Raw genomic sequence first — 288,358 nt, 5'->3', positions numbered from 1 at the left:
AGGCACCTATTGAAATTGTTATTAGGGGCCAAGCACCGAAGGTGCGGAGGCACCTATTGAAACCGTTAGCGTTCTTATTATTATTATTATTCTTCTTCCGCTCACAAGTCTATGGCAGCCCATAGAACCGCTTGCGGGAACATGATGAAATCTGGCACACATATAAAGGACAGGCACAACTGTCAATATAGCAAATGTTGAGTCTCTAACTCAATCCCTCTAGCGCCACCAACAGTCCAAAGTTGCACTCATGTTTATGCTAATAACTCCTGAACTAAAAGGGCTAGAAACAAAATCCAAATTTTCTCTGACTCCTTGGCTCAAGCCGATTCGATTGCACCCTATGACGTCGTTTTGCGTCATAAAAATTACCCGCCATTTTTAATTTTCCAAAAAAACTACTTTTTCGAACTCGTCCTAGACGGTTCATCTGATTTGCACGAACATTGAACCAGATCATCTTCAGACCATGGTGACAAAAAGTTATGGAATTCAAGTTGATTCTTCAAATCGTTTACGATAAATGTGCGAACAAATTTTACGTAGAGGTTGCAAAAACAACTAAAGGCCATATCTCTGCAACGCTTTATCGTATTCAAACCAAACTTGGCACATGTCATCACAAGCATGACCTGAGGCAACATGCAGTGTTTCGGCGCAGTGCACCCTACTGGTCCGGAGATTCAAAAAAGGGCTATTTTGGCTTATAACTTCTAAACCATTTATCCAAAAATCATAAAATGTATCTCCTTAGATACGGGGAGTCATGTCGAGTCAACTGATATCCAAGTTTACTAGGTCTGCCTTTTTGTGCTTTCGGCCATTTTGAATTATGTGCTAAAATGCTGTATTTTATGAACGCATGAACGGATTGTTACGAAACTTGGTATGGGTCATCAACACCATGCCCTGAAGTAGCCTGAGAAGTTTCGAAACAGCGCCACCTAGTGGAGAATTTTTTTCCCCAAAAGCTTATATCTTTGGGTGTGGTTGACATATTTGGATGGGAGTAACTTTTTTTGTCTCCTGAATCCTTGCCGAGTCCAAAGATACCAGACTTGCCAGGTTTCGGCGTATGGTTTGCGCAGCATTGTAATTTAGTGCTTAAAAAACATTAGGTGATATCTTCAAAACCGCTAGTCCGATCGAGAAGAAACCAGCCTCAGAAGTTCGGAAACATAGGTCGATAGCTAAACGCTAATGCCCAAATGTCAAAATATTCATAGTAAGGGGTAGTAAAATCCAATCAAAGTCAGGTGTCAGTCATTTTTTTCGTGTTTTTTCATGTAAATGTTTATAACTCCAAAACAAAATGAGATGTTTTCACCAAACTTGACATGTATATGTATGGGCTCATACTGTGGAAAAATTAAAAAAATGGTGGGATTGTGCCTCTTGGTGGTGCTATAATAGAACAAAACATGAAATACCCATTGACTTCAATGCAGTATTTGGGTATAAAATGCTAATGTTACACTTAACGAATGCATTAGCGTATCATTACAAAACTCAGTATGTGTCTTCTGCTCCATGCCCTGAAGGTACTCAAAAAGTTTTCGGGCAGCGCCACCTTGTGGTCAAAAGTTGTAATAAGGTGTACAAAATGCTAATAACTTTTGATTAAATTAGCCTATTGTAATGAGACTGGTGACATTCATTGGCTCCTGCCGAGAACATGGATACCAATTTTGTCCATATTTGGCAAACCTCTCTGCCCTCTATCTTGTTATTGGTTAAAAACATACTTTTTCAAACTCGTCCTAGACCGTTTGTCCAATTTTCACCAAAATTGAATCGTATCGTCTTCAGACCATGTGAACAAATAATTATGGATTTCGTGTGGATAAACAAAAGAGTTGTCATATACCACTGCAACAGAGTTGAGCTATGATGCAAAAATGACTCTTGAGGTTGTATCTCTGCAATGCTTTGACATATTGACACCAAACTTTGCATGTGTCATTCCCACCTCAGTTTGACTACGCCACATCAGTTTCATAACAGTGCCACCTATTGGTCGAAAATGATAAACCATTAAATCATTATTATTGACTTTATTTAGAATTGTACTGCTTTTTTGCCTAAAATCAACTTAAGTCTTTAATGGCTCATTGTTGCAGTTGGTCTTACACTCCCAGCTAGCTATGCTGGCATGTCTTAGGGTCTTCTTTTCGCTTGGCCCCGACAATTGCTGCTTGCAGCTATATTTAGGGGCCAAGCACCGAAGGTGCGGAGGCACCTATTGAAATCGTTAGTGTTCCTATTATTAGGGGCCAAGCACCGAAGGTGCGGAGGCACCTATTGAAATCGTTAGTGTTCCTATTATTAGGGGCCAAGCACCGAAGGTGCGGAGGCACCTATTGAAATTGTTAGTGTTCCTATTATTATTCTGCTTCTTCTTCTTTTTCCGCCATAGGAGTCTCTGGCAGCCCATAGAACCGTATGGTAAAAAGTTGTGAAATTTGGCACACTCATAGAGGCCAGTCTGAGCTGTCACTATAGCAAATTTGGTGCCTCTAACTCAATCCCTCTAGCGCCACCACCTGTCCAAAGTTTCACTCATATTTATGCTTATAACTTTTGACCCCTAAGGGCTAGAAACAAAATTCTTTTTTCATCGGATTCCTTGGCTCAAGCCGATTCGATTTCACCCTATGATGTCATTTTCCGGTATGCAAATTTTCCCGCCATTTTGAATTTTCTGAAAAACCTACTTTTTCGAACTCCTCCTAGGCCGTTGCTCCGATTTTCACGAAAATTGAAACAGATCATCTTCAGAGCATGTTGACAAAAAGTTATGGAATTCAAGTTGATTCGTCCAATCGTTTTCAATAAACGCACAAACAAATTTTACGTGGAGGTTGCAAAAACACACTAAAGGCTATATCTCCGCAACGCTTTATCGTATTCAAACCAACCTTGGTACATGTCATCACAAGCATGACTTGAAGCAACATGCAGCGTTTCGGCGCAGCGCCACCTACCTGTCCGGAGATATGAAAAATGCCTATTTTGGCTTATAACTTCTGAACCGTTTATCCAAAAATCATAAAATTGGTCTCATTAGATTCAGGGCGTCATGCCGAGTCGACTGATATCCAATTTTACCATGTCGGCCATTTTGGATGTCGGCCATTTTGAATTATGTGCAAAAATGCTGTATTTTATGAACGCATGAACAGATTGTTATGAAACTTAGTATGGGTCATCACCACGATGCCCTGAAGTAGCCTGAGAAGTTTCGAAACAGCGCCACCTAGTGGAGAATTTTTTTTTTCAAACGCTTATAACTTTGGGTGTGGTTGACATATTTTGATGGGAGTGTGTTTTTTGGTCTCCTGAATCCTTGCCGACTCCAACGATACCAGACTTGCCAGGTTTCGGCATATGGTTTGCGCAGAGTTGTAATTTAGTGCTTAAAAAACATTTGCTGATATCTTCGAAACCGCTAGTCCGATCGAGACGAAACCAGCCTCAGAAGTTCGGAAACATAGGTCGATAGCTATACGCTAATGCCAAAATCTCAAAATATTGATAGTAAGGGGTAGTAAAATCCAATCAAAGTCAGGTGTCAGTCCTTTTTTACGTGTTTTTTCATATAAATGTCTATAACTCCAAAACAAAATGAGATATTTTCACCAAACTTGACACACATATGTATGGGCTCACTATGAGGACACATAAAAAAATTGGTGGGATTGTGCCTCTTGGTGGCGCTATAATAAAACAAAACATGAAATTCCCATTGACTTCAATGCAGTATTACGGTTTAAAATGCTAATGCTATAATTTAAGAATGCATTAGCGTATCGTTACAAAACTCGGTATGTGTCTTCCGCTCCATGTCCCGAAGATACTCAAAAAGTTTCGGGGCAGCGCCACCTTGTGGTCAAAAGTTGTAATAAAATGTACAGAAATGCGAATAACTTTTGATTAAATTAACCCATTGTAATGAAACTGGTCATAATACAGTCAATGGCTCATGCCGAGAACATGGATACCAATTGTGCCATATTTTGCAAACCTATCTGTCCTCCGTCTTGTTATTTGTTAAAAACCTACTTTTTCAAACTCATCCTAGACCGTTTGTCCGATTTTCACCAAAATTGATCCGTATCGTCTTCAGACCATGCTGACAAATAGTTATGGATTTCGGATTGATAGACAAAACAGTTTTCATATACCACTGCAACAGAGTTGAGCCATGATGCAAAAATGACTCTTGAGGCTGTATCTCTGCAATGCTTTGACATATTGACACCAAACTTTGCATGTGTCATTGTCATCTCAATCTGACTAAACCACATCAGTTTCGTAACAGTGACACCTATTGGTCGAAAGTGATAAACCATTAAACCATTATTATTGACTGTATTTAAAATTTGACTGCTATTTTGCCTAAAATCAACTTAATAGGTCCTTAATGGCTCATTGTTGCAGTTGGCTTGAGACTTCCAGCCATGCTGGCATGTCTTGTCTTCTTCTTTGCGCTTGGCCCCGATAATGGCTGCTTGCAGCTATATTGTTCCTATTATTATTATTCTGCTTCTTCTTCTTCTTCTTCTTCTTTTTCTTTTTCTTCCGCCATAGGAGTCTCTGGCAGCCCATAGAACCGTATGGTAAAAAGTTGTGAAATTTGGCACACTCATAGAGGCCAGTCTGAGCTGTCACTATAGCAAATTTGGTGCCTCTAACTCAATCCCTCTAGCGCCACCACCTGTCCAAAGTTTCACTCATATTTATGCTTATAACTTTTGACCCCTAAGGGCTAGAAACAAAATTCTTTTTTCATCGGATTCCTTGGCTCAAGCCGATTCGATTTCACCCTATGATGTCATTTTCCGGTATGCAAATTTTCCCGCCATTTTGAATTTTCTGAAAAACCTACTTTTTCGAACTCCTCCTAGGCCGTTGCTCCGATTTTCACGAAAATTGAAACAGATCATCTTCAGAGCATGTTGACAAAAAGTTATGGAATTCAAGTTGATTCGTCCAATCGTTTTCAATAAACGCACAAACAAATTTTACGTGGAGGTTGCAAAAACACACTAAAGGCTATATCTCCGCAACGCTTTATCGTATTCAAACCAACCTTGGTACATGTCATCACAAGCATGACTTGAAGCAACATGCAGCGTTTCGGCGCAGCGCCACCTACCTGTCCGGAGATACGAAAAATGCCTATTTTGGCTTATAACTTCTGAACCGTTTATCCAAAAATCATAAAATTGGTCTCATTAGATTCAGGGCGTCATGCCGAGTCGACTGATATCCAATTTTACCATGTCGGCCATTTTGGATGTCGGCCATTTTGAATTATGTGCAAAAATGCTGTATTTTATGAACGCATGAACAGATTGTTATGAAACTTGGTATGGGTCATCACCACGATGCCCTGAAGTAGCCTGAGAAGTTTCGAAACAGCGCCACCTAGTGGAGAATTTTTTTTTTCAAACGCTTATAACTTTGGGTGTGGTTGACATATTTTGATGGGAGTGTGTTTTTTGGTCTCCTGAATCCTTGCCGACTCCAACGATACCAGACTTGCCAGGTTTCGGCATATGGTTTGCGCAGAGTTGTAATTTAGTGCTTAAAAAACATTTGCTGATATCTTCGAAACCGCTAGTCCGATCGAGACGAAACCAGCCTCAGAAGTTCGGAAACATAGGTCGATAGCTATACGCTAATGCCCAAATCTCAAAATATTGATAGTAAGGGGTAGTAAAATCCAATCAAAGTCAGGTGTCAGTCATTTTTTACGTGTTTTTTCATATAAATGTCTATAACTCCAAAACAAAATGAAATATTTTCACCAAACTTGACACACATATGTATGGGCTCACTACGAGGACACATAAAAAAATTGGTGGGATTGTGCCTCTTGGTGGCGCTATAATAAAACAAAACATGAAATTCCCATTGACTTCAATGCAGTATTACGGTTTAAAATGCTAATGCTATAATTTAAGAATGCACTAGTGTATCGTTACAAAACTCGGTATGTGTCTTCCGCTCTATGTCCCGAAGATATTCAAAAAGTTTCGGGGCAGCGCCACCTTGTGGTCAAAAGTTGTAATAAAATGTACAAAAATGCTAATAACTTTTGATTAAATTAGCCTATTGTAATGAGACTGGTCATAATACATTCATTGGCTCATGCCGAGAAGATAGATACCAATTTTGCCATATTTTGCAAACCTATCTGTGCTCCATCTTGTTATTTGTTAAAAATCTACTTTTTCAAACTCATCCTAGACCGTTTGTCCGATTTTCACCAAAATTGATCCGTATCGTCTTCAGACCATGCTGACAAATACTTATGGATTTCGGATTGATAGACAAAACAGTTTTCATATACCACTGCAACAGAGTTGAGCCATGATGCAAAAATTACTCTTGAGGCTGTATCTCTGCAATGCTTTGACATATTGACACCAAACTTTGCATGTGTCATTGTCATCTCAATCTGACTAAACCACATCAGTTTCGTAACAGTGACACCTATTGGTCGAAAGTGATAAACCATTAAACCATTATTATTGACTGTATTTAAAATTTGACTGCTATTTTGCCTAAAATCAACTTAATAGGTCCTTAATGGCTCATTGTTGCAGTTGGCTTGAGACTTCCAGCCATGCTGGCATGTCTTGTCTTCTTCTTTGCGCTTGGCCCCGATAATGGCTGCTTGCAGCTATATTTCTGCTTCTTCTTCTTCCGCCATAGGAGTCTCTGGCAGCCCATAGAACCGTATGGTAAAAAGTTGTGAAATTTGGCACACTCATAGAGGCCAGTCTGAGCTGTCACTATAGCAAATTTGGTGCCTCTAACTCAATCCCTCTAGCGCCACCACCTGTCCAAAGTTTCACTCATATTTATGCTTATAACTTTTGACCCCTAAGGGCTAGAAACAAAATTCTTTTTTCATCGGATTCCTTGGCTCAAGCCGATTCGATTTCACCCTATGATGTCATTTTCCGGTATGCAAATTTTCCCGCCATTTTGAATTTTCTGAAAAACCTACTTTTTCGAACTCCTCCTAGGCCGTTGCTCCGATTTTCACGAAAATTGAAACAGATCATCTTCAGAGCATGTTGACAAAAAGTTATGGAATTCAAGTTGATTCGTCCAATCGTTTTCAATAAACGCACAAACAAATTTTACGTGGAGGTTGCAAAAACACACTAAAGGCTATATCTCCGCAACGCTTTATCGTATTCAAACCAACCTTGGTACATGTCATCACAAGCATGACTTGAAGCAACATGCAGCGTTTCGGCGCAGCGCCACCTACCTGTCCGGAGATACGAAAAATGCCTATTTTGGCTTATAACTTCTGAACCGTTTATCCAAAAATCATAAAATTGGTCTCATTAGATTCAGGGCGTCATGCCGAGTCGACTGATATCCAATTTTACCATGTCGGCCATTTTGGATGTCGGCCATTTTGAATTATGTGCAAAAATGCTGTATTTTATGAACGCATGAACAGATTGTTATGAAACTTGGTATGGGTCATCACCACGATGCCCTGAAGTAGCCTGAGAAGTTTCGAAACAGCGCCACCTAGTGGAGAATTTTTTTTTTCAAACGCTTATAACTTTGGGTGTGGTTGACATATTTTGATGGGAGTGTGTTTTTTGGTCTCCTGAATCCTTGCCGACTCCAACGATACCAGACTTGCCAGGTTTCGGCATATGGTTTGCGCAGAGTTGTAATTTAGTGCTTAAAAAACATTTGCTGATATCTTCGAAACCGCTAGTCCGATCGAGACGAAACCAGCCTCAGAAGTTCGGAAACATAGGTCGGTAGCTATACGCCAATGCCCAAATCTCAAAATATTGATAGTAAGGGGTAGTAAAATCCAATCAAAGTCAGGTGTCAGTCATTTTTTACGTGTTTTTTCATATAAATGTCTATAACTCCAAAACAAAATGAAATATTTTCACCAAACTTGACACACATATGTATGGGCTCACTACGAGGACACATAAAAAAATTGGTGGGATTGTGCCTCTTGGTGGCGCTATAATAAAACAAAACATGAAATTCCCATTGACTTCAATGCAGTATTACGGTTTTAAATGCTAATGCTATAATTTAAGAATGCACTAGTGTATCGTTACAAAACTCGGTATGTGTCTTCCGCTCTATGTCCCGAAGATATTCAAAAAGTTTCGGGGCAGCGCCACCTTGTGGTCAAAAGTTGTAATAAAATGTACAAAAATGCTAATAACTTTTGATTAAATTAGCCTATTGTAATGAGACTGGTCATAATACATTCATTGGCTCATGCCGAGAAGATAGATACCAATTTTGCCATATTTTGCAAACATATCTGTGCTCCATCTTGTTATTTGTTAAAAATCTACTTTTTCAAACTCATCCTAGACCGTTTGTCCGATTTTCACCAAAATTGATCCGTATCGTCTTCAGACCATGCTGACAAATACTTATGGATTTCGGATTGATAGACAAAACAGTTTTCATATACCACTGCAACAGAGTTGAGCCATGATGCAAAAATTACTCTTGAGGCTGTATCTCTGCAATGCTTTGACATATTGACACCAAACTTTGCATGTGTCATTGTCATCTCAATCTGACTAAACCACATCAGTTTCGTAACAGTGACACCTATTGGTCGAAAGTGATAAACCATTAAACCATTATTATTGACTGTATTTAAAATTTGACTGCTATTTTGCCTAAAATCAACTTAATAGGTCCTTAATGGCTCATTGTTGCAGTTGGCTTGAGACTTCCAGCCATGCTGGCATGTCTTGTCTTCTTCTTTGCGCTTGGCCCCGATAATGGCTGCTTGCAGCTATATTTAGGGGCCAAGCACCGAAGGTGCGGAGGCACCTATTGAAATTGTTAGTGTTCCTATTATTATTATTCTGCTTCTTCTTCTTCTTCTTCTTCTTCTTCTTCTTCTTCTTCCGCCATAGAAGTCTCTGGCAGCCCATAGAACCGTATGGTAAAAAGTTGTGAAATTTGGCACACTCATAGAGGCCAGTCTGAGCTGTCACTATAGCAAATTTGGTGCCTCTAACTCAATCCCTCTAGCGCCACCACCTGTCCAAAGTTTCACTCATATTTATGCTTATAACTTTTGACCCCTAAGGGCTAGAAACAAAATTCTTTTTTCATCGGATTCCTTGGCTCAAGCCGATTCGATTTCACCCTATGATGTCATTTTCCGTTATGCAAATTTTCCCGCCATTTTGAATTTTCTGAAAAACCTACTTTTTCGAACTCCTCCTAGGCCGTTGCTCCGATTTTCACGAAAATTGAAACAGATCATCTGCAGAGCATGTTGACAAAAAGTTATGGAATTCAAGTTGATTCGTCAAATCGTTTTCAATAAACGCACAAACAAATTTTACGTAGAGGTTGCAAAAACACACTAAAGGCTATATCTCCGCAACGCTTTATCGTATTCAAACCAAACTTGGTACATGTCATCACAAGCATGACTTGAAGCTACGTGCAGTGTTTCGGCGCAGCGCCACCTACTGGTCCGGAGATACGAAAAATGCCTATTTTGGAATATAACTTCTGAACCGTTTATCCAAAAATCATAAAATTGGTCTCATTAGATTCAGGGCGTCATGCCGAGTCGACTGATATCCAATTTTACCATTTCGGCCATTTTGGATGTCGGCCATTTTGAATTATGTGCTAAGAGGCTGTATTTTATGAACGCATGAACGGATTGTTATGAAACTTGGTATGGGTCATCACCAAAATGCCCTGAAGTAGCCAGAGAAGTTTCGAAACAGCGCCACCTAGTGGAGATTTTTTTTTTTCAAACGCTTATAACTTTGGGTGTGGTTGACATATTTTGATTGGAGTATGTTTTTTGGTCTCCTGAATCCTTGCCGAGTCCAACGATACCAGACTTGCCAGGTTTTGGCATATGGTTTGCGCAGCGTTGTAATTTAGCGCTTAAAAAACATTTGCTGATATCTTCAAAACCGCTAGTCCGATCGAGACGAAACCAGCCTCAGAAGTTCGGAAACATAGGTCGATAGCTATACGCTAATGCCCAAATGTCAAAATATTGATAGTAAGGGGTAGTAAAATCCAATCAAAGTCAGGTGTCAGTCATTTTTTACGTGTTTTTTCATATAAATGTCTATAACTCCAAAACAAAATGAAATATTTTCACCAAACTTGACACACATATGTATGGGCTCACTACGAGGACACATAAAAAAATTGGTGGGATTGTGCCTCTTGGTGGCGCTATAATAAAACAAAACATGAAATTCCCATTGACTTCAATGCAGTATTACGGTTTAAAATGCTAATGGTATAATTTAAGAATGCACTAGTGTATCATTACAAAACTCGGTATGTGTCTTCCGCTCTATGTCCCGAAGATATTCAAAAAGTTTCGGGGCAGCGCCACCTTGTGGTCAAAAGTTGTAATAAAATGTACAAAAATGCTAATAACTTTTGATTAAATTAGCCTATTGTAATGAGACTGGTCATAATACATTCATTGGCTCATGCCGAGAAGATAGATACCAATTTTGCCATATTTTGCAAACATATCTGTGCTCCATCTTGTTATTTGTTAAAAATCTACTTTTTCAAACTCATCCTAGACCGTTTGTCCGATTTTCACCAAAATTGATCCGTATCGTCTTCAAACCATGCTGACAAATAGTTATGGATTTCGGATTGATAGACAAAACAGTTTTCATATACCACTGCAACAGAGTTGAGCCATGATGCAAAAATTACTCTTGAGGCTGTATCTCTGCAATGCTTTGACATATTGACACCAAACTTTGCATGTGTCATTGTCATCTCAATCTGACTAAACCACATCAGTTTCGTAACAGTGACACCTATTGGTCGAAAGTGATAAACCATTAAACCATTATTATTGACTGTATTTAAAATTTGACTGCTATTTTGCCTAAAATCAACTTAATAGGTCCTTAATGGCTCATTGTTGCAGTTGGCTTGAGACTTCCAGCCATGCTGGCATGTCTTGTCTTCTTCTTTGCGCTTGGCCCCGATAATGGCTGCTTGCAGCTATATTTATTATTCTGCTTCTTCTTCTTCTTCTTCTTCTTCTTCTTTTTCTTCCGCCATAGGAGTCTCTGGCAGCCCATAGAACCGTATGGTAAAAAGTTGTGAAATTTGGCACACTCATAGAGGCCAGTCTGAGCTGTCACTATAGCAAATTTGGTGCCTCTAACTCAATCCCTCTAGCGCCACCACCTGTCCAAAGTTTCACTCATATTTATGCTTATAACTTTTGACCCCTAAGGGCTAGAAACAAAATTCTTTTTTCATCGGATTCCTTGGCTCAAGCCGATTCGATTTCACCCTATGATGTCATTTTCCGGTATGCAAATTTTCCCGCCATTTTGAATTTTCTGAAAAACCTACTTTTTCGAACTCCTCCTAGGCCGTTGCTCCGATTTTCACGAAAATTGAAACAGATCATCTTCAGAGCATGTTGACAAAAAGTTATGGAATTCAAGTTGATTCGTCCAATCGTTTTCAATAAACGCACAAACAAATTTTACGTGGAGGTTGCAAAAACACACTAAAGGCTATATCTCCGCAACGCTTTATCGTATTCAAACCAACCTTGGTACATGTCATCACAAGCATGACTTGAAGCAACATGCAGCGTTTCGGCGCAGCGCCACCTACCTGTCCGGAGATACGAAAAATGCCTATTTTGGCTTATAACTTCTGAACCGTTTATCCAAAAATCATAAAATTGGTCTCATTAGATTCAGGGCGTCATGCCGAGTCGACTGATATCCAATTTCACCATGTCGGCCATTTTGGATGTCGGCCATTTTGAATTATGTGCAAAAATGCTGTATTTTATGAACGCATGAACAGATTGTTATGAAACTTGGTATGGGTCATCACCACGATGCCCTGAAGTAGCCTGAGAAGTTTCGAAACAGCGCCACCTAGTGGAGAATTTTTTTTTTCAAACGCTTATAACTTTGGGTGTGGTTGACATATTTTGATGGGAGTGTGTTTTTTGGTCTCCTGAATCCTTGCCGACTCCAACGATACCAGACTTGCCAGGTTTCGGCATATGGTTTGCGCAGAGTTGTAATTTAGTGCTTAAAAAACATTTGCTGATATCTTCGAAACCGCTAGTCCGATCGAGACGAAACCAGCCTCAGAAGTTCGGAAACATAGGTCGATAGCTATTCGCTAATGCCCAAATCTCAAAATATTGATAGTAAGGGGTAGTAAAATCCAATCAAAGTCAGGTGTCAGTCCTTTTTTACGTGTTTTTTCATATAAATGTCTATAACTCCAAAACAAAATGAGATATTTTCACCAAACTTGACACACATATGTATGGGCTCACTACGAGGACACATAAAAAAATTGGTGGGATTGTGCCTCTTGGTGGCGCTATAATAAAACAAAACATGAAATTCCCATTGACTTCAATGCAGTATTACGGTTTAAAATGCTAATGCTATAATTTAAGAATGCACTAGTGTATCATTACAAAACTCGGTATGTGTCTTCCGCTCTATGTCCCGAAGATATTCAAAAAGTTTCGGGGCAGCGCCACCTTGTGGTCAAAAGTTGTAATAAAATGTACAAAAATGCTAATAACTTTTGATTAAATTAGCCTATTGTAATGAGACTGGTCATAATACATTCATTGGCTCATGCCGAGAAGATAGATACCAATTTTGCCATATTTTGCAAACATATCTGTGCTCCATCTTGTTATTTGTTAAAAATCTACTTTTTCAAACTCATCCTAGACCGTTTGTCCGATTTTCACCAAAATTGATCCGTATCGTCTTCAGACCATGCTGACAAATACTTATGGATTTCGGATTGATAGACAAAACAGTTTTCATATACCACTGCAACAGAGTTGAGCCATGATGCAAAAATTACTCTTGAGGCTGTATCTCTGCAATGCTTTGACATATTGACACCAAACTTTGCATGTGTCATTGTCATCTCAATCTGACTAAACCACATCAGTTTCGTAACAGTGACACCTATTGGTCGAAAGTGATAAACCATTAAACCATTATTATTGACTGTATTTAAAATTTGACTGCTATTTTGCCTAAAATCAACTTAATAGGTCCTTAATGGCTCATTGTTGCAGTTGGCTTGAGACTTCCAGCCATGCTGGCATGTCTTGTCTTCTTCTTTGCGCTTGGCCCCGATAATGGCTGCTTGCAGCTATATTTATTATTCTGCTTCTTCTTCTTCTTCTTCTTCTTCTTCTTCTTTTTCTTTTTCTTCCGCCATAGGAGTCTCTGGCAGCCCATAGAACCGTATGGTAAAAAGTTGTGAAATTTGGCACACTCATAGAGGCCAGTCTGAGCTGTCACTATAGCAAATTTGGTGCCTCTAACTCAATCCCTCTAGCGCCACCACCTGTCCAAAGTTTCACTCATATTTATGCTTATAACTTTTGACCCCTAAGGGCTAGAAACAAAATTCTTTTTTCATCGGATTCCTTGGCTCAAGCCGATTCGATTTCACCCTATGATGTCATTTTCCGGTATGCAAATTTTCCCGCCATTTTGAATTTTCTGAAAAACCTACTTTTTCGAACTCCTCCTAGGCCGTTGCTCCGATTTTCACGAAAATTGAAACAGATCATCTTCAGAGCATGTTGACAAAAAGTTATGGAATTCAAGTTGATTCGTCCAATCGTTTCCAATAAACGCACAAACAAATTTTACGTGGAGGTTGCAAAAACACACTAAAGGCTATATCTCCGCAACGCTTTATCGTATTCAAACCAACCTTGGTACATGTCATCACAAGCATGACTTGAAGCAACATGCAGCGTTTCGGCGCAGCGCCACCTACCTGTCCGGAGATACGAAAAATGCCTATTTTGGCTTATAACTTCTGAACCGTTTATCCAAAAATCATAAAATTGGTCTCATTAGATTCAGGGCGTCATGCCGAGTCGACTGATATCCAATTTTACCATGTCGGCCATTTTGGATGTCGGCCATTTTGAATTATGTGCAAAAATGCTGTATTTTATGAACGCATGAACAGATTGTTATGAAACTTGGTATGGGTCATCACCACGATGCCCTGAAGTAGCCTGAGAAGTTTCGAAACAGCGCCACCTAGTGGAGAATTTTTTTTTTCAAACGCTTATAACTTTGGGTGTGGTTGACATATTTTGATGGGAGTGTGTTTTTTGGTCTCCTGAATCCTTGCCGACTCCAACGATACCAGACTTGCCAGGTTTCGGCATATGGTTTGCGCAGAGTTGTAATTTAGTGCTTAAAAAACATTTGCTGATATCTTCGAAACCGCTAGTCCGATCGAGACGAAACCAGCCTCAGAAGTTCGGAAACATAGGTCGATAGCTATACACTAATGCCCAAATCTCAAAATATTGATAGTAAGGGGTAGTAAAATCCAATCAAAGTCAGGTGTCAGTCCTTTTTTACGTGTTTTTTCATATAAATGTCTATAACTCCAAAACAAAATGAGATATTTTCACCAAACTTGACACACATATGTATGGGCTCACTATGAGGACACATAAAAAAATTGGTGGGATTGTGCCTCTTGGTGGCGCTATAATAAAACAAAACATGAAATTCCCATTGACTTCAATGCAGTATTATGGTTTAAAATGCTAATGCTATAATTTAAGAATGCATTAGCGTATCGTTACAAAACTCGGTATGTGTCTTCCGCTCCATGTCCTGAAGATACTCAAAAAGTTTCGGGGTAGCGCCACCTTGTGGTCAAAAGTTGTAATAAAATGTACAGAAATGCGAATAACTTTTGATTAAATTAACCCATTGTAATGAAACTGGTCATAATACAGTCAATGGCTCATGCCGAGAACATGGATACCAATTGTGCCATATTTTGCAAACCTATCTGTCCTCCGTCTTGTTATTTGTTAAAAACCTACTTTTTCAAACTCATCCTAGACCGTTTGTCCGATTTTCACCAAAATTGATCCGTATCGTCTTCAGACCATGCTGACAAATACTTATGGATTTCGGATTGATAGACAAAACAGTTTTCATATACCACTGCAACAGAGTTGAGCCATGATGCAAAAATTACTCTTGAGGCTGTATCTCTGCAATGCTTTGACATATTGACACCAAACTTTGCATGTGTCATTGTCATCTCAATCTGACTAAACCACATCAGTTTCGTAACAGTGACACCTATTGGTCGAAAGTGATAAACCATTAAACCATTATTATTGACTGTATTTAAAATTTGACTGCTATTTTGCCTAAAATCAACTTAATAGGTCCTTAATGGCTCACTGTTGCAGTTGGCTTGAGACTTCCAGCCATGCTGGCATGTCTTGTCTTCTTCTTTGCGCTTGGCCCCGATAATGGCTGCTTGCAGCTATATTTGTGTTTATTTTTTTACAGAAAAATTAGTAACACTTTAGAATAATAGTAATTAGTTAACATTAGGTAATGTATTAACTAACATGAACTAACCATGAGCAGTTTATTAGGGGCCAAGCACCGAAGGTGCGGAGGCACCTATTGAAATTGTTAGTGTTCCTATTATTATTATTCTGCTTCTTCTTCTTCTTCTTCTTCTTCTTCTTCTTCTTCTTCTTCCGCCATAGGAGTCTCTGGCAGCCCATAGAACCGTATGGTAAAAAGTTGTGAAATTTGGCACACTCATAGAGGCCAGTCTGAGCTGTCACTATAGCAAATTTGGTGCCTCTAACTCAATCCCTCTAGCGCCACCACCTGTCCAAAGTTTCACTCATATTTATGCTTATAACTTTTGACCCCTAAGGGCTAGAAACAAAATTCCTTTTTCATCGGATTCCTTGGCTCAAGCCGATTCGATTTCACCCTATGATGTCATTTTCCGGTATGCAAATTTTCCCGCCATTTTGAATTTTCTGAAAAACCTACTTTTTCGAACTCCTCCTAGGCCGTTGCTCCGATTTTCACGAAAATTGAAACAGATCATCTTCAGAGCATGTTGACAAAAAGTTATGGAATTCAAGTTGATTCGTCCAATCGTTTTCAATAAACGCACAAACAAATTTTACGTGGAGGTTGCAAAAACACACTAAAGGCTATATCTCCGCAACGCTTTATCGTATTCAAACCAACCTTGGTACATGTCATCACAAGCATGACTTGAAGCAACATGCAGCGTTTCGGCGCAGCGCCACCTACCTGTCCGGAGATACGAAAAATGCCTATTTTGGCTTATAACTTCTGAACCGTTTATCCAAAAATCATAAAATTGGTCTCATTAGATTCAGGGCGTCATGCCGAGTCGACTGATATCCAATTTTACCATGTCGGCCATTTTGGATGTCGGCCATTTTGAATTATGTGCAAAAATGCTGTATTTTATGAACGCATGAACAGATTGTTATGAAACTTGGTATGGGTCATCACCACGATGCCCTGAAGTAGCCTGAGAAGTTTCGAAACAGCGCCACCTAGTGGAGAATTTTTTTTTTCAAACGCTTATAACTTTGGGTGTGGTTGACATATTTTGATGGGAGGGTGTTTTTTGGTCTCCTGAATCCTTGCCGACTCCAACGATACCAGACTTGCCAGGTTTCGGCATATGGTTTGCGCAGAGTTGTAATTTAGTGCTTAAAAAACATTTGCTGATATCTTCGAAACCGCTAGTCCGATCGAGACGAAACCAGCCTCAGAAGTTCGGAAACATAGGTCGATAGCTATACGCTAATGCCCAAATCTCAAAATATTGATAGTAAGGGGTAGTAAAATCCAATCAAAGTCAGGTGTCAGTCATTTTTTACGTGTTTTTTCATATAAATGTCTATAACTCCAAAACAAAATGAAATATTTTCACCAAACTTGACACACATATGTATGGGCTCACTACGAGGACACATAAAAAAATTGGTGGGATTGTGCCTCTTGGTGGCGCTATAATAAAACAAAACATGAAATTCCCATTGACTTCAATGCAGTATTACGGTTTAAAATGCTAATGCTATAATTTAAGAATGCACTAGTGTATCATTACAAAACTCGGTATGTGTCTTCCGCTCTATGTCCCGAAGATATTCAAAAAGTTTCGGGGCAGCGCCACCTTGTGGTCAAAAGTTGTAATAAAATGTACAAAAATGCTAATAACTTTTGATTAAATTAGCCTATTGTAATGAGACTGGTCATAATACATTCATTGGCTCATGCCGAGAAGATAGATACCAATTTTGCCATATTTTGCAAACATATCTGTGCTCCATCTTGTTATTTGTTAAAAATCTACTTTTTCAAACTCATCCTAGACCGTTTGTCCGATTTTCACCAAAATTGATCCGTATCGTCTTCAGACCATGCTGACAAATACTTATGGATTTCGGATTGATAGATAAAACAGTTTTCATATACCACTGCAACAGAGTTGAGCCATGATGCAAAAATTACTCTTGAGGCTGTATCTCTGCAATGCTTTGACATATTGACACCAAACTTTGCATGTGTCATTGTCATCTCAATCTGACTAAACCACATCAGTTTCGTAACAGTGACACCTATTGGTGGAAAGTGATAAACCATTAAACCATTATTATTGACTGTATTTAAAATTTGACTGCTATTTTGCCTAAAATCAACTTAATAGGTCCTTAATGGCTCATTGTTGCAGTTGGCTTGAGACTTCCAGCCATGCTGGCATGTCTTGTCTTCTTCTTTGCGCTTGGCCCCGATAATGGCTGCTTGCAGCTATATTTAGGGGCCAAGCACCGAAGGTGCGGAGGCACCTATTGAAATTGTTAGTGTTCCTATTATTATTCTGCTTCTTCTTCTTTTTCCGCCATAGGAGTCTCTGGCAGCCCATAGAACCGTATGGTAAAAAGTTGTGAAATTTGGCACACTCATAGAGGCCAGTCTGAGCTGTCACTATAGCAAATTTGGTGCCTCTAACTCAATCCCTCTAGCGCCACCACCTGTCCAAAGTTTCACTCATATTTATGCTTATAACTTTTGACCCCTAAGGGCTAGAAACAAAATTCTTTTTTCATCGGATTCCTTGGCTCAAGCCGATTCGATTTCACCCTATGATGTCATTTTCCGGTATGCAAATTTTCCCGCCATTTTGAATTTTCTGAAAAACCTACTTTTTCGAACTCCTCCTAGGCCGTTGCTCCGATTTTCACGAAAATTGAAACAGATCATCTTCAGAGCATGTTGACAAAAAGTTATGGAATTCAAGTTGATTCGTCCAATCGTTTTCAATAAACGCACAAACAAATTTTATGTGGAGGTTGCAAAAACACACTAAAGGCTATATCTCCGCAACGCTTTATCGTATTCAAACCAACCTTGGTACATGTCATCACAAGCATGACTTGAAGCAACATGCAGCGTTTCGGCGCAGCGCCACCTACCTGTCCGGAGATATGAAAAATGCCTATTTTGGCTTATAACTTCTGAACCGTTTATCCAAAAATCATAAAATTGGTCTCATTAGATTCAGGGCGTCATGCCGAGTCGACTGATATCCAATTTTACCATGTCGGCCATTTTGGATGTCGGCCATTTTGAATTATGTGCAAAAATGCTGTATTTTATGAACGCATGAACAGATTGTTATGAAACTTGGTATGGGTCATCACCACGATGCCCTGAAGTAGCCTGAGAAGTTTCGAAACAGCGCCACCTAGTGGAGAATTTTTTTTTTCAAACGCTTATAACTTTGGGTGTGGTTGACATATTTTGATGGGAGTGTGTTTTTTGGTCTCCTGAATCCTTGCCGACTCCAACGATACCAGACTTGCCAGGTTTCGGCATATGGTTTGCGCAGAGTTGTAATTTAGTGCTTAAAAAACATTTGCTGATATCTTCGAAACCGCTAGTCCGATCGAGACGAAACCAGCCTCAGAAGTTCGGAAACATAGGTCGATAGCTATACGCTAATGCCAAAATCTCAAAATATTGATAGTAAGGGGTAGTAAAATCCAATCAAAGTCAGGTGTCAGTCCTTTTTTACGTGTTTTTTCATATAAATGTCTATAACTCCAAAACAAAATGAGATATTTTCACCAAACTTGACACACATATGTATGGGCTCACTATGAGGACACATAAAAAAATTGGTGGGATTGTGCCTCTTGGTGGCGCTATAATAAAACAAAACATGAAATTCCCATTGACTTCAATGCAGTATTACGGTTTAAAATGCTAATGCTATAATTTAAGAATGCATTAGCGTATCGTTACAAAACTCGGTATGTGTCTTCCGCTCCATGTCCCGAAGATACTCAAAAAGTTTCGGGGCAGCGCCACCTTGTGGTCAAAAGTTGTAATAAAATGTACAGAAATGCGAATAACTTTTGATTAAATTAACCCATTGTAATGAAACTGGTCATAATACAGTCAATGGCTCATGCCGAGAACATGGATACCAATTGTGCCATATTTTGCAAACCTATCTGTCCTCCGTCTTGTTATTTGTTAAAAACCTACTTTTTCAAACTCATCCTAGACCGTTTGTCCGATTTTCACCAAAATTGATCCGTATCGTCTTCAGACCATGCTGACAAATAGTTATGGATTTCGGATTGATAGACAAAACAGTTTTCATATACCACTGCAACAGAGTTGAGCCATGATGCAAAAATGACTCTTGAGGCTGTATCTCTGCAATGCTTTGACATATTGACACCAAACTTTGCATGTGTCATTGTCATCTCAATCTGACTAAACCACATCAGTTTCGTAACAGTGACACCTATTGGTCGAAAGTGATAAACCATTAAACCATTATTATTGACTGTATTTAAAATTTGACTGCTATTTTGCCTAAAATCAACTTAATAGGTCCTTAATGGCTCATTGTTGCAGTTGGCTTGAGACTTCCAGCCATGCTGGCATGTCTTGTCTTCTTCTTTGCGCTTGGCCCCGATAATGGCTGCTTGCAGCTATATTTAGGGGCCAAGCACCGAAGGTGCGGAGGCACCTATTGAAATCGTTAGTGTTCCTATTATTATTATTCTTCTTCTTTTTCCGCCATAGGAGTCTCTGGCAGCCCATAGAACCGTATGGTAAAAAGTTGTGAAATTTGGCACACTCATAGAGGCCAGTCTGAGCTGTCACTATAGCAAATTTGGTGCCTCTAACTCAATCCCTCTAGCGCCACCACCTGTCCAAAGTTTCACTCATATTTATGCTTATAACTTTTGACCCCTAAGGGCTAGAAACAAAATTCTTTTTTCATCGGATTCCTTGGCTCAAGCCGATTCGATTTCACCCTATGATGTCATTTTCCGGTATGCAAATTTTCCCGCCATTTTGAATTTTCTGAAAAACCTACTTTTTCGAACTCCTCCTAGGCCGTTGCTCCGATTTTCACGAAAATTGAAACAGATCATCTTCAGAGCATGTTGACAAAAAGTTATGGAATTCAAGTTGATTCGTCCAATCGTTTCCAATAAACGCACAAACAAATTTTACGTGGAGGTTGCAAAAACACACTAAAGGCTATATCTCCGCAACGCTTTATCGTATTCAAACCAACCTTGGTACATGTCATCACAAGCATGACTTGAAGCAACATGCAGCGTTTCGGCGCAGCGCCACCTACCTGTCCGGAGATACGAAAAATGCCTATTTTGGCTTATAACTTCTGAACCGTTTATCCAAAAATCATAAAATTGGTCTCATTAGATTCAGGGCGTCATGCCGAGTCGACTGATATCCAATTTTACCATGTCGGCCATTTTGGATGTCGGCCATTTTGAATTATGTGCAAAAATGCTGTATTTTATGAACGCATGAACAGATTGTTATGAAACTTGGTATGGGTCATCACCACGATGCCCTGAAGTAGCCTGAGAAGTTTCGAAACAGCGCCACCTAGTGGAGAATTTTTTTTTTCAAACGCTTATAACTTTGGGTGTGGTTGACATATTTTGATGGGAGTGTGTTTTTTGGTCTCCTGAATCCTTGCCGACTCCAACGATACCAGACTTGCCAGGTTTCGGCATATGGTTTGCGCAGAGTTGTAATTTAGTGCTTAAAAAACATTTGCTGATATCTTCGAAACCGCTAGTCCGATCGAGACGAAACCAGCCTCAGAAGTTCGGAAACATAGGTCGATAGCTATACGCTAATGCCCAAATCTCAAAATATTGATAGTAAGGGGTAGTAAAATCCAATCAAAGTCAGGTGTCAGTCCTTTTTTACGTGTTTTTTCATATAAATGTCTATAACTCCAAAACAAAATGAGATATTTTCACCAAACTTGACACACATATGTATGGGCTCACTATGAGGACACATAAAAAAATTGGTGGGATTGTGCCTCTTGGTGGCGCTATAATAAAACAAAACATGAAATTCCCATTGACTTCAATGCAGTATTATGGTTTAAAATGCTAATGCTATAATTTAAGAATGCATTAGCGTATCGTTACAAAACTCGGTATGTGTCTTCCGCTCCATGTCCTGAAGATACTCAAAAAGTTTCGGGGTAGCGCCACCTTGTGGTCAAAAGTTGTAATAAAATGTACAGAAATGCGAATAACTTTTGATTAAATTAACCCATTGTAATGAAACTGGTCATAATACAGTCAATGGCTCATGCCGAGAACATGGATACCAATTGTGCCATATTTTGCAAACCTATCTGTCCTCCGTCTTGTTATTTGTTAAAAACCTACTTTTTCAAACTCATCCTAGACCGTTTGTCCGATTTTCACCAAAATTGATCCGTATCGTCTTCAGACCATGCTGACAAATAGTTATGGATTTCGGATTGATAGACAAAACAGTTTTCATATACCACTGCAACAGAGTTGAGCCATGATGCAAAAATTACTCTTGAGGCTGTATCTCTGCAATGCTTTGACATATTGACACCAAACTTTGCATGTGTCATTGTCATCTCAATCTGACTAAACCACATCAGTTTCGTAACAGTGACACCTATTGGTCGAAAGTGATAAACCATTAAACCATTATTATTGACTGTATTTAAAATTTGACTGCTATTTTGCCTAAAATCAACTTAATAGGTCCTTAATGGCTCATTGTTGCAGTTGGCTTGAGACTTCCAGCCATGCTGGCATGTCTTGTCTTCTTCTTTGCGCTTGGCCCCGATAATGGCTGCTTGCAGCTATATTTAGGGGCCAAGCACCGAAGGTGCGGAGGCACCTATTGAAATCGTTAGTGTTCCTATTATTATTATTCTGCTTCTTCTTCTTCTTCTTCTTTTTCTTCCGCCATAGGAGTCTCTGGCAGCCCATAGAACCGTATGGTAAAAAGTTGTGAAATTTGGCACACTCATAGAGGCCAGTCTGAGCTGTCACTATAGCAAATTTGGTGCCTCTAACTCAATCCCTCTAGCGCCACCACCTGTCCAAAGTTTCACTCATATTTATGCTTATAACTTTTGACCCCTAAGGGCTAGAAACAAAATTCTTTTTTCATCGGATTCCTTGGCTCAAGCCGATTCGATTTCACCCTATGATGTCATTTTCCGGTATGCAAATTTTCCCGCCATTTTGAATTTTCTGAAAAACCTACTTTTTCGAACTCCTCCTAGGCCGTTGCTCCGATTTTCACGAAAATTGAAACAGATCATCTTCAGAGCATGTTGACAAAAAGTTATGGAATTCAAGTTGATTCGTCCAATCGTTTTCAATAAACGCACAAACAAATTTTACGTGGAGGTTGCAAAAACACACTAAAGGCTATATCTCCACAACGCTTTATCGTATTCAAACCAAACTTGGTACATGTCATCACAAGCATGACCTGAAGCAACATGCAGCGTTTCGGCGCAGCGCCACCTACTGGTCCGGAGATACGAAAAATGCATATTTTGGCTTATAACTTCTGAACCGTTTATCCAAAAATCATAAAATTGGTCTCATTAGATTCAGGGCGTCATGCTGAGTCGACTGATATCCAATTTTACCATGTCGGCCATTTTGGATGTCGGCCATTTTGAATTATGTGCAAAAATGCTGTATTTTATGAACGCATGAACGGATTGTTACGAAACTTGGTATGGGTCATCACCACGATGCCCTGAAGTAGCCTGAGAAGTTTCGAAACAGCGCCACCTAGTGGAGAATTTTTTTTTTCAAACGCTTATAACTTTGGGTGTGGTTGACATATTTTGATGGGAGTGTGTTTTTTGGTCTCCTGAATCCTTGCCGACTCCAACGATACCAGACTTGCCAGGTTTCGGCATATGGTTTGCGCAGAGTTGTAATTTAGTGCTTAAAAAACATTTGCTGATATCTTCGAAACCGCTAGTCCGATCGAGACGAAACCAGCCTCAGAAGTTCGGAAACATAGGTCGATAGCTATACGCTAATGCCCAAATCTCAAAATATTGATAGTAAGGGGTAGTAAAATCCAATCAAAGTCAGGTGTCAGTCCTTTTTTACGTGTTTTTTCATATAAATGTCTATAACTCCAAAACAAAATGAGATATTTTCACCAAACTTGACACACATATGTATGGGCTCACTATGAGGACACATAAAAAAATTGGTGGGATTGTGCCTCTTGGTGGCGCTATAATAAAACAAAACATGAAATTCCCATTGACTTCAATGCAGTATTATGGTTTAAAATGCTAATGCTATAATTTAAGAATGCATTAGCGTATCGTTACAAAACTCGGTATGTGTCTTCCGCTCCATGTCCTGAAGATACTCAAAAAGTTTCGGGGTAGCGCCACCTTGTGGTCAAAAGTTGTAATAAAATGTACAGAAATGCGAATAACTTTTGATTAAATTAACCCATTGTAATGAAACTGGTCATAATACAGTCAATGGCTCATGCCGAGAACATGGATACCAATTGTGCCATATTTTGCAAACCTATCTGTCCTCCGTCTTGTTATTTGTTAAAAACCTACTTTTTCAAACTCATCCTAGACCGTTTGTCCGATTTTCACCAAAATTGATCCGTATCGTCTTCAGACCATGCTGACAAATAGTTATGGATTTCGGATTGATAGACAAAACAGTTTTCATATACCACTGCAACAGAGTTGAGCCATGATGCAAAAATTACTCTTGAGGCTGTATCTCTGCAATGCTTTGACATATTGACACCAAACTTTGCATGTGTCATTGTCATCTCAATCTGACTAAACCACATCAGTTTCGTAACAGTGACACCTATTGGTCGAAAGTGATAAACCATTAAACCATTATTATTGACTGTATTTAAAATTTGACTGCTATTTTGCCTAAAATCAACTTAATAGGTCCTTAATGGCTCATTGTTGCAGTTGGCTTGAGACTTCCAGCCATGCTGGCATGTCTTGTCTTCTTCTTTGCGCTTGGCCCCGATAATGGCTGCTTGCAGCTATATTTATTATTCTGCTTCTTCTTCCGCCATAGGAGTCTCTGGCAGCCCATAGAACCGTATGGTAAAAAGTTGTGAAATTTGGCACACTCATAGAGGCCAGTCTGAGCTGTCACTATAGCAAATTTGGTGCCTCTAACTCAATCCCTCTAGCGCCACCACCTGTCCAAAGTTTCACTCATATTTATGCTTATAACTTTTGACCCCTAAGGGCTAGAAACAAAATTCTTTTTTCATCGGATTCCTTGGCTCAAGCCGATTCGATTTCACCCTATGATGTCATTTTCCGGTATGCAAATTTTCCCGCCATTTTGAATTTTCTGAAAAACCTACTTTTTCGAACTCCTCCTAGGCCGTTGCTCCGATTTTCACGAAAATTGAAACAGATCATCTTCAGAGCATGTTGACAAAAAGTTATGGAATTCAAGTTGATTCGTCCAATCGTTTCCAATAAACGCACAAACAAATTTTACGTGGAGGTTGCAAAAACACACTAAAGGCTATATCTCCGCAACGCTTTATCGTATTCAAACCAACCTTGGTACATGTCATCACAAGCATGACTTGAAGCAACATGCAGCGTTTCGGCGCAGCGCCACCTACCTGTCCGGAGATATGAAAAATGCCTATTTTGGCTTATAACTTCTGAACCGTTTATCCAAAAATCATAAAATTGGTCTCATTAGATTCAGGGCGTCATGCCGAGTCGACTGATATCCAATTTTACCATGTCGGCCATTTTGGATGTCGGCCATTTTGAATTATGTGCAAAAATGCTGTATTTTATGAACGCATGAACAGATTGTTATGAAACTTGGTATGGGTCATCACCACGATGCCCTGAAGTAGCCTGAGAAGTTTCGAAACAGCGCCACCTAGTGGAGAATTTTTTTTTTCAAACGCTTATAACTTTGGGTGTGGTTGACATATTTTGATGGGAGTGTGTTTTTTGGTCTCCTGAATCCTTGCCGACTCCAACGATACCAGACTTGCCAGGTTTCGGCATATGGTTTGCGCAGAGTTGTAATTTAGTGCTTAAAAAACATTTGCTGATATCTTCGAAACCGCTAGTCCGATCGAGACGAAACCAGCCTCAGAAGTTCGGAAACATAGGTCGATAGCTATACGCTAATGCCCAAATCTCAAAATATTGATAGTAAGGGGTAGTAAAATCCAATCAAAGTCAGGTGTCAGTCCTTTTTTACGTGTTTTTTCATATAAATGTCTATAACTCCAAAACAAAATGAGATATTTTCACCAAACTTGACACACATATGTATGGGCTCACTATGAGGACACATAAAAAAATTGGTGGGATTGTGCCTCTTGGTGGCGCTATAATAAAACAAAACATGAAATTCCCATTGACTTCAATGCAGTATTACGGTTTAAAATGCTAATGCTATAATTTAAGAATGCATTAGCGTATCGTTACAAAACTCGGTATGTGTCTTCCGCTCCATGTCCCGAAGATACTCAAAAAGTTTCGGGGTAGCGCCACCTTGTGGTCAAAAGTTGTAATAAAATGTACAGAAATGCGAATAACTTTTGATTAAATTAACCCATTGTAATGAAACTGGTCATAATACAGTCAATGGCTCATGCCGAGAACATGGATACCAATTGTGCCATATTTTGCAAACCTATCTGTCCTCCGTCTTGTTATTTGTTAAAAACCTACTTTTTCAAACTCATCCTAGACCGTTTGTCCGATTTTCACCAAAATTGATCCGTATCGTCTTCAGACCATGCTGACAAATAGTTATGGATTTCGGATTGATAGACAAAACAGTTTTCATATACCACTGCAACAGAGTTGAGCCATGATGCAAAAATTACTCTTGAGGCTGTATCTCTGCAATGCTTTGACATATTGACACCAAACTTTGCATGTGTCATTGTCATCTCAATCTGACTAAACCACATCAGTTTCGTAACAGTGACACCTATTGGTCGAAAGTGATAAACCATTAAACCATTATTATTGACTGTATTTAAAATTTGACTGCTATTTTGCCTAAAATCAACTTAATAGGTCCTTAATGGCTCATTGTTGCAGTTGGCTTGAGACTTCCAGCCATGCTGGCATGTCTTGTCTTCTTCTTTGCGCTTGGCCCCGATAATGGCTGCTTGCAGCTATATTTAGGGGCCAAGCACCGAAGGTGCGGAGGCACCTATTGAAATTGTTAGTGTTCCTATTATTAGGGGCCAAGCACCGAAGGTGCGGAGGCACCTATTGAAATTGTTAGTGTTCCTATTATTATTATTCTGCTTCTTCTTCTTCTTCTTCTTCTTCTTCTTCTTCCGCCATAGGAGTCTCTGGCAGCCCATAGAACCGTATGGTAAAAAGTTGTGAAATTTGGCACACTCATAGAGGCCAGTCTGAGCTGTCACTATAGCAAATTTGGTGCCTCTAACTCAATCCCTCTAGCGCCACCACCTGTCCAAAGTTTCACTCATATTTATGCTTATAACTTTTGACCCCTAAGGGCTAGAAACAAAATTCTTTTTTCATCGGATTCCTTGGCTCAAGCCGATTCGATTTCACCCTATGATGTCATTTTCCGGTATGCAAATTTTCCCGCCATTTTGAATTTTCTGAAAAACCTACTTTTTCGAACTCCTCCTAGGCCGTTGCTCCGATTTTCACGAAAATTGAAACAGATCATCTTCAGAGCATGTTGACAAAAAGTTATGGAATTCAAGTTGATTCGTCCAATCGTTTTCAATAAACGCACAAACAAATTTTACGTGGAGGTTGCAAAAACACACTAAAGGCTATATCTCCGCAACGCTTTATCGTATTCAAACCAACCTTGGTACATGTCATCACAAGCATGACTTGAAGCAACATGCAGCGTTTCGGCGCAGCGCCACCTACCTGTCCGGAGATACGAAAAATGCCTATTTTGGCTTATAACTTCTGAACCGTTTATCCAAAAATCATAAAATTGGTCTCATTAGATTCAGGGCGTCATGCCGAGTCGACTGATATCCAATTTTACCATGTCGGCCATTTTGGATGTCGGCCATTTTGAATTATGTGCAAAAATGCTGTATTTTATGAACGCATGAACAGATTGTTATGAAACTTGGTATGGGTCATCACCACGATGCCCTGAAGTAGCCTGAGAAGTTTCGAAACAGCGCCACCTAGTGGAGAATTTTTTTTTTCAAACGCTTATAACTTTGGGTGTGGTTGACATATTTTGATGGGAGTGTGTTTTTTGGTCTCCTGAATCCTTGCCGACTCCAACGATACCAGACTTGCCAGGTTTCGGCATATGGTTTGCGCAGAGTTGTAATTTAGTGCTTAAAAAACATTTGCTGATATCTTCGAAACCGCTAGTCCGATCGAGACGAAACCAGCCTCAGAAGTTCGGAAACATAGGTCGGTAGCTATACGCCAATGCCCAAATCTCAAAATATTGATAGTAAGGGGTAGTAAAATCCAATCAAAGTCAGGTGTCAGTCATTTTTTACGTGTTTTTTCATATAAATGTCTATAACTCCAAAACAAAATGAAATATTTTCACCAAACTTGACACACATATGTATGGGCTCACTACGAGGACACATAAAAAAATTGGTGGGATTGTGCCTCTTGGTGGCGCTATAATAAAACAAAACATGAAATTCCCATTGACTTCAATGCAGTATTACGGTTTTAAATGCTAATGCTATAATTTAAGAATGCACTAGTGTATCATTACAAAACTCGGTATGTGTCTTCCGCTCTATGTCCCGAAGATATTCAAAAAGTTTCGGGGCAGCGCCACCTTGTGGTCAAAAGTTGTAATAAAATGTACAAAAATGCTAATAACTTTTGATTAAATTAGCCTATTGTAATGAGACTGGTCATAATACATTCATTGGCTCATGCCGAGAAGATAGATACCAATTTTGCCATATTTTGCAAACATATCTGTGCTCCATCTTGTTATTTGTTAAAAATCTACTTTTTCAAACTCATCCTAGACCGTTTGTCCGATTTTCACCAAAATTGATCCGTATCGTCTTCAGACCATGCTGACAAATACTTATGGATTTCGGATTGATAGACAAAACAGTTTTCATATACCACTGCAACAGAGTTGAGCCATGATGCAAAAATTACTCTTGAGGCTGTATCTCTGCAATGCTTTGACATATTGACACCAAACTTTGCATGTGTCATTGTCATCTCAATCTGACTAAACCACATCAGTTTCGTAACAGTGACACCTATTGGTCGAAAGTGATAAACCATTAAACCATTATTATTGACTGTATTTAAAATTTGACTGCTATTTTGCCTAAAATCAACTTAATAGGTCCTTAATGGCTCATTGTTGCAGTTGGCTTGAGACTTCCAGCCATGCTGGCATGTCTTGTCTTCTTCTTTGCGCTTGGCCCCGATAATGGCTGCTTGCAGCTATATTTATTATTCTGCTTCTTCTTCTTCTTCTTCTTCTTCTTCTTCTTCTTCTTCCGCCATAGGAGTCTCTGGCAGCCCATAGAACCGTATGGTAAAAAGTTGTGAAATTTGGCACACTCATAGAGGCCAGTCTGAACTGTCACTATAGCAAATTTGGTGCCTCTAACTCAATCCCTCTAGCGCCACCACCTGTCCAAAGTTTCACTCATATTTATGCTTATAACTTTTGACCCCTAAGGGCTAGAAACAAAATTCTTTTTTCATCGGATTCCTTGGCTCAAGCCGATTCGATTTCACCCTATGATGTCATTTTCCGGTATGCAAATTTTCCCGCCATTTTGAATTTTCTGAAAAACCTACTTTTTCGAACTCCTCCTAGGCCGTTGCTCCGATTTTCACGAAAATTGAAACAGATCATCTTCAGAGCATGTTGACAAAAAGTTATGGAATTCAAGTTGATTCGTCCAATCGTTTTCAATAAACGCACAAACAAATTTTACGTGGAGGTTGCAAAAACACACTAAAGGCTATATCTCCGCAACGCTTTATCGTATTCAAACCAACCTTGGTACATGTCATCACAAGCATGACTTGAAGCAACATGCAGCGTTTCGGCGCAGCGCCACCTACCTGTCCGGAGATACGAAAAATGCCTATTTTGGCTTATAACTTCTGAACCGTTTATCCAAAAATCATAAAATTGGTCTCATTAGATTCAGGGCGTCATGCCGAGTCGACTGATATCCAATTTTACCATGTCGGCCATTTTGGATGTCGGCCATTTTGAATTATGTGCAAAAATGCTGTATTTTATGAACGCATGAACAGATTGTTATGAAACTTGGTATGGGTCATCACCACGATGCCCTGAAGTAGCCTGAGAAGTTTCGAAACAGCGCCACCTAGTGGAGAATTTTTTTTTTCAAACGCTTATAACTTTGGGTGTGGTTGACATATTTTGATGGGAGTGTGTTTTTTGGTCTCCTGAATCCTTGCCGACTCCAACGATACCAGACTTGCCAGGTTTCGGCATATGGTTTGCGCAGAGTTGTAATTTAGTGCTTAAAAAACATTTGCTGATATCTTCGAAACCGCTAGTCCGATCGAGACGAAACCAGCCTCAGAAGTTCGGAAACATAGGTCGATAGCTAAACGCTAATGCCCAAATCTCAAAATATTGATAGTAAGGGGTAGTAAAATCCAATCAAAGTCAGGTGTCAGTCCTTTTTTACGTGTTTTTTCATATAAATGTCTATAACTCCAAAACAAAATGAGATATTTTCACCAAACTTGACACACATATGTATGGGCTCACTATGAGGACACATAAAAAAATTGGTGGGATTGTGCCTCTTGGTGGCGCTATAATAAAACAAAACATGAAATTCCCATTGACTTCAATGCAGTATTATGGTTTAAAATGCTAATGCTATAATTTAAGAATGCATTAGCGTATCGTTACAAAACTCGGTATGTGTCTTCCGCTCCATGTCCTGAAGATACTCAAAAAGTTTCGGGGTAGCGCCACCTTGTGGTCAAAAGTTGTAATAAAATGTACAGAAATGCGAATAACTTTTGATTAAATTAACCCATTGTAATGAAACTGGTCATAATACAGTCAATGGCTCATGCCGAGAACATGGATACCAATTGTGCCATATTTTGCAAACCTATCTGTCCTCCGTCTTGTTATTTGTTAAAAACCTACTTTTTCAAACTCATCCTAGACCGTTTGTCCGATTTTCACCAAAATTGATCCGTATCGTCTTCAGACCATGCTGACAAATACTTATGGATTTCGGATTGATAGACAAAACAGTTTTCATATACCACTGCAACAGAGTTGAGCCATGATGCAAAAATTACTCTTGAGGCTGTATCTCTGCAATGCTTTGACATATTGACACCAAACTTTGCATGTGTCATTGTCATCTCAATCTGACTAAACCACATCAGTTTCCTAACAGTGACACCTATTGGTCGAAAGTGATAAACCATTAAACCATTATTATTGACTGTATTTAAAATTTGACTGCTATTTTGCCTAAAATCAACTTAATAGGTCCTTAATGGCTCATTGTTGCAGTTGGCTTGAGACTTCCAGCCATGCTGGCATGTCTTGTCTTCTTCTTTGCGCTTGGCCCCGATAATGGCTGCTTGTTCTTCTTCTTTTTCCGCCATAGGAGTCTCTGGCAGCCCATAGAACCGTATGGTAAAAAGTTGTGAAATTTGGCACACTCATAGAGGCCAGTCTGAGCTGTCACTATAGCAAATTTGGTGCCTCTAACTCAATCCCTCTAGCGCCACCACCTGTCCAAAGTTTCACTCATATTTATGCTTATAACTTTTGACCCCTAAGGGCTAGAAACAAAATTCTTTTTTCATCGGATTCCTTGGCTCAAGCCGATTCGATTTCACCCTATGATGTCATTTTCCGGTATGCAAATTTTCCCGCCATTTTGAATTTTCTGAAAAACCTACTTTTTCGAACTCCTCCTAGGCCGTTGCTCCGATTTTCACGAAAATTGAAACAGATCATCTTCAGAGCATGTTGACAAAAAGTTATGGAATTCAAGTTGATTCGTCCAATCGTTTTCAATAAACGCACAAACAAATTTTACGTGGAGGTTGCAAAAACACACTAAAGGCTATATCTCCGCAACGCTTTATCGTATTCAAACCAACCTTGGTACATGTCATCACAAGCATGACTTGAAGCAACATGCAGCGTTTCGGCGCAGCGCCACCTACCTGTCCGGAGATACGAAAAATGCCTATTTTGGCTTATAACTTCTGAACCGTTTATCCAAAAATCATAAAATTGGTCTCATTAGATTCAGGGCGTCATGCCGAGTCGACTGATATCCAATTTTACCATGTCGGCCATTTTGGATGTCGGCCATTTTGAATTATGTGCAAAAATGCTGTATTTTATGAACGCATGAACAGATTGTTATGAAACTTGGTATGGGTCATCACCACGATGCCCTGAAGTAGCCTGAGAAGTTTCGAAACAGCGCCACCTAGTGGAGAATTTTTTTTTTCAAACGCTTATAACTTTGGGTGTGGTTGACATATTTTGATGGGAGTGTGTTTTTTGGTCTCCTGAATCCTTGCCGACTCCAACGATACCAGACTTGCCAGGTTTCGGCATATGGTTTGCGCAGAGTTGTAATTTAGTGCTTAAAAAACATTTGCTGATATCTTCGAAACCGCTAGTCCGATCGAGACGAAACCAGCCTCAGAAGTTCGGAAACATAGGTCGATAGCTATACGCTAATGCCCAAATCTCAAAATATTGATAGTAAGGGGTAGTAAAATCCAATCAAAGTCAGGTGTCAGTCCTTTTTTACGTGTTTTTTCATATAAATGTCTATAACTCCAAAACAAAATGAGATATTTTCACCAAACTTGACACACATATGTATGGGCTCACTATGAGGACACATAAAAAAATTGGTGGGATTGTGCCTCTTGGTGGCGCTATAATAAAACAAAACATGAAATTCCCATTGACTTCAATGCAGTATTATGGTTTAAAATGCTAATGCTATAATTTAAGAATGCATTAGCGTATCGTTACAAAACTCGGTATGTGTCTTCCGCTCCATGTCCTGAAGATACTCAAAAAGTTTCGGGGTAGCGCCACCTTGTGGTCAAAAGTTGTAATAAAATGTACAGAAATGCGAATAACTTTTGATTAAATTAACCCATTGTAATGAGACTGGTCATAATACAGTCAATGGCTCATGCCGAGAACATGGATACCAATTGTGCCATATTTTGCAAACCTATCTGTCCTCCGTCTTGTTATTTGTTAAAAAACTACTTTTTCAAACTCATCCTAGACCGTTTGTCCGATTTTCACCAAAATTGATCCGTATCGTCTTCAGACCATGCTGACAAATACTTATGGATTTCGGATTGATAGACAAAACAGTTTTCATATACCACTGCAACAGAGTTGAGCCATGATGCAAAAATTACTCTTGAGGCTGTATCTCTGCAATGCTTTGACATATTGACACCAAACTTTGCATGTGTCATTGTCATCTCAATCTGACTAAACCACATCAGTTTCGTAACAGTGACACCTATTGGTCGAAAGTGATAAACCATTAAACCATTATTATTGACTGTATTTAAAATTTGACTGCTATTTTGCCTAAAATCAACTTAATAGGTCCTTAATGGCTCATTGTTGCAGTTGGCTTGAGACTTCCAGCCATGCTGGCATGTCTTGTCTTCTTCTTTGCGCTTGGCCCCGATAATGGCTGCTTGTTATTATTCTGCTTCTTCTTCTTCTTCTTCTTCTTTTTCCGCCATAGGAGTCTCTGGCAGCCCATAGAACCGTATGGTAAAAAGTTGTGAAATTTGGCACACTCATAGAGGCCAGTCTGAGCTGTCACTATAGCAAATTTGGTGCCTCTAACTCAATCCCTCTAGCGCCACCACCTGTCCAAAGTTTCACTCATATTTATGCTTATAACTTTTGACCCCTAAGGGCTAGAAACAAAATTCTTTTTTCATCGGATTCCTTGGCTCAAGCCGATTCGATTTCACCCTATGATGTCATTTTCCGGTATGCAAATTTTCCCGCCATTTTGAATTTTCTGAAAAACCTACTTTTTCGAACTCCTCCTAGGCCGTTGCTCCGATTTTCACGAAAATTGAAACAGATCATCTTCAGAGCATGTTGACAAAAAGTTATGGAATTCAAGTTGATTCGTCCAATCGTTTTCAATAAACGCACAAACAAATTTTACGTGGAGGTTGCAAAAACACACTAAAGGCTATATCTCCGCAACGCTTTATCGTATTCAAACCAACCTTGGTACATGTCATCACAAGCATGACTTGAAGCAACATGCAGCGTTTCGGCGCAGCGCCACCTACCTGTCCGGAGATACGAAAAATGCCTATTTTGGCTTATAACTTCTGAACCGTTTATCCAAAAATCATAAAATTGGTCTCATTAGATTCAGGGCGTCATGCCGAGTCGACTGATATCCAATTTTACCATGTCGGCCATTTTGGATGTCGGCCATTTTGAATTATGTGCAAAAATGCTGTATTTTATGAACGCATGAACAGATTGTTATGAAACTTGGTATGGGTCATCACCACGATGCCCTGAAGTAGCCTGAGAAGTTTCGAAACAGCGCCACCTAGTGGAGAATTTTTTTTTTCAAACGCTTATAACTTTGGGTGTGGTTGACATATTTTGATGGGAGTGTGTTTTTTGGTCTCCTGAATCCTTGCCGACTCCAACGATACCAGACTTGCCAGGTTTCGGCATATGGTTTGCGCAGAGTTGTAATTTAGTGCTTAAAAAACATTTGCTGATATCTTCGAAACCGCTAGTCCGATCGAGACGAAACCAGCCTCAGAAGTTCGGAAACATAGGTCGATAGCTATACGCTAATGCCCAAATCTCAAAATATTGATAGTAAGGGGTAGTAAAATCCAATCAAAGTCAGGTGTCAGTCCTTTTTTACGTGTTTTTTCATATAAATGTCTATAACTCCAAAACAAAATGAGATATTTTCACCAAACTTGACACACATATGTATGGGCTCACTATGAGGACACATAAAAAAATTGGTGGGATTGTGCCTCTTGGTGGCGCTATAATAAAACAAAACATGAAATTCCCATTGACTTCAATGCAGTATTATGGTTTAAAATGCTAATGCTATAATTTAAGAATGCATTAGCGTATCGTTACAAAACTCGGTATGTGTCTTCCGCTCCATGTCCTGAAGATACTCAAAAAGTTTCGGGGTAGCGCCACCTTGTGGTCAAAAGTTGTAATAAAATGTACAGAAATGCGAATAACTTTTGATTAAATTAACCCATTGTAATGAAACTGGTCATAATACAGTCAATGGCTCATGCCGAGAACATGGATACCAATTGTGCCATATTTTGCAAACCTATCTGTCCTCCGTCTTGTTATTTGTTAAAAACCTACTTTTTCAAACTCATCCTAGACCGTTTGTCCGATTTTCACCAAAATTGATCCGTATCGTCTTCAGACCATGCTGACAAATAGTTATGGATTTCGGATTGATAGACAAAACAGTTTTCATATACCACTGCAACAGAGTTGAGCCATGATGCAAAAATGACTCTTGAGGCTGTATCTCTGCAATGCTTTGACATATTGACACCAAACTTTGCATGTGTCATTGTCATCTCAATCTGACTAAACCACATCAGTTTCGTAACAGTGACACCTATTGGTCGAAAGTGATAAACCATTAAACCATTATTATTGACTGTATTTAAAATTTGACTGCTATTTTGCCTAAAATCAACTTAATAGGTCCTTAATGGCTCATTGTTGCAGTTGGCTTGAGACTTCCAGCCATGCTGGCATGTCTTGTCTTCTTCTTTGCGCTTGGCCCCGATAATGGCTGCTTGCAGCTATATTTAGGGGCCAAGCACCGAAGGTGCGGAGGCACCTATTGAAATCGTTAGTGTTCCTATTATTAGGGGCCAAGCACCGAAGGTGCGGAGGCACCTATTGAAATCGTTATTAGGGGCCAAGCACCGAAGGTGCGGAGGCACCTATTGAAACCGTTAGCGTTCTTATTATTAGGGGCCAAGCACCGAAGGTGCGGAGGCACCTATTGAAATCGTTAGTGTTCCTATTATTATTATTCTGCTTCTTCTTCTTCTTCTTCTTCTTCTTCTTCTTCTTTTTCTTCTTCCGCCATAGGAGTCTCTGGCAGCCCATAGAACCGTATGGTAAAAAGTTGTGAAATTTGGCACACTCATAGAGGCCAGTCTGAGCTGTCACTATAGCAAATTTGGTGCCTCTAACTCAATTCCTCTAGCGCCACCACCTGTCCAAAGTTTCACTCATATTTATGCTTATAACTTTTGACCCCTAAGGGCTAGAAACAAAATTCTTTTTTCATCGGATTCCTTGGCTCAAGCCGATTCGATTTCACCCTATGATGTCATTTTCCGGTATGCAAATTTTCCCGCCATTTTGAATTTTCTGAAAAACCTACTTTTTCGAACTCCTCCTAGGCCGTTGCTCCGATTTTCACGAAAATTGAAACAGATCATCTTCAGAGCATGTTGACAAAAAGTTATGGAATTCAAGTTGATTCGTCCAATCGTTTTCAATAAACGCACAAACAAATTTTACGTGGAGGTTGCAAAAACACACTAAAGGCTATATCTCCGCAACGCTTTATCGTATTCAAACCAACCTTGGTACATGTCATCACAAGCATGACTTGAAGCAACATGCAGCGTTTCGGCGCAGCGCCACCTACCTGTCCGGAGATACGAAAAATGCCTATTTTGGCTTATAACTTCTGAACCGTTTATCCAAAAATCATAAAATTGGTCTCATTAGATTCAGGGCGTCATGCCGAGTCGACTGATATCCAATTTTACCATGTCGGCCATTTTGGATGTCGGCCATTTTGAATTATGTGCAAAAATGCTGTATTTTATGAACGCATGAACAGATTGTTATGAAACTTGGTATGGGTCATCACCACGATGCCCTGAAGTAGCCTGAGAAGTTTCGAAACAGCGCCACCTAGTGGAGAATTTTTTTTTTCAAACGCTTATAACTTTGGGTGTGGTTGACATATTTTGATGGGAGTGTGTTTTTTGGTCTCCTGAATCCTTGCCGACTCCAACGATACCAGACTTGCCAGGTTTCGGCATATGGTTTGCGCAGAGTTGTAATTTAGTGCTTAAAAAACATTTGCTGATATCTTCGAAACCGCTAGTCCGATCGAGACGAAACCAGCCTCAGAAGTTCGGAAACATAGGTCGATAGCTATACGCTAATGCCCAAATCTCAAAATATTGATAGTAAGGGGTAGTAAAATCCAATCAAAGTCAGGTGTCAGTCATTTTTTACGTGTTTTTTCATATAAATGTCTATAACTCCAAAACAAAATGAAATATTTTCACCAAACTTGACACACATATGTATGGGCTCACTACGAGGACACATAAAAAAATTGGTGGGATTGTGCCTCTTGGTGGCGCTATAATAAAACAAAACATGAAATTCCCATTGACTTCAATGCAGTATTACGGTTTAAAATGCTAATGCTATAATTTAAGAATGCACTAGTGTATCATTACAAAACTCGGTATGTGTCTTCCGCTCTATGTCCCGAACATATTCAAAAAGTTTCGGGGCAGCGCCACCTTGTGGTCAAAAGTTGTAATAAAATGTACAAAAATGCTAATAACTTTTGATTAAATTAGCCTATTGTAATGAGACTGGTCATAATACATTCATTGGCTCATGCCGAGAAGATAGATACCAATTTTGCCATATTTTGCAAACATATCTGTGCTCCATCTTGTTATTTGTTAAAAATCTACTTTTTCAAACTCATCCTAGACCGTTTGTCCGATTTTCACCAAAATTGATCCGTATCGTCTTCAGACCATGCTGACAAATACTTATGGATTTCGGATTGATAGACAAAACAGTTTTCATATACCACTGCAACAGAGTTGAGCCATGATGCAAAAATTACTCTTGAGGCTGTATCTCTGCAATGCTTTGACATATTGACACCAAACTTTGCATGTGTCATTGTCATCTCAATCTGACTAAACCACATCAGTTTAGTAACAGTGACACCTATTGGTCGAAAGTGATAAACCATTAAACCATTATTATTGACTGTATTTAAAATTTGACTGCTATTTTGCCTAAAATCAACTTAATAGGTCCTTAATGGCTCATTGTTGCAGTTGGCTTGAGACTTCCAGCCATGCTGGCATGTCTTGTCTTCTTCTTTGCGCTTGGCCCCGATAATGGCTGCTTGCAGCTATATTTATTATTATTCTTCTTCCGCTCACAAGTCTATGGCAGCCCATAGAACCGCTCGCGGGAACATGATGAAATCTGGCACACATATGAAGGACAGTCACAACTGTCAATATATCAAATTTTGAGTCTCTAACTCAATCCCTCTAGCGCCACCAACAGTCCAAATTTGCACTCATGTTTATGCTAATAACTCTTGAACTAAAAGGGCTAGAAACAAAGTCCAAATTTTCTCTGACTCCTTGGCTCAAGCCGATTCGATTGCACCCTATGACGTCGTTTTGCGTCATAAAAATTACCCGCCATTTTTAATTTTCCAAAAAAACTACTTTTTCGAACTCGTCCTAGACGGTTTATCTGATTTGCACGAACATTGAACCAGATCATCTTCAGACCATGGTGACAAAAAGTTATGGAATTCAAGTTGATTCTTCAAATCGTTTACGAAAAATGTGCGAACAAATTTTACGTAGAGGTTGCAAAAGCACACTAAAAGCCATATCTCTGCAACGCTTTATCGTATTCAAACCAAACTTGGCACATGTCATCACAAGCATGACCTGAGGCAACATGCAGTGTTTCGGCGCAGTGCACCCTACTGGTCCGGAGATACAAAAAAGGGCTATTTTGGCTTATAACTTCTAAACCATTTATCCAAAAATCATAAAATGTATCTCCTTAGATACAGGGAGTCATGTCGAGTCAACTGATATCCAAGTTTACTAGGTCTGCCTTTTTGGCTGTCGGCCATTTTGATTTATGTGCTAAAATGCTGTATTTTATGAACACATGAACGGATTGTTACGAAACTTGGTATGGGTCATCAGCACGATGCCCTGAGGTAGCCTGAGAAGTTTCGAAACAGCGCCACCTAGTGGAGAATTTTTTTCCCCAAATGCTTATCTCTTTGGGTGTGGTTGACATATTTGGATGGGAGTAACTTTTTTTGTCTCCTGAATCCTTGCCGAGTCCAATAATACCAGACTTGCCAGGTTTCGGCATATGGTTTGCGCAGCATTGTAATTTAGTGCTTAAAAAACATTAGCTGATAGCTTCAAAACCGCTAGTCCGATCGAGACGAAACCAGCCTCAGAAGTTCGGAAACATAGGTCGATAGCTATACGCTAATGCCCAACTGTCAAAATTTTGGTAGTAAGGGGTAGTAAAATCCAATCAAAGTCAGGTGTCAGTCATTTTTTACGTGTTTTTTCATGTAAATGTTTATAACTCCAAAACAAAATGAGATATTTTCACCAAACTTGACACGTATATGTATGGGCTCATACTGAGGACAAATTAAAAAAATGGTGCCATTGTGCCTCTTGGTGGGGCTATAATAGAACAAAACATGAAATACCCATTGACTTCAATGCAGTATTTGGGTATAAAATGCTAATGTTACACTTAACGAATGCATTAGCGTATCATTACAAAACTCGGTATGTGTCTTCTGCTCCATGCCCTGAAGGTACTCAAAAAGTTTTCGGGCAGCGCCACCTTGTGGTCAAAAGTTGTAATAAAGTGTACAAAATGCTAATAACTTGATTAAATTAGCCTATTCTAATGAGACTGGTGACATTCATTGGCTCCTGCCGAGAACATAGATACCAATATTGTCCATATTTGGCAAACCTCTCTGCCCTCTATCTTGTTATTGGTTAAAAACATACTTTTTCAAACTCGTCCTAGACCGTTTGTCCAATTTTCACCAAAATTGAATCGTATCATCTTCAGACCATGTGAACAAATAATTATGGATTTCGTGTTGATAGACAAAACAGTATTCATATACCACTGCAACAGTGTTGAGCTATGATGCAAAAATGACTCTTGAGGCTGTATCTCTGCAATGCTTTGACATATTGACACCAAACTTTGCATGTGTCATTGACATCTCAGTTTGACTACACCACATCAGTTTCGTAACAGTGCCACCTGTTGGTCGAAAATGATAAACCATTAAATCATTATTACTGATTGCATTTAAAATTGTACTGCTTTTTTGCCTAAAATCAACTAAATAGGTCTTTAATGGCTCATTGTTGCAGTTGGTCTTATACTCCTAGCTACCTATGCTGGCATGTCTTAGGGTCTTCATTTCGCTTGGCCCCGACAATTGCTGCTTGCAGCTATATTTCTGCTTCTTCTTCTTCTTCTTCTTCTTCTTCCGCCATAGGAGTCTCTGGCAGCCCATAGAACCGTATGGTAAAAAGTTGTGAAATTTGGCACACTCATAGAGGCCAGTCTGAGCTGTCACTATAGCAAATTTGGTGCCTCTAACTCAATCCCTCTAGCGCCACCACCTGTCCAAAGTTTCACTCATATTTATGCTTATAACTTTTGACCCCTAAGGGCTAGAAACAAAATTCTTTTTTCATCGGATTCCTTGGCTCAAGCCGATTCGATTTCACCCTATGATGTCATTTTCCGGTATGCAAATTTTCCCGCCATTTTGAATTTTCTGAAAAACCTACTTTTTCGAACTCCTCCTAGGCCGTTGCTCCGATTTTCACGAAAATTGAAACAGATCATCTTCAGAGCATGTTGACAAAAAGTTATGGAATTCAAGTTGATTCGTCCAATCGTTTTCAATAAACGCACAAACAAATTTTACGTGGAGGTTGCAAAAACACACTAAAGGCTATATCTCCGCAACGCTTTATCGTATTCAAACCAACCTTGGTACATGTCATCACAAGCATGACTTGAAGCAACATGCAGCGTTTCGGCGCAGCGCCACCTACCTGTCCGGAGATACGAAAAATGCCTATTTTGGCTTATAACTTCTGAACCGTTTATCCAAAAATCATAAAATTGGTCTCATTAGATTCAGGGCGTCATGCCGAGTCGACTGATATCCAATTTTACCATGTCGGCCATTTTGGATGTCGGCCATTTTGAATTATGTGCAAAAATGCTGTATTTTATGAACGCATGAACAGATTGTTATGAAACTTGGTATGGGTCATCACCACGATGCCCTGAAGTAGCCTGAGAAGTTTCGAAACAGCGCCACCTAGTGGAGAATTTTTTTTTTCAAACGCTTATAACTTTGGGTGTGGTTGACATATTTTGATGGGAGTGTGTTTTTTGGTCTCCTGAATCCTTGCCGACTCCAACGATACCAGACTTGCCAGGTTTCGGCATATGGTTTGCGCAGAGTTGTAATTTAGTGCTTAAAAAACATTTGCTGATATCTTCGAAACCGCTAGTCCGATCGAGACGAAACCAGCCTCAGAAGTTCGGAAACATAGGTCGATAGCTATACGCTAATGCCCAAATCTCAAAATATTGATAGTAAGGGGTAGTAAAATCCAATCAAAGTCAGGTGTCAGTCATTTTTTACGTGTTTTTTCATATAAATGTCTATAACTCCAAAACAAAATGAAATATTTTCACCAAACTTGACACACATATGTATGGGCTCACTACGAGGACACATAAAAAAATTGGTGGGATTGTGCCTCTTGGTGGCGCTATAATAAAACAAAACATGAAATTCCCATTGACTTCAATGCAGTATTACGGTTTAAAATGCTAATGCTATAATTTAAGAATGCACTAGTGTATCATTACAAAACTCGGTATGTGTCTTCCGCTCTATGTCCCGAAGATATTCAAAAAGTTTCGGGGCAGCGCCACCTTGTGGTCAAAAGTTGTAATAAAATGTACAAAAATGCGAATAACTTTTGATTAAATTAGCCTATTGTAATGAGACTGGTCATAATACATTCATTGGCTCATGCCGAGAAGATAGATACCAATTTTGCCATATTTTGCAAACATATCTGTGCTCCATCTTGTTATTTGTTAAAAATCTACTTTTTCAAACTCATCCTAGACCGTTTGTCCGATTTTCACCAAAATTGATCCGTATCGTCTTCAGACCATGCTGACAAATACTTATGGATTTCGGATTGATAGACAAAACAGTTTTCATATACCACTGCAACAGAGTTGAGCCATGATGCAAAAATTACTCTTGAGGCTGTATCTCTGCAATGCTTTGACATATTGACACCAAACTTTGCATGTGTCATTGTCATCTCAATCTGACTAAACCACATCAGTTTCGTAACAGTGACACCTATTGGTCGAAAGTGATAAACCATTAAACCATTATTATTGACTGTATTTAAAATTTGACTGCTATTTTGCCTAAAATCAACTTAATAGGTCCTTAATGGCTCATTGTTGCAGTTGGCTTGAGACTTCCAGCCATGCTGGCATGTCTTGTCTTCTTCTTTGCGCTTGGCCCCGATAATGGCTGCTTGCAGCTATATTTAGGGGCCAAGCACCGAAGGTGCGGAGGCACCTATTGAAATCGTTAGTGTTCCTATTATTAGGGGCCAAGCACCGAAGGTGCGGAGGCACCTATTGAAATTGTTAGTGTTCCTATTATTATTCTGCTTCTTCTTCTTTTTCCGCCATAGGAGTCTCTGGCAGCCCATAGAACCGTATGGTAAAAAGTTGTGAAATTTGGCACACTCATAGAGGCCAGTCTGAGCTGTCACTATAGCAAATTTGGTGCCTCTAACTCAATCCCTCTAGCGCCACCACCTGTCCAAAGTTTCACTCATATTTATGCTTATAACTTTTGACCCCTAAGGGCTAGAAACAAAATTCTTTTTTCATCGGATTCCTTGGCTCAAGCCGATTCGATTTCACCCTATGATGTCATTTTCCGGTATGCAAATTTTCCCGCCATTTTGAATTTTCTGAAAAACCTACTTTTTCGAACTCCTCCTAGGCCGTTGCTCCGATTTTCACGAAAATTGAAACAGATCATCTTCAGAGCATGTTGACAAAAAGTTATGGAATTCAAGTTGATTCGTCCAATCGTTTTCAATAAACGCACAAACAAATTTTACGTGGAGGTTGCAAAAACACACTAAAGGCTATATCTCCGCAACGCTTTATCGTATTCAAACCAACCTTGGTACATGTCATCACAAGCATGACTTGAAGCAACATGCAGCGTTTCGGCGCAGCGCCACCTACCTGTCCGGAGATATGAAAAATGCCTATTTTGGCTTATAACTTCTGAACCGTTTATCCAAAAATCATAAAATTGGGCTCATTAGATTCAGGGCGTCATGCCGAGTCGACTGATATCCAATTTTACCATGTCGGCCATTTTGGATGTCGGCCATTTTGAATTATGTGCAAAAATGCTGTATTTTATGAACGCATGAACAGATTGTTATGAAACTTGGTATGGGTCATCACCACGATGCCCTGAAGTAGCCTGAGAAGTTTCGAAACAGCGCCACCTAGTGGAGAATTTTTTTTTTCAAACGCTTATAACTTTGGGTGTGGTTGACATATTTTGATGGGAGTGTGTTTTTTGGTCTCCTGAATCCTTGCCGACTCCAACGATACCAGACTTGCCAGGTTTCGGCATATGGTTTGCGCAGAGTTGTAATTTAGTGCTTAAAAAACATTTGCTGATATCTTCGAAACCGCTAGTCCGATCGAGACGAAACCAGCCTCAGAAGTTCGGAAACATAGGTCGATAGCTATACGCTAATGCCAAAATCTCAAAATATTGATAGTAAGGGGTAGTAAAATCCAATCAAAGTCAGGTGTCAGTCCTTTTTTACGTGTTTTTTCATATAAATGTCTATAACTCCAAAACAAAATGAGATATTTTCACCAAACTTGACACACATATGTATGGGCTCACTATGAGGACACATAAAAAAATTGGTGGGATTGTGCCTCTTGGTGGCGCTATAATAAAACAAAACATGAAATTCCCATTGACTTCAATGCAGTATTACGGTTTAAAATGCTAATGCTATAATTTAAGAATGCATTAGCGTATCGTTACAAAACTCGGTATGTGTCTTCCGCTCCATGTCCCGAAGATACTCAAAAAGTTTCGGGGCAGCGCCACCTTGTGGTCAAAAGTTGTAATAAAATGTACAGAAATGCGAATAACTTTTGATTAAATTAACCCATTGTAATGAAACTGGTCATAATACAGTCAATGGCTCATGCCGAGAACATGGATACCAATTGTGCCATATTTTGCAAACCTATCTGTCCTCCGTCTTGTTATTTGTTAAAAACCTACTTTTTCAAACTCATCCTAGACCGTTTGTCCGATTTTCACCAAAATTGATCCGTATCGTCTTCAGACCATGCTGACAAATAGTTATGGATTTCGGATTGATAGACAAAACAGTTTTCATATACCACTGCAACAGAGTTGAGCCATGATGCAAAAATGACTCTTGAGGCTGTATCTCTGCAATGCTTTGACATATTGACACCAAACTTTGCATGTGTCATTGTCATCTCAATCTGACTAAACCACATCAGTTTCGTAACAGTGACACCTATTGGTCGAAAGTGATAAACCATTAAACCATTATTATTGACTGTATTTAAAATTTGACTGCTATTTTGCCTAAAATCAACTTAATAGGTCCTTAATGGCTCATTGTTGCAGTTGGCTTGAGACTTCCAGCCATGCTGGCATGTCTTGTCTTCTTCTTTGCGCTTGGCCCCGATAATGGCTGCTTGCAGCTATATTTATTATTCTGCTTCTTCTTCTTCTTCTTCCGCCATAGGAGTCTCTGGCAGCCCATAGAACCGTATGGTAAAAAGTTGTGAAATTTGGCACACTCATAGAGGCCAGTCTGAGCTGTCACTATAGCAAATTTGGTGCCTCTAACTCAATCTCTCTAGCGCCACCACCTGTCCAAAGTTTCACTCATATTTATGCTTATAACTTTTGACCCCTAAGGGCTAGAAACAAAATTCTTTTTTCATCGGATTCCTTGGCTCAAGCCGATTCGATTTCACCCTATGATGTCATTTTCCGGTATGCAAATTTTCCCGCCATTTTGAATTTTCTGAAAAACCTACTTTTTCTAACTCCTCCTAGGCCGTTAATCCGATTTTCATGAAAATTGAAACAGATCATCTTCATAGCATGCTGACAAAAAGTTATGGAATTTAAGTTGATTCGTCCAATCGTTTTCAATAAACGCACAAACAAATTTTACGTAGAGGTTGCAAAAACACACTAAAGGCTATATCTCCACAACGCTTTATCGTATTCAAACCAAACTTGGTACATGTCATCACAAGCATGACCTGAAGCAACATGCAGCGTTTCGGCGCAGCGCCACCTACTGGTCCGGAGATACGAAAAATGCATATTTTGGCTTATAACTTCTGAACCGTTTATCCAAAAATCATAAAATTGGTCTCATTAGATTCAGGGCGTCATGCCGAGTCGACTGATATCCAATTTTACCATGTCGGCCATTTTGGATGTCGGCCATTTTGAATTATGTGCAAAAATGCTGTATTTTATGAACGCATGAACGGATTGTTACGAAACTTGGTATGGGTCATCACCACGATGCCCTGAAGTAGCCTGAGAAGTTTCGAAACAGCGCCACCTAGTGGATAATTCTTTTTTTTCAAACGCTTATAACTTTGGGTGTGAGTGAAAAATTTTGATGGGAGTAGCTTTTTTGGGCTCCTGAATCCTTGCCGAGTCCAACGATACAAGACATGCCCAGTTTCGGCATATGGTTTGCGCAGCGTTGTAATTTAGCGCTTAAAAAACATTTGCTGATATCTTCAAAACCGCTAGTCCGATCGAGACGAAACCAGCCTCAGAAGTTCGGAAACATAGGTCGATAGCTATACGCTAATGCCCAAATGTCAAAATATTGATAGTAAGGGGTAGTAAAATCCAATCAAAGTCAGGTGTCAGTCATTTTTTACGTGTTTTTTCATATAAATGTCTATAACTCCAAAACAAAATGAAATATTTTCACCAAACTTGACACACATATGTATGGGCTCACTACGAGGACACATAAAAAAATTGGTGGGATTGTGCCTCTTGGTGGCGCTATAATAAAACAAAACATGAAATTCCCATTGACTTCAATGCAGTATTACGGTTTAAAATGCTAATGCTATAATTTAAGAATGCACTAGTGTATCATTACAAAACTCGGTATGTGTCTTCCGCTCTATGTCCCGAAGATATTCAAAAAGTTTCGGGGCAGCGCCACCTTGTGGTCAAAAGTTGTAATAAAATGTACAAAAATGCTAATAACTTTTGATTAAATTAGCCTATTGTAATGAGACTGGTCATAATACATTCATTGGCTCATGCCGAGAAGATAGATACCAATTTTGCCATATTTTGCAAACATATCTGTGCTCCATCTTGTTATTTGTTAAAAATCTACTTTTTCAAACTCATCCTAGACCGTTTGTCCGATTTTCACCAAAATTGATCCGTATTGTCTTCAGACCATGCTGACAAATAGTTATGGATTTCGGATTGATAGACAAAACAGTTTTCATATACCACTGCAACAGAGTTGAGCCATGATGCAAAAATTACTCTTGAGGCTGTATCTCTGCAATGCTTTGACATATTGACACCAAACTTTGCATGTGTCATTGTCATCTCAATCTGACTAAACCACATCAGTTTCGTAACAGTGACACCTATTGGTCGAAAGTGATAAACCATTAAACCATTATTATTGACTGTATTTAAAATTTGACTGCTATTTTGCCTAAAATCAACTTAATAGGTCCTTAATGGCTCATTGTTGCAGTTGGCTTGAGACTTCCAGCCATGCTGGCATGTCTTGTCTTCTTCTTTGCGCTTGGCCCCGATAATGGCTGCTTGCAGCTATATTTAGGGGCCAAGCACCGAAGGTGCGGAGGCACCTATTGAAATCGTTAGTGTTCCTATTATTATTCTGCTTCTTCTTCTTTTTCCGCCATAGGAGTCTCTGGCAGCCCATAGAACCGTATGGTAAAAAGTTGTGAAATTTGGCACACTCATAGAGGCCAGTCTGAGCTGTCACTATAGCAAATTTGGTGCCTCTAACTCAATCCCTCTAGCGCCACCACCTGTCCAAAGTTTCACTCATATTTATGCTTATAACTTTTGACCCCTAAGGGCTAGAAACAAAATTCTTTTTTCATCGGATTCCTTGGCTCAAGCCGATTCGATTTCACCCTATGATGTCATTTTCCGGTATGCAAATTTTCCCGCCATTTTGAATTTTCTGAAAAACCTACTTTTTCGAACTCCTCCTAGGCCGTTGCTCCGATTTTCACGAAAATTGAAACAGATCATCTTCAGAGCATGTTGACAAAAAGTTATGGAATTCAAGTTGATTCGTCCAATCGTTTTCAATAAACGCACAAACAAATTTTACGTGGAGGTTGCAAAAACACACTAAAGGCTATATCTCCGCAACGCTTTATCGTATTCAAACCAACCTTGGTACATGTCATCACAAGCATGACTTGAAGCAACATGCAGCGTTTCGGCGCAGCGCCACCTACCTGTCCGGAGATACGAAAAATGCCTATTTTGGCTTATAACTTCTGAACCGTTTATCCAAAAATCATAAAATTGGTCTCATTAGATTCAGGGCGTCATGCCGAGTCGACTGATATCCAATTTTACCATGTCGGCCATTTTGGATGTCGGCCATTTTGAATTATGTGCAAAAATGCTGTATTTTATGAACGCATGAACAGATTGTTATGAAACTTGGTATGGGTCATCACCACGATGCCCTGAAGTAGCCTGAGAAGTTTCGAAACAGCGCCACCTAGTGGAGAATTTTTTTTTTCAAACGCTTATAACTTTGGGTGTGGTTGACATATTTTGATGGGAGTGTGTTTTTTGGTCTCCTGAATCCTTGCCGACTCCAACGATACCAGACTTGCCAGGTTTCGGCATATGGTTTGCGCAGAGTTGTAATTTAGTGCTTAAAAAACATTTGCTGATATCTTCGAAACCGCTAGTCCGATCGAGACGAAACCAGCCTCAGAAGTTCGGAAACATAGGTCGATAGCTATACGCTAATGCCCAAATCTCAAAATATTGATAGTAAGGGGTAGTAAAATCCAATCAAAGTCAGGTGTCAGTCATTTTTTACGTGTTTTTTCATATAAATGTCTATAACTCCAAAACAAAATGAAATATTTTCACCAAACTTGACACACATATGTATGGGCTCACTACGAGGACACATAAAAAAATTGGTGGGATTGTGCCTCTTGGTGGCGCTATAATAAAACAAAACATGAAATTCCCATTGACTTCAATGCAGTATTACGGTTTAAAATGCTAATGCTATAATTTAAGAATGCACTAGTGTATCATTACAAAACTCGGTATGTGTCTTCCGCTCTATGTCCCGAACATATTCAAAAAGTTTCGGGGCAGCGCCACCTTGTGGTCAAAAGTTGTAATAAAATGTACAAAAATGCTAATAACTTTTGATTAAATTAGCCTATTGTAATGAGACTGGTCATAATACATTCATTGGCTCATGCCGAGAAGATAGATACCAATTTTGCCATATTTTGCAAACATATCTGTGCTCCATCTTGTTATTTGTTAAAAATCTACTTTTTCAAACTCATCCTAGACCGTTTGTCCGATTTTCACCAAAATTGATCCGTATCGTCTTCAGACCATGCTGACAAATAGTTATGGATTTCGGATTGATAGACAAAACAGTTTTCATATACCACTGCAACAGAGTTGAGCCATGATGCAAAAATTACTCTTGAGGCTGTATCTCTGCAATGCTTTGACATATTGACACCAAACTTTGCATGTGTCATTGTCATCTCAATCTGACTAAACCACATCAGTTTCGTAACAGTGACACCTATTGGTCGAAAGTGATAAACCATTAAACCATTATTATTGACTGTATTTAAAATTTGACTGCTATTTTGCCTAAAATCAACTTAATAGGTCCTTAATGGCTCATTGTTGCAGTTGGCTTGAGACTTCCAGCCATGCTGGCATGTCTTGTCTTCTTCTTTGCGCTTGGCCCCGATAATGGCTGCTTGCAGCTATATTGTTCCTATTATTATTCTGCTTCTTCTTCTTCTTCTTCCGCCATAGGAGTCTCTGGCAGCCCATAGAACCGTATGGTAAAAAGTTGTGAAATTTGGCACACTCATAGAGGCCAGTCTGAGCTGTCACTATAGCAAATTTGGTGCCTCTAACTCAATCCCTCTAGCGCCACCACCTGTCCAAAGTTTCACTCATATTTATGCTTATAACTTTTGACCCCTAAGGGCTAGAAACAAAATTCTTTTTTCATCGGATTCCTTGGCTCAAGCCGATTCGATTTCACCCTATGATGTCATTTTCCGGTATGCAAATTTTCCCGCCATTTTGAATTTTCTGAAAAACCTACTTTTTCGAACTCCTCCTAGGCCGTTGCTCCGATTTTCACGAAAATTGAAACAGATCATCTTCAGAGCATGTTGACAAAAAGTTATGGAATTCAAGTTGATTCGTCCAATCGTTTTCAATAAACGCACAAACAAATTTTACGTGGAGGTTGCAAAAACACACTAAAGGCTATATCTCCGCAACGCTTTATCGTATTCAAACCAACCTTGGTACATGTCATCACAAGCATGACTTGAAGCAACATGCAGCGTTTCGGCGCAGCGCCACCTACCTGTCCGGAGATACGAAAAATGCCTATTTTGGCTTATAACTTCTGAACCGTTTATCCAAAAATCATAAAATTGGTCTCATTAGATTCAGGGCGTCATGCCGAGTCGACTGATATCCAATTTTACCATGTCGGCCATTTTGGATGTCGGCCATTTTGAATTATGTGCAAAAATGCTGTATTTTATGAACGCATGAACAGATTGTTATGAAACTTGGTATGGGTCATCACCACGATGCCCTGAAGTAGCCTGAGAAGTTTCGAAACAGCGCCACCTAGTGGAGAATTTTTTTTTTCAAACGCTTATAACTTTGGGTGTGGTTGACATATTTTGATGGGAGTGTGTTTTTTGGTCTCCTGAATCCTTGCCGACTCCAACGATACCAGACTTGCCAGGTTTCGGCATATGGTTTGCGCAGAGTTGAAATTTAGTGCTTAAAAAACATTTGCTGATATCTTCGAAACCGCTAGTCCGATCGAGACGAAACCAGCCTCAGAAGTTCGGAAACATAGGTCGATAGCTATACGCTAATGCCCAAATCTCAAAATATTGATAGTAAGGGGTAGTAAAATCCAATCAAAGTCAGGTGTCAGTCATTTTTTACGTGTTTTTTCATATAAATGTCTATAACTCCAAAACAAAATGAAATATTTTCACCAAACTTGACACACATATGTATGGGCTCACTACGAGGACACATAAAAAAATTGGTGGGATTGTGCCTCTTGGTGGCGCTATAATAAAACAAAACATGAAATTCCCATTGACTTCAATGCAGTATTACGGTTTAAAATGCTAATGCTATAATTTAAGAATGCACTAGTGTATCATTACAAAACTCGGTATGTGTCTTCCGCTCTATGTCCCGAAGATATTCAAAAAGTTTCGGGGCAGCGCCACCTTGTGGTCAAAAGTTGTAATAAAATGTACAAAAATGCTAATAACTTTTGATTAAATTAGCCTATTGTAATGAGACTGGTCATAATACATTCATTGGCTCATGCCGAGAAGATAGATACCAATTTTGCCATATTTTGCAAACATATCTGTGCTCCATCTTGTTATTTGTTAAAAATCTACTTTTTCAAACTCATCCTAGACCGTTTGTCCGATTTTCACCAAAATTGATCCGTATCGTCTTCAGACCATGCTGACAAATAGTTATGGATTTCGGATTGATAGACAAAACAGTTTTCATATACCACTGCAACAGAGTTGAGCCATGATGCAAAAATGACTCTTGAGGCTGTATCTCTGCAATGCTTTGACATATTGACACCAAACTTTGCATGTGTCATTGTCATCTCAATCTGACTAAACCACATCAGTTTCGTAACAGTGACACCTATTGGTCGAAAGTGATAAACCATTAAACCATTATTATTGACTGGATTTAAAATTTGACTGCTATTTTGCCTAAAATCAACTTAATAGGTCCTTAATGGCTCATTGTTGCAGTTGGCTTGAGACTTCCAGCCATGCTGGCATGTCTTGTCTTCTTCTTTGCGCTTGGCCCCGATAATGGCTGCTTGCAGCTATATTTATTATTCTGCTTCTTCTTCTTCCGCCATAGGAGTCTCTGGCAGCCCATAAAACCGTATGGTAAAAAGTTGTGAAATTTGGCACACTCATAGAGGCCAGTCTGAGCTGTCACTATAGCAAATTTGGTGCCTCTAACTCAATCCCTCTAGCGCCACCACCTGTCCAAAGTTTCACTCATATTTATGCTTATAACTTTTGACCCCTAAGGGCTAGAAACAAAATTCTTTTTTCATCGGATTCCTTGGCTCAAGCCGATTCGATTTCACCCTATGATGTCATTTTCCGGTATGCAAATTTTCCCGCCATTTTGAATTTTCTGAAAAACCTACTTTTTCGAACTCCTCCTAGGCCGTTGCTCCGATTTTCACGAAAATTGAAACAGATCATCTTCAGAGCATGTTGACAAAAAGTTATGGAATTCAAGTTGATTCGTCCAATCGTTTTCAATAAACGCACAAACAAATTTTACGTGGAGGTTGCAAAAACACACTAAAGGCTATATCTCCGCAACGCTTTATCGTATTCAAACCAACCTTGGTACATGTCATCACAAGCATGACTTGAAGCAACATGCAGCGTTTCGGCGCAGCGCCACCTACCTGTCCGGAGATACGAAAAATGCCTATTTTGGCTTATAACTTCTGAACCGTTTATCCAAAAATCATAAAATTGGTCTCATTAGATTCAGGGCGTCATGCCGAGTCGACTGATATCCAATTTTACCATGTCGGCCATTTTGGATGTCGGCCATTTTGAATTATGTGCAAAAATGCTGTATTTTATGAACGCATGAACAGATTGTTATGAAACTTGGTATGGGTCATCACCACGATGCCCTGAAGTAGCCTGAGAAGTTTCGAAACAGCGCCACCTAGTGGAGAATTTTTTTTTTCAAACGCTTATAACTTTGGGTGTGGTTGACATATTTTGATGGGAGTGTGTTTTTTGGTCTCCTGAATCCTTGCCGACTCCAACGATACCAGACTTGCCAGGTTTCGGCATATGGTTTGCGCAGAGTTGTAATTTAGTGCTTAAAAAACATTTGCTGATATCTTCGAAACCGCTAGTCCGATCGAGACGAAACCAGCCTCAGAAGTTCGGAAACATAGGTCGATAGCTATACGCTAATGCCCAAATCTCAAAATATTGATAGTAAGGGGTAGTAAAATCCAATCAAAGTCAGGTGTCAGTCATTTTTTACGTGTTTTTTCATATAAATGTCTATAACTCCAAAACAAAATGAAATATTTTCACCAAACTTGACACACATATGTATGGGCTCACTACGAGGACACATAAAAAAATTGGTGGGATTGTGCCTCTTGGTGGCGCTATAATAAAACAAAACATGAAATTCCCATTGACTTCAATGCAGTATTACGGTTTAAAATGCTAATGCTATAATTTAAGAATGCACTAGTGTATCGTTACAAAACTCGGTATGTGTCTTCCGCTCTATGTCCCGAAGATATTCAAAAAGTTTCGGGGCAGCGCCACCTTGTGGTCAAAAGTTGTAATAAAATGTACAAAAATGCTAATAACTTTTGATTAAATTAGCCTATTGTAATGAGACTGGTCATAATACATTCATTGGCTCATGCCGAGAAGATAGATACCAATTTTGCCATATTTTGCAAACATATCTGTGCTCCATCTTGTTATTTGTTAAAAATCTACTTTTTCAAACTCATCCTAGACCGTTTGTCCGATTTTCACCAAAATTGATCCGTATCGTCTTCAGACCATGCTGACAAATACTTATGGATTTCGGATTGATAGACAAAACAGTTTTCATATACCACTGCAACAGAGTTGAGCCATGATGCAAAAATTACTCTTGAGGCTGTATCTCTGCAATGCTTTGACATATTGACACCAAACTTTGCATGTGTCATTGTCATCTCAATCTGACTAAACCACATCAGTTTCGTAACAGTGACACCTATTGGTCGAAAGTGATAAACCATTAAACCATTATTATTGACTGTATTTAAAATTTGACTGCTATTTTGCCTAAAATCAACTTAATAGGTCCTTAATGGCTCATTGTTGCAGTTGGCTTGAGACTTCCAGCCATGCTGGCATGTCTTGTCTTCTTCTTTGCGCTTGGCCCCGATAATGGCTGCTTGCAGCTATATTTCTGCTTCTTCTTCTTCTTCTTCTTCCGCCATAGGAGTCTCTGGCAGCCCATAGAACCGTATGGTAAAAAGTTGTGAAATTTGGCACACTCATAGAGGCCAGTCTGAGCTGTCACTATAGCAAATTTGGTGCCTCTAACTCAATCCCTCTAGCGCCACCACCTGTCCAAAGTTTCACTCATATTTATGCTTATAACTTTTGACCCCTAAGGGCTAGAAACAAAATTCTTTTTTCATCGGATTCCTTGGCTCAAGCCGATTCGATTTCACCCTATGATGTCATTTTCCGGTATGCAAATTTTCCCGCCATTTTGAATTTTCTGAAAAACCTACTTTTTCGAACTCCTCCTAGGCCGTTGCTCCGATTTTCACGAAAATTGAAACAGATCATCTTCAGAGCATGTTGACAAAAAGTTATGGAATTCAAGTTGATTCGTCCAATCGTTTTCAATAAACGCACAAACAAATTTTACGTGGAGGTTGCAAAAACACACTAAAGGCTATATCTCCGCAACGCTTTATCGTATTCAAACCAACCTTGGTACATGTCATCACAAGCATGACTTGAAGCAACATGCAGCGTTTCGGCGCAGCGCCACCTACCTGTCCGGAGATACGAAAAATGCCTATTTTGGCTTATAACTTCTGAACCGTTTATCCAAAAATCATAAAATTGGTCTCATTAGATTCAGGGCGTCATGCCGAGTCGACTGATATCCAATTTTACCATGTCGGCCATTTTGGATGTCGGCCATTTTGAATTATGTGCAAAAATGCTGTATTTTATGAACGCATGAACAGATTGTTATGAAACTTGGTATGGGTCATCACCACGATGCCCTGAAGTAGCCTGAGAAGTTTCGAAACAGCGCCACCTAGTGGAGAATTTTTTTTTCCAAACGCTTATAACTTTGGGTGTGGTTGACATATTTTGATGGGAGTGTGTTTTTTGGTCTCCTGAATCCTTGCCGACTCCAACGATACCAGACTTGCCAGGTTTCGGCATATGGTTTGCGCAGAGTTGTAATTTAGTGCTTAAAAAACATTTGCTGATATCTTCGAAACCGCTAGTCCGATCGAGACGAAACCAGCCTCAGAAGTTCGGAAACATAGGTCGATAGCTATACGCTAATGCCCAAATCTCAAAATATTGATAGTAAGGGGTAGTAAAATCCAATCAAAGTCAGGTGTCAGTCATTTTTTACGTGTTTTTTCATATAAATGTCTATAACTCCAAAACAAAATGAAATATTTTCACCAAACTTGACACACATATGTATGGGCTCACTACGAGGACACATAAAAAAATTGGTGGGATTGTGCCTCTTGGTGGCGCTATAATAAAACAAAACATGAAATTCCCATTGACTTCAATGCAGTATTACGGTTTAAAATGCTAATGCTATAATTTAAGAATGCACTAGTGTATCATTACAAAACTCGGTATGTGTCTTCCGCTCTATGTCCCGAAGATATTCAAAAAGTTTCGGGGCAGCGCCACCTTGTGGTCAAAAGTTGTAATAAAATGTACAAAAATGCTAATAACTTTTGATTAAATTAGCCTATTGTAATGAGACTGGTCATAATACATTCATTGGCTCATGCCGAGAAGATAGATACCAATTTTGCCATATTTTGCAAACATATCTGTGCTCCATCTTGTTATTTGTTAAAAATCTACTTTTTCAAACTCATCCTAGACCGTTTGTCCGATTTTCACCAAAATTGATCCGTATCGTCTTCAGACCATGCTGACAAATAGTTATGGATTTCGGATTGATAGACAAAACAGTTTTCATATACCACTGCAACAGAGTTGAGCCATGATGCAAAAATTACTCTTGAGGCTGTATCTCTGCAATGCTTTGACATATTGACACCAAACTTTGCATGTGTCATTGTCATCTCAATCTGACTAAACCACATCAGTTTCGTAACAGTGACACCTATTGGTCGAAAGTGATAAACCATTAAACCATTATTATTGACTGTATTTAAAATTTGACTGCTATTTTGCCTAAAATCAACTTAATAGGTCCTTAATGGCTCATTGTTGCAGTTGGCTTGAGACTTCCAGCCATGCTGGCATGTCTTGTCTTCTTCTTTGCGCTTGGCCCCGATAATGGCTGCTTGCAGCTATATTTTTCTCCTGTGTTTGTCCTGGTTCCTACGTGTTTGATGATTAAAGTCTGCCTTCTAGAATTATTTCTTGTCATGAGCATTTCCAAGTACCACGCTACATTACAGAAGAACCAACAATTATAGAAAAATGGATCTCAAGGCACTGCCAATGACAGTGGACTCAGTGTCTCCCAATCCCATAATAGCAGCAGTAAGACAGAACTGGGCTGAAGAAAGACTGCTCACAGTCCAGCAGAGAGGATGGCCTTTGGGGCGGTATGTGGAGGAGTTCCGGCTTCGTTCCCATCTGGTGAGCTGGGGTACACTATGATTGCACTATGATTAGTGGCTCCTTCCGGATGGGACTGGATGATGAAAATGTATTTCAATTCCTTTCACTTGACGATTGTTATAGATCTGTAGACTTTTTAAATTATTTCTTCTATTTAACAATCAAAATCCTCATTCAGTCATTCAGTCCCTATCCGGAAGCAGGAGCCCCATTTCACCCTAAGCCGGTGCAGGAGGGTCCACATGCCTCTCCAAGGGTTCCATCCCCTCCTGACCACCCATGTTTCCCAGAGCCCAGGTACTCATCCTCGGAGACCATCCCTGAACCGTCAAGTGCCTCCCTGGCTTCCTAAACTGCCGGCGCCTTCTTGGACCCCTGAGCTGCTAGCTCTGCTCTGGTCCTCTAAGCTGCTGGCTCCCCCCTGGTCCTCTAAGCTTCTGGCTTCGCCCTGGTCCCCTGAGCTGCCGGCTCCGCCCTGGTCCTCAAAGCTGCTGGCTCCGCTCTGGTCCTCTAAGCTGCTGGCTCCGCCCTGGTCCTCTAAGCTGCTGGCTTCGCCCTGGTCCTCTAAACTGCTGACTTCACCCTGGTCTCCTGAGCTGCTGGCTCCACCCTGGTCCTCTAAGCTGCTGGCTTCGCCCTAGTCACCTGAACTCCACCCTGGTCCCCTGAGCTGCTGGGTTCGCCCTGGTCCCCTGAACTGCTGGGTTCACCCTGGTCCCCTGAGCTGCTGGCTCCGCTCTGGTCCTCTGAGCTGCTGGCTTCGCCATGGTCACCTGAACTGCTGGCTTCGACCTGCTCCCCTTAGCACTGCTACGTGGGGGCAGAGATATCATGCAACACATTGCGATTGCTCTACAGCCGGAGGACGTGAGGATGAGAGCCGTGATATCTCTGCGCCCAAGTAGCAGTGCTTCGCCTGTGCTTTCCTATAATGTAGTCCCAAGTCAATATCTGCCTAGGAAATTGCCTAGTCTTAATCTGCATCGCTATTTGTACTTGTTGTAAATACGCAGGCAAGTAATTAGGTGAGGTTTTTTTTGGATCACTTTTACTTGCTAGGGACATGCTAGCTGGCAACATAGGATTCCATTCATTATGCTAAGCTAAGCTAGAGGCAACCCTGCCGAACTAAAACAATGCATGCACTGAGACAAAAAATGCATTTGCTCACATATCTAAATGTAGGAAAGAAGTTGAATAAGCCCTAAGAATACATTTTGAGTCATTTTGAGATTTAATGGTGACTTTAAAGAGACAGGGGACATAAGTGTAACGTAAGCTTATAAAAAACACAATGTAACTGTGCATTGGTGTGGACACTAATATATTTATGTTCCTGTTGTCAACATGTTGCCTTTAAATGTGCAGTGTGTAAATTTTAGCAGCATCTAGCAGCGAGGTTTTGAATTGCAATCACTAACACTCATCACTTAACCTAGAATTCTAGACGCACCCTAACGGCAGCAAATCTAATTTGCCGCGAGTGTCGTCTAGCAACTCTCAATACACTTCTGAGCTGTAAACGCCAAACTCTGGTTAGGCCAATCACATCGTGTATAGAGTAGGTGGGCGGGGCTTAACATGACGGCAGAGTTGCGCTTGCGTGCTACTAGCAAAGACAGAAGCTGGCGAACGGTGGTCTTTCGGATCAGCTTTGACCGCAACTCGGGAAGACTCGGAGTTAAGCTTTTCTCTGAGCAAAAAACAGAACGGCACTGAAGTCATTTTTTAAAAAGGAAAGATGTGTTCGGAGTTTTGCCAACCGGATACGGTGAAAGTTTAATCTGTCAACTAGCTCCGCTTAACCTTCTTCATTGCTCTGGTTGGTTGTAGTGCTATCCAATTGCGTGCAGAGGGAGTTTGAAAGACAACCGTTTATCCCGCCCCTCGGATTGAGCCCTGTCAATGGTGAGTTTCCAGACCAAACATCTTGATGTGGGTCTGGCTTGTCAGGCTACTCACCACTCCCATTTAAAGCACATAGAGAAGCTATGAGGAGGACAGGGAGCAGAGTGTGACTACAGCTCTTTAGAGGAGTTTGTCAGTTTAGGGCTACGGTGGAAACATGATGGCGCAAAATGGCAATTTTACTGTAAGGGGACCTGCAGTTTATGCAGATAGAAAAATGGCTCATTCTAAGGTTAAAAAAAAATAACAGTATATTATGTAAGGTCTTTATACTCCACTAACATAGTTATGTATATTATATTGCATTTCTGTCAATAGACCCTTATTAATACTACACACTGCACCTTTAAACATGTATCATATTGTGTATGAAAACTGTGTTGCATTAGAGATGTATAAGACTGAATTGCTTCAAACTAAGTAGATGTTTCAAACTAAGTAGTCCAGTTCAGCATTCATTACGGAATACATTTCATAAATGGCATCTACATTTGCAGTGAAGTTTATCAAGAACTGGCGAACTTGTGCTAAGCATTCCTCCTCTGCAACTTCTTGATCCTTGGATAAAGCTTTAAGAAAATCTGACCTGCATGGCGCAGCAAATTGGGCAGCCTACAGCAAAACCAAACAAAACGCTGGGTAAGCATTCACTGTCTTAATAAAACAGCCATACATTATTACAGATGACCCCAAAACAATTCTATGAGTTTTTAGGTTGATATTTACTGAGTATTTTTAAAAGATAATTTCCTTTTACAAGACTTTTCCAGGCCTCATTACATGAAAAATAAAAGTACGTGCCTATCTTGCCATGCACACATAGCAACTGAAAACACCCACCTTGAAAACTTTCTGGACAATCCAGCCGTGGTACCTCTTGAGAGCTTGGTCATAAGCTTTAGTGATATTCATGCGAATAAGATTGGGATTGTCCTCATCTCTCTCCCCATCAGCTAGACTTTGCAGTAAAATCTGAATGAACCGCAGACCTCTGAGGAAAACAATCAAGCGTAGCGTCAGTTCTGACAGGTCATGTTAGTCAGCTGATCACGTCTACCTATAGGAATACAATGCATTGTTACTTTTTGTTTGCATTTTTATAAATAAACTAAAACAGATATTTATCATTACATCTGGTAAATAACATTTTGCTTAGAAGTCTAAAGTTCAGGTTTTGTAAATCACAGAAATAACACTTCCCTTCAGAATTATAGTCTCAATTTTAATAGCCTACAAAAATGTGATTCTCATTGTTTTTAGATTTGCACAGCTCTAGTTTCGATTAATGTGATTTGTTGTAAGAATTTCAAATTACTTTTAATATATAAAACCAGAAGAAGCAAGACATGCAGAACATGTGAACAAATTACCTCTTTAACCACATAAGCGCTAGAGTTGCTCCAACTTTAGGCCACTCTGAGCCATAGATGCTTTTCTCAATTAACAGTATCTGCTGAAGAGTCTCATACTTCACTGGATCTGAGTCGTAGACAGCTTTAATTTTCTTGTGAGAATAGGGAAGAATTCAGAACACTCTTATTTTCATATAGAAAGCACCCTTAAAATCTGAATGAACATCTAGCTCAGCCCACCGGACAGACTTACTGTGATGTTTCCATTTATGTCAGCCTTAATTGGTGCAAAAACCTTGGAACCAAGGCAATCTGAAAAGCAATTTTATGAAACATATTACAACAGGTAAACCTGACATTAAACAATTGTTAATAAATGAAACAATGACAATTGTTGAATAAAAAATGGCGAAGCAGCCAATTTTCATTGCTATAGGCTACCAAAAAAGTTGTAGCCATCTGGTAAATAAACAGTTAATCGTTTTCGGTACTAACTAGGATACTTAAACTATAACTACACTGGCCTAGAATAAAATAGTATGACTATATCAAACGTTAAATAACAGGAATTCACTGAAACAACACTTGTAACCTCATTGGTAGGCAGTGATAAAAGCGCATGGTAATTTGGCACCACCGTGTGGTTAAATGGGGTATGACTACGCTGCGTAAAGCATATCAGTTCGACTGCCTTCAATGTTTAATGACCTCGTCGTTGTTTATTATAGTTTTTGACAATTAATAAGTCTAGTTATAATGTCACCCGTTAAAGTCAATTGCAGGGAGAGAAGCATTCAAACTATGTCATTGTTTTTATTAGTGTGTCTCTTAAAAGCAACTTCAGTATAGGCCTAAAGATACTGTTATGTTCACTCGCCAAAAATATAACTTTTTTTGTGTAACTTGCTATAAATAAGTCACAAGTATAAGTTCACGACTCACCGAAAAAAGGTGGCAGATGAGAAACTGACTCCAGAAATGTTTTCGTAGCGATCTCATTGGTGTCTGGCAGCGACGCAAACTGCTGATCAAGCAAAAGTGCCATCGATGAAAATTATTCTAGCTGCTAAAATTTTCTGGTTTTTACAATTGTCAAAGGATGTCACTGTTCGTTTCTAAAGTAAATTTCTGCGGGAAAGTCGTAACAGGTGTAGAGCCACTAACAAATTTACCGTCTCACTGAAGAAAACCCGAAGTGAGCAGAGTTAATTCAGTCAGTCACCGCGTTAATAAATCATGCCAGCATTTTAAACACCCTTCCTACTGACAAATGGCATGCTGTACGTTTTTAAATAATCAAATGTGTTCTATCCCGTTATATACCTACGTAAAACCTTATATATAGACCTTGTGAGAACTTACAAACTTTAGCTTCTCTGTTGCTCTTTATGTCATAATACTATACTTACAATAATTGTGATTAAACTACAATTATTTCATTTAACTATATTTTCAGGCAAGTACATCACGTACATTAGAAAATAAAATGACACGCTGTAGCTTGAATACAGTTAATTTATTATATTTAGTAACAAGGCTGTCAGTGAAGCAGCATCAACACTTTGATGCATATCCCATATGAAAGCCGATGTGACCTTCCAAACTGAGCAGATAAGTGCATGTGTACACATCCACCAGCTACTAGAGCAGGAAATAGGCCAAACTTGCACCAAATTAGTTGCATACATAACTGACAACCAGCAGCTTACATAACTTGTATAAATATAATACAATGTACTGAATAATACAAAGCGATACCACATAATACCGGAATCACTAACACAGCAGCTGGTGGCCTTTAGGCAATTATTTGTGTTAATTGTATTATTTCAGACAAGGCAGCACATGGAAACATCCTTTGGAGACACAAGGTAAATATAGCATCCCATAAACATCAGACAGGGTGAATTCTTCATAGCAAAGGATTTTGTTTTGCAGTTGACTATGAAAAAACTTCTTTCACATACATGCCTGGGATTAAGCTGCAAAGGTGCATCTTAAAAGAAATTCAAAGGAATAATCATTTGAACTAGATAGCAATGAGGCACAAATTAATGGACACTATTAAGGGTGAAAATAAAATGACAAATCATGAGCAGAGAGTGACATGTCTGCATGTGTGAGAGACTAGATATTTAAGTGTATAATTGACACCCAAGCATACACACAAATGAGGTATAACAGCTCACATACTAAAGCACTCCATAAAAAGACTATACACTCCGAATACTTAATACAATGGCAACACCAGGACGGGTAAGGTAGGATTTTGCAGCGAGGCTAAAGGTATTTATTGCACAAGAAATGAGGCATTGTGTGTCCTTACAACTACAACACGGTCACATTTTGAGTGAGCTGGATTTCAAGACAGAAATACTTACTGCACCAGCTGAATTTCAGCAATAATAGCCGCTTAAAATTTTCCTTATTTTCTCACTTATACTTCGTATGTGGTATATTTGAAATGTGCAGGTAGGAAATGAAGGCCATTTTTCTGTTCATCCACAAACGAGAGCAGTACAGATATTACAAACCAGTTCATTAGCACCATGGAAAGCAAAACAAATATTAGTTTACGTTTAAAAACGACACCGTAAAGCAAGGAAAAAATAATACAAATCAGGCAGCTGATTATCAAGGCTTCGTGCCTCGAAAGTTATGTTAGAGTACGTATGCATAAACATAAAAAAACAAAAGGTTTGGTCAATAATACTGGACAAGATAATAGCAAATACAAGTGTACATGGTGAAAGGCGCTCGGATACTTGTACTGTAACTCAGTTACTGTCTTTGGTGGTCACAGTAACTAGCTGTTTAGCCGCCTTGGCAATGTCGTAGGCACACTGAATAACTTGCTGGGAATCGTGCGGGGAGGCCTTTTGACATTCGCCCTGCAGGCGGCTGGCACTGGAGGTCAAGAGGCGCAAGGACCCGCGAACGGTCTCGGAGGACGGCCTCTGTAATGGGAGACAATTTCAGAGCCTTATTAACCGTTTAGTGCTTGGTGTGGATAGACAATAGCAATAAATAAATAAAAGATATAAGGGTTATATTCTCCACCATGGCAAAGTTTCCTCATTGGCTCAGGGCTCACCTTAGGGAATAATGTAGCCATTTCTGTCACAGCTACCAGAATTCTCTCCGAACAAAGGACAAAGCTTGGATAAATAAAAACAATGTCAATTGTCATTTAAAATTATTATTATGAAAAAAAAATAGTATGACTAAAATATTCTTTTAAATTTTGTATTATAAAAACATGGGGAAAATGGACAAGTTGTAGCAAATATGGCTCTAATCCTCCACACAAAAGCATTGGAAAACAAAAAAAACAAAAACAAAAAAATAGCTTAATGATTCAAGAATCCATATTAATTAGAAATACAGAATAAAAACAAGGGCAAAATTATTGTGTCTTGGTGGTAAAAAACAAAACAAAAAAACATCCCTAACACCACAGCAACCAAAATGTGTTCTGCGCTGTGAAAGGAGAGCTGAAGTGCAGATCTGGGTGAGTGAAATGCTAACCTATGGTATCATTCTCCCATGAATGCATAATGATCATCACTGACCTGAGACTGAATGCCAATGCAAGTTGAACAACAAAAGCTCCCAGTGTTCAGAATATTGGATCTAAATGACTGTTTCTGATACTTACGTGAATACTGAACATACTAGCAAACTAGGGATGGGCGATATGGCCTAGAATCCATATTGCGATATACATTGCAGCTTCTTGCGATAACGATATATATCGCAATATTTAAATTATAATAGAACCATTTCAGAACAGTTTATATAAACCCCAAGGTAAGCCAAACTGCTAAATATTGTTTTTAAAAGAAAGAAAGAAAAGTATGTAGTTTTGAGAATATAATAATAATAAATAATAATAATAGATTTTATTTATAATGCACTTTTCATTCCGAAGAATCTCAAAGTAAAAAATATGTATTTTGCAAAACTGTAATTATACAACAATGTTGCATAAATACAATTTAAGTACACTAGAGTACACTGGGTACATTTTTTTTTATAACTAATTCGTTTACATTATATACAGTAGAGTTTGTATATTACATTATATACTTAAAGTTCTGCATTATTAAAGGGGTACTTCAGCGCTGGACAGATGAATCTGTATTTAAACTGGGTCATTAATGTAGTAGAAATGTGAAATTATTTTTGAATTTGGTCCCTACTAGACTGAGAAAAGACAGAAAATGTATTTTTGTCTCATGGGGATGAAAGACTACAATTCCCAGAATGCTTCGCTGCCCTGTGAGGCCATTCCCAAAGCCACCGCTACTGGATTACAGTGAGTTAGCCTGAGTTAGTAATTTGATTATACTCCAGGGTTTCTATTGATACAAAGCCATATGCTAATCGCTGAAGTAACACTTTAAGGGCGTGGCCACTTTGAGTGACAGATTAATAGCCATTTATCCGCTGTCTATAGTCATTGCGTCACCTAAGCTCCGCCCACGTCCTGCCTCTTTGCCCATTTTCTGTTAACCGCAAGATGACACGCTGGCAAGATGGCAACGGCCAGCTCATCTCTACTTCATGCTTCAGAACGGCTTAACAGAATCCTATGGTTGACGGTCACAGACACTACATCCGTATTTTTTTACAGTCTATGATCTACGAGTTGTTATATATTGTTGTTATATCCCAGCTGTGCTGACACAATCCCATCACTTACTAAGCAGACAAAAGGGACACTGTGTCACCAGGTAGCCATTGGAGTCTCTGACTGGAGAATGAGTCCTTTCACACCAATAAACCTACCTAGGCTGTCGCCACACGAAGGCCGGACAGGTTTTCTTACCTCTCATGTTTATTTTCCTGAGCCGCTCTGAGTAATTCCTGGATGTTCTTAGTGATCAGCTCTGTTTTGCTGATTACGTCCTCGGTGCATGGTAGAGTCGAATCACACTCGCCCTCAGACAGGTTCTCTGATTGCGACACCGTCCCGTCACCCGGCCAGCCACTCGCCCTGGAGAAGTTACTCAGCGTTGACCTGTGGGGAAGGTGGAAGGCATCCACTAAATCAAAAAATACATACATTTCAAATATATAGGTTTTTCAAACAACAAAAGGTGATGACACAAACCCAGACTCTTCCATCTCAACGTTGTTCAGTGCATTATTATAGTCACTTTCTGGCATCCCGATCTGGGCGTCTAGGGTGGATCCCTGTAACAGGAGTAGAGTCAAAGTTAGCTTTCTGCTTAAACAAGGGATGTTAGTGGCAACTGGAGCTTACTCAAAGCTTGAAGAGACAGCAAACAATCATGCTTTTGGTGTAGAATCAAAACATCGGCATAACAGAGCTGTAAAGTAAGGCCAGAAACATACTTTGCACTAGCAGTCAAACACAGACGCTTGGCTAACACGTTGTAAATACTGAACATGTTCTCTCATTAACAATGCATTAACAAACCCTTGAGACTTAGGTGGGGATGGACGATAGAGTTAGCTTCAAACATCTGCCCTATTTAACTGCCCTGTCTTGTTATACAGCTAGCTAGCTATAAACATTTTAAAGTAAATTTAACTTGTTCGATAAGATTCTCTTGAAACGGTTGCTCCACCATCAACACTAAGGTCTTGGGTTCAATTCTCAGGGCATGCATGAACTGATAAAATTGATTAAAAAAACACTTGATAAAAGCATCTGCTCAACATTTTAAACGTTGGGCGGCATCAAATTTTGTGTAGCTAGAAGCGTTTGCATTCACGTACTTGCATAGAGTATGTTTCAGGTCTGAGATATCAGAGAGCCAGTGACTGCTTCACGCATCAAGCAGAGTGGTGAGTAATGTTAATGGCTGGCGTCTTTCGCTGTGTATACGGTTTAAAAGTTAGTAATCCAGCTGAGGAACACGTTGTCCATTGGTTGGACAGATCTGAGGTTCATGCACTGAGTGAATGGGGGACAGGTAGAAGATAAGCCCTTCCAACAGCCTGTTCACTGAGCAGGTACTTCACCCTTTGGGTTATCTCATCCCAGGACCAGGATAGAGTTGAGGGGAACGTGGGAAGGGAGGAGAAGGCAGTCACCGAGGGACCCTTCCCAATCTAGAAAGGGTTCAGATTATGTTTTGAGTGGGCAAAGGGATTTGTTTTTTATTATAAATGCACAAAAAGAAAAGAGGGGTTATCAAATCATACCTGAAGTGATGATTCACTGGGTTACCAACGGAGTTAAAACCAAGGAAATAATGAAACGGGAGCTCTAAAACATACTCTGGCTTTGGTTCGTATTGTACTTACATTGGATGGCAGTGGTTGAAGAGTCAGAGTTGTGTCAGGGTGGACGGTCTCTCCTCTAGGGTGGTACTGCCTCAGACCAGATCCAGTCTCGTACATCGACATGGCCCTACAGCCGCGTGGAGGTGCCCTGTGCGGGAGGTCCTGCGACCTTGCCAAACTGTTTGGAGTTTGCCATTTCAGAGTGCTGTTCTCATTCTGGAGGGAGTTTAACTGAAATGAAGACACTAAGCGGAGTCAGACACTTTCATGTACGGCAGTGATGGAGTGTTGGAGTGTGATCTGACCACTTACCTTGCTTTGCATTAGTCTTAACTCCTCACTAAGATGGCAGTTAACCTTGAGGAGCTGCTGGATCTTTGCTTCAGAGGCATTGAGGGCACTTTTCACTTCCATGAACTCCTGAACGGTGATGGGGCTGTCCGATAAGTCAGAGGACTCGGAGCTCTGTTAAGAAAGATTAGATTAGATTTGATCTCACACACTATAACGCAGGCCTGTCACGATAATTACTATATTGACTTATCACACCATATATGGACATGACCTTGTTCAAAATGATAAATGATTATACACACACACATCCACATACATATAAAGTGCTTAACAAATGTATTAGACCACCACCCAATGTAAGGTTTGTGCCATAGCTGCCCTAAACTAACAAATTGTGTATGTTTCTGTAATGGTTAATCCACCAGTATGTGCAAGCTCACAGTTGGGCAATTCAAAGTCCGGACTTGAATCCTATTGAACACATTTGGGATTTAGTAGATTCAAAGATAGATCGCTCAAATGTTTAATCAAAAGCAAGTTTAAGAACAACTGGAAACTTTTTGCAAGTCAATAACAACAGACTGTGAAAAACTACTGTACATAAAAACAACGCCAGCAAGAATGCAAGCTGTAAACTAGCCAAAGGACGAACTATTATTATTCTTGGTTATGTGTGAATAAAGACTATTTAGTTCTTCTAAATTGTGTTATTTGCCTAATAAATGTCAATACAACTTTTACAGATTCCTAAAATATTTGCGTTTTCTCTTTATTATGACAGGTGGGCTAATTAATTTGTTAAGCACTGTATATACACTATATTGCCAACATTTTTGGGACGACCGCCTTTACATGTACATGCACTTTAATGGCATGCCATTCTTAATTCCATAGGGTTTATGGAGTTGAGTATGAACTCTATAGGGAAGGCTTTCCACAAGGTTTAGGAGTGTGTTTATAGGAATTTTTAAGCATTCTTCAATAAGCACATTTGTGAGATCAGGCATTGATGTTGGACGAGAAGGCCTGGCTCACAGTCTCTGCTTTTAATTCATCCCAAAAGTGTTCTATCGGGTTGAGGTCAGGACTCAGCCCAGGCCACTGTGCAGGCCAGTCAAGTTCCACATCTTTATAGACCTTGCTTTGTGCACTGGTACGCAGTCACGTTGGAACAGGAAGGGGCCATCCCCAAACTGTTCCTACAAAGTTAGGAGCATGCCATTTTCCAAAAAGTCTAAGTATGCTAAAGCTTTAAGAGTTTCTTTCACTGGAACTAAGCCCTCTCTCTAGGTTGTCCTCAGACGAGCCTTCCATCGTTGCCTCCAGTCATCTCGATTCTCCATGCATCTGGCCAGTTCATTGGTGCTCTGGGCTCCTGCATCCCTCTTGAGTATGTCCACGTACGTTAGTGTGGGACGTCCTCTTGACCGATGGCCATGTGTTGGTTCCCATAGCACCAGCTTGCTGGCTGGCAGTTCTCGATGCCTTCGACAATGTCCTGCAAGTCTCATTCTCCTCACAGCAATCTTATTGCTCACTCTTGGTACTCCCTCATACAGGATTTTATTGGTTACATGCTCACTCTTGCTAAAGTTAAGCACTGCACGCAACATCCTGGTGTAGCACCCGTCCAGGGACTTCTCTAAGGTTGGATTCAGGGTCCAGCATTCACTGCCATAGAGGAGAACAGACTCTACCGTCGCATAGAAGAAGCTAAGCTTGATTTGGCGGAAAAGGTTGGAGTTCCATACACTGTTCATGCCGTTCAGGGCCCTCCAAGCAAGTGCCTGAAAAATAAGCCCAACCCCTGAAAAATAACCCCATACCACCAAAATTTACACAACTTTAAACTTTACACTTTGCAGTCAGACAAGTACCGTTCTCCTGGCAATCGCCAAACCCAGACTCAGATTCATCACTCCAGAGACCTCCACTGCTCTAGAGTCCAGTGGCGGTGTGCTTTACACCACTGCAGCCAACGGTTTGCATTGCACTTGGTGATGTAAGGTTTGGATGCAGCTGCTCGGCCATGGAAACCCATTCCATGAAGCTCTCTACACACTGATCTTGAGCTAATCTGAAGGCCACACAATGTTTGGAGGTCTGTAGCTATTGAACGAAAAGTAGAGTTACTACTAGTAAAGACTACTTCTGCACACGGTGCACCTCAGCATAACCTGATCCTACTCTGCGAGTTTACAAGTCGCTGTTGTTCTCAATTGCTTCCACTTGTTATAATACCAGTAACAGCTGACCATGGAATATTTAGTAGTGAGGAACTTTCACGAATGGACTTATTGCAAAGGTGGCAACCTATCATGACATTTGTTTTTAAAAGTATGTACTTGCATTATCATGCTGTTTTATTACCATTTTTACAGGGTTTTAAAGGGTTGGTCCAAAATTCTGTCATCAGAATTTATATTTGTTCATCATATAAAGCAATCATGTCTCTTCAGAAAATTTTGACTAAACCACTCATTTCATATGAATTTGTTTTATGATCTCTTTATGAACTTTTTAAAGTGTCAAAGTGGTAGTTTTATAGCTGTCAATAGAGGGACAGAAAGCTTTCATATTTCATCATAAAGTTCTTCATTCGTGTCCCGAAGATGAACAAAAGTATTAGTTTTGGAAAGACATGAGGGTGATTAAACTATTTAATCATTTAAAATGACAATAATACCATTAATCACAATTATTTATGAGACAAAATATTGCAGTTAATGACAGGCCTGCTACTACACAAGCAGAGAACAATGTACCTTGGTCCTTTCATCTTTTCCAGATGTTGGTTCTTGCTCAGTATCCTCATCTGATGCCACACTGTCATAATCAGGCTGGTCCATCTCAGGACTTTCACTGCCATGACGGTTCCCAATGTCCTTTAGAATTAACTCCACGTTATCTGAGCAGAAACAAAGAGTGAAAATTGAACTGAATATATCCTACGGTTCATGACAAACCCAAAACCTTTTATTACCTTTGACGTTGTCAGGAGAATTTCCTTGCTGACGGCGTTTGGCATCAGTTAAAATATCAATAACCAGCGTGGCAAACTCATGTGCATTGAACCTTGCTAGTTTCTGACGTCCCTGCAACAAAAACACCACAACCAGAGGGAAAGGCAAACATCATCGACCCAACTCAATCGTTTTAAAAGGTGTATGCGCATCTTTGTCAATGTACCTGATTCCTAGTGGAAGAATATTCAGGGTTGACAGGGAGGAAAGGTACCACCGTGGTGTCAGTTACCAAGGTGCTGTGGTTCTGAGTTGCAAGCCACACTACAATAGCAAAAGAATGACACCAGTCAAAACTCCAGGATGAAATCAGAATTTCTACTTTGAAAAACATAGACAGATATTTTATAGGGTAATAAGCTTCTCTAACCTGCATCTGTTTCTCTTCTGTCAACTTCATCATAAACATCCATGGCTAGTTCTTCAAATTGATGGTTACTGAGCTGAAATCAGAAAATGTTAGGTGTCAAAACAGATGTTGGAATAAAAATGTAATAAGCAACCACACCATGCATGGGTGACAAACTAAGGTTTGACAAAATCAGTACTGCACAACTTACAGACTGAAGCTTCTTCTTTGCTGCTTTGGCCAGTTCTGACAAGTCAAGACTGCTGTATGTAAAATAAAATGAAGAGAGCCATTATCATCTGACCACAACTTACTCTAGCAAGACAAGCAAGTGCCATTTCCATACTTACACATTTCTTATCCATATGAAGCCAGCAAATAAAACAAATTATGCAAACAAGATTATTTAAACAGAATAAAAAACAGTTATGCTATGATACAAAAGAGAGCTTATCCTACCTGTCGGCGATCTGAGGAACTATAAAGTGTTGCCCGCATTTGTGATCTGAGAAAAACAAGAAGCCATTTTATTTTCAGGGTCTCAATTCTTTGAGGTACATGCGGTGCTATCAGAGACACTGATGACGGACCTGGCTTTCTTCCACACAGATAAAATGCTAGTCTGTCGGTCAGCTCAAACTGGATCTCCACCAGTCTGTCTGCGAGTTCCTGGTGTCCTGCTTGCCTATAGTGAGAAATAACAGATGACAGAACATAAAACATCATTGAAAATGACTCATCTTTGTACCGATCCCTCAATGTTGCATCTCTCTCACCTGGCGTAGTCAATAGGAGTTTTCCCAGAACTGTCTGGTGCTCCGGGATCGGCTCCATAAACAGTAAGCAGCTCTGCCTGTAGCAGCTGGCCTGCTTTAGATGCCACATGTAATGGAGTATTTCCTTTCTCCTGAAGAAAAAAAATACTATAAATTGGAGTAATTCAGTGAGGGACCCTACAGCTTAACTCCTGCTATGGAACACATGGAATGAATAGCAAAGAAAGTAAAATAATTATACTGTATACCACTTTAACAATAGATCAAAATGAAGGCATGCGTCTATACTGTCATGCAAAACACAGCAATAAAGGGTTAATTCACCCAAAAATGAAATTTCTGTCATTAATTACTTGATGATTCGTATATCACGTGTCAAACTGCTGAAATCACGTGACATTTGAGATCCGAATTATGAATCGATGTGCTGATTCATAACCGTAAGAATCTTTGTTTTGAAATCGGCCCATCACTATACAAGTCGTTATTTAGTTTTTTTGTGCACAAAAACGAATCCTCGTTGATTCATAAAATTATTGTAGAACCACTGTAGTGAGATGTAACGACGTCTTTAGTGCCTTTTATGAGTCTTGAGAGAGGAAATTACATTGGTGTCAATGAAGGCCTTTCTGAGCCATCTGATTTCAGCAAAAATATCTTCATTTGTGTTCCGAAGATGAACAAGTTTTTACGGGTGTCAAACAACATTATCATTTTTGGGTGAACTAACCCTTTAACACATTTTGTCATAATTGACAAAATATCAGGTATCTTTTATACGAATTTGGATATGTTCACAAAGCTTTTTTTTTCTCCAGTTTTAATGTTGGTATAGTTACTGTTTCTAATATGTTGTTTAAATATTAAATGACTTAGAACAAATCATTTTGCGATATCTTTATGGCCTTTGAAACTTACCGGATGGAAAAAGTTAGCCTGCGCTCCCAACGACAGCAGCCTCAGACATGTTTCCAAATTGCCGGTTCTCACACTAGAGTGCAGTTGCTGAAAACAATGGTGAATTCATGGTTTTGGTCTCAAGACCACATCAGTTGTAGATCTTCGATAGGACTTGTTTGAATCTCATTTCCATCTCAAAAATTCTTGTCCAGTCCAGTTAAAAGGGTAGTTCACCCAAAAATGAAAATTAGCCCATGATTTACTCACCCAAGTCCTCCTAGGTGACATTCTTCTTTCTAACGGATGCATTCGGATATATATTAAAAAGTGTCCGGGCTCTTTCAAGCTTTAAAAATGCCAGTGTATGGTCATTTCTGTTTTGAAATCCATAAAAGTGCATCTATCCATCATAAAGCATATCCATACGGGTTAATAAAGGCCTTCTGAAATGAAGTGATGCATTTGTGTGAGAAAAATATCCATATTTAAAACTTTATAAACTAGCTATATATAAACTAGTTATATATAAAAATAACTTGCTTCTGACAGACAGCAGTATGCATCTATTTATGGAGTAACCCTTGACTTATACCCACAACGTATTGGCAAACACGCAGATAGAGCAAAACACCGGTCATGACTTAGAAGTCTAAAATGAGAATTTGTAAAGAGAAAAGCCGGAAGATTTCGATATAAGAGAAAGGGGCCTTGAGTTTGTTACCCAGCCCAATTGGTTTGAACTGCAAGAGGTATCAAAGTTTGTGATACTCCTACATCATGCCTCATATATCGGTCAGTGGTTGTTCTTTAGTATTAAGTCGAACTTGAGTAGGCCGCCTGCCGGAAGAAAGTTACTTTAAAGTTTTAAACATGGATATTTTTCTAACACAAACATATCGCTTCAGAAGGCCTTTGTTAACCCCCCAGAGCTGCATGGATATTTTTAATGATGGAAAGATGCACTTTTATGGACTTTAAAACAGAAACAGCCATTCACTGCCATTATAACCCTTGAAACAAGCTAGGACTTTTTTTAATATAACTCTGATTCTGAATGAAGAATGTCATATACACCTAGGATGACTTGAGGTTGAGTAAATAATGGGCTAATTTTATTTTTTGGGTGAACTATCCCTTTAAATAATTTTTATTATATAACTATTTAACATTCTTACCTTGCTGAGGTCTTTGGCGGTGACACTATCATCTTCTCTACATGGCATTCGATGAACAAACGCCAGCATTTGATATTTAGCCTTTATGAAATCTGTTTTGTTGGGGCTGAGAGAGAAGTAAATGATAAAGTGAGCATGTTTAAGCTGAGAGACTCTAAATGTCATGATATATGGGGACTCACTGGACTCTGTCCTGAGGATTGGCTTTGCGTTTTCCACTCATGATAGAAGATGGATCCAGAAGACTGTGTTCCCAGATTGAATTTGCTCCATTATTGTATAGTGACTTCACCATCTGTGGATAAACAATAAACACTTCACTTCAACTTTCACTTTGAGACAAGAAATAAATACTGCAATGGTGTTCCTGTGACTCCAGCAAGGCATGTGAGAAGTGTCTAGACAGATGTTGTAGCATCTTGCGCAATTAACCACAGATTTGAATTTAGTCTAATTCTGTGTGGGGTTTTTTGTGCAACTTGTTTAGTTCTGCTGGTTGTTAATATATGCTGGACATGATGTGTGATGACACTGAGCGAGTTTACATGCATGTTTTAATCCCGATTATACTTAAGCTTGCAATGTAAACATGTCAACCTGTCTTCTTTTATCAGAATAAGCTCATAAATGGTTTAGAGGGTTAGTTCACCCAAACATGTATATTGTGTCATTTACTCACCCTCAAGGTGTTCCAAACCTGTATGAATTTATTTATTCTGCTGAGCACAAAAGATATTTTAAAGAATATGGGAAATCAAACAGTTGATAGGCCCCACTGACTTTTTTCCCATACTGTGGAACTCAACTTTTCCCATACCATGGAAGTCAATGGGGTCAACTGATTTGGTTACTGACATTCTTCAAAATAGCTTCTTTTGTGTTCAACAGAAGACAAATTCATACAGGTTCGGAACAACTTGAGGGTGAGTAAATAATGACATAACTTTTTTTGGGGGGGGGAAATAAATAAGCTTAAACTTATTTGAAGCTTTAGCTTAAACTGATATACAAACCCAATTCCAAAAAAGTTGGGGCACTGTACAAATTGTGAACAAAAGAATGCAATATTTAAAAATCTCATGAACTTATATTTTATTCACAATAGAATATAGATAACATCAAAGGTTGAAAGTGAGACATTTTGAAATGTCATGCCAAATATTGGCTCATTTTGGATTTCATGAGAGCTACTCATTCCAAAAAAGTTGAGACGGGTAGAAATAAGAGGCCGGAAAAGTTAAATGTACATATAGGGAACAGCTGGAGGACCAATTTGCAACTTGTTAGGTCAATTGGCAACATGATTAGGTCTCTCAGAAGTCAAGATGGGCAGAGGATTACCAATTCCCCCAATTATGCAGCGAAAAATAGTGGAGCAATATCAGAAAGGAGTTTCTCAGAGTATCATCCAAAGATTCAGGATGATCTGGAATCTGGTACAATCTCTGTGCGTAAGGGTCAAGCCCAGAAAACCATACTGGATGCCCGTGATCTTCGGGCCCTTAGACAGCACTGCGTCACATACAGGAATGCTACTGTTATGGAAATCACAACATGGGCTCAGGAATACGTCCACAAAACATTGCTGGTGAACACAACCCACTGTGCCAGCCGCTGTTGCTGGCTAAAACTCTATAGGTCAAAAAATAAGCCATATCTAAACATGATCCAGAAGCGCAGGCGTTTTCACTGGGCCAGGGCTCCTTTAAAATGGACTGTGGCAAAGTGGAAAACTATTCTGTGGTCAGACAGATCAAAATTAAGTTCTTTTTGGAAAACTGGGACACCATGTCATCTGGACTAAAGAGGACAAGGACAACCCAAGTTGTTATCAGCACTCAGTTCAGAAGCCTGCATCTCTGATGGTATGGGGTTGCACGAGTGCGTGTGGCATGGGCACGTTACGCATCTGGAAAGGCACCATCAATGCTGAAAGGGATATCCAAGTTCTAGAACAACATATGCTCCCATCCAGACTCCCGTCTCTTTTAGGGAAGACCTTGCATTTTCCAACATGACAATGCCAGACCACATACTGTATCAATAACAACATCATGGCTGCGTAGAAGAGGGATTTGGGTACTGAAATGGCCAGCCTGCAGTCCAGGGGTCTCTTTGTACCTCGCTTAATACTTTTGACCAATTTGACCAAATCCCAGGTCTTATAATCCTGATAACTGATCTCTGGCTCATTTGGTTCTTCAAATGAATTTGCTGATTGGATTAAAATATCTGGATTAATTAATCTACGATTACTGCGCAGTCTAGTGTTCACTAAAGAGGGCAGATGCATTGATACTGGAAACCACGATCAGCAATGCAGCGATTGGCTGGCGTTAATGGCGTTATGACAACATAAATGATGTCAAATAATAATAAAAGCCCCTTGGCAAAAAACACGACAAAGAAAAAAAAAAAATTATTTTCTGGACCTTTATAAGGAAACGACCAAACCAACATAAAAGTTAAGTTAAATTGAATCTGCACTGTTTTGATGAACATAATTCATGAACATGATTTGTATACCCTTACTTTTTATTTACACGTTGTAATTCAATTTGAAGCAGATTTGTTACGTGACAGTATTAATTCAAGTTTCTTAACAGTCAAGATCAAATTATCTGCATCTACTGTGCAGTATCCTATCCAGCCATCCCATAATATACGTCATCACTCAAATTAATGTCAGTTTTGGCATGTTTTCAAGTAACGTAATTCAGTTATGTAATGCCTAAATGCTCAATTAATGCATTACATTTGAACTAAACTCATTAGATTTTAGTTGACTAAATCTACTGTACACTTAGTCGACTAAGATCTTATGATATGATAACTGAAACCAATTCAAGTGACTAAATTATGACTAAAGCTAAATGGCATTTTAGTCAAAAGACTATGACTAAAACTAAATAAAAATGTGCTGTCAAGATGAACCCTGTAACATTTTGGTGCAGGAGGCAGATGGGGGAAGACATGCAGACCACTGGGTTCTATTTCTGGTTGAGGAACTGAGACACAATGCCTCATTTCCTTTTAATGAACCTCAGGAAACATGCAAAGCACCTTCGCACTAGTGCATGCGGCATGGGTCTTCACCTGTAGCTGTGAGGAGGACCACAAAGTTTGGGTCAGGTGCCGGACCTGAGAACTGTGGCGGCCCAGACCTCGGTGAATACTGCAGCATTCATCACAGATCAGAACTCCGCGATTGATCGAGGCCCAGCGAGGATCTAAGAAAGAGAAAAGAAAAGCTTTGCGACTCAAGTATTGCATAACAGTTGCAAATCCCTTCTCAAAAGGCAGATCTTCACATCATTTATTCTTCTTCCTTCTAGAATCCTAACCCACAATTGTCAAAAACAAATATATGCAAATGTTTAACACTAAGCATGTGACTCCTTTGTACAAGTGGACAGATGTGCTAGCTCTCCATGGAAGCACAAGCTTTCAAGAACATGATCACCAGAATTTAAGTTCAACTGTCCTTGAAGAAAAGGAACAGTAACTCATTTAATGCATACATAACCCACAATTTTACAGATGTTAAATTATCAGGTGAACTGTGAACAACAAACAGCATTTTAAACCAAACTGTCAGATATAGGCCTACGATCCAAAATAAAGATGTACATTAACGTAGATCATTTAGACCAGTTGGATCGCAAAACAATGCTACATACATATAATAGCCTAAATAATAAAAAGTTCATAATTATTGTTAAAAAGTATAATTTTTGTGTACTTATATTGCTGAAGATTATTTTTTATAGTTATTCTTGTGTCAAAATACACAATTAAAACCAAAACAAATAACTAGTTCTGCATATTTATTATCGTAGCACTTAGAAATAAAACTAATGTGGATAGGCTATTAAAAAAAAATACATACAATTTGCAATAAATAAATACATACTTATTTCCTAATAGACTATTATTAGAAACACAAAATGTTTTTTTTTTAACACACACTACATTTGATGACAATTTTGAGGGGGGAAAGGTTATTTAAATTCAAATTTTTTTTTTTTTTACCGGTATATAATAAATATCAATATCCGTTATGATAACAGAAACTAACGTTAGAGGTTGTGGTAAACTATGGTTACCATGGTTTATCCCATAAGGTCTTCTTAATGAATTAAGTATGCGTCTTTCTTTACCTCACAGTAGAAATTGAGATATATATATAATGTATTGGTTGATTAGAATGTAAAAATGAATTTTAAAAAACGAGGGCCTGAACATCATCTGTCTGCGGTATTTTCCAAAAGGAATATCAGGATTGTCCTTTGACCGCGTTGTTTCATTCAGACAACAATATCCGTGAGTACTATTATTACAGTGTTTGCTTGAGAATAATTTCAAACTAATTCACTTTCAGTTGTTCAAAACATCTGTATGAATAAAACCCTGCACGAATAACGTTACACTGACTGTTTGCGTTTGTTTCGTGTTTGTTTTGTTAGTCTTACCGGACGCGCTGCAGTCTGCGCAGACCTCTCTGTTTCGCGCTCTAGTGGACATCATACAGCTGCGTTACACGACAATCTAAAACATTAATGTGATTTACACATTAATAAGGGGGAGAAAGAGACAGATGTGGGGAGGACGTTTTCCCCTTGTTTCTCCTGATTTGACGCCTTTTTTACTTCCTGGAAGAGGAGGAGATTCAGTCATGGGCGGGTGTTCTTCAACATGACACCGCTATGCAAGCGCGACGCGACCAGCTAGAACCGAACGCGTCGATTATCGACTGACCATAGCGTCCTGGTCCGCCGCGTCGTGTTTTTTTTTCTTTCTCTCTCTCTTTTTTTTGTTGTACCTCTATAAAATGTATTTTAACTATAAACAAACGAGAGAAAAGCTGAGGAAATCACTTTTAACATAGCTTTCTGTGGATTCCCCCCCCCCCAATTAATCATTCCTGACCCTATGCAAAACTCCCCACCAACACTAAAGTGGTTGACATATGCACCAGTGAAACAGTCAAGCACAGCCAGCAGCGTAGCGTAGCACCAAATTTTGGGCCCTGGGTAGCCTACAAACCATCTTGCTGGGCCCCCGTACCAAATACCATAGTGATACCAGGTATTGCATTTTTTATCATAAAAACACTTAAAATGTAAACAAAATAAGCTATTTTAACATAATTGCTATACAAATGTTAGTGAATGTGTATATGTATGTATAGAAAACTGACTTCTTGAAAAAAAGTAACCCGGTTGCCATAACATTTTGAGTTCATTGAAATTAAAAAATTGAGTTGATACAATGAAGGAAATTGGTTTAATAAATAGAAACTCAAAATATTGTATCTAAACCACATAAAAAATGTGATAAATCATGAAAATAGCACAATTAGGCATGTTTCACTGCGCCCACAAATAAAACAATTACCCAATATGCTTACAAAATATTTTAATAATATTTGAGTAAAGGTTGTCAAATCTTAAAAAATGTTTATTGTATTAACTCAAAATTAAGGCAACCAGGTAACTTATTTTTTAACATATTTTTTTACAGTGTTTCTCATGATACTTTTGCTTTGCTCCCTGCTGTAGGCCTACATGTGTTTTGAAGGAGGCATGGAGAAGCACTGAAGGAAGGGTGAAATATGCTTTCAAAAGCTAGCTTGCTATAGCCTCTCCGAAAATTGCATATCCTTACTTAAAGTGGATTTACCTATTGTAGAGTTAACAAAAGTTACCATGTAATGTTTGAAGTGGTCGTCATTATAAATATCAGTAGGCCGAGAAAGTTTTAAAACTGTTTTAGAGCTGTTCATTCATTCATAAGATTTTTCTTTCATGCTGTGGAAATACAACACAACAAACCAGCGCTGAAAAGAAGCGGGGCTTCATAAGATTTATAACTGTGTTCTGCTAAGAAAATGAATTATATTCATGTTATTTATGGGTAAAGTAATTATTTTGAAATGAATTATGGAGAACAAAAACCATGGTCACTTGTCTTAAAAAAAAAAAAAAAAAAAAAAAACATCTTTATTCCAAAATGAAATAGATGTCTTATTCCTGATTTCACCATTCAGTCCTAAATTACAAATTAGACATTTACTAAAGCTTTAGACTTACCTCAGATTTATACCGAAATCCTTTAACATATGTATCATTAGCAACCTTTCTATGTTCTGCATCAAATATATGGGTCATTTTAGTGAGTCCCAGAGGAATTACACCCCCTTAAAAAAGAGATTCATTAGAGCATTTAAAAGAAAGATGTCCAAGCAGAGCATGTCTTTAAATCAGTGTTTACTGAAGTTTAATTTCCAGGCTATATCTTCGAAATTAATAGGTAAACGACAATTCAATAATTATAAATGAAAAGGTAATGTGGGAGTACTTTGTGATAAATATTTAAAAATTAGTTAATTTAAGTAAATTAGGGCACTTTTGACATTGTGGTGACTGTCAAAAGTAGCCTAGTTACTGTACACAGATGGTTGCTAACAAATATATATATATATATATATATATATATATATATATATATATATATATATATATATATATATATATATATATATATATATATATATATATATATATATTTTTTTTTTTTAAGTGCACATCTGCTAAACGCCACAAGGTGTAGACAAACACTAGAGCAATACAATGACAAACTAAAGGTTTGTTTCAGTCAATCTTGATATATATTTTTTTCTGATTGTCTTCTACATTTCGTTTAGGCTATGTGAAATAAAAGTCTCCAAACGATGTCTGTTGAAAATAATAATAAAAAAAAATGTAGCAAGTAATAACAAATACCATGGAAATATTTTCAAAAACCTTTATTCATTCTGTCGATTCTGTCTATTTCAATCTTAATATATTTTTTTCTGATTGTCTTCCACATTTCGTTTAGGCTATGTGTAATAAAAGTCTCCAAACGACGTCTGTTGAAAATAATAATAAAAAATGTAGCAAGCAATAACAAATACCATGGAAATCTTTTTTAAATACCTTTATTCATTCCGTCTATTTCTTGACAACACAAATGTACTTGTATATATATATTTTTTTTTTTCCTGAAAGTTTCTCAGGGATCCCACAGTGCAACCAGCGCATGTAGGATGTGCACTGTACACAACATATACATACATTGCAGTAACATGTGTATATACATTTTGTAAAGAAAAAATTAAATAATAATAAAAAAGCATTTTAAAACTCAATGTTGTAATTAAAATACATATTCATTTTTTTCTTTGTTTCCATTGTTTTGGAAGAAAAAAATAAGTTTTTCTACCTCAGTGTTTTTCTCCTAGCATTGGCATGCCCTAAAACACATCCCATAATAATTTCCCATTCACCTGGACCATAACAGTCATGGCCATATAAGTAACCATCCTGTCTTCGTCACACAGGCTACAGTAGAAATAATACTGTGTTCACAGAACTTTGCAAAATGCTGAAATTTATAGGGCCTGACCGTGAGCAATATGTCAGCAATGGCCTCCAAATGATTGACATCAAAATACGCCCTCTAAACCACCCGTCTATCCAAATAAAGGATCGTCTTTCAGCTAGAAAATACATTCTCACAGACGGTTCATGTGGAGTTACAGCGATACTCACTCTACTTGAACACACATTGCACGTTTAATACTGCATATTGGTGTAATGATGACTATGAGGATGAATGCAGACTCAAATTAACTCTAGGCCCCTTTCTGGATTGATTTTTAGGAACATAATCATACTGAAAAATACATTTTGTAGGTGGACCATTTTTAAGAGCTAAACCCGCAGAGTCCGTTTTAGTCACCTAATGTTTCATAATGGCCCTTGTTGCTTAAAATAGAATAAGGGGTCCGTCAGTAAAGCCAACTGGGGGACGCACAGGCTCCAAAAGCCATGCTTTCAGTATCTCACAGGACTATGATCTAGCCAAAAGGACAAAATGATCATAAGATTGCTTTGAACAGATTGATTCTGGACTAAGCCATCAGCTCTGTCTCTTTAAATCAGTTATAGTCAAACCAAAAATTTTCATATTGTCAGTTTATTCGCTATAGTTTAGAAAATGGTAATAAAATATGACAAGAACTCAGAGATCAACTGTCAGAATAAATTCATCTTGACAATGTCAGATAACTTTGATAGAAAGGTATGTAATGGATAACAATCAACCAATCAGCTGTCAGCGGTTAAATTTAAGCACACAATTAGATTATACCAATTTAGGTCGACCGATGACCAAGCAATGCTTCATTTTGTTCAGTCTGTGGTGTAAAAGGTCACAACACTTAAGCAAAACATGGTCAATTTAATTTCAAATTTTACTGGCAGTCCACTGTATGAAGATTTTTTCGGTATAACATGTCACAGTTTACTTTATTTTGCTATCCTCACTTACATAAATGAACTATAGTGTCCTGCACCCACTAGTAAAATATGATCTGGTCTCTTAATTCATTCCAGTAAATACGTTTCTAATGTTACATTTTGGCCTTTTGGAACTGTTCTAGATGAGGAGGAAATGGGGAAACAGGATCAGGAAATAAAACGAGACTTGAATACATGTCGCCCACATGAGCACCATAACTCGACATCACGAGAGGCCGATCTAGGACCGCAGCTCCAACCAGAAATGCCTTTCCCCCTTCCGCGTGCGTGAGTTCGTACGAGAAAGCGCAATTTAGCATCTGGCACCTTAAGAGGTTACAAATCATTTGAACTTTATCATGAGGTTGAAAGTTATTCATATTGCCAAATGTTCTGATTACTGCTCAGTTTCTTTTTGGAAATTCAAGCATAACCTGGATTTTTCACAGCTTAGTCTAAACAAACCCACTGCTGGTCTCTCTTTAGAACGCATCAAGAAAAGAAAAAAAATCAGCCATGTTAAATACTTTCTCAAATCACGACCAATGTGCATCTCTCACCCGTCCAGCAGCTAGTTCAGCATCAAAACACAAGGACAACATAAAAAAAGCATGGCTTTAAAATCAAAGCTTGGCAATATGAAGTTGTTTACAGCTGCCCGCAGGATATACATGAACCCTGAGGGAGAAAAGAAACACGTACACGTAAAAATAACTCATTCGCAAATAAATGGATGCCATTGGCTGAGGTGGGCATGCTGTAGTTATCCTGTAATATACCGCAACCATTACTACATGAGAGGTTTGGTTAATCACAGGCTTGATGGCTGCATCCCAGTTCTCATACTACACCTCCTAATAGTGTGCCGAGGTGACTTTTGTAGACCAACCCGGAAGTTGGCATCACACCTGGTTGCCTGGTTTTAGCTCTGTGAGCAGCAAATATGCATGATTCTTAAAGCAACACTCCACCGTTTTTAGAAATAGGGCTTTTTCAGCTTCTTTCCTACATTTAGATATTTGGGCAAACGCATTTTTGTCTCAGTGCATGCATTGTTTTAGTTTGGCAGGATCGCCGCTAGCTTAGCTTAGCATAATGAATGGAATCCTATGTTGCCAGCTAGCATGTCCCGAGTAAAAGTGATTTCAAAAAGAAAAACACCCACCTAATTACTTCCTGTGGCCTGCGTATTCACAATGAGTAGAACTAGTGATGCAGATTAAGACTATAGGCGATTTCCTAGGCAGATATTGACATGAGACTATATTATGGGGAATCTCTGCGCCCAAGTAGCAGTGCTTCGCCTGTGCTTCCCCATAATATAGTCCCAAGTCAATATCTGCCTAGGAAATCGCATATAGTCTTAATCTGCATTGCTATTTGTTCTCATTGTGAATACGCAGGCCACAAGACCACAAGTGGTACATGCCAGCTGGCAACATAGGATTCCATTCATTATGCTCAGCTAAGCTAGCGGCGACATTACAAATCAACAACTTTCATTAATTTTGAAAGTTTGGTTGTAAAAAAAGGTCATCACAATCGTAACTTCAACTAAGCTTCAATAACTCTTTTTAAAAAAAAAAATATTTAAAATATGAGGTTGAAGTGTTTGGTTTCCTGTTTGGAGTGATGATGTTTAACATCCTGATAGTCTTCATTTAGCCTCTTGTTAGGCACTGCCTTTTTCAAGACAATTAAGTGCTTAAAATAAAAATACACACAAGGGGATATTACTGATGTTGGGACGTATCATAGACCTGGCGCTATGCAAGTGTTTTTTGCTAGTTTTAGCCTGACGCAGTAATCATTTTCATGTCCGAGATTAAAGGGGCGGTTGCATGCGATTTTACTTTTTTAACTTTAGTGAGTGTGTAATGTTGCTGCTTGAGCATAAACAGTATATGCAAAGTTACAGCGCCGAAAGTTCAATGCAAACGAAGATATTGTCTTTTAAAGTTATGGCAGTTTATTGCCTACAAAAACGGCCGGTTTGGACTACAACGAGCTTCTTCCCGGGTTGGTGACATCATAAACCCTTGCTAGTCACCGCAGATGTGACTTCTGCCCGTAATGGTAAGGGGCGTGGCGTTTCCGGACAACCTGTGCTTGGCACTTCAGCCAATAAAAATACATGAAACTACATTTGGCCATCTAACCAATCTAAGACCATTGCGTTTTTCGGAGGGATGGGCTTAATAGAAGCAGGAAGCAAACGAGCCGTTCAAAGGACAGTGGAGACAGGAGCGTGGAATAAAGGTCAAATAAACAAAAAATATGGTGTTTAAAAAAAAAAATATATATATATATATATATATATATATATATATATATATATATATATATATATATATATGAATAAAGGGGTGGTTCCGTGTTTTTTTTTCTAGGCTTGGTTGTGTTTATGGGTCACAGTATAAGTATAAAAAAAAAATTATATATATATATATATATATATATATATATATATATATATATATATATATATATATATATTTTTTATACTTATACTGTGACCCATAAACACAACCAAGCCTAGAAAAAAAAAACACGGAACCACCCCTTTATTCATTTGTGTGCCCAAGGGTGTGCTGGTCTGAAAACAAGGCGTGTTCAGGCGGATTGTTGGCTGGGGGCGCTCAGCAGCACACAAATATTTTTAAATATTAAAAATAAAAGGATTCCCCTTTGGAGCTCAGTTTTACCGCTTGCAAAATCCACCATGGCTCAGCACAACTGGCTTTTTAGCAAAAGTGGATTCAGACATGTCCAGAGTGCACCTTCGCCATGCGTTCCAGACCATGTGCTGAGATCGTTAAAATAGGGCCCGTTATGTTGTAGAATAAAGCGCGAAAATATCTTGAGCTCAAGTTTAACCCAAAAACCATTGACTTTAGGATGATGGAGCAAAAAGTGCTAAAATGCTAACTTGCTTCCAGGTTTTGGCCTACAAAAATATGCCACTGATGGAATACACTATTAGCACAGACACGTGCTGCCTACTATTAGTCAGCCAAACAAATAGTCCCGCCATTGGTTGAGCCAGTGTTGCTGTGTTAAGCTGGTTGAGATGTTTTGATAGCACCACAGAGCAACAGTGTTTCACTTTTCAGGCAAATCTTCCTATGGATTTCTTAAAGGTGACTCTTCACATAAAGTGGGCAAAGATGATCACCTTTCAAATAATGTTCATGTGTAGCCTGAATTTTGCATCCATACCAACCACAACAACAGCAACAGCGCATGTGTGAATGAGTTGAGCGCTTAAGAACATGTCTTCTGGGCCTTAAAGGGATAGTTCACCCGAAGATTCTGTCATTAATTGCTCGCCATCATGTCGTTCCAAACCCGGAAGACCTTTTTTCATCTTTGTAACAAAATTAAGATATTTCTGATCAAATCCGAGAGGTTTCTGACCTCTCCATATACAGCTATCAACATTTTCAATGACCAGAAAGGTAGTAAAAACATCATTAAAATAGTCCACGTGACTCCAGTTGGCCATTTTATGAAGCGATGAGAATATTTTTGTGCGCATAAACACGCAGCCGGCAGCCGATGCTGTTCACATGAGCAGGAGTTGCACTGTGGGCCTTAAAAAGTGTTAATTCAATTGCTGTCTATAGAGGGCTCAGAACCCTCTCGGATTTCATCACAAATATCTTCATTTGTGTTCTGAAGATGAACGAAAGTCTTACGGGTTTGGAACGACAAGGGTGAGTAATTAATTTCATTTTTGGGTGAACTAGCCCTTCAACCACGTCCTAACTATATGTCCTAAAAGTACTTTTATTGCGTAGTATGAACACTGGAATGCAGCCGATGACACTAGATTCTACGTTCAACCTCAGTGACCGTGGCTCTTTTGCCATTGCAAATCAATCAGAGGAAGTCATTTTTCCAAAAACAGAGGAGGATAAACTAGTTGCATATAGTTGATGCACCATGGCGCAAGCTATCAAGGAGCCAGCCTTGATTCTCCATGGAAGCCTGTTACAAATAAACTCTGGCAACAAATATAGCTCTACATAGAAATTATATATTTTCATGTCTATCATAATATCATTCAATTCCATATTTAGTTTTATTATAAATAAATGCGTACATGTCCACGTAACACGTTGATAGTAACTCCATATTTTCTTTATCTGGTCCCAGACTCCAAAAGGTTTAAAAAAAGGGATGCTGCCGAGTTCCAACATCCGCTCCAGTTTTCTGAATGTTTAAACCAGAGAGTCTGTCTGTTTTTGCTGTGACAGTTGAATTGTTGTAGCCCTGGGTGAACAAGACCGATTTGACCGCCATTCCTCCGACGGCATTTCGGCTCTAAAGACAGAGAAATGAAAGTACTGGGTTTCCTTCCGTGTCTGCTGTCAGAAAGGCCTCACAATGTTGTAGCCAGACTGCGAGTGTGAGAACCGTTCAGCCAGTGCCGCCCACTTTACAATGCCCCGCCCCATCCAAGCTCGTCTGAACGCCTAAGTGTGGAGATTTTCATTACATTCGCTGAACCGGGACTCTGTTCGTGAGTGATAGCGACTTCTCCTCTCTTCGCTTTCTGAATCATAGTCTCTTAACCCAAAACCTTTCTGTAGCTTCATTAGAGACTCTCTCATCTGTAAACACACAAATACACCATTGAAATTCTGCAGGAACTGCAGTTAAAAAGGAATAGTTCACCCAAAAGATTTGGAATATAATCATATGCATCAATTTCATGATGCTTTTGCATCCTTTTCACTTTGCTGAGTTGCATGAACTAGAGCAACCAGTAAAGTTATTTTCTCCTTTTGTGCTCCACTGAAGAAAGCAAGTCATGTGGGTTTACAAGGACATGAAAATGAGTAAATGATGAGAGAATTTTCATTTTGGTTGAACTATCCCTTTGAGTTCCCTTCTTTCTTTTAGAGTGGTGCGGGGATTAATGGGGGTTTTCAGTTTATGAGTAAAATGAAGCCTTAACGTAACTTGGCGATACTTTGACGTTTTGTTCTACAATGTAAACTGCACACACTCACGCCTCAAATTATTAGAAAGTTTTAAAAAATAAACATACCTGCTTTAAAATCAGTGTTTTCGTTATGGGTGTGTGTAATTTACGTTGTAGAACGTTAAAGCATCATCAAGTTCTGTTTACCACAGGCATCCCATAGGAATATCTTGAGGGAACCAGTGATGAATTAGTCTTCCGGTTTTGATATCATCCCGGCACCACACTCTTGTTTGATTAACCAGACAGCGGCATAGCGTCGGCCCATATCTGGGCCACATCTGGTACACTTGGATTCCATGCATACCAGGTGTGGGCCGGATCTGGATGACACTATTTACTGTCTGGGTATTTATTAACATAATACAGATATGAACGTTTGACATTTTTCAAACTTGCACTGTACTTGATCATACCTCATCTAACATCAGCACAGATGACTTTATTATTTCCCTCCATTTCTCCAGCTCGTTTTCATGGTAACGCTGCTGAGACTCCAAAAGTTGAGCCCATTCAATCTGTGTTTGTGGAAGTTTGCTGCAACACACACACACACACACACACACACACACACACACACACACAGAGTGAAAAACAATCCTCATGCAAATATCACTTGTGTTCATTTACAGCAAAATCAGTCGATTAATAAGTTTTTTTTTTTAATTCATGTAAGAAAAATCTGAAAAACTGGCTTGATAAGCAAAATCAGAAAAAAGAAAAGACTTTTCAGAGAATATATACACCGGTCAAGCACAACATGTTGAATTGTGTTGGTCCCCCTTTTCTGCTAAAACAGCCCTGACCCGTCGAGGCAAGAACTCCACTAAACCCCTGAATGTGTGTTGTGGTATCTGGCACCAAGATGTTAGCAGCATATCCTTTAAGCCCTGGAAGTTGCGAGGTGGGGCCTTCATGGCTCGGACTTGTTTGTTCAGCACATCCCACAGAAGCTCGATGGGATTGAGATCTGGGGAATTTGGAGGCCAAGTCAACACCTCAAACTTGTTGTGCTCCTCAAACCATTCCTGAACCATTTTTGATTTGTGGCAGAGCGCATTATCCTGTTGAAAGAGACCACAGCCACCAGGGAATAGAGTTTCCATGAAAGGGTGTACATGGTTTGCAACAATGCTTAGGTAGGTGGTACGTGTCAAAGTAACATCCACATGGATGTTAGGACCCAAGGTTTCTCAGCAGCACAATTTCCAAAGCATCACTGCCTCCACCGGCTTGCCTTCTACCCATAGTGCATCCTGGTGCCATGTGTTCCCCTGGTAAGTGATGCACACACACCCGGCTATTCACGTGCCCACTGTTGGCGCTTTTGACAGTGGACAGGTGTCATCATGGGCACTCTGATTGGTCTGCATCTATGCAGTCCCATTCGCAACAAACTGCAATGCACTGTGTATTCTGACACCTTTCTATCAGAACCAGCTTAAACACCTTGAGCAATTTGAGCTCCAGTAGCTCGTCAGTTTTGATCGGACCACATGGGTCAGCCTTTGCTCCCCACGTGCATCAATGAGCCTTGGAGCCTTGAAAAAAATCTAAAATAGGGACAGTGGTGAACCATTATCCTGTCGCCGTTTCACCACTGTTCCTTCCTCAGACCACTTTTGATAGATACTGACCACTGCAGACCAGGAACACCCCACAGGAGCTGCAGTTTTGGAGATGCTCTGACCCAGACATCTAGCCATCACAAATTGGCCCTTATCAAACTCGCTCAAATTTTTACACTTGCCCATTTTTCCTCTAACACATCAACTTTGAGGACAAAATAGTCACTTGCTGCCTAATATATCCCACTAACAGATACCGTGATAAAGAGATAATCAGTGTTTTAATGTTATGCCTGATCAGTGTATTTTGAAGTAGGTTTATTTTTCTTATCACATTGGCATTTTTCCTTGCATAAACTACACTACAGATTTATGTGAAAAACAACTAGGCAATGATTTAAGAAAAATAAACGTTCATGTTATGCAATACTGCTTGTTATAAGTGTTTTTACATTTGGCCCCACTTTATATTAGGTGGCCTTAAGTACAATGTACTTACTGTGTTCAAATTGTATTGCAAAACACTTTTGCTGATATTGAGGTGGGATAAGGGTAGAGTTAGGGACAGCTGTGGTGGTGTGGGTCAGTTTAAGGGTAGAGTTAGGGACAGGTGTGGTGGTGTGGGTCAGTTTAAGGGTAGAGTTAGGGACAGGTGTGGTGGTGTGGGTCAGTTTAAGGGTAGAGTTAGGGACAGCTGTGGTGGTGTGGGTCAGTTTAAGGGTAGAGTTAGGGACAGGTGTGGTGGTGTGGGTCAGTTTAAGGGTAGAGTTAGGGACAGGTGTGGTGGTGTGGGTAAGTTTAAGGGTAGAGTTAGGGACAGGTGTGGTGGTGTGGGTCAGTTTAAGGGTAGAGTTAGGGACAAGTGTGGTGGTGTGGGTCAGTTTAAGGGTAGAGTTAGGGACAGGTGTGGTGGTGTGGGTCAGTTTAAGGGTAGAGTTAGGGACAGGTGTGGTGGTGTGGGTCAGTTTAAGGGTAGAGTTAGGGACAGGTGTGGTGGTGTGGGTCAGTTTAACGGTAGAGTTGGGGACCGGTGTGGTGGTGTGGGTCAGTTTAAGGGTAGAGTTAGGGACAGGTGTGGTGGTGTGGGTCAGTTTAAGGGTAGGGTTAGGGACAGGTGTGGTGGTGTGGGTCAGTTTAAGGGTAGAGTTAGGGACAGGTGTGGTGGTGTGGGTCAGTTTAAGGGTAGAGTTAAGGTGTAAGGGAAGTGCCAACTGTGTAATTACAAATGTAACTAAAGAAATTAATTACAGACGTGATTACATGCAGGTATTTTTTTAAATGTAAGTACAATGTAAAAACATGTATGTACACAATACGTGCATTGTATCAAATTATTAATTACAATGTTAGTACATAGTAGTTAAGGCCACCTAATATAAAGTGGGTCCTTACATTTTTTACATAAAAACATAACAAAAATACACATTAATAAAATATTTTTTTGCAGTGTGGCAACGTTTAACATTTAGTTTCACATTCCTTCTCACACAAATTAAAAATCAACACATTCAGGTATCTGTACCAATGCTAAATCTTCCATATAATATAACTGTTATGTCAATGATTTGTAATAATTACTTCAATGAGCTCATTGTTCCTGGCTTAAATTATACATCCCTCTAAATGCATGATTTGAATATGGACATGTATTACACTACTTGGACACAGTCTCCACCTCTAATAACATATCACATTAAATTGTAATGTAGATACATGCATTTTCTGTAAAGCTGCTTTGAAACGATATGTATTGTGAAAAGCGCTATTCAAATAAATGTGAATTGAATTGAAGGATCTAGTTACCTTTCCTGAGACCTGAGACCCTGCCAGGAGGTCAAACTCTGGGTTGTGTATTCCAGCATCCAAAGCTTATAAAACAGCATCATGTTCAAAAATACCAGCAGCACCAGACTGAAGAACAAAAGAAGACAAATCCATATCAGCTCATGAACCGCTCTATATCAGCTACATCAAATAAATCAGTGCAGATGAAAATGTTTTGACAGCACTGATACGTTCATACAGATGAAAACACTGAATACCTTACACATATCCTGCAGGATGCAATGAAAACAGGAGAGAGAAAAAACATGAAGACAAAGAACAACAGACCAAAATGAATTCCTGCTGACCAACTGTGTGAGTTACTTAAACTAACTCTGAACCATGTGAAAAAACAAACTTTTTATCTTTCTAGTAATGTACCATGGTGTGAGTGACTGACACAGTAAGAAGATTGAAAACACACCAAAGTAGACACTGAATGAAACATGCAGTGAGGACTTTAAATGGGCCTATTCTACACTTTTTGTGACTACACAAGTCAATCTGAGTTTGCTAAAAGGAGAAATTTGGTAGAAAATAAGTTTTAGTTTGCTGTTTAAGTCCTGTGATCTGGTGTCCTGGTTTCCATTTCTCGTTGAGAATACCCACACAGAGCTGATGATGAGCAGGAGTTTGGAAACGCTGTAGAGAGCCAGGCCTTCGGATCCGTGGTCCGGGATGTGTCTTGTCTGTGTGGATCCTGTGACAGCACATACATCATACTCAATGATCACAGAGGAAAACACTTAAAAATACAGCCAAATCAATATTACTGCCCATGTAGAGTACAAAGTATCTCAGGAGGAAAGTTGGCTGTTGTCACACCTGCCACATGTTTGATGCGACGGATGACACTCTTCTCATCCTCAGGCGTGGTGACGGGGCTGAGCGCTTCCTCCATGTGCTGCGTCCTCATGTGTGTCATGGGCCGCTTCCTTCGCCTCGCTGTAGCTGTGCGTAACGCTTTGGATCTGGGAGACTGCTTGTGAGGTTCAGAAAGCACCAGCTCTACCTTACTCAACTCCAGCTCTACACACACAGAGAAGAAAGAAACAGAGATTATATTCTTTTTATTCTGTTCTCTGCTTTTTTTATTTGTTATTTTATTATAGGCTATATTTAAAGGGATAGTTCACACAAAAATGAAAATGTTTATCTGCTTACACCCAAGGCATCCAAGATGAACGTGTGTTTGTTTCTTCAGTAGAACACAAATGAAGATGTTTATCTCCAACCATTGCTCGTACAATGCATGCAAGTAGGGTGTATTTCTATGAGAGTCACTATAAGAGTAAAAAACACACAGACATAGGAATCCATATTAAACTCGGCGGCTCATGGCAACACATTGACGTCTTAAGACACAAAACGATCAGTTTCTGAGAGAAACCCAACAGTATTTAATTTTTTTTTACCTCATATCAGACGAATCTTATCTAGTATTCCCCAGCGCCATTACTTCTGTCGAATAAGGTCAAAATAACGTTGCGATCATAGATATGTATCTTCAGATAGATGCCTCATTTAACTGATCAGTGCAGGTACTAATGAGGAATCTCTCTCTCTCTCTCTCTCTCTCTCTCTCTCTCTCTCTCTCTCTCTCTCTCTCTCTCTCTCTCTCTCTCTCTCTCTCTCTCTCTCTCTCTATGCATACATATAAATGAGAGAGAGAGAGAGAGAGAGAGAGAGATAGAGAGAGATTCCACATCTATGATCGCAACAGGATTTTAACCTTATTCGACAGAAGCAATGGCATTGGGAATGCTAGATGAGATTCGTCTGCTATGAGGTAAAAAAAAAACATAAATACTGTTGGGTTTTTCTCAGAAACCGATCATTTTGTGTCTTAAGACATCAATGTGTTTGCCACGAGCCACAGGGTTTTAATATGGATTCGTATGTCTATGTGTTTTAACTCCCATAGTGGCTCTCAAAGAAATAGACCCCACTGACATGCATTATACGAGCAACGGTTGGAGTTAAAAATCTTCTTTTGTGGTCTACTGAATAAACAAACACAAGTTCATCTTGGATGCCCTGGGGGTAAGCAGATAAACATTTTCATTTTTGGGTGAACTATCCCTTTAAATTAAATATTCAAAATTCATATTTAATTTTTATTTAACTTTAAAACTTACCTAAATACCTAAAATATTCATCCAGGCCACTCCAGAAGTTTCTCTCAATGAAGCCCTTGACCAATCCCCACGGCTGCTTCCTGTAGCGCAGTTCAGCTGATACTCTTTCAGATTCATAAGCAAAAACCACAGCATTTTATTCCTCTTACATGCTATACATATGTTCTTTTTTTGTATAGCACCAAGCAACACACATTATAATGATATTTATTGGATTAAAATAGAGTGCAGACTTTACCTCAGACGGCACTTGTTCTTGGCGACTCTAGTGAGCATGTAGCGGTTGAGCGTGTAAAAGTAATCGTGATATGGGACATCGTGAGCAATCACTTCTGCATCGATGATGTAGCACTCGCTCACTTGACTGGCCTTGTGCAAAGTCTAGAAGATAAACAGACTAACTAAAGCTTTTCATAATATCATCATAAAGACAAAAATACATTAAAAATGTCCCATGTACTGGATGAGGCTTGTTCATCTCCTCACCTGCGTCTCTGTGACTGTGGCTGTCTTTGGGGCCAGTGGGTTGGAGAGGGCGATGGTGTACCTGATCTCTCTGCTTTGATTACCAGAGTCCTCTTTCCTCCAGGGGTGATAGACCACATCTGCAAAGAAAGATAAGAGAGAAAGAAGGTAAAATCAATAATATCTAGATAGATAAAAAAAGACGGACAGACAGATAATACTAGATAGACAGACCGACAGATAAATAGACAGAATGATAAACTGATGGACGGACGGATGGCTGGATAAACAGACAGACGGACGGACCGACGGACGGAAGATTACCATGGATGGATGGATGGATGGATGGATAGACAGACAGACAGGCAGACAGACAGACAGACAGACAGATAGATAGATAGATAGATAGATAGATAGATAGATAGATAGATAGATAGATAGATAGATAGATAGATAGATAGATAGATAGATAGATAGATAGATAGATAGATAGATAGATGATCCGACGAATGGACATGGATGGACAAAGAGACAGACAGACAGACAGACAGACAGACAGACAGACAGACAGACAGACAGACAGACGGACAGACGGATGGATGGATGGATGGATGGATGGATAACTTATAATGGTCAACCTGAGAAGCGCCTCTGCTCCAGAAACTCTCTCATGAACTGGGATTCAGTGAAGAGGATGTCATGCAGTTTTTCCACACTGAACTTATACACTTCATTAATGTACAGCTTCCCATTCAGATCTTCCTGGAAGGCCTGCACTTCCCCTGCTGAGAAAACACACACACACACACACAGAAACAGGAAGAGTGTCAAGAAGTCAGACAACATTTGTGGTACAGTATATAGTAATGGATTCTGCATACACACCCTCATCGTGTGTTTCTGAGGAGTCGCTCAGTTCAGTCGGGAGGTCCTCATTGTCGTTGAAATCAAGGGAAGGGGGCGGGGTGGGGACATGGGCGGAGCCACTTGTCTCGGACAGCTTGTCATCAGGTGAAGGCAGGGGCAGGAGCTCTTCTGGGACGCAGCCAGTAAAGTCCTCCACTGGGGGCACATCAAACTACAAGGATAGAAAGATTGATTATGAACATTTTTAAATAAGAAAATTTGCAGTGCTAACATTATGATGTACTGGTCAGGTATGGCCATATTAACCATTTATGTCTTGCATAAACTACCGTTAACACAAAATTCTGTCTACATGTCCTTCTACTACTTCCACTGTAACCCAGTTATATGTTTTATGTAGGTGAGCCGGTTCTTACATTGACCGGAGCGTCTGCGCTGTCTGTGGAATTGAGACTGCTATTGGGGAAAATCTTCCTGTGGAGCTGAGGGCTGATGTCCATTTTGGCATCTGGGATTTTGGGACAGTTGTCATTGGCCTCGTTTTCTTCAGCGGGAATCTCCTCACAGTACCTGCACCAGGGAGAGGGGCAACAGCTGCAGGTCAAGATTACCAGCTCGGGCAACACAATGGACCCTCTGCCACAGATAGCAATAAGATGGATCGATGGACAGCGGGAGAAAAGGAGAAGATGTCTACAGCAAATCAATAGCTGCGTTTACTAGAAGCACAATGGGAAAGTCGCATGCAGCTACGTCAACCGGAATAAAAAAGTGAATTGGAATTAATTGGCCAGATATGATCAAATTCAGTCCCACATTAATCAATTAAGTTAAACAAACATCATTTGTTCATGTAACTTCAACATCATGGAATGAATACATTTTAAGTGACTCAATTTAGTAGTCTCAAAGTGAATTTGATATGGCTCCCTGACATGATTCAAGCATTGGATTTCATATATTCATTCATCCACTTCAATTTCTTATAGTTTAATGTTACACAACTGAATTATAATATTGCACTAGCTGGCTGACAAACTTGTAGCAAGATATAGCACACATTCACATCTTAAATGCTAAGCATTAAAACCTCCTTCAGCAAAGCCGTTATGACATTATTTGTATTAGTTCACACAGCCAAGGCAAATGCTCCACTCTTTTCCTCTGTGGTAACCTACTGTCTTCTAATAATTCCAACATCACTGAATTATTAAAGGGGGGGTGAAACACTCAGATTCAGTCAATCTCATGTCAATCTTGAGTACCTATAGAGTAGTATTGCATCCTTCATATCGCCGAAAAGTCTTTAGTTTTATTATATTTATAAAAGAAATATGGGCTGTACCGAGTCTTTCCGGAAAAAAAACGAGCGCCTGGAGACGTATCGTGTGGGCGGAGCTAAAGAATGACAAGCGCGCAAAGCGGTGACGTCCTCAAGCGTGGAGAAACTCATGGCTATTGAGCTCAGCTAATAGATATATGATCCAGAATCATTCGGAGGCTGAAATAAATTGAACAGGAGAAACAGCAACAGCAGGACGTCCGTCTCTGTGGTATGTACTGTATTTAGTGGCCTGTCAACATTTGTGTGCAGTTTACGAGGACATGATTCGGTTTATGGACTATTGTATGCGATTAAACCCTAGCAGTAGCAAGCAAAACGGTTTTGCAGGTCAGACTAGTGTACATAGAACAACAATAGAGTCCTTTAGCGCATTTGAATGACGAAGCACACGATCGTGTCGTTTACTGATGTTTACTCACGCGACAGCACAGACATTTGACGCAGTTTTACTCACCGCCTGCTTCCAAAGCAGGACCGAACCTTTATAGCTGGGACCGCTCCGTCAAAAACACACTTCTTTGGTATGATTTGGTGAAGTCCTGACAGCAGTGAACGGTGGAGATCCACTTTTGCGACGCGACTGAAGCGATGTTTTGTGAAGCTTCCCGTCATTTCTGCGTTCAAATCGGTTCAAATGCAGCGCTGCCTTCCCGGAATGCTGTGCTGAAGCGTTGAAGTCACCCATAGGAATAAAGTGGAGCGCGGCGCCTGGATCGACTGGATCTGCACCTGAGTGTTTACAGGCGTGCATTTGCTCTCTCGCTCTATTCACGTGCGCGCGCACCCTACCGGGAGAAGAGCCCGTACGGCCCATACAAGGACCTTCCGCTCTATTAACGTCAAGTAGACCCATACTCGAAAAAAAACTCTCCGAAACTTGTGAGAAACCGGAAGGAGTATTTTTAACACAGAAATACTCCATCAAACGTCCAACATTAGTTTTTAAAACTTTGTCTATGTTTAGGATGGGAATCCAAGTCTTTAAGAGTGTAAAAAGCTCAGTATGCATGAAACAGCTTTTCACCCCCCCTTTAAATACAATCAAGTCTCCTCCTTTCTCATCTTGCTAAAAAATACATAAAATAACATTTTTACAAATAAAATATAACAACATATACTCTCTCTTGTACTCTCATATGCAAAGCATGGTGGGAACTAACAAGTCCCTCCCAGTTTCAGTTAATGCAACACAAATCATTCATGTAATCGCAACACAAACGGATTAAGTAAACTTGATTTATATTTAAGTGGATTGAACACAATCTAATTAAGTTGTGTAAAAGGTATAGCAATTGTGTTGCTTTAGCTCCTTTATAATTAAACAATTTGATCAAGCAGTAAAACATTTTTAATTTTATTATTATAGAGGATGGTTAGTATGCAACAACAGCGGGAAACTTGTTTATTTGCACCGTTAAAATGGCACTAGGGCTTATTTTAAGTCCCGGTTGTATCTGATTGGGACTATATCAGTGTATCAGAATGGGAACATATGAGGTAAAATAGCTTCTTGTGTTCTGATCTGTAAAAAGACTAAATCTGAGGGTGGGTTGCACCAACAAGGACTAAATTAAGAAGCTAATGTAGTATTTGTTAATCTAGGCTTTATTTTAAAATCAAGTTGTGTTGCACCACTTAATTTTAAACTCAGATTAACAAATCGGGTATTAGAATTAGATTAATTTTCGCCGCCATGATGGATTCGCTATTGACAGCAACAATATTAATATTCACGGTTCTGCATCACGGTCTCGATAGCAGGCGTAAACTCACAGGCCGCCAAGACCCTCACACTCTGACGACTCAATTTGCTTTATTTTTAATTTTTATTAGAAATAAACACCTCTCTGAGACCTGACGACACACCCACTGTTTATATCTCTGTTTAATCATCTGCATAGTTTAATTGTAGGTGCACTTTCATTTTTTAAACCCCCTCACATGTAAATTTAAAATTAATCCATAATTGAGATTTAAATCTGAGTTTAAAGTTCTGAAGCAACAGGATTAAAGTTAATCGATTTTAAATATAAATGAAATCCAGGATCATAACGATGGTTTAAATGTAAACCTGCTTATTTTTAAAGAAGGTTTGAAGGTTTTGGAGTTTTGGTGCAATTATTAGATAAACCTTGATTTAATCTATATTTAAGATTCATCCTTGTTGGTGCAACCCACCCTGAGTGTACTAGAAATTGGGAAAGTGGCACAAAGCCATTATTGTGACAAAATGCCCCCAAAAATGTAATCCTAAAATTGCAATCTTTTTCCTGAATGTCTTCTAACAAAGCTGTGAAAGAGGGTGTAGATTTGTAAATTATGAATTGCCTAAATGATTCAACATTCAGGATGGGGGAAGACTCACCCCATGGTGTTGAAGTCGTCATCAGGAGGTACATAATCCTCATCGTCACTGGTCAGACCCAGCTCATTCCCATAGCACTGATGGACAAAATGCCACAGCTCTTTAGGACACAATGGCTAGACAAAAAATGAGAGACATAGAGACTCAGTGGGCTAACACGGCCACCAAACATGCGTTTTCAACAGATGATTGGGAATAAATGACGTCTTGACGAACCTTTTCTAGTAGAGCATTCTGCCAGAGTCTGAACATCATCATGTACGTCCGATCTCTCGCCCCGAATGAGGTAAAAAAGTGCTAAAGGAGAATATGTGAATGTTTAGTATGTACGAGTTTGGTACACTACTATTGTTATGCACAAAGTCAAAGACCTCTGGTCACCTTTTCACTGTCCGTGCACAACTGGATGGCATTGGGGATGAGTCTAGCCGTCTTCTCCTTCGTCATGGAACAAACATCTTTCAACTTCACAGTCAGCTACACACACACACACACAGACAGACATAGAGAGATGACAACACAAACTCAACAAACCTGCTGAAGCAACACAGTACATTCTCTGGATATACATATTTTCAGAGGTAAAAAGACAAACGAAGTTCTTAATATAAAAAAGAGGCAGAAATGTTAATTCAGTGCAGAATCAGCTGTTTCTCCTCACACAGCTTTGCTGTGTCACGACTTACCAGAGACTGAAACCCTCCGAGATGAGAGTAATACTTTAACTCACCAGCGTTTCCCAGCGGAATATGTTGCTATAGAAACAGATCCAGTTTTCGGAGAGGTAGAGGCGACCCTGCAGGAGGATATCTCTCTGCAGGGCACAGGAGTAGTCTGTCAGGATGAGATGAGAGGTCAGAGTTCAAAGATCATGGATGTTAAAGGTGTCATATACTGCCTTTAAAAAAAATATATACTGTTGTCTGAGGTCAACTAATGACGTTCGTGTGGTTTTTCCATTCAAAAACATCATAACTAATAGGCTATTTTCTACACTGGTTTTGAGGCTCTCTCCTGAACGCTGGGTTTTGATGGGCGTGCTGCACTGGAGACTTGGAAGTTAACGCCCGCGGCTAGTATTGGAGAAGATTTGCATATTTAATAAGCTTCTGCTCCCCTGTCAGTTCACAGGAGGGACTGTTTTGAAAGCAGCAACCAGAATGATTCTCTCACAGGGCTCGCAAAACGTCTTTATTAAACAAACACCATGATTTCTCTCTCATCCACCTGCGATTGATTAGAATAAAAATTTTGCCCACCCGATCGGTGGATATAAGCGTTAATCGCGCGCACACACACACACACACACACACACACACACACACACACACACACACACACACACACACACACACACCCTTCACATATCAAGTCAAAAGATTGAACAATGCAGCTCAAGAACGGAATGTTATTTAACTTTTTAAGATTCACCGGCCTGCCGACAGGCTTATGTTTTGGTAGCCCATCTGGAAAACACATAGCCCTGGGACGTTGGGCTTTGCGAGCCCTGGCCCATACATGTCCAAGTCTGATCCCGAATAGCAATGAACCAATAAATAAAGGTTTCTTCAGCCTGTGACAGCGTGCTAAGGTATGTTCTGTTAGACACGTACACATAATCAAAACGATCTGTAACAATGCAACACTATCACATATAAAAACACATTTTACTCATATAAGTGTGTTGCACCATTCCTGTCAGATCCAAAATAAAAGGAACAGTATTGTGTTTCAATCTCAATATGTCTGCAAATCCAGTGTCGACCTGTGTTTTATTTACAAAGGATTCCGCATTGAAATTATCAAACAATGCACAGAGTAATATCTTGCCATCTTCGGCATGTTTATTGCTATTGCATGTTACAATCAAGTGCCGAAAATATAAAAGGTATTCACTAGTTTGAAAAATTTACGCTAACCAAATCGACAATAGCAAATCAATGCAGTAATATCAGGCTGTATGGTGAATGTTAGCATGTGTGCTAGAAGATGGCTTATTATATTGCACTATTATATTGTAGCTGGCTGCGGTATGTAAAGATCAAATATAACACTCACCCACAATGAGGCGCTCCGTGTCAGGCAGCTGCTTGAAGAGCTTCCTGAAGTCTTCATTTCGCTGCTTGTACGTGGGGCTCAAAACCTGAATGGCAAGAGGAGAGAGAAAATGAGACCAGTACAGTGCAGATAAACACACATAAAGCCACAAAAATCCACACAGAGACAGTTCAAACATTCAGCATTCTTTAGAATGTACAAAGACTTCATAAATTAGTTAGTGGAGACAAACTGTAAAAGGTTAATTCTACAAAATGTGTGTTTGTGTGTGTGTATATATATTATCATATTATCTTTATGATATATATATATATATATATATATATATATATATATATATATATATATATATATATATATATATATATATATATATATATATATATCATAAAGATAATATGATAATATTATCTTCATGATAATCATGAAGATTTTTAGGCCTACTTCCACCCCTGTAAATGCAATAAAACCTAGAGCCTTATTTTAATGATCTGAGCGCATGGTCTGAAATGCATGACGCAGGTGCACATTGGGCATGTCCAAATCCACTATTGCTAGTTTAACAATGGAAAAAAAAAAGGTTGGCGTGCCAGGCACATGGTCCTAAAGGCTTGTACCTAATTTCTTAATGAGTAATGGGTGTGTTTTGGACATAACGTGCAATAAACCACTCAGAGTCTTATCTCCCATTCCCTTTAAAAGCCATTTGTGCTTACAACATGGTAGATTCGCTATTTACATTTGCGAGTGGAAACTTCTCCAGAGAGGAATCCTTTTATTTTTAATCTTTAAAAATGTTTGTGTTTGTCCCTGTATGTGTAATAAGCAGAGTGTATGATGGTTGTGGTCCCGCCTATAGATGGATATTACAAACATGCCCTTTAAATAACACAATAAATTTAGACCAGGTTTTTGTTGGTCAATGGGCAAGTTTTCAATTGCATTTCAACTAACACAACAATGCGCCTAAACACACCTCATTTTCAGACCAGCACGCTCATGGGCGAAAATATGGATGCAAGTACATTTGCTATTTAAAAAAAAAATGCACACTGGACATGAAAATAATAACTGCATCGGGCTGGAACTAGCAAAAAATACTTGCGTTGCACCTGGCGTTATATATATTATTAATACGTAATATATCCTTTTTGAAACTGAACTCTTAAAGGACATATTTATATGTTTTGTTTTATATAATGTGATGATGTAAGTTGACAATCTTAAAATGTCAACCTGGTTACCAGAATTTTGTATAGTGGATGCATCAAAAATTGACAAATGGATATTTGTAGAAAATATAAATAAATATCAGCATTAAATTGTTTAATGAAAATTGCCACTCTAATTCTATTAACAATTTCTGAAGGAATTAATATATCCTAAAATATGAACTTAGCTTTGCATAATGCAGTTTATAAATGCTTCAACACATTATCTGTCTGAGTAAATGTTTAATATTTCACAAAAATCTCCTTTAAAAATCACTTTATCAATCTGAAAAAAGCAGTCCGCTTCACAGAATGACCCCCCAAAATTATAAAAAGACATATTTTCAAAGCTCTGTCTGCCGAACAGTCTACACCAAGGAACAGACGAGACAGAACTTCAGTCCATTGTTTTCATTCACAACTAAAGAAATGCCATCTATCATCAGTCCTGCCTCTCCACCAAAACAGCAAATAGTTAAAGATTCTCCATAATGAGATGCTCATGATCTAACATCACCAAAGCCAAACTAAAAAGGAGACAACTCCCTTCGCTTCTGCTCTCTGATTGGTTGCTTACAGCAGGGACACTCTCTGAATCCCAGTCCATCCAATCGCACGGGGGCACTTCAGGCTGTTGGACAGCCTCCCAGTCATGGAGCCAATCAGACTCCGCATCAAAGCTGAGGACTTCCATCTGTCCTGTCCGTTTGAGGAGACGTGCCAACTTATTCTCTCAGATCCTGATGGTGGAGCAAAATTTCACAACATGCAGGCCATGCTCTGAAATGACCTGAAGTAACCTCTGCACTGGTCCTTTGGCACTGCCAGTTTTGTTGTTTAAGTAGTGCGACCTGAGTTTCAGCTCCCAAACACCAGCCACACAATCCTCCACAGAAAGCAGGAAAACTCCTCACATTGATAAGAGAGACACATCACCCTTGGCAATGAAGACGAAGCACTGTTTCCTCAGGAAATGAGTCAAACTTTTAACAAGACGCAGAGGACAGTTAGTGGTCTGCTTTGAGAGGTTGTGACAAAACATGAAGCAATGTCTGTCTCGTGGGATTGACTTGGAGCTGCTCTCTTCTTGTTTTGAGGGCTTATGCCGGCTGATCCACCAAATTTACAAAAATACAACGGTTCCAGATCCAGCCAGTAACTCGTTACTGACGAGTTGCCACTTTATTTTTAGATTCAAATGGCTCATGAAGGTTTGATGGTTCCGATACGGTTATCTGACGCAAACATCTCTTCACGCAAATTCAAAAACAGAAGAGTGTTTGACTGCTTGAGGAATCCCAAAAAACATCCACCAGTTGGAAAACAAAAATCAGGGGCTCTCTTCAGACACAAAAAAATATTTCCAAATTCTTCACCATGCATAAAAAGTCAAAACACAAGCATTATTTTCCTTGCAAGCCAAGATGAGTTCATCTACGGCAAGTCATCTTTGAGCAAATCTCCATGAAGGATGCAAAACTTGTTTCATTTAATCTCACAGAGAGACTCTCTTGAGTTGAAGCAGCCCTTTACTACAGCAGGAAAGAGTTCCCACTAAGACTTTCTACAAAACAATACTGCAAAGAGGAGTGGGAGGGGCCCGAGAGAACGTTTGTGTGTGAGAAAGAGGGAGGGGGAGGAGCTAGGGAAGCCAGCTGGCCAATAGAAGAGGAGAGAGGAGGGGCTGTGTCATGCTTCAGGCAGAACATTTTTCTCACTCATGATCGAAAAGCTGTGAGATTTAAATGCTTCCCCTAGGGCTGTCTTTACACCCCCACCACAACAGGCCAAACTTGATTTAATGTATCTCCCAAAAAAAATGATACCAAAAAAAAAAAAGTATATTCCTGTGACAGATGCTATGGTTAGTTTCCTGAAAACCTTGAGGGTGCCTGAACAAGACACTTCAGCTTCCACACATTCGTTTTTTTTTTTTTTTTTTTTTTTCATGAAGTAGGAGAAAGATCAAAACAGTGGGTGTTGGAGAAAAATAGAGGATATAGAGATAAAGAGCGTTTGAGCGAGAATCACAGAGACCCCCATTGTGCACAAGTCATTTTATGGTGTTAGTGTTGAGGCACGGCCAAGGACAACGCCTCGGTCTTCCTTCTCTCCTTCGCTCTTGCACTCTCGCGGGGTGAACGAACTCTAGTTAACTTCCTACGCTGGGGGAAGGGGGGATGTTGGGGGGATGCCAAATGGGTGAATCACCTCTCTTTCTCTGGCCTCTCCTCCAATCCCCTCTCAAGCAAAACATCTGAGGCCACTGTTGAGCCAGACGCATTGTTAAGCTGAGGCGCAAGACTCTTGGTAGAACCATCCCTTTTCTTGCAAGTCCTAAAGAAGTCTCTTTTTCGTACAATAAAACATGATAGTACTACACGCCTGGTTGCCATGTGATGCCAAATCTAGGTCCTGTTTTTAAATATGAAAAATGAAACAAATATATTTAATTTCAATTAATTACAAAAATCTAACCTTTGATTGAAGTAGATGGGTATTGTATAATGTTGCCCATGTATATACTGTGCACTTATTATAGTTATTACAATAATAAGTTACTAACTCTGAACCTAACCAGTACTTTCTTAGTAAACTGCATGTGAAATATATGACTTTTATTATTATTATTATTATTATTTTCTGTTATCCAGGCGTGACCCACTGCCAAGATGGCAACGGCCAGCTCGACCCTACTTTACGCTTCAGAACTGCTCTTCAGAATCCTATAGATGACGTCACGGACACTACATCCATATCTTTTTCTACAGTCTATGGTCATAGACAATACTCTCCTAAATAGCCTGTGTGCAGCACTTCATCTTTAGTAACATAAAATACTGGCCAAATGTCAGACAAAAACTGCCTATATAGCTACAGTAAACTTTATAATGAAAACCTAATGCATTTACTGCCTCTGATGTGGCTGTTAATGATGGACAAAGCATGCATCTCTGACATTAATTCTAAGAATATGATGGTTCAAAAACAATTTTAACTTGATGTTGGTAAAATGTTGATAATATAGTGACATGTGCAAATGTTTGACCATATATACATTTATTCATGAATTCATGTATGTTTAGTATATTTCGTATTTGCTCTTTTGTAACTTTGAACTTGAAACTGCTGTGTTTATTTCTGATAATTTGGCACGCTGTTTTCAAACTGGGTACGATTTGCCCTCCCCGTTTTGTGAAGGCCCACCATTTCTGGCATCGCCCCTGGTTCTCACTCTTCCTCCTCAACATCTTGTGGAGATGTTTACTTGTTACAGTTACTCTTTACTTTTTTTACAATGGGTTTAAAGTTTAAATGGAAATTAGTTCACCCGCAAATAAAAATTCTGTCATCATTTGCTCACCCAGAACTCTGAGTTTCTCTCTTCTGCTGAACATAAAAGAAGATATTTTGGGGTCAATGGGGTCCATCAATTGTTTGGTTACCAACATTCTTCAGAGTATTTTCTTTTGTGTTCAGCGGAAAAGAGAAACTCACACTTGTGGGTAAATAAATGATAACAGAATTTTCATTTTTGGGTTAAATAACCATTTAAGACATTAGTAATGCATGCTTTTTCTGCAAAGCTTCTTTAAAATAACATGGTTATACATGGAAATAAAAAATGATTTGAACGTCCCTCGATCACACAGGCGATGTGATTATTTATAGTCCTGTGAAGAAACAACTTCTTCTTTACTGTCTGTTTTTAGAATGTTTACAGCTGCCATCTTACAACTGAGCACATGAGTCGAGCGTTTGCGGTTATCTGCCCTAACCCAATAAAGCAAGTTTAAAATGTTCTGATAAGCTCACACTTGGAGAGAGTCCCAGCATCTTGTTTCCTGCTGGTCTTTATAAACACTGTTATCTCTACACAGAGGCTTGCGTACACATTGTTTTTTCTCTGTTTATGGAGTCATGCAGAAGCATCATGCCCATTCAGAATTCCCCCACAGAGTCCTGCACGGGTCCTGTTTGGTAAACCTGCACCCACACTACTTAAGTGTGAGGGTAATAATGCTATTTCATGTATTCTGACTTATTTACACTCTTAAAGAGTTGGATTCTGATGGCCAAAAAAATGTATGAAGTAGTATTTCGGTGCCAAATACAATCCTTCAGGATTCAAACAAGTTTCAGAATGTTTTTTTTTTTTTTTTTTTTTTTTTCAAGTATGGCTTCATAAAGGGCAGAAAGGGTGCCAACATCAACGGATTTCGCTCGGCTTACGGAAGCCTCTCGGCAGCGCTGTCATTTTGTGTTTAGATCATGAAATCAACAATGTCACTAAAGCAGTGTGTTTTTGGTTGTGAAGGAAAGATAACCTTGTTCAGCTTCCAAAATAACCCAGTGTTAAGGAAACAGTGGATGCAGATTGATTTCCCAGAGCAGCAACGGAGTTCTGCAAGCGTGTTTGTTTGTTCCCGGTCACGAGTCGAAACTGCAGGTGGTGAGTGAAACTGCATCAAATGTCTGTATTTTGTAAGTGCAATGTACAAAGAAAATGACAGATCGTTTTGCTTGACAATACCTTTATTTTTCTGGTATCGTCTGGCATCGTTTAAAGCCATTTGAAGCTGCACTGAAACTGTCATTTGGACCTTGAACCCTTTGGTGCCCATTGAAGTCCATTATATGGAGAAAAATCCTGGAATGGTTTCATCGAAAACCTTAATTTCTTTTCGAACGAAGAAAGTACGACATAGACATCTTAGATGGCATGGGGGTGAGTAAATTGTCAGTAAAAGTTTGTTAGTAAAAGTGAACTAATCCTTTAAATCTATTGAAAACAGAGGTGCAAATAGAGCAGATTGCATAATTCCATGCAGAAAAACTTCCTTTGGTCAAGCTGTTTTTTTTTCATGAGCAAGGCCGCTGGAGCGATTGTTAAGCAAACACACGACTCGCGAGCAACGGAACTTTTATTCTGACGGGACACAGTCACCGGCGCCATTTCATTTTCATGAGTATGTGGTAACGCAGCTCTGTTTATCATATTAGATATATTTGTCTGGAAAATGATGTTATGACGTTACTCTGTGGGCTCGCTCAGCGGCCGCTGTGACAATTGTTCACACTGCTAAGAGTAAAGCGTTTCTGCAGAATAAAACCGGAATCCGAGGGTAACGCAGATATGACGCAATTGACAGGCTCCTTGGTTGAAATAGCAATTTTCTCACAATTTACAAATAGTTGGAAACATTTGGGATTTTGTAAGAACTCAACTAAACCAAATATATAACACTGGCCTAACAACCTCAGTTAGAGCATTGAAGATGGGTCGAGGCTGGGTCTTCCAACATGACAATGAGCCGAAGCACACAGCCAGGATAACCAAGGAGTGGCTCAGTAAGAAGCATATCAAGGTTCTGGCATGGCTTAGCCAGTCTCCAGACCTAAACCCAATAGAGTAATCTTTGGAGGGAGCTCAAACTCTGTGTTTCTCAGCGACAGGCCAGAAACCTGACTGATCTAGAGAAGATCTGTGTGGAGGAGTGGGCCAAAATCCCTCCTGCAGTGTGTGCAAACCTGGTGAAAAACTACAGGAAACGTTTGACCTCTGTAATTGAAAACAAAGGCTACTGTACCAAATATTAACATTGATTTTCTCAGGTGTTCAAATACTTATTTGCAGCTGTATCATACAAATAAAATGTTAAAAAAATCATACATTGTGATTTCTGGATTTATTTTATTATTTTATTATTATTTTATTATTTATTTTATTTATTTTTTGATTATGTTTCTCACAAATATGTTTCTCTCAAAATAGTAGGATATTCAAATACTTAGTTTCCTCACTGTATATCCTTTTGTTTTGTTTTGTATTGCTTTGTTTTGTTTTTTTGTTTAATTTTATGGACCCACTTTATACTAAGTGGCCTTAACTACTATGTACTAACATTTTAATTAATCATTTGATACAATGCACTTATTGTGTTTATACATGTTTTTACATTGTACTTACATTTTGAAAATACCTGCATGTAATCACGTCTGTAATTCATTTCTGTAGTTACATTTGTAATTACTACCCTTAAACTGACCCACACCACCACACCTGTTTCTAACTCTACCCGTATCCATTCCCACCTCAATATCAGCAAAAGTGTTTTGCAATACAATTTGAACACAGTAAGTACATTGTACTTATTTTTTGATGTAAGTACATAGTACATAAGGCCACCTAATATAAAGTGGGGCCAATTTTATTTTTTTCCAGTGTTATTTTCAAGTTCTGGTTTTACTGCTGTTGTTATTATTGTTCATTCTTATTTCTTTTCTCTAGTTTTAGGCCTAATAACATCTGGCAAAGAGACTATCAATGAAAACTAGCCTTTGGGCTATTTGGGTACATTTACATTGATAAATGTAGATTCATGTGCAATGTCCCTTTTTAATTAAATAATATAAATAAATAAAAAATCAATTGCAGACCTTTAATTAGGACACACACACACACACACACACACACACACACACACACACACACACACACACACACACACACACACACACACACACACACACACACAGACCACAGGGTGAGCACCCCCTGCTGGCCTCACTGACACCTCTTCTAGCAGCTGACCAGGCTCGACCCTGCTTAGCTTCAGTGGAAAACTATTCTTGCATTACAAGGTGATATAACTGTGTCTGTGTGGAGCAATGGAAAACATGTATAATATAGTCTGTATAAAAGTGTAAAAAAAAAAAAATGTGCAAAAAATTTTGAAATCTATTTTCATTTCAATTGCTGCTTAGAGGGAAAACATTTAGGGAATAAAGTTTCCTGATTTTCAGATTTTATTTTTCTCCTAAGAAAAGCATAGTCTAGTAATCTCACATAAGTTTAGGAAGCTATCTCGAAATCAAATCAAAATTCTGAGATTTCAATATGAACAATATGATTTCAATATTTTCCTCACATTCTTCTAAAAGCAAATGATTTGGGCTACACTATACATTTTGGATGTAGTATGTTTGCGGAGTAACAGTGGCAGGGCCTGATCTATGACAGAAACACTGTTTATTTGAGAGAAAGAACACTGCTCTCTTTGTTCTGACCTTCAGCAGTGCACTTTCATCGGCGTGGCCCAGAGGTTATGACCGACAATAACACATTGACAAAACATCACAAAGGCACTTGTAAAATGATGGGGAAAAAAATGTCATTAAGTACTAGCTGGCCTGAAAAAAGTCAATTCTTTCCCACAGGAAAACAAATGTCAGGCCAGACCTTCAGCCTTACAGAAGAAAAATGGTAATCATCTGAAAGAAGTTTAACTCTCGACACCCTCAGAGATTCACATGGCCTTGCATGTGAGGATGTCACATGATCTGACAACTGATAAACCCATGTGGATGAGCAATAAATATTTAAATCATAAACAGAATCCAGTTCCCAAAGAACCCCAGCCTGCCAATATTGTACAAACATACAACATTCAATATCAAAAGCAATAGAGAGTAAAAAAAAAAAAAAAAAGACACAAACTTACGTTATACCAGCTTTGACTTTTCTGTGAGTTCGAAGGATTTGTGGAAGAGTTTTCAAAGAGTTTGAAGATGGTGGAAGAAACAAGAGAAGAGAGAAATATTAGAGTGAGTTTTTAAGGGGTCCTGAGTGAAACAAGTATACAAAAACACTTATGTTAAGCTATACTGTATACTCACACACACAAACACTTTTACATTTCCTAAATACATATTTTATGATGATTTATAAGCCGTTTTCCTCATGGGAACCTAAAATGTTTCCACAAGGACAAGGATTTCGGATATTGCCATCTTTGAGGGGACATTTTGTCATGTAGGAAATAGCTGAACCACACACACACACACACACACACACACACACACACACACACACACACACACACACACACACACACACACACACACCTGTGTGATTTCCATAAAGATTGCTATCTATCTATCTATCTATCTATCTATCTATCTATCTATCTATCTATCTATCTATCTATCTATCTATCTATCTATCTATCTATCTATCTATCTATCTATCTATCTATCTATCTATCTATCTATCAAAAATGATATAAAGATATAAATGCAATTCATCTGAGGATATCATAAAACAAGGGACTATTGTAAAGTTGTATGCTTGTCTCATAGCACAGTCTCCTTTCCCATACACAAAGATACCACAAGGGGGCAGTCTTTACAATAAATTAAACTGTGTTTTGTTAAACATTGCAAAATGTATAATGCATTTTATTGAGGACAGCTCTATAAAACCACAACTATCCTAAACATTTCTTAACAGTGATTGTGATACTAATTTTGGTACATATACACAAAGACCTAAAAGAATGGATACAGAATTGTAATGAGAGCACGCACACACACACACACACACACACACACACACACACACACACACACACACACACACACACACACACACACACACAGGGACTCTACTCTACTGTGGTTTCTTCTCAAAGGATGGGTCTGAGCTCAAGGGCACAAATACTGATGTCTTACTTTAATCAGGTTTAGTCTGTCATACTGGAGAGAAAGTTCATCAAGAGAGGTCAGGTGTGAAATGTTGTACTAATAATAAATATATATATATATATATCCTTCTATATCTGTCTTTAGAAAAGAAAATGAATGTGACAGGCTTGACAAAACTGCTAGGTGACAAAACTGCTTTTGTGTGATGCTGCATCGGCACCGTTTGGTGTCAAAAAGACGTTGCCATATTTTTTATAAGCCCTGTTCACACAACAATCCCGGTAAATTACCGTAAAATGACCAGAATGACTTCTCCAGTCAATACACAAATGTGCTCATCATATTTGTGGATAAGTTGGACCGGCGGTTTGGAAAATGATTGGATGATTCAGCTGCAGGCGCCATCTTCTGGTCAGACATGGGAATTCATTCAGCACGGGACTCTCACAGTGCATTATGGGAATTCTCAATTCGTTGAGCATATGTCGGTTGTACACTCATTACTGTGGTGCACTCTGGAATTAAATTAATGCACTCAATAACGTCCACTATGCTTTCGGACACCACTACAAATTAATTTTCCTTTAACCCCCTGGTGCTCTTTGAAAACTCTGTTTGTTTTGTTTTTTATAATATTTTGTATTTTTAGAGGATTTTATAGTACTAAATTATATTTATGCAGTAGTTATAATCAAAAATTAATACCCATTTTCCAAAAATTCCAACTTAGGCCTAGTCCACACGTACACGGGTATTTTTATTTTTACGGGGAGTGTTTCTTCCTTAAAAAAAAAAAAAGATTGTCCACATGAAAACGCAGGACACACTATGAAGTGCTGTAAAGAGCAAGCCAAACCAACAGGTGGCAAAATAAGCCTAACTGTAAAGCCATGTTGGCCAATCAGAAGCCTGGAAAATGTTTTATTGCCGATTCCAGTTCTGACACAACAAGCCAAAATCTCCGGTTTCACTTTCCACACAACAACACACACAACAAATTTTCACCCTGGCAAGAGTTTTCAAAAAAAGTTTGATACAGCTTTTGCATGTGGACGAATGGCCAAACTGCATAGAAAAAGCTGCGGTTTTGAAAATACTCAAGTTTGTGTGGACTGCAAATTTTTTTTTTAAATAGGCACATTTTCCAACTCTCCAAGAGTTCAACAGTTGAGTTTTACCATTTTCGAATCCATTTAGCCGATCTCTGGATTTGGCGGTAGCAATTTTAGCATAGCTTAGCAAAGATAATTGAATCTGATTAGACCATTAGCATCTCATAAAAATAAATAAATAAATAAAATAAAAAGACCAATGAGTTTCGATATTTTTCCTATTCAAAACTTGACTCTTCTGTAATTTTCAGACGATGTGTAATATTATTGCACCGCTGCACCCATGGTACAGCAGCACAGTTCTTTGATTATTACACAAGAATGAGAGTATAGTTCCTAGCATATCTATCTAGAAAATCGCAACTTTTCATTCTCCGTTGGTCTTAGTTCTGCTTAGTACATGATTTTTAAAAGTTTTAAATAGGAAAATATCAAAACTCTTCATAATTTTTGTAATTTTAAAGAGACAATTTTTTTTTTTTGAGCAAGATGATAACAGTCTAATCAGATTCAACAATCTAATATTTTTAATATTTAGTGTTATGAAAAATGCAAGGAAATTTTAATTTTTACAATAAATATTTTCACTCTAAAACTGAAAGAAAATCAAAGCCATAAATCTTAACGAGTTGTGTTCCAAATTTGAGTTTGATATCTCTAAAAATGAGCTTTCAGTAAGAAGCAGAACCAAAAAAAAAAATGTAAAAAAAAATGTCACTAGGTGAAATTCGTCTCCTGTTCATTTCCAATGCGTGGAGAAGTGTGACTATTTTTTTCAGGGCTATTTAACCTCTTCGAATCATGTCTATAATTTTTTTTGTGTTCACATAGCAAGTGCCAAAACTTTTACCAAGTTTCATACCATTCCGATGAAGTAAAAAAAAAAAAAAAGTTTTTGGGTCAAAAATTACTGAAGAGCACCAGAGGGTTAAAAATGCCCTATTCATATTCAAAGCAAACTTTTTTTTACGACAACGTGCTTCGACCTTGAATGAGCTCATACTGGTAATCCTGTTCTCTGTTCACCCAAAGAATCATAACGGTAATTTACTGGTAATTCTACAACTTCTCATTTAACCAGCAGCCATATCACCCTGTAGCCCAAGACTGGTTTCCCACTGAAGCTAAGCAGAGCTGAGCCTGGTCAGTACCTGGATGGGAGACCAACTGGGAAAACCAGGTAGCTTCTGGTAGAGGTGTTAGTGAGGCCAGCAGGGGGTGCTCACCCTGTGGTCTGTGTGGGTCCTAACACCCCAGTATAGTGATGGGGGCACTATACTGACAAAGAGCATCGTCTTTCGGATGAGACGTTAAACCGAGGTCCTGACTCTCTGTGGTCGTTAAAAATCCCAGGATGTCCTTCGATAAAGAGTAGGGGTGTAACCCCGGCATCTTGGCCAAATTTGCCCATTGGCCCCTGTCCATCATGGCCTCCTAAAAATCCCCATATCCTGATTGGCTTCATCACTCGGTCTCCTCTCCACCAATCAGCTGGTGTGTGGTGAGCGTTCTGGCGCAATATGGCTGCCGTCGCATCATCCAGGTGGATGCTGCACATTGGTGGTGGTTGAGGAGATTCCCCCCTTCTATATGTAAAGCGATTTGAGTGCCTTGAAAAGCGCTATATAAATCGAACGCATTATTATTATTATTATCATACGTTTAACGGTAATTTACCAGTAAAGACTGTATGTGTGAAAGGGGCTAGTGTGTATATCAAACAAAGTTCAAAACATTTAACTTGGCATTCCTAGCTAGTCTTGCACAGGGTTTGCTTAGCATTTAGGTCAGCACAGACAGGTGATGCAGAGCATTATGGGATAGGTCACAGGCAGGATGGAGGTACAGTAGAGCAGAAAAGAGTGATGCTTACTTTAGACAGTCTCTTGTGTGACTAGCATGCATGAGAGAAAGAACAGATATCAGAAAACAAACAAAAAGAAAAAGAAAACTATGAATTATGTGCAGACAAATAAAAAACACTGTTGGGCGGCAAAGCTTCTTTACATACAGTATCAAAGCAGAAGAGATGTTCTGTAAATCATTCTGGTACATGAGGTGCTGATGATCATGAAATGACTTTGCAATGATTACTGTCTTCAGATTAGACCAGACTGAAATGTTCCTCACTTTGTGACAGTCCAATATTTGGTAGCACTTTATTTTACAGTCCTGTTCCCCATGTTCATACTATGTATTTATTATATTTTACCTGCAGTTTTATAATAAGACTCAGAATCTAATTACATGTCTGATTATTCCCATTCACATGGGTCAGAGGAAATGACTAAAAACGCTGTATTACCGTATGCATGCCAGATATGAAATTTGGCAGCCATTTTGTAAAGAAAAACAATTGATTGTATTGGTAAGACTGACTCAGTAGCGCACAATGCAACTTTGGAATTTGAACATGTATATTTTTAAATGTTAAAAGTAATTTTAATTCATACAAATTACATTTCAACCACTTGGTGGAATTTGCAGACGTTCACTTAGACCTCATGCACCACGGTAGCAGGTCAAAGCTAATCTGCCATGAGTGTCGTCTAGCAACTCTCAATACCCTTCTGAGCTGTAAACGCCAAACCCTGGGTGGGCCAATCATATCGTGTCTAGAGTTGGTGGGTGGGGCTTAACATAATGACGGCCGAGTTGCGCTTGCATGCTACTAGTAAACACAGAAACTGGTGAATGGCGGTCTTTCGAATCCGCTTTGACCGCGACTCTGGAAGACTTGGAGTTAAGCTTTTCTCTGAGAAAAGAACAAAGAACGGCACCGAAGTCATTCTTAAGAAGGGAAGATGCGTTCTGAGTTTTGTATAACTAGCTCTGGTTGGTTATGGCACTATCCAATTGCGTGCACGCCGTGCAGAGGGAGTTTGAAAGACAACCGTTTATCCCGCCCCTCAGATTGAGCTGTCAATGGTGAGTTTCCAGACCAAACATCTTGATGTGGGTCTGGCTTGTCAGGCTAGGTCAAAGCATTCTTTAGTGTAAATATGCAGATATAATGGACGTTACATCTTTGTAAGACTGGCAAATCTATAGAATAATGGCAAGGAAAACTAACTTTACTGCTTCGAGAGTCCCCCAGTAGTCGGGATCATTTTGTTTTGGTTTGATTCCGTCGTGTTGTGGCTTGATTTCGTTGTGTTTTGGCTTGATTTCGTTGTGTTTTGGCTTGATTTCGTTGTGTTGTGGCTTGATTTCGTTGTGTTGTGGCTTGATTTTGTTGTGTTGTGGCTTGATTTGGTTGTGTTGTTGTTTTGGCTTGATTTTGTTGTGTTGTGGATTGATTTCATTGTGTTTTGGCTTGATTTCATTGTGTTGTGGATTGATTTCATTGTGTTGTGGCATGATTTCATTGTGTTGTGGCTTGATTTTGTTGTGTTGTGGCTTGATTTTGTTGTGTTTTGGCTTGATTTCATTGTGTTGTGGCTTGATTTTGTTGTGTTGTGGCTTGATTTTGTTGTGTTGTGGCTTGATTTCATTGTGTTGTGGCTTGATTTCATTGTGTTGTGGCTTGATTTCATTGTGTTGTGGCTTGATTTTGTTGTTTTTGGCTTGATTTCATTGGGTTTTGGCTTGATTTTGTTGTGTTGTGGCTTGATTTCGTTGTGCTTTGGCTTGATTTCGTTGTGTTTTGGCTTGATTTCGTTTATGTTTTGGCTTGATTTAATTATGTTTTGGCTTGATTTCGTTGTGTTGTGGCTTGATTTTGTTGTGTTTTGGCTTGATTTCGTTTATGTTTTGGCTTGATTTCGTTTATGTTTTGGATTGATTTCATTATGTTTTGGCTTGATTTTGTTGTGTTGTGGCTTGATTTTGTTGTGTTTTGGCTTGATTTCGTTTATGTTTTGGCTTGATTTCGTTTATGTTTTGGCTTGATTTCATTATGTTTTGGCTTGATTTTGTTGTGTTGTGGCTTGATTTTGTTGTGTTTTGGCTTGATTTCGTTGTGGCTTGATTTCGTTGTGTTGTGGCTTGATTTCATTGTATTGTGGCTTGATTTCATTGTGTTTTGGCTTGATTTTGTCATGTTGTGGCTTGTTTTTATTGTGTACGGCTTGATTTCGTTGTGTTGTGGCTTGATTTCATTGTGTTGTGGCTCGATTTCGTTGTGCTGTGGCTTGATTTTATTGTGTTGTGAATTAATGTTTGCTTTTTAAATTCCGTTGTAGTGTGCAGTACTGGGACACCGTACCAAACACTGTTGCCATGCAAATAAATTGCCAGAACCCATTACAAGTTTTCTATAGTAGTTGACAATGGTGTCGTTTAAGTGTCCCCAAAATAAATAAATAATGATTTTTCAAAGTCAAAAACTTACTTTAGCTGGACAATAACTTTTTTTCTAGCGCTGCTATACAGCCAAAACCATCCATCTTTCATTAATATAAATGAAGGTGACTTGACTATTATAGTAATTGCAATAACTGGGTAATAACTAGGTACTAACCCTGAACCTACCCCTAACCAATGTTCCCTCTAAGCTGCGTGCACACCTGTGATGCTGCGGCCGCGCAGAAAGAATAAAATGCCGCGCAGACGCAGATGCAAAATGAGGGGAGAAATCCATTTAATTGTAGGATATTTAAAAAAGTTTAAATGAGAAATAAATAATTCAACCTCTATAGATTTAGTATCGCTATAGTGTTAGAACCAGAGAATGCGGTTTACAGGTTTCATAGAGAGAATGATGTCAAATGTAAGCGGCAGCGAGTCATGTTTGTGGTTCAAATAGCTCAGTATGAGAGTCAACCTGAAACTCAAAGACATGTGAAATACAACGTCATCATGTTTTAAAGGAGAGTGGCTTGATTAAGTGTTGGAGATAACAGATGAAGGGCACAGCACGGTAACAAAACAGATATTTACAGTTACACCCACCACTAGTGTAGCGTGCAAACTCTAAACACCTCAGTAACACGTCAGTTTAAATAGCTGTGTGTGGGTTTCAGAGATGTTCAGATAACTATAAAAGAGTTCACATGTTCCCTTGAACATACTTAGCTATTAGATCTACAGGTCCTTCTCAAAAAATTAGCATATTGTGATAAAGTTAATTATTTTCCATAATGTAATGATACAAATTAAACTTTCATATATTTTTGATTCAACTGCACACCAACTGAATTATTTTAGGTCTTTAATTGTTTTAATACTGATGATTTTGGCATACAGCTCCTGAAAACCCAAAATTAAAGAAGATTTGTACAGTTAACAGCATTGTAAAATGTCAGTCAAATTGAAATGTGCTTAATTTGACTTCTGTATTAACTGCTTTTTAAAAATATATATATTTAATATATCACTAAGTAACATGAAGGGTTAAATTATTATATAATTAGAGGGAACGTTGCCCCTAACCTAACCGATGTAGTTACCTTATTATCACCCAATACTTTCTTAGGTAAGTACACTGTAATATAAAGTGCAACCCAATATTTTTCAAATGATGCACTATTTTTAAAAAGCATGTTGTTCTTCTTAAAGAAAGAGAGCAAGCGCAATCCTTCAACAGATGTAATGATAGGAAAATGAGAGCTTTTCAAAGAGCTTTTCAAAATCTAGTGAGTTTCCACACACACACACACACACACACACACACACACACACACACACACACACACACACACACACACATACACACACACACACACCCACACACACACGTATTTTTTGTGTGTATATCAAATATACATGTAACAGTACAGTATACAGTCACAGACATTTACCTTGGAGTTCTTTCCTCCAGAGCGGGTGGTGTGAAGCAACTGGCTGTTAGTGCGCTGGACGGCTTGTTCCGGGGTGGAAGGGGATTTATCGGAGGAATGATCGGAGTTCTTTTCCACCATGTTCTCTCCCTCTGGGTTCTGGGGTGTTGGGGAGCGCGAGCGTTTACGCAGGACGGGTGAGCAGGCCGGCGTGCTGCGGTTCGAGTTACTGGCAGTGCTACAGAAACAAGAAAAATATCCGTTAAACAACCATAAAAAAGATTCTACACTTCAAAAGGAACTCAAGTGGATGTTTGAGCCTTGGCTGGACAGTTACGTGGTGTTCATGCAGGAGATGCAGGATTGAGTTTTGAGTAAACCATCAAAAGGCTAGGTATTAAACATACTAAATGTATTAATAAAAATGTACCAATGCAAAAGGTTTTCTGTATAGGTCAGGAGAAGAAATATTGGCATTAGCTATATAATAATAATATCAGGAACGGAAGTCAATGGAAAAGTCCCCACCAAAACAACCAAACCACCTGTGTGCATACGCAACCTCCCAGCAGGCCATTCACCTCTGCCCTGTCAGCTTCCAGGAATTTATTCAGACTGACATCTCGCAACTCTGATCAAAAACACAGCAGCAGGCGTCACATCGTTAAAACACTGCAGTTCTGCTGGGAATTTCCACATCACTGATAAGATCACACACACACACACACACACACACACACACACACACACACACACACACACACACACACACACACACACACACACACACACACACACACACACACACACACACACACACACACACACACACACACACACAAAAACAAGATCTGTCAAAATACAGAAACTGATATTTTTGAAGAATGAAACTGTGAAACACACACACACACACACACACACACACACACACACACACACACACACACACAATATTAAATAGAGAGCAAAGCAAATGGAGATGCTTCACAATAGTTGCTCCTGAAACATAAATATTCTCACAGGAGATTTTCAACATTTAATATATATATATATATTTGGTTTTCAATTTACATATAAATGGTTGAAAAAAATAATTTCTAATAGAAGACATTTTGCTTGTTTTAAGGGTTGCTATTATAGCAAAGCAAGATTACTCTGTGGGGTTCCCAAGGGCCCATTCTTGGACCCTTACTATTTCCTATTTATATAAATGATTTGTTGAATGTTTCAAATATTCTTATTTAAATAATGTTTGCTAATGACACAACCTTAGTTCTGTCAGTGATAGTCTAATAGTTTATTAGCCTGGATGCCAGCCGAACTTAGCCCACAAAATTTTTAGTTCGAGCAGTTCGGTCTAGCCTTGCTCCATAGAGGAGTAATTATCCAATCGGACCAATAAAAAAATTTTTTTGACAATGCGTCGCTTCGTTGCTCTGATTGGTTGTAGGTCTATCCAGTTGATGTCTTTTCTGGTTCAGTTGAAACACGCCTCATAATCACAGCCCAATGGAGCAGTTCCAGACTCATATTCGGACTGAATATGAGTATGACCACATCAGGATATAGTTTATGATTATTGGTTTAATAATAATAATAAAAAAAGATATAACATTTTATTATTTTTAGTAGTAAAAACATCATCCTAAGGATTTATCAAATTACCAAGTCTATTGAGATACCAACTACAAAATTCCTGGGAGTTTTTATTTACGAAAGTTTGAGTTGGAGGAAACAAGCAAACTATGTGAGCAGAAAAAATCTTCTGGTATAAGGAGAAAAGTGTCTTCTTACTCTTTACTATAATTTAATTTATCTACATCGCTCATATTGTAACAGTTTGGGCAAGCACTTTTCCTACTCTTCAAAAAAAAAAAAAAAAAAAAAAAAAACTTCAGAAACATTTTGTTAGGATTGCAACCACAAACTGTCACATGCCTGTCCTGTCTTGTGTGCACATGTGGGTTTTGTTATGTTGAGCATGTGCTCGTGTCATTGTCAGATCCCTCCCCCTTGTTATCTGATTAGTGTTTTATTTGCCCCACCTGTGTTCCCTGATTCCCTCTTGATTTCTTCCCTTTATAAGCTCCTGTGTTTGTCAGTCTTGTTTGGTTCCCTGTGATCTCTGTTGGTTTGTTTCAGTTTTGTATTTTGTCTTGTGTTTTTCCCCCTCGTGGGTTTTGTTTTGAGTTTGTTTTATTTGTCCTTAAGTCATGTTGTCCTTAAGTCATTCCGTGACACAAACACATATACTCTGCTTCTGCTTCTTTATTTCAGAAACTTCAGGTCCTTACCATTTATGATATTAATATTTCTCAAATATGTGTTTTCATTTATAAGATACACTATACTGCCAAAAGTCCAAATCATTGAACTCAGGTCTTCCAATCACTTCCATGGCCACAACTGTATAAAATCAAGGTTGCCACCTGCGCAATATGTCCATTCGTGGAACTCCCTCACTGCTAAATATTCCACGGTCAACTGTTAGTGGTATTATAACAAAGTTTCATTATAGTGTTATTATATAAGTGGAAGAAATTGGGAACAACGGCAACTCAGCAATAAAGTGGTAGGCCATGTTAAATTACAGAGCGGGGTCAGCACATGCTGAGGCGCACGGTGCACAGAAGTCTGCAACTTTCTGCAGTGTCAAAAGCTACATACCTCCAAACTTTGCGTGGCCTTCAGATTAGCTCAAGATCAGTGCGTAGAGAGCTTAATTGAATGGGTTTCCATGGCCGAGCAGCTGCATCCAAACCTTACATCACCAAGTACAATGCAAAGTGTCGGGTGCAGTGGTGTAAAGCACGCCACCACTGGACTCTAGAGCGGTGCAGTGGTGTAAAGCACGCCACCACTGGACTCTAGAGCAGTGCAGACGTGTTCTCTGGAGTGACGAAACATACTTCTCTTTGGCAATCCAAAGAACAAGTCTGGGTTTGGCAGTTACCAGGAGAATGGTACTTGCCTGACTGGTGTAAAGTTTGGTGGAGGGGGAATTATGATGTGGGGTTATTTTTCAGGGGTTTGACTTGGCCTCTTAGTTCCAGAGAACAAAACGTCTTAATGTTTTTAGCATACAAAGACATTTTGGACAATTTCATGCTCCAAACTTTGTAAACTCAGTTTACAGTCTGCACAGTATATGGATTGTATGCTCTTGTTTTTATTGTACACATTTTATATTGATACTTGATACTAAGTTGATACTTGAAATAAAGCAAATGAAAACTTCAATAATTATATTCAATATCAATAAAGCTAAAAAAAGAGTAACATCTGATCATTAAAATCTTAGAAGAACCGTCAGAACACTCACTAGCTGACCTCAAAACTCAGATTTCACTTGCTAACAAAGGTCAAGATGATTGTAGATAATACAGAAAATGAAAAGCCTTCTTCAATCTTCAATCAGAGGCACTTCTCTCACCATCTATCTTTGTCTCAATCTCTCTATGCAGTAAAACCGTCTTCCTGCTGCCAGCCCTTCATCTGTCCCTCAGAAAGAGCACCAGGTTCAATCTTAATTATTAATGTTATGTACCTGAGCGAAGAGCTGCCCGTTTGGAAAAACAAACACTGTGACGAGAGAGAGAGAGAGAGAGAGAGAGAGAGAGAGAGAGAGAGAGAGAGAGAGAGAGAGAGAGAGAGAGAGAGAGAGAGAGAGAGAGAGAGAGAGAGAGAGAGAGAGAGAGAGAGAGAGAGAGAGAGAGAGCAGATCAAATATAAAATACAGCAACTCATAAAACACCTCACAATCTCTCTGGGTTCATGATATTAGCCTAATGCACTTATGATGCATCAACACTTAAGCACTCAAGCAGCCTATCCCTCCCAGAACACAAGTCCACGCGTTCTAGAAGGTTCTTATGGCAAATAAATCACTTCGGATAAAACCTTCACAGAAACAGTGGATTCAAATTACCGGTGCATATATCTACCTCTGTCACACTGTCAAGAATCTGTTAGATCAGCTGTGTTCTAGTACATCAAGGTAAGGGCGAGCAGCACATTATATAAAAGAGAAATAGTCTAAATACTAAAATAAATCCTAAATAAATTTAGGCATCACAACATTATAATGAAAGGGCGGAAAAGGCTATGTAAATGTAGAAATATAGTAAACAGAAAAATATAATACACTGTAAACCCTAATGCTAGAAATACTTTTACTTTTGAGTTTACAGCAGACATATTTCAAGTAAACTGAACTGCTTCATTGTTTTGAGTTGTATTAATTCATTTTCTTTCATTTAGACTTAAACTTAATTTTAACTTAAACTGGGCTGGGAAATGTTTTGCTTTGCCCATGACACTCAAAATAGAGAGAGTTTTTCGTGTGCAAGATTAATGGCAAGGGAGATTTAGTAGTGATTAATGTTTTGTTATGCTAATTTAGAAGAGTTTCTGTTAATGTGGAGTAATGGTGACAAGAGGAACATTCTGCTTGGTTTGAGAGCAGGTAAGTTACATGTTTTAAGTTGCTCAGTTGTGCTCAAGTGCTATACCATGCTATTGTTAACATGTTAGCAAGTTGCCATTTTCTAAATTAATTTGTTACAGCTAGCCAAATATTTATGTTGAGATAACCTGATAATTTTAAGTTAAACATAAAAATTAGTGTACTCAAATATTTCAAGTTAAGAACAATAAAAAAAAGTATGAGTACAAAATAAAAATGTAACTTAAACTTTGAGTTTCTCAACTTAGAAAGTAACTTTCCAGGGACACTGGGGAGGAGCTTGGTGTGTTTCGACCACAGGAACCAGGGTCTAAAATGAAGTTCTGGGTAAATATTTCCCCCTCAAAATGGCTCTGCTTGCAAGGTAGTTATTTTTCAAAGTTTAGGATCATTCAGAGGTGGGACTTGGGTGCTGAATATGCTGATTGGTTGAGTTCATGCAGCATTTTGATTGGCTGACTCCTCGCAGCATTTTATTTTAACCACCATTTTTAGAAGTCTGTAGCGGTGCGTGCAGTAATAGTTGTTTACTATTCAAATCAGCAAAGAAGTTTAAAAAATATGGCCGATGGACCGATGACATAGCTCAGCCTTTATTAAACAAAATCCATCGTCACTGGTCTAATCTTCATGGTACTCTAGGCCGCACAGAAAAGCAGACATCGACAGGTCTGGGGGAAAAAAAGATCTTGGGAAAAATTGCTCCTGGTAATTTCAGTGGAAACAAGGCTAAAGTGAGCTAACTCAGGAATTTAAGTTAGGAGAAATTAACACAACTGTACTACAAACTCAAATCTTGATAGTTCTGCTTGCTTATATATATTTTTGAGTTAGCCCAACTTATTCAGGTTTACAGTGTAGTAAAACATATTTCAAACTGATACATATCAAATTAAAAAATAAATAAAACTACTAATAGCCAATAAGGTACCAATATATTGTGCATCACCACACACGTGCTATACTCACTAATTGTGCAGTACAGTATGTATGCAAAGTATGTGCATTATTAAAAAAGTAGACAGTCTACAGTACATACTGCACAATACTAGCAGTGAGCTAGTATTCCATTCCAAACACAGCTTCAAGCATACATGTGCCAAACAGTTTCTCACTCACCACACACCAATACAGTGATACAAAGTATTTATCAAACATTCTTGTAAAAAAATAAAAGCTTGTATTGTTAGTGGATGTATGGCTCTACTCACCTCACCTATCATATTGGGGGTATATCATATCATATTATTATACTATCATATAATATATCATATCTATATATTATAAGGGGCCAAATGACAGGCCACACGTGTTTGTGTGAATGCAGTTTTTCACACTTCTGCTTAAATGCCGAGACAAATAAACAACAACACGTATGGTATAAACATTTTGTTATACCACCAGTCGGAAGATACATCTCTCCCACGCTAGCTTGAGTCTCAGAGAGCAAAAGGCAGAGATAAACATCTTTCTCACACTCGCTTGAAAGGGTGAAAACACTCATGTGATGCAAGCAACGACCGCCCGTTACAAGCAGCAAATGCAATGCATTACTCTTCTGAAGAAATCTGCTTGAAATTGGATGAAAGATGAAATTGCAATGATACTAGTATATATTGCAATGTGGTAAAAGCATTAATAAGAACTAAAATATTGGAAATTCTAGCTAATGGATCATGCAAGGGACTTCCCTTCATGATTTTAATGCAAAAAAATCACACGTTGACAAACCTGGTGGCCATGAGGGGCAACGCGAAAGCTCTCAGCTCTGCTTCATTCATTCAGCGTGGCTGCAGTGTGAGGATGGAGTGATGTGAGGAGAGAGGAGGAAGAGACGAGGTGGAGCTTATCGTCTCAGCATCCCTGTTATTTCATGCAAGCCTTTCATCCCAATCCCTCGCTCTTCTACATCCTGGTTTCTTCTGCTGTTCTGTTAGTCCTTCTCTATCTTTCTGTCGGGGGCAGGAGGACGTCGAGCTGGTGTGAAAAACGGATGCTGTGCGGCGCAGTGTGGCTGCTGGGGTTGATTTAATATTCATGGCTTTCTTGAATGAAGCCACTCACGTCAGCAGCCTGAACGTCAGCAAGCCAATCTCTGGCTCTCTACCCCTCCCCCAATCACATCACTCCGCTCTCTCTCACTCACTCATGCTTGCTCTCTTCACTCCTGTGAATGATGCCATCAAATCCTGCCCACAATCAAATCAAATCAAGTCACCTTTATTTACAGAGCGCCACAGCTTTACAGTGATAAGCAGGAAATGACTCAGAATAATCACATAAATATTTTACATAAACAATCTGGATAACTTGTACTTAGGGGGAAAGTGGGGCACAAAGTATAACGGGGTTAGTTGCGTTACAATGTACCCTTATTAGAACTACGTTATTATATTCTACACTCTTATGAATTCTATTGAGAAATCATGAGAAAATGTGAATAATGACTGAGAGTTAATGTTCAGAAGTAGTTTATTTTTATTTTTATGCTGCATAGCTGTATTTAGCGATGTGTTTATTGTCAAACTCAAAAATGTGTTTATTAAAAATAGCATTATTTTATATGCAAAAGTTAATTATTGTATTTTACTGACAAAATATTTGGTTGTCTTAGATATTTTGGATTATATCAGGTAACATTTTAAGCTACCCCTCACATGTTACAATGTACCCAACCAATGGGGCATGTTGGGGGCATTCACCGTCATCCACATTCCACTTCCATTCTTTCAGGGGGTAACTCAAGAAAAAAAAAGTATATTGTATTAATAAAACAAAACCACATAATTGCACTAGATGTGTAAAAATAATGGGGGAACAAAAAAATACCTTGAACCCCAAGTGGATTTACACAAACTAAAAAAAAAAGGTGTTACTTTGAGCCCCGTTCTCCCCTAAAATGTAGGGGACATCCACACTAAATCAGAGCTTTACATATCCAATCTTTTTTTTTTCTCATCTGAAGAAATATCTGCGTATACACGAAACCACCCAAGCAGATTTAAAACTATGTAGTAAACATGCCAGACCAGTGTGTGGTGCTGTAATTCTGCCACAGAAAACGGAGAAGAAGAGTTGTGGCTAGGAGGGATACAGTAACGGTCGGAAGTCAGGCAAAATCTCACAATAAAACAACACTAAATACATTTTCTACTTACCAGTCTTACATGTTTGGTCTGTTTCTGTTGTGTTTTTGCCCCTGCACGTCCTGGTTTGAGTTGTCACATGTTCCTTTGTTCTGTTTCCCGCCACTTTTCTCTCTTTAGTTTAGTTCTGTCAGCTGTGTTTAGTTAATTATCATCTGTGTCACCTGTTCCCCTCATTTAGTCTGTCATCACTGTTGGTATTTAGTTCTGCCCTGTTCACTCTTTCTTTGTCCGGTCTCATGTTAGTTCATGGTGTTTGATGTTTTGAGCCTGATTTAAATAAAGCCTGTTTTGTTTGGAAGTCCCGGATCTCCTCATCTCTGCTGCATCCGACACCCATAACAACCAGATTGTGTTTTATTAATGCCTACACCTACCCTTACAAAAATGCAAATACAGTAATTAAATGATGCGATATTGATTTGCGCATACCTAATGGCCATAGCTGTATCCCTTCTAGACTTCTTTAATGACATCACTGTTTCACAAAATATACAGATTGTCTGTAAACACGAAAACGTAACGCCGTCAGTTTCAGATTTAACCACTGTGGGACTGGATTTGAAAAAAAAATACCGGTTTCAGGCTCTAAAACGCCAGATTTGTCTAGAAGAAACGCTGATACAACATTTTTACGTATACAGCTCTGCCTGATCTGCCTCTCGTGCGCCGAATGTGAACAGCTCAGTCATTTTCATTCTCATTCCCACCCTGCCTCCGAACTGCCTCCAAACTGCGTTATGAATACTTCGACCTCGTCTAACATACCCAATGGCATTAGACAAAGTCGCCACCACAATACTGTCGCTATGATCACGGAGAGGCGCACGGTCAGAAGACGCACGTTTCATGGCGAGCGCAGTAAAAATCTCTCTCCTCGTTCCCAACACTAACATACCTGCTAACTTCAAGACATTTCATTGTGGGTAAGCTTTATTGATGACATGAGAAAATAATAATAGTAATAATAATCTAATGCAAATACTCACAGACGTTGACAATGCTCTGATGAAACGTCTCTCTCGCACGCCAAGCTCCGCTTTTGTTTGCACTGATTTAATGTGCTCTATCTCAAAGATTTTGTATAGAATCATGATGTTTTTTTTAATTCGAGGATGAAGTTTGACATGTCTGCCATCTAGTGGAGGGGAGGTCAAATTAAATTTGACACCCTATTTCATAAAATCTGCCTTTTTATTCAGTGCAGTGGACTGATGTCATTTGCAGATGTGGTGCGCTGTGAATTCAAACGAGAATCAATAAAAAGCATCAGAATAGCATTGCTTTACAAAATGACCTTTAAATGGCAGGAGGAATCGTGCACATCAAAAACAGCTGCACACATAAAATACTTTTTTCCCAGTTCAGTTCGGACAAAAGGAACAGAGAGAGTATGACAATTTTGAGAACGGAATAATAACCTAAACGTTTCTGTTGAATGAGACAACAGAGATATGAAGGCAACAACCCCGAAATCGTTTTGTAAATTATTAAATACCAGTGCATTTTTCTTCTAGTGGGCCAAGAAAGCCAAACTACTTGGTACTACTAATCACTACTAAAATGATTTACAATCTCATATTAATCCATCATAAAAAGCATCTAGTATGTAAATAATTCATACATTACATCAAGTACGGATAGAAAGATAGCAGAAACTAGTTTCTTTCTAACATAAAATTAACAACAAAATTTGTCTTTTAAATAAAAATCCAAGCTTTATTTAAATGTTTTTAGTCGAGTAATGTGAGAGTTAAAAGATAAAGTGCCATCGATGCAATGATGCCAAGGTACACTTATTGCCAAAAGTGACTTTGTGATCAATGAACTCAGGTTTTCCAAACACTTCCATGGCCACAGGTATATACAATCAAGCACCTAGGCATGCAGACGCTTCTCCAAATGTTTGTGAAAGAATGGGTGGCTCTCAGAAGCTCAGTGAATTCAAGCGTGGCACCGTGATAGGCTAAATATTCTACGGTCAACTTTTAGTGTTATTATAGTGTTATTATATAAGTGGAAGCAATTAGGACTCAGCCATGAAGTGGTAGGCCACGCAAAATCACAGAGCGGGGTCAGCGCATGCTGAGGCACACAAATAGCCAAACACATCAAGTATTTCCCTTTCATCGATTAGGAGCGATTAGAAAAGAAGTGGTAGGCTAGGTCAGATAAATTTATTAAAATTCTGTATGTCTCCTCAATTTTAAAAACCCACTAACCGCCACACAGAACATCAGAAATGCATTACAGTCAGATTGTCAACCCAACATTTGATCATGGTCCAATCATATGAGTGAGATCAGATAAAGGTCAGATTGGATTGGATCAGTCGCAAAGTTAGATAAGTCACAATTCATTTAGATTTGACTCAAATTAGATCAAAATCAGATCAGAGTTGGGTCACATCACACCAATATGGGTCACATCAAAGTGAAGTCATACATTTAAGAATAAGCAGAACATTCTCACAGCATCACAGAAACAGGAAACCAACATAATTATAATAAGTTTAAATCAAATCAGATTTAGATCAGAGAGAGAGAGAGAGAGAGAGAGAGAGAGAGAGAGAGAGAGAGAGAGAGAGAGAGAGAGAGAGAGAGAGAGAGAGAGAGAGAGAGAGAGAGAGAGAGAGAGAGCGAGAGAGAGAGAGAGAGAGAGAGAGAGAGACTGCTTAAAATAGGCATGTAATCTCCTCAGGACAGTGTAAATACATGGCAATGTCTGAAACAAACAGTCTATCTTTACTGTCGCATTTAACCCTGAAATGCCTTCGAGCTAAAATAAAAGTAAAAGTGTAAGCTTTACACCACTAAAAAAAGTATGCAAAATTTGAAGAGAATACCCAGCAGACCTACTACAGCACAAATGATAAAATGTCCGAGAACACAGCTTGAAATGTTGTATTCCTCAATGCAATGCACTAGACCTCTAGACCTCATGAGACAAAAAAACAACAACATAAGAAATCAACCATAGAATGTATTTAAGATGCTCTTTTCAATAAATTGTTTTTTAAGGAATCCAAAAAATGGCTGGTAGGGACTACAGCGAGCATATTTAAGGGTTAGTGACATTCAACAAAGCGGGTGAGGCCATGTTGAGAAGCGGAAGAGTTGTTAGAGCATATTTAGGAGCTGTCGCATACGACTTTTCACCTTTATTGCAATACAGTACATAACACAAATGCAATAGCATGCCATAAAAACTAGATGGCAACATAAGTTATAACCATAATTAAACTAAACTATATATGTTCTATCTTCATCTTACCACAGTTCCTACAAGAGCGATTATAGATTATCATGACAGAACATGCTAATTGATGACTTGAAGATAACTACAGAATATTAGCATGTTTAAATAATAACTAGATAACTCTAGCCAGGATTCCAGCCAAACTCAGCCCCGCCCACAACATTTGAGCTCAGGCAGTTCAGTCTGGACTTGATCCATAGAGGAGTGATTATGCCTGAACAGAAACTGTTCGGACCAGTAAAATTGTCAGGGCGGGCTTTAGACGATGATGGACAGACGATAAACAGTAACGTAATCATCCACATCATCAAAGGGGCTTGGGTTGGGTTGAATTTGTTCAAATCCAAAACGGAGAACTTGCTCATATAAGCATTCACCTTCACTATTTCTCTCAGAAATTATCATGTTAGTAAGTACTCTGTGTATCCTTAAATTCTTCTCTTTTTTTGTTTTAAAACCTTGGAAATGATCGTATATTTCAGTGTGCGTGCAGACATTTTGCCACGTTTTTAAAACAAAACCTCACAACTAGTAGCCCAAAACAATAGCTTCTTGGAAAGAAAATGCCGTTTGGGGGGTAAAATGTGTGTTATTTTGGCATGGTTGCATACAAAAATTTGCATTACTGGGTCTATACATCACATAATTGAGGTCGCTTGAAACCACGGACATGGAAAACAACCCTTGGGAAAACCGCAGACTTGGCAACACAGTGCAGTTGAGTTCTGTTAAAATTTGACAACTAACGTTATGCGTCGCTCCGTTGCTCTAATTGGTTGTAAGTCATCCAATTGAGGTCTTTCCTGGTTCTGTTGAAACACGCCCCATAATTACAGCCCAATGCAGCAGTATCAGACTCATATTCTGACTAGAATTTAGTATGTAGACGTCAGGCAAAGTTAACTCCACATCAGCTGCATTAATTGATCAACTAACCATTCAGAAATGTGCTGTTGCATTCTACATGTTGTCACTTCTTCTAGAGTCTCCCCATCATTGTTCGACTCTGGTTTGAACATAAAAGGCTGAATAGTTTCAGACATTTTCAGTGCGTGTCTGCATGAGGTAATCAGAGCTGCTAACATGAGCTCTTGAAGCTCCGCCCTCTTCTTGAAAGGGGCCGGGAGCAGCAGATCAAAAACGGCACGCTTTTGCTCGCTCTCAAAAAGTGGCAATTTTAACATGCTATAAAAAATGATCTGTGGGGTAAGGATACAGTCACATACACACTCTGGAGACATTGAGACTTATTTAACGTCTTGTAAAAAGAGATATTACAGAACCTCTTTAAACATGCTAGTATTCTTCATCTGTGACAGACTGCACTGGACAGGGAGCAGGTCATGTGACCACATCTCTTTAAACTTTATCCTACTAATCAGATATTATACATCTGGATTATCAAAACAGGCTTAAGGAAATGATAAAAAAGTAAACAAAATGGCAAGGAAAGCAGTACATCTAGGATGTGTTTTTATGAGGGACTCAATTAAAGACCAACGTGTCTCTTGGTGTCCACTGCAGTAAACACACACACATGGACAGACACAGAGGATGCGCTCTGCAGTGGTCATTTAGCAGTCCCACCGGAGGACACAGCAGCACACAGATGCTGAGACTGTAACGGCAGAGCAGCTACCTACAAAAATACTTCGGGAAAAAAGTATTTCATGTTTTTGTAATGTGTAAATAAATATTGGTTTCTTTCGACATGTATGTTCATTACATGAAATACAATATCAGTAAAATCAACACTTAAGACGATGGGTATCTCAGGAACTGCCCTCCAGTGGTTCAGGTCTTACCTCTCTGGTAGGTCCTACAGGGTGTCATGGAGAGGTGTAGTGTCTAAGTCACATCATCTAGCTACTGGGGTTCCCCAGGGCTCAGTCCTTGGACCACTTCTCTTCTACATCTATATGTCATCATTAGGTTCCGTCATTCAGAAACATGGCTTTTCCTATCACTGCTATGCTGATGACACTCAACTCTACTTCTCATTTCAACCAGATGATCCTACAGTCAGTGTTCGTATCGCTGCCTGTCTGACAGACATTTCTGACTGGATGAAAGAGTATCATCTTAAACTCAATCTTGCAAAGACAGAATTACTTGTTTTCTCAACCAACCCAGCACTTCATCAAAATTTCTCCATTCAGCTTGGTTCATCGACCATAACTCCATCAAGGACAGCCAGGAACCTTGGAGTTGTGATTGATGACCAGTTAAACTTCACTGACCACATTACTGCAACAGCCCGGTCGTGCAGATTTGCTTTATACAACATTAGAAAGATTAGACCCTTCCTATCAGAACAGGCTGCACAACTCCTGGTTCAAGCTCTTGTTCTCTCCAGACTGGATTATTGTAATGCTCTTCTGGCTGGGCTTCCAGCATGCACTATCAAACCCTTGCAGCTGATCCAGAATGCAGCGGCGAGAGTGGTCTTTAATGAGCCGAAGAGAACGCATGTTACGCCTCTCTTCATCAAACTGCACTGGTTGCCAATGGCTGCTCGCATCAAATTCAAGGCTCTAGTTCTCGCCTACAAAACAACCACTGGTTCTGCACCATTATACCTAAACTCAATTGTTCAGACTTACACACCCTCCAGAAGCTTGCGTTCTGCGAATGAGCGGCGCCTCGTGGTTCCTTCCCAAAGAGGCATGAAATCGCTCTCACGGACATTTTCCTGGACCGTTCCCACCTGGTGGAATGACCTGCCGATCTCAATTCGTGCTGCCGAGTCTGTAGCCATTTTTAAAAAAACATCTTAAGACACATCTTTTCCAATTGCACTTTTCCTATTGCACTTGACCAATACAGAATAGCACTTACTGATCATATCTACGTCTCTCATCCGGATTTGTGCCTTCAGGCGGGTATGTTACATAGTTATCATAGCTACCAAAATCCAGTGTTCTGTTTTTTGCGTACGTGAGTTTTTGCTGTCGATGGCTATTGCTGCGCGTTTAGCTAGAATGCCATACAAAACCAACCCATTGGGCCACTGAATCCGCATTAACGACAACAGTTGGGGCATCAGCCTTAGTCCTAATGGGTTGTTATCATAGCTATCCAAATCCAGTGTTCTGTATTTTCCGTACGTGAGTATTTGTTGTAGCTGGCTATAAAAAAAAAAAAAAAAAAAAAAAAAAAAAAAAACAGTTGTGTACTGTGCTAATTAATTGAGATTTCTTACAGCTCTTACAGGTTGTTGGCTTTGTTTGTTTCGTTGCTTCTATTGCTCTACCCTTTTTTGTAAGTCGCTTTGGATAAAAGCGTCTGCTAAATGATTAAATGTAAATGTAAATGTAAAATACCAGAGTGTATATGAATAGAAATGATTAAATACGAGAGTATATATTTGAAAACCACACTCTAAAAAACAATGGGTTGTTTTAACCTAAATTTGGACAAACCCAGCTATTGGGGTGGGATTTTTTTAATTACATTTTTAACCCGATGGTTGAGTCAGTCCATATTTGACCAAGATTTGGGTTAAAACAACCCAGCATTTAGTAGAGTGCATGTTATTATTATTAGTATTGTTGGTCGAATTTCCATCCACAACCAATGGTGTTTGGAATGGGAATATTTCTTTGTCTGTCCAGGGGGATTGTCTGGGAAACCTCAGACTAGGACCAGTCTACGCCAAGATCCAGACTAGATGAAACCTGAGGGGCCAAGAACCATGCTGTCCATTTTAATGAACTAAATAATATCAAAATAATGCTTTAATGAAAATTAAAGACAGACAGATATATGACTAGGGCTGCAACAACTAATCGATAATAAACGATAATGAAAATAATCGACAGTGATTCTCATTATCGATTAGTCGGGTGTGCATTCGGCGCACAGAAAACTTCCACCAGTCACGCCACAGTACAGCACTGAATAACACTTTTCTATGCATCAAAAAATAATGGAGCGGAAACAGAGCGAGCAACTGTAACAAGGGTGCGTGATCCGAGCTGCCTAAAACAAGAGTATTCTTTATTTTAAACTTTCACTAATGCATCAGCGGTTAACATACCCTCTCATGCGATTTGACAGATATGTGCGCATCCTCGACGCAAAATGCTCAAGCGTTAAATATTTATATAAAAATACAATTATTTATTAGTTTATTTATTTATTACTTTAATTATTTTAGTTTCATTCATTGTAAACCATGGTTAATTTTTGTGTTTTTCAGTTTGTTTGAAGGACAGCATTGGGCCGGATGTGAAATAGTTTCCCCAATAAAAAGTTATACGATTAATCGGTTAATCGAAAAAATATTCAGCCAACTAATCGATTATCACAATAATCATTAGTTTCAGCCTTATATATGACAGACAGACAAGACATACCCAGACCCAGGTTTCAAGCACAATCTGTATCAACATCTGATGGAAAAGATGTGCACGGTAATATAATTGCCAAAATTTTCATTTAGCATGTTTATCAGACTTGAAACACACAGTACTGCATTACAAAAGACAAATAAATCTGTACCTGTCAAAACCCCCAAAAAACAAATCTTTAATCAAGCGACTAGTTCATAATAGAGACACAACATATGGGCTATTTTAAAAATTGTCCTCATTTCTAAAAATTCTCCCCACCAGTAAGCACTTTCATCGCAAATAACTTTGAGGAAACTGTGACATTTAGTCTTGCTGACATACAGCAGAATATATGAACTGAGAAAAAGGAAAACACTGATTTTAGGATCAGTTCAAGACACTCCATGAAAACTGCACTGTCACTCTTCCTTCAATAATCCACGCAAGTCCTGAACTCAGTGCCTCTAAAATAAGCTTCCACTATCCAACAGGGAAGAATCATTCTGCAGTTTAAGAGGGCACGGTTACATAACCATTAAAAGTTTATCATTAAAGTCCACCATCTCGGCCTCAGCTGTGTTGACCGCCCATTGCTCGGAGCTCTGGAGAATAAATTCAGTCATCAGACCGAATCAATGCTATACATGGCTGATGTAAACAAGCGGACGCTAACACGTCACTGCAGATCTCTGACAGCGACCGATACAAAGCGACATAGAGCGCATTCCTACCGTACCGTTTAGGATGAGGACAGGAAGCCGAAATCTCTTTCCTGCGACACTAAAATATGAAGTAAACACACAAACGAATACTGCAGAGAAAGGAGAGGCCCGTGATGGTGCCAACCGGTTGGCATCAGACCGTCTGTCCGTCTTACCAGGCGAGCTTGAAGCCTTTCATTAGTGCAGTGCAGGCTGTCCTGATCCCACAGTGTCATCTTCCCATTTCACGGGCCACCTTTCCCAAGGCATCCCGAGCGGGATGTTAATCCGGGTCGGTTCTAGTGGTCCCAAGCCCGGGCGATCAGCCCGACTCAGAATTCCTCATTCAGCATGGAAGTGTCCGACGAGCCATACTTCCACATCCTGTGTGTGTGTGAAGCGCTCATGTGCACCTCTGAAATGCAGCAGCCTCTCTCTCCCTCTCTCTTTCTGCAGATGAGTGCATGAGCGGCTCTCGTTTCGCCGATGCTCACTGAGCATGCTCAGATCCTCCAGGCCACTCCCCCCCCCCCGCTTCCTTCCTGACTCAAAGAAATTCCTGTCCGGTCTCACTGATGTGTGTGTGTGTGTGTGTGTGGGACTATGGGGCTGTCGACAGCTGGTCCTCTAATCCCTTAATACAGATGGACGATAAACACTGCGGACAGTGTGTGTATAAGGATGAGAGAAATATATTGCTTGGTGTCTTGTTCTATTCCAGTTGATATTGCCGCAAATGTCTAGTCACGTGTACAGGCCACAGCAGCGCTTCTCTGATCCCATGGACACACAGGTCACTGAAACATCAACAAACTGTCCAAACACATAAGTGTCAGTTAAAGTATCGTTTTTGATGTGTGCTCTGAAAAAATGGCCAAATTTGTCTGTCAAAAAAGCATGAAAAAGCAAAAGTGATGTGTTCATCGCAGACTTAAATTTTCATTGTTGCGTCGTTCAGATTTGACACGAGCCACTGTCTTCAAACACACTATTTCTTGCATTCTGACTTACAGTGAGTAAAACTGAAAGTCTGAAAGGACAGCATTACATTTTTCACTCTTTGTTATTTTGCAGCCATTTGCTAAAATCATTTAAGTTATGTTTTCCTCATTAATGTACACACAGCACCCCATATTGACAGAAACACAGAATTGTTGACATTTTTGCAGATTTATTAAAAAAGAAAAAATGAAATATCACATGGTCCTAAGTATTCAGACCCTTTGCTGTGACACTCATATATTTAACTCAGGTGCTGTCCATTTTCTGATCATCCTGGAGATGGTTCTACACCTTCATTTGAGTCCAACTGTGTTTGATTATACTGATTGGACTTGATTAGGAAAGCCACACACCTGTCTATATAAGACCTTACAGCTCACAGTGCATTTCAGAGCCAATGAGAATCATGAGGTCAAAGGAACTGCCTGAAGAGCTCAGAGACAAGGTGGCAAGGCACAGATCTGGCCAAGGTTACAAACAAATTAGGCTCCACTTAAGGTTCCTAAGAGCACAGTGGCCTCCATAATCCTTAAATGGAAGATGTTTGGGATGGCCAGAACCCTTCCGGTAAAGAAGAGCCCAAAGATCACTGTGGCTGAGCTCCAGAGATGCAGTTAGGAGATGGGAGAAAGTTGTAGAAAGTCAACCATCACTGCAGCCCTCCACCAGTCAGGGCTTTATGGCAGAGTGGCCCGACAGAAGCCTCTCCTTACTGCTAAGACACATGAAGCCTGCTTGGAGTTTGCTAAAAAACACACCAGAATGACTCCAATATAGTAAGAAATAAGATTCTCTGGTCTGATGAGACCAAAATAGAACTTTTTGGCCGTAATTCGAAGCACTATGTGTGGAGAAAACCAGGCATTGGTATTCACCTGTCCAATACAGTCCCTACAGTGAAGCATGGTGGTGGCAGCATCATGCTGTGGGGGTGTTTTTCAGCTGCAGGATGACTGGTTGCAATCGAGGGAAAGATGAATGTGGCCAAGTATAGGGATATCCTGGACGAAAACCTTCTCCAGAGTGCTCAAGACCTCAGACTGGGCTGAAGGTTCACCTTTCAACAAGACAATGACCCTAAGATAAAATAGCGAAGGAGTTAAAATAACAGCTAAAATAACGAATAAGCGGCTTCACAAAAACTCTGTGAATGTTCTTAAATGGCCCAGCCAGAGCCCTGACTTAAACCTAATTGAGCATCTCTGGAGAGACCTGAAAATGGCTGTGCACCAGCGTTTACCATCCAACCTGACAGAACTGGAGAGGATGTGCAAGGAGGAATGGCAGATGATCCCCAAATCCAACTGTTAAATACATGTTTCATTTTTCCTAAAAAGACTCATGGCTGTATTAGATCAAAATGGTGCTTCTACTAAACACTGAGCAAAAGGCCTGAATACTTAGCACCATGTGATAGTTTAGTTTTTCTTTTTTAATAAATCTACAAAAATGTTTTCAAAAACAATGCTGTTTTACTGTCAATAAGGGCTGCTGTGTGTACATTAATGAGAAAAAAATAAACTTAAATGATTTTAGCAAATGGCTACAATATAACAAAGAGTGAAACATTTAAAGGGGTCTGAATACTTTCTGTACCTACTGTATTTACACTGTGAAAGAGCTGGAATCTCATGCTAAACATGGCCAAAAAAAACATGCTATGGCCCTGTATGACTTCATAAAGGGAGGAATTCCTTGTATGGGCATTTCTCCCGGATGAGTGTGTGCGCACTCAATCAGAACAAGAGCAAGAGCTCACCCATCAACAGGCTTCGTTCAGGTTTAAGGAGCCGTCAGCAGCGCTGTCATTTTGTGTTTAGACCACGAAATCAACAATGCCACTAAAGAAGTGTGTTTTTGGTTGTGAGGGAAAGATAACCATGTTTAGCTTCCCAAATAACCCAGCATTAAGAAAACAGTGGATGCAGATTGATTTCCCAGAGCAGCAACGGAGTTCTGCATGTGTGTTTGTTTGTTCCCGGTCATGAGTCGAAGCTGCAGGCGGTGAGTGAAACTGCATCAAATGTCTGTGTTTTGTTGGCAATCGGAGCGTAAGCGGATAAAATGTAAACAGCACAAACATCTAGTGAATCTAAAATTATCAAGGGATAATGCCACAATGCATTGTGTGTTTGTGACTCTTTAGCCCCATCCAAGTGTTTTCGGAAAGAGTCGGTACAGCATATCTATCATTTATGACAAAACTAAAGACTATTCGATGATATGAAGGATACAGTACTACTCTATAGGTACTCAAGATTAACATGAGATTGGCAGAAACTGTGTGTGTTATGCACCCTTTAAATACACACAACATGGCAATAATCCTTGAATGGCAACAAACTTGAATCCTTGTTGGTCCCAGAATAACATTTATATCAACCAATAACATTTTAGGGTTAGGGTTTGGTGAATTAATCATATTCTTTCTAACCTGTCATTTTCCTTTGATTTTTGAACGTTTACAAAAAACTACAATGGACAAACTAAAGATGCTGGTTCTGGCACAAATCCTACAAAATCACAGTCAAACATTAAAGGGTTAGTTCACCCGAAAAGGAAATTGATGTCATTAATGACTCACCCTAATGTTGTTCCACACCCGTAAGACTTCCGTTCATCTTTGGAACACAGTTTAAGATATTTTATATTTAGTCCGAGAGCGCATCCAAGTGTATGCACACTATACTGTCCATGTCCAGAAAGGGAATAAAAACATCATCAAAGTAGTCCATATGTGACATCAGTTAGTTCATTAGAATCTCTTGAAGCATCGAAAATACATTTTGGTTCAAAAATAACAAAAACTACGACTTTATTCAGCATTGTCTCATCTCATTCTCATTCATGTTTTTTTTAAAACCTTAAATAAAGATTCAAACGGTCATGAATCAGCGTATTGATTCATGATTTGGATCGCGTGTCAAACTGCCAAACTACTGAAATTATGAATAAATCTGCTGATTCACAACCGTTTGAATCTTAATTCGAGGATTGAACACAAACAGGTAAGAGATGACAATGCTGAATAAAGTCGTAGTTTTTGTTATTTTTGGACCCAAATGTATTTTCGATGCTTCAAGAGATTCTAATGAACTAACTGATGTCACATATGGACTACTTTGATGATGTTTTTATTCCCTTTCTGGATATGGACAGTATAGTGTTCATACACTTGGATGCGCTCTCTGACTAAATATAAAATATCTTAAACTGTGTTCCGAAGATGAACGGAGGTCTTAAGGGTGTGGATCGACATTAGAGTGAGTCATTAATGACATCAATTTCATTTTTGGGTGAACTAACCCTTTAACAAAAATATACGAGAAGTGTTCACACAAGGTGATTTGCAGCGTCAAAATGACAGAAGTGTTAGTGATTTAACGGCTACATGAAGGACAACAACTGTTATAACAAAAATGCACTGTTGTGCAAATGCACAGTGATGGAATATGAAAGCACATACAGTGAAGATTACATGATTGTCCTGCAGTAATGTCAATGTGAACGCACCTACGATGCATTATTTCCTCTTGGTTACACTACTGCTTCTCAAAAAACTATCCCAAAAAATATTTTTATATAATATGCAAATGTGGACTAGGGGTCTAGGACACATTAGAAAGAGAGAGGGATTGAGAGAGAGACTTATGGTCATATAACTATGGTCATATAATTCTCGTTCTGCAATAATATATATCACAGTCTCAAGATCATATACAAGCTCCAATAAATTCTCTTCATGAGGCCACAGAGAACTGGCCAATCAGAACGAGTCCATGTAAAATCACTGGCCAATCAGAGTGTGTGCATGCCACAGTGGTGCTGAATGGACAGCTCCATCACAGGCTATGAATGTGAATGCATGCATGATGTATAAATACAATTATTATCCATGTTCATTTTAGACTTTTTAGACAAAATTCAGTGCAATTTTGGGATTAAATTATATAACGTGGCACAAATATTATGACAAATCCTTTCATAAATCCATATTCTGATTCTTATATAATCAGTTATGAGATGTTACTTGTGGCAAAAGTGTTTGATGTCTAATTAAAGAAAATGCAAATGCAGTTCAAATATGAAAAAATCTAAACCATTTAAATCCTATCATTTCATCTGCAGTGCTCCTAGAATTTCCCAGCGTCCAGTACTGATGTGATATATCAGCACTGCACATGTAATGTGTTATGTCAACATGTTCTGTTGCCCTTGCTGAGTCTCTGGGGGTTTGAGTGGGGAAGAGCAGATGAGGAACTCAGACTCCAGCGGGCCTGCGGAAACTGGCCAATGAAGGCTTGAGTTTATTTCTGTGGGTCCAGTCCTGATTTGTTTAGCCCTGCGGCCCAACAGCCAGCGAGAGCAGCCACATAGCCCCGCCCCCCTCAGCATCGCTGAGCTCACTGCCACATGGAGGCTGACTGGAGCCAGCCAATGAGAAGAGAGCCTGAGAGAGTCAGGTGATGAGGTGACTGTCAGGCTTGGTTAGTGAGCATACTGGAGAAGTGAAGTGAGGCAGCTAATCCCTGCATGCACAAACAAACACAGACACACACATACCCAACCCTGACCGGCAAAAACAACAATTATTGTTATACCACTGAAAAGAGCACAGAGGGATCAGATATTATTCATAACTAGTTTCCAAAAGAGGGAATGCCAGATATAATGCTAAGATAATATGAGAGCAAAATTGTTAAAATAAACACTTATTTTATACTATATTTACTCCAAAATTGTATATTATGCATTAACAAAGCAGAAACAGTTATTAACTAATGCTAAGAAAAAAATATTGGCGTGGATCGTTGGTCGAAAAAAATGGTAAATAACCATGGTAAAATACTACATGCTTATTGGTAGTTAAATTATGTTTATTTAAAAGTCCTTTAAAATCATAAAATGTATAATTGCACTTTGAAAAAGTTGAGTAAATAATACATTTAAAATGTATATTAAATACATATAATAAAATATGTATATATTATAATAATTATATATATATATATATATATATATACACACACACACACACACACACACACACACACACACACACACACACACACACACACACACACACACACACACACACACACACACACACACACACACACACACACACACACACACACACACACACACACAGGTCCTTCTTAAATAAATGTGATAAAAGATTTTGGCATACAGCTCATGAAAACCCAAAATTCCTGTCTCAAAAAATTAGAATATCATGAAAAGGTTCTCTAAACGAGCTATTAACCTAATCATCTGAATCAACTCATTAACTCTAAACACCTGCGAAAGATTCCTGAGGCTTTTAAAAACTCCCAGCCTGGTTCATTACTCAAAACCGCAATCATGGGTAAGACTGCCGACCTGACTGCTGTCCAGAAGGCCATCATTGACACCCTCAAGCGAGAGGGTAAGACACAGAAAGAAATTTCTGAACGAATAGGCTGTTCCCAGAGTGCTGTATCAAGGCACCTCAGTGGGAAGTCTGTGGGAAGGAAAAAGTGTGGCAAAAAAACGCTGCACAACGAGAAGAGGTGACTGGACCCTGAGGAAGATTGTGGAGAAGGACCGATTCCAGACCTTGGGGGACCTGCGGAAGCCTTGGACTGAGTCTGGAGTAGAAACCACCGTTCACAGGCGTGTGCAGGAAATGGGCTACAGGTGCCGCATTCACCAGGTCAAGCTACTTTGGGCTACAGAGAAGCAGCACTGGACTGTTGCTCAGTGGTCCAAAGTACTTTTTTCAGATGAAAGCAAATTTTGCATGTCATTCGGAAATCAAGGTGCCAGAGTCTGGAGGAAGACTGGGGAGAAGGAAATGCCAAAATGCCTGAAGTCCAGTGTCAAGTACCCACAGTCAGTGATGGTCTGGGATGCCATGTCAGCTGCTGGTGTTGGTCCACTGTGTTTTATCAAGGGCAGGGTCAATGCAGCTAGCTATCAGGAGATTTTGGAGCACTTCATGCTTCCATCTGCTGAAAAGCTTTATGGAGATGAAGATTTGGTTTTTTAGCACGACCTGGCACCTGCTCACAGTGCCAAAACCACTGGTAAATTGTTTACTGACCATGGTATTACCGTGCTCAATTGGCCTGCCAACTCTCCTGACCTGAACCCCATAGAGAATCTGTGGGATATTGTGAAGAGAAAGTTGAGAGACGCAAGACCCAACACTCTGGATGAGCTTAAGGCCGCTATCGAAGCATCCTGGGCCTCCAGAACACCTCAGCAGTGCCACAGGCTGATCGCCTCCATGCCACGCCGCATTGAAGCAGTCATTTCTGCAAAAGTATTCCCGACCAAGTACTGAGTGCATAACTGAACATAATTATTTGAAGGTTGATTTTTTTTGTATTAAAAACACTTTTCTTTTATTGGTCGAATGAAATATGCAATTTTTTGAGATAGGAATTTTGGGTTTTCATGAGCTGTATGCCAAAATCATCAGTATTAAAACAATAAAAGACCTGAAATATTTCAGTTGGTGTGCAATGAATCTAAAATATATGAAAGTTTAATTTTTATCATTACTTTATGGAAAATAATGAACTTTTATCACATATGCTAATTTTTGGAGAAGGACCTGTATATATATTGGCTGTCATCAATTTATATTTATTTTTGTATATGTACATAAAAATATGTATATTGTATATATTGTTATATAACAATGCTTTATTTTCAACTACAGTAGCTCTAATTAACAGTAGCATTCAATAAAGAATTTAAATAATCAAATGTTAAAACAAAAATTAATAAATGGTAAAATAAATTACTAATACACTGATTCTTAATAAATATATTAAAGTCAAGCATGGGGTGATTTTCTATTTTCTTTTGTTGTTTGATTAACATTAAATCACACAGAATATTAGACCAAATTAATTGTTCCTTTCTCACTTGACAATGTACACATTCACAGCATACCCGAATGTGTTTACCTGAATTCTCGCCAGGACATGCATTCTTACATATTTTTGATCATTCAAACCCAATAATCCACGAAACTGACGTCGCAATCTGTCTAAGTGAAAGGCGTGTGCGCAGTAGCGTGCGCTTCAGGTCAGAGTCCGGTGTTGTGCTGAATTCCGATCCCCGCTAAATTATCACCCCCCTAATATTGGTAGGTTTAGGGTTAGTTGTGGGCGAGGGGTTAGTTTTAAGGGTGGGGTTAGGATTAGGTAATCAGGTAGTGACTTTAACGAGGGGGTAATATTTTGGCAGGGGGTCAAAATTCGGCACAACAACGGCAGCGCGTGCACGTCCCAGCCACGCCGCACAACTTCATTTTCTAATGCATGATGATATATAAAAGGTCATGATAATATAAGAATATCCTGTAAGTTTCAGAGCTGAAAACTTCCTTATTAGTCAAAAAAAAAGCTTTTATAGACACCACTATCATGAGCTCCATCCTCCTGATGTAATCAATAGGCCTGTCATGATAACAAATTTTGTTGGACGATAAATCAACTAATAAATTATTACGATAATATTGTCGTTCTTAGACCATTTTCATCTAAAATAATGATAATGGCAAAATAATGCAGGTACACCTTTTCAAAGATCAATTAACTTATATCTAAAGATTATTTAACACCGATAACATTTTTTAAATATATATATCCACAATAATACCATATCGAATAAATAAAATGGATGAAAACTACAATGGATAATTGTGTTTTAGGTGCATATTAGGGGCGGCATGGTTCACAAAACCCACGGTTCCATTCGTATCACAGTTTTTAGGGTCATGGTTTTCAGTTCTGTACGGTTCTTGTTGTTTTTTTTTCTTTTAATCATTAACACTCAAAAAAAAAATTACTTCAGCATTTATATATATCACCCTATATATGTATCATTTATATATATCACCCTATATATATATATATATATATATATATATATATATATATATATATATATATATATATATATATATATATATATATATATATATATATATATACACACACACACACACACATATATACATATATATACACACATATATATAAATATTATATATATATATATATATATATATATATTTTTTTTTTTTTTTTTTTTTTCAATCACAAACTGAACTTGACCATCTCTGAGGAAAGCTAGATGAGATTTTAATGCAGCAAGAGAAAAGATATTGAAGGCAAAAAAAAGGATATTGTGTATTGCTATCGCTACAGAAATTATGTGCCTTTTTAGCACATAAAGACGAGCGCGAGGGTGCGCGCGGCAAAAAGACATTCGTGTGTTTGCTTCATTTCACAGCAGAATCGTTTGTAAACAAGTCTCAGGACGATGCTGGATTTGCAGACATATTGAGATTAAAACAATGCTATGCCTTCTATATTGGATCCGACAGGAATGGTGCAACACACTTATGTGAGTAAAATGTTTTTTATATGTGATAGTATTGCATGTTATAGATCGTTTTGATTATGTGTACATGTCTAATAGAACATACCGTAGCATGCTGTCACAGGCTGGAGAATTCCTTATTTGTTGGTCCATTGCGATTGGGGATCAGACTCGGACATGTATGGGCCAGGGCTCAAAAAGCCCAACGTTGTGTTTTCCAGACTGGCTACCAAAACGTAAGCCCGTCGGTAGGCTGGTGAATCTCAACTAGTGAAATAACATTCCTTTCTTGATCTGCGCTGTTCACTCTCACTTGACTTGACATTTGAAGGGCACGCGCACACTAGGGCTGAACGATAAGGACAAAATTTCATATCTCGATTTTCATGCCAGATATCTCGATATCGATACAATACTAGTAGTGGGAAGTTCGGATCATTTTACTGACTCGGATCTTTGAGTCTCGTTCAGCAAAATGAACGAATCTTTTTTCGAGTCATTTCATTCATTTCACCAAAATGACATGTTAAATAGTTCAACACATCTAGTACTTATGAAAATGTTGATTACATTTTAAAACTACATAAAAATAAACTATAGGGTACTGCAACCAAAGCCAAATTATAAGAAACTGAAATGTTTAATTAATTGATTAGTTGTTGGGTCAGGCTATATTGCAGTCTAGCTCTGTTAGTTCACCTCACCTCCTGATGACATTCTTTCTCTTGCAACTTCATATTTATCACGTTTGTTCTCCGCCTCTCGTGTCTTCGAGCTCCTCGAGACGTTAGCTGTCGACTCGTCTGTGTCTGACTCTGATCAGATCTGGGGGCTGGGCCGCCCGGACCGTGCGTGACACAGGTCCAGAAACAAAAATGATTAGTTCTTACGAGTCTTTCGGGTTTGAGTCTTTCGTTCTTCCTGTTAGTCCCATAGAGTCTATGCTGTCAATAACGGAAACAGAAAAGATTCGTTTTTTTGATCGAGTCTCAGGTTTGAGTCGTTCGTTCTTTTGTCACGTGACTTGTCACCGTATTGAACACTAGTTCACAACCTTTTTAGTAAAAAGCACGTAGTTATTTATCTTATTTTTTGTATTATTCTCAGTTAATATCAGACATACACAAATATGGGAAATATATTGACTATTCAAGTCTAACATCACAAATTCAATTAGACTAATTTTGAATCAACTGTGTGTGTGTGTATATAAATATATATATATACACACACACACACACACACACAGCATGGGACAGCAAGAACGAAAACTCAAACTCGAGACTCAAAAGAACTAATCTTTTCTGCTTCCATTACTGACTCTATGGGACTAACAGGAAGAACAAAAGACTCAAACCCGACACTCAAAAGAACTAATCTTTTCTGTTTCCGTTACTGACAGCATATACTCTATGGGACTAACCGTGCGTTCACACCGCCGCCGGCGAGAGCGTCAAAATTCGCTCTTGCCGCCCTGACAACGACGCTGTAGAAAGCTCCGTGGACGTGCTGCTGCTCTGACGTAGATCGAATGTTTTTTCTTTTTTTAAACTGTATTTAAAGAGGCCGCAAATCAAACAAGCATGTTGATGGATATACTGACCACAAGTAGGGTATAAATTAACTTAATGAAATCGTTTAAATGTGAAAGTAAGAATTAATTGCACACCCGCTGAACAACGAGCGTTCTAGCGCCTATAAAATAGTGTTGCGCGACTTCTTAACAAATTACACATCACTATGAATGATCTTGTCATAAATGATAGGGAAACCCGCACAGCAATGATCAACCTCTCCTACAAATTGCTTGGGAACTAATGTGGTCGGAACCAAAGTTTACAGGCCTGCGTTCTCTGGATTTCTCTCAAGCGGAGCACTTCTACATTCTGACTGGTTGCCGCCTGTTGCCGCCGAACCGCGTCATAGCTCATTACCATAGAGTTGAGCTGATTTCAACTCTCCTCGACGCCCAAATCGTCCAAGACGCGCCGCGCCGCTCTCGCCGGAGCTCGCCGCCCGGCTCCCATTGAAAATGAATGACTTCCGGCCAGCTTGACGCTCTCGCCGCCGGCGGTGTGAACGCACAGTTACAGGAAGAACGAAAGACTCAAACCCGAAAGACTCGTAAGAACTAATCATTCGGAGATTCAGAGCTGATTCAGAGGCCATATGTTGCGTAATGCGCATGCGCGGTCAACACAAAATGAACGAATCACTCTCTGAGACAACTCGGTAGTCCCGAGTCATAATAAAGAGTCGTTCAAAATGAACACATCACTATACGACACATCACTATACAATACGATATGACTACGTGTTCGGTGAAAACCAAGCATTTCTCAAGTATTGTTTTTAAGCCTTTCGCATGTACGTTCACACAGGTGTAATCAGTCTAGGCTGGTCCCTGGAGCGTATGATCAAGAGCATCACGATAAACTGCTAAATCCAAATGTTGAATTTAGCCAGAGACAGGCGCGCTCAGAGCTGTCATATATCACAACCTTTCAGTGTGTTCAACCACATACTATTTATTTTAGGTTTCAAATATATAAATTGACATAAGTACTAAAAAAACAATACATTTAGAGTTTGTAAAAAACACACTGATGTCTATGGAAGAGGTAATAATAATAATTTCCATTATAATTCGACACGTTTTATTCATATCAGATACACATTGTGTAAATAACTTCAATGTTTACCCTATTCTATTCCCAGTTCACCAGCCACTTACTTTTAAAGGTCCCGTTCTTCGCGATTCCATCTTTCAAACTTTAGTTAGAGTGTAATGTTGCTGTTAGAGCATAAATAATACCTGTAAAATGATAAAGCTCAAAGTTCAATGCTAAGCGAGATATTTAATTTAACAGAAGTTCCCTTTCAAAGCCTACAGCGAATGGCGTCACTAGAACCGTTTGTTGACTAACCCTCTGCCCACAAGAACACGCAAAGTAGGGGGCGTGGTCTTGTTGCTCTCCCACGTGGAGAAGAGCGCGCATTCAGCGCTTGCATCTCCCCGTTATGGTAAGAGACGGGACCTTTCCGGGCAAAGTGCGCTAAGCTGCTGTCCAATCACAACACGGGGAGTGCTGGCCCAATCAGAACTCGTTACATATTTCTGAAGGAGGGACTCCATAGAACAAGGAAATCATCAGGCCGTTTTAAGGACAGAGGAAACAGCGCTGTACAGATAAGTAAATTGTATGAAAAATACAGTTTTTTTACATGCAAAACATGAACTCATGTTATATTGTACACTGTAAACATAATCAAAGCTTCGAAAACACGCGAAGAATGGGACCTTTAATTATTTCGGGAGAAATGGATGAATTCACATGTTGTAAACATAGAGGTTGTAAAACCAACAGATCCGATTCTCTGAACTGCGTCTGCTGCGGCGCCCATCACGCATACAGCTCAACTAATGCGATCGTTATAAAGGTGTTTAAACAACAATATACTTCCACTTGCATGTATTTGACAATCGGAATATCAGATATTTCATGCCATAGCTAACACATTTGAGAATATTCTGAGTAAAAATAGAAATATCTTGAAAGTTCATATCTAGATATAGATACGATAACGATATATCGTTCAGCCCTAGCGCACACGCCATGTAATACAAAAATAATATTCTAATTAATCGTGGGTGGATGAGAAATAAATCATTGTGTTTGTTTGATAAAGGCGTTTACGAGCCCTGTGGTTGAGAGAATCATTCCAGTTGCCGCTTTCAAAACAATCCCTCCCTCATCATTTGAACTGACAGGGGAGCAGAAGCTCATTAAATATGCAAATCTTCTCCAATCCTAGCCGCGGGGGTGTTTACTTCCAAGTCTCCAGTGCGGCACGCCCATCAAAACCCAGCGTTCAGGAGACAGCCTCAAAGCCAGTAAAGAAAATAGCCTATTACTTATTAGTTATGATATTTTTGAATGGAAAAACCACACACACGTCATTAGTTGACCTCAGACAACAGTATACATTTTTTTTAAAAAGCCACTTCAAGACACCTTAAATCATTTAATAAACGATGAGTAGATATGAATGAATTCTGCTTGAATTCCACAGAAATCTGCGAAGCTTTGTGTGTAATTCAGCGGCTCCAGATCTACTGATACCTCCCTGATTACTGAGATGACTTCTGATGCATTCTGAGGTCTCGGAAGCTTTACTGAGATTTATACAGCAGCACTGGAGAATCCCACACAGGAAGGAGAACTCAACCGGTCTCTCATGACCTACTTTCACTGGCTCTATACGGCCCATTCTTCCTCACAGAGAACCCTAAGGACTCCGAGAGTTAGTTCAATCTGCAAATAAAACGACTCAGTGCCCACAGACAGACAGACAGATGTCCAGAGAGGATTCAGTTTACATATGGCTGAGGAAAGAGTCCGTTTAACAGGAAGTCAGAAGTGCATATGAGCTTACTATGACAGACGGGATTCTGTTTACAGCTCAGTGGAAAAGAAAGAGAGCGGTATCTGATTGGGGTGTTAGATAACATCAGTCTGCAGTTCTGTGATGAATCATCAGCTCTGGTAACAGGACACTGCTGCTGCAGGCTGCTGTCTAATCTCAGCTGAAAGACGGCCCGCACATCTTTCATAGGGATCTGGCCAATTAAATAAGAACACAAGATCAAATGAGGCAACCCGAGCATGTTGAGCGCCCTGAAAATGATTACAGGAACAAAGTCAAGCAATAATGCGCTTACACATCTTGTTACACATCATTTGGATGGCCACTATCTTGTTGAAACAAGGGCAGTGAGTAAACAGTCTGAGCTTAATTTAAAGAGGACTTAGTATGCCTCTTTTTAAAAGATGTAATATAAGTCTCAGGTGTCCCCAGAATGTGTCTGTGAAGTTTCACCCCACAGATCGTTTATTATACAAATGCTGGAAAAGCCCATATTTGAGTTGAAGCAAAAACACGCTGATTTAATGCATGTGTCTTTAAATGCAAATGAGCTGCGGAGCTCCGCTCATTTGATTGTATGCATCGGTGTCACTTTTCCACCATAACACGCCAAGAAGGAGTGGCAGAAGAGCTGCTGCATGACTGGAGTTAATAGGGTAAAATCATGAGTAAAACAGATTCAGATTATCAGTTTAAACTAAAGGTTGGATTCGATATAGTGTTTCTCACAATTTACCAAAGATCCAGTGATCAATGGATAATGACAAGCAGCCAGGAATCGTGTTTTCCTGACATTTATATGAGCCTGATTTCAATACATAAATATTTATCACTGTTAGTCATCACAATTTAGGGCCAATGTATTGAAGCATATATGTGGTCGCTTGTCAAGAATGGAAAATTAAAGTTTTATTAAAATTTTAAATATATATATATATATATATATATATATATATATATATATATATATATATATATATATATATATATATATATATAAATCTGTTTGGTTTTGATCATCATCTGATCAAAACAGATGATTTCTTACTGTTAAATGCTCTGGCGAGGAGATAAACATAGCAGACTGTGTACAGCTCACTCAAAGGAAGGACTGGATCATATTCTGTGCCAGTCACTGGCTGGGCCTGTTCCAATGTGACGTCACATTGGAGCGCATTCCTGAACAGCTCTGCACATTCAGCACATTCCTAAACAGACTTTGAGACACCGTTTTAGATTGATGGGAAAATAACAAACAAAGTAGATGATTTTTACCACAACAAGGTTGTGTACACAAACTGCGCACACATAATTATGGTAAAAAAAAAAACAATATATAAAAGTGAACTGAGCATAATAGGTCCCCTTTAAAATGCATGTCTTCAAATTCTTAAATGATTTTTTTAATAGGGTTGGGTTAATTAAATCATCTCGGTAAATGAGAACTAAGCCCAGTTCATTCACTATGGTACCAAACAGAGATCAAGTTAAAAGCAACCAAACACCTCCACGTTTTCCCTATTTAAATACAGTTATACGAATAGTTGGAACGATCAAGTGTGATGACAAAATAAAACGTGGCGTTTTTCTAAGCGGATTATAAAGGAGAACTATAATGTGTGGTACAATAGCACTTCTGAGAGTACTTCGACTTGGCGCAGTAAAAAGTCCCGGCTGAAAAATCCTCCCTCACATCTCCCACTCCCCCCATTGACAGAAATGAGAGAGGGAGGGGGAGATGTGAGGGAGGATGTTTCAGCCGGGACTTTTTACTGTGCCGAGTCAAAGTACTCTTTATTTGAGGAACACGGAAGAGAAGATAATGCTGAATAAAGTCGTAGTTTTTGTTATTTTTGGAGCAAAATGTATTTTCGATGCTTCAAGAGATTCTAATAAACTAACTGATGTCACATGTGGACTACTTTGATGATGTTTTTATTACCTTTCTGGACATGGACAGTAAAGTGTGCATAGACTGCATATGCTCTGGGACTAAAATATAAAATATCTTAAACTAAACTAATATCCTAAACAACATTAGGGTGAGTCATTAATGACATCAATTTCATTTTTGGGTGAACTAACCCTTTAAGAAGCTATAACTTACTATTTACTGGTAAATATTACAGTGAACAAACATCATAGACAATGGCAGACGAAGGCAGCGCTGGCATAATGTCAAGAACACTTCTATAAATGACTTACAGTTTCTTTACAGTTATTGATGTATCCCTTAAGTTCAGTGAAACAGTTACTTGTCATGTTTTATGCATATGGTTGTGTTCTTTATTCTTTTAAATGAATCTTTTCAAAAAGAAATGTTTTGATACAATATCGCAATGAGAGGTCGACCGATAGTGGATTTAACCGATACCGATAGCTAGGTTGGACCACGCTTGCCGATAACCGATTAATCGACAGATAGTTTTAAAAAAGATACTAGACTAAAAAATAAAATAATAATAGTAATAATAATAATAATAATAACAACAACAAAAAAATACAAAACAGTGCTGAACTTTATTAAAAGAAATAAAAAAACAGTATTGCACCATGAAAATGTTCTAAATTACATATGTAATTATGAATATATTTAAATAGTTCTAACAGTTCTAATAGTTTATAAAAGTTCTAACAGAAAAAAATCTAGAGAAAATAACTATCATGTATTGTTTCCCTTTCGCTGTTTTAAACGCGTGTCAGATGTGTCAGCGCGCTCTGTGCAGCGTTCGGTGAAGCGCGCAGCCTCACGTGTCCTCACGTGTTAATGTAAGTTATAGTTTTTTATTTGGCCCCTAGAGGCCGCTCTTGCGCTATACAATACCAGCAGACCCTTCTCAGAGCTCTCGTAGGCTACTGTGTAATGACAGCACCCTTCTCAGCCGCAATGGACGCAAACCGGAAAAACTATCGGCATTGATTTTTGACGATAACGATTGCTCCACCAATCAGCTATCGGTGTCGATTAATAGGCAAATCCGATGAATCGGTCAACCTCTAATCGCAATATTTAATAATAATTTAATTTGTTACATTTATATAGCGCTTTTCTAGACACTCAAAGCGCTTTACATAGAAGGGGGAATCTACTCAAACCACCACCAATGTGCAGCATCCACCTGGATGATGTGACGGCAGCCATACTGCACCAGAACGCTCACCACACACCAGCTGATTGGTGGAGAGGAGACCGAGTGATGAAGCCAATCATTATATGGGGATTATTAGGAGGCCATGATGGAAAAGGGCCAATAGGCAAATTTGGCCAGCATGCCGGGGTTACACCCCTACTCTTTATCGAAGGACATCCTGGGATTTTTAACGACCACAGAGAGTCGGGACCTCGGTTTAATGTCTCATCCGAAATATATCGTATCGTAACCCCTGCATTGTGATACGTATCGTATCGCCAGATTCTTGGCAATACACAGTAATGAGTCTCATGAACCCAAATAGACCGACGGGTCCGTTCTGTCTTTCTTTGTGGTTCAGCCATCTCTTCATCTAAACCGAGGGCCAGTACTTTACACTGAGTTGACATTTTTATATTCAGAAACAAACAAATATAGGCTAACTATTCCTCAGATATTCTTTATTAAAGCGTCAAAACTGAAAGAAAGAGAAAACACTCTGCACTACCAAAGTGCACTAAAGCGCCCGCAGCTTGCCGTCTGCCATTTTCAGCTGGCTAAAAACACACTTTGGTGAACACATAACTTTTTATATAAAGCATGTACAATTTCTCCACAATATGGACACAAGTTCATATGTCAATGTTGTTGTATTAGATACAAAATGCGAACAAAAGATGCATGCGCTTTTCTCAGAATTAACTTCACTTTTCTTCGCCTTTTTGGCTATAACTGTCAGTGGTATTTAGAGGAAGTCACTTCAAGTATGCCTGTGTGAACACAAGTGCCCTACAGAGGCACCACAGGTTAACGGTTAACAATGCACTAACAATGTCTTAACACTTTTTTGTGTGTTCATTTGGAACAATAACTTTTACCTGTTAGTCCTAACAAACGTCTTCACATAAAATGGCTTTTAAAGTGTGCTTGTGTGAGCTTTTATTAAATGTCAGCTGGTTTGATATCTAGTTATCTAATGCAACAACATTTATTCAGATACTAAGTATGACATCCAAATGCTTTTTGTGGCCTTGGTCTCTGAAAACTACATGGACATTGTAAGGAAATGTGAAACGTTAAATATAGCATTTTTTTTTGGGGGGGGGGGGGGGGGGGGGCAGTGAATAATGTATGCTTTCTGTTATAGGCTCACTGCACTTTTCTTTTGCAGTGTAAGCATCTCCTAACAAACTATAGCAAAAGGGCAACTCGGAATGTTGCTGATCATGTCAAAACAAAAACCCTGTCCAACGTACAAGGTCTGAACTCACCTCAAATACACAGAGGAATACAGAGGAGGGGGGGGGGGTTCTTTGTTAATAAGTCTACTTTGAACATCTGGTAATTAAAAAGAACTGGCACACTAGCTCGCGCACGCACACACACTCACACACACACACATGTCTGGTTCAGTATCTTTGTGGGGACTCTCCATAGACGTAATGGTTTTTACACTGTACAAGCACACTGCCCCTACCCCTAAACCTACCAATCACAGGAAACATTCTGCAGTTTTACTTTCTCAAAAAAAAACTCTTCCTGTACGATTTATAAGCCTTTTGAAAAGTGGGGACCGCTGGCTGGTTCCCACAATGTAGGTAATCTCAGGTTTTACTATCCTTATGGGGATTGGTCCCCACAATGTAATATAAACAAGGGCACACACACACACACACACACACAATCTTTTGCATTCATCAACACTTTGTGCCCGAAGAGAAACGTAGCTAGTTAGTCTAGTTACTGTGGCAGGGACACAATGACCCTGAGCTCTTGTCGGCCAAAAAAGAACATGACATGACTCTTTCACTGTCACATCCTCTCACTCAAGAGTGTGTGTGTGCGCGTATAAGCAAGAGAGATAATTTTTGTTCTGTTTAGTTCTTGTTAAAGAGATAGTACACTCAAAAATTAATGTTCTGTCATTATTTACTCGATATTTGAGTTGGTATTCTCTAAAAAGTTTGAGCTCCGCCAAGGCTTTTCTTGGAATAAGAATTCACCAGAGGAGTAACAATGACCAATGCCTATATGCACGGAACTTTCTTAAAGGGATAGTTCACCCAAAAATGTCAATAATCTCACACTCTCATGAAAATGTATTGTTTTTTGTGAAACTTGGAGGTTCTTCATACTTCACCTTGACAACATTTATTTTTATTTTATAATGCTTAACATTTATTCAAAAACTAAACGTATGGAAAAAAATATCAATAAATGCTCATCTGTCACCATCTATTGGTTATTGTGGTTATCGTCTTTTTATTTTTAAAGGTGCAATATGTAATATGTACTGAATTGAAATGGGTACTGCAGTCCAAATTCAAAATTGTGTTTGTCCCTCCTCCTCAGACGTGACAATGAAAGGTGATGAGACTTACACACTGACAAGTTGATGAGTTGATTTATTTTAATATGCTCTCATCCATTGAGATTTTTTGATGATTTTTTTATCATAAATGTTTCTTGAGCATCAAATCATCATATTAGAATGATTAGTGAAGGATCATGGGACACTGAAGCCTTTGGCTTGGCTTGCTCAGTTGGGGACACTAAAATTATGATCTAAGTTATTCAACTTATTATACAAATAAAATGTATGAATTAGGTCTTATTTAATTCTATAAACTATAATACTGATCTGCCAACATTGTCGCTATATGATAAATTAAAATAAGCTGATAACATCACTGTTTTCAAATCTAATTTTGTCGCAATATTATCCTGTTTGACACTGAATAAATAATAATAAATAAAGAATAATAATAAATAAAGTTGATTGATTGATTGATTGAAGACTGGAGTAATGATGATAAATTCAGCTTTGATCACAGGAATAAATTGCACTCTACTATATTCAAGAACAGATTTACATCAGAATAATATTTTACTGTATTACTTTTTTACTGCAAAGCTGAATTTTCAGGATCGTTCCTTCAGTCTTCCATGATCATGATCCTTCAGAAATCATTCTAATATTCTGATTTATTATGAGTGTTGGAAACAGTTCTGCTACCTAATATATTTGATGAATAAAAGGTTCAAAAGAACTGCATTTATTCCAAATAAAAACAGATTTTCAAATAATATAAATCTCCTTTACTATCAATTTTTATCAATTTAACACATCCTTGCTGAATAAAATTATTGATTTATAAAAAAATAAAAAAGACTGACCATTAGTGTATATGTTTAAAATGTTAGCTTCTTCTTTTTTTTTTCTTTTTTTTATTCTTGTTATTCATCAAAGTATTATAAAAAAGTATCACAGGTTATGAAAAAACATTAAGCAGCAGAACTGTTTCCAACTTTGAAAATGAATCATCATATTAGAATGATTTCTGACACTGAAGACTGGAGAAATGATCCTGAAAATTCAGCTTTGCATCACAGAAATAAATGATCATTTAAAGTATAATAAATTGAAAACCAATTATTTTAAATTGTAATAATATATTACAATATTACTTTTTTTTTCCTGTATTTCTGTCGCCTGCTCAACTAAATTATTGATCTTGACATCACTGTTTTCTCCAGAGCTGCAGAGATAAATGAACTCAATGAATGTTTTTATAACCGAAATGAATCAACACTGAATTTACTTAAACTGGGCAATGGCAATATTTAGTTCTAGAGCTGCTGTACAGCCGAATCAAACTTTGTCGCATCTTTTTCACTGTAAAATTGCTTTGAAACGATCTGTATTGTAAAAAAGCGCTATATAAATAAAGGTGACTTGGACTGCTGGTTAACATTTTATCAGTGACTATATCATACTTGTTCCGATGTCTGACAGAAGATATGTGAATGAGCTTTATTGGCCTTTCAGCTCTATATTATATTAAAATAAAGTATGTAAGCACGGATTAGTGGAGAAAACAGATGCCGACAGTTTACGCATTACGTCATCTAGCGACATTTAGCAACTTTCTGAGCAGGTTTTAGGTACTTTCCATTGAAAATATTTGACTACACTGATCCCTTTTTGAGCCCATTCATTGTAAAGCATGGAAAAAAGCATCCAGTACATTATGCTAAATTTCATCTTTTGTGTTGCTCAAAAATATTTAAATAAAACTAATATACGTTTGGAAGGACACAATGCAGCAAACTATTCCAATCTGATCATTACTGTAACCATGATTATTTGGTGCTTGAATATTTCTCTACTTGCAATCTTTAAGACTGCTGAAATACACACACTGCAGTTCCTGTAGGTTTCGCAGTAGAGCACAGCACTAGCAATATCTTATTATGCACGTAATGCAGTATATCTTCGCATTAATAAGTTTAGCCACATTATAGCATGTTACTTTAACCTGTTCATTAAACACATCTGATCATGTTTAATGCATTATTTAATGCATTTAAAAAGCATATCAAAGAATAAGTATGTATTATAATTACTTGTGATAATGGATTTTTTGTTATTTGAGAAAGCAATTTGTATTAAAAAGCATTATAAATCCAAATAATGCACAAATATCCCACGAGTTTCGGTTCAAGACTGCATTATAACCACAGACATGACTAATTGAATATTCATAAGTTTTATTCAACCTTATGTCCTCTTTAAGTCTCTACTGTAAAAGATTGAAGGGTAATTCTATCACAGGAAACAGTATCTGCCCACTGGATCAACTGACCATGAATTTCTGCCTGCCGATTACAGTCTGTACAAAACGGCTGGCGAAAACAGACGAAAAGTACTCACTTATCCCGGCGAAAGTGCAGTCTTTTCCTGAGCGTGGACACCCGCGGGTGACAGCCCAGTTTGACGGGTGAGGTGCATGATAAAGTCCTGCTCTGAACCATGATGCACTAAACTCATGTGGACCTGCACACGGTTCACACACACCCTAGCGGGATGAAGGCTCCTTATTACTGAACTCCCTTCACCCCCTCCCCTCTCTCTCTCTCTCTCTCTCTCTCTCTCTCTCTCTCTCTCTCTCTCTCTCTCTCTCTCTCTCTCTCTCTGCGCAGACCGTGTCTTGTCCTGCAGTGACCTAGATCCTGTATTTTCCCTGTGTGTGTGTTGTAGATCAGCACAGCTTGTTTCCTCACCTGAGGTGTCAGACCACCAGCAGAGACACTAATAAGACCATCACAGTCTCAGGCAAGGCAAAAATTCATATGACTAATAACCAGAGAGACAGATCGTGGCTGAACCTGAATTTGAATCAATTTGGCAAGTATGATGAAGAATTGTATTAGCAATTTAAATTTAAAGAAATAGAACTCAAACTAAATGACATTCAAGCAGAGGTGGGTAGTAACGAATTACATTTACTTCGTTACATTTACTTGAGTACATTTTTTGGGTAACTTGTACTTTTAGAGTATATATTTAAAAATGGGTACTTTTACTTTTACTCAAGTACATTTCTTGTGAAAAAACTGTACTTTTACTTCGTTACATTCGGTGGCGTTCCTCCGCTACTGTCAATGGTGATAATTAATTATATATTTTAAAATAAGTTATGACTTGTTCGCAAGTCTCGCGAAACGTTGTAGAGGCTGCTTCGCGAGAGGTGGATACGCATCACCCGCATAAAATTAGCGCGCGTTTAGTCAGAAGATGATGGCCGAAGCAGAGGGAGATGTGTGTGAGCGGCAGATCACCCGTACGTGGCCTCAAGTTCAGCCTGTTTTCAGTCCAAGATGTCAAAAAGAACAGTTTCATAATTTAATGCATGCTGTGTGCACCAATATGAACTGACATCTCAGCATACAATAATTCCAGCTCCAACCTGAGAAAGCAGTGGTAAGTGTAACAATGATGCCTATATTTGAACACTATTAATGGTAATTTGGTAACTATGGGCACTTTTCCTTTATTGTAATACTATTTCACACACTGTCCGAGTGTTTTCCTCATGCGCTCTTGTGCAAGCATTGACAAATCGTTTGAATCCTCCGAACACACGTCCACAAACAAACGTTCACATCTGCACATTTACATATCTTTTTTTTCTCATAAAACGAGCAACCTCATTGACAAAATGTACCTGTGGCAATGTTTTTGCAAACCACAAAATACGTACCAATACACACTGCAGAAATTCCAACAGAAATTAACACTATAGGCAGAAAAACTGCATTTTTTTAGTCTATGGTTTGTAAACTAAAACATTTTGAATTTTGCGTCACAGCTCCATGTTCTGCTTTTCTGATTCACCAGATTTGCTCGATAGCTCAGCTGATACAGATTTGTATTTGCAATGCGAAAAGCTTGAGAGCGAACCCCATGAAGAACGAGTCATGATAAAAGAGCTCAAAGACGAGTTCTAAACACAAGCTAAAAATACATGGACACAATTTTATTTTTGTCACATTTGCTTTTGTTAACACTTTCGGGTAGGTTTAGTGTGGGTGTACGTTAAAAACACAACGTAACAAAACATGCCAGATTCACGCAAATCTGTTCTGGAAAAAAAATAAGCTTTTAGCGCCACCCAGTGGACATTTCATTTTGAAACTGTCGCAATATGTACGTTTTGGTACATATTTTGTGGTTTGCATAAACGTTACCATAGGTACTGATGGATCAGGCTAAAAACGAAACAAATTGAATAGCCTAATGTGACATCTTGCATTTATACATATATCCGGACAGACAACAGTCTGCAGTGTATATATACATTTAAAAATGGGACTCTATTTTTAAGAATGCATATACTTATAAAAATATAAGAACAAAGTATGTTTTTAAAAGAGCTGGGGTTAGCCCAGCACACCATTAATTTACACTGTTTAACCATTAAACAGACACACACACACACACACACACATACATATATATATATATATATGGAGGTGTGTGAAAGCTCTCTAAGTAGTCTGAAATTCAGGATTTTTGGATCTTATCAATCAGATCGAAAGTAACTAGTAACTAAGTACTTGAGTAGTTTTTTCATCTAATACTTTTTTACTCTTACTCAAGTAACTATTACGATTGTTACTTTTACTTTTACTTGAGTAAATATTTCCGTAAGTACTTGTACTTTTACTTGAGTAAAGATTTTGGCTACTCTACCCACCTCTGCATTCAAGCAATTTTTACAGCTTCTGTGGTAGTCATAATCATGATAATCAGGGGTCCCAGATTTCCCACATATTTGGACTAATGAATTTATTTTGAATTTGACTAATATTTCTGATTACTGAATTAACCCTTAATCGCATACCTGCCCTCATTCACTACCCTCCTCCTCATTCGTGTTTTTTTTTTTTTTAGTTAGACATCAACCTTCTTAGTATTCCTCAATCAATCCATCAAAAAAATTGGTTTACATGCACGTTCTTAAGCCGATTATGCCCAATAAGCCGACAATGAACATGGTCATGTAAACGCGGTAACCCGTTTTCTTTTATCGGAGTACGGTCATAAACAGCATAAGCCTAAACCGGTCGGGACAGGTCGTTTTTTGCCTCTTATCCCGATTTCGCACAGCATTTAAACGCATTAACCTGCTTTCTGTCGGCTTATTGAAGTGCGCATATGTGATAGGTAACAAAAACACAAACTTACTGCAGATTTTAATGCATCCAGACAGAGCGAGCTAGCGTTTTGCATGAAATAAGGACATGTATCACAAACGCAGACTCGTTTAAGACCCAAAAAATTGTAAAGATGTGTTCTCATCTCATGCAGCAGAAGTAGAAGAGGTTCAGTCAAAATGCTGCATCTGTAACTGATGAGGGATAATATGAGCCGTAAATCTCCCAATGACATTGTGCACGCTTTATTTAACATCACAACTGATGTAACATTTGAAATATTCAGAGTCAGATATGGACATTATTATGTTTGACGTCACTACAAGTCATGTAAACGTGGTTTACTTGTGTTGTCAGTTTACTGGTGTGCATGTAAACGTGTTCAATACACAAGGTGGCAACGTTTGATATGCAATGATGAAGCAACGTTTCACTCATAGTTACCTCAGACAGAAAACAAAACAATAATGAAATGGCTTAGTGATTTACTGCAGAGAGAAAGTACTAAACGCAATCAAATATTAGAGAAGGGTCCAGCAGGTCATGAAACAAGAATGCCTATTGGGCATTCCTGGTAGCCTCTCATTGGCCAATCGCGATGAGTTTCTCAAGGCACATGGGTATGATGTCATTTCCCCTTCTATATGCGTGAATTTTTCCCTCAAACCAGTTCAGCGGAAATGCCCTGCAACCGATTCTAAACATTTCATTGGCTATTGTCAATCACAATAACGACTGCCTACACCCAACCCTGATCCCTAAACCTACCCATCACAAGAAAGATTCAGCATTTTTACATTTTCAAAAAAACATAATTTAGTATGTTTTTAATCCATTTAAATTGTTGGGAAACACACGCAATTAATCGTTTCGGCGTAGACATACACGCGGAATCACATGCGGAGATGATGGATCGTTTAGGCGTAGAGATTCACGCAAAATCACACGGCGTAGACATACACCCGGATAGCTCTAAATGCGTCTAACTAGCGAATGTTGAACATATTAATCTGGATGTTGACAGCTATCAGTTCAGAAGAAGTGAAGAAGAAGAAGGGGGCGTTCCAGGCTGTGAAAACGGTAACCCCCACCAGCACGATAACGCCCATTTGTGGCCGCAGTTGGATGATATTGAAATATTAGTGTCAATGTCTCTTGATGATAGATGCGCTCAAGAAGCTGTCAGTGATCAACATATTGATTTTGAAGACGTTGAAATGGAGTTTGGAGAATATGCGTGAGATTGTGAATATGAGTCAGATGCTGAATGTACTTGTAAACGAGATATGATGATAATGATGATGGTATAAAACATCTGCTCAAACGGAACCCTTCAAAGCTCCAAAAGGTAACTATGCTTTATTTTATTCTTCTGTAATTGTTACTCTTACATCAGGAGTTTTATATATTATCGCGAAAGGTAGTGATCTATCCATGTCGCTAACATCATCCATTTCAGGTATAAAAATAAAAACTATTTTAACAATAAATAAAGAGAACTATATTAGCATCTACACAAGTGGACAATAGCATGCCAGTTACGCTTTTTTAATAAGTTGAATACAGAAGGCAGTCTGCCGTAAGCTAGATATTCTACTTAATAACGTGTTAAATATGGATATTTTTACTATACAAACCCATCGCTACACATCGGAAGGTCTTTTTTAACCCCCTGGAGTGTGGTGTGGATTACTTTTATAATGGATGGATGCACTTTTGGGCTTCAAATTATTTTGGGCTGTCATTATAAAGCTTGGAAGAGCCAGGACATTTTTTATGTGACCCTTTATATGATTGTATTCTTCTGAAAGTAGAATGTCATATACACCTAGGATGACATGAGGGTGAGTACTCATGGGGTAATTTTTATTTTTGGGTGAACTATGACTTAAAATCCCAGCAAAATCCTGTATGAATTGATCAGATAATTGTTTTGACAGGAACTGATATTTAAAAAAAAAAAATAAACACAAAAAAATAAATAATAATAATTATATATATATATATATATATATATATATATATATATATATATATATATATATATATATATATATATATATATATATTAGGGGTTGCACCGAATAGTCGACCTTAATGCTCTGTCACGACGCTTTAAGCTTGACGTCGACTAGTCGCTGGCCTATAGAGGGCGCAACAGGACAAGCAATTCCTGACACGCAAGCTCTGTTTTGAACAGTTAAATAAAAAAAATGCATACTCCGTAAGCTCTCCACAAGACATGTTTGATTATACCATCTGGATGCTCAAAATTGATCGGGAGAATGCACGCTTATTGTACACGTAAGTTAATCATCGCGCTAAACTGCGTGCTGCATATTGCAACACACACACATAGCCAATCACACATCACGCGGAGATCGCGCGCGCCTCACACAAAACCATTCAGTAGCGCAGAAATGTATTGTCAACACAGTTCTGTGATTTATCAAAAAAATAGCTTAGAAACTGAAACGTTCTAGCATATATTTCTTGATAACTAAAACTCAGCTTCACACACAATCACTTACTAATGCAGTCATATAGCCTACATGTAATCTTTATTGTGTTTCTAGGGTTTACAAAGAATGGTGTGAAAAGGGAAAAACATCCAGTATGCGGCAGTCCTGTGGGTGAAAATGCCTTGTTGATGCTAGAGGTCAGAGGAGAATGGGCCGACTGATTCAAGCTGAAAGAAGAGCAACTTTGACTGAAATAACCACTCGGGTAACCACTTTGGTGTTAACAGAATGAGAACATGGATGTTTTGGGATGTGGTGGAACAGGGGCTTCTTGCCCCGGATATGCATCCCACAAATCTCCATCAACTGCAAGATGCTATCCGATCAATATGGGCCAACATTTCTAAAGAATACTTACAGCACCTTGAATCAGTGCCACGTAGAATTAAGGCAGTTCTGAAGGCTATCTATCTATCTATCTATCTATCTATCTATCTATCTATCTATCTATCTATCTATCTATCTATCTATCTATCTATCTGTCCGTCCGTCCGTCCGTCCGTCCGTCCGTCCGTCCGTCCGTCCGTCCGCCTATCTATCGATACTTCTATATAACGATCCACCCACCCACTTATCTATAATCCATCCATCCATCCATTTATCTACTGATCCACCCATCCACCTACCCATCCATCCATCCATCCATCCATCCATCCATCCATCCATCCATCCATCCACCAACCCATCTATCCATCCACCCACCCATCCATCCATCCATCCATCCACTTATCTATCCATCCATCCATCCGCCCATCCATCCACCCACTCACTTATCCATCCATCGACCCATCCATCCACCCATCCATCCACCCATCAATCCATCCATCCATCCATCCATCCATCTATCTATCTATCTATCTATCTATCTATCTATCTATCTATCTATCTATCTATCTATCTATCTATCTATCTATCTATCTATCTATCTATCTATCTATCTATCTGTCTGCAAGATGCTATCCTATCAACATTTCTAAAGAATGCTTTCATCACCTTGTTGAATCAATGCCACGTAGAATTAAGGCAGTTCTGAAGGCGATAGGGGTCAAACACAGTATTAGTATGGTGTTCCTAATAATCCTTTAGGTAAGTGTATTTATTTGTATAATTTATTTATTTAGATTTATTTTTCTTCTTCTTATGTATATACCAGGGAAAATCAGGCAAAAATCAAAATGAATAATGAATTAATTTATGTTTTGTCATGCCCTAAAACACTTACAAATCAAAACCAATTCTACACCATGTGAGACGTGGCCAAATCAAATTCACACACATGAACTGAAAGGGTACAGGACGTACTGTATAAGTGTGTAAATGAGCGTTCAGCTGTGATTCATTCAGCCTAATGGGACACAAGCAACCATTCATCACTTTGAATGAACATTAGCTGCTTTTACGTCACGACACAAAACTGATTTAAAAATAAGTTCAGGAATCAGCTGAAATCAGGTTGCTGAGTGTACAAAAAAGAACTGCGGGCGACCGTGTGCCGACTGACTTTAGCAGGTGTATAGATGCGCGCGCACACACACACACACACACACACACACACACACACACACACACACACACACACACACACACACACACACACACACGCGCGCGCTAGTGTACAGACTTACACACAAATGGTTATTTTACTATAGTTCATAAAGATCTCTTTTTAGAAAATGGTAAATAATGCTCATGGACATTAAAAGCAACAAACACAAAACAAATCAATGCACAATCAATGATGTTCACAAAACATATTTCCTAAATCCAGAAGAAAGAACGTGATGTCCTAAGAGGTCCAATAAAGGCAAAAAAAGAACAAAAAAATTGTCATATGATATTCCAGCCGAGGAACGGGGTGTTCTTTGCCCAGCTGGGCATAACAAGAACATTTGAGCACAGCTAAAATTCAGAGCTTTCTCTACAAAAACTCGCTAAGCTGATTCGTCCCGCACAGCACCTGGTTTAGTTCAACAATAACGTGAGAGTTCTGAGATGACGACAAAACAAAAGTGATCTGAGAAGATGCAGCCCTGCCACGGGAAAGTGAAACGCACAGGATTTGTTTTTGAGATGGCACAATATAGAACGTGCGATCTGTGGTCAGACTCAAAACCAGAAAACAGATGCAGAACGCAACACAGAAAGAAGAACAACATCAAAAGCAAAACATGAACCACCAAAAACAGAAAGATCTCAAACCCGCTTGACATCCAGCACTCAGAGTCTCAGACTAAAACCAGCTGCCTGCAGGAAGTTCATATAGTGTCAAGATTTCAGTGCCTGCTGTTATAAAATGGGTGGAAACTATCTATCTATCTATCTATCTATCTATCTATCTATCTATCTATCTATCTATCTATCTATCTATCTATCTATCTATCTATCTATCTATCTATCTATCTATCTATCTATCTGTCTGTCTGTCTGTCTGTCTGTCTATCCATACTTCTATATACAGATCCACCCACCCACTTATCCATCCATCCATCCATCCATCCATCCATCCATCCACCTATCCACCTACCTACCCATCCATCCATCCACCCATCTATCCATCCACCCATTCACCCATCAATCCTTCCATATATCCATCCATCCATCCATCCATCCACCCATCCATCCATCCATCCATGCATACATATACTGATCCACCATCCACTTATCTATCCATCAATCCATCCATCCATCCATCTACCCACACATCCATCCACCATCCATCCATCATCCATCCATCCATCCATCCATCCATCTATCTATCTATCTATACATCCATATACCGATCCAGCCACCCACTTATCTATACATCCATCCATACATCTACCACCCATCCATTCATCCATCCATCCGTCTGTCCGTCCATCCATATACTGATCCACTCATCTACTTATCTAACCATCCATCCACCCATTCATCCATCCATCTACCCGCCCATCTATCCATCTATCCACCCACTCGCCCATCCATCCATTCATTCATTCATTAATTCATCCATCCATCCATCCATCCATCCATCAATTCACCCATAAATCCTTCCATATACCCATCCATCCATCCATCCATCAATTCACCCATAAATCCTTCCATATACCCATCCATCCATCCATCCATCCATTCACCCACCCACCCATCCCTATCTATCTATCTATCTATCTATCTATCTATCTATCTATCTATCTATCTATCTATCTATCTATCTATCTATCTATCTATCTATCTATCTATCTATCTATCTATCTATCTATCTATCTATCTATCTATCTATCTATCTATCTATCTATCTATCTATCTATCTATCTATCTATGTCCTGTATCACAACCCTTTGTGATACAGGACATATCACATATGATAGGCTACATCTTTTCCCATCACTAGTGCAGTAAAATTGACCAACTACTGACCCCTGTTGGACAAGTGGGAACTACGGTGAGAGCAGCATATTGCATAAATGGAAGACGAGCTGAATGTGAATGAAGATGAATGCCTTAATTAATCAGCTTCCAAAGAAATTCACATGTAAAAAAAATGACAATCAATATGCCAGAGAAGTGGCATCGTGTACCTGTCCTCGCGGGCGTTTGGGCTCAGCAGGTAGCGTGTGGACTCTTCCTCATGGCTGCTCTGGAGGCTGCTCTGCTGACTGCTGTAACACACATCGTCATATTAGAATCAGAACATAGGAAATACACAAACACATACTGAGAAAAAGACGACAGAAGGTGAGTTTGGACACACAGTGATCTTTCAATTATATGGTAACAAAAAATGCTCAAACAAGACGCATAAGTTGTAAAGTCAATGTTGCTCAGGTAGCTGGAGGAACAAACATCCATGAAGCATTTCTGTGACAAATTTTCAGTTAAATCTCCACCACTAGAGGGCAGCAGAGAGTTTCCCATTTCCATTGAGTGTATAAACTAAAACAACAGAACAATTTTTCCATTTAACCAGTTAAACTTAAAATTATTATATGGTGCTATTTCACAGTCCTCCCACAGTTGTTTATAATGTCTAGCCTTAAGAAAAGAAATGACAGAAAACCTCTTGTGCATTTAAGAAATAGTTCCTGAGTTGTTATGCACTGCATGAAAAGGAAGCAGGTGATAAAACAGCCTAAGAGAGCAACATAACGGAGCCCTAGATTAGAGAACGCTGTTGTGCTTACAAGGGTTTTCTACCGGAAACACCTGATAGCTCACAGTACACAGCTGATCCCTGATTCATGTCAAACATTACACATCTGAATTCCTTTACCAAACCATAAATTCCCTCTACAGTAGGCTACCAGTTAAAAGTTTATACACACCTACTCAATCTTTATTAGCAGTATTTTAGATTAGATGCAGATTTTTTTTCCTGCATATCAACATCAAAAACAACAAAACAAACATATTTACAGCCTGTGACAAATTGTGGTTTTAGTCTATAGGAGGGGGTGAATTTTTTAATAACTCATTCGTTTACATTATATAAAGCCGTAATGTTCTGCATAATTAAAGGCTGAAGTGCCTTGAAATGCACCACATTATTCAATGTGTTGACGTGATTTCCCTTGAAACGGCTCCAGTTGTTAGCAGCTCCTCCCCTTTTTTGAAACAGCCAATAGCGTTTCGTTAATACACTGCGTCAGTTTGACTAGAGCTTTTCTGTTTGATAAAGCCAGTTCTTCTAACCGTTTATCATCATAATCTCCTCCATATAGCTTTGAAATACAGCAGGGGTCCCCCAATCTCGGTCCTGCTGTTTTAGGTGTTTCATTGGGGCTAAACTGTGCAGGACAGTAGCCCTCCAGGACAAAGATTGGGGACCCCTGAAATATAGCATTCTGTGCAGAATTCAAATGGGTCCGATATGTTTGTTGTCTGCGCCGACTCGCGCATATGATCCGCGCTGCGCTCTCGTGTCGGAAGTCAACGGCTCTGGTCTAGACTCTATGCGGGAGGCATTTTGATTGGACAGAAGATTTGATTAGAAGGCATGGCCACTTTGATTGACAGGTGGATAGCCATTTATCTGCTGTCTGTTAGTCACCTCAGCTCCGCCCACGCCTCTTTGCCCATTTTCTGTTATCCGGGTGTGACGTGCTGGCAAAATGGCAACTGCCAGCTCGACCCTACTTTAGGCTTCAGAACTGCTCTTCAGAATCCTATGGGTGACGTCATGGACACTATGTCCATATTAGTTTTTTTTACAGTTTATGATTTTATAGACATAACCCATGTTTTTATGGCTCTAGAACATAATATGATTAGCCTTTGGCTTGACTACATTATAAAACATCTCATAATGTGTTGCAAACATTACACACACCACGTTTCCGCTCACCACCTCAGAGACAGACAGCTGCCTTCTAAAAGTTAGTATCCTTAGAAACACTTTGAACAACTCAGAACGCCAATGGAGAAAGGCATAGAGTTCCTCATATAATATTGTAATTACATCATATACATAATTCACCCTCTATATTGCTGGACGTCCCCTGCTTTACAGTTAATGATTTGCTAAAGGCCGCCCACATATTGACGTGATTGGTTGCAAGGTAGTTTATGGCATAAACAAGCTTTTTAAGGAGAAAATAATCAGCAATGGTGTTGACTTATGAATTTGCATATTTACATATTAAAAACACCACAGACATAAAAACAACATTAAAAACGTGTGTCAGTGCATGTGTCCAAACTTTCAACTGGTAATGCCCCTCAAGCCTAAATTCGGCTACTGTTAAGGGTGCTTGAAGTGAAACTTAAGGTCATAGCAGATACACACTGCATGTTGTTTTTCGTCTATTAAAAGGCAGGAAGAGTCGTGAATATTTAAGGCCTCCCCAGACAAACTCCTGGCAGCAGCAGGCGGCCGCTTGTTCTTCCCTCCAGCCTATAAATGTCACAGCAGAGACTTCAGTCCCTCCAGAGAAGACGGAAAACACACTCACACACAAACACAAGGGTTCTCTGCTATGCCTAATGTGCCAGAGCAAGCTCACACGAAGACTCAAATGAAGTGATGCACGTTACTCATGATGATGGACAGCAGGAATGGAGAATGGATGGGTTTGTGTGCTGAGATCAGGCGGTGCAGGAGGGTGGATTCTGGGAGGGGGTAGGCGAGGGTTCGAGTTGGACCGGGCTCGTGCTCATACAGACCTGCTCTCACTGCCGTGCTCTTTCTTCTCTCCGCCCCTTAGCCACTTGCGCAGGAGGAAGCGTCTGCGTTGGGGCGAGGCGCTGGGCGTGGAACAGCTCGACCATGCCGCGTCCTCATCGCTGGACGGCGTGATCTCAATGGACGGAAGTTGCAGGTACTCCTTGGAGCCGGAATGCTGAAGCTGTTCCTTCTCCAGCTGCTCCTTCTCGCTCATGACGTTCTTCATACGGCGCATTTTAAAGCGCTTGCGGCGCAGCGACGGGCTGGACGAGCTGGACAGGGCTGGATCCACCACGGATCCATTGCACTCCCCGTCTGCCGGGCCCTGGATCTGCAGCGCGGGCAGCTGGAGGGTCTCTGACATGGTTCTACTTCTGTTCAGTCTCACATGAGCCCAGAAACAAATAAAGATCAGAGAGCTCAGTGAGTCCACACCTGGGCTGAGCTGAGTTCAGCACTTTCTGTGAGATGGCGCGGTGCTGACATATTTGGTCTTATAGAAGATTTCCTTCAAAAACCCTTTGTCCAGAAAACCAGGAAAGCTCACTAGAGGTCAGAGGAAGGTCAGAAGGTCTACTAGGTCAGCAGTTCTTAAACTCTGGAAACTTGCAATAGTAAAAAAAAATGTTTAATATATTTTTTAATCAAGTTTAACATAGGTTTGTGCATCTAACACGTGTCCTAACCAGACATGATGCGATAAGAGTCTAGTTACAAGCAGTGTTTCTGTCCACAGCAGACTCTGAGACCCAACTAAAGCCATCAAATATCACAGTGAATCAGAAAAGTCAAAAATGAAAATGTTCTCATTAATTGCTCTCCCTCAGTTCGCTCCCAACCCGTGGGACTTTTGTTCTTTGTTATGATGAAATCTGAGAATGTCATTCTTGTGTTATGCATCACGTTTGAGCTTCAACAAGAACCAATGAGGTTCATTCTTGTGTTACGCATCATGTTTGACCTTCAACCAGAACCAATGAGGTTCATTCTCTTGCATTACGCATCACATGTGAGCTTCAATAAGAACCAATGAGGTTCATTCTCGTGTGTTACGCATCATGTTTGACCTTCAACCAGAACCAATGAGGTTCATTCTCATGCGTTACGCATCACATGTGAGCTTCAATAAGAACCAATGAGGTTCATTCTTGTGTGTTACGCGTCACGTTTGAGCTTCCGCAAGAACCAATGAGGTTCATTCTTGTGTATTACGCATCACGTTTGAGGTTCAACAAGAACCAATGAGGTTCATTCTCGTGTGTTACGCATCACGTTTGAGCTTCAACAAGAACCAATGAGGTTCATTCTTGTGTATTACGCATCACGTTTGAGCTTCCGCAAGAACCAATGAGGGGTTATTCTTGTGTATTACGCATCACGTTTGAGCTTCCGCAAGAACCAATGAGGTTCATTCTTGTGTATTACGCATCACGTTTGAGCTTCCGCAAGAACCAATGAGGTTCATTCTTATGTATTACGCATCACGTTTGAGCTTCCGCAAGAACCAATGAGGTTCATTCTTGTGTATTACGCATCACGTTTGAGCTTCCGCAAGAACCAATGAGGTTCATTCTTGTGTATTACGCATCACGTTTGAGCTTCCGCAAGAACCAATGAGGTTCATTCTTGTGTATTACGCATCACGTTTGAGCTTCCGCAAGAACCAATGAGGTTCATTCTTGTGTATTACGCATCACGTTTGAGCTTCAGCAAGAACCAATGAGGTTCATTCTTGTGTATTATGCATCACGTTTGAGCTTCCGCAAGAACCAATGAGGTTCATTCTTGTGTTACACATCACGTTTGAGGTTCAGCAAGAACCAATGAGGTTCATTCTTGTGTGTTACGCATCACGTTTGAGCTTCCACAAGAACCAATGAGGTTCATTCTTGTGTGTTACGCATCGTGTTTGAGGTTCAGCAAGAACCAATGAGGTTAATTCTTGTGTGTTACGCATCACGTTTGAGGTTCAGCAAGAACCAATGAGGTTTATTCTTGTGTTACGCATCACGTTTGAGGTTCAGCAAGAACCAATGAGGTTTATTCTTGTGTTACGCATCACGTTTGAGGTTCAGCAAGAACCAATGAGGTTTATTCTTGTGTTACGCATCACGTTTGAGGTTCAGCAAGAACCGATGAGGTTCATTATTGCGTTACCAATGAGTTCCAAGCTGGTATGGATGAGCTGTTACAATCTCTTTATGAACTTTTAGCTGTCATTCTCAAATTTCATAAAAACAAAATGTATTTTTTTGCAATTTTGCCTTTATTGTGACTGGATGGTATAGAGTGAACAGGAAGCGAGGTAGGAGAGAGGGATCGGGAAAGGTCCAGGAATCGGGGTGCCCAAAGCGTAATGTTGCTATATGTCGTTGCGCTACCCACAAGGCTATTGGCATCGATATATCTTCATTTGTGTTCTGAAAATGAATGAAAGTCTTATGGGTTTGAAACAAAATTTTACTTTTGGGTGAACTGACCCTTTAATGTGGAAAATATACCCTTTTATCTGGTAAGGACACACATTAATTTGGGATTGTTGGAAGTGGTGTTAAACAATTTAGCATTGATTTATTTGCTTTTACCTGAATCTTCTGATTTGATCAACATTGCCACTAAGCCTGAAGTGTTTGAGAACCACTGCGCTAGATGGACAGAGCCTATACATGCACTTAAACATTTACACAAGAGTTTACAGAAAACATGAGAACTTTACAGAAAAGACTTAACAGAAAGGTTAGAGTAAAACATGCAAACAAACACACACATTTACTATCCCTCTCTCTCTCTCTCTCTCTCTCTCTCTCTCTCTCTCTCTCTCTCTCTCTCTCTCTCTCTCTCTCTCTCTCTCTCTCTCTCTCTCTCTCTCTCTCTCTCTCACACACACACACACACACGCTCCTTCCTGCTCTGCTCCACAGTATTACTGTAAAACGCACTGTGAAATGAACATTAGAGATTTCACCTCTAATTGGTCATTCACAGTAGCATCAATTAGTAACAGCATTAAAAGGGCCATATCATCCACATACACATACATTCCCAAGAGGGGAGGAAGTTTTGACTTCTGACAGTTCCACTATGTTTTCATAGTACAATAACTCTTATCTCAAAAAATCTAGGAAGCATGATGCCTGAGGATATGACCCCATTAAAACATTTTAGAGCCAGCCATGCGTGTCAGCGTTAATACAACAGGCTTAACGTAGCGCTGCACTTCAGGCGTGTGTAAGGAAGTCAGGCATAAACATGCGCGCGTGTTAATGTTACAGGAGGAAGCGCAGTAAGCCGCAGCCCACTGAGAACAGACACACACTCACGGCTGCCCATCTGCCTGCTCAACACATCACACAATCTGCTGACCGACCCCTATGACGGTTTAGAAACCTGCCGCACACTGCTCAGTCCTGTTACTGCCCCACTGGAGATGGGCAGTGCTTTTTTTCTGTTATTTTTATAATAAAAGAAGTCTTAGCAGTAAATGCCAAATATATGAGTTCTGCATTCTTACAATGCATTTACAAAACAAATTATATCATGGGCTCCAGAGAGTGCACACTGTATAACGCTGACTAAACAGTACAGTGCCTCTAATTTCCTGTAAGAAAATGAGGCTCTAAAACAAGGTCATCAACTTTTTCACCCATCTTTTTAAAGAAAAAAACGTACCATATTAAAGCATATAAATCACATAATTTAGTGTGCGTGTATCTTGTTTGCGTACTTTAAAAAATACTATGGCACTACAATGGGTTTTTGGATATGGTACGACTAGTACCGTATATACCCGAATATAGGCAATGTCCACACTAATACATTTTCATTTTTCTCGACATTGCCTCAAAATTTCAAAGAGTAAATAAACGAGTAGCGGAAATGACGAAAGTCGAAGCGTTTTGGATTTGCTCATGCGCAGTACAGGGATGTAAGCGTTTTCAGACGTTTCGGTGTTGATTAAATTTTTTTGGAAAACGACTGAAAATGATAGTGTGGACGCGGAGCGTTTTTAGACAAAAACTCTGCTTTTAAATTTATCCGGATTAGTGTAGACGTAGCCTAAGATGACCCTGAATATAAGACGACCCCCCATTTTCCAGATGGGAAAAAAAAAAAAAATTTGTGAAAAAATCTGGTTTTCAACAGAAAAACATTTTATGTGAAAAATCTACTGATAATTCATTGACATTTATTTATTTATTTATTTTTTAACACCATTCATCACAGGGCTCGACATTAAGCATGTTCATGTGCTTGTCCTTCAGATAAGTAAATCGGTCATACACTTGTCCGAATAAAAAATGTGCTTGTCTGGAAAAAAGTTATTTTTTTGTGTTGTAAATATAATTTATTCTGAAGCAATATTCTCACCAGTGTTCAGTCAGCTTTGGCAAATTGAAATCTGCATATTTGTGATACGTTTACCTTTTTTAAAGGGATACGTCACCGCTTTTACATATTAAACTATGTTATTCCTAGGGATGCACCGGTTGACCGGCCCAAAATCGGAACCGGCCGGTTTTTGCTTCTGGCGCGCGACCGGCAACCGGACGGTTTTTTTTTTTCTGAAACGAAACAGACTAACTTGTGAGAGCCGAAATGCTTCTGTTTGTAAAAAAGAACATCCATGCACTTGAAGTGAAATAGGCCTACTATCAGTTAAGGATGATCATTTTTATTTTATTTTTTATTTTATCTTACCTTAATTACATTGAATTAATTTGCTGTAGCATCTTTGTTTTCTTTGTTTTTTCGTTGCACTAAACATTATTTGATTTAACATTTTTGGAACAATGTATTTATAAACTTTTTTAAATTATTTAATTTAATTATTTATTTTAATTTAACTGGTAAATACTTTTTTTTTTCTTCTTTAAACTGAATTTAAAAACAAATGCTGATTTAAGTTAATTCTTTGTTTGGATTGTTCAATGTGTGTTGATTGTGTTGTTTGGATTGCAGAATATGCATATGTTAAAGTTAATAGGTAATGTTAATTTTTAAATAGGTTCAACCTAATTTAATTTCCTATTAATTTCAGATTGCAAACTTGTTTTCATTGGCCAAAAGCCAAATTGGCCTATTAAATACCAAATAAACAACTTGTTCATGTATACTTTCTTTCTTTATTGTTTGTTGCTTAAAATAAAATAAAATCGGAAATCGGTATCGGAATCGGCCACTTTGCTTGAAAAAAATCGGTATCGGAATCGGCCATGTAAAATCATGATCGGTGCATCCCTAGTTATTCCCTTAATTAAAACGAGTTGATACATACCTCTTTCGTCTCAGTGCGTGCACTTAATCTCTCTGACGCGCGGTGACATTCTGATAGCATTTAGCTTAGCCCAGTTCATTCACTATGGTACCAAACAGAGATCAAGTTAGAAGCGACCAAACACCTCCACGTTTTCCCTATTTAAATACAGTTACACCAATAGTTGAACGTTCAAGTATGGTGACAAAATAAAACATATCGCTTTTCTAATCGGATTAAAAAGGAGAACTACAATGTATGACGGAATAGCACTTCTGAGAGTACTTCGGCTCGGCGCAGTAAAAAGTCCCGGCCGAAATATCTTCCCTCACATCTCCCTATTGACAGTAATGAGAGAGTGAGAGGGAGATGTGCGGGAAGATGTTATAGTTCTCCTTTTTAATCCAATTAGAGAAGCCACGTTTTATTTTGTCACTATACTTGATTGTTCAACTATTCGTGTAACTGTATTTAAATAGGGAAAACGTGGAGGTGTTTGGTACTTCTTACTTGATCTCTGTTTGGTTCCATAGTGAATGAACTGGGCTTAGTGGGCTAAACTAAATGCTATCAGAATGTCCCCGCGAGTCAGAGCGCTTAAGTGCACGCACTATGACGAGAGAGATATGAATCAACTCATTTTAGTTAAGGGAATAACATAGTTTAATATTAAAAACGCGGTGAAGTAACCCTTTAAAGGGCATTTCCCCCCAAATCTTATATTATATTCTTAAATATGATCTATACATTCAATTAAAATAAGAGACTTTAGGCCTGTTATCAATCAAATTAAATAATTTACACTAAAAAATTACAACTGCATTAAATAATGTTATGAGATTTGTTTGGATAAATAAGATTATTTTAGAAAGTATGTTTAAACATGAAACTAAACCTCCAGTAGGTGGCAGCAGTGCATCTTAATGAGTCATTCATTCAAACAGCTGATTCATTCAAGAATGAGATAGGCCCTGTCCCAAATGGTTCACTTCATGTGCATTGTGTACAATGGCCATTGCGTGCGTGTGTCCGTTAAGTCAACAAGATCGCAGGGTGCCCCATTCGTCATTTAAAGGGGGGGTGAAACACTCAGTTTCAGTCAATCTCATGTCAATCTTGAGTACCTATAGAGTAGTATTGCATCCTTCATATCTCCGAAAAGTCTTTAGTTTTATCATATTTATAAAAGAAATATGGGCTGTACCGAGTCTTTCCGGAAAAAAACGAGCGCCTGGAGGCGTATCGTGTGGGCGGAGCTAAAGAATGACGAATGTGCACAAAGCGGTGACGTCCTCAAGCGTGGAGAAACCCATGGCTATCTCAGCTAATACAGATAATGATCCACAATCAAATCTGAGGCTGAAATAAATTGAACAGGAGAAACGGCAACATCAGGATGTCCGTCTCTGTGGTATGTACTGTATTTAGGGGCCTTTGTGTGTCTTTACGCGCAGTTTATGAGGACATGATTCGGTTTATGGACTATTGTATGTGACTAGACCTTAGAGGTAGCAAGCAAAACGGTTTTGCACGTCAGAGTCAGAATAGTGTAACGTTATACAGAACAACAATGGAGTAACCGTTAGCGCATTTGAATGACGAAGCACGCGATCGTATCGTTTACTGATGTTTACTCATGCGACGGTAGCCAATAGCAGAGACATTTGAAGTTGATTTACTCACCGGCTGCTTTCAAAGCAGGACTCTGTCAAAAACACACTTCTTTGGTATGATTTGGTGAAGTCCTGTGACAGCAGTGACCGTGGAAATCCACTTTGCGACGCGACTGAAGCGATGCCTTGAAGCTTCCCGTCATTTCTGCGTTCAAATCGGTTCAAATGCAGCGCTGCCTTCCCGGAATGCTGTGCTGAAGCGTTGAAGTCGCTCGATGTCACCCATAGGAATAAAGTGGAGCGCGGCGCGTCATACGTGTTAACGGACGACTGGATCTGCACCTGAGAGACTATTTACGGCGTGCATTTCCTCTCTCTCCCTCTAGTTACGCGCGCGCGCACCCTTCCGGAAGAAGAGCCCGTACAGCCCATACAAGGACCTTCCGATCTATTTAACATCAAGTAGACACATACTCGAAAAAAACTCGCCGAAACTTGTGAGAAACCAGAAGGAGTATTTTTAACACAGAAATACTCCCTTCAAACGTCCAACATTAGTTTTTGAAACTTTGTCTATGTTTAGGATGGGAATCCAAGTCATTAACAGTGTAAAAAGCTCAGTATGCATGAAACAGCATTTCACCCCCCCTTTAAGCTTAAAGAAGGGTGCTCGTGAGCGCCCCCTTTCCGGCTGCTATGCTCCCTCGATACACACTTCAGCTGAGCCCGCAAGTGTGCGAGCTATGCAGAGGACTTCTACCTGGCAGCCAAAGTGGCATTACGTCGTGAAAGTGCGGACTCAGAGGAAGACTGTGAGGGTTTAGGGTGCCATTTGGGACAGGGCCGCAGGCGTTTGCAAACAGGTTATTGAATCTTTGATTCAACCGATTCATTCAAACACTGAATCATTCAGTAACACGCACACACACACTGTTGCTGTGAGGCGTTATGGTTCTGCTGTTTGGAACTTTGTTGCTTAGAATCTTTGTTTAGAACTATTTTCACTGCTGAAATAGAACAAAAACACTCAATATTGCATGTAAAATGTAAGTGACTTAGGCTAATGTTAATTTGTTTATGGAACTGTCATATGAAATCAGTGTCATTTTCAGTCATGATGGTATTTAGGAAAACACTCTTTTGTTTGAGTGTTTTTGTTTAATTGTATCATATGTTATAAATATAAAAACAACATTTTGAATGTTTACCGCAGTTTCTCAGTGCGAGCATCGCTCATGTGTTGTGATTTATCCTCGAGAGGCTGCGCGAGCGTCAACAGCACGACGTTATCGTCAGTTTAATAGATATGTGATTTTAGGACACAAAACCTTGTCTTATATTCGGGTATATATACGGTAATACCAGGGTAACTGCATACCTTGGATTTCCATAGAATATGGAACACACATGTTTGTACCATAGCATCAAATGACCGTACCATGTCACTACCAGCTTGTATCAACATTTTAGCCTACCATGTATTGCCACAGTACTTTTTTATTATGCTGCATTATGAAACATGATACTCTGTGAAAACCATTGTATGAGAACTGAACTGCAGCTGGATGATAACATCACTGTTTACTCCATAGCTGCTGTCACTAAATTAATAACTTTTTTTTTACAACACGTTTTTACAACAGAAATGAACCATCACTATACTTACTTAACCTGGACTATGACACTATTTTCTTCTAGATCTGCTGTACTGTACAGCCAATAAAAACTTTGTAGCATTATTTTCCTGCTATCACTGAAAAGCTGCTTTGAAACACTGTATTCTAACAATAAATAAATGTGACTTGCCTGACACAGAAAGCAATGTCTAAAAGTCATTCTGCAAAAGGCGTAAAACATGCTGTTATCATTTTAAGATTTAAATGATGTTTAAAAATGGCATTGAAGCCGTTAACGACCAATAGCAGCACAAAATAAAAAGTGAATGAACTAAACAGAAATCCTACCTTTACATTTCAAATAGGCATAACCAAAACCCGCTTTTTAATGTGCAGCCGTTGTCTTTAATTGTTAAATAGCCGGGATGAACGAGGAACTGTTTATTTCCCATTCTGTTCCGTTAACGTTACAATCTTCACGTTTCCTTTTACTCGGACGAATTCACTCCAATTGAAGGGGGAGAGACACCGTCCCCACAGAAAAAAATAAATGTTTTTACAAAGTGAACTAGGTTCGTTAAAAACGAAAGAAAAGCATATTTTCTTTTGATTAAAATATTGTGTGATTAAAAAAAAACAAAAAACGAAAGGATGTTTTATATATGCAGACTGAGAGCTGCGCATCACCCCTCTCTCTCAGATAAGGCGCTCCGGATCTCTCCGTATAAAAAAGCAGAACGGCTCACTAGACTCGACTTTTAAACGAGGTTGCCGCGGCAGCTTGTGGAACCTACTCTATCCGATCGTTTCAATTATGAAGAGACAAGCTTTTTTCTCAAAACGAACTAACATTTGGTAAATGTGTTAACATTAAAATGAGTAGGCTATTGCTTCTTGTTTTCTGAGTAAGAATGTTCACTTTATTAAAATAAATTCACTTAGGTAAAATCATACTGTCTCTTGACATCAGAAAAAGAAAAAGAAAGAAAATACAGCTAGGGGTGAAAACATGAGAATCACACATCTTGCCAGCAGGAAAGGCCAGTCAAATGAAGGCTACAACCACCGTAATGACTGTGGTAAAATCGTGAGAAGCCTCTTGACAGTAGGAGATACTGACAGAAAACTTTTCTGACAAAGTACCAATCAAGGAACTGTCACCTCCACAATTGTGTTTAACCCACAACCCAAACCCTACGAAAAATATTTCTATATTGTGTTGGCAATGCAATGCAAAAAAGTTATTCATATTCATATTTTAACCTTAATGCAACATCAATCCTATTATTCATTCATAATTGTGTGCCATATTTAATAATACTCAAATGAAGACTATACTACAGAATATAAACAGTGTTGGGTAACACATTACACATAACTAGTTATGTAATCAGATTACTTTTTTCAAGTATAGCAAGTACAAATTACTTTTAAATGCACAACAAAATATAATTTAAGTAAACTTTACTTTTTCAAATAAGTAATGCAGTTAACTTTGTTCTCCCTTATTGACTGGCAGATCTCTTGTCCCCATGTTGAGAAAAATCAGGAATAAGAGCAAAAGGTATTATGTTTGTTTTCCCATTCAAGATTTATGTAGTTCTAGACTAAATGTGAGCACGCATTTACTAATCTCACTTGCACAAAATTAAAAAAAATGTGAAATACAATATCAGAATATTACGCAAACTTCCAATTATTAAATTAGTTAAATAAAACAAATATTGTTATGCATTTAATCTCTGTTTATTGATGTACTTGCTGCTGACCTTCTATGATTCAGTCAAACATAAGCAAAAATGACATTCAAAAATGGTGAAGTAAGTGTTAAACTTTCTTCTCCTGTATTGTTCTGCAACCCAGAATGTCAGTTGCTTAACCTGTTAACTGCCACTGGCCCACCGGTGGGCCCATTTGCCACTTTATGTTTAAAACAATTATATCCTATATTTATCCTGATCTAATGTTAACAAATTATATATCATTTGAAAGCTTACAAACTCAAGATTTATCCTATGAAAACCGTTTTCAAATCAGGCCTTGCATTACCAGGCTCCTCCCCAAGTGGCGTCAACATGTTTCATATTTATTTAGCTACTTTATAATAAAAAAAACTTTTCTAATCTTGACAAAACACATATCGTCGGAAAGGTATTTTGTGATATTTGTACAAACATATATACATTTGACACAGGAAATTGCATTTAAAAAAATCTATGTAATTTCAATGACACCCGGTGACTATTTGTGGTACAGCGCCTAAACAAAATCTCATGGGAACTTTAATTTTTGCGATATCAATTTCAAATTTGGTACACAAATTGATTAGACATATGGCTTTGATTTGATAGTAATTTTAGAGTACAAAATATTTTGTAACATATATATTATATTAAATATTAAATATCTAGTACAGGATATTTGAGTTATAGTAAATTTAAACTTCCATACATTTTTAATACTTAAATTTTTTGAATTTCATTCGAGCAATACTCTGCTGACTGTCTTCTTTAAAATGAGACTGAACTTTTGTCTATATTCCAAAGCATTCTTGAATTGCAACCATTTTAGTTTGGATAGTGAATTTTCATGTATATTTTCAAAAAGGGGGTGACAGTAAACAGGTTAAAGGGATAGTTCACCCAAAAATGAAAATGTGATGTTTATCTGCTTACCCCCAGGGCATCCAAGATGTAGGTGAACACAAGGGTTGGGTTTATTCAGTAGAACACAAATTAAGATTTTTAACTCCAACTGTTGCAGTCTGTCAGTTGAATCAAACTATCCCTTTAAATATTTGTTTCAGTTGCACCCTTTACTGTACACGCATGCATTTGCATTTCCTTTTTTGTTATTAACTCTGTCCCTGCCAGCATAAAAAAAGAGTTGCCAGCCACAAAAATGTAATAGCCCATTGAATATTTTGTTTTATGAATATCTCAGCATGAAATATATCAAAAGAAAGAGCTTACCTTTTTATTCTAGCTTCATGCATTGCTTTTTTTATCAACACCTGAATATGGGTAAGTTTAATTTAAAAAACAACAACATTTTGAACAAAAAAAACCCCTGAGAAAATCACATAGATCGAGTCCATCAACACCCCTGATACTTGCAGTCCTGTAGCTCGTTCTGGGTACACATTTCATTCAGTAACATTATAGTCTTGATTTCTATTATGTTTAATGTCGATGATCGTGTTGTTTAACATATGCATATGATTGTGATCGCTTGTTTTACTGCGTCGTCCTCACATGTGTTTTGATCAGGAGATTCAGTCCTTATTTAGAAGATGTGTAATAGCGCTCCTAGCATCAGACAGTGAAAACACAGAAATCCGGAAAATTCCGTTTTGGGCCGGGAAGCGTTTTCTCACAAAAAACGGAACATTCTGTGTTTGGTGGGGAAAGAGTTAAAAAAATAAGCCCAGCCCAGGTGAGAAAAAGTAATGTAACACATTTATTTTCTTAAAAAGAAACTAAATAATGCAATTAGTAACCTTGTAAGGGAGTAATGCAATATTGTAATGCATTCATGTTCATAACTTTCCCCAACACTCGATATAAGTATATCCATTAGATTAATTATAAACCTCCTGACCACCTATAGACTACCTGACTAAAGTACGCTCAATGTTACGAAACATTTGAAAATTCACAGTATATACAAATATGACAAGTTGGTAACCAAATGTCTCTACCATCAGATGTGATTTATAAATTTAATGAAGCACTAACAAAACAAAAATAAATTTAAATAAATTTTAAAAAATACACCTGAAAATCTAACATCATTCCCCAGTGTCTAGATCCTGTTTCTTTTCATTATATTGTTTACTCTGTTGCGCTATGAGCTGTTGACTTATTTATAGTATGCCAATGTTTTCTAACACAAGCCCTTAGTATTGTGCTTCAAAGCTTTATCTTTAGGGAGTCTCTTTAACAGGCTGAGGAACATCATGCCAAAGGATGCTGGATTTATTTGGCAGATGGCTGCTTCAGTCTGACAGACAGTTTTCCCTTATCACACCATTAACATGTCTGATGTATACATTGACTACACAAGAGTAAAAGTATGTGCCAACCAGCCTTCTTTTTGATTTTGAATGAGGCTGTTGTGCTATTAAACATCACTGATGAATGATCATCAACCGCTCAAGCAGACTGACAACACCTGCCCATTTGTCACGCCATATAATTAACAACTTTGGCCATCTGTATTCACCATCTTGTCTTCTGGAAATAAAAATAACACTTCTTGTTTTGAAGTGTAAATTAAACACCATATACACTAATCTAAAGGATTATTAGGAACACCATACCAATACTGTGTTTGACCCCCCTTCGCCTTCAGAACTGCCTTAATTCTACATGCCATTGATTCAACAAGGTGCTGGATGCATTCTTTAGAAATGTTGGCCCATATTGATAGGAGAGCATCTTGCAGTTGATGGAGATTTGTGGGATGCACATCGAGGGCACGAAGCTCCTGTTCCACCACATCCCAAAGATGCTCTATTGGGTTGAGATCTGGTGACTGTGGGGGCCATTTTAGTACAGTGAACTCATTGTCATGTTAAAGAAACCAATTTTAAATGATTCGAGCTTTGTGACATGGTGCATTATCCTGCTGGAAGTAGCCATCAGAGGATAGGTACATGGTGGTCATAAAGGGATGGACATGGCCAGAAACAATGCTCAGGTAGGCCGTGCCATTTAAAAAAATGCCCAATTGTCACAAAGTTGCCTAAAGTGCGCCAAGAAAACATCCCCCACACCATTACACCACCAGCAGCACAGGGGTAACAAGTCATGATGGATCCATGTTCTCATTCTGTTTATGCCAAATTCTGACTCTACCATCTGAATGTCTCAACAGAAATCGAGACTCATCAGACCAAGCAACATTTTTTCCAGTCTTCAACTGTCCAATTTTGGTGAGCTTGTGCAAATAGTAACCTCTTTTTCCTATTTGTAGTGGAGATGAGTGGTACCCGGTGGGGTCTTCTGCTGTTGTAGCCCATCCGCCTCAAGGTTGTGCGTGTTGTGGCTTCACAAATGCTTTGCTGTATACCTCGGTTGTAACTAGTGGTTATTTCAGTCAAAGTTGCTCTTCTATCAGCTTGAATCAGTCGGCCCATTCTCCTCTGACCTCTAGCATCAATAAGGCATTTTTACCCACAGGACTGCCTCATACTGGATGTTTTTCCCTTTTCACACAATTCTTTGTAAACTCTAGAAATGGTTGTTTGTGAAAATCCCAGTAACTGAGCAGATTGTGAAATACTCAGACCAGCCCGTCCGGCACCAATAACCACGCCACGCTCAAAATTGCTTAAATCACATTTCTTTCCCATTCTGACATTCAGTTTGGAGTTCAGGAGATTGTCTTGACCAGGACCCCACCCCCACATGCATTGAAGCAACTGCCATGTGATTGGTTGATTAGATAATTGCATTAATGAGAAATTGAATAGGTGTTCCTAATAATCCTTTAGGTGAGTGTATTCCCTGATCGTCCTTAAGATCTTTTTACAACTTGACTGGAGTCCACATGTGGTAAATTCAGGTCATCGGCATGATTTGGAAAGGCACACACCTGTCTATATAAGGTCCCACCGTTAACAGTGCATGACAGAGCACAAAACCAAGCCATGAAATCCAATGTCTGTAGACCTCAGACACAGGATTGTATTGAGGCACAGATATGGGTAAGGGTACAGAAACTCAATGAGCACAGTGGCCTCCATTACCTGTAAATGGAACACGTTTGGAACCACCAGGAGTGTTCCTAGAGCTGGGCACCCGGCCAAACTGAGTGATCGAGGAAGCAGGGCCTTGGTCAGTGAGGGGACCAAGAACCCAATGATCACTCTGACAGAGCTCCAGCGTTTCTGTGGAGAGAGGAGAACCTTTCAGAAGAACAACCATCCCTGCAGCACTCCTCTAATCAGGCCTGTATGGCAGAGTGGCCAGACGGAAGTTACTCTTCTGTAAAAGGCACATGACAGCCCGCCTGGAGTTTGCCAAAAGGCACCTTAAGGACTCTCAGACAACGAGAAACAAAAATAGGTGTACCAAGCTTGTAGCATCATACTCAAAAAGACTTGAGGCTGTAATTGGTGCCAAAGGTCCTTCAACAAAGTATTGAGCAAAAGCTATGACTACTTATAGACGTGATTAATACATTTGAAAAGATTCCAGACAAACTTCTTTCATGTTGTCATTATAAGTTATTGTTTGTAGAACTTTAAGGAAATAATGAATTGAATTAATTTTGGAATAAGGCTGTAACATAAAATGTGGAAAAAGTAAAGTGCTATGAATACTTTCCGGATGCACTGTATAAGTGTTTGACTCTGCTCTGCTCTTTACTGTACTTAAAAGTATCAAACAAAATATGTTTCTTGGGAATATTTTCACTTCCTTAAAGGGATAGCTAAGTCAGAAATTATAATTTAGTTATCATTTGCTCACCCTCATATCACTCCAAAGCATTATGACTTACCCTCTTTACAGAAAACATAAAATAATGTATTTTAGGTATTATATTGAGATGTTTTTTGGTCTATACAATGAAAGTAAATGGGTTCCATTGTTGTTTGGACTCATATTCTTTCAATTGTCTTCTGAGCAATTTACATTTTTGTTAAATTCCAGAGTTCAATAAGTATTAGCTAGCCCACACATTCATCCTCAGCGTCAAACTGTGCTTTTTTGTAGCACTCACTCTGCTTTTAAAAGGTTATGTAAGGTCTTACATAAAAACGACCTCCAAGTGCAGTGGATGCGGGTGTTCAAATTCATTCAACCCAATAGTTTTGTTCATTACTTATAGAAACATCTGTGACCACGGAAAATAATTAAGCAAAATAATTAACTGGAATACATGATCATCAAATAGAAAAAAAAATCTCTGTGTTTGGAGCTTGATAAGAATATGCTGAAGGTAATCTTTTCAATAAAGATTTATTATAGGTTTAAAAGAAATATGGCGTATCTCCAGCCAGCAAAGCCGATCAACAAATCTTTATTTGAACATCAATTATATGTAAGCTATGTAAATTCCACCACCCACCAAGATTTGGAAGCCATTCAATCAAATGAACAAATCTCACAAGCACAGTGCTGTACTTGATAACGTCATCCCAAAACCGGGAATACTATTATTAACTCCAGAGAGGATCAGCATTTAAATTAAAAACATTTTTGTTAAATGAGAAAACTGCAATCAAGAAAAGATTAGTTCCTCCTCCATAACTCTGATTTAATCTTTCAATTTACAATGACTATAAACATTACGATTCGATTGAGCTGAGATTTCAGATCACATATAAAAGAATATTGCAGGACACATTTTCACACAGAGGAAAATAATGATCATATCAGAACAGATGTAGTTTTTTTTAGCAAACTACACTGCATCAATGGTTCCATGAAGAGCATTTAAAGGGGTCATGGCATGAGGAAACAAATTAGCCTTGACCTTTTGGCATATAAGATATTTTTGGAACATTAAAACATCCTGCAAGTTTCATATCTCAAAATGATATCCTCATTATAAATAGGGGAGTAACAATCATGCGCGTAGGTTTAGAGGGGACGCTAGGTGCTAGTCCCAATTAATATTTTAAGATGACAAAATTTTCCCCACCAATATTTTAGCATACTCCCTAGTGCTGCTGTTTGGATCATCTCTGACTGCCAGGACGGCGCTACAAAGAAATGCCGTCATTTGATTGGCTGAAAATTGGATTGGATTAAACATTCGCTGTATCTGGTCGGCAAAACTCTGAACACATCTTCCCTTCTTAAGAATGACTTCAGTGCCGTTCTTTGTTCTTTTCTCAGAGAAAAGTTTAACTCCAAGTCTTCCAGAGTCACGGTCAAAGCTGATTCAAAAGACCGCCGTTCACCAGTTTCTGTGTTTAATAGAAGCACGCAAACGCAACTCGGCCGTCGTCATTATGGCCCCGCCCACCGACCTCTATACACGATTTGACTGGCCAGGCAAGAGTTTGGCGTTTACAGCTCAGAAAGATATTGAGAGTTGCTAGACGACACTCGAGGGCAGATTAGCTTTGCTGCCGCTAGGGTGCGTCTAGATTTCTACAGGTCTAATGAAAGAGTAAAAGAACATTTCATTTTTTGTGAACTATCCCTTTAAAATTATAATATTAAATCAAAATCCATGCCATGACCCCTTTAACATTCATATAACCTTTTCTTTGCACAAAAGGTTCTTTATAGTAAAAAAAAAGTTCTTTAGATTTGTAAAACGCTCTTCACAGCAAGAAATAAAAGTCCTTTTTTAGAAATAATCACTGAAAGCTACTTTAAAGAAGCAAAAATGGTTATAACCATTAAAAATTGTTATTATTTTTTTTTTTTAAATAAAAACCTTTATTTTAAGAGTGTACTACAGAGTGCAGTTTTCTTTCATTCATGATAAAAATATCTTGCACAGATCCCACACATCTGTCAGAAAACACACCTCACACACATTGTGTTTTTAGGTTTTATGGGGACTTTCCATAGACATACTAATTGTTACTGTACAATCTGTATCTTCTCAACCCCTACACTAACACTACATTTAAACCTACCCATCACAGAAAATGTTCTGTGTTTGTTCTGGCAAATGTTCTGGCATTTTAATAATAATTTAAAAAAAAAAACGTATTATGTATAAGTTGTTTTCCTCATGGGGACCAAAAAATGTCAAATTACATTTTGTCCTATAACATAGGGTTTATCATGAGCCAGGCACACGCCGGCGCACGTGCGCACAAGCACACACGCACACACATACGTGCGCGCATACACACACACACACACACACACACACACATACGTGCGCGCATACACACACACAGACACACACGTCAGGTGCCCTTTTGAAACGTAATAAAATGAAACCTGACCAGTTAAATGAGGGAAATGATGCCCAGAGGCATTACAAAGGCGCTTCCTGAGTAATCAAAAATAGGTTTGTGTGAATAATTTAGTTTCAACAAAAAAGGGTAGATTCACCACATCCAGAGGACTAACAGGAGTTGAAACACTGTTTAGTCTAAACAAATACGAAACTAAAAAAGTCAGCTCACACTGTTTTAGAAAATGCATTACGCTTTCATTGAAAGTATGAGCTGATGCACTGAACAGAGAAAAGAGAAAAGAAAGATGAGAAAATAACATGTAATACACGGTAAATGCTCCTGGCAGCATGTGCACTGGGTGAGAAGTCACTAACAGTTCACGTGTCATATCATGTCATGGACATGCCAGTCACTGTGTCATGATGTCATAGATGAGATATGAAAATTTAAGTTTAAGACACATTTCTGGCTGCTCAGCTATCATACAGGTGCTGGTCATATAATTAGGATATCATTAAAAAGTTGATTTATTTTACTAATTCCATTCACAAAGTGAATCTTGTATATTATATTCATTCATAACACACAGACTGATATATTTCAAATGTTTCTTTCTTTTAATTTTGATTATTATAACTGGCAACTAAGGAAAATCCCAAATTCAGTATCTCAGAAAATTAGAATATTACTTAAGACCAATACAAAGAAAGACTTTTTAGAAATATTGGCCAACTGAAAAGTATGAACATGCAAAGTATGAGCATGTACCTGCACTCAATACATAGTTGGGGCTCCTTTTGCCTGAATTACTGCAGCAATGCGGTGTGGCATGGAGGTGATCAGTCTGTGGCACTGCTCAGGTGTTATGAGAGTCCAGGTTGCTCTGAGAGTGGCCTTCAGCTCTTCTGCATTGTTGGGTCTGGCATATCACATATTCCTCTTCACAATACCCCATAGATTTTCTATGGGTTATCGTCAGGCAAGTTTGCAGGCCAATTAAGAACAGGGATAAAATGGTCCTTAAACCAGGTACTGTTGGAAAATTAAATCTGCATCTCCATAAACTTGGTTAGCAGCAGGCTGGGTTGACCTTGGACCTCAGAAAACACAGTGGACCAACACCAGCAGAGGACATGGCACCCCAAACCATTACTGACTGTAGAAACTTTACACTGAACCTCAAGCAGCATGTTGTGCCTCGCCTCTCCTCCTCCAGACTCTGGGACCCTGATTTCCAAAGAAAATGCAACATTTACTTTTATCAGCGAACATAACTAAATGCAACATTTACTTTCATCAGCGAACATAACTAAATGCAACATTTACTTTCATCAGCAAACATAACTAAATGCAACATTTACTTTCATCAGCGAACATAACTTTGGACCACTCAGCAGTCCTTTTTGTCTTTAGCCCAGGCGACATGCTTCTGACGCTGTCTGTTGTTCAAGAGTAGCCTAGAGATCTAGACGCACCCTAGCGGCAGCAAATCTAATCTGCCGCCAGTGTCGTCTAGCAACTCTCAATACACTTCTGAGCTGTAAACGGCAAACTCTGGTTGGGTCAATCACATCGTGTATAGAGTCAGTGGGCGGGGCTTAACATAATGACGGCCAAGTTGCGCTTGTGTGCTTCTAGTAAACACAGAAACTGGCGAACGGCAGTCTTTCGAATCAGCTTTGACCGTGACTCTGGAAGACTTGGAGTTAAGCTTTTCTCTGAGAAAAGAACAAAGAACGGCACTGAAGTCATTCTTAAGAAGGGAAGATGTATTCTGAGTTTTGCTCACCGGATACGGCGAATGTTTAATCTACTAGCTCTGCTTCACCTTCGTTGCTCTGGTTGGTTATGGCGCTATCCAATTGTGTGCACGCCGTGCAGAGGGAGTTTGAAAGACAACCGTTTATCCCGCCCCTCGGATTGAGCCCTGTCAATGGTGAGTTTCCAGACCAAACATCTTGATGTGGGGCTGGCTTGTCAGGCTAGTTCAAGAGTGGCTTGACACAAAGAATGTGACAGCTGAAACCCATGTCTTGGATCCATCTGTGCGTAGTGGTTGTTGAAGCACTGACTCAAGCTGCAGTCCACACTTTGTGAATCTCCCCCACATTTTTAAATGGGTTTTGTTTCACAATCCTCTTCAGGGTTTGGTTATCCCTAGTGCTTGTACACTTTTTTCTACCACATCTTTTCCTTCCCTTCGCCTCTCTATTAATGTGCTTGGACACAGAGCTCTGTGAACAGCCAGCCTCTTTTGCAATGACCTTTTGTGTCTTGCCTTGCTTGTGCAAGGTGTCAATGGTCGTCTTCCATTGGTATCCATGGTCGTCTTCCAGCAGTCTTCCCCATGATTGTGTAGCCTACAGAACTAGACTGAGAGACCATTTAAAGGACTTTGCAGGTGTTTAGCGTTAATTAGGTGATTAGAGTGTGACACAAGAGCGCCTTTCACACTACGATTCCAGCAAATAAACGGATAATGCGACCCGGCATTTGTTCCCGGGCCGCTAGATTTGGTCCATTCTCACTGTCAGCGAAATACCGTAATATGTGCGCTTTCACACACAACCCGTAACGGTCCCGGAACAAGTTGACACGTGACATCCTGATGTAATGTATAATGGAGAGCGATCTCAGCTTCAGCGCGGATAGTAAGGAGCTTTGTGGTCTTGCGTTGTGTCCAGTTTGCGCACATTTCTGCTTGTTTAATTTTAGTTTCTTTGGTATACAAACACTCTCTGCGTTTAAAACACTGACTAGCTCTTCTGGCACTGCAGGGTTGTATTATTGAAAAAACAAGCTAGGAGTCGCACGATAACTACGTACACGTTGCGGCATTAGTTTCGGCTTTTGTTCACTCAGCGCTCGTCCCGGGTCGAATACCGCAATGTTACTAGGTCCCCGACCCGGGTTCAATTCGGTAATCAATTCCAGGAAGTGGTTGCTTTCACACAGAAGGCGACCCGGCAATGTTCCGGGAATATTACGGGTCCGACGTGCAGTGTGAAAGGGGCTCAGGTGTCTCCAATATTTAACATTTTCACAATATTCTCATTTTCGGAAAAACTGAATTTGGGATTTTCCTTAGTTGTATATTATAATCATCAAAATGAAAATAAATAAACATTTGAAATATATCAGAGGGTGTGTAATGAATGGAAATAATATACAAGTTTTAAATACTAGGCTGAAAACATCCATACACATCCTGATCCTGATTCTTAATGACCAGTTCAACAAACTTACACAGATCTTTCTGACTGTAACTGAAGCGAGGGAACGGACTGACAAGCTCTGTCCAATCTTATAAGAAAACGTACTACTGAGCTCAAAGTTTCCATGACAACCATTCTCAAAGTCTAATGTGATGTTTTGTGTTTGGGAACTTAAAAAAGGGTATTCCCCCACCATATGGATGAAAAACAAGTTGAAAAGGGAATGTGTGAGCGTGACCCGTAAAATTGTACCAACATGAGCTGTGAAAGAGCCAGCACACTTAGTTCTGTATTTGACAAGGCAACCTTGCATTTACGAAACAAAGCAGCCTTGCTCCGGAATACATGATTGGAGGGAGCTGGAGTACATTTGATTGACAGCACTTACTGGATGTGTTTGTCAATTCTGAGTCACGCTTGTAAAGACAAGGCTCACTTTAGAGAACCGCAAGTCAAATAAATGCTTTGGCATTTATTCATTCACTTTTAATGAAAATATCCACCTATGATGCAAAATCTTCAGAAATGGCATAGTTTGATGTTATTTTTTTAAATTAGCTAACCTGCGGCATTAAACAGGATTAATATTGTGAAAATGCCATTAATTTATACACAAAAAAACACAAAAGCACATCATAGGCAAGAAGTGAATGTAAATACTTTGTTGGTGTGAATAGTCAAATACAACTCAGCTGTCACAAGAGTGTAACTTTTTAAATGTTATGAAGCATTCCCCTCCATATGGAAATCCGGGGGCCTGTACCATGATGGTAGTTTAACAAACTCAGGGTTACAGGATTAGTTTCGAGTTGACAAAACCAAACCATTGTATTAAGGCTTTGTTGGTCCCATGATGCTTATCATCAGCTTTCTTTGTCAACCCAGGCTTTGATCCTGAGTTCAGGAGTTTAGCTGTGACATCAGTAGTGAACAGCCAATCACACGTTGTGGAACTGAGATTAGCTTCTCGCGAGACAATCAGTGAGATTAATTTCTCTCTTCTGCAGAATATTGCATGATTGAAAAATATTAAGAATAAAAAATTTAAAAAAAATACACAGCAAGAAGAAAAGCTGTCAACTTAAAGAAAGGACAACTTAAAGAAAAAATAGTATAAATCAATCCAAGTAAAAGTTATGAAGTTAGTTTAGTTGATATAGAGAAAATTGAACATTTAAGCTCAGTAAGTTTCTTTTTTTAATAGGCTAGTTGTATTTATTGATTTTAAAGCTTATTCATATGACTTTATTCAGTTGATGTTATTTATATGACTTATGTATTAATTTTAACAAAGTGCCTATTAATGATTGATTAACTAAAACGATAAATGTGTAATTGATTAAAGGTATAATAATTACATAAATTATATCTAAATCATTCAAAATTATTATTTTTTATAAATAAGCATTGTTAAAAGCCAGACGCTTTAGTTTTTAAAAACCATTTTGCTATGTAGTGACCTTTAATTTGGAGTAGAAACAGGGGGAGTGACTTTATTGCATCAGAGGTGTGTAACTTTACTCACAGCTGATTGGTCCAATTTCAGATTGAGATCTCTTATCCAGAACATAACCTGCCCCAGAGCAGGTTAGCTGTGGAGCGTAAGTTACTATGGCGATGAACACAGCTAAAAGCCAAACTAATTTAATGGTACCTAAAACCCAGGATTGGAACAAACTAAGCTTAAACAAATCTGGCTAGCCAGCTGAACCGGCTTCATGGTACAGGCCCCAGGTCTATTCAGCACCACTTATATTCTAAACAAATCATTGACTTAAAGGGGTACTTCAGCACTGGGAAGATGAATCTGTATTTAAACTGGGTCATCAATGTAGTAGAAATGTGAAATTATTTTTGAATTTGGTGCCTTCTAGACTGAGAAAAGACAGAAAATGTATTTTTGTCTCATTGGGATGAAAGACTACAATTCCCAGAATGCTTAGCTACCCTGTGAGGCCATTCCCAACGCCACCTACTGGATTACTGTGACTGAGTTGGAGAAGACACTACAATTAAAAACTGAACGTGTCTGTTCAATATAACGAGTGAGTCACCACGCGAGTATCGCAGCACTGAGCACTAACTGCAGGAGTCAGATAAATGAGCTGATGAGCTCTCGTGATGAGAGCTGAGGTAATCGCGACTACACTCGCGGCATACATTCACAACGCGAGTTCAGTCTGACATGTTTCAGTTCATGCCTTTGCAAGCTTAACTTTCATAGAAATTAATTTGAGAAGTTAAAAGACTTACATGGCTCACCATAGCTCCGTTTAAATGAGTGCCTGTAGCTGAGCTGAGCTCTGAGTGTGATCTCCCATCCCCCACGCGCGGGTTCAAAACATGAGGCAATAGCTCCCTCTGCTGGCTGTAGTCTTTAGCCTTTGGCCAAACATTCCTCCGATGATGCAAATATCGTCAATTTGCGTCATAGGAGGAATTTTTCCAGAAATAAAATGCATAAATCTCTCGTCTCAGGGGGATATGAGGGGGGAAGCACAATCATTTGAATATACTCCAGGGTTTCTACTGATACAAAGCCATATGCTAATCGCTGAAGTAACCCTTTAACAAAAGCAACACTTTTTTTTTTTTTTTTGCAGTTAGTGGCCAAAATAACACCAGACATCACTGACTTTCATTTATAGAAAACATTTTTTTAAAATAGTTCCCCAGACAAAAGAAAGGCATATAGGTTTGAAACAACATGAGGGTGAGTCAATTATGACATCATTTTAATTTTTGTGTCAACTACTCAATACACAGTTAATGCATTGTATATTGTTAGTAGTAGAATCAGTAGTAGTAGAATCATCTTTAAATAATAATTACTATTATCAAAAAAATTTTACAGAAAGAAACACTGAATGACCAACAATATCTTAAGCCCCAGCTGCCCCACCACCAGTCCTAAGTTCAAATAAAATGACAAATATGCATTCATACATGGTTACCAAGTTTTAGTTCTAATTACTAAAGTTCTATCATTAAATATTGCTTGATTATCATAATATTGTAAACTATAATGTTTGATTGACTGGTGTTAAGAGTGTTACACCAGTCTTAAAAACATTTAGATATTTAAAAAGCTGTGACATTTTACAAATATTCGCTGATTTGTTGGAATCATATATAACTAAATTACAAGCCAATGGCCATTTTGTTGCCAAGTTGTGAGTAGAGGGTTGCTACGTCTCTAAACTTTGTGGCACCGACAGCAACTAGTCTGGGGGGAAAATTGTTCCTGCATGGGACAAATTGCTCCAGGTAATTTCTTTGGAAACGGGGCTTAAGTGCAATGTAGTGTTATCAAAAATATAGATTTTTCCATACAAATCAATACTGATATATCTTTAACACACAAACCTGCCTCCCCTCACTCGCTCGTTTAATTTGTTTCAAATATTGTTGCCATTACAGGGCTTGAATTTTGCTGTGGGATTGCGTGTACAGAACATAATTTTACTCATTCCTGCATATTTTATGCTCACACCCAAAGTACACGCACATAAAGCCTCCTCTCAGTACTAATTTTTTGCTGCTTATTGCGCCTAAACAGTCAAATACATAAAAAACAATGTTGTCTTGGCAAATATACATGTAAAAAAAATGATCAATTTTTCTTTTATACCAAAAATCATTAGGATATTAAATAAAGATCATGTCCCTGATCAAGTAAAGATTATATTTTGTAAATTTCCTACAATAAATATATCTAAAATGTTATAGCAGCCGCTGAAAGGAAAGTATTTGTGATGCGTTTCCATGCATTTAAAGCCTGAAACATGAATGTTTACAGTCATGGTGTAATATATAATCCATATGCAGATAGAAAACCCTAGAATTACATAAATGCTACAAACGGTCAACAAAACGGTCACCCTCTCTACACAATCTATACAAAACAGGAAACACTCTTAGGTAAACACCCACCTACACACATGTCAAACTATCCAGAAGCAACTGACCAAAATACAAAATAAAAGAAGCATTGCTGCACTTAAAAATGTATTATTAGTAGTATTATGTGTTGCTAAGGACAAATTTGGACAATACTAAAGGTGATTTTCTTTCTTTTTTGCAACCTCAGATTCCAGATTTTCAAATCTCGCCAAATACGGTCCTATCCTAACAAACCACATTATAAAAAAAAATATTGTTGGTTTAACTTAAAAAAGTAAGTAACCTGGTTGCCTTAAAGTTTTGAGTTTATTGAAATTAAACATTTGAGTTGATACAATAGCCCTATTCGCACGGGACTAGTATTATCTGGGGACCTCTGGTGATTTGTAATAATTGCAGAGAATGTCTGTGATCTTAATCCCGTGCGAATCGGCCATGTCTGTAATTTGTAAAGTAAAAATCCCCCCGCAAATTACCTACCATATTTCGCTGAACACCGAGGTCCTGTGATAATAGTAGTCCTGTGCGAATCGACATCTCTGTGATTTGGCCAGGATTAGACGGATGGTATATAATTTTTGCAAGTTTTTTTTCTTCCTGTGAGCATTTCTATCTTTATCTTTCATGAAGAATAAAGTCTTCATTCATAATGAGTATCAATTTGGGATTAATCATACTGAATGATGTGTTTAATATTAACATTAATACTGTTCTTAATGAAAAACAGAACAGAACAGTACAGTACAATGACAAGCTTGTTTAAATACGCGCTTCACATTCAGTTTTGAAACTGAATCTTTCGCCGTGTGTCAGCTTCTCACTCGTGATGAATGAAATCTGATTCCTGCCGATGGTCTGAGCTCAGTTCATGGCGTCTGTTTGCTAAATGAACGAAATTATGTTTATTTATTAGGCTACTGTAAAATAATCAAAATTATATCGATGCCTGTTTATGATTTCATACAGCTATATAACGACGTCTTGACATCATATCCCGGAGAAGTCAGTAAATTGGAGTAAAATCACAGGCTTTGCTTATCCCGTGCGAATGCGCCACGCTAAACTCAGATGTGGGGGAGACATTTCTAAATCACAGAGGTCCCTAGATAATACTAATCCCATGCGAATAGTGCTAATAAAGAAAATTGGTTTAATAAATAGAAACTGAAAATGATTCTGATATTCTGAAATGTGATAAATCATGAAAATGTTTAGTTGCACTGCATATACACAAATAAAACATACAACTACCCAATATAAAAAAAATTGTAGTATTAACTCAATTTTTTATGTCAATGTACTCAAAATTTTAAGGCAACCAGGTAACTTATTTTTGAAATATTTTTTTTACAGAGCATACATCAATGGAAAGCTTATTTATTCAGATTTCAGATGATATATGAATCTCAAAAATGTACCCTTATGACCATTTGTGGTCCAGGGTCACATATAGGCCTAGTACACTCTCACGTAAAGTGATAATTATAATATAGCAAATCTCAACTGCATGATTGCTTGTATTATTTCAAATAACTATATTTTCGCCCAGCTCCACTAAATGTGACCAAGACATGATGAATATTATACACATTAACATCATGGTTTTCTGTGAAGCTGCTTTGAAACAATACTGTAAAAAGCACTATATGGAACCATTTTGACTTCAACAAAAACATTTCTGCACATTTAAATCCCTCCACAAAGGCTTTGCCACATAGACATCCTAAAACATTTCTGCTGTTGAATGTCATGTCATCAGACTTCCATCATAAAAAACATTCTTTGAGGGAACAAACACTTATCTGATTTTCGATAAGGTTATGAAAAGGCGTTATCAAAATGATAAGCAATGTCAGAGGTGCAGTGATATCCATCTCGGGTCAACTTATTAGCATGGACGCAGGACCGTCTCCGACAGCTGGGCGGCCTCAGACTGCTGAGACGTGGACACAATGACCTCAGCGGGAGGCCACTGTCGTTAGCTCTGCGTTTCAGGGACATAAACATGTGATCTCATGAATATGAAAAGAAAAAGGCTGCCAGATTCGAAATGTGTTTGCCCAGCATGGTACTGAATAACGCAGCCCCAAAAGCCTGAAGAGATGGAGAGAGAGGTAACGAGGGAGGCGATAAACTCCATCAGAAATACGATGTTTTTTATGGATACAAGACGCACCGTCTAAATAAAGGACGCTGTCCTCTTCCTCCTCAGGCAGTTGAACTACTAACGAATGTTCAATTCCTGAGCATCGCAGTTCAAAACAGTCACTTCATTAAAGATGTGAATGAATTTTTAAGAGTTCTAGGCTGATTGCACTCCAAAGCAGTGGAGGAATTCACTTTGAAGTCATGCTCCATCAACATGCACACACTTGCACACAAAAGTAAAACTGAAGTGGTCTGGAACACAACAGCAACATGCACGTCAACATCAAGAGACCTTTTCATGCATATAATAACCTGCAAGCACAGAATTTGGATAAAAAGGCTTTACCGTTACCTGCCCTTAACCGTGTGAAACAACACGCCAACGTGTGTGGTACAACGCAGCCTCCACTTTCCTCTCTACACAAGTGAGAGGTCGCAGTCGAGCTGCATTAAGCCCACACGAAAAGAAGCGGTGCAGCACTTATTCACGAGACACTGAGCACACGTCACGCTGCTGCCCAGTCAGCGGAGCAATCTCTCTCTTCCTCTCTCCCCCTCTCTCTTTCTCCCCATCTCCAGGTGTTCTGCTCTCCTTCCCTAACTTTCTTTCTAAACACACTCATGCTGGGCTCAGTCTCTTTTTAAAGGTTGCACAGCTGCCACTTTTAGAAGTTCACAGACCAAAATATTTTTATTAATCTGCATTTTTGTTCTCCCGTGTTCCAGTAATGAGTAAATAAATAAACATAAGATTAAATGACATTTTAAAAACACATTAAATGAAATATGATTAATTAAGAGGGGGGGGGGGGGGGGGGGGGCTGTTTCATGGATATTGAGCTTTTTACTAGCCTAGAAATCTAGACGCACCCTAGTGGCAGCAAATTTAATCTGCCCGCGAGTGTCGTCTAGCAACTCTCAATCCCCTTCTGAGCTGTATTCCCCTAACTCTTGCCGGGCCAATCACATCGTGTATAGAGTCGGCGGGCGGGGCAATAATGACGACGGCCGAGTTGCGTTTGCGTGCTTCTAGTAAACACAGAAACTGGCGAACGGCGGTCTTTCGAATCAGCTTTGACCGCGACTCTGGAAGACTTGGAGTTAAGCTTTTCTCTGAGAAAAGAACAAAGAACGGCACTGAAGTCATTCTTAAAAAGGGAAGATGTGTTCGGAGTTTAGCCGACCGGATAAGGCGAATGTTTAATCTATCAACAAGCTCTGTTTCACATTCGTTGCTCTGGTTGGTTGTAGCGCTATCCTATCGCATGGAGAGGGAGTTTGAAAGACAACCGTTTATCCCGACCCTCGGATTGAGCCCTGTCAATGGTGAGTTTCCAGAACAAACATCTTGATGTGGGTCTGGCTTGTCAGGCTATAGGATTACCATCCTAAACATGGACTTTTTTTTTGGTTTTTGGTTTTAAAGTTGTGCATTTTGCCAAAAATACTCCTTCCAGTTTCTCACAAATTTTAGAAAGGTGTTTTTAGAGTATGGGTCTATCTGACATCAGGGAGGGCAGAATGTTCTTGTACGGGCAGTACGTGATCTTCTCCCGGAAGGGCGCGACCGCGCGATTAGAGCCACAGAGCAAACACTTTAGGACAGGACTTCACGAAATCAACCATGTCACCAAAGAAGTGTGCTTTTGGTTGTTAGGGCAAGGCAACCCAGCACAGCTTCCCAAAGAACCCAGCGTTAATGGGACAGTGGATGGAGTTTGTTATTCTGGAGCAGCAACGGAGTTGTGCAAGTGCTTGTGTCCCTGCATTTCGGCGACGATGGTTAATAAACAAGGTACAGTTCATCACTGGATTCGTATCTCGTCTAGTGCTGAAAGATGGAGCGGTTCCAGCGATTAAGGTTCACGGTCGTATGCAGGCGGTGAGTAGCCTGACGTGGTCATACTCAATTCTAGTCAGAATATGAGTCTGATACTGCTCCATTGTAATTTGATTATGGGGGCGTATTTCAACGGACAAAGGAAAGACCTCAATTGAATAGACCTACAACCAATCAGAGCTACTGCGTAAATGACGTATGTTGAGCGACGCATAGCTTTTAGAACTCCACTGCACACATGCTGGAACTAATAGAAGATGAGTGTAAACAAAACGTAAACTATTATTTGAAAAGTGGAACCAAATCCGGCGGGAAGACACAGACCCGACTGACTCATATGCCACAATAAACTGCTCTTAAAAAGTAAATAAACAAGTTGCGAAAAAATATAACTTTTTGTCTCAGCTTACCTATATATGATGGCCGTTATCTCCCTTCGTTGTACCTGATTGTAATGTATAATATTCCTCTCTTGTTGTTCCAAGCATGCTTAATTCTCTCATCATTTCAGCTGTAAAAGTCCCATGTCACGGTGACAGATTTATGCGTCTTTGGAGATTTGCATTTTGATTCAAGTTAACTCGCATAACAACTTGCTCTTTTGGACTAATGATTGCTCGTTGGGTGCCATGGCCGCTGACGTCAGCATTATTTATTTGCTATCATCTTTGTGAGCTGAGTCTGACCACCAAAACTTTAAGATTAAACAAGACGGTTCATTCATATTATTTTTAAAGTCATTACAGTCACTGCGGAAGCTCAATGGGGTTCAGATCAGGTGAACAAGGAGGCCATATCATTAGATTTTCTTCTTTTACCCTTTCTTGCCAGCCACGCTGTGGAGTACTTGGACGCGTGTGATGGAGCATTGTCCTGCATGAAAATCATGTTTTTCTTGAAGGATGCAGACTTCTTCCTGTACCACTGCTTGAAGAAGGTGTCTTCCAGAAACTGGCAGTAGGACTGGGAGTTGAGCTTGACTCCATCCTCAACCCGAAAAGGCCCCACAAGCTCATCTTTGATTATACCAGCCCAAACCAGTACCCAACCTCCACCTTGCTGGCGTCTGAGTCGGACTGGAGCTCTCTGCCCTTTACCAATCCAGCCACGGGCCCATCCATCTGGCCCATCAAGACTCACTCTCATTTCATCAGTCCATAAAACCTTAGAAAAATCGGGCTTGAGATATTTATTGGCCCAGTCTTGACGTTTCAGCTTGTGTGTCTTGTTCAGTGGTGGTCGACTTTCTGCCTTTCTTACCTTGGCCATGTCTCTGAGTATTGCACACCGTGTGCTTTTGTGCACTTCAGTGATGTTGCAGCTCTGAAATATGGCCAAACTGGTGGCAAGTGGCATCTTGGCAGCTGCACGCTTGACTTTTCTCAGTTCACGGGCAGTTATTTTGCGCCTTGGTTTTTCCACACGCTTCTTGCGACCCTGTTGACTATTTTAAATGAAACGCTTGATTGTTCGATGATCACGCTTCAGAAGCTTGGCTATTTTAAGACTGCTTCATCCCTCTGCAATATATCTCACTATTTTTGACTTTTCTGAGCCTGTCAAGTCCTTCTTTTGACCCATTTTGCCAAAGGAAAGGAAGTTGCCTAATAATTATGCACACCTGATATAGGGTGTTGATATGATTAGACCACACCCCTTCTCATTACAGAGATGCACATCACCTAATATGCTTAATTGGTAGTAGGCTTTCCAGCCTATACAGCTTGGAGTAAGACAACATGCATAACGAGGATGATGTGGTCAAAATACTCATTTGCCTAATAATTCTGCACTCCCTGTAGTGCTATTTTCATGATTTATCATTTTTTTATGTGGTTCAGATACAATAATATTTTGAGTTTCTATTATTAAACAAATGTCCTTCATTGTATCAACTCAAATTTTTAATTTCAATAAACTCAAAATTTTAAGGCAACCAGGTTACTTACTTTTTTAAGTTAAACCAACAAAAACCAACAAATATTTTTTACAGTGCAATGACCAAACCAAATCCAGACGTCTTATCATAGCTATACATCATTCTCACTGGTTTGGTTGGAACTGGCTCATTTCTGTGATGTGGGTGGATTGACTCTTCAGGGTGAGACAGAAATAAGTTGGCACCATTTAAAAGAACTTCAAGTATCTGGGGATTCGAATGACATATTCCGTCGAGCCCTTCTAAAATGTATGGAGCAGCAGACACACGTGAACACGTAGAACGTCTGTATTATCTGAAGTAACATTAGGATGCAGACCACACAGCATCAGTGTTGAAAATTCAGATATGAGCATCTCTGAGAAATTCTTTAAAAACCTCCTGGATGGATGGATGGATGGATGGATGGATGGAGTAAAGTTTGGTGGGGGGAATTATGGTGTGGGGTTGTTTTTCAGGGGTTGGGTGCTGAGTCCTGAGCTCAACTCGATAGAACAACCTTTTGGATGAATTAGAGCAGACTGGGAGCCAAGCCTTCTCGTCCAACATCAGGGCCTGACCTCACAAATGCACTTCTAGAAGAATGGTCAAATATTCCCATAAACACACTCCTAAACCTTGTGGAAAGCCTCCCCAGAAGAGATGAAGCTGTTAATTGATTCTGCAAAGTGTGGGCCAACTCCATTTAAAACCCCACAAATTAAGAATGAGATGCCATTAAAGTTAATGTGCATGTAAAGGCAGATGTCCCAAAACTTTTGGCAATGACAGACAGACAGACCAGACGGACGGACGGACAGACAGACAGACATTATGGCTTCTCTTACAGCTACAGAAGGTAAAGAGCATATATTTACAGCAAGCTTAAATTTATGTTGAGGACCACCAAGATGGGATTGTAAGCATGCTAAAAATAGCAGTCTGTCACTGTGGTGTGTTATAGATTTTGTGCAGATCTGCCACATCTGGGGTGAAGGTAAACATAGAGATCCTGGAGCAAAGCTCATTTTTTCTCTATTGCTCTATTAAGAACATTTTGCTATCAAAATGAACGTGATGCTACTATGATATCCATAGGTTGACTCTGAAGGCCAGCCCCCCACCCCCCACCCCCAAGTAAACTCAAAACTGGTGTCTCAGTCGCAAGAGTCGCATTTACTATAGGAACCGCTCAGTGAAAGATTAGGATTATTTTCTGCCTCCAACCAAGACTTTCTCATATGTTGCTGGAGCTTGTTGACTTTTCCATTGTGCAAATAAAGGAAGTGTAACTGACTTTGGGCTGTAAGGTTCAAACCTATTACCATTATTAGCATATTATGATAAACAGAGCCCACATAGAGTTCATTCAGCAGATCGGCTGGTGGACAAACCTTCCTCTGCCTCCACTTCTCTCTGTGCAGGGGCGTACTTTACTTCTGGCAACATACAGCTCTGAAAAAAAAATAAGAGACCACTGCAAAATGATCAGTTTATCTGGTTTTCCTATTTATTGGTATGTGTTTGGGTAAAATTTGCATTTTCTTTTATTCTATAAACAACTGACAACATTTTCCCCAAATTTCAAATTTGCCAAAAACTGGTCAAAATAACAAAAAAAATGCATTGTCAGACCTCGATTAATGGAAAGTAAATGTATTCATATTCATCTTTAAACAACACAATACTAATGTTTTAAATTAAAACATTTTAATTGTAAATAAAAAAATAAAATAAAATAAAAAGTTTAGAAATCAATATTTGTTGGAATATTTTTGAATCACAGCTTTCATGCGTCTGGGAAGGCTCTCCACCAGTCTTTCACATTGATGTTGGGTGACTTTATGCCACTCCTGGTGCAAAAATTCACGCAGGTCGGATTTGTTTGATGGCTTGTGACCATCCATCTTCCTCTTGATCACATTCAAGAGGCTTTCATTGGGGTTCTGGTCTGGATATTTGGGCTGGCCATGACAGGGTCTTGATCTGGTGGTCCTCCATCCACACCTTGACCTGGCTGTGTGGCATGGAGCTATGAAAAAAACAGTCCTCAGAGTTGGGGAACATTGTCAGAGCGGAAGGAAGAAAGTTTTCTTCCAGGACAACTTTGTACGTGTTTTGATTCATGTGTCCTTCCCAAAGACAAATCTGCCCGGTTTCAGCCTTGCTGAAGCAACTCCAGATCATCACTAATCCTCCACCAAATTTCACAGTGAGTGCAAGTCACTGTGGCTTGTAGGCCTCTCCAGGCCGCCATCTAACCATTAGATGACCAGGTGTTGGAAAAAGCTGAAAATTGGACTCATCAGAGAAGATGACCTTACTCCAGTCCTCTACAGTCCAATCCTCATGGTCTCTTGTCAGCCTGGCTCTTCTCTGCTTCTCATTGATGAAGGGCTTTTTCTAGCTTTGCACAACTTCAGCCCTGCCCCCAGGAGCCGGTTTCAGACCATCCTCAATGGCAAATCACCTCAGCTGCCATTTGCCATTCTTTTTGTAGGTCACTTGATGTCACTCTACAATTGTTGAGTGACATTCGTATGAGTTGGCGGTCATTCCGGTCAGTGGAGAGTCATTTTTGCCCTCTGCAGGTCTGTAGCTTTGTTGTCCCCAATGTCTGCTGCTTGGCCTTGTTCTTATGAACCGCCATTTTTGAAATTTTAAGGATTGAAGCAACCCGACGCTCACTGTATCCCTCTGCCAGTAAAGCCAGAATTGAACTCTTCTTTTCCTCACTCAAAACTGTCCTTTTCAGCTTATTTGGCATGGTCAATAGTTATTTTTTGATTCCAGTTTTGAGGTACTACTAGCAATGTTTTTGTGTTTTTGCCATCAAGCTGGTCCTACTGTAGAGATGCTGATTTAAGAAAAAAATTGCAGTGGTCTTTTAAAAAAAAAATTTCAGAGCTGTATATATATATATATATATATATATATATATATATATATATATATATATATATATATATATATATATATATATATATATATATATATATATATATATATTTGTTGCCAGAAGTAAAGTACGCCCCTGCACAGAGAGAAGAACGCAGAGGTGGGTTTATATAAGATGGATCGCAGTCTAATTCCTACTTTCTATGTCTCTCTGATGGGGAGAAAATAACAGGGTTGTCACACATATCCTGGTAATTTTTACCTACATGTACAAAATCCCACACACAGCGGCCCACTAAACAGAAAACTAGGGTGAATGAGCAATGCAATCTCAAACAGTTGCTGAAATGCTAAAATGTAAAAGTGCAAGACAGTTTCTGTAACTATCTAAAGCTCATAAATATTTAATAAGGCACTGTATTGTTAAGCAACAGATCACAAACAATCATAAAAAAAAAACTTGCTAAAACATTGAAGCACTGGCACAGCAATTCGGGTTTCATAACTAGACTTACGAACAGGTTTTATCGAAGTGCCAAAAAAACGAAACTCAATTATTTATGGAACTGAGTAATACATTGGACCGTGCAATACACATGGGATTGTGCATTATACTTGCTTATTTATTTATCTATTTCTTGCAGCAATGTCGAGTTTGCTCATGTGTTATCTTTACTCAGCTTTTTTATTACGCTGTTGTGTTATGAGTTGCAATTGAATTTTGCTCTACAGTTGTTCAATGACAATAAAGACATTCAGAAAATAACTGCACTAACCCTTTAAAATAAATCCTAATCCTTTAAAAATAAAAAAAACTTGCATTGCTGAAAAAAGGACATTAAAGGGATAGATTACCCAACATTTTTTTTAATTTTCATCATTCCCTCACATTGTTTCAAACCTGTATGAATGTCTTTTTCTTCTGAACACAAAAGAAGATATATGAAAGAATATAAAAAAAGAAATTCATACGGTTTGAAACAATGTGAGGGTGAGTAAATTATGAATTTTCATTATGAAAAATTATATATATATATATATATATATATATATATATATATATATATATATATATATATATATATATATATATATATAAAAACCATTTACAGAGTGCATGTAAGCATTTAGAAATATTTGGCATATACTGACAGGAGTTTAGACATATGCACACAATATTATATACACCAATCGGGCATAACATTACTGACAGGTGAAGTAAATAACACTGATTACCTCTTCATCACGGCACCTGTTAGTGAGTGGGATATACAGCAACTGCAAACTTTTTGTCCTCAAAGTTGATGAGTTAGTAGAAGCAGGAAAAATGGGCAAGTGTAAGGATTTGAGCAAGTTTGATGAATGCCAAACTGTGATGGCTAGATGTCTGGGTCAGAGTATCTCCAAAACTGCAGCTGTTGTGGGATGTTCCCGGTCTGCAGTGGTCAGTATCTATTAAAAGTGGTCTGAGGAAGGAACAGTGGTGAACCGGCGACAGGGCCATAGGCGGCCAAGGCTCATTGATGCACATGGGGACTGAAGGCTGGTCCATGTGATCCGATCAAACTGACAAGCTACAGTAGCTCAAATTGCTTAAGAAGTTAATGCTGGTTCTGACAGAAAGGTGTCAGAAAACACAGCGCATTGCAGTTTGTTGCGTATGCTGATGCATAGCCATAGAACAGTCAGGGTGCCCATGATGACACCTGTCCATCGCTGAAAGTGCCAACAGTGGACAATGGCGCAATGGAAGAAGAAGGTGGCCTGGTCTGATTAATCAAGTTTTTCTTTTACATAACGTGGATGGCCGGGTGCATGAGCGTCGCTTAACTGGGGAATACATGGCATCAGGATGCACTATAGACCCCTTTGCGTTTCACGTCACAGGAAAATTTGCAGTTTGCAGTGCACATGTCAGGGTCAGAAAAATAATTCCATCCCATTGAATTGTGTTAACCAGATCATTTCTCAAAATATCTATATTTTTGGAACCCAAGAAAATATCTACTTGTTGCATCGTGAACTTTGAAAATCACCATATGTATACACTGTAAAAAATTATTTAGAAAAAAAGTTACCTGGTTGCCTTAAAATTTTGAGTTAATTGAAATTAAAATTTTGAGTTAATACAATGACATTTTTTTGAGATTCGACAACCTTTATTAAAATATAATTAAAAGATTTTGTAAGCATATTGTGTAATTGTGTGTGTTTTATTTCTGATGACGCAGTGAAACATGCCAAATAGTGTTATTTTTATGATTTATCAAAAAATTTATGTGGTTCAGATACAATAATATTTTGAGTTTCTATTTATTAAACAAATTTCCTTCATTGTCAAATTTTCAAAACTCAAATTTTTAATTTCAATAAACTCAAAATTTTAAGGCAACCAGGTTACTTACTTTTTTAAGTTAAACCAACAAAAACCAACCAAAATTTTTTACAGTGTACATATGTGTTGTTACGATTTCCTTTTGTAAACCGCAACAAACAAAGGGAGACGCCACACAACCGCTGTATAAAGAATAATATTTATTACACTAAAGTAATATCAACATGAAATGTTGAATATTCAGTACATGTTAGTCAGTATGTAAGTGTGCAAGTGCAAGTATGAAATGCATGTAATCAATCCAACCAAATAACAAACAGGCAATGCGGATCGACACGGGGAAGATGAATCAACGTGAACGCCGATGCGGCTGTGGTCTCCCTCCAACTCCCACATAACGTCAGATCTCAGGCACTCTCATGATGAGCAAACGACGGACAAACCACTCCTGCATTCAATGCCAGGCCCAAACGCGCTCTTCGCTCCTGCTCGGTTTGATCCAGTCCCTCTTAAAGTGACATGATCAGGTTCAGGTGCGAAGCCACGCCTTCCCTCAGCCACCTGTAACTCAGGATTAAACAAACTGACGGAACCGTCACAGTGTATATATATATATATATATATATATATATATATATATATATATATATATATATATATATATATGTATCGTGTCACATGATCCTTCAGAAATCATTCTAGAATGCAGATTTGTGGACATTTATTAAAATTGAATTATTTTGAAAACATAAATGTCTAACACGTTTAATCAGTTTAATGCGCCTTTGCTAAATAAAAGCATTCATTTCTATAAAAAATAAAAATAAAATAAAAAAATCTTACTGACCCCAGACTTTTGAATGGTAGTGCATTTATTGTATCTTATTCTATGCTACAGCTCTGATCAGTTACAAGGACTCGCCTAGACATCTTGAACATGATTGGATCAGACAGGAAAATCATATACATTATCCCTCATGGAGTGATGTGTCTAAAGCCTCTGCCACCTTAAAATGCTGTGAAATTGAAATGCGAAATTCATAGTCAGCCACTGCCAGCGTAAAGCCTAATGCGTAAGATAGAGTTTGCCTTTCGGGCCCATGGCACATTTGGGAACTGAAAACAGGAAAATGAGACAAAATAGCGTGACCATTTTCAGCCCACTTTATAGGCAACACTATCAGTGAGGCTAAAAAAAGGAAACTCTGAGAAAAATGATTAAAAACTTCACTTCACTAGTTTTATATATCTTTTTAAAAACTACCATAAGTGGTTTCAGAGAAACACCAATACAACTCGTTCACACTGATAGCCAATTTGTTAGAGACTGAGCTTCATTCCAATTGATAGCCATTGCATCATGTGCATTTGCATGTCATCTCAAATTGACAGCAGTTTCTCCAAGTTTATGTTAAACATATTATGCACGATTGTTGAGTTTTCTAAAGATGATGGCATTAAGAACATACATGACCAGCACAACACAGACTAGTCATCGATGAAGTGAATAACACTAATAATCTCTCCATCACAGAACCTGTTAGTGGGTGGGATATATTAGGCACAAGTGAACATTTTGTCTTCACAGTTGATCAAAAGCAGGATGGTAAAATGGTAAATGTAAGGATTTGAGCGAGTTTGACAAGGGTCAATTTGTGAAGGCTAGACGACAGCATCTCCAAAACTGCAGCTCTTGTGGGGTGTTCCTGGTCTGCAGTGGTCAGTATCTATCAAAAGTGGTTTGAGGAAGAAACGGCGACAGGGTCATGGGTGGCCAAGGCACACTGATGCACATGGGGAGCAAAGGCTGGTCCGTGTGGTCCGATCAAACAGAGAAGCTACTGTAGTTTAAATTGCTCAAGATGTTAATGCTGGTTCTGATAGAAAGGTGTCAGAATACACAGTGCATCGCAGTTTGTTGTGTATGGGGCTGCATAGACGCAGACCAGTCAGGGTGCCCATGCTGACCCGAAAGTGCAAACAGTGGGCACATGGACCATGAAGCAATGGAAGAAGGCGGTCTGGTCTGATGAATCACGTTTTCTTTTACATCACGTGGATAGTCGGGTGCGTGTTCATTGCTTACCTGGGGAACACATGGCACCAGGATGCACTATAGGAAGAAGGCAAGCAAGCCAGTGGCAGTGTGATGCTTTGGGCAATGTTCTGCTAGGAAACCTTGGGTCCTAACATCCATGTGGATGTTACTTTGACACGTACCACCTACCTAAGCATTGTTGCAGACCATGTACACCCTTTCATTGAAGCGGTATTCCCTGGTGGCTGTGGTCTCTTTCAGCAGGATAATGCGCTCTGCCACAAATCAAAAATGGTTCAGGAATGGTTAGAGGAGCACAACAAGTTTGAGGTGTTGACTTTTGAGGTGAAATTCCTCAGATCTCAATTAAATTGAGCATTTGTGGGATGTGCTGAACAAACAAGTCTGATCCATGGAGGCCCCACCTCACAACTTCCAGGACTTAAAGGCTCTGCTGCTAAAATCTTGGTGCCAGAGATACCACAGCACACCTTTAGGGTCTAGTGGAGTCCAAGCCTCAACAGGTCAGGGCTGTTTTGGCAGGAAAAGGGGAACCAACACAATATTAGGAAGATGGTCATAATGTTATGTATGATCGGTGTATAAAACACTCTCTGTGCTGTACAAAAGCAAATTACTACAACTAACACCAGAGGCCAAGATCACATTGATTCACTTGAAACATCTGTCCAGCTGCGTTCATATACCGCTGGAGGGATGCGTGGGAACTTATGCAACATCATGACTCATGAGTAACACCATTATATAGGCGAAAGAAAGGCTATGCCTAAAAATATCTAATCTTTTTGATTATTATACTGATGTGGAATACACCCACTCAACATTGTTCATGCAATTTATTATTTTTTTAACAATGACCTAATTCTTTCTGAGTCACCAGCCTGATTCACCATAATGAATATACCACATGCATCTAAATACCCATCCTTTAATCACTCGTTACGGACAAAACTATTCAGACAAAGCTTAATGTTATTATGGAATAAATGTAATTCTTGTACAGTGACGCCTTGTGATGGTCAATCAAATTGAGATTGAGTCATGAACTATGTATCAGTGCTGCCCTCTGGTGTCTTGTGATGAAATCGAAGTAATCTTATACTGTAAAAGGATAGCTACAGTAACCAGCTGCCAAGACTGAATTTCCTCCTTTTGCACAAAGTTTTATATTTTTATAATTTTATATTTTGTGTAGACCAACATTCACTTCACACTAGATCCCCAATACACTGTAAACAATGATAAGATCAATGTGTCTATATATATATATATATATATATATATATATATATATATATATATATATATATATATATATATATATATATATATATACATATATATACATATATATATATATATATATATATATATATATATTAGGGGTGTAACGATACGCGTATTCGTATTGAACCGTTCGGTACGAGGCTTTCGGTTCGGTACGCGGTACGCATTGTGTACCGAACGGTTCTTTGACTAATTAATTAGATTTGGAAAATAAAAAAGTGTGTGAAATATAATAATATGCGTTCAACAAGGTAGCCCAATAACCAAAACGACATAACAGCCAATGCCCCTGACACCGCCGAACTGAAAGAAAGAAAAAAAACACCAAATATGTTTTAGGCTGCTCAGTCAGGTGCTCGCTTACTCAGTAGGCTACGCGCTGAATGCTCGTGGCAAAATGGCTATTGCGTTTAACAAACCAGAAATAGAAGATCCTCCAATAACCAACAGGTCTGGTGTTTGGGTGAACTTTGGATTCTTTGTAAGCTATGATGGTGTTGGCAAGAGTGATGGATTAAAAAAACAACGGTATGTCGCATTTGCTGATGGTACAGCAGCGGGAATAATTCATGTCATGTCAATCATCTCATTTACGCCGACAACAAGACGATAAAAAGGAGAAACAGCCACAAACTATCCCACAAACTATCCCCGCAGCATTTAGACAGACATTTCCAACGTATTCAAATGGCAAAAGACATCACCGCGGCGAGTGGTCCATTTATAGCCGCGGATATGAGACCTAACGCCCGTTTCACACACACTCCGTCTGCAGTACGTGTGCGGTGCGTATTTTTTTCCGTACCCATGTTAACGGATGACAGCTACACTGCACGCGGATGCTGTCCGTCAGTCCGTTCCAGGAGCGTTGTGTCTGCAGCAGTGCACGGATCGTTTTCGTACCGAGTCTATTTTTTGCTGCGCTGCGTTGCTGCATTAAAGCGACAGAAGACTTTTCGCATTAAAATTAACATGTACTGACGCGAAAGTCTAGTAATTTAAAATATACTCTTGTTTCAAAGTCAACATGGCTTTTTTTCTCAAGTAAAGCAACAAAACGACACCTTACCTGGCATTTAGGTAAAAAAAAAAAGTGCCATAATGGATAGCACTCGTACTTTCTTGGAGGTGAAAAGCAAAGTTCTTTATGACCTGCAGGATTTCTTTTCAAAAGGGTGTAAAAAACGAAAGAAAAGACGAGAGTCGGCTGTTTTTGAATATACTATTGTAAGTTTCTAATTTAAAATGTTTGTGATTTAGGGCTATAACCTATGTTTAAATGTTTTGCTACTTGTGTGAGCTAAATCTAAAGTATATAAATATGAATAAATGAACTTAATAAAATGTTGTTTAAATGTAGTAGGCTACGTAACCTGACTTCTATTAAAGAGTAAACAAAGAGAATTGGAATTCTGACGAGGCATGTTCAGTAAAAACTTTTGGATTTTAAATAAAAAAATAATGAATCAATGCTGTGTTTGTGGTATGCAACAGGATCAGTTGCGGACTGCAAACGCAGCATATGTGAAAGCACTACAGCGTGTGGGGCTCCTGCAACGCAACACGCACGGCACAAAAATAATAATAAAAAAGGTAATTTATCTGCCAATTTTTTCTTTTTGCTGTATCTAAAACATACCGAACCGTACCGAACCGAACCGTGACACCAGTGTATCGTATCGAACCGAACCGTGAATTTTGTGAACCGTTACACCCCTAATATATATATATATATATATATACATATATATACATATATATATATATATATATATATATATATATATATATATATATATATATATATATATATATATATATACATATATATACATATATATATATATATATATATATATATATATATATATATATATATATACATATATATATATACATATATATATATATATATATATATATATATATATATATATATATATATATATATATATATATAGACACATTGATCTTATCATTGTTTACAGTGTATTGGGGATCTAGTGTGAAGTGAATGTTGGTCTACACAAAATATAAAATTATAAAAATATAAAACTTTGTGCAAAAGGAGGAAATTCAGTCTTGGCAGCTGGTTACTGTAGCTATCCTTTTACAGTATAAGATTACTTCGATATATATATATATATATATATATATATATATACATACACATATATATATATATATATATATATATATATATATATATATATATATATATATATATATATATATATACATATATATATATATATATATATATATATACATATATATATATATATACATATACATATATACATATATATATACATATACATATATATATACATATATATATATATATATATATATATATATATATATATATATTGAAAAATCCCAGATCCACCATCAGGGCAATAATTAAGAAGTTCCAATCAACTAAGGATGTTAAGAATCTGCCTGGAAGAGGACATGTGTGTATATCGTCCTAATGCACGGTGAGGAGGAGAGTTTGAGTGGACAAAGACTCTCCAATGATCTTTTTTTTTTTCCTTCTTGGGGTCCGGAAAATTTTATTTTTAATTAAAAACAACCCCTACATCACCACATGTTGTTTGAGAGGGTTTCAAGAAAAATCCTTCTTGCTCATCCAGAAACAAACTCCAGCATATTCAGTTCTCAGACACGACCGGAACTCAAAAGGGACAGATAAAACTCTAAAAAGAGATTTTTGGCAACAAACACAGATGGCTTTGGTGCAAACATGAATAAAAAGAAATTCCCCATGTCCACGGTTAAAAATACCATGTGGGCCTATTTATTTATTCTTTGCTAGAGGTCCTGGACATTTTGTTCAGATACATGGAATTATGGATTCTAGAAGATACCAACAGATAATAAATCAAACCCTGAATGCTTCAGTTTAAAATCGTATAATGGGCCGTGGCTGGATCTTCCATCAGAACAACAATCCAAAAAAAACCTTATCAAAATCAACACACAATTGTGTCACTGAGCACAAAATGAAGCTTCTTTCATGACCACCCCAGTTCCCTGACCGGAACCCTACAGAAGATGAGTGGGGTGAACTGAAGAGAAGAAGCACCAACATGGAGCTGGGAATCTGAAGGATATGGAGATGGTCATGTGTTCTCCAAATTCATCAGGCATTAGAGAAGAAGAATCAGAGCTGCTATCTTGGCAAAATGAGGAAGCAAAAAGTATTTAATAAAAGTTTCCAATAATTGTGGCCAACGAGTTTTGGAGAAAAGCATTTATTTCATAATGAGATTTTCTCCCCACTTTCAATTATTTTACTTGAATGAAAGTTTTGATTTTTGTGATATGTTTTAAAAAAAAGATCAAAAAGATAAATGCAGATTTATTTTTACAGCCACATTTGATCATATTTACCAGATGTGCCAATAATTCTGACCACAACTGTATGTATATATATATATATATATATATATATATATATATATATATATATATATATATATATATATATATATATATATATATATATATATATACATACACACATACACACAGAGAGAGAGAGAGAGAGAGAGAGAGAGAGAGAGAGAGAGAGAGAGAGAGAGAGAGAGAGAGAGAGAGAGAGAGCTTTTTTATTCTATTAGGAGAAATATACAAATTAACATCCTAATAAGAATCTGGCTAAAAATTATGAAGACAGTAATAGAGCCCATCGCGCTGTACGGGACTGAAGTCTGGGGTCCGCTCTCAGACCAAGAGTTCTCTACATGGGACAGACACCCAATAGAGACTCTGCAGACCGAGCTGTGCAAAATCTTGCTACGAGTTCAGCGCAAAACCCCAAATAATGTCTGTAGAGCAGAATTAGGACTATACCCCCTGGTAATAAACATTAAAAAAAAGAGCCATTAAATTCCATGCCCACTTAAAAAATAGCGATGGACAGACCCTTCATCACAAAGCCCTGCCATAAAGAGAGCTGAAGCCAGAGAACAGCACTCTCGGCCGACTGGTGTTAGAGCTGACGTCACAAACTGACAATAAAATCATAGCCAGACCAAACCAAATCATTAAAACACAAAAAGAAAAATACCTCAAACATCGGACAGACGCAACAGAGAAACAGAGTAAATTGGAATGCTATTTGGCCCTAAACAGAAAATATGAATTGGCAGCATACCTGAGCAAAGTGAGCGACCCTAAGCAGAGCAATGTACCGACTCAATCCTGAGCATGTACAGACTCAGTGAAGGCAGACAAAGACAGACCTGGCTGTCGAAGGAAGAGCGACTGTGTCCTCACTGCACAGAGAAGCAGCTGGAAACAGAGCTACACTTCTTTACATTCTGCCCCAATTATAAAAACATTAGTGACACATTCTATCCCCTTTTCACAACCCATCAGAAAGACTTCCTTCAAAAATCAAATTTGGACAAACTCCCACTCCTGCTAGGAGAAAGCCCAGCGAACGCCAACCTGGCTGACAGATACGTGAGGTCCTGTCACGACAAAAGAGCCCTCAGCAGGACAGAGCTAACAACTGTGTAAATATTAGAAGATTGGGCATTTGTATTGCTATGTTTATTGTCATGTATTATTATTTATTTCGTATAGTATTATGAATGCGTTGGTAATGTAAAGATTTCTTTCACCATGCCAATAAAGCTATTTGAATCTGAATCTGAATCTGAGAGAGAGAGAGAGAGTGGAATGTGGAAATGAGGAATATGTGACCTTGGACCACAAAACCAGTCATAAGTTGCAGAGGTCTATTTGTGCCAATAGCCAACAATACATTGTATGGGTCAAAATTATCATTTTTTTTCTTTTAGGCCAAAATTCATTCAGATGTTTCATGTAGAAATGTTGTACATTTCCTACAAATACTCACCTAAAGAAGATATTGAGTGTATATATAAAATGCCTTGTTGATGCTAGAGGTCAGAAGAGAACGGGCCGACTGATAGAAGCTGATAGAAGAGCAACTTTGACTGAAATAACCACTCGTTACTTGCAAGGTATGCAGCAAAGCATTTGTGAAGCCACAATTTGCAAAACCTTGAGGCGGATGGGCTACAACAGCTGAAGACCCCACCGGGTACAATAAGGGTTAATGCACCATATCACAAAGCTCGAATCATTTCAAATTGTTTTCCTGAACATGACAATGAGTTCACTGTACTAAAATTCCTAATAATCCTTAATAATAATAATAATAATAATAATAATAATAATAATAATAATAACATTATATATATATATATATATATATATATATATATATATATATATATATATATATATATATATATATATATATATATATATATATATATACAGTCTTGTTCAAAATAATAGCAGTACAATGTGACTAACCAGAATAATCAAGGTTTTTAGTATATTTTTTATTGCTACGTGAAAAACAAGTTACCAGTAGGTTCAGTAGATTGTCAGAAAACAAATGAGACCCAGCATTCATGATATGCACGCTCTTAAGGCTGTGCAATTGGGCAATTAGTTGAAAGGGGTGTGTTCAAAAAAATAGCAGTGTCTACCTTTGACTGAACAAACTCAAAACTATTTTGTACAAACATTTTTTTTTCTGGGATTTAGCAATCCTGTGAATCACTAAACTAATATTTAGTTGTATGACCACAGTTTTTTAAAACTGCTTGACATCTGTGTGGCATGGAGTCAACCAACTTGTGGCACCTCTCAGCTGTTATTCCACTCCATGATTCTTTAACAACATTCCACAATTCATTCACATTTCTTGGTTTTGCTTCCGAAACAGCATTTTTGATATCGCCCCACAAGTTCTCAATTGGATTAAGGTCTGGAGATTGGGCTGGCCACTCCATAACATTAATTTTGTTGGTTTGGAACCAAGACTTTGCCCGTTTACTAGTGTGTTTTGGGTCATTGTCTTGTTGAAACAACCGTTTCAAGGGCATGTCCTCTTCAGCATAGGGCAACATGACCTCTTCAAGTATTTTAACAAATGCAAACTGATCCATGATCCCTGGTATGCGATAAATAGGCCCAACACCATAGTAGGAGAAACATGCCCATATCATGATGCTTGCACCTCCATGCTTCACTGTCTTCACTGTGTACTGTGGCTTGAATTCAGAGTTTGGGGGTCGTCTCACAAACTGCCTGTGGCCCTTGGACCCAAAAAGAACAATTTTACTCTCATCAGTCCACAAAATGTTCCTCCATTTCTCTTTAGGCCAGTTGATGTGTTCTTTGGCAAATTGTAACCTCTTCTGCACATGCCTTTTTTTTAACAGAGGGACTTTGCGGGGGATTCTTGAAAATAGATTAGCTTCACACAGACGTCTTCTAACTGTCACAGTACTTACAGGTAGCTCCAGACTGTCTTTGATCATCCTGGAGGTGATCATTGGCTGAGCCTTTGCCATTCTGGTTTATTCTTCTATCCATTTTGATGGTTGTCTTCCGTTTTCTTCCACGTCTCTCTGGTTTTGCTCTCCATTTTAAGGCATTGGAGATCATTTTAGCTGAACAGCCTATCATTTTTTGCACCTCTTTATAGATTTTCCCCTCTCTAATCAACTTTTTAATCAAAGTACGCTGTTCTTCTGAACAATGTCTTGAACGACCCATTTTCCTCAGCTTTCAAATGCATGTTCAACAAGTGTTGGCTTCATCCTTAAATAGGGGCCACCTGATTCACACCTGTTTCTTCACAAAATTGAAGACCTCAGTGATTGAATGCCACACTGCTATTTTTTTGAACACACCCCTTTCAACTAATTCAACTAATTGCCAAATTGCACAGCCTTAAGAGCGTGCATATCATGAACGCTGGGTCTCATTTGTTTTCTGAGAATCTACTGAACCTACTGGTAACTTGTTTGCCACGTAGCAATAAAAAATATACTAAAAACCTTGATTAATCTGGTTAGTCACATTGTACTGCTATTATTTTGAACAAGACTGTACATACACATATATATATATACATACATACATACATACATACATATATATATATATATATATATATATATATATATATATATATATATATATATATATATATATATATATATATATATATATATACACACACACACACACACACACACACACACACACACACACACACACTTTTATTATATGAACAAGTTTGAACTAAATGACCAAAGCTAAAATGCTTTTAAAAAAAACATTAAAATTAATACTCTAAAAACAATTAATTTGTATTCATTATGCATTTTGCTAAAACAATGTTATTAAATTGTTTGTTTTAAAATATAAACTTTACGTGAGCGGTCGCCGGTCGGTGACAGCAAAAGTCATCTAGAGCATGCAAAACTAAATATTAACCAATAGTGATGAATTAAAAAGAATTAAAAACCTCTAATTAACTGATTCAGTACTGCTATCATGCATCTCTAAATAAGACTTTTCTAGGTCACTGGTCAAATAAACAAATAAGCCAAGTGCTAGTTCATGAGCAAATCATTGACGCGGTGCTGTCCGTGGTGCTGATCCCTCTCTTATCTGTGTTTTATCTGGGAATGCTGAAGGCCCTGCAGGGGTGGGTTTCTCAAGGCTCTCTGCACAATCGGATTCACAAAGACTCATCAAGGACACATTTCAGTGAGGCTGAGCAGCTCTTAAGGACAACCGACATGACTGGACTGCAAAACAGTGACTCAATTTCATTTTCATCATCATGTGCCTTGAAAGAGATCAGTCAGCTGTCTGCAACAAGAAGCCACTGAAATATGACAAACACACAGGAAAAGTTGCGTCATGACAACTCTTGGAGAGTTTGGCATAGTAATGGAGATCACAAGATAAGGTTGATGAGGTTGGTCTAAGTGTTATAGATCTGCTACGCTGCTGCTGCAGAGCAAGTATGGCTACTGATCTCATTGGCTACTGATACAGCAGGAACCAATCAGCTGTGCCCTAGAGTGTGATGTGACTGCAAGCAGACTGAGTTAAGGACCTTTCAGCCTGTGCTATCTAGAGTTTCATGGCAGAACTTTGTATTTATAGAAAAAGCAACTCTTTTCTAGCCTGACAAGCCAGACCCACATCAAGATGTTTGGTCTGGAAACTCACCATTGACAGCTTAATCCGAGGGGCGGGATAAACGGTTGTCTTTCAAACTCCCTCTGCACGCGATAGGATAGCGCTACAACCAACCAGAGCAACGAAGGTGAAGCAGAGCTTGTTGATAGATTAAACAATCGCCGTATCTGGTCGGCAAAACTCCGAACACATCTTCCCTTTTTAAGAATGACTTCAGTGCCGTTCTTTGTTCTTTTCTCAGAGAAAAGCTTAACTCCAAGTCTTCCAGAGTCGCGGTCAAAGCTGATTCGAAAGAACGCCGTTATGAGTATCCAAGCAGACATAGGGCCCTATTTTAACGATCTGAAACGCAAGTGTCAAAGCGCGAAGCGCAAGTAACTTTGTGGGCGGGTTTTGGCGCTGTTGCTATTTTCCCGGCGGGATAAATGGCTCTTGCGCCTGGTGCAAATCTAAAATGGGTTGGTCTGAAGTAGCTTCATTATTCATAGGTGTGGTTTGGGCGTAACGTGAATAAACCAATCAGAGCATCATCCAACATTCCCTTTAAAAGCAGGTGCGCAAGTTCCATTATGGATTGCTATTATTATGGCGTATTTACCAGGCGCACGCCAGGAGCGGTTCACAGCCGAGGAGAAAGATGTTCTTGTAAGAGCAGTGAAAGACAGAGAAGTTGTGTTGTATGGGGATGGGAGAAACCCACCCAAAATACGTCGGTTAAACAGGCGTGGGAGGAAATAGCCACAATTGTTTCATCAGCTGGCACCCCAAGGACGTCGCACCAGTGCCGCAAGCGCTACAATGACATCAGAAGACGGGGAAAGTCCAAGCTTGCCAGCATCAATCGGGCACGCCGTGTAAAGGGAGGTGGATCTGCCTCTACTCAGGACCTGATACCAGCACACCACAATGATTACCGTCATCTCATGTGTTAAAATTTTTTTAGTGTAACAATTTATGATTTGCAAAAATAACTGTTGCATCTGTGTAGATTACATGAGCAAAGTGTATGCGCGTTGTGCACGCTATGCATGCATGCGCGCTTAAAATAGCATAATGAACAACGTGCAACGCGCCACTGACTTTAGACCAGGTTTTTTTCTGGTCAGAGGCGCAATTGTTTAATGGAACAGCAAAATAGCACCAGGGATTGTTTGCGCCGGAACACGCCTCCTTTTTTGCGCTGAACCGCCCAGGGAGCGCAAGTTCATTCACTAGTTTAGCGACGTGCTTCTGTGGAGGGAAAAGCGCGCTTTGCGCGGGTGCAAAATAGGAATGACACATGCGTCGGTGTACAAAGTCAATTGCGCTGGGTGCAAGATAGGGCCCATAGTCTGTATATGCCTTAAGTGAACTTTATACAGTCTAGAAAGACAACACATATCCTTGCATTAGCTCTTAAAGGGGCAGTAGCCTTTACTGCTGTCTGTTTAATGTCAACCAAAAGATAAGGACATCACTCACCGCTCTTGATTGAATAGCTTGTTTAAGTTTAAATAAGGATTATTCTTTCATTTAAAACAGTTAAATATGCAGTTATTTTACATTTGATTACATTATTTGATTTCTCTACCTAAAAACTATTGTTAGACCTATCTGAAAAACCTGAAAAGCATTGTTTATTTTATTAGTATCTTTGCTTGACAGTATTTATTTGTGCTGCTGCTTGTATTTAAGTTGTTTGTTCTTCATTTGTTCTTTATTTTATTTGACAGTAGTCCTTTTCCCCCCTGAACATATAGCCAATACAAAACTGTACCAAAAGAGTGAACATAAAACCGCGATACAAACCGAACCGTGAGCAATTTGTACCGTTTCACCCCTAGCATAACGTATGCGTGGGGGTGCCACAAAATTAAGAACATGTTCAAAGGGTGCCATGACTGAAAAAGGGGTGGGAAACACTGGTCTAATCTGTAAACAGCAAAATATGTTGTCACACGTCTCCTTCTGGCAGGATTGCATTGTGTCTCATAGAGGTCACAGGTAATGGACAAGCAATCAATAACATGCATAAGACTGTAATGGGCCGCACTGCGGAATAGATAAAGTGAGCCAGAATCATGGGCCTGGGAAAATAACAATCCTACAATGGTTAGATTTCACTGTGTGTGCGTGGCAACGTTTCACCGTCATAGTGTATTACAATACTAAAAATACTGTGTAAATACTAAATACTGTAAATACTGTCTCAAAAGTAGATTGTCTGTAATTCTTACTATTTTGGGTAAAGATAATGGATGGAGCAAGATTTGTTTTACAAACTTTAATGTTATATCAGTCGTTCACGTTAGTGCTGGGCTAATGCAGGCTCCATTATTGATACAGTTCTAGCATGCGCACCACTATAAATTTGAAACACACACACACACATTTCTTTTTGTGAAATGTGGGGACATTTCATGGGTGTTATTGTTTTTATGTACAAACCCTATTTTCTATCCCACTACCCTTTGCCCCTAAACCTACCCATCACAGGAAACATTCTGCATTTTTACTTTGTCAAAAAAAACTCTGTCCTCAAAAAACTAAAAAAAAAAAAATCCTGTGAATCATAAGCATTTTGAAAAATGGGGACATGGGTAATGTCCTCATATATCACCCTCTCCTTGTAATACCCATGTCATTATACACATTTGTGTCCTGATATTTCACACACAAAAAAACAAGCACACACACAGGTTTGTTGATGGACGCACACTCGTTAAAGCTGATGGTGAGGAATTACAGATGAAACATCTCATAATGTACCTCAAACTGAGTAGTAGTATCACCGAGAAACGTCCTGCTCAAGGTTCGGGTTGAAAAACGAGTTCTCCAGTGTTTCATCATCGTTTCAGACTCGTGCTGGGATTAGTGCGATTAGTGCGACATACTGTCTTTACAGTGTGGTGTATCGCTGAAAGAAGCGTCCGGACAGATCTCGAGTCCAGTTATGGTAACAGCGTTTTTTGTTCCAGAAATACACGCTGTGTATAGGCTGGAACTTTACTTTATAAAGTTTTAAATATGGATATTTTTCTTACACAGACTCATCGATTCACTTCAGAAGGCCTTTATTAACCCCCCAGAGCATTTTTATGGACTTCAAAATCAGAACAACATTCACTGCCATTATAAAGCTTGAATTAGCCAGGACTTTTTTAACCTAACCCTTACCTCGATTTTATTAGTCTGAAAGAAGAATGTCATAAACACCAAAGATGACTTGAGGGTGAGTAAATCATGGGCTAATTTTCATTTTATCATTTTTGGGTGAACTCTATGAAATGTTCCATTGTAACCCATAATTGTTTTTCAGTCATAAGATGGCGCCAGACAGTCGACGACAGCGGAGTAACACGTTAAGCGGTCAAAATAAGTCATAGTACCCGGCTGAGTGGTGTGTTATTCATCTGGGAATAGCATACCGCTGGAATGCACGATTAACCAATCAGAATCAAGTATTCCACAGAGCCGTGTTATAAAATACGATAATACATAAAGTTGCAATTATGAGACATAGAGCCAAAAGACAGTAACAGTTATGCAATATAAAGATTATGTTTCTTATGTAATATATGTATTATGTATCAGATTAGGTAGATATACTGAATTAAATGGATAGTTCACCCAAAAATAATCTGCTCACCCCCAGGGCATCCAAGATTTAGGTGTGTTTGTTTCTTCAGTAGAACACAAATTAAGATTTCTAACTCCAACCGTTGCTGTGCCAGTCGTATAATGCATGTCAATGGTAACAAAATCTATGACAGTAAAAAAAAACAAAAAAAACAAAACATGCACATACGAATCCAAATTAAATCCTGCGGTTCTTGGCCTCACATCGATGTCTTAAGTTTTTGCTAGAAACAGAACAGTGTTGATATAATTTTTTACCTCTAATACGCCACTCCTACAGTCCTACAGCCTTCAGAATCCGATCTTTTCCGGTAAGCGAGGTCAATGAACGCGATCTGGCGTAGATATACATGTGAGAAATCATTTACGCCACTTGCGTAAACTACGCCAGATCATACATTGAGCTTACTCCCCGGAAGTGATTGCATGCTGAAGGCTGTAGGACATAGTGCCGTATTAGAGGTAAAAAACTATATAAATACTGTTCGGTTTCTTACACAAGCCGATTGCTATCGTGTCTTAAGACATCAATGTGTCGTCATGAGCCGCAGGGTTTCAATTGGATTTGTCTGTGCATGTTTTTTTTTGTTTTTTACTCTCATAGATTTTGTTACCATTGTCATGCATTATACGACTTGAGGACTGCAACAGTTGGAGTTAAATCTTCATTTGTTTTCTACTGAAGAAACAAAGTCACCTACATCTTGGATGCCCTGGGGGTAAGCAGATAAACATCACATTTCCATTTTTGTGTGAACTATCCCTTTAAGAAAAAAGGTAGCAACTATCTTTTTATTCTGAAATAGACACCATACTTCTCTTCAAGAAGTCACCTAATTTGAGCCATCTTTAAGCCTGTAGAACTATAAAAGCCCCTTGAAAGGTATCCATCCTTTGAAAAATGATGTATGTCATGATGTATCAGCCTTGAGAAAGATTCTCTGGAGTGAAGCCAAGGAAACGTCTTCTACAGCTATATATAACACCACGCTTCGAACAAACCAAGCTGTCCTTGGGTTCCTGCCGATCTTAAAGGGGTAGTTCACACAAAAATGAATATATTGTCATCATTTACTCACCCTCAAGATGTTCCAAACCTGTATGAGTTTCTTTCTCATTGAACACAAAAGATAATATTTTAAGGAATGTTGGTAATCAAACAGCTGACGGTAGCCATTGACTTCCATAGTAGGGGGGGGAAATACTATGGAAGCCCAACATTGGTTACCAACATTTAAAGCAGACATATAACGCCATGGATGTCATATAAATATCTGATGTCTGTGAAGTTTCAGCTTATATTACCTCGTCTTACCGTCTTACCATTTTGTTGAAAGTTTTTCCAGCATCCCTCCACCACCCTTTCTCCACATTCTGCTCTTTTCTTTTTAAGTTCTAAACCACTTACATATGGGGGGAGGGGGGGGTGCTCTGGGTTTGGGCCAAAGTCCGAGCTCGAAAAGCCCCCCCACCCCCCCAGACAGCACGCCAAATATGCAATTAATATTACTCTCTATAAATTCTATGTAAGTGTGAACTAGTGAACCAGTGTTGAGGAAAGTTACTTTGAAAAGTAATGCATTACAATATTGCGTTACTCCCTTAAAAAGTAACTCATTTAGTTATGTAGTTACTTTTTAAGAAAAGTAATGTTGTTATGTTAATAAACCTCAGGCCGAGGTAAAAATGCTAAAACACGCATGTACAGTAGAGGGCGCAGCTCAAACAAACCTTTCAGCTGTGCATGCGTTCTGGATAATGGAAAATAGGACGCAGGAGATAAAAGTTTCACACTCTTACTTCGCCAATAAAAATCTAAAGTAATTTTGCTTTTGGTTAAACTGAATCGTCGAACGTTAGCAGCAAAACATTGATCAATAAAGGTAGATTAAATACATAAATTTACTTGTTTTATTTCACATTTAATTGCAGGAGGTTTGTATTCTTAGTATTGAAGAACTACAATACAATTTTCACACTTCACACACAGCATATTTGCACTCTCGATTTTTCTCAACATGGAGAGAAGAGAGCTGTCAGTCAAATAAATGTGAAAAAGTAACTTACGTTACTTTGTTGCGTTATTTTGTTGTAAATTTTAAAAGTAATGCATTACTTTAATTTACTGGTTACTTGAAAAAGTAATCTGATTACGTAAATCAAGTTACTTGTAATGCGTTACACACTGATTATAACTTGTCAAATTTGCCTATTTGGGTGTGAGCTGCAGTGTTTTTGTGAGCTGCTGCTCCCCATCCTCGTCCAGAGGCTCCTTTTCACAAGCTTCGGATACAACGTCAACAACAAAACGAATCTCACTCAGCCTAGATGTCAGAAATAAATAACCAGTTGTGGATTGCAGCCTTACATGTTTGAACCTGAGTCCGACACAGATGAGAGACTCAGGCTGCAACTTTTAGACGCCAATCAGGCGTTTCTGAATGGTTAGTGGATACATTTACGTAACGTTAGTTGTTGTGCAACTATGTTGATTCAACTCATAGCATACCGTCATGTTAATCTATACATTGATGTAGCCTATACGTGCTTGTGTGGGGACATAAGTCTGTTACCTGACTATACAATGCTTCATGGGTGTCAAAAGCAAATAAAAAGTGGATGGGTCCTCTCTTAGATATTTATTTATTTTTTTTACTGGATTAACGTAAGATGCGATTCAAAAATAAATACAAATATACAGCCGTTTACGAAATGATTGATTGAGACAGATTAAATCCCGGAAATCACTGAGTTATTAACCGTGTCTATTAGGGCTGCACGTTTTCAAGTTTTTCATTAACCGTTAACCGAGGCCCTTAGCGGTTAATACTCGGTTAACCATAGTGTGCGTCAGGGTTATTTTTAGCTTATTAATTTGACGACCACCATCTCCGTAGTGAACGCGCCTATATAGAGAAATGCACATCATGGATTACATAATCAGAAAGTAGCCTATTTCTTTTCGTTTTAAATTGTTAAAAGACATTTCAAGTTTCTTAAGATCTATTTCATGTCTGCGAGGCGTACGCTGAGTTTCGTTAAATTAGGATGAGATGCGCTCCAGTTCACGAGCAATGCGAGTGGCCGCGAGGGCGCCTGCATGATTAGAGCATGTAACGTTAGTAAAATATGCAGCGGAGAATGATTCACACAGCGTTTGACTCGCGCGGCTGATGAGCCTCTCCCGGCAGAGAGTTCAAGCATCTGTGGACTCGTCCCTTCAGCTCTGGCCATCTTGCTTTCAGTCCGCGATTAGCTTTTTTGTTTTCTTCATTACAGTTAAAGTAACGTCTGCTTTTCTCTAGTCATTCACAAGTTTCTCACTTCAAACTTTCTTTCTTCTGCTCCGTTATGCACAGCGCGCGCGGCTCGCGCTCTGCTTCTGCCCTAATGCGACTTTTAGTCCAGTGCGGCGCATGTTATTTTCCTCTTCATGACGCATATTTTGACTGATGCGACTCATACTCCGGAGCAACTTATAGCCTGAAAAATGCGGTAAGCACTGCATTGCATTACTTGCATTTTGCCCCGTCACTCTCATTTTTAAAGTGCTCCCACGCTTTCTTTGCCCGCATCATTGCCCGCTTAGAAAGTTGGTCATGACTTCTTCTTGTGGATATTACAAATGTCTGGGAGCGCTCTGGCGGTCTCTAGGGGTGCAAACATATATTACAACTAAATTCAAGGCACGTCATTGACGCCACCTAACCGAGCAAAATGTTTCACTCGGTTACGCAATTTTTAACGGTTAATCGGTCAATCGGTTAACCATGGACACCCCTAGTGGCTATGATGTAGGGGTAAGACGCATGTCCTCAAGTTTTGACGCTAATCGAGAGGTTCGAATCTGCCTTTTGCCTAACTTGCTCTACTCTCTTTTCCCATCACATATCAGATCGGAAAGGCATTTATTTTCAATAAAAACTGAGAATATGATTAGAAAAGTGGAAATAAAGTGTCTAAAATGTGTTTAATAATAAGTGTTTGTCAGTTAGTGGTATGGTAAACAGACATGTGCTGAATTAGAGACGATGAAAGTGAGTGGGTCCGATTTCATTGGTCGTAAAAAGTGGGTGGGTCTTGTCCCACCCACACACAATAGTTACGACGCCCATGCAATGCATAATAAATGTGGGTTTATGAATTACACAGTGAGGTTTTGGGATAAAACTGAAACCTAGCTCTGGTAATTTAAGCCATATTAGTCATACAGCATCTAGAAAGCTCATTCAGAAAAGAAATATTAAGTGCCATCCTTACTTGTTCTGAATATGAAGTTATAGCACAAAGTGTTGGTATTGACACAACCTTCAGAAACAACTTTTTCGCAAATCCAGCATTGTACTGACCCTTGTTGCTGAAGCATTCTTGAGTAAAATCCTTTGCACAAATTTATAACATTTTACTGACATTCTTTGGAAAATTTCCTTCAAAAATATTATTCTTCCGGTGTCCTCAGTGGCTCGGGTGCTGGGAGTCTATGGAGACTCGTCTATGGAGTACATCCAACAACAGAACATTTGTCAAGTTTTTTGACGCAGACATTGTAATACTCTAGCTGATACAGCGAATAAACAGAAATGGCGGAAATGTGCTTCTCACTCATGTTAAAAGGGCAGATCATCAACAGCCATGGGCAGGGTTTCCGTACACTCACGTAGGAGAAGCGGGAAATATGAAACGCAAGTGCGTTATGAGAGATTGATAATGATTGATGGCGATAATAAGAAAAGTATTGGGTGGATTTTTACCATTATTAGCTGGTTGATTATTGTGTTCAAACACCTTATATAAGTGAATTTCAGTTCATAATTTTAAGAGTAACAATTGAAAAGTTAAGTAACAGTAAAAAACACTGAACAAAAACAAATAATACAACAGATCAAATGCAAAAAAAAAAGTTTAAAATACATTATTTTGTGTTCAGCAGAAGACAGAGACAAAATACAGTTCAGCAGAAGACAAAATTCATACAGTTTCGGAACAACATTATGGGGAGTAAATGATGACAAATTAGTTTGGGTGAACAATCCCTTTAATGAGAAGGTTAAAAGAACTACATGAGCCGAGCAAAACTACATGCTATATCCCAGTGAATTAATCATTCGATTTAGCAATGCCTCTGAATGATGATGACTTCAGTTATTTGCTATACTGTGCGGTTTTATTCAGTATTTAATGTGGGTAATCGAGCAAACAAAAGAGTTGATATCTGCTACTAGCAGCCCGCTAGCTCTTTCCCCACAGAGCCAGCAGCGTGTACAAGATTTATAGGCCATGATAATAGTACAAGGACAAAAAATGTGTCACTATTAACCTTCCCATTCTATGAGCTCTGATCACCTTAACTAATCTAACTTACCTGAGGATTCAACCAAAAGAGAATATCTTTTGCATATTTGAACCCTTTCGAGCAGTGACTGTATGATTTTGAGATCCATCTTTTCACACTGAGGACAATTGAGGGACTCAAACACAACTATTAGAAAAGGTCCAAACATTCAATGATGCAAATGCGGGGGGGGGACCATCAACCTTCCGGTTTGTAGACAACCTACATGAACCACTGAGTCACTGCCGCCCCATCATCAAGTTTTCCCATCGGCTATTACTTCCGTCTGGTAAGGTCAAACTGGCGTGATCATAGATATATATTATGTAGATGCCTTATTCGATCGATCAGCGAATCTATGTATGTATGTATATATATATATATATATATATATATATATATATATATATATATATATATATATATATATATATATAAATAATCACGCCAGAATACTAGATAAGACTCGTCGGGATGTGAGGTAAAAAAAATAACATAAATACTGTTCGGTTTCTCACAGAAACCGATCGGTTCGTGTCTTATGACATCAATGTGTCGTCAGGAGCAGCAAGGTTTTTGTGCATGTTCTCTACGCATGTTTTTTTGTTTGTTTGTTTTGCTCTCATAGAATTGTTACCCATTCACATGCATTATATGACCTACACACAGCAACGGTTGGAGTTAAAAATCTTCATTTGTGTTCTACTGAAGAAACAAAGACACCTACATGTTGGATGCACTGGGGGTAAGCAGATAAACATCAACTAACTCTTTAAGGGTACAATGTCTAAACTTGTCCCCCCTTAGAAAGCTTTTAAAAATCAAAATTTAGAATGTCTGTGGCAAGAAAGTATTGCTGTGAACATTATTTATTAATAATTTGATTCAGTGATGAGCAGGGTTGCCAAGTTTTCACAATAAAACCCGCCCAATTGCAATTCAAAACTAGCCCAAAACAAGCCCAATCGCGTTTTTAGGAGTTCCCTGGTCAAACAAATGCAATCCGGAGGGTAAAATATATGTTTTTTTTTTTGCCAGGGTTCCCTCCTAAAATTAGTATTTCCGGCGCTAAATATCTGTATAACTGTATTCACCTCAACCCGCGGGCATGAAAACAGCCTGCGGCAACTGTGTTAAAGTAACCCAATTCAGCGGGAAAACCGCTGACTTGGTAACACTGGTGATGAGTCAGTTTAGTCAAACATTATTCTTCATGATACATTTTGTTTATGGCTTCTTTTGTTTTGAACAATGTTACAAAAACCACAAACTCTACATAGAAGAGTCAAACTGCCTAACTACAGGAAACACTGATCACCATAATGGTGACCCAACTTTTTAAATATAACATCAAAAGCTAAACCTGTTCATTCTCAATAAGAGCTTCTATAGATGTGCTTCAGGGTTGGAACCAAACTCTGCAGGACAGCGGCTCACTAGGACCAAACTGAGGAAAACAATGGTATAATTGTACCCTGAGGACCGATCATTTACCTTTAAAGGTACAGTTATACGTTTTGTTTCCCAAGGAACAAAATTGTACCTCCACTGTACCTTTTTTTCTGAGAGTGCATTGGGAAGCAACAGGAAATACTTGCATGTTTCCCGGAAGACAAAATAAGTACAATTTACTCTTCAAATTCAAAAAGTTTATAAAAATATATCAAATCACATGTTGAACTATACACTACATGCAATTCAAATATCCAATAAGTTAAATGCAAGTATGCATGAAGGTTACAATACAATACATGGAGGCCATCAGGATGATCTCCACATCCATGCAAGCCCACAAACTCACAGTGAAGGTCAGATGGACTGATTTCAGACAAATCTGATATGCATCTGCCTTCGGAAAACACTGCAGCTCTAGTTCCCTCTGCAGTGCCCTCTAAACACATCAGTTCAATGGTTAATCAATCCCTACATGCTGCCTGTCGACATAGTTTCACATGTTCCCTTTGGCTGTAAACCTCCAAATCTGTTTCATGGACAGTTTCCACACTGAGAGGTCACCGTCGACCCCAAACTAGGATGAGAAATATGTGCTTAGAACATGTTTATTTACAGATCTACTAAAAGCATTTAATTAAATAGTCCGCTAATGAGGTTTTGGCAGTCCTCTTGAGCATTTGCTGTAATTGCTCGCAATCTAATTTCAGCAGATTGCTTGCTCTTCTGCAAGCACAGAATGTCTGGACACCCTGCAGATTTAATAAAGCAGCCAGAGATTGAAATGAGTTCAAAGATGACAGGGCAAAATAATAATAATAATAATAATAATAATAATAATAATAATAATAATAATAATAATAATAATAAATAAAAGGCTTTATAGTTCTACTATTTGTGTGTATGTGTGTTCAGACATAAATGGAGGACGTGTGAAAAAAAGAAGATGAGTTTTAACAGAAGTCATTTAACTTTGTGGTTTGTGGAGCTCAGATGTCAATAGGATGACACTTTTCAAAAAAAATGACTGAGATTTGTTTAAACCGAGACGTTTGCTTGTTCCAAAATCAACATGTGACAAATTGTCTGACTGTATTGAACATCTGGAACATCGCATTGAATCGAGACAGTGTGTCTTACCTCTGATGTTTCCGCGAGCTGAACGGGGAGAATGAGGTTTTGCTTCGCCGGGTGGAGATGTTGCTGGACGGGCTGCCGTCCTCCGTCGCTTCCTCCACATTTAGCTGCGGTATGATCTGACCTCCAACTGTACAAGCCATTTTCCTCCTCGCTCACGTAAAGTGCATCTAACCTCCCGGAAAGGAGAGGGAAAGTTCGCCTCAGGACGCAATGTGAGGACGAGAGGTGCTGTTTGCAGATCTGGACATGGGGCTGGACTGCAGGGGCTGGGAAACCGGCGAACTGATTCGAATGATTTATGATTTGTGACACCTCAATTCAATTCACATGTATTTGTTTAGCGCGTATACAGCTCACGCAACCGTATCATGCTGAATAAAACATTTGTTCTGTGTTTTATACGTGCAAAATAATCCCAACTGCATACTTTTCCCCATACGCTGTCCCATAAATCTCTGCTTTGAAGCGTTGTCCGATTCGTGAACGAATCGTTGTTGTAATTCGGATCTTTTCAATGAATCGGTTGAATCTCTTTCGGACATGTTTGATTATTTATTCAGCTAATCATCGTGATCACTGATCAAAATAGCCTAAATAAATAAATGAGTCAAACTTACTTCAATAAAACGTAATCGATTTGAAATATGTTTACGATCGTAGCCAACAGCCACATCATTTTTTATAAGTCAAGAAGTCACTCAGGGCAGGCTAAAGCGCTTTTTACAGTGTTATAACAGGACAAATAATGCAACAAAATTAGATTCGGACCACTTGATTTAGACCACTGTAAAAAAAAAAAAAAAAAAAAAAAGGACAAAAGAGGGTTAGACCAGGTACAGTTGGTAGGCCTACACTTATTTTTTGCTTTTTCCATTACCACACCAAAACTATGAAAATAAGTGTTTTTTTTCCATCCCAGCTAACAGGGAACGTTCTCAGAACGTTGACTAACGTTCTCTGAAAGTTCTCTCAAAGTTATCCAAAAACGTTCTTGCAGTTATTAGAACGTTGTGCCAACCGTATTTGTAACTTTCTAAAAACGGTTGCTATAAAACGTTATTCTTACATTGTTAGTGGAACGTTTAAAAAACGTTACTACATTAAAAAAAGTATTAGTCATTACAAATTAGTCATACAGCTTTTTTTCCTCAAACTTCAGACACATAATTTGTATCCAGAGACAACTTAATGACACTTAAATGCTATTTTCGTTAATATATATATTTTTACAATCAGAAGACACATCTAGTAAACTAATTATGTATTAAATATAAATGTAATGTATAAAAGTCAATTATAAAAGTGGTTTTTGCCTTTTTTTTAAAGAAAGAATAAGATGTCAATAAACAAAAGCAAGTACTTTAAAGGAAAAACCAGGAATATTTTATTTGATCATACTCCACACCCTTATACGAACGTTATTTAACGTTCTTTTAACCTAATTAGAACGTTAATACAACGTTCCACAAACTGGCCATTTCAACGTACCTTGAACATTCAGAAAACGTTTTTATAACTTAATGGGAGCGTTAGGGAAACGTTCTTATAACCTAAAATTGTTAGCTGGGATGTTACATTTCCATGTTGGGTACAGTTGGAATGCTGTAAAGCTGCCACTGTTATTATTTCCATTCAGTATGTTATTTGATTATTTAATTGTTTGTTAAAAGTAGTTAATTTGTAAAAAATAAATAAAAATAAAATAAAAATAGGCTACAATTGGCACACAGCGACACAATATTTAATTTCAGTTAATAATTTTAATGGTAATGTTAAAGTTGAGTAACAGTAAAAAATAGCAATTATAAAACAGATCAATATCTGAAGATAATGTCTTTATCACCACGTCCTATAGCTTTTTCCAACGTTACAGAAATATATTTATAACGTCTTTATCACCTTACCACGCCCTTGAGCTTCTTCCTACAAACAATATTATAACTGCAGAAGGAAAACTAGATTATTATATATTTTTTTAAGATTTCGTAGGCTAGTCACAGGTTATATTTCTGTAAGTGAATATTAAGCTTATTAGGCTACTAACACTTTTTACTTTTCACCTAACCTGTAGGCCTAATTACCTCTGCTGTTGCCCATTTTATTTAACATAATATGTAGAACTAATAATTTATACTATACACAAATTGTTACTCATTATTCATACAATATAAAAAGCAATATGATATAGGCAGTTCACAAAAATATATAAATCTGTCATTTACTCATCCTTGCGTTATTCCAATCTAAATCTGTATGACTCCTCTGTTGAACACAAAGGGGGGTGTTAACCTTAAGTCAGGAAATATTAAGCATAATGTTCCTAATACACCGTTCACTTTTTTGAACAAAAGAAAGTTAACGGTGAATAAGATTGGAAAAACAACAAAATACTGTTTTATCATAACAGCCTTTTCATTGTTCGTAGAGATAATGTTAATCGAAATTTCAACCCTTCAAACCTTGAGATTTTTTTCAAAGACTACAATTAGAGCTCTCAATAAATAAATAAAAAATCTAAACAGATAAATAAAAATAAGCCAATAAAACAAAATGCTACTAAAGTACAGCACATGCAAATCATGCAATGAATAGTAAATTTAAATATAAAAACATTAACAGAAAGATTAATAGAAAGGGGAGATATGAGGGAGGACTTTTTACTGCGCTGAGTCGAAGTACTCGAAGTACTCTCAGAAGTGCTATTCCGCCATACATTATACCGCCACGTTTTATTTTATGTCATCATACTTGATCGTTCAACTATTCGTGTAACTGTATTTAAAGGGAAAACATGGAGGTGTTTGGTCGCTTCTAGCTTGATCTCTGTTTGGTACCATGAACTGGGCTTAGTGGGCTAAGCTAAATGCTATCAGATCGTCACCGGAATAACAGTTTAATATAAAAAAGCGGTGAAGTATCCCTTTAAAGAAGCTACTGTCACAAAGAAATTAATGAATTGCTCATCTGTTATAGAGTCTTTACCAGAAAATGTAAATTTGTGTGAAGTGGTTCAAGATGTTTTCAAAACTCCTCTAAAAAGGAAAAAGAATGACAGAGAAGAAAGATCAAAACAAGCAAGGAAAAAACAAAAGAGTGACTGATAATATTGAAAGTGAAAGCGAGTTGTCTGACTCTATAGTGCTTCAAGTTGTTCACAGGGTGAATGGAAATTTAATGAGTGCTAATGAAATTAAGACATTTTTAAAAGTAACAAAAAAATCAGAGATTGCTGATTTTTTCCCCAGACCTGAAACGGTTTGTGAAAAGCACTAAGCACTTATCGACTGAAAAAAATTGTTTCAAAAATCCAAAATCAACTGAATAAGGATGATTAAGTGGTATAATTTATTCATCCCGATTAGCTGTGTGTTGCTGTATGGTTTAATTTTTTTGTTTCTTTTTCTTTTTTACACGACAGAAATCCATATTGCATCTGTAAACGGAGAAAGGGATGATGTAAAACAAATGCAAGTGTATGAAACAATGAAACAGAAAACTTGATGTCCTTTGTTTTTTTTTTTTTACAAGAAACACACAGTGACGATACAAATTCTGTCACCAAGGAGTGCAGGCCTTTCATTCTCACAATCTCAGGTAAAGGCGCGCTTTGGCCAGTAGAGGGCGCAATTGCACTAACGCTGTAATAAGGCGTCTTAAAACTCTTAGATCGTCTTATTGTTACTAACAAAGAGGACACCAATACATTTTATTTTAGAACTACAGCTGTGTTGGAGTGGAAATAATGGCTGATATCTATTTGTATGGAAAATTTGGGTTAGTCTTCTGTGCAGAGCTTTGCTGTAACAGAATCACGTGCTACAGGCTCTGTTAATGATTTGTCAGAGTGCATACTGATGAAGCATGTCTGAATCAAGATGAGACGGAGAACAATTAGGCCACAAAGGAGGGATTAAGGAATGAATAATTAACTTCTTTTCTTCTTTTTCCTCGTTCTTAGCCCATAAGACACCCGAGAACTCCAAAACTTGATTCATCGACTCTCAACTTTTTTGAGCAGGAAGTTCAGGAACGCATCAGATTGATATTGTCGCCACAGGATACAAGGTATACAGGGCCTGATATACTCGCCAACCTCCAAATGTGAGTAAGAATCTGTGTTGGCAGGCAGGTAGGCTTATATGAAATGGTGCCAATTGCAAGTTGGCCTGTAAAATTTGTATGAATTATTGTAATAATGCAATGTGCAATAAATTGCGCTGAAGTCCCGTGGGAACTCAGTTGTATCCGGAAAAAAGGCAGATAGTCCGGTTGGGAAGAGAGTTGTGCGTGTAAAGAGGCTCTGCTCACCAGCTCGTCGGTTATCCTTATTGAACATCTCCAGGAGAAATGGTTTTCGATTCCGCCTGCTGATCCGAGAACCGCTGCACGTTCAGTTACACGCGCATGCTCAGTATCAGTCTCAGTTTAGTGAACGGTTGGAGTTACAACATATAATTCAAGACATTAGTTTATTTCTATTCTGAGGGACTGTCACTCATGTCAGAAAGTGAGCAACTAAAGTAACTTGTGGGATCAGCACTGATTTGAGGCGCGATCCGTTTAGAAAGATACAGTCCGATTTGGTGAACTGATTCGACTGGTTCACTAAAAAGAACCGGTTAAAATGAACGACTCGTTCGTTAACCAGACATCACTAGAGTGATGATCTGATCAGGCTCACGTGTAAAGAAGAAATGCTTCACGTTTGTTTCAAATTTGCTTCATGCTTCAAATTTGCAGCGAACGCTTTGACAAGGATGACTAACTTACAGACACAACACAGCGGGGCCGGTTTAAAAAAGGTGCCATTCCGTGGTCAAAGACGGGTGCATTGATTCACAACCCTTCAAATCTTTATTTGAGGATTGAAAACACACCAGGAAGAGTAGACAATGCTATATAAAGTTGTAGTTTTTGTTATTTTTGGACCAAAATGTATTTTCGATGCTTCAAGAGACTAACTATTTGATGTCACATATGGACTACTTTGATGATGTTTTTATTCCCTTTCTGGACATGGACTGTATAGTGTGCATACACTTAGATACGCCGTCGGACTAAATATAAAATATCTTAAACTGTGTTCCGAAGATGAACGGAAGTCTTACGGGTGTGGATCGACATTAGGGTGAGTCATTAATGACATCAATTTCCTTTTTGCGTGAACTAACCCTTTAGTGATACTCAAACAACAAATGACAAAACCAAAATCACGTCCTGCTCTTGACGGAACAACTTTCTAACTTTGTGTGAATTAAACTTTAAAATGAGATTAATCCTTATTAGACAAAACTATGCAGTGTTATTTTGTATACTAAAATTCTGTTCCTGAAATGTAAATTTTCACTGGTATCTAAAATTTTCTGTAGAAATCATTTCAGTGCTGGTAACCAAGGGGGTAATCTAGCGCTCGGAAAGCGTTCCACCCATAGGGGCGGCCATTGCTAACCAAGCCATCACCTGCTGTTAGCATCCTATTGACTCCCATTCATTTTTGAGTCACTTTGACAGTGAATAACTTTACATCTGAGACGTTTAAAGACTCCATTTGTCCATTGTTTATTTCTAAAGAAACACGACAATGCATAAAAGGCTCTGTTACCTTGTATCTTACACTATCGCCCCGTAGAAGCTGTTTTTGTAAAAATAGGCTAACTATTGCGTCATAACCAACGCGACTCTGTCGCACAGTTGAGAAATTACCGTATAGACCTGAGGAGACGCTCGCAGGCAATCTTTTACTGTCTATGAGACAGTCGGGGGGACGTGGAGACATAAAGTCCGATAAAGTCAAGGGATAAGAATGGGGAGAAGCCCATAGTGAGCCAAAAGCAACGGGAGAAAATATTTAAACAACGTGATTCAGCTTTTACTTTCCACAACTACTAGAAGACCTACAGCTGTCAGACAGGAGGCTCACGTCACATCTACGTCGTCAAGCTCAGTCTGAGCCTGCGCAGTTCGCTCAGCCATCAGGAAGTGAGTGCTCCTATACTGACATCACTTAACGCCGTAGAAGGCAATGGGATCGCTCCGTCCATTTCTTTTACTGTCTATGCTGGTAACAGGTGTCCTTTAGCCTGGATGCCAGCCGAACTTAGCCCCGCCCACATATTTTGGGGGGCAGTTCGGTCTGGAATCAATCCATAGAGGAGTAATTATCTCCGGACCAATAAAATCATCAGGGCGGGCTTTAGACGATGACGGACAGATGATCAACAGTAACGTAATCATGCACGTCATCAAAGGGGCTTGGATTATATTTGTTCGAATCCTAAACGGAGAGCTTGTTTGTATCTGCATTCACCTTCACAATTTCTCTCAGAAATGATCATGTTGGGTAAGTACTCTGTGTATCATTAAATTATATTATTTTTTTTACAACACAGGCAAAGGTCGTGGGGGGGTTTCTCCGGGGAAAAAATGGCGTTAGGGTCTATATATCACATAATAGTCGCGTCAACCCGCGGAAAAAAAAACGCGGACTTGGCAACAACTTGAGCTCTGTCTGTTGAAATTTGACAATGCGTTGCTTTCTTTGCTCTGATTGGTTGTAGGTCTATCCAGTTGATGTCTTTCCTGGTTCGGTTGAAACACGGCCCATAATCACAGCCCAATGGAGCAGTTTCAGACTCATATTCTGACTAGAATTGAGTATGACCACGTCAGGCTAGGTATCGTTGGCAGCTGTGGCAAAAATGTATGCCCTATTTATATATCTATAAATTTGCTTTGAGTTTGGATTTTGATCCATCCACACAGACCAAAGGCGTTTGAGAGAGGAAATGAACAGAAAAGGACACTGTTTTCATTGGCTTGCCATTGAATGCTTTATTACAAACCAAAGGAAAATCATTTAGATACTTTACAAATATACATTTGAAATGAAAGGAAATATGTACAAGATATTTTGTCATTTGTCCAATTTTTAAAAAATCTGAGCGACGGAGGAAAATGGGTCATGGTTCCTTACTCATGCAGTCAAAACACCAGACAGAGAGTACAGCTGTAGAAGTGCAAGTTTTCAACAAGAATGAGTTAATTCAATGTGTATTCGGTATAATGAAATTTAACATATAAATACAAAAGTATTTACATTAGTAACATTTGAACCAAAATCCTTTTTATAATGCGATTCTTAGTATATACTGTACTGATATTAGCCAAAATACTTGTCTTTCTCTAGCTATCGTTATCATGCAGGTCCATTGCAAATAGTGTTTAGATGCACATTCTCTCAAGCAATTGTATGCAGGGTGTTTAACATTAGAGCTCAGCATTCAAACTGTTCAGCCTTGACTGACCGAACACAAACTCAACTGAACCATGCGTCTCAGCGCATATCAACAGCGGACTCGGCCGTACAGGAACAGCGGGTTTGCGAGGAAGTACTTTGAATAATATTACTTCATTTCCTCACGTCCCCCCGCGATTGGAAAGAGACTTCAAAGACGGGGAATCGACCGGGCTGTGGGTTGAAGCTAAATCAATGGAACCGGGTGCACATTCGGTGTTCTTTTGCACTGGCTTAAGAGTTGTGAAGGACTGGATTTAGATAAATAAGATCAGCCTTTGGTTCCTTTACCTCTCGGTATATTGATATCTAATTCTTGCTATTCCCTGGTTATCCGGCAAGAAGACATTGGTCTGTCCTCAAGGGTGTCCTGTCACTTTCAATATTTTCTGACATCTTGTTCGTCCATCTAATTCATTTCTGAAGACGGAGGAATTAATGTTATGGCCCCCTGCTGTTTATTAATGGAGACTCAAAAAGCAAAAAAAAATTGCAGCTGATTCTGTCTCTGATCAGTGGAATTCATTAAACATTGAAATATAAGAGGGGAGAACAACTGAAAAACAGATCAAATATATTTGCAATGGCATCAGAGCAACCGGAACAATACTAGGATGCAAAAAAATATTAATATGTATATATAAATCTGCACTCAAGAATTTAAAGCTTCTAACCTACTGCGGTTACAATGTTGTGTCTTTTGCTTAAATTGCAAACAAAAATCATATTATTCTTAAAAAATAAATGGTTGAAAAGAAGAAGAACAAGAAGAAGAAAAAACATAAAATAGCCAGCTATACAACACATTCAAAGCTCATTTGATATCTTTAAATATCTTAAACCGAGCAGAAAGCACTACATTCCCATTGGTAGATGAAAGCATTCGCAAATTAGCCATTATATTTAATGAATTATATATATATATATAGTGTGTATATGTATGTTAAAGGGATAGTTCACCCAAAAATGAAAATTTCCCCATGATTTACCCTCGAAACCATCCTAGGTGTATATGACATTATTCTTTCAGACAAATACAGTCAAGAGTTATATTAAACATGTCCTGGCTCTTCCAAGTTTTATAATGGCAGCCCAAATTTTAAACCCCAAAAAGTACATCCATCCATTATAAAAGTAATCCACAGGGCCCCGGGCGGTTAATAAAGGCCTTCTGAAGAGAATCGATGGGTTTGTGTAAGAAAAATATCCATATTTAACACGTTATGAAATCAAATATCTAGCTTCCACCAGATCGCCTTCCGTATTCAACTTATTGAGAGTGATGTCTCTCACACTTCAAAACACTTACAATGAAAAATGATTGACATGGCTTCAATCGTCGCTCCAGTTACGTTTTTTTCTCTCCAGAAGTTGAATACAGAAGGGGATCTGCCGGAAGCTAGATATTTTATTTTATAATATGTTAAATATGGATATTTTCTTACACAAACCAATCGATTCGCTTTAGAAGGCCTTTATTAACCCCCTGAGCCGTGTGGATTACTTTTATAATGGATGGATGCACTTTTGGGGGGTTTCAAAAATGTTGGGCTGGCATTCACTGCCATTGGAAGAGCCAGGAGATTTTTTTACTATGACTCAGATTGTATTTGTCTGAAGGAAGAATGTCATATACACTTAGGATGGCTTGAGGGAGAGTAAATCATGGGATATTTTTCATATTTGGGTAAATTATCCCTTTAAGGATTTTGTAGAGCAGTGGCCTCAGCAAACTTCCAAAAGAGGCACAGGATGATTTAAATATATTCAAAATGGAATCTAACTGTATGTACTGAATGTAAACTTAAATACTACTTTTTCCCTCTAGATAACCTAAAAAAGATCAGAAAATGAAACGTAAATCAATATAACATCAAAACTTCTAGTTTATGTTAATTAAACATTTCAAAACAGGCAGTGCTGCCATAATTTCAGCAGAAATGTCTTTAAAAATTGTGTTGGATTATGAAGGGCCTTTGAGTCAAAAAGGTTGAAGCCGTTCGAGATCTCTGTAGAACTAGTGCTTTCCGCGCACGTGGATTGTGTGTGGGCCTGCTCGTTCGGTTTCATCGTAATCGGTCAGACACTTCAGATCTGCATAAACCAGCACCGAATGAGCCTGACCCAATCTCATCATCCATGCATCCAATGGGATGCGCCAACCAGACATCTGATTTCAATTGCAAATACCAGGAGCCAAAGCCGAGCCAAACCATTTCCCCATTGAGACGATCAGCCTCATTACTGAATTATCCTGAAGAATGTGAGTGAATGATTTAAAGGGATTGTGCACACACACACACACACACACACACACACACACACACACACACACACGTTACGAACGCTGTTAGATACTTTAACTGAAATATATTTATATGGAATTCCTATAAATACATTTTAAATATGGAATACTTCTATTCATATGGAATATGTATAGCTCTAATGAGGAACCAACAAATGTACTGTCATTGTTTATGTCGTGGTGTGTTGATGTCTCCTCGTTCTGGGCCAATCGTAGCGTCTGCGCCCAGCAGGTGACCTGCCATTGGCTGTTGAGGTGTGATACCTGCTGGGCTGCTTGGCAAATGCTGATTGGCTGAGGAAATGAGTGGCAGATGTGAATCCTCGTAGGGGCGGACGAGCAGGTGCCGGAAAGAGTACGCTTATGTGAGTTTCTCCTCCAGTTCTTTATCTGTCAGTTCAAACCCAGCGATGACAGGAAGTGTGTGGTCAGGTAGACAGGCTGTCTGTCTGGGTAAAGGTAGAGTTGAATCTCTGTTCATATCTGCCTCTTGAGTTTGCTCAAACCACCAAAACAACACAAGGCACAGCCCTCACATCTTTACCCTTTAAAAATGCACACACTCCACGAGGGATCTCCTTCCACTTCAGTGTGCACATAAAAACAAAAAAAGTCCAATGTTGAATCAAAAGGCCGGACCACCTCCGCAGGGAACGGGGAAATCCTTTGGGAATGTTCCTGATACCAGATGTGGGAGTTGATGCTCGCTGCAGCATGTGTTTGTCTGTTTGTGTGTGTGTTTGTGTTTGTTTTTCCTACACAGTCTGGAATGCCTTGGTTTGCGCGGGGATCATCACCGGCGTGGCGCCCATCCTCGCCAGGTTCCCCGGGTTGAGCTTTGCCGGGCTGGGTTTGGGGCTACTGCTGGGCTCCAGAGGTTTGGGGACCACGTGGTTGTACGGCGGCGGAACTGGAGGGAAGTTTTCGGACTGCCCGCTTTCTTTAAGGGCTGCCACCACGGGCAGTCGAGGCCTGGGCCCACGGGGGGCGCTGTTGTGCACCATAGACTGAGTGGAGGAGGCCCCGGAGCGAGAACTACCAGAGCGAGAGGAGGAGAGAGAGTTTGGCTTCACCAGTTTGGCTTTGGGAGCTTCCGCATCTTCCCTAAAACATAAACAGAGAGACACTGTGAGATTCTTCATCTTGTTGTGTATACTTAGCATGCAAGGGTCTTTTAAATGTTCTTCCCATATGTAAGAACTCCGTTACAATGTTATATTATTATTATTTTTTTCCCACAAGAGGTCAGCAGTAGCCTAGAAATCTAGACTCACCCTAGCGGAAGCAAATCTAATCTGCCGTGAGTATCGTCTATCAACTCTCAATACACGTCTGAGCTGTAAAAACCAAACTCTGGTCAGGCCAATCACATTGTGTCTTTCTAATCGGCTTTGACCACGACTCTGGAAGACTTGGAGTTAAGCTTGTCTCTGAGAAAAGAACAAAGAACGGCACTGAAGTCATTCTTAAAAAGGGAAGATGTGTTCGGAGTTTTGCCGACCGGATACGGTGAAAGTTAATCTATCAACTAGCTACACTTCACGTTGCTCTGGTTGGTTGTAACGCTATCCAATCGCGTGCAGAGGGAGTTTGAAAGACAACCGTTTATCCCGCCCCTCGGATTGAGCTCTGTCAATGGTGAGTTTCCAGACCAAACATCTTGATGTGGGTCTGGCTTGTCAGGCTAAGTCAGTAGAGATACCCAATGTAAAATTATTAAGTCTGATAATGAATACTGGCCTTGTAGGGCAGCGAAGCATTCTGGGAATTGTTGTCTTTCATCCCCATGAGACAAAAATAAATGTTCTGTCTTTTTTCAGTCTAGAAAGCACCAAATTAAAAAAATATTTTCACATTTCTACTAGGGGTGTAAGAAAATATCGATACATGTGAATCGCGATATTATGTTTTGCGATACTGTATCGATTCTCAAAAACGCTGTATCAATATTTATTTATTTACATCCAGGATTCGTGGCTTTGTGTTCGGTTTAAACCACAGACTGTATAACACCCAACCGCTAGATGGCAGTGTTATCTCAAAACGTATAACTGATGCGGAGCCGGAGAAGCGCAAGGTAAAAGTGCGTGCATCACTACAGTAGTGTTTACATTAGCAAACCCAGCTCTCAAGACAATAGCATTATTCCGCTCCTGCAGTATACAGAGCTGAAGTGTGGACTCATTTTGGCTTCAGCTAAAAAGAAGCCACTAAGACAAGAAATCGACAAGAATAATTTTGTTTGCAAAATAGGCCAAGTTATAATCTAATACTCGGGAAACACATTGAAACAGAGCTCGCTTAACATCCTGACGTCACCCGCGCTGCTGAGAAGCGTTTCGATAGAATAGACTGCACGTTTACCTCTCAGTAACAAAATAAACACATGCCAAAACTGACAGCGGTGGCAGGAGAACGAAAGATAATAGTGATGTGGAGATGGATGCACCAGCTCTGCAGTTCAGTACTTGAAATAGCACTTTATATACAATAGACTACTTTATAGAAAACAGCTTTAGATCACACAGAACGTGTTTTTCAGGTTCGAAAACGCGAGGCGCACTGCACTCCCTTTTTTGGTCAGCGTTTTTTCATTCAAAAATGAGCAGTGCACTTTAATGTTTCTAGGCAACCCCCGTCAGTCAAATCAATGTAACGGTCAACACAACGGAAGGCCTGCCTCTTCATTCATTCGTTTGGACAACAGAAAATAAGTGCGATGATGTTGCGCGCTTTTCTGCTCAGAGTTGACTTTTTTTCAACTTCATGCGCTCGGAGCGCTCCTTCAAAAACGCGAGGCGCCCAGGGCGCATAAGCAGCGTGCATAACGCTCTCTGCCAACCGAAATCCATTCAAAAAAGGCGCCTCTCGCTACAAAAACGCGTTCTGTGTGATCAGGGCTACTGTGATAAATATAAAACAGTCATTCAGTCATGAAATGGACTGCACTTTCTGTTGTTAAAAAGCCACTGCTATACTGTGAACCTTTAAAACATATACACATAAAGAATCCTGCAGTCACTTTACATTTCCCTCAACTTAGATTGCACATTGCATATGATTATTGATATAAATTATACTGTATTAATTAAATAAAATACTGTGTCTCGTGTTTTAGGCTTATGGTTGTGTTCTTTATTCTTTTAAACAAAAACACACAAAAAAGAAATATCGCAATATATTGCCTCTCTTACAATATCGCAATATATTACAATATATCGTATCGTAACCCCTGTATCGTGATACGTATTGTATCGCCAGAGTCTTGGCAATACACAGCCCTAATTTCTACTACATTAATGACCCAGTTTAAATACAGATTAATCTTCCCAGCGCTGAAGTACCCCTTTAATAATAATAAAAGCATTTATTGGGTAGGGTTAGGGATAGGTGTGAGGAGGGCTTTAATTGTCCCATTAAGGCGGTATCCATTTAATAATTTTAATATATACATAATCATTTCCACTCTGTTATTATCGCATCCTGTTTATGTACAACAACACTGAGGTGCAAATAATATGTATCTGTCAAAATAAAGTATAAATTGCATGTAATTACTATTTACACATATTGCAAAGAACCACTTTTACATGGTGTAAACAGAATATATCACTATTTCCACTCAATGTAAATAGCATCTATTGCCTTTGTAAAATGTTTTGATAAATTCCCTAAAGTGTAAAGTAATCTGTAACCCTCACGCCACTGGCTAACAAGGCTTAACCTCAGCGAGAGCAGTGTGTAAGTGTGTATCTCGCTGTCATTTGCATTGTTAATGCGCACTCATCCTCCAAACCTGCATAATTCATCATGACACCCGCAAATTAGCTTAGACATGAATGCAAGTCAACAAAGAGAAATAGAGCTGATAAACATTATTAATGGTTTCAGGCTGTAGTTTGCAGCTACGTGCTATTTAAATAAATGTTTTTTCATTAAAAAATGTTTAACCTTATTTCATTAGGCGCTTCCTCCTCCTCGTATTTCTTCTTATCTTTCTTGCGGAAAACAAGCCAGACGATGAGGATGATGAGGAGAACGCCGAAGGACACTCCCACCACGGCACCAGCCACCACGCCCATTCCACGGACATCTGCGAAAGAGCGGACACATTACATCTCTTTCATGGCGCTGCCACTGACCCAGAGACAGTAGCTGTCATGTATAGGTATGAAACAGCTTCACAGTCTTTTTTGAACTGGCAGGAAATGACTGAGGTGCCCTTGAGCAAGGCACCTAACCCCCAAATGGTCCCAGGGAGCCTCAGCAAAATGGACCCCCATTGCGCTCTCTCTCTCTCTCTCTCTCTCTCTCTCTCTCTCTCTCTCTCTCTCTCTCTCTCTCTCTCTCTCTCTCTCTCTCTCTCTCTCTCTCTCTCTCTCTCTCTCTCTCTCTCTCTCTCTCTCTCTCTCTCTATGTGTGTGTGTTCACTCTCACTACTTCTAATGTGTGTGCTCTAACATGGATGGGTTTACTTCTGAAATTTACTCACCCTCAAGTTCTCCCAAACAAATGAATTTCTTTGTCCTGCTAAACACCAAAGAAGATATTTTGAAGAATGTAACAAAACAGTTGATAGAGCTCATACAAGTTTGGAACAAAGGGTGAGTAAATGATGACAGAATTTTTATTTTCAGGTGAACTATTCATTTAAATGCAGAGGACATATTGGTCCTCATTTATCAAAAGTGCGCACACCAAATTTCCAGCGTACTCCTGGCGTACACCCAAAACCACGGTGACTTTGAGATTTATTAAAATGGACGTTGGCGTACGGCACGCTCAAATCCTACGCCAGCTCAGGAGGTGGTGTACGCACGTTTGGAGTTCTAAACTATTCCTAACACCACAAAACGCACTGACAAATATATGCTATATTATGACCCACTGTAAAAACAACAACAACAACATAGTAATTATAAACTTCAGTGTTTATTTTTGTGCAACATGGATTTCAATGTTTAATTTGTGTTACTATACCAAAGCGTTTGATTTGTAGGCATATGTATTCCTCCAGTTGAGCCTGTGCGCTTTACCTGACGGTTCAGGGTTAGGCCCGGCAGCTGCGCACGGACTGGGACTGAAAATAATTCAAACTGACAAAATAATAAAAATGACATTCTTCTTCTTTTAAATAATAATAATTAAAAAAATGATAACGACATTCTTCTTCTAAATAACAATGTGTCGTTAATATAAAAATAATAATATTAATAATAAAAAGAAGAATCTTACAAATTCTCATGCAATTAATAATGTGAATGAATGGTCCTCCACATCACATCATCACTATTGACGTCACCCCAATACACATGCCGTGATACGAAATTAAATGCGAATTGTTTCAAAACATGTGCTGTAAAATAATGCATTGTGATGGTAATTTCTCATCTAAACAGCTATTTAAACTGCTGGAGTGCGCTTCTCAACCCCCACACTATTAAAGGGTTAGTTCAGCGATTAGCATATGGCTTTGTATCAGTAGAAACCCTGAAGTATATTCAAATGATTGAGCTTTCCCCCCTCATATCGCCCTGAGACAAGAGATTTATGCAATTTATTTCTGGAAAAATTCCTCCATTGATGCAAATTGACGATATTTGCATCATAGGAGGAATGTTTGGCCAAAGGCTAAAGACTACAGCCAGCAGAGGGAGCTATTTCCGTATGTTTTGAACCCGCGCGTGGGGGATGGAGATCACACTCAGAGCTCAGCTCAGCTACAGGCACTCATTTAAACGGAGCTATGGTGAGCCATGTAAGTCTTTTAACTTCTCAAATTAATTTCTATGAAAGTTAAGCTTGCAAAGGCATGAACTGAAATGCGCCAGACTGAACTCGCGTTGTGAATGTATGCTGTGAGTGTAGTCGCGATCACCTCAGCTCTCATCACGAGAGCTCATCAGCTCATTTATCTGACTCCTGCAGTTAGTGCTCAGTGCTGTGATACTCGCGCGGTGACTCACTCATTATATTGAACAGACACGTTCAGTTTTTAATTGTAGTGTCTTTTCCAACTCAGTCACAGTAATCCAGTAGGTGGCGTTAGGAATGGCCTCACAGGGCAGCAAAGCATTCTGGGAATTGTAGTCTTTCATCCCCATGAGACAAAAATACATTTTTTGTCTTTTCTCAGTCTAGAAGGCACCAAATTCAAAAATAATTTCAAATTTCTACTACATTAATGACCCAGATTAAATACAGATTCATCTTCCCAGCGCTGAAGTACCTCTTTAACAGTACTCATAATTTGGGTCCATATTTTGTTTTTGTGGATGCCTTTAATCCCACTCTTTAAACTCCCAAATAAAACAATTTTGTTTTTTACGTTTTTGACCAGGATATAATTGATATATATTTGTTTCAGGTTTTTTATTAATTTTTCTGTTGATTTATGCTTTATTGTACTTTTTTTTTAATCTATTTTGATGCTGTTGCATTGGACGGTTGGGTAATTTGTTCATCAATGAGGTCAGTTGTGTTGGTTCACACTGATACAATGGCCCTGTACCAAATGGCACACTTTCGGTCTTGTGGACTTACAATGGCCTGCGTGCGCGTGGCCATTAAGTCCACAAGACCGTAGTAGAGTGTCCCGTTCGTCATTCAAGCTTAAAGAAGGGCACTTGTGAGTGTCCCCTTTGCGGCTGCTATGCGTCCTCGATGCGCACTTCAGCTGAGCCCGCATGTTCACGAGCTACGCAGAGGATTTCTACCCGGACGTCAAAGCGGCATTACGCCGTAAAAGTGCGGACTCAGTGGAAGACCGTGAGGGTTTAGGGTGCCATTTGGGACAGGGCCAAATTGTACCTTTTTGTGCTTGTTGTTTGCCTGACGAAGCTCCTTTTTTAAATAAATCTTTGGAAGAGCAGCAGTGGCAGTATGCAGATTCTAGTTAAATGCAATGTAAGTAGGCCTACACAAGTCAACAAAATATATAGCATTGTTCTAGTGGTCTTTTAAATTCAATACAAAAACATCCAGAACCTCTAGTAAAGTGCATGTAATTGTGTTTAGTTCATTCAGAATCATCGGAGAATGGTGATCTCTCTTGTACTCTACTCTACGTTCTTTTAGAAGACACAGAGAGCAAAGTTTTCATGCTCAGAATAGCCGAACAACCAACAAACAGGCTGTAAGAAGCAGCCCCCTCTGCATTGCAGATACCTGAAGGAGTGTAACTCACCATGAGAATACTCCAGCAAACAGCACAGCATTAATCAACCTACCGCACTCACTACGCTCTTTCCTTTAATAATATGCCATTTTTTGCATGAATAATTTTTTTTCTTTCCGCCAAGTAATTCATTATTTCTTCTAATTCCGTCATCTGATATTTAATTATGCAGCAGAGCAGTTTGAGAAAGGTTTGGAGGAAGGAATTAAATCAATGAACACTGTTAAAATACAGGATTCGTTCTTTATTTGGATGTTAAATAGTGCTGAAAGATCGCACTGCATAGCAGAATTGGTCAGGATCTCACCGGCGCCATCATCTGTGCGTTGCGATACGGCGCTGACTCTGACAGTAATTCAATTACATGTTGGAGGCAAGAAGAAAACAACAAAGCATACACATACATTCCTGTTCCTAGCTTTTTTTTTTGTTATAAAGAGAAAAAAAAAGCTAAGAACATGAATGTATGGTGTGCATAAATCTTTCATCTGTGTATGTATCAAATAAGGGTTAAAGGGATAGTTCCCCCAAAAATGAAAATTACCCCATGATTTACTCACCCTCAAGTCATCCTATGTGTATATGACATTCTTCTTTCAGACGAATAAAAGTTGAGTTGTATTAAAAAAAAAAAGGCTTATCCAAGCTTTATAATGGCATTTTTGCTCTGTTTTTGAAGTCCATAAAAATGCATCTGTCCGCCAACCCAGCTAACAATTTTAGGTTATAAGAACGTTTCCCTAACGTTCCCATTAAGTTCTAAAAACGTTTTTGAACGTTCTAGGAACGTTGAAATGTCCAGTTTGTGGAACGTTGTATTAACGTTCTCATTAGGTTATAAGAACGTTAAATAACGTTCTTATAAGGGTGTAGAGTATGATCAAATAAAATATTCCTGTTTTCTCCGTTAATGTACTTGTTTTTGTTTATTGACATCTTATTCTTTCTTAAAAAAAGCTAAAACCACTTTTATAATTGAGTTTTATATTAATATTACATTTTTATTTAATACATAATTAGTTTACTAGATTTCTCTTCTGATTGTAAAAAAATAAATATATACACGAAAATAGCATTTAAGTGTCATTAAGTTGTCTCTGGATATACAAATTATGTATCTGAAGTTTGAGAAAAAAGCTGTATGACTAATTTGTAATGACTAATACTTTTTTTAATGTAGTAACGTTTTTAAAACGTTCCACTAACAATGTAAGAATAACGTTTTACAGCTAACGTTTTTAGAACGTTTCTCAATAGCAAATAACGTTGGCACAACGTTCTAAAAACGTTAATGCAAGAATGTTTTTTGATAACTTTGAGAGAACTTTCAGAGAACGTTAGCCAACGTTCTGAGAACGTTCCCTGTTAGCTGGGAAATAATGTGCTCCCCACGGCTCCGGGAGGTTAATAAATGCCTTTAGTAGTGAATTGATGTGTTTGTGTTATAAAAAAATAAATAATCCATATTTAAAACTTTATAAAGTAAAGTTTCAGCCGATCGCCTTCCGTATTCAGTTTGTGGAAAAAGTGTTGAAAGTGCCTCTGCAGTTCATACGCATTTTGAACTCCGAGAAGGCACTTTCAACACTTTTCCATGGAAAGCGATCGGCCAGAACTTTAATTTAATTTAAAGTTTTAAATATGGATATTTTGCCTTTATTGGGCCTTTATTAACCCCCCAGAGCTGTGTGGAGCATGTTAGTTGAAGGACAGAGGCATTTTTATGGATTTCAAAAAACAAGGCAACAATCCCTGCCATTGCTTGGATTAGCCAGGATTTATTTAATATAACTCTGATTGTATTCGTCTGAAAGAAGAATATCATGTACATCTAGGATGACTTGAGGAGGGAGAGTAAATCATGGGGTAATTTTTATTTTTGGATGAACTATCCCTTAGTTCAGAAGTTCAGAATGACTACAAAATACAACTCATACTACATAGTGTCATGCGGCATGTATACTGTTCATAGTATGCTAATTTGATTTATGCATGACTACTGTATCCTCACAATGCAAAGCACTGCGCTCTACATGACCTTTCATTTTTAGTTTGACAAACAAAGCAGTAGAAAATGTGACCTCCTTGGCCTTTTTTCAGACTGCAAGAAGTTAACACATTTTTTGACAAATTAGCTTAAACAATGCACATTTGCATATTTATTTCCAAGGTAATGGATAACTGGATGTCACTAGCTAAATTAAACATTAAGCACAATGAGGTAATGTGTCAACAGTGTAGAATTGCTACTGTTTGAATCATTTATCAATGCATACTTTGCACTATTTTTAGAAAACAGTAGATAGTTGGCACAGCAGACAGTTAGATGTATGCTAATATGCCTTTCTGAACGCATCTATTCAAACACAGATACTTACAGTGAACTTTGACCTCTAAAGTGCAGTTTTCTTCTCCGACATCATTGCTGGCGGTGCATTTATAGACACCCGCACTTTCCCCCGTCAGATTTTTCAGCGTAACAATCTCAGGGTTCTTCAGATCTTCAAGCAAAAACACAAAGTTACTTTGATATGGTAATCATTTATACAGTACTGCACTGTATCCAACCAGACACAAGACAGGAAATAAATTCTATTTCTACCATAATAATCTCACATTCATTTACCAACCATATAAATATATTACTTTGGCACATTTATGCTCACTTTCACCACTGTTCAAAACTTTGGACTCGGTAAGATTTAGATTTCCTTCCAAGTCTCATTTATTTGATACACTGTTGTCTATTGTAATATATTTTTGTAAATCGAATTCATTCCTGTGATGGCAAAGCTACATTTCTGGCGTCAATACTCCAGTCTTCAGGGTCACGTGATCCTTCGGAAATCATTCTAATATGCTGATTTGGTGCTTGTTTTTGATTCCAGTCTCATGTTTAAGGACTCTTATTTTGAAGTGAATGGTTGTTAGTATTGTTCCTGCCTTTACTTTCTGTGATTATGCTGCGTTCAAGGCAGGTTTTTAAGCACGTAAGTTACGACTTCAAACCACGACTTAGGAGTTTTTAGCGTTCCAGGCAAAGTTATGCTGAACTGTGGGAGCTAGATACGAGGCTTATGCTCATTTACAATCATTTATATCGCCAAAGGTGCTTACTCCTTGCTTATTTGAGGGTAATGGAGGAGAAAAAACGGCACATAAGGCAAGAGAAGCTGTTGTAGCTTTTATATCATGGTATTTGTTATTCATTTATTCTTGCACTCAATATACTGGAAACTAGCTAACGCTATAAAAGCTGCTGATAATGCATAACATTTGCAGATAAATAACATTAGAGCAATGCCTTATTTTAATAAACAATTTGGTTTTTAATGTATGACTTCTATAAACACCGCATCCATAGGGTCTGTTGTGATGGTAGAACTCGTAACTGGGAGTACATCGATCTAGTGTGAGTTCACGGGTGGGAAGTCGTGGGTCTGACTGCCGTTCCAGTACACTTTCACAGGCAGGTAGAAGGTTGGAAAAACACGGGTTGCGGGTTGACTGGAACGCGGCATTAGTCCCTGGATGAATCCGAAATCGGCCCTAAACCCCCATTCGCTTTTCACTACATTAGTCCACTAATACAGTTCACTTTAAGGAATGAAAACGAGTGAGTGAATTCGGACAGCCGCTGCATTACTGCGGTGCAATGTGGAATTGAATCAAGCCTGCAGCACTTGAAACTGAAACTGAAGCCTCCGCACCTCGATCGCCCCCAGGTGGCCGGTCCCGGTATAGCCGCCCCTCCGTGTTTTCTAATGGACGCGAGGCATACTAAACAATCAAATTCCATTTCAAATATTTTTTCCCTAAAGTTAGTTAATGTCATTGAATGCAGTTATCATCACAATGATTTCATTTCAAGTGTTCATTTTTTAAGGTTACATTTTTTAAGTTAGTTATTTGATGCTATAAAAAGGGGGGTGTGACCTCATGATTGACAGCTGAGAGCGACGTCTTCTCTGAGTGAAGTTGTCACTGAGGCACTTATGGACTTTTTTGGGGATTTTTGAGAGCAGATTGGAGCTTTAGCTTTAATTTCTACCACTTTAGCTTTAATTTCTAATTTCCAAAACCAACACCAACCATTTTCCACACCAACATAATTAATTGTTCTGCATCTGTGAGAGAGTGGGCGGGCTTCTGATATCGCAGCTGTAGTTCCTGCTCTCTACTGCGGTCCCAAGATGTCAGCGCCGTGCGGGGCATCTAAAAAGCTTCAACTTTAAAAAATAGTACCCTGCTAGGGTATAGGGGCCAATTTCGGATTCAGTTTCCTTTGTTCCATTCCATTGTTCCCGTCTTAAGCGCACCACAGCATCTTGTGTATTGGTGTCTTGTTGTCTTGTGTATTTACACCCCAGTGTTTCTCTTGTTGCTTGTCTGGTGTCCTTAATGGGTTAGTTCGCCCAAAAATGACAATTCTGTCATTAATTACTTACCTTCATGCCGTTGGACACCTGTAAGACCTTTTTTTACCTTCGGAACTCAAATGAAGATGTTTTTGTTGAAATCCGATGGCTCAAAAAGGCCTCCATGTGACATTGATACCAATGTCATTTCCTCTCTCAAGACCCATAAAAGGCAAATAACTAAATAACGACTTATAAAGTGATGGGCCGATTTCAAAACACTGCTTCCTGAAGCTTCGGCGCTTAATGAATCAGCGTATTGATTCATGATTCGGATCACGTGTCAAACTGCTGAAATCACGTGACTTTAGTGATCCGATTCATAAATCGATGATTCATAACGGTTTGAAACTGTGTTTTGAAATCGGACCATCACTATATAAGCCGTTATTTAGTTTTTTCTGCGCACAAAAACTATTCTCGTCGCTTCATAAAATGATTGTAGAGCCACTGTAGTGAGATGGGCTTTGTAACGCCGTCTTTAGTGCCTTTATGGGTCTTGAGAGAGGAAATGACATTGGTGTCAATGAAGGCCCTTCTGAGCCATCGGATTTCAACAAAAAAATCTTCATTCTTACAAAGTCTTACAGGTCTTACAATTTGTCCATTTCAAAAACATTTGGGGGACCCTCAATGTCTATGGTGGTTATGGCCCTGATTGACATTAAAAACACGGAAAGCCGGAAATTTCCGTCAATGGCGGGAAAGCATTTTTTCACAAATTATGGAAATTTCTGTCAATTAGCAGGGAAAGAGTTAATTAAGGTTTAATTTTTAAGATAAGTTCAAGATAAATCACTTCATCTTACTACTGGAGCTGCCAGTTTGCTGCATTTCAAGTTATTATTAAACGGCAAGCACAAACTATGCAAAAGCGGCAGCCCTTCAGGTGCAATCAGTGTCTGAATTCACTCACTCGTTTTCATTCACCCCCTCAAGTGGACTATATTAGAGGAGTAATGTAAGCAATAGTTAATGAGGGTATAGGGGGCGATTTCAAACAAAGCAAATTAAAACAATTATGTTTTGAATTTTTTGATTAATAGAAAGGTCAAAAGAACAACAATGACCTTTTAGATATTTTTGAGTATAAATGCCTTTTTGATTATTTTAATGCATCCTTGCTGAATAAAAGGTTTTTAAAGACCCATTGACCCCAAACATTGGAATGACAGTGTAGCTGTATATTAAATATAACAAATGTTGTAACTGGCCATGATTCAAGCATCATCACAGCGAGTGTCACAACAGATAAAAACCAAGCGTTAAACAAAATGTTCTATTTATGGCTGATTTGGACAAGGACGAGATGTATTGCAACACACTGATTAGGACACACTTCAAGCTTCAAGTACTAAACCTAAACGCTAACCTCTGGTTAATTTCATCAAAACCTCATTTCTGACATGAAACAACTACTGAAAGTGTTCAGCTAAATGAACAGAGCATGCTCTGCAAAATTCTCCACAAAGGCTGATGAAGGGTAGAGAGCGCATTACAGTACGCATACGTCACGTCTCCTATCCGATCTCATAAGAGGGGCTAATTGAGGAGGTAGTGAAGCATGTGGGGTAAAAAGTGCTGATGGAATTGATGTAAATTTAATTTGAGAATGCTTGCGGTGTTAAATTGGCCCTGTAGTGTCTTCATCTATTTTCTGCTCCTCCAGAGAGAAGATGTCCACATGATTTACTCCCCACGCTTGGAAGATAAACTTAACGCTGCATTTTCTTTCTTCTCGGGAAAGCAGTATTGCGGAGCAGAGCGAGTCAGATTAGCGGTTAAAAACCTGAGCAACAGGTTACGATTAAAAGATCATTTTTATCTACATCTCATTATCTAAATGTGCCACAGATTCTCCATTATTATTAGTAATAATTATCACTTTTAAAATTTCCTCTTACCATTTTTTAAATGTTAATACATTCTTTTAACTCAGTTTATTGTTCATTGACCACTACCATTCATTGGTTTATCTCCTCCAAAAGTGTAAACACTGATAACCCAGGCAGAATTAAATCATTGAGAATGGCCCACTCAGATCTGTTTCCAATTCAACCTATAGAGGGTTTGCATTGACGTCACTTACACACCGGAACGCCCCCTCTGAGTGGCAAAAGAGCTGCTGCGTGAATGGATTTAATGGGGGAAATTACGAAAATGCATGTAAAACAAACAATTATCAGTTTAAACTAAAGGTTGGACTTCATATAGTGTTCCTTACAACTTACCAAAGATCCAATGATCCATTGATATTGACATGCAGCCAGGAATCGTGTTTACTGACATTTATATGAGCCTGATTTCAATGCTGAGGAAATACTCAGAGGTGGACAAAGTACACAACTCTATTACTTGAGTAAGAGTAAAAGTACTACTGGTCAGCTATTACTCCATTACAAGCGAAAGTTGTAAAAACAGATTTTTACTTAAGTACTTTTGAAAATAAATACTTCTGTACTTTTACTTAAGTATCAAAGTAAATTTCCCTATTTATGTCAATGCATTATTTTATTATTGTATAAATGCACATTATGCCATCATGGTTTAAGCCAGTCAGTGATGCTCCATCCGACAATTTAAACATTGACAACTTAAAATAATTTAAACCTTGTATAAAAAAGTTACAAAGCCCTTTACAAAGCTGCTGTCACTTTAAGGCCAAATGCATGGATCCTACACACTGTTTATGTGAATACTCGCAAAAATGAACATTTTGACATCCGTCGTCTTCCATTTTGGTATAAACTATAAATCAGTGTTCAAAAATGCTAGGAAATCATTGAGCTTCACGTGATCCTACAAGAGTGATTCCTGAAAGGCTTTCTGCAAAAACCCAAACCTTTAAAGAAGAAAAAAATCATCCAATGACTTTAAAAGCTGCTACAGAAACGACTTTTGACTTTGAGGACCTAGATAGAAATGTAGTGAAGTATAAAATACGATATTTGTCTTTCAAATGTAGTGACGTTAAAGTCTAGCCTAGAAATCTAGACGCACCCTAGCGGCAGCAAATTTTATTTGCCCGCAAGTGTCGTCTAGGCACTCTCAATATCATTCTGAGCTGTGTTCCTCAAAATCTGGACGGCCCAATCACATCATGTATAGAGTCGGTGGGCGGGGCCATAATGATGATGGCCGAGTTGCGCTTGCGTGCTTCTAGTTAACACAGAAACTGGCGAACGGCAGCGGTCTTTCGAATCAGCTCTGACCGCGACTCTGGAAGACTTGGAGTTAAGCTTTTCTCTGAGAAAAGAACAAAGAGCGGGAAGATGTGTTCGTAGTTTAGCCGACCGGATACGGCGAATGTTTAATCAGTCAGCGAGCTCTGCTTCACCTTCGTTGCTCTGGTTGGTTGTAGCGCTATCCTATTGCGTGCAGAGGGAGTTTGAAAGACAACCGTTTATCCCGCCCCTCGGATTGAGCCCTGTCTATGGTGAGTTTCCAGACCAAACATCTTGATGTGGGTCTGGCTTGTCAGGCTAGTTAAAGTCACAAGTTTCCAGAAAAAATAATACTCAATTAAATTACAGTGTACTTAACTACAGTACTCAAGTAAATGTACTTAGTTACTGTCTACCTCTGGAAATACATGAAGCAAATATGCCTGTGAACGCTTTGCATAAATACAATATAGCTCGATCTAAATCCGGGTAATCACTTTTATGAAGCGACGGGAATAGTTTTTGCGTGCAAAAAAAAACTAAATAACGACTTATATAGTGATGGCCGATTTCAAAACACAGCTCCTTGAAGCTTCGGAGCATTACAAAAACTATTCTCATCGCTTCATAAAATTATTGTAGCACCACTGTAGTGAGATGGGCTTTGTAACGCCGTCTTTAGTGCCTTTATGGGTCTTGAGAGAAGATGAAAGCCTGTCTGAGCCATCGGATTTCAACAAAAATATCTTAATTTGTGTTCTGAAAATGAACTTCTTATGTGTGGTCGTGTCCAACGACATGAGGGTAATTAACTATGATTTCATTTTTGGGTGAACTAACCCTTTAAATAAGTAAACAATAAAATGCTATTCTTTTTTCTAAGAGCTCACCTATGAGGGCCAGAGGTGGGAGCTTGCCAACATATTTTCCCTTGTCCAAGACTCTCTCCCATTTGTAGCTGATCGGGTCAGAACCATCTGTGGACTTGCAGCTCAGTCTGACATCACTTCCTTCCAGCAGACGACCCTCCATCCAACAGCGTGGTTTGGACGGCTTTACTGCATGTTGCAAAACAGACATGGTCAAATACACATGGTAAGTCAAACATAAGACAAGTCAAGTCACCTTAATTTATATAAAGCTTTATACAACACAGATTGATTTAAAGCAGGTTTACAGTGAGAAGAGGAATTCAATGATGCATTTCGGCTGTTAAACTGAAGTCAGTTCGGTGTTGATTTGGTTCCATAGCAAAGATCAATTATTAAATTAATTTCTTCTATAAAGCAGTTCTGCAAAAAATGATGTCATTGTGTCAGCGCCGTGCAGTTCTCATACAACAGCGTCAGTGCGTTCAGATCAATAATATTGTTGAATAATAAAAAATAAATAAATATAAATAAATATAAATGTCCCTAACTAAGCAAGCCAGAGGAGACATTACATTATGCCATGAATTATCTTAAATTGTAGGTATTTTAGCAAAGAATTGGCATATATAACCAGTGATGCCAGTAACGTGTTACTCTAATCTGACTACTTTTTCGAGTAACGAGTAATCTAACGTGTTACTATCTCCAAACCAGTAATTAGAATAAAGTAACTTATCACTCTGAGTTACTATTTTAGTCATTTTGCTTATTAAAAAAAATAAAAATATATATTTTTGCTTTCTTCTTGCGTCTCGGAGATAATATTTTTTTATTTCAACTTTAAATGTCAGGATATACATTTTTGACGTTACTGTTTAAAATGCACTTCCAATAAAGTGAGTGTTGGCAAAAACGGCTTTTTAAAGGAGTAATCAGTAATCAGATTACTTTTTCAAATTAACTGTGGGAACACTTTATATAACATAAGTACATCATTTTTGACAATCCAATGAGTTTTATCACAATGCAGGTATTTTAGCTGGACATTTAACAAAGAATAACCTTATATATTAAATAACCACTAAGAGATGGATATTTTTTGATAATCTCCAGAATTTAACCTCTTAATGGTCATTCCCTCTTTTGAGTCTAGACGACTATCTAAATTTAAATGGTTATAAATCAAGAACTCCTCAGAATATATACCTATGTTTGTTAAAGAAGACTCTCAGCACATTATTGCTCAAGTGAAAGCACTTTAAACAATGAAAGTATGAAAAAGTTATGGACGTTCAAATTTACTGTACTAAACATTTTGTCATTTTATATCAAATATATTTAGCAAAATTATTTTACTCTAAAATCACTTATACCATCAAAGCAATATGCTGCGTTCCAGGCAGGTGTTTGAGCCCGTAAATTACGACTTCAAACCACGACTCACGGCTTTGAAGCGTTCCAGGCAAAGTCATGGCAAACAGCCTGAGCGCAAGGATTTGCGGTAGCTATGTACACAAAGCATGGCGGACCGCAAGGGGCTTATGGTAATTTACAATCATTTATATCGCCAAAGGTGCTTACTCATTGAGGGAAATTGAGGATAAAAATGGTGCATAGGCAAGAGAAGCTGTTATAGCTTTTATTTTTTATAAACACTGCATTCGTAGGGGCTACCATTGTTGTTTTGCGGGCTATGTGATGTCAGAGCTCATAACTGGGAGTACATTGAACTAGTATGAGTTCACCGGTTTGACACGGAAAAAACACGGGTTACGGGTTGCCTGGAGCGCAGCATTATATCTAACAAAGTTGTGTTCCAAATTTGAAGTTGATATCATAAAAATTGAAGTTCCTATGAGATTTTATTTAGGCACTGTACAAAAAAATATCCACCGGGTGTCACCCATTCCAGTGATTTTTTTTTTTTTTTTTAATGCATTCTGCTATAACAAACGAATACATTTCTGTCCAAATATTATGTCTATCACAAAGTAGGCGCCAAATATGGAACCTTAAGACTCTTGAGACCTTTCTGACGATTTGTGTTTCGTCAAGATTAGAAAAGGTTTTAATTATAAAGCAGTTAAAATAAATGGTTTAATATGAAATCTGATGACACCTAATTTATGATGATTATTAACACGTGATTCAAAAAAAGAGTGGCAAGTGTGTCAGGCAGTATGGTGACAGGTTAAAACATAAGTTTTAGCTGGAAATTCAACAAAGAATTAGCTTATATATTAACTCTGCAGTCCGTAACTTTTTTTGGTTAAAATGATCCAAAATAAATCTTCATCTTTGCATCTTTCCGTTCATCTTTACGCATGGGCGTCGGAAGCAAATAAAAAGTGGGTGGGTCAGCAGGGCAAAATATGATAGGTGGGGAAATTGTTTTGCGGGGGTCTGGGGGTTCTCCCCCAGAAAAAAAAAAAAAGATTTTATAGATGTGATTTCCTGCATTATGGTGCGTTTTAGGCCATATCCCCCTATACCAAAAAAGACCTCAAACCAGTCAATACCAATAGTCTAATAAAAAAGGCTATATTCATTTAACTGCCATAGACATCAACAGTTTCACAGATAAATGATAATTAATTAGTTGCATGTTTTTTATGCTCCGTGTCCAGACAGAAAAAGTGCCGTTTACTAAGCGATTGATTGCGACAGACAAAATTACAGAAATCACTAAATCATTTACCAAGGCTATAGAGTAGGGGTAAGACACATGGCATCAAGTTTTGACGCATATCGCGAGCATATGTTCGAATCCGCCTTTTGCCACACTCGCTTTCCCCATCACATATCAGATCGGAAAGGTATTTATTTTCAATAAAAAAATAGATAATATTAGAAAAGGGGAAATAAAGCGTTTAACATGTGTTTAATAATAAGTTTCTTAATAAGTTTCTCGGTTAAGGGGTAGTCAAGGTAAGCAGACATGTGCTGAATTAGAGACGATAAAAGTGAGTGGGTTTTAAATAACCGGGTAGTAATGCATATCTTTGGATAATTGAGTGGATATTTTACAAATAAAAGATGTACCATCTGGACATCTTCATTTGATTATGGGGCGTATTTCAACCGAACCAGGAAAGACCTCAATTGGATAGATCTACAACCAATCAGAGCAACGAAGTGACGCATTACGTTAGTTGTCAAATGTCAACAGAGCTCAACTGCACTGTGTTGCCAAGTCCGCGTTTTTTTCTGCGGGTTGTCTTCTACGTCCGCGGGTTGAAGCGACTATTATGTGATATATAGACCGATGAGTGCGAATTTTAGCAGGCAACCATGCCAAAATAACACACATTTTACCCCCCAAACATTTTTTTTCCCGGAGAACCCCCTGAGAAGCTATTGTTTAGGGCTAGTAGTTGGCGGGTTTTGTTGTAAAAACTTGCCAACCCTGTCTGTACGCGCGCTGGAATAAACAACAGTTTCTGTTCAGGGAAAATTACTCCTCTATGGATCGAGGCCAGACCGAACCGCCCGACCTAAAAATGTTGTGGGCGGGGCTAAGTTCGGCTGGCATCCAGGCTAGCTAAATAGCTAAAAAACTTGAGTTTAAAAAAACGGTCAAACTAATTTTGGGAAAAGCAGTTTACTGTTTGTAAGTAAAACCATATCTGTACACTCACACATGCACTTTTACCCTTTTTGCATCATTTAAATCTGTTTTTCCTCACATCATGAACCTTTTAAAACCCAGTGTGATGCCAGCGAGTTCTATAACATGAATCTGTAAAACAACCCGTTCACCATTCGGTCCTCGACCCCCCGCCCCTGCCCACCCCGGCCATCAGCATCTGCTCCTGCCGCCTCTATCTGCTGAGCCAGGACAATTCTGTCCCGGCACTCGCAGGGGGGGATGCAATTACAGCCGCTGAGTGGGATGCAGGTCCCCTCCATCTCCCGACTCTGTCAGGATCACTTACTGCGCACAGAGGAAGCTGCAGTCGCATCCTTTGCCAAGCCATTATCTTTGTGTTGAACAAGACAAATGCTAATGTTTGCCCCTCGGAATCGAACGTGTCGTTTGAAAGCTACGGATCATTTGTACAAATGCATGCGTAAATTTGTAGCGCTCTTAAATGTCTTTATACAGTTGGCGAAGCGGTTAAAAGGGAATGAGGGAATACAGAAAGAAACAATGGGGGAAAACAGACGTATAATGTTTCCATGCAGGAAGAAGTGTTTATTCAACACGTCCTCGCAATAATACATGTTGAATGAGTAACTAAGACTGATTTATGTGTTTTTGAAGCTCAACTATAGTGTGTCCTATAAATTATGTAGATTTATACATGATGACTGTTTTTTCCCCTCCATGCTATCATGCATAATGTGTCGTTCTTATTGTCACAGATGCTGAATGTCATTTCACGGCAATATCGGGGCACAACTGGAGCGCTACGCCAAGAGACAACATCCTGGTGCTATTTTTGTACCCCTTACTCTGTGACATAAGCATCTGTCATGTCTTTTTCGTTCCCCAGACCTACAAGAGGAGTTAATTAAAGCCAAGCTGCAGGGCCAGCGACTCACGGAGCACGATGAGTTTGACTGTGTTCCAGTAGTACTTCCCGCCGTTCTTGACCTTGCAGATGTACTCTCCGGAGTCGGTAAGCGAGAGGTCGCTGATCATGAGCGAAGCATCGCCCTTCAGATAGTCGCCCGCTAGAGACAGCCGCCCAGCTTCACTCTCATTGGGGTCGTAGATCCGACCCGCAAAGTAGGTGATCAGCTAGTGAAAGAGAAAACAAACATGAGAATGAATAAATATTGCTTTGATTAAGCTTTTAAAAGTCTATGAGCTACGGGTGAAATCCAGTGAGGGTTGAGTCACACGCCTGCAGTAGGAGTCTGCTAAACTCTGATGTCACTGTGAATCAGGCCTTTCTTCGCTTGGTTATATTTGTCTTTTGGGTTCCCTGATACTCAACTTCATTTGGTAAAGCAGCGCTAAAGGTTTTCTACTCACCCTTTTCACTGAAAAAAGTTTCCTATTATCTAACATTTACTAAAAGTTAAACTTAAAAAAGAAAAACACTAATAATTTAGCAGTTTTTTACATTGACAGTAATGTTTCTTAACCCCTTAACTGTCACTAAGACTCTTTTTTATGGCATTTTTTTGTATCATATATTTTAGTAATCATTCGAAAGCTTACGAACTCAAAATTCGTCCTGTGAAAACTGTTTTGAAATCGGACGTTGTTACCATGGAAACGGTACTCGAATTTCTTCTGGCAGGCTCCTCGCCTAATGGCCGGTGGCATGTTTCGTATTACAACATTTATTTTAACAACTATAATCAAAATCTTTTCTAATCTTGACAAAACACATTTAGTTGGAAAGGTCAGAGTCTCAAGGTTCCATATTTTGTGAACTTTTGTGATGGAAGTGATTTGTGGACAGAAATTTACAGGAAAATTCATAAAAAACAATAAATGGAATGTGGATGACACCCGGGGGCTATTTTTGGTACATCACCGAAACAAAATCTCGTGGGAACTTCAATTTTTGTGATATCAACTTTAAGTTTGGAACACAACTTGGTTGGACAAAAGGCTTTGATGTTATAGTCATTTTAGAGTTACATATATATTTGTATAAAATAGAATATTTATAGAATTTTTCATTTACAGTTAATGCATTCTTGGATTATAGCAATTTAAGTTTAGTGCATATTCATGTCTATTCTCAAGGGGGGAGGGGGGGGGTGATCTGAAGGATCCTGTGACATTAAAGACTGGAGTAATGATGCTGTTTCAGCTTTGCATTACAGCATATATATATATATATATATATATATATATATATATATATATATATATATATATATATATATATATATATATATATATATATATATATATATATATATATATATATATATATATATTCCTGTATATATATATATATTCCTGTATATATATATATATATATATATATATATATATATATATATATATATATATATATATATATATATATATATATATATATATATATATATATATATATATATATAAAATATTACAGGAATAGTTCAGGGGTTTTCAAACTTTATGATGCCAAGGACCCCCAAATATGATGATAATTTTATGAGGGACCCCTTCCTAAATCCTCTCAATATATTTTTATGTATGAAAAAACATTTAAAATGAGATAAATAGTAAGTGTGACATTATATATACAACATATCGTTTCCAAACTTAAATTGCCTATATTTAATGCTGGATGTATAAACCTGAAGAAGAACATTTTCAATAAAAAAAGTATTTTTATAAGCAACTTTCACAGTAAGTGTGTAAGCAGCTTACGTGTTAAGAATACTGCCTTACAGCCCCAGCGAGCAAGATAAAGGAGACTATAGTGAGAAAAACTCACTAGAAAGATACATTTAGAAATGAAACGGTTAGAATGTTCGGAAGACTTTAAACTTGTTAGCTTAGTCTTTTTATTCCCTGAAATTATCTGGGGACCCGTTAGAACCCTCTAGAGCATTGGTTCCCAAACCTGTCCTGGGGACCCCTTACCGCTGCACATTTTGTATGTCTCCCTCATTAGACACACCTTATTCAAGTCTTGCAGTCTCTACTAATGAGCTAATAAGTTGAATCAGGTTTGTTAGATGAGGGAGACGTGCAAAATATGCACTGGTGAGGGGTCTCCAGGACAGGTTTGGGAACCACTGGGATAGTTCATCCAAAAATGAATCCTTCAAGCCATCCTAAGTGTATTCTTTTTTCAGACGAATACAATCAGTTATATTTAAAAATGTCTTGGCTATTCCAAGCTTTAAAATGGGAGTGGTTTTGCGTAGCCAGACCTTTAGACTGACGGCAGAACTCTGGACTCTATCGCAGCTTTTATTGGCTTAGACATGCAATGCAACCAATCACAGTTTGATTTGTTCCATGTCATGTTTAGGGGCATGAAGTCAATGTCCCTATAATAACAGACCGGTGTGCATCTGAACTATTCATTCAAGAATGTTGTGCAAGTTTACTGCAACAACGGAGCCGCAATTTCCACATACTTTTGTAAATCCAGAATTTAATTGATCCTGGTAAGCGCTCATTGTCACGGTTTTAAACACGGCGGCGTTCTTCTTCCACAAGGGAGTTTGGCATATGGGGATTTGTTTTTCAGGCAGAATGTTAAAGAACTCAACACACACGTCTCACAGACATCCTGTAGAATTCAACAGATGATGACTTCAAAACTCCTGAAGTGTTTCCAGATAAGTGTGCCATATGCATCAGATTTTCAGCCAACAGTCTGAGGCTGAGACTATAAGGGCAGTGAATAGCAGCCAAAAATTTGAAGACCAAAAAAGTGTATCCATACATTATAAAAGTAATCCACACAGCTCCGTCCATATACGGAGCACCATTCGCATTCAGCTTAAGAAGAAAGTAATGCCTCTCGCACGTCATTACGCTTACGCCATGTCTAGCATCATCGTCGCTCCAGTTACAACTTTTCTGTAAGTAGAATACAGAAGGCGGTCCACCGGAAGCTAGATATTTTTCTTACACAATCCCATCGATTTGCTTCAGAAGGTCTTTATTAACCCCCTGGAACCGCATGGATTACTTTTATAATAGATGGATGCACTTTTGTGGTCTTGAAATGTTGGGCTGCCATTATAAAGCTCGGAAGAGCCAGGACATTTTTAATATAACTCGGATTGTATTAGTTTGATAGAAGAATGTCATATACATCTGGGATGGCTTGAGGGCGAGTAACTTATGGGGTAATTTTCATTTTTTAGATAAACTTTAATATAGAAAACAGTTATTCTAAATTATATTATTACACACAATTGCTGTTTTACTGTATTTTTGCTGAACTAACTGCAGCCTTGGAGGGACTCTTAAAGGGATAGTTCACACAAAAATCCAAACCTCTATAAGTTTTTTTTTTTCTGTTAAAGATAAAAAGATATTTTGAACAATGTTGGTAATCAAAGAGTTTTCAGTAGCCACTGACTTCGTTATAGGGCCAGATTTACTAAACAGGGCAAATTAGTGTGAGAGCGCAATTTCCCAAAAGTCAGGGGAGAAAGTTCTGCGGGTGATCTACAGGCAAATGAAAGAACACATACACAGACAGATCATTTCCATAATGACAAATGCTGTCTATCAAGAGCAGTGCAAATTAACATCTGGTTTAGTTGGGCAGTAAATAATTGTGCAAACACCAGTAAATTCACTAGCGCAAACCTTAGTAAATCAATTTGCATGATTCATTTAAATACTCTCCTGTCATAAATTTTGCGTCTGAAAGGGAAACTCCTACAAATGCATATGCAATAAGGCCAGAATAACAAAAAATAACCCTGTCTATGGCTTTTCAGCGCTATTTTGTTCACTGCGTGTCTTTAGTAAATCCTGACAGTAGTTTTTTAACACCAAAAGAGGTTTTGCGCTGATGTAAGCTAAAAGTAAATCTGGCCCATATCATTTTTTCCCTAACCCCTACTATGGAAGCCAATGGCTACCAACAACTGTTTAGTAGCCAACATTCTTCAAAATATCTGAAGACACATACAGTTTTCATTTTTGCCTGAACTATCCACTACGATTTGGGTGAAGAAGCTAAAACCCACCTAAAAGTTTGAATTGATGGTGGAACTAAAGTGTTTGAAAGACATTTCCAAAAATGTTCACCTAAGCAGAACAAAAACTCACCCCAAAATATCTTCCTGTCATTAAAAGGCAACATGCCATTTAGAAAAATAGCTCTAAAATGTTTCGTCACTGGCAGGAAGTTCAATCGGCAAAAGGTTTGACCTCTTCTTGTCAGATATATTGTGTCAGGAAGGACCTAAGGGAGCAGCTTGAGCCGCGGCCAGATTAAAATGTAAAATTTGTCCTCGGGCCAATTCCACATCATTAGGTCATAAAAGTAATTGTTGAGGGGTGATACGAGGCAAACCAGTGATTTATTAAAAGAGAGCGTTTTTTTACAGTACTGATTGCGGCACCAGTTGATGGTGCGGTTTACAGAAAGAAAACCCTTCCCATCATCGCAGCAAAAAGCACTGCACTGCAGATCTGTGAATGTGGCGAAGGCCAGCATCAGCAGTGCAATGTCGCAGTGGCGGGAGATCAGACGCGCGCGCTCACCACTGTCTGCCGTGAGCTGGATTTATGCAGCATCCATTCAATGTCCAGCAGGGAAATGTCGGCTTGCCACAGCTGATGGTGGCAAGGCAGCGTGGCATTGTCTCCGACCACTCGCTTCATCTCCGTCTGGCCATTTGCCTGAAGCACACTCAGCAATACTGTGGAGAGAGAGACAAAAAGAGAGAAGGAAGCATTAAGGCCTGATGCCAGGGAGAAGGATAGGACAGAAGGGCTTTAGTTGGCTTTACTGCAGGATGCAGAGGTAGATTGGGGGTTTAGAGAGGGACATCAGGGATATCATGCGACTGATCCACTGCGCTCACACACACACACGGGCGCAGCGGCACGGCTCTCATCCAGCGCAGAGAGGAGATGATACAGACTAGAGGCCAGAGGCTCCATAGAGACAATCATTGTTATACTCTCAGATAAATTCCTGGAATTGGACAACGGTTTAACAGCTGAATAGGAAATCATCATGATAACACAAGGGAGGGAAAAGACTATTAGTGATTGGTAAAGATGAAGAAGGCCGTGCTTCTCAATTTATTGAAGTTGAAGCATGGTGTCAAGAAAAGTCACATGTATCTACTTAAAGCAGCTTCACACTAATAAACAGAACAATAACATACATTTAATCAAATATGAGACTAATTCAAATTCTGCTGCAAAGCAGCTCTACAAAGACGATAGTGCCATTGTTCAGCTCAGCTGATCCAGTTCAGTTCAATAGTTGTAGGTTCATCAATTATGAAAGGAGTTCGATTCAGCTATAAAGCAGCTCTACAGAAGACAAAAGTGTTGTTATTCAGCTCAGTTTAGTTCAATGTTGATTCAGGTCGGTAACATTGTCGATGTTGCAGAATTCATCAATTATGAAATGATGTCGACTCAGCTATAAAGCAGCTCAGCAGAAAACAAGGGGTGTCATCATCCAGCTCAATTCAAGTTTTTTTCTCATCCAATAGTGTCAGTACTGTCAATTGCATAATATTACTGATTATTATAGGCAATATTTGAACAATCTAAGCGCAAAAGGGTTGCCCCTAAGTCTCGTAATGGGTGTTTGGGGCATACACTCTAAAAATGGCTGGGTTAAAAACAACCCAATTTGCTGCCCAACGCTGGGTAAATATTGGACAGAACACATGCTAGGTTAAATTAACCCAGTGGCATTTTAACCCAGCAAGCTGGCCTGTTGAGAGAACCCAAAATGTAGTCAATTTTTTTTTTTACCATTGATGGATTTGCTATTCTGGGTTATTCTTGCTGGGTTGTTCTTAAAAAAATCTCCTGTGCATTAGCCTACTGTAAAACTAGACAATCATGAAAGAACAAATGAAGAATGCATGTTTAGTCTGTTAAAACAATAATTTTTATTGCTTGACAAATGGTACAATACACAAATGTGTTAAAATTGGCAACAATGACAACTACAAACCTAATATATTCTGTCAATTTATTCACGTTTAAATCAAACTTTTATTTTGACGGGTTGCCGTGACTTTTTTTGAGTCTCTGTGTTCATGACATGACACGCGCCCCCGTCATTCACACAGAGACGCAAAACATGGAAGAGTAATATTTAAATAGTATTTAATATACACAGACACTGGTATATATTCGGCTACAGTCTGGAGCCCTGCGTGACGCGACTGAACGCAGCTGACCGAATATAGTCTAACGTTACTTGTGAGTCGATGCTATACAGATATACAGATCTGTATGCTATTCGTCACATTTTTGGTACCGAAGTAACGTTACCGGTACTTGCGACATCCCTACATACAACCATGTTTAATTTTTGTAAGGGGATCAATCATGGTGTAATCACAAACTGTATTAATCTATCGTCTCACATGCCGACCTAAACTATCACGAGTTAGTTACATTGCATCGGATTCTGAGGTAAAACTTTTGTCGTCTTAACGTCATGCAAGATAGAATTGTTGCTACGAAGAAGAAGGAAAAAAAACTATAACTATGCTAATTAAAATGATTATTAATGAAAACATATGAACTTATCTTAAAACATCTGCAACCAGTGGCTGTGTCTTTTGCATTGTCCTTTCAAAATGACAGTTTGGGAGGGAATTTAAACTAATCAAGGCGGGAAGCACGTGAAACAACCAAGCGCTGGGTAGAATCAACCAAGCATTGCAACCCAGCAGGTTTAACCCAACGACTGGAAATTTGAAACTACCCAGTGGTGTTTAAAATGTGATCAAATAAACCAACAAAAAAATTACCCAACAGTCTTAACCCAGCATTTTGGGTTAAAAAACAGGGACGTGCACAGGGGGGTTGCTCAGGTTGCCCGGGCAACTGCCCATATGCCCTTCTCGACTCACGTTGCCCTTCCGAGGTGGAAAAAAATAAATAAAAATATCGTACAATGGATGCAGAATTTCACGTAGGCCTAGATACAAAAAAAAAAAAACGCAAAGCCTCGTTCACTTCCATATTCGGGTACCCGCCCGAAAGTGAAAGTCAAGCAATTGCTTGGGGCACCGAGCTGGCCTGGGGCCTCAAGACAGCGACAGGTTAAGAATAAAATGCAACGACAAACTGCTTGAGCGCCCCTTTGATAGTCAATGCAGTAAAGTGCATTGACACTGTTATCGGAATCCCCCTCAGGGGGGCCCTCTCAGTCGTCGCTGACAACAGCCACCCAACCACGCAATCTCTGCTGCCGGCAAAATACAAAACCTCCTCGGCGATCATGAAGCGGAATTATGCTTTAGGAAGCCAGAAAAGAAAAAAGAGAAAAAACAAGATAGTGGTAAGTGATAAATTACACTATATAAAATAGCTTTATTTGTACAAAAATGGTGTAATTTTGCAGCAGGTAGGCTAGCAAAAATATGTTTATGTTAGCTAACGTTACCTGCCTGGCAAATGCTGCTTGTAACGAACAGTTAGTGCAACTTTTTTTTTCGAACGGATGGAATATGGTTACTTACTGTAATATGTTTTTTTTAACGGGATAAGGAAGAAGCAGATCTGTTCCAGAATAACTGTTTATCGTATTTAATGACATAAAATTGCTATAGCTTTGTAATAGGTTTTGATGAAAGTGGCATAGCATGCTATACTAACTATTTTTATGCTATGCATAAATAACCTGGAATAGTTAATATAGCATTAACTATTATTATAAAGATTATTTAACCAGAAAGAGGCAGAGGAACATGATTTTTTTCATAGCTTATCTTAATGTGCTAGTGTCGGGATATTTGGTAGTAACAGTTTATGCAAATATGATATTATTTACATATTAGTAATTATCATTATAGTTACCAATGGATGTTGAACAGTTACTTTATTCGGTGTGGCAATTTTTACACTGTTGCATTTTGAAGTACAGTATCAGGACAACCCACATGTTTTACTGTTACTGTTTATTTAACAGGTATTATAGTCATCTGTTGCAACTTCATAATAACCATCCCGATAATGTTTATAGACAGTTTACAAACCAACTAGTAACCCTTAACAAAGTGTTAGGAATATTTGGTCTGTCTATCTATGTAATGTTTATAGATGTTTTAAAAATGGTTTCTTAAAGTTTTACAAACATTTTTTAATCATTACCCGTTTATCTATGTAGAAAGTTAGCCATGTCCATTTTGCTTGGGGCCCCCAAAATCCTTCTAACCGCCTTGGCTGAGCCTGCATGAGCGGCACTAGAAGGAGATTGTCGCCGTTGTCGGGTGAGACTTAACGTTGTCGGAAAGGTATAACAAATGGACGATCATAAACTGTTGATGGCAGTTAAATTAATATTGTCTTTTTTTATTAGACTATTGATATTGACTGGTTTGAGTTCTTTATTGGTATAGGCAAGGGAAATGGCCTCAAACGCACCAAAATGCAGGAAATCACATCTACGAAATAAAAAAAATTTTTGGGGGAGAAACCCCCAGACCCCCCTGCAAAAAAATAGCCCCACCTATAATATTTTTCCTGAGCAGAACATAAATACCACTAGGGGGCATTGAAATAATAATGATAATGGCAATAACAATAATATGTAATTGGACAGATCATGAGGGGTGGGGGTGGGGTGGGTGGTTTCGGTTGGGGTGGGGGGGTTCCCTTTTTTAGGTCAGAGCAACTGCCCCTCAAAAATCCTGTGCACGTCCCTGTTAAAAAATAACCCAGCACTATTTAGAGTGTAACATGCAATAAACCAATCAGAGTCTCATCATCCATTCCCTTTAAAAGCCAGTTGTGCTCAAGTCAAGTCACCTTTATATAGCCTTTATATATTTATATAGCGCTTTTTACAATGCTGATTGTTTCAAAGCAGCTTCACAGAGTTAACAGGAAAATATTGCAACAGAATTTGATTTAGCTGTACAGCCGCTCTAGAGAATAGCGACAATGTGGGCAGATCAGTAATTTAGCTGATATAGTTAAAGATGCACTATGTAGTATTTTTTGCAGTAAAATATCCAAAAACCACTAGGCCGGTGTTATATATTTTGTACCTACAATATCCCAAATGTTTCCAACTATTTGTATATTATGAGAAAATTGCTATTTTAACTAAGGACTGGGACGTTTCAGCACAGCATCATAGGAAGTCGCCTGTCAATTGCGTCATAGCTGCGCTACCGTCGGTTTCGGGTTTTATTTTGGCAGGAGCGCTTTACTCTTAGCAGTGTGAACAATTGAACGCATGGAGTAATGTCATAACATCATTTTCAACACACTTAAATGTATCTATTACGATAAACAGAGCTGCATTACCTCATAATCATAACCGGAAGAGCGGATCAGTGCAGGCGCCCAGCAAATGTGTCCCGTCCCGTCATAATAAAAGTCCTCACGAAGCGTGTTTGTATAACAATCGTTCCAGCAGCTGTGCTCAGGTCCACAACACTCGGTCCTGCTCTGCTTCACACTACAGTAACGTTAATAACCGCATCCAAGAACATGATTTCTGCCCGAGTCCTATTTTCCACCAGCTGTGAGGTGAAGACCACATGTCCCAAGATACTGCGCTCACACTTTGCGTCATCAAACTATGCATTTGTTTTGAATAGGCGACCCCTAGTGGACGGAAAGTTGCATAGTGCACCTAATTTAACAATTACATTTATTTGGATATTTAGATGAAATTGTAGTGACCCCAACTGAGCACACCAAGCCAACGTCATGGCAGAATTTGCTAGTGGAAAAAATAAACGCTTCTCTAGCGAGGAAACGGATCTGCTCGTCCAATGACGCCTGCTTGCTCGTCATTACTGCAAATAGGTTGGCTAATTCTGATACATGCAATAAATATTCATTATGACATGTAGGCATTTTTATATTTATGTACATAATAATAATAATTTGTACATAATAGTCCTTTAATTTTTCATATTTAAATATGGAAAATATGAGTGTATAGGCGCATATTACTAACACACTCTTTAAATAATAAACACACAAAAAAAATGACATTGACTTTAGACCTGGTTTTTGTTGGTCAGTGGCGCAGTCGTTTTCAGTTCCTTAAAATATCAACACGCCAACAATGCGCCTTAACACACCTCGTTTTTAGACAAGCTCCCCCATGGGCACACAAATGGGTGCAAATAAATTTGGTATTTAAACAACAGGACGTTAAAATGATAACTGCGGCAGCCTGTATGGTAGGGCCCTGAGGGTCAGATTTACTAAATAGGGCAAATTAGTGTGATCTACTGACGACGTGCAAATTAAAAAACACAGACACAGACGGATCGTTTCCATAATGACCAGCACAATCTACCCGTTAACGTCTGGTTTAAGGTTTTGGGGCGTTAAAGGAACTGTTTGTAAGAAATGTATTTCAATTAATCATAAAATGGCCCTGATATGTCACTACACATTAAGAAATCATGTTAATTTCAAATACTTATATCACTGACAACAGTAGTCCGGGCAGGATATTGTCATTTAAAAGTTGTTGTTGCAGCCCTCAACTGATGTTGATGTTGACATGTTGTGTTTTGGCCTGAAGCTCCACCCTCCACCTATCGACCAATCACAAAGTCAGTAGTGTTTCAGCATCCAAGATGCCAGATCTGCTCTAGTTAGCACAGCTGCAGCTACAAACGTTCCTGCTGGATCATGCAGCCTCTAAAACATATATGAAATTAATTAACCTTAAAACATAAGGTTAACCTCTAAAACATATATGAAACTGGTGGGAGGATTCGGCTATGGCATCGTCCCGTCTTTTAGTCTGTGTGTGTTGTTCAATTCGCAGCGGCGCCGAGCAGAGTGCACGTCAGAAGCAGAGGTGTGTGTGTAAATCTGAGCCTCATTGGTCTGTCACCGCTCCTCAAAGTCAAAATATTTGAGAAAACCAATCAAATCAGAGTAAAGGCGGGCTTTATGTTCACACAGAAACTGCTTAGGCTGAGCGCACATTTTAGCAGCTCGACGTCAAGTGAGAGTAAGCAGCTAAACTAAACATTCATGTTTGACAGTTAGAAATATTAAACAAAAGACAAAAATATTCAGGCAAATTCATAAACTTTTGTCTAATTTCGCCATTTTAAATTGCAAATATGCCTATGTCATTCATAATGTAGGGCTAAATAACGAACAAGAAATATTAAGCCATTTTCATCAGATTAGGCATAAGATTCATAATGAATGTGTATATATTGAAAATTAATATCATTCCATTTGTAACCTTTAGTAAACAAAACAAAAAACTCATCTTTTTCAGCCTGTATTGGGCATACGATTAGTAATGAATGTGAGCATATTGTGAATTAATTTAATAAACTTAAAACTTTAATAAACAGTAAATTAATGTGTCTAAGAAAATTATTCATAAAACATATAAATATCAGTATGTTAATATGTAAACCATATGTTTACTTTCTTCACTGACGGAAATAGATAAACTATATCAGTCAAATCTCAGCGTTATGAGGGGAAGAGACAGGGCAAGATAAAAACTGAGAAAAAGAGATGTGGAGATAAAGAAAGGCCCTGGCGCTAGTACATTGACGAGTACAAACCTTTGTAAATCACCTCACATGATTAATTTATATACTGTACCCCCATAAATGTTGTGCCTGAAAGGAAACTTCTACAATGGGAGATGCTAAAACCGCAAAAATTACCGTCCACGCCTTTTCAGCGCAAATTTGTCCTGCGTGTCTGTAAATCCTGACAGTAGTTTTGTGAAGCCAAAAGAGGTTTTGCGCTATGCCAAACTCCTTCAGGTGACAGAAATAGAGAAAAAAAAAACAAAGCTCAAGTTCTCCTCTGGCCAAATGAACGAACGTGGTCACATTTTGTCGCAAAAACTGATTTGCGGGCGTATGGAATCTGTGCTAATCTGTGTTACAACCCCAATTTCCTCCATTCCAAACCATCACAGCCTCCCAGCGTTTCCCATCACGATACATTTTCCACTCATCAAGCGATAAAATGCAGAGAGTGGACGTCCCACGGCGCTGCTACTGTACTTTAACACCATTTGCGTTTGAACTTCTCTACATTAACACAGGGAGGCAGCTAAATGAAGGCCAAGCTAATTAATTCCCAGCATGCATTCTGAACGCAGAAACAATGCCCACACAGCCAGATGACAAGCAGACAACTCTACACCTCAGCCGTATGCAACACCCTTATGCTTGGATAATCCTGATAATGTGAGACGTATCATCAAATATCTTTGCTTTGGGCAATGATCAGAAATGAGCACACTGTGTACTGCTTTATAAAAATAGATAGCGTGAATGATTTAAATAAAATTATTTCACATGTTTAATTCAGATTAGGGTAAGTGTCTTCACTTCTTGCAGACTAATCAAATAATAGTCAAGAAGATGGTTCATATCATTTCTGGTTCATTTGTCCGTCTAGAAATAGAACCATAGCAGCAGTAGCACATTTTTGGCAAATCTAGTAATTACTGCAGTTGAAAATGTGCATGGATAGAGCATACTACTTTTAAATGAACAGTGTTGCATGACATTTCAAACATATTCAAATTGCCAAATCTTTTCAAATAAAAAAACAAATCATCCCACTAATCAAGAATGTTGACTTGGAAACAGGGATTTTAGAAAAAACACAAATTACTACGTTGGCAGACTAAATGTTACTTATCATTATTAAGCTAAATTTGTCTCAAGTTCTATCACTGTAATTATAAGAAAATATCGCCTTAATTAAAATCAAAATATTGCTAACTATCTGAACGACCAACGTGATCTCATGAAAATACTTTTTTTTTTTTTTTTTTACGTAAAGTGTGATTCTACTACACGTACATTTACTAACGTTTTCACACACAATAAAACGTACAATACTGACTTATTAACAGCACTAAAATGTACAATATTGACGTATTGACAGCACTAAAATGTAAATTAACGACGTTAATGTGTAAGCAGCCAGCCACCGGCTCCCATAAATCGTGGCATTAATATTGTTTATTTTATATCCAATAGTCACATCAATACATGTTTTCAGTCACATTTATTAAATGCATTTTACTAAGTTAATCAACCTAATATAAAATAACAGAAATATAAAATAACATTTTGCTCTCGTGACATCACTACAAACTCATTTCGGGTGACTAGATAATGTTAAAAGAAGACTGAAATTTAAAACCGTCAGATGAATAACATTCTTGCCAACCATTTTGTAGTATTCAGCTTGTTGTTTGCTGAGACATAAAAAGGCATTTTCTCCTATTCAGCAACTGGCGATCACAAGATACACCAAAACACAACATCAATTCACAAAACGCAACACTTTATTCGTTTGCTGTAATCCAAATCGTTAGAATCCATATGTTTGCGAGAAACAAATCCAAAATTGAGCCCGGTGATCTTCATCTCCATTAGTCTTCATCTCCTCTCAGTAGCGTAACGGCAAACATCAAATCTCGCGCTCGTGAATTCAAATTTAAAAAACGCGCCCTCATGAAGCGTTACGACATGATTTACGGCAGTGGCATCGAACGCTTATTGGCTCTCGCCTGCTTCGTCACAGATTTTGACATGCCGTGTTTCAGTCGATTTGTATTTGAAATGGGAAACGCGCAACTTCACTGAGAGAAGCCGGATTAATATTTTCATTGATTAATAGCTAAGCTAACATTCTGCTCTGTACCTCATACAAAACTATTAACGTTATATACCACCAGAGAGGACTGCGACTGCAACATTTCTTCATTTGAACTACTTTTGGTACCGCTTTTGACATTTTTGCAATAAATAAATTATTGTGAGTACACTGGTCTGTCTGTTATGCTTTGATTTATAACAGTACGTTGTTTTAATAAATGCTAATGGGTAGGTTTAGGGGTAAGTGTAGGATTAGCCGTTCAAAATATTTTTTAAATGCTATATTGTTACCAAAATCGTCATTTTCCAACGTTTTACCTTTTATTTTCTTTATATTCTGTATTAAATTGGTAGGTTTAGGTTTTGGGTAGTGTTAAGGGATCGTAGATTAATCAATAAAATGGTCAAAGGGAAATTATATAGATATCTTTATGATATAACAAAACAAAAAAAAATGTTTTTACCAGAATAAAGTTTTGTATTCTTAAAATAAAAAGTTTTGATGATGGATTCGTAAATATTTTACGTTTTTTAGCTGTAAAAATGTAGTAATACTACGTTTAAATGTTGCAAATACGTCTATATTTTACATTTTAGCACTTCTCCAAACGTACTAAGACGTACGTTTAGTCTCTTTGAAAGTAACGTATTAATACCTACGTATTAAGGGTGAGACCAGGCTGGAACGACACAGGTGGAACATTTCGTTTTCTCCTCTTAATGTGGGATGGCATCGTAAATGTGATATTTTAAGAACATCAAAGAGACTTTTTTGACTGTTCATTCAGCAAAAGCGTCTATTTCGATATTAAATGGGTTAAAATGCAGGCCAGCTAGAATGGGTTCTGATGGAGGCAGGTGAATTCTGCAGGCAACAGCATTCATTTAATATGGGACACATTACAGATGATCAGGTTGTTCTTCAAAAGAAATGATACGATCAGATAAATCCTCATCTGCATGGCCTTTCGGTGTTGTTGAAATCCGTCTTTGAAACACACTGAAATCATGGAGATCTGGGATTTACTGCCTTGAAGTTGAGATTAAGATAATGTGATTTACAAAGGTTTTCAAAAAAAAAAAAAAAAAGTCAAAAAAAGTGTGCAGCTATGTTCAGAACAATATACTTCCATACAACTCGTACTGTATTCACAGAATACCTCGATATTTGCCAAAAAACATTTTACATATACTCTGATCAGGCATAACATTATGACAGCTGAAGTAAATAACACTGATTATCTCTTCATTACGGCACCTGTTAGTGGATGGGATATATAAGGCCGCAAATTAACATTTTGTCCTCAATGTTGATGTGTTAGAGGTGGTCCCGGTCTGCAGTGGTCAGTAGCTATCAAAAGGGGCCCAAGGAAGGAATAGTGGTGAACTAGCGACAGGGTCATGGGTGGCCAAGGCTCTTTGATGCACATGGGGTTTAAAGGCTGGCACTTGTGAGGAATCTAAGAAAACCTTAGGTCCTGCCATCCATGTGGATGTTACTATGACACGTACCCCCTACCTAGGAAATTGTGCACACCATGTATACCCTTTCATGGAAATATGGGCTGAGGCCTCTTTCAGCAGAATAATGCACTCTGCCACAAAGCAAAGGAATGGTTTGAGGAGCACAACAACGATTTGGCCTACGAATTCCTCAGATCTCAATCCAATCGAGCATCTTTGGGATGTGCTGAACAAACAAGTCCGATCCATGGAGGCCCCACCTTCCAACTTACAGGACATAAAGGATATGCTGCTAACATCTTGGTGGCAAAATTACCATCCAAAACCTTTCAGCGCTAATTTATCACTGCGTCTCTATAAATCCTGACAGTAGTTCAAACTCCATCAGGTGACAGAAATAGTGGGGGGAAAAGCTCAGTCAGGGGACCAGTTCTTCTCTGGCCAAATGAACGAACATGGTCACATTTTGTACCAAGGAGTTCATTCTAAGGAAGGAATAGTGTTGAACTGGCAACAGGGTCATGGGTGGCCATGGCTCATTGATGCACGTAGGGAGTTAAGGCTGGCCCACGTGGGGCACCTGAGAAAACCATAGGTCCATAGGTCCAACCATAGGTTGACATGTACCACCTACCTAAGAATTGTTGCACACCATGTTTACCCTTTCAGATACCACAGCACACCTTCAGAGGTCTAGTACCCCTCGCCACCTAATACATTTATACGATTTTTCAAACTAAATTAACCACTTTTATGACTTATTCTCACACAAAATCCAGGGGAAAAGTTAGTAACATTTATAACCTTAAAGGCTGCATAATAGTATGCAGTAAACATTACACTAAGTATTCCATTCTGAAAGTAGTCTGATCTGGTTCAAGATATTCATGTCAGCCAATCATGAGTCACTTGCTCATTTAAAACACAACCATTTGGGAAACACACATAAAGGAGCACTTCTCTAGATGTACTAAACCAGTTTGAAATCTTTAAAGCACACATAGGTATCCATACAGCTCTTTTAAGCGTAAGGAAGGAGCCTGCGGTCATGTTAATTTCTCAGCTGGAAAAGGCTTGGATGAAATGGCCATGTTAATGCCTACAGAGCAAGAAAGGCTGAGTGTTCATCTCTCATGTTCCACCTCTCCTGTTCTGCCATCAGCTGCAGCTTGAGATTTTCTAGCCCCTTTTGGCACATGGTGGCTCAGGCTGGGGGGAAAAGAGAGTGAAAGAGCGGCTCATTAACAATAGGAACCAAGCAGCTTGGCTGAGATGCACCAAAAGCTGGTGGAAAAGCAGATTTCCATGAAGATGCCCTAGGGGCAGTTGTGCTCCAGTAAATTCTCCTCCCCACAGATCACAGCAATCTTATTATAGAGCAGCCAATAGCACACATCACATCCATACCCTTCAAACTGTCCAAAGACATGGTACATAGCCTTCCCTGCCTTTACATGGCACTCGGGCATCGCCACAGGAAAAAGCTGTGATCTACCACCCAATAGCGACGTCCACACGTCCAGCAAGAACAAGGAAATAGAGGAAAGGTCTTGAAGCTGAGATATTATTAAAGGGAACCTATTATGTCCTTTTTCAAAGTCTTGATTTTGTGTCTACTAGAACAGATTTTCCAAAAAACTAATTATTTTTCAAAGTCTCTTCCCATCTATCAGTACACTCTGGTGTGTGTTTCCCAATAGCATTGTTAGGCAACTATGATCACAAGTTTTTTCATAATCAGCATAATTGGAGAAGTCGTGTTTCCCTGAATCATAGTTCCAATGAACATTTGCAAACAGCTTCACAATGTTGCGTAGTTGGAACTACTGCTCTCAACCTGTGACTAAAAGCATATTTCCCTTTCAGTCAGTCACTTTCGATGTTATGAAAGTTGAACCTGACTGAAAGGGAATAGGGGTTACATACGTAATGTAGACGTTTCTTATTTGCATAACATGTGGACTTAATAATCCTTATCTTAAGCAAAATAAGCAAGCTGACATTCAGTACAATCTACACTCGCCTAAAGGATTATTAGGAACAGCTGTTCAGTTTCTCATTAATGCAATTATCTAATCAACCAATCACATGGCAGTTGCTTCAATGCATTTAGGGGTGTGGTCCTGGTTAAGACAATCTCCTGAACTCCAAACTGAATGTCAGAATGGGAAAGAAAGGTGGTTTAAGCAATTTTGAGCGTGGCGTGTATGTTGGTGCCGGACGGGCCGGTCTGAGTATTTCACAATCTGCTCATTTACTGGGATTTGACGCACAACCATTTCTAGGGTTTACAAAGAATGGTGTGAAAAGGGAAAAACATCCAGTATGCAGCAGTCCTGTGGGCGAAAATGCCATTGGACAGTTGAAGACTGGAAAAATGTTGCCTGGTCTGATGAGTCTCGCGTTCTGTTGACACATTCAGATGGTAGAGTCAGAATTTGGCGTTAACAGAATGAGAGCATGGATCCATCATGCCTTGTTAACACTGTGCAGGCTGGTGGTGGTGGTGGTGTAATGGTGTGGGGGATATTTTATTGGCACACTTTAGGCCCCTTAGTGCCAATTAGGCATTGTTTAAATACCACGGCCTACCTGAGCATTGTTTCTGGCCATGTCCATCCCTTTACTAGTTCACTGTACTAAAATGGCCCCCACAGTCACCAGATCTCAACCCAATAGATCATCTTTGGGATGTGGTGGAACGGGAGCTTCGTGCCCTGGATGTGCATCCCACAAATCTCCATCAACTGCAAGATGCTATCCTATCAATATGGGCCAACATTTCTAAAGAATGCTTACAGCACCTTGTTGAATCAATGCCATGTAAAATTAAGGCAGTTCTGAAGGCGAAAGGGGGTCAAACAGTATTAGTATGGTGTTCCTAATAATCCTTTAGATGAGTGTATATATTTGAATTAACTACAACTTTAATTTAATTCACCTCTTTTAGTTTGTCAAGAGATTTAAAGGCACTGATTTTGAAGAGAGTGCATGTTTTCTAAAACGTAAGAAGGAGCTTTGATTGAATCTCGAAATCAAGCAAAATAACTTTGAAAAGTGTGATTTAGTCCTCAGATGCCTGTAATTTATTGCAAAAAATAAATTGCCATTAATTCAATCTCAAGCAGATTAATTGAAAAGTTATTACTTCACCACCTGCATGATAGCATTAACCAATGTGGTGGAACAACAAATTTGTGACAATACGGTTGAGAAACAGTTGTGACTAGCTAGTTGATTTCATCAACTATGCATTATATGGTAGTTCAGCAGCAAGTTACGTCATTAGACGGGAAACACACCCCAGTTTAGTTCCTGTCTCTAAAGCCCCTCCTGAAAGTGCTGTTTGCTCTTATTGGTTGGCTGAACAAATGTGTTGTCATTGGTCAACCGCTTCGAGCGTGTTTTGAAAATGTCACACACATTATCATAACCGCAAGTTTCAATACACTACTAATGTAACTCAACCAGGCCTCACTCCTTTTTGTATTGCCTACGAATGCCTTGGGCGGGAATTATATAAATGAGGGATATTGTGACATGCACATGGCCAAAAGAAAACTCAAGACTACAATCAAAGCTTTTAAGGGAATTCAGAAACGGTTCTTACTGATATAAATAACTGTGAGACTGTGTTTTTGTCACGGTTTTCATGCTTAAACAGCAACATTACACACTAATACACACATACCCTATATGTAGATATCAGAGAACAATTTAAAATATTGTTTCAACTCATTTTAGGGCACTTGTAAGATTGTCATTCATTTATAATTTCATCTAGGTTGTATTTAACAGGATTTCATATGCTGCAATGGTGTTAGTTGCATACTAAGCAAAATATTTTGTCCTTAAAGGTAGGGTAGTTCATTTTCGGGGATGCTAGCAATAGAGAGCTAGCTTCGAAAGCGCAAGATCCCTCCCTTCAGAGCGCCTCCAAAGCCACGCCTCCTTTAAGACACATGAATGTGTACAGCAGAGAGCAATCAAAAGCCATACGAGAGATGCTGTTAAACTACCTCATGTCTCAAAGCACATAACATTACTATATTGCACATAATCAACTTAAAGGACACTGACCTGTACCACCTGACTGCTGCAGATTCATTTCAGCATTGAAAGTGTTGCCATCGGAATATATATTAGAGTAACAAACCACTTCGAGTATAACATCACAGGTTTTCATCTCTTCTCAATTAGAGTAGTTATGTCGTGAAGGCAGCATAAGCTCGTTGTTTTGGTTCAGGGGGAATTAAGGTGGTAAGTAGGACATCGTATGATTGCATTCGGACCCAATGCAATGATTGATGAACATTTTATCGTTCTAAGCCTTCCACATACGAGATTTATACATATAAATCCATTTAGCCCATTTGACTTAGTGAATGCTATAAGGATGTGAATAGATTTTCAACCAGCAAAACAAAACAAAAATGTCTCTGGAACAAGTCACCTATCGTTTCTGTAACTCTTAAAGGTGGGGTAAGTGCTTTCTGGTAACCGTTGTTGATATTTCAAATCACCAAAACAAACACGCCCCAACCCCCAAAAGGGTCTTGCCCCTATTTTGATAGCTCCGCCCCACACATACGTAATCCAGGTCGAATATTCAATGAAAAAGTCACCCCTTCCTAGCCTGAGAAGCCAGACCCACATCAAGATGTTTGGTCTGGAAACTCACCATAGACAGGGCTCAATCCGAGGGGCGGGATAAACGGTTGTCTTTCAAACTCCCTCTGCACGCGATAGGATAGCGCTACACCAACCAGAGCAAAGAAGGTGAAGCAGAGCTCGCTAACTGATTAAACATTCGCCGTATCCGGTCGGCTAAACTCCGAACACATCTTCCCTTTTTAAGAATGACTTCAGTGCCGTTCTTTGTTCTTTTCTCAGAGAAAAGCTTAACTCCAAGTCTTCCAGAGTCACGGTCAGAGCTGATTCGAAAGACCGCCGCCGTTCGCCAGTTTCTGTGTTTACTAGAAGCACGCAAATGCAACTCGGCCGTCGTCATTATGGCCCCGCCCGCCGAATCTATACATGATGTGATTGGGCCGTCCAGATTGTGAGGAATACAGCTCAGAAGGGTATTGAGAGTTCCTAGATGACACTTGCGGGCAGATTAAATTTGCTGCCGCTAGGGTGCGTCTAAATTTCTAGGCTAACCCCATCCATTACAAAAACACAATTCGTTCTCACGAACAACTCGAAAGAACACGAGTGGACAGTCCAGCTAATGACATATTAGAATTATGACAAAGTTAGAGATATAGTGATCACAAAAACAAAACCCGTTCTCATGAACAACTCTATAGAACACAAGTACAACAGTCCAGCTAACGACATATTACCAGATAAGGGTTATATAGATCATGAAAACAGGAAACAAACATATATCAGGAGTATAGTATCTTACTTGTCGGACACATTTTGTAAGCTGATGGGAGGAGATTTAGATGCTCCATACGGTGTGGAAATGAACGGGTCTTTATCATCGCTGAAGTGAGCCACAAAATGATCGCAAATGGACAAACAAGCGAACATGACACACGAGCATATTCAAGCAAAAGCAGCATATATTAGGCTAGTTCTCGGCTATTGTCCGTCTCGTGTGTTTTGAATAATGACGTGCACAGAATGAGAGCGAGCGTTCTTCTCACCATCAATAGTAGACACGCCCCTTACCTGCTGATTGGCTACAAGTTTGTTATTCCACTCAGCCCGAGTCCTTTTTCTAAAACGGTTTTGAAATAACACTTACCCCACCTTTAAACGCATTACTCGGATCTTTAGCGATCCAGGACATCTTTCACTACCCTCTTCCTTATTCATTTTTAAAGTTAGACATCAACCTTTTTAGTATTCCTTAATCAATAATTATAAACAAGAAAACAAGAAAAATAAATAATAAAAGAATGCCTATTTTTCCATTCATTTTTTGTAAAAATTGTATAGGGTCACTTATGACCCAATGCATTTAAGAGTATATTTTTTTATACAATAATTTAATCTTTAATGACAGAATAAGTGCAATTCACATTTATTCCACAAGGTGGCAATGTCTGATACACATGTTTTTAAAGTTTAAGCTGGCTATTATGAGCCAGATGCTAGTGATGAGAAGTTCAGTTCTTTTCAGCGAACTGGTTCTTTCGGACAGTTCATTTCAATGAACCGGTTAAAAAAACCAGAGCACCGGTTCTTTTACGTCCTTACGTAATGACGTCATTTCTAACATCCCGGCGGATGAAAATACATTCAAACACATTCATATAAAGTATTTGTAATCAAAACTTAGTATAGTAATAAGTATTGTCATCATCATCTTGGATACGTTTTTTTCATTTATGTTTTGCAAAAGCACTCAATACAGCCTTACACTGTCGTGCAAACAATGATGTTTTACAGAGATGAAATAAACTACATTGACATAACATAAACTTACACAAATCCTCAGTTCACCCGTGCTCATATAGGCTATTATCAGCATCAGTTGTCCTAGAGAAACAGCATCAGCTGGCCCACTCTGAGAGAAACTGTTCGGTTCAAGACGACACTATCACGCATGCTCAGTATCTTAGCTTATCGGTTCTCAGAATCGAACATGTCCAAAAGATCGAAAGGTGTCCGATAGAAACGGACTGTACTGCTGATCCGAGAACCGCTGCAAGTTCAATGCTCATGAGTTCTCATCAGTTCTCACAGCGAAACATGTCTCAATTCAGTGAACTGTTGGAGTTACAACATATACTTCAAGATATTAGTTTGTTTCTAGTCTGAGGGACTGTCACTCATGTCAGAAAGCGAGTAACTATAGTAACTTGTGGGATCAGCGCTGATTTGAGACGCAAACCGTTTAGAACGATTCAGTCCATTTGGTGAACTGGTTCGACCGGATCACTAAAAAGATCCGGTTAAAAAGAACGATTCGTTCGCGAACCGGACATCACTACCAGATGCTGAAGGTACTTACTCAGAAATTAGCTCTGAAGAACAGTAATGATGGTATAAAACATCTGCTCAAACTGAACCCTTTGATGCTCCAAAAGATAACAAAATATGCTTTATTTTATTCTTTTGTAACTGTTAATCTTATTTCAGTAAAGTTTTATATTATCACGACAGGTAGAGATCCATCCGTGTTCAGACTGATCTCATGAAATGGCGAATGTATGATAAGCCAATTCGTATCTAATTTTGCCATGCTATCAAGATGCATAATTGCTTTTTAATGTGTTTATCAATGCCGTGTCATTCTATCCCCCTATACTGCCCCTACCCCTAAACCTACCCATCACACACACACACTGCCCCTGCCCCTAAATCTACCCATCACACACACACACTGCCCCTGCCCCTAAATCTACCCATCACAAGAAAAATTCAGCATTTTTACATTTTCAAAAAAACATAATTTAGTATGTTTATAAATCCATTTACCTTGTGGACACACACATACACATAATGGTTCATTTCGGCGTAGACATACACGCGGATAGCTCAAAATGTGTACAGGTAACACGCCACTTGTCTTTAGAAAGTGCCGTGTATGTTTACGCAAAGTCATTATGTCAGGTTGCCTGTTAGATATAGATCCGGGTCGCTAAAGACCCGAATATGTAAGAATGATTGGTGAAACAGTCATGCATGTAAGTGTTAAAGGGTTAGTTCACTCACACACTTAGTACAGTATATATATATTTTCAAAATATTTTGTGTTTCTGTTTTCTTTACATGTGTGGAACGGCCTGCCAATCGCATTTTCTTCAGAAAATATACAACTCTAGTTATTCTTTCCTCTTTTACTTTTCTGAAAAACATTACAGTAGACTCTGAAGTGATGAGGCCAGTCCATTGTCTTTTGATTCAGCAAAGACAGAGGTGAAAACTGAGAGAATGCACTTTGTTTTTTCGGTTGTTGTGCTCACTCAGCTTTGCTGGAAACTCTAAATGCACACAAACGGGAAGAGGGGGAGGTGGGTTGGTTCTGATGATGTATGCTTGAGTGTCTTTGGAGGCTGAGAGAAAGAAGAAAGGAGAAAGGCAAGAACATACAGATAAATGTGCTTTACCGTGCCGCGCAGCACATGGTTCATCTTAAGCCGATTTACACTGCATTTATCTGTCAAGGTTCCGACATTCTCTTGAAATATTTTACTCCGCCGCCGTTTAAAAGTTTAATATCACACATGAAAGTCTGGCGTCTCATGTGAACATCTTCCTAGAGTGAAATACTCTACATTAAAGCTGTATTTTATGTCTCCGCTGCTCAGATGAGTCTACAGAGCTATAAAAAAGACAAAGATTGGTGCTGCATTACAACGAGTGTCCAGAAACGCAGCAGTAAATACTCGCGCACTTTGGCCCAGCGCTGACAGGTCAAGTGCAGGTTCATGGTTCTGCTCTCTCATTTCCACACAGCATCAGACGAAAACAGCTTCAGAGGACATAAAGGGCCCTGTGAACACCTGGTATTAAAGGGGTGATGAATTGAGAAATCAACTTTCCCTTGAGCGTTTGATACCTAAGGTCATGGTAATGTAAGAATATCCTGTACGTTTCAAAGCTGAAAACGTCCTTGTTAGTCAAAGAAAAGCTTTTATAGACACCAGGCCCAACGAACGACTGGTTTCAGAATATGCCTCATCTTGACGTCATCATGTGGCGAAACAACGCCTCTTAAATACTCTGTGTAAATGCTATTTTGCTTACTATCTGGCATGCGGGTGTGGTGTGAGGTGAGGAGTGTTTCATTCCCATTAAATCCCAAGCATTGTTTCTAGTGGCTGTGGGCAGCACTTTGAAACCAAGAAGAATTCTCTAATCCCTTCCTTCTGCTGGTGAGATTTCAGCTCGTGGCATCAACAACCGTGAACGCTATACCTGATGCCCGCCACACTGCCATCCAAACCACAGGGTGCTTGGTATACAAAAAGAAAAGAGGGCACAACAAAATATAAAATGCTTCTTGAGGCAGGGATTCGACTCCTCTCTGGTTTTCAGCTGGGCCTCTGGAGGCTGATGAGCATCTCATTTGAATTGGAGGTGTTCAAGCTCCATGACACTCATGTGAAAAAGCTCATTATCTCCAGCTGAACACCACACGCGTCAATCACTCTCGGTGACACGCAGAGAAAACATCGTGATCATCTGCCTGTTAGTGCATGCTGAACACAATGTGACAAGGAACATAAAGAACTGGGTTTTATAATCAAACTTTTGAGCTACAGTAGGTTACCTGGCACAGTAAAACATCATTCCTGGGCTTTCCGTAGTCATAGTAACACTTTTAAAATATTAGCATAAAAATTGGTTCTCATTTTGGGCACTTAATTAGTGATATTTAGAGGTGGCTAAATCTACTAATTTGCTCTTAATCAAATTCATAAATAATGAATCCATTTATTTTCACACAATGTCTGCATTGCACCTAATTTACTAAATAAATTATGTAAATTGTGGATTTTTGTTATTGTTGCCAATAATGCAAATAAATAAATATGGTAATGCCACAAATGCAATGCGAAATACAAAATATAAACAATACCATTTAAACATTTAGGGTTTTTTATGTTTTTGAAAGAAGTCTTTTATGCTACAGTTGAAATATCTGGACTTTGGCGGATATTCGCGCCGCGTTAACCAATCAAAGAGCTTGCTCTAGAAGTGACAACAATGAGGACAAAATCATATGTGGATACCCGGAGCTGTATGATACATCTTCTTACTTTACATGAACATGAATAAAAAGGATCTTGCTTGGTAGAAAGTGAGTGAGGAGGTCAGACAATCTGGCAATGTTAAGTTGTAAAAGAAGCTCTTTGCTTCTCTGATGGGGACACTTTTTGATGTGAGATGACTCGGAAAAAGTGTCCCAATCGCCCTGAATTCACCCTATTGAGACAACAAGCTAGTTAAAGCCAAGGGCATAATCCAGCTCCCAGAAAGCATACCTTCCATAGGGGCAGCCATTGCTAACTAAGCCATCCCCTGCTGTTAGCATTAGCATTGACTCCCATTCATTTTGCCGTCACTTTGACAGTGAATAACTTTACATCTGAGGTGTTTAAAGACTCCATTTGTCCATTGTTTATTTCTAAAGAAACACGACAATGAAAAAAAGCTCCATTGCCTTGTATCTCATGCTGCCTTCACGTGCTCTCTGTATTTTCGTAAATACGAGTTTCCTAGGTAAAAATTGCACTTGAACACCCTCTCATTTCAACATTTGAAAGCGATGAGCTCGTAATCACGACTTCAGAAGTGGGAATTATCAAGTTTCCGATTACACTATCGCCCTTTAGAAGCCGTTTTTGTAAAAATAGTGTAACGATTGCTACACTATTGTAACATGACTCTCTGTCGCACAGTAGGGAAATGACCGTATAGACAGGAGGAGAAGCTCCCAGGCACGTACTGTCGTTACATTTGAAAATAAATAAATAAATAAATAGTATGCAAAATTACAAAGTAATTTGAACAAAAGTTGATCCTGCTCACGCTCTCCATCTCTGCAAGATCCGGTGATTTATATTTCACTTTGCACAACTACTAGAAGACTTACAACTGTCAGAGAGGTTGCTCACCTCACATCTACCTCGTCAAGCTCAGCCATCAGGAAGTGAGTGCTTCTAATTGACTTCACTTTTCGCCGTTGAAGTCTATGGGGTCGCAGTGTCCATTTATTTTACTGTCTATGGTTAAAGCAAGCGGCAACCTCCCGCGATCTCTCTTGAAGCCAATACAGAAGTAATGTAAACTTTAATTCCTTAACTGGCCACTAGAGGCAGGCTCCAGAAGGGAACAGAATCTCATTGAGCCCCATATTAAAATTCTCAACTTTAAAGCAGAAAAAAAACATGTTTACAGCCTGGTACAAATTGTGGTTTTGGCTTATAATGCTAATTTTGATCTTCATGACAACTCTGAGGGGGGTGAATTTTTTTTATAACTCATTCGTTTCCGTTATATAAAGCCTTAAGGTTCTGCATAATTAAGGGCGTGGTTACAAGTGGATAGCCATTTATCCGCCGTCTATAGTTATTGCGTCACCTCAGCTCCGCGCACATCCCGCCTTTTTGCCCATTTTCTGTTATCCAAGAGTGACACGCGTTGACTCGCTCACAAGATGGCAACGCCCAGCTCGCCCATACTTTAAGCTTCAGAACGGCTTATCAGAATCCTATGGGTGATGTCACGGACACTACGTCCATATTTTTTTACAGTCTATGGGTTAAAGCCAACAAATTCATGTCAGCCATTTTGCAATGAGACGAGCCACATGGCAGAAGCTACTCCCATGATGCAAATTCACATCTGTTGTGAAGTGAATGTCACGTGCCAATGAAGCGAGTTAACTCTAAATGTTTATTGTTTTTTTTAGGTGTCACCTTTGGCTTGGCTTGCTCAGTTCGGGACACTAAATATTCAACTAAATATTCAAATAAATGTTACTATATTACTGATCTTCCCACATTGTCACTATATGATAATTGAAATGAGCCGGATGACATCACCGTTTTCTCCAGAGCGGTTAAACTGTCGAATCAAATTATGTTGCAATATTTTAAATAAACAATCTGCAATGTAAAACAATCGACATTGTAAAAAGTGCTACATGAATAAAGGGGACTTGACTTGTCTTGCCTATTTTAATGATAATCCAAAAAAAAGGAATTTATTCCTGTAATCAAAGCTGAATTGTCAGCATCATTACTCCAGTGTCACATGATCCTTTAGAAATCAATCAATTCTTATTATTATTATCATCAGTTAAATTATCATTGAATGAAAACTGTTTTTTTGTTTGAACAAAGGCTTTATTATAATTGATTAACATGTTTAAGTATAATAGAGTCCTATGAGATGCGTTTTATTCAGAAAATTATGTTATTGTATTACAAATATATGAAAAAAATGCTAATCATTCAGTATGAATGCATGAAAATAATGGTTTAATGTTTTAAAATGTAATATTTTTTATTGTTTTACAGCTGTTAACTTTTATTTTTGGCAAAGTGCTATACAACTGAGATTTACTAAATTAAAATATGGACAAATTTTTTTATTATTATTGTTATTATTATTATTATTATTATTATTATTATTATTATTATTATTATTATTATTATTAGAAGTAATAGTAGTATTAGTAGTATATTTTGACAAGTACATTCAGTTGTACAATAGTAATGTATTTCTTATTCGTACATAGCCTAATGGTACATAATTTCTTCAAGTTAAACCAAACGTGTATTTTTACAGGTTGTAATGAAATATCATCATACCAGTATACCATTACAACAGAATAGGAATATAAAAAATGCACAAACTGTTGAAAGTTAAAGCACAGCATGATAAAACCCTCTCTTTTTCACTGGGACTAAAAATCTCTCAATCAAATTCAGCAAACTGGTCAGCTGTTGCGCGACCATTCTGACGCACTCTTACCAGCAAGATTGCTTCTTTATAGGCACTCACAGAAAAGCCGAAACGTTCTGTGTGAATCTGAGGTCAACTAGTGCACGTCCATCAGAGCTTCTCCCAATTCTGGTTATCCAGAAGGAGGCTGCCATGTCTCCTTGAAGCTCACTGTCCATTAGAGTTTCTACATCAAATGAACACACACTGCTGACAGCAGATAAAGACACATGTAGACACACACACACACACACACACACACACACACACACACACACACACACACACACACACACACACACACACACACACACACACACACACACACACACACACACACACACACACACACACACACACTTACTTCCATGAAGACACAGTACTGTATGTGCTGTCCTGCTCTTCTTTAATGAGGAGATGTTGTAGAAAGCTACTGCACTGCAGAGCAGATCTCTCTGGATCAACCGCAAAACCAGCACGAAACGCTGCAATATTGACTCCACCATATGCAATATTACACACTTCTGGACTTAAAAAATGTGGGCATATAGTAGCACCTCACCCCCTCAGCAAATCGAACAAACCCCTGAAGATATCCTGTAGTTCTGATGATAAAAGCAAAGGAGTGAATGAAAAGGAAAGATTGATCACAAGAGAACTCTGATGGCAGGACTCAGCCGTCTCTCTCTCTCCACCTGGTCTGGATCAGCCACAGGATCAAAGCCCAGAGGGAAATCTGATTTCTGATCTATCTGACAACATCAAGTCTACATTTCACTTGCTACATTTCAGTCTCATCAGACTCTTTTCTTAAGGGGGGGGGGGGGGGGGGAAAGACTAGACGCGTGTGACTAGAGCGAGAGAGGAAATGCACGCCCATAAACACTCTGCGCGCGCTCCACTTTATTCCTATGGGTGACGTCGAGCGACTTCAACGCTTCAGCACAGCATTCTGGGAAGGCAGCGCTGCATTTGAACCGATTTGAACGCAGAAATGACAGGAAGCTTCACAACATCGCTTCAGTCGCGTCGCAAAGTGGATCTCCACAGTCACTGCTGTCAGGACTTCACCAAATCATACCAAAGAAGTGTGTTTTTGACGGAGCGGTCCCAGCAATTAAGGTTAGGTCCTGCTTTGGAAGCAGCCGGTGAGTCAAACTGCTTCAAATGTCTGTGCTGTTGGCGATCGCCACGTAAGTAAACATCAGTAAACGACACGATCGCGTGCTTCGCCATTCAAATGAGCTAACGGTTACTCCATTGTTGTTCTATGTATAACGTTACACTATCTGACGTGCTAAACCGTTTTGCTTGCTACTGCTAAGGTTTAGTCGCATACAATAGTCCATAAACCGAATCATGTCCTCATAAACTGTGAGTAAAGACTAGAGAAAAGAGAAATGTTGGCAGGACACTAAATACAGTACATACCACAGAGACGGACGTCCTGCTGTTGCTGTTTCTCCTGTTCAATTTTTCAGCCTCCGAATGATTCGGGATCATATATCTATTAGCTGAGCTCAATAGCCATGAGTTTCTCCACGCTTGAGGACGTCACCGCTTTGCGCGCTCGTCGTTCTTTAGCTCCGCCCACACGATACGCCTCCAGGCGCTCATTTTTTTCCGGAAAGACTCGGTACAGCCCATATTTCGTTTATAAATATAATAAAACTAAAGACTTTTCGGAGATATGAAGGATGCAATACTACTCTATAGGTACTCAAGATTGACATGAGATTGACTGAAACTGAGTGTTTCACCCCCCCCCACCCTTTAAATTAAACAATTGAACCACATTTGTGCCATTCATTTCAGTGCAAAAGTGTTTTATTCACTTCTAACCACACGCAGATTTTTGAAGTGGAAATTGATTTTTAATGCAAATAAGCATTGATTACTGCATTGCAGGGGTGTCGCCACGGTCTGCTTTTGAAGAAATATGATAGTATTGCGCTACAGTGCACATTCTAGCATACTCTATCTATCTATTTGCTCCTGCGATGGGTAGGGGGTATCCTATCCCTGTGCGTTGAGCCGACCAGATGAACCAGTTGTTTCCAGTGCTGACAGTCTTGTGCCAGCTGCTCTGCTTCCTCCACAGCAACTCCATGTTGTTGGAGGTCGCCTGCTAGGACGTCAAGCCATCGGGTGCGGGGTTTACCTCGTTGTCGTCTCCAGCCTGCGGCTCTCGGATCAAACTGGAGAATGGCTCTCGTCGGATGGTCAGGAGGGAGGCGGAGGACATGGCCAAACCAGCGGGTGCGACGTTGCGCAGCTAGGCATGATGCTCTGGGCTGGCACGTGCGGGCTCTAAGCACTTGATTGGAAACCAGCTGGGGCAACCCTGATGCTCTCGATGGTTCTGAGAGCCCTGCTATCAAAGCCATCTAATCTTGCAGCAGTGTCTTATTTAAGGGCCAGGGTCTCCGAGCCATAAAGCAGGATGGAGAGTACTGCTGAGTTGTAAATCCGAAGCTAGCATACTGAAAACCCTAATAAGTTGATTTAACTCAATTGAATTGAGTAATGGAGTCTCCCAAAACTTGTATATTTAAGTGTGCTTTCACATCTCTAGTTCGGTTCATTTGGTCCGAACCAAGGGCAAACAATTATACATTGTTGCATTTTTCAGATTTTTTGGTTCCTTTTCACACCACACTGATTGCTTTGGTCCGAACCAGTTGAAAACGAACCAAAACGCAGCATGTGACAACATCCACATCACTCATTGGCCATGGCGTATTTCCTAAACTGCTTTTCGATTGGTCAGAATTTACATGTGGAAAATTCCAACAGGAGAGGCAAAGCCAGCAAACTATAATAACACTATGGAGAGACGACTACGCAGGCCAGTTTTGTCCCTGGCCATAATCTACTACACGGTGTGTATTTACCACAGTATGCAAACAAAACATTTCTATAATGAAGCGCGGATGCGACATGAAAACAAACGTTATAATGCACTGCAGACGGGAGCGTGCATCGCTCGTCACTTCAAGAGGAGGCGCGCATTAATTATTAACTCTTGACATGCTTCATCTTCCGAAAATATTGCCAACGATCTATCAGGTAATAATATCATGCACACAATGTCAGCGCAGCTAACTACGGCAGCTGGTTCAGTCCAAAAGATGATCAGTACTTTTGCAGTTGTTTCTGTTTAAGGTCGGATCACGTTCTCACCACAAACAAACCGCTCCAGAGTTTCGTTTGAAATCGTACCGAGACCACCTCTTCAAGGAGGTCTCGGTACGCTTGTTTGGTCCGCTTTTGGTGCGCACCCGAGTGCGGATTGCTGCTTTCAGACCTGACCAAACGACCGCACCAAAGAGGGAACGAACTCTAGTACGATTCAACCGAACTAAATGAGGCAGGTGTGAAAGCACCCTAAGTTCACTTAACTTGGTGCTCCTTCACTGTACTTATAACTGTTAAGTTCACCAAAGTGGCACACCAGAAGTTCAGTACACCACGCTGGGTACAACCAATCAAAAACTTATCCAAGGGTCCCCAACATACATTGCAGCTTGAATACAGTAAATTATGCATCTGAATTGTGACTAATTTTCTTTGATCCTTACTATTTGCTTTTACTTTTGCTGTTTTGTTCTGAAGATTTTGTAACTTGTTTTATGTTCAGAGTTGATCTATTTATCGGAATATATATATATATATATATATATATATATATATATATATATATATATATATATATATATATATATATATATATATATATATATATATATTCTGTCATGTTTTGACAATAAAGGATAGTTTAAAACCACAGTCTGTTATCTTTCACTCAGGAGCAAAAATATGCCTTTAAATTTTAAAGAAATAAAAATTTTACATTTATCGTGATATTTATCGATATCAACTGATATGGAAAATTATATCGTGATAATTTTTTGGGACCATGTCGCCCAGCCCTACTTTCGTCCCGTGTTACTTTTGCCCTGGTTTTCCCCTACGTGAATGCAACTGAAATACATCTGTAGCTGAACAAAATAAAGCACTGTTTCTTTCATTTGTAGATTATGTAATGTCTATCTTATTTTTTGATAACAAAAATAAAATAATGACAACGATTTTTTTATTATCTTTGCCCACTTCCTAAATGTCTGACATTCTTTTTTATTATACATTTTGTTACCTTAGGCTTTGTTTTTAAAATAGGGAAATCAGTTATGCTGTAATGCTCAGTCACTTGGAATCATGATAAATTGTGAATTTCCTGATTGAGGAAAAGAAGCATTTGTCAAAATTACTGTGGCAGATATTGCACATTCACATGTCTAAATTGGCCAGTCTAATATAGTCGTCGCACCTTTGGCAGGCATTCTATCATCATTTACCAAACATCATGTCACTTGCTGTTTATCATAAAAATATATATAATAAAATGGTAGCACTTTATTTTACTGTCCTGTTCCACATGTATATATAGTACTTATTATAGCAATTATAACTAGGTACTATCCATGAACCAACATTTTTTCCTTGTCACTGTCACTGAATCATTGGCATTCTCTTCTAGCGAATGTGACAACAGTAATTCCTGAGATCAAACGGAAGAAAAGCATGGTAATAATCATGTACATATCAAGACTTAAGATTTTGTGCACCTTCAGCATTTTAAAAAGCAGATTCAGGTATCTGGAACACAGTGGTGGAGCAATGTTGTACAGTACAGCATACAGATTGTGCTTTTGCACTAGCAAAGAAAAAGCGCTATCAGAGACCACAATTCATTCTTAGTGAATTTCCCCCTCATTCTCTCTACCATAAACATCTTTCAACCAAAATCATAAATCTTTCTTTTAGTGTTTTTTTTCCAGGGGTTCCTCTACAAGAGACAATAAAACCACATCTTATTTAATAACTGTAGCATTTTTCCCACAGCATTTCTTAAATCAATAGCTAAACATATCCATCAATACCAGACACAAACATTCACCCAGAATCAAAGTGCAGACAAAATAGGTGCAAAAAATCCACTGTCTGCTTGATGCAAGGCTACAGTTCGCCATTGACCCGCTCCGATCGATACTTTAATACACTTTTTATCCTGCCACATCCATTTTGCTGCAATTTGCAACTTTCATGCCCATTAGGTAGAAAATCTAGCTGACTGTGGGGGACAGCGGAAGAGGGAAAATGCATCTTTGTCTTCCCGAATCCATTGCTGACTATTCAACACAAGCAGCTCGGCCCGTACAGAAGTTCAATTACAGTATCCCTCGCGGTCAAGTTCAGTTTCCCTTTCATCTAATGCAATTGACTATGCTAGGGGTTAGACAACATGGCTGGGGTTGTTTCGCCGCGTGCATGTCTATATGTGAATGATTACCATGGACAATGGTGTGTAAAAGTGTACTAATTGAAATGTAAGCCCTGAAGTCTAAACTGTTTTTCTATAAATTTGCTGGTACACACATACAAAAAAAACCCTGTGGTTTGGATCATGTGGTCAGACAGCTTAGTTTGAGATGCAAAGAACGACAGATGCTCTTAAAAGCGTGCGGTAGGGGCGGGTAACCACTTTATGACAAGAACAATTTGTTTGGTGCCTTTCACTAGCAAGGCGGCAAGGTTAGCCAAAGCATTCCGTGTGTTCACAAAGAGCAATGTTGAAACAACTCAACTGTTGAACATTCCACGCTAATTAAAAACAGACTTTCAGGGCTCTTATTCGTACACCGCAGCACTCAAAAGCAGCATTTGCATTAAAACCAGCTTTAAGACCAAAGCATTAGGGGTGATTCATGCTGAAGAGGTATTTTTCTAACTCTAATATGTGGAAAACAGAAGTAGATATTTAGCAGAATGTCAGCTTGTTCCTACAAAAAAAGTCATACTGGTTTGGAATGACATGAGGGTAAGTAAATAACTGAAGCCCACTGAAGCGCCTTGAAATGAGTAGCATTATTCAGCGCTGACGTAATTTCCACTGAAACAGGAAGACGGGGCGGGACGTATCGAACAGCTCCTCCCCTTTTTTTAAATAGCCCAATAGCTTCTTGTTTATATCACAGCTCGGCAAGAGCTGTTGAGCTCAGTAAAGCTGCAGTTTCTCTAACCATAATCTCTAACCGTTTCTCCTCCTAATCTCCTCTATATCGCTTTAAAATATAGTATTCTGTGTAGAATGTCATATGACATGAATTGTCATTGTCATCAATTGGCGGTTTGTGTAACACTAACGTGAAACCAGACTTTATTCACCCCAATGGAAAGCATATTTACACTGTCTGAATCGTTCCCTATTCCCTATATAGTGCACTATGTGCCATGTACACTCTAAAAACTGCTGGGTTAAAATCAACCAAAACTGGGTTGTTTTGGCAACCCAGCGCTGGGTCAAAAAGGGACGTACCCAGCGCTGGGTTGTTTTAACCCAACTAGTTGGGTTAAATGTTTAACCCAGCATGCTTAATTATTAGAAAATAGTAAATGTGTGAACACGTGACCGATTTTAGTGTAGGGTGTGGGAGGCTTTAGATTCTAGAAAGCATTTGAAACATCATCAAAGTAGTCCATATGGAACATCAGTTAGTTCATTAGAATCTCTTGAAGCATCGAAAATACATTTTGGTCCAAAAATAACAAAAACTATGACTTTATTCAGCATTGTCTTCTCTTCCGTGTTCCTCAAATAAAGATTCGATCAGCCAGATCAATGATTCGAATCGCCAATGTCACGTGATTTCAGCAGTTTGGCAGTTTGACGTGATCCGAACTGCTGAAATCACGTGACATTGGCGATCCGAATCATTGATCGATTCACTGATTCATAGCCATTTGAACCTTTATTTGAGGAACAAATGAAGTTTTGTCTTATTTGTCTTAACAAATAATTTGAGAAGACAATGCTGAATAAACCAAAATGTATTTTCAATGCTTCAAGGGATTCTAATGAACTAACTGATGTCACATGTGGACTACTTTGATGATGGTTTTATTCCCTTTCTGAACATAGACAGTACAGTGTGCATAGACTGCATATGCTCTGGGACTAAAATAAAAAATATCTTAAACTGTGTTCCGATGATGAACGGAAGTCTTACGGGTGTGGAACGAGATTAGGGTGAGTCATTAATGACATCAATTTCATTTTTGGCTGAACTAACCCTTTAAAATGTTTTACAACACCGGCAAAGATCGTTTACACTCATCTTCTTCTACTTAATCTTTAATATGACTTGGGAAGAACGAGTTGTCTCAGAGAGCGATTTGTTCATTTTGTGTTGATTGTGCGCTTCATGCCATCGGTTCTGTACAGGATCTTCTGCATTCAGCCTATGGGGCTGTGAGTTGGTGGACGAATGACTTGAACCCGAAGACTCGAGAGGTGAACTAATCAGTTCGGTTTTCGGGACTGCATGCATATGGGGCTGTCCTGGCCCAGATCAGACACTGGTGATGGAACTAATGACTCAAACCCAAAGACATGAGAGGTGTAACGTTACTAATCTGTCCAGGGAACAGACGTGATTAAATGTGAAGTGACAAAAGAAAGAACGACTCAGATTGAGTGGTGAGGTGAACTAACAGACTCCATATAGCCTGAAAACCCAGCTAAGCAATCAATGAATCATTTCTTTATTAAAGTTTGGGCTTGGCTGCATTAGCATATAATTTATTTTTTATTCATGTGATCAGTGTTTGCCTAAGTACTACATGTGTTGTGGAATTAAACATGTGACATTTTAATTATATTCTGCTGAAATGAACGAAACGTCTTGGAAAAAAAGGTCTGTTCATTTCGCTGAACGAGATTCAAAGATCCGAGTCCATAAAATGATCCATACTTCCCACTATGCGTCGCTCAACATACGTCACTTACTCCGTTGCTCTGATTGGTCGTAGGTCTATTTCTTTCCCGGGTCAGTTGAAACACGGCCCATAATCACAGCCCAATGGAGCAGTATCAGACTCATATTCTGACTAGAATCTGAGTATGACGACGTCAGGCTAGAGCACACTAGCTTATAGATAACAGTAAGGCTAACATATTCATACTAAAAGCCAAAAAACTTTCATTTTGATTGTATGGGAACCTTAAAATCTTGATCATAATTCATCTAAATCCTGGCCATCTCAGGATAATAAACTTTGGTAGAGCTCCAAAAAAAAGTAGCGCATCAGCATAAATATCCAGCGCCTCTCCTGTAATTAAAAGTTCTTCTCATCTTTATGTATTTACAGCATCTCATCGGCAATGGTTGGATCACTCATCATTCAATAATGACCAAAATTTGCTTACTGTTGTAATAAAACTAAGTAAATGTTAAGCCAGCTTTGCCAAAACAGCAAATCCAACTCATACATTCAGCCAACACACAATCAGACCTGAACAATGGGCACATCATCACCATGCTGTAAAAAGAGCCATTTCTATTTTTTTTTGGTATCAACTAACCTCTTAACCTCCAAGGACCCTGTACAATGGCATCGTCATGTATATGCTTTCCATTTAAAATGTCTTTGGAGGAGCTATGATGTCATATGTGGCATCATTTGAAAGTTTAGAGTCTCTACTTTCTGGAGATATGCATCACTTTGGCATTTGCTTTACACAAAGTAATATATTTACACTAAATTACTCTGATGTCTTTCTGCCTGGATTTGGCCTACCCAAATTGAAAAGCCTCCCATACACACATACAGTGGTCTAGGTTCAAAATTTTGGTGTCATTTTACAGGAAACCCCTTAAAGTTACATAAAACACTGCTAAAAGGGATAAACATGTAAGTATATGTTGTGTAAGCTGTTATAACCCCCCAAAAATTAGGCGCTTTTTGATTTTTTTACATAAATACATTTTTGAAAGTGTGTACCTCAGGCCCTGTGTGCTCTAGGACCCTGCAGACACTTTGGGCTGTTTCCAGCATGTATAATTAATTTAATGAAACTGGAATATTGCATTTATATCACTGGAAGTGGGGGGTAGCAGGGTCGGGGGAGGGGAAAAGGGGGGGGGGGTCATCCCTTCAGACTCATTTGAATAAATCTTGCATTCAACATGACACAGACAAACGTCTTTTTCCCACTATTTTCTGTAATTTAGTGGAAATAGCCCAAACTGTCTGCACAGGGTATATGCAGGAATCCTGAAGTTAATTTCAATACCTTTTTAAGACTTTTTAAAAACCTTCTCAAAATATTTTAAGACCTCATCGCACTTCAAGTTCTAATCGGCAACAAACCTTTAATAAACAGTTGTAGTCGAATGTAGACTTAAAATCTCTACCGTAGGCCAATTTTGTATCGTTTATATCGCATATCTAATTTGCAACGTATGGAGGGCGACACATTACCTAACTGCGCATTTCGCAAAATACATGACGTCACCCGTAGACGGCGCTCGCCAGGGCCAGGGATTATTTAATCTCAAATCTCAATGAAGTACTGACATTTTCACGATAATTTGTGGTCTTTTATGGCTTCCAGTTTTATGGTTTTTAGTCCCAAGAATGAAACTATTCGTTTTGGCATCTTTGAAGCGTGTTAACAACATACCGAGCAGAACATTGTCAGTAGGGATTGGGATGCACCGAAATCAAAATTCTTGGCCGAAACCAAAAAAGAAGAAACCAAAGCCGAAAACCAAAAAATAAAATTCAAACTAAAATGTTTAACTCGACCTCACTCATGTGTACATTAAATAATAATGCTCATGCCTACTGGCCTGCAGAAAGGTACAGAAATTGAATAAAGTAATCAAATGTAAAATAACTGCATATTTAATTGTTTAAATGAAAGATTA

At 38.9% G+C, this 288,358-nt stretch overlaps 4 protein-coding genes across 15 annotated transcripts in view; all 4 read right to left on the bottom strand.

The window, feature by feature from the left end:
* Nucleotides 1–56,435: 56,435 nt before the first annotated feature.
* gltpb (glycolipid transfer protein b) lies at nucleotides 56,436–59,615 on the bottom strand. Its single transcript, XM_067433570.1, has 5 exons — nucleotides 59,356–59,615; nucleotides 58,667–58,725; nucleotides 58,432–58,565; nucleotides 57,902–58,052; nucleotides 56,436–57,673 (listed from the first exon to the last, which is right to left on the bottom strand). The coding sequence occupies exons 1-5, from the start codon at nucleotides 59,456–59,458 to the stop codon at nucleotides 57,491–57,493; spliced, it is 630 nt and encodes a 209-aa protein (XP_067289671.1). The 5' UTR covers nucleotides 59,459–59,615; the 3' UTR covers nucleotides 56,436–57,490.
* A 299-nt stretch (nucleotides 59,616–59,914) lies between these two features.
* On the bottom strand, nucleotides 59,915–75,874 carry git2b (G protein-coupled receptor kinase interacting ArfGAP 2b). 2 transcript variants are annotated; one of them, XM_067432819.1, is made up of 20 exons: nucleotides 75,661–75,874; nucleotides 74,285–74,418; nucleotides 71,371–71,483; nucleotides 71,189–71,294; nucleotides 70,032–70,118; nucleotides 69,114–69,244; nucleotides 68,928–69,022; nucleotides 68,797–68,842; nucleotides 68,549–68,600; nucleotides 68,359–68,431; nucleotides 68,155–68,252; nucleotides 67,949–68,060; nucleotides 67,731–67,873; nucleotides 64,984–65,136; nucleotides 64,693–64,902; nucleotides 64,408–64,497; nucleotides 63,530–63,612; nucleotides 63,245–63,436; nucleotides 61,508–61,571; nucleotides 59,915–61,370 (listed from the first exon to the last, which is right to left on the bottom strand). In XM_067432819.1, exons 1-20 carry the CDS (start codon nucleotides 75,713–75,715, stop codon nucleotides 61,191–61,193), a joined length of 2,217 nt encoding a protein of 738 aa, XP_067288920.1. In that variant the 5' UTR covers nucleotides 75,716–75,874; the 3' UTR covers nucleotides 59,915–61,190. The 2 variants fall into 2 exon arrangements, with proteins under 2 accessions (XP_067288920.1, XP_067288921.1); XM_067432820.1 differs by lacking the exon at nucleotides 64,408–64,497 and having other exon boundaries at nucleotides 75,661–75,871.
* A 6,160-nt stretch (nucleotides 75,875–82,034) lies between these two features.
* On the bottom strand, nucleotides 82,035–221,531 carry gramd1ba (GRAM domain containing 1Ba). 10 transcript variants are annotated; one of them, XM_067434168.1, is made up of 21 exons: nucleotides 189,674–189,788; nucleotides 162,694–163,240; nucleotides 160,113–160,193; nucleotides 113,705–113,921; nucleotides 105,870–105,890; nucleotides 97,154–97,238; nucleotides 95,826–95,929; nucleotides 95,477–95,572; nucleotides 95,312–95,392; nucleotides 95,096–95,211; nucleotides 91,802–91,955; nucleotides 91,404–91,596; nucleotides 91,157–91,300; nucleotides 90,540–90,658; nucleotides 90,292–90,434; nucleotides 90,054–90,157; nucleotides 88,741–88,944; nucleotides 88,525–88,615; nucleotides 87,895–88,002; nucleotides 84,940–85,060; nucleotides 82,035–84,149 (listed from the first exon to the last, which is right to left on the bottom strand). In XM_067434168.1, the coding sequence occupies exons 2-21, from the start codon at nucleotides 163,056–163,058 to the stop codon at nucleotides 84,012–84,014; spliced, it is 2,685 nt and encodes an 894-aa protein (XP_067290269.1). In that variant the 5' UTR covers nucleotides 163,059–163,240; nucleotides 189,674–189,788; the 3' UTR covers nucleotides 82,035–84,011. The 10 variants fall into 10 exon arrangements, with proteins under 10 accessions (XP_067290269.1, XP_067290270.1, XP_067290267.1 ...); XM_067434169.1 differs by having other exon boundaries at nucleotides 160,113–160,190; XM_067434166.1 differs by having other exon boundaries at nucleotides 91,157–91,303; nucleotides 189,674–189,787.
* An 8,501-nt stretch (nucleotides 221,532–230,032) lies between these two features.
* LOC137062758 (CXADR-like membrane protein) overlaps nucleotides 230,033–288,358 on the bottom strand; it is a 123,854-nt gene continuing 65,528 nt past the window's right edge. Inside the window, exons 2-7 of one of the 2 annotated variants that reach the window (XM_067433658.1) lie at nucleotides 255,628–255,785; nucleotides 251,034–251,232; nucleotides 246,507–246,674; nucleotides 240,413–240,535; nucleotides 234,809–234,950; nucleotides 230,033–231,961 (exon numbers count right to left, since the gene is read on the bottom strand). In XM_067433658.1, coding sequence (XP_067289759.1) covers nucleotides 231,613–231,961; nucleotides 234,809–234,950; nucleotides 240,413–240,535; nucleotides 246,507–246,674; nucleotides 251,034–251,232; nucleotides 255,628–255,747 — 1,101 coding nt within the window. In that variant the 5' untranslated portion in view covers nucleotides 255,748–255,785 and the 3' untranslated portion in view covers nucleotides 230,033–231,612. The remainder of the gene's footprint in view (nucleotides 231,962–234,808; nucleotides 234,951–240,412; nucleotides 240,536–246,506; nucleotides 246,675–251,033; nucleotides 251,233–255,627; nucleotides 255,786–288,358) is intronic. The other variant, XM_067433657.1, reaches the window with a different exon arrangement.

This window comes from Pseudorasbora parva, chromosome 23 (assembly GCF_024679245.1).
Source record: "Pseudorasbora parva isolate DD20220531a chromosome 23, ASM2467924v1, whole genome shotgun sequence".
NCBI classification, from domain to species: Eukaryota; Metazoa; Chordata; class Actinopteri; order Cypriniformes; family Gobionidae; genus Pseudorasbora; species Pseudorasbora parva.
Note: the sequence above shows the minus strand (reverse complement) of the source record. Positions and strands in the feature narration are given on the sequence as shown.

Excerpts from the sequence above, each read along its gene's own strand:
- gltpb (XM_067433570.1), bottom strand. The coding sequence starts at position 59,458 with ATGGCACTTTTGCTTGATCAGCAGTTTGCGTCGCTGCCAGACACCAAT. Across the intron at positions 58,566-58,666 it reads ACATAAATGGAAACATCACA|AAAATTAAAGCTGTCTACGA; the intron begins GTAAGTCTGTCC and ends TATTCTCACAAG. Across the intron at positions 57,674-57,901 it reads TTGTCCAGAAAGTTTTCAAG|GCTGCCCAATTTGCTGCGCC; the intron begins GTGGGTGTTTTC and ends GTTTTGCTGTAG.
- gramd1ba (XM_067434166.1), bottom strand. The coding sequence starts at position 163,058 with ATGTCAGAGACCCTCCAGCTGCCCGCGCTGCAGATCCAGGGCCCGGCA. Across the intron at positions 91,597-91,801 it reads GCGCAGACGCTCCGGTCAAT|TTTGATGTGCCCCCAGTGGA; the intron begins GTAAGAACCGGC and ends CTATCCTTGTAG. Across the intron at positions 90,158-90,291 it reads AAGAACAAGTGCCGTCTGAG|AGTATCAGCTGAACTGCGCT; the intron begins GTAAAGTCTGCA and ends TGAATCTGAAAG.
- git2b (XM_067432819.1), bottom strand. The coding sequence starts at position 75,715 with ATGATGTCCACTAGAGCGCGAAACAGAGAGGTCTGCGCAGACTGCAGC. Across the intron at positions 71,484-74,284 it reads GGTCCTCCTCACAGCTACAG|ATGGTGAAGTCACTATACAA; the intron begins GTGAAGACCCAT and ends GTTTATCCACAG. Across the intron at positions 69,023-69,113 it reads ACTCCTATTGACTACGCCAG|GCAAGCAGGACACCAGGAAC; the intron begins GTGAGAGAGATG and ends TTCTCACTATAG.